General features: G+C 35.2%; 1 protein-coding gene across 12 annotated transcripts; it reads right to left on the bottom strand.

Annotated features, from left to right (window-relative positions):
• Positions 1-96,083: 96,083 nt before the first annotated feature.
• On the bottom strand, positions 96,084-214,560 carry LOC141550006 (transducin-like enhancer protein 1). Of its 12 annotated transcripts, none has more exons than XM_074280126.1 (21): positions 214,442-214,560; positions 213,967-214,050; positions 212,700-212,800; positions 211,220-211,283; positions 211,061-211,105; positions 182,902-182,964; positions 180,133-180,207; positions 162,083-162,287; positions 161,312-161,328; positions 147,828-147,944; positions 144,386-144,439; positions 143,670-143,822; positions 141,213-141,375; positions 139,650-139,840; positions 137,667-137,743; positions 106,292-106,541; positions 104,438-104,685; positions 100,094-100,241; positions 97,695-97,845; positions 96,874-96,950; positions 96,084-96,711 (listed from the first exon to the last, which is right to left on the bottom strand). In XM_074280126.1, exons 2-21 carry the CDS (start codon positions 213,988-213,990, stop codon positions 96,604-96,606), a joined length of 2,331 nt encoding a protein of 776 aa, XP_074136227.1. In that variant the 5' UTR covers positions 213,991-214,050; positions 214,442-214,560; the 3' UTR covers positions 96,084-96,603. The 12 variants fall into 12 exon arrangements, with proteins under 12 accessions (XP_074136227.1, XP_074136222.1, XP_074136233.1 ...); XM_074280121.1 differs by having other exon boundaries at positions 180,103-180,207; XM_074280132.1 differs by lacking the exon at positions 214,442-214,560 and having other exon boundaries at positions 139,650-139,837; positions 141,231-141,375; positions 162,083-162,284; positions 213,967-214,124.
• Positions 214,561-288,358: the final 73,798 nt, after the last annotated feature.

The raw sequence follows: 288,358 nt of genomic DNA on the forward strand, positions 1-288,358 counted from the left end.
CATAGTTCCAAATTATTTTCCATAATGATTAAAATTAAGTCACAGCTTCACCAACAAGGCATTAGTAGATCTATTTTCTCCACATATCTTCCAATATTTGTCATTTTCTTTTTTGTTTGCCTCTATGATGGGTGTGGAGTTATTAAGTAAGGTAAATATTAAAAGATATTTTATTTCCAATTTTTTAAATGTGATATGAAGACACAGGTAATATGACTTTAAGTAATAGATAATATTTTCTTAAAACAATGCAGTCTTTCTCTTAACTACACTATGTACTTGAATTTTATCTGTACAGTATAGTACACTAACCTACTTAAGAGTATATGAACTACCTTAAAAATAAAGATTAATCTTTTTGGTCTGCCATAAAGAACAGTCACCAGACATGTATTTATGTTCATGTGTATGTTATGTAAATACACATACATAAATAATACATATGTACACTATAATATATACATACTTGTATATGCATATAGTATGAATGTTTAAAGCCACAGACATTTTTGCAAACTGGCCAATGCCAGAAGGAATTTCCAGTTTGTGGTCTGTTCTTTTATGAAGGGTTCATTTGACTATTTGCTTTGGAATTTGATAAACACAACTATTCACTGGTCAATCACCACATAGTACATTTGCCACCACAGAAACCCAGGATTTCTCCTGAAGGAAACATCTTCCATTCATACCATAAGTTTCATTCCTGCCGTTCTATAAAGCACCACAAAATGCTTCTGTGGGCTTCTCTTCCCAAGTAATTTAGGGTAATGGGAAATGTATTTAATGTCTTCAAATCTCTTTTTTCCTATTTTCTCTAGTAAAATTATGTTTTTGGTTTTGTTTTAAGGAAAAAACATACAGGGTAAAAAAAATCAGTAGCTATTGCTACAAATATATAATCAGCTTTCTTTGCTTTGGATGCCAAACTATGTCATCAAAACATAATAAAAGTTCAATAGTTATATTTTCATAAGAGGAAAAGTAAAACTTAAGCATCTTTTGCTCCCTTTGTACTTTGAATTTAGAATGAGATGAACCAATAAGGAAGACTAATGGCAAGGGAACACAAATCTAAAGCTAGAAAATACATAAGGAACTATCACTAGACAAAAAGATGTGCAGGCATATTAGACAACAGCTTGGGCATATTTATGCAGCACTACGTCAGGGACTATTCACTCCTCCCCCATGATGCACCTCTCATTCCCTCATCCTACCCCGCCCTATCTTGCTAATCTTGGTATTTTAATTCCTAGAAGCATCCTTCTAGGAGAATCACCTCACCTAATTTTATTGTACTATGTGGATCCACAACCCTAAATATAAAACTCTTGGCCCTACCAGTGTATCTACCTTTAATATTCAACTAGTAGATATAATTAACTCCAAACAGAAACATTTACTAAGATATCTTAGTGAAAACAATTAATTACAAAACATCAACCATCCACCATAAACCTAGAGAACATTATCTCACAAATGCATACATACTGTGTTAGTGGGAAGAGTGGGTACATAGATACAGTACACTGGTAGTAAGGCATATATGTAGGGAACAAACATGGTAAAGACAACTCACTTAGAGCTATAAATCTCAAAAATCTTTCTACTTTATTTCCTTTTATTTAACTTTCAAATTATTTTTATTTATTTCATTAAATATTTCCCAATTACATGTAAAAATTTTTAACTATCTTTTTTTAAAGTTCCAAATTCTCTCCCTTTCTCCAATTCCTTCCATTTCCTTAAAAAGATAATTTGATATCAATTATTTAGGTGAAATCATGTAAAATATATTTCCATATTAGCCATGTGGTCAAAGAAAATGAAAAAATAATAAAAACAAAAGTTTTAAAAATATGTTTCAACCTGCATTCAGAATTTACCAGTTCTCTCTCTCTGGGGGTGCATAGCATTTTTCATCATGAGTCCTCTGGAATTGTCTTGTGTCATTGTCTTGATCAGAATAGCTAAGTCTTTCTCAGTTGACCCTCATTAAAATATTGTATGATGTTCTCCAACTTCTGCTCACTTTGCTTTGCAAGAGTTCATACCAGTCTTTTCAGTTTTTTCTGAAAGCATCCTATTAATAATCAAATATCAATTTATTTAACCATTCCTCAATTGATTAATATGCCCTGGATTTATTTATTATTAAAAGAGCTGCTATAAATATTTTTGTCCTTTTCCCTTTTATTTGATCTCTTCGGAATACAGACCTAGTTGTGGTACTGCTGAAAGGACACAACAGTTTTATAACTTTTAGGGCCTAGTTCCAGATTATTTTCCAGAACGTTTGGACTAGTTCACAATTCCAATAACCTTATGTTAATATCCCAATTTTTTCATATCTTCTCCAGCATTTGTCATTTTACTTTTTTATTGTGTTAACTAATCTGATAGATGGTATCTTAGAGTTGTGATCTTTCTATTTCTTCTAATCTCCTCACACTGCATTCCTTAGACTCAGCTTCTTTGAATGGGCAGTTTACTCAGTTGGTCTCCAAATAGGGTTGGATTGGTTCAAACAAACAACCATAGGCTGTGGAGATTCACTTCACTTGGATTTTATTGGATTCCTAATTGCTCTCCCTCATTAACTGACAAATTGGTTGCTGCCTAAATACCAGTAAATGGTGTTCAGGATAGGTTGGAGTGGAATGCTAACTTCTTCCTGATTTATTTCTGTACCTTCAATACATCTTTACCTAGAACTGACCTGCCCTGTTTTTTCCACTCAGTTCAACTGGAGGAGAGGTGTAGTGAAAGGCTAATTTTTAAGCCTCTTTGGCTTCAAGAATTCAATAACTGATTTGAATACCTGAGGAACAAATGTGGTTCTAAAGTTTCCATCTGAGCATTTGAAACTATTTTGGGTCAACAGAAGTTTAAGACTGGCAGAAAGCCTTAAAGCAAAACCAAAAATAAACCATGGAAACCATTATAATCATTTTCAAAGTGGCAAATGCATGAGATTCTTAAATTGCAACATAATGCAATGGGAAACTTAAAAAATCTTTCCAAGTTTGTGGTACAAAGTGTCTAAGACAGAGAAGAGTAAATGTCAGAGCTATCAGGACACCTGCATGTTAGCCATTTCAATTATAATCTGTAATTCCTCTGTAAGTAACAATTTATAATTTTTATTTACTTAAATAGCTGAGGAGTATAGTCTGGGTAGTCACAGTAAAAGGAAATAGATTTTCATAAAATAATTGATAGGACTGTCAATTTTTTTTCTTCCTTGTTATTATGGGTAGCTATATTCTCCATTCTTTAAATTCTGGCCATTCATTTTCTGATCTTCTCCTGAGAATTTGCCATCCCAAGATGCATCTGGGTACCTCTATTAGCTATTTATATCTTTTTTTATATATTTTATATCTTCATCATTCTGAGCTCCAGAAAAGGTAGTGATTTATGTTGGAAGAAGCCCACACAGTTAAAAATTTCAGGAAGGACATAAATATGTGTTCATTCTTTCTCTCTCTCTTTCTCTCTCTCTCTTTCTCTCTCTCTTTTTTTTCTCTCTCTCTTTCTCTTCTCTCTCTCTTTCTCTCTCTCTCTTTCTCTCTCTTTTTCTCCATCTTTCTCTCTCTCTGTCTCTCTCTTTCTCTCTCTCTCTCTCTTTCTCTCTCTTTCTCTCTCTGTCTCTCTCTTTCTCTCTCTCTCTCTTTCTCTCTCTCTATGTCTCTCCCCCTCTCTCTCTTTCTCTCTCTCTATGTCTCTCCCCCCCTTTCTCTCTGTCTCTCTCCCCCTCTCCCTCTCTCTTTCTCGTTCACTGTTCCTTTCCATCTGGCAGGCTGAGCTCAGAGCGCCAGTCCTTTCTCACTCTTCTTTTTCCCCAATTAAGAACTGCAACAAATTACATATGGCCAGATTTATGCATGGCTTGAGACCAAATAGTTTCACACTGATTATGATAAAAAGAAGAGTCTGTTCTGTGTCAAAAATCCTTTGCAAAGAATTCAACTGTTTTCCTGGAACTAGCTTCTTTTGAATCCATACATAAGCACATATATACATATATACTATATTACATATATATGCATATGTGTATGTATAATTTTATAGGCCTGTCTCAATCTTTGAGAATCTTCATTATGAAGACTTATTCAAGGTAGCACATATTTCTGAACTACATTGACTGGGATATTTCCATCAGTCAGTGCCAAGGGAACTCACTGAGAGAGAAAAAGAAAAAGAGGTCTCTCTCAGCCAGTCACTAACAGTCTCCCAGAATGAGGCAAATATTCAATCATGGCAATAAATTCTGAATAAACCTAGTAGCCTACTTTTTTTTTCTTTGTCATGTGTCTTTGTCACATACCTCTTCATTAGGAAATACATAGTAGATGTGACCAGGATGTAACACATTATATTGAATGAAGAATAAAAAAGTATGTTTTAAGCAATGAAGATAAAAATGCTAGGATAAAGACAGTTTGTCAGAGGCAGAGCCAAGATGGTGGGAGAAAAAAGCTTTCAGGAGAGGTCTCCCAAATTCCCCTCCAAACAACTTTAAAATAACTCCTCAAATCAAATTCTGTAATGATAGAACAAACAAAAGGTCAAATGAAACTTTTTTTTTTACTCCAAAACAAATTAGGAAGTTGGCAGGAAAGGTCTTTTTGATGAGATATACCTGGAGCATAGGAAAGATTGTACCACACAGACTCAGGTCCTGCAGTGAATCTTGGAGGTATTTGCAATGGAGACAGCACCTTCAGGAGCTGTCAGCCCATAGACTATGTACAGGGATCAGAAGAAGATTTTAGAGACCCATTTGCTATCCCTAAGTCTGAGACCCTAATGCATTGCCCATACATAGTTCTAGATTACAGTCCCAGAGCTAAAAGAAGAAAGAGCATCTGTGGCAAAAAGAGAGCAGGGGTTCTGGTCTCAGTTTCAGGACAGAAAGGAATATAGTTACTCACAAAGGAGTAGAAGAATAAAGACCTTAGCCTCAATTCCAAGACAGAGAGGAGAACTAGCAATTACTTTAGCTGGAAATCTGGGCAATGGTCACAATCCCAGGGCTAGGATGGCTACTAGCCCTAGTGGCTTTAAGAGAACAGAATCCATTTCTGTGTAAATAGCAGAGAAGATGCTAGGAGAACAGTGACTAATCCTCTCCTTAGATCATAACATCTTGAAAGCATCAAAAACCTATAGACTCCCAGAGCTAGCTCTGAAAACAGCAGAAAAAAAAGACCTGAAATTTAGGACAAATATTGGTAAGCAAAGAAGTCTGCCAAATTTCTTTTATAACACAAATGTGATATTGATATCCAAGCCAGAAAGAGCAAAAATAGAGAAAATTTTGTAGACAAACTTCCCTAAGGAATATTAATGTAAATATTTTAATTTTTTAAATTTAATTTTAAATAAAATACTACCAAAGAGATTGCAGTAGTATATAATCAAGATCATCCACTTTGACTAGGAAAAATTTACCAGCAATTAATTCAATAAGAAAAAATATCAGAATAACAGGATAACAACAAACAACAAAAACAACAAAAATAATATGATTGTTTTAATAGAAGCAAGAAAAGTGTTTGACAAAAGAACATTCATTCCTATTAGTAACATTATAAAATATAGGAATAAGTGGAGCTTTCCTTAAAATAATAAGTATTATCTATTTAAAGCTATCAACAAGCTACAAAGCAAAGATGTCTATTATCCCCATTATTATTCAATTTCATTTTAGAAATTCTACCTATAGCAATAAAAGTAACAGGAAATTGAAGGAATTTGAATAAATAATGAGAAAACAAAATTGTTACTCTTTGCAGATATGATGGTATACTATCTGGTATATGGTATACTCTATCCTGGAGAATTAATGAAAAAACTTTTTGAAATAATTAATAACTTCAGCAAAATTGCAGGATATAAAATAAACCACATAAATTATCAGCCTTTATACATATATATTATGACAAATGCCTTTTGCTATAACTGCAGACAATATAAAATACTTTGAAGTCTATCTGATAAGACAAACTGATGGGTTAGATGAACAAAATTACAAAACACTTTTGACACAAATAAAGTCAGATCTAAACAATTAGAGAAATATTAATTGCATATGGATAGATCAAGTCAATATAATAAAAATTAATATTATATTTAATTTAATTTACTTATCCAGTGTCTTACCAATCAAATTATCAAAAAATTTATAGAGCTAGAAAACTAACAAACTTTATCTGGAAGAACAAAAGATCAAGAACATCAAGAGATCAAGGGGAAAAAAAATGTGAAGGAAGGTGGCTTAGCAGTACCAAATCTCAAACTGTCTTATAAGGTGGTTATCATCAAAATAATCTGGTAGTACTTAAGAAATAGAATAATGGATTAGTGGAACATTAGATACATAACATACAGTAATATCAAATAACTATCATAATCTAGTGTTTCACAAATCTAAAGGCAAATATTTTGGGACAAACACCATTTGACAAAATTTTAGGAAAACTAGAAAGTGGTTTGGCAGAAAGTAGGCAGAGATCAGCATCTCAAATCATTTGAGATCAGATCAACATGCATCTATGACTTAGACATAAAGGGTGATATCATAAACAAATTAAGGAAACATGATATTTTACCTGTCAGATTTACAAAAAAAAAAAAAAAAGGAAGAATTTATGGCCAAAAATCGAGAACATTACAGAACATAAAATTAAAAAGATTTTGCACAAACAAAACCAATACATTCAAAATTAGAAGAAAAACATGAAAACAAATGGAGATTTTATAAGTTTCTCATGTAAAGGCCTCATTTTGCAAATATATAGAGAACCAAGTCAAATTTATAAACATACAAATTGTTTCTCAGATAACAAATGGCCAAAGGCTATGAACAGGCAATTTTCAAAAGAAGAAATCAGTGCTATTAACAGTCATCTTTAAAAAAAATACTTTAAATCACCATCGATTAGAGAAATTCAACTTAAAATAATCACTTATTTTAAGTACCATCTCCTCCCTATCAGGGTTAATATGACAGAAAAGGAAAATGACAAATATTGAATAGGATGGGGGGGGGGAGGGAGAAGGAACAGGGACTCTTAGTGCATTGTAAGTGGAGTTGTGAACTTATTCAACCATTCTGGAGAGCAATTTAGAACTATGTCCAAAAGGCTTATAAATCATGCATACCATTTGATCTACAGTATCACTACTAGATCTGTATTCCAAAGAGTTGTTTTTTTTTTAAACAAAAACTGTCTAAATGAACAAAAATATGCTCTTTTTATGGTGACAAAGAATTAGAAATCAAGAACATTCCCATTAATCAGGAAATGGCTAAACAAGTTGGAGTATATTATTGTAATGGAATACTATTGTATTATAAGAAATGACAAACAGTATACTTTCAGAAAAAAAAACTGGGAAGATTTGACATATACTCATGCAAAGTGAAGTAAGCATAACCAAATGAACAATAACAGCAATATTGTACAGTGATCAACTGTGACAGATTTCATTATTCTTATTAATGCCATGATCCAAGACAATTTAGAAACACCTATGTTGAAAAAGCTATCCATCTCTAGAGAAAAAACTGATGAAGTCTGAATGCAGATCGAAATGTACTTTTTAAAAAAAAATCTTTATTATTCTTGGGATTTGGGGAGGAGGTTTCTTTCATATTGCCACATGGCTATTATGAAAATATGCTACATGACTTCACATGTATAATTTATATCATATTGCCTTCCTTCTCAAAGAGGGGAAAGGGAAAGAAGGAAGGGAAAGGGAAAAAATGCAGTATTCAAAAAATTATTAAAGAATTTTTAAATGTTTGTTTCTATATAACTAAAAAAAAATAAAGCTTAAATGTTAAAAAAAAAAAAAAAAAGAGATAGTCCTTCAAGCAGCTTACATTTGAATAGGGGACAATAGCATCTGTAGGGGAGAGATGGCCATAGAGGTATGTTTTACTTTGGAAAATTACAAGGATGGTTAAAAAAAAAAAAAAGATAAAATGTCAGAGATAGATTGGTTACAGTTCAAAAATTAGAATTTGGAGAGAAAGGTAGTCTGGATATGGTGGGTGATTGAGACCACATCTACTCAATATTTTAGAGTCCTAGGGTGGGAATTATGGGGATAATAGGAGCATAGTTTATGCTCTGGGTAACAAAGTAATTGGTGAGGAGATGGCTATTGAGTAATTGTTCCTGGAAATAGGCCTAGAGGCAGTAAGTGATTGAAGCAAGCACAATTCAGGCAACCAGGGAAGTGGTTTGAAGGATATTGTCAGAGATGACATATTTGACCTGATGTCATACAAGTTGGGAGTGGGGGGTGGGGAAAATAGACTGGTTTTATGATAAGAGTCAGGAATGGTCCATAAGTATCCCTGCAACTTTGTGAAAATATAAGGAATACCTCCAACCTAGACGGTAGAGTCCGTATTTATAGGTCTTATCATGGGAAACCACTCACACCCTAAAAATGATTGTATTGTGTACAATCCCTGCCCTTCCCACTTATGATTTGTATATAAAATCTCTACCTTTCCTGCAAAAGAAGGTGATGTTCTCCCCTAGAGAACTTCCAATTTGCATAGTGTACCTTACTCTCAAAGTGACTAATTAAACTGCTACTTGATCTCTAAAAACCTGTCTCTAAACCTTACTTTTTGTGGCTCCACTTATTCACAGTTTAGTGACCAAGATATTAAAATCCTGTTAATATTAATTGATGGCAGTGATAAGACAAGAAGAAAATGAACAAGAGTTTCACAAGACAGAATAGCTTATTATTTTCATCACCGGAAATGTCCATATTAGTGATATGTGGGAGTATAAGAAACAACAACTACAACAATAATATTAACTAAAATTTATGTAGAAATTTAAGATTTGTAAAGCATTTCATTTTGTATAGTTCATTTAGGTTTTTGATAGTTGTATCTTTCCCAGACTGAATTAAGAGCATGAAAGGTGGAGCTTTGAAATCTTAGAAAATAAGAGGTATTTTAGCTCATATTCCCCTTACAAAAGGCAAAAACTTGATTTGTCTATCTAGAAATAGTTTCCAAAGTATAACAGAAAGAAGGGGAAATATTCATTATCTATAAAAACGACAAGATAATTAGTAGAGATGAAGAGAGTAAATGATGCAGGTTATGGTCCCTTTAAGAAACTAGTCCTTTCAGACTGATTTATCCTTTTCTGATTCCCAACCCCTCCTAGCAGATGCATTATCACTTCAAGAAGCTAGGATCTTTGATTCACAAATCCTGGTCAAAAGCACCCTTTTGAATTCCATTAGATCTGAGCCTGTCCCAGGCCCTCTACGGATCTGAGCCAACTTGTGACTCCACCCACAGGCTCCTTTAGCTAAATCTCTCATTACAAAAGAGCCAAGCTGGAGCCCTCTCTTTGCAGAGGTTCCAAACATGGCACCCTTATGCCTGGCATGCCAAAGATCTCTGCCCACTGGAACACTGGTTCTGGTGCCCTCTTACCTCTACCTTTACCTTTTACTAACTAGTCTTTAACCTTACTTCCAAACCCCATAAGAAACCTCTTTTATCAATCTAGGTTTTTGGGTCTATAAATTCCTTTACAGGGGACTCTTGCACCATTACTAGACCTCATTTAACTCCCTATCCTTGCGCCAAATCCAAAGGGGTTTCAGGAGAGCTCTATTTGACTCCCTATATCCCAAACCTGCCACTAGACCTCATTTTCATTTGGGTACCCCAAATCTATACCTCATCATAAAGAAGGAAAAAAAATCAAGTTTGAAAAGCTAAAACCCTGCCATTTGGTGTACATTACATTCAATCTCAGAAAAGGTTAAAAGGTGTACAAATGCAAATATTATTATAGGGTATAAGCAATGATTCAGGAACCACCCAGAAAGTGATGTGAAATAGACACAATTTGCTTTTAGGTCTTCTCTTCCTTTTCAGAACTCTTCTTCAGTGTACTTCCTCTCTTCATTGACTATCCAGTACCTTCCCCCTATTTCACTAACAAGAGATGTCCACTGTGTAGCACCAAACCTGAGCCAACTACACCAGCTTCAGCCCTGTCCTTTCTGACTGGAGCCATCAGGATCCAGCTTTCAACTAAATAATTTTATCAACAAATTTGAAAAAAAGATGGCAGTGTTCTTTCTTCTTTGTATTCCCTGCACTTAGCAAAGTGCCTCAAAGTAGGCACTTACTTAAGTCATCTTGATTGATAGCAATGTAATAGGTTTCTCTTTGTAGAAAAAACATTTGGATTTTAAGGAAGCCCTTTCATCTCTTAATCCTCACATTCTCATTCAAAGTTAGTGGTCACCCAGAATCAGCTACACCCAGAGAAGAAACACTGGGAAATGAGTGTAAACTGTTAGCATTTTTTGTTTTTCTCCCCAGGTTATTTTTACCTTCTGAATCCAATTCTTCCTTTGTAATAACAACAACAACAACAAAATTTGGTTCTGCACATATATATTGTACCTAGGATATACTATAACATATTTAATGTATAGGGGAATGCCTGCCATCTAGAGGAGGGGGTGGAGGGAAGGAGGGGAAAATTCAGAACAGGAGGGAGTACGAGGGATAATGTTGTAAAAATTACTTATGCATATGTACTGTCAAAAAATGTTATAATTATAAAATTAATAAAAAATTTTTAAAAAAGTTAGTGGTCACCAAAGGAAATTATAGGTGCTATGATAGACATTACTGATTTAGAACTGAAGCATACTTTAGAAACAGATGGTGGTAGAGGTGATTTGAGCAGCCTTTCAAGTCCTTTCATAACCCCATGTAGATGGTTGTCTGCTTTGCTCATAAGTAAAACTGGCCTCATTGGCATTACATCTTCAGTGGGTAGTTAGCCTTCATTACTTCTGGAGAGAAAGGAATGATACATCTGAAAAGACTGTCTTTAGAAATATCTGTGAAATCAAGGTTCTGAATGCTGGCTCTAGTAGGATAAGGATGGAGAAGTAGCTTTGTGACTTTAAGCAAGTAAATTCATTTTTTCTGGGCCTCAATATCTCAGAGTATATAGTACTAGGTGGTATCTAGGATGATGCTTGAAAAGCCTAGTTGAAAAAATATTTAAAGGAAGCCCATACATATGATAACTACATATTCTACTTCCAAGATAATTTGAGATTTAATTCATAACCCCTTTGCTGATGAAATAATTCTCTAACACTTTTTGTTGTTGCTATTGTTTAATCATTTTAATAATGTCCAACTCTTCTTAAACTCATTTGGGATTTTCTTGGCAAAGATACTGGAGTGGTTTGCCATTTCCTTCTCTAGCTTATTTTTCAGATAAAGAAACAGGCAAGCAGGATAAGGTCACCTGCCCAGGATCATATAGCTAGTTAAGTGTCTAAAGCCATTTTTGAATTTAGATCTTCCTGACTCCAGGTCCAGTACTCTATCATTGTGTCACCTTGATGTGGGGGAGGGGAGGGAGAGAAAGAGAGAGAAGAAGTAAGCAAGATGGAGAAAGAAAGAAAAGAGAAAAGAAGAGGGGAAAAGGAGGGGAAAGAGGGGAAGGAGAAAAAGGGAGAGGAGGTGAAAGGAAGAGAGAACAATGAAGATTGAATATGGACCAAAGCATAATATTTTCACCTTTTTTATTATTGTTGGTTCACTTATTTTTCCTTTCTCATTTTTTATTCCCTTTTGATCTGATTTTTCTTTGATCTGACAAATAAGAAAATATGTTTAGAAGAATTGCACATGTTTAACCTATATCACATTGCTTGCTGAATTGGGGAGAGAGGAGGAAAGGAGAGAGGGAGAAAAATTTGGAACACAAAGGTTTTGCAAAGGTGAACATTGAAAACTATCTTTGATGTATTTGGAAAAATATAATACTATTTTAAAACAGACAGAAAAAGGATAAAGTGTCAGAGATTAAGGATGCCAGCAAAGGAGGTATGTTTAAGTGCACATGACAATTATTTCCTGGAACTATTTAAGATGCTGATATTTAGTATTATAGAAGAAATTAGTCTTTGGTAATGTACTAGGATTTTTGGTGAACACATTCTTGCAAGAGATTAATTGTGGAATTCAATATAGAATAAGAGAATGCTTTGATGAGTAGTATTTATAGTTTGTAAAAATGAATCTGATTTTGGGTAGAAGAGGAAAAGAGAGACAGAGAAAAACAGAGAGTAGAAATCAAATGTTCATAACATCAAGAGTCTTATGAGAAATCAAATGTATGGAAGAAAATCAATTTTTTTGTTAAGGGTGAGCTTTTTAGCAGAACCTCTGAAGGTTCTGAGGCTATGCTGTTTTCTGTGTCACAGCGTGGACCCTGCCACAGAGAGAAAGAGATCTCCAATATAGCCAAACTCTTAATTGTACAGAGTACCTGGATACAGGTTTCAGAGTTCCTTCCTTCCACAAGGAAAGAGAATGTGTCTGGTAGGGACAAGCAAGACCTAACACATAGAATGTTCATGACTGGAAGTGATTAGTTCTTAAGGTAAGACCTATAAGTTCAAATAATTTGATTCCTTTAAGATGAATAGTTAGTGCGCTCTCTCTCTCTCTCTCTCTCTCTCTCTCTCTCTCTCTCTCTCTCTCTCTCTTTCTCTCTCTCATATGAAAGACTTCTAAATCACTAATAAATCAAAAGCTACTCTAAAGTTTCATGTGACACTCAGAAAACTGTCAAAGACTACTTAAGTTGGAAAAGGCAAATGTTGGAGGGGCTCTTGACATACAAAAACACTATTACTAGTGTCATAAATTATTCCAAACATTAAGGGAACATTTCCTGGAAGGAACCCTTCTCATATTATAGATGAGGAAACTGAGACCAAGAACTTATCCAAGATCATGTTGGTAGTTAAATCTCAGAGGTAGAACTAAAATTAGAAGTCTTTCCACTATCCCCTGAGCCATTCTAGAAAACCATTGGAAATTATGTTACCCCCCCCAAAAAAAAAGGTGGCGAAAAGTCCATATTCTATGATCTGGTTCTCCTTTTTCTAGATATATACCCAAAGATATAAAACATTCTAATGAAAAGATATGACAAGATCTTCACAATATTAGTTTTGTAACAATATATGTATATATGTATGTATGTGAATATACACACATATTTACATAGATATAGATAGTAGCAAATATGTGCCCATCAACTGGAGAATAACTAAACAAATTATGGTATATTACTATAATCAAATATTGAAATGATAAGCTCATTGATTTTTGGAAAAATAGACTTGCATGAAATTATGAAGAGTAAGATTAGCAGAACCAAGAAAATGTATATAGTGACAGCAATATTGTTTTAAGAACAACTTTGAGCAAATAAATCATTTTACCACTATAAATACTGTTATAAATTAACTACAAAAGACCAATGATGTAAGATGCTATCTATATCCAAAGAAAAAACTGATAAATAGAAGTATGTATAAAATAATGGCGTCTATGTGTCTGTGTCTATGCCTCTCAGGTCTGCCTACCTCAATGCATATTTGTGTCTAATGGTAGTCATCTCTAGGCTGGCTGGAGGAGGGAATAAAAAATGTGGGGGAAAGAAAGTTACAAGATAACTATTATATATTTAAAAGGAATAGCAAGTTATACATAATATATTTGCTGTTTCATGTAAAATCTTTTTTTTTATTCTACTCCAACTGCCTTTCAGGCATATTGAACTGGATGTCCAGTAGACATCTTAAATACAATATTTCCAAAATGGAACTTATCTTTCCTATAAACATTCCTCTATTCCTACTTTTCCTATTACTGCAGGGGTTAACACCATCTTCTCAATTCCTCAAGTTCACAAACTAGGAATCATATATTCCTTACTTTCTCCCTCACTGCCCTCCTAGTCTTTAGCTAAAGTCTGTCTAGTTCATTCTTGCAACATTTCCAATTCAGACGCTTCTCTCTTTTGACACTGCTATCATTCTATTATAGGCCCTCATCACCTCATACTTGGATTAATGCCATAGTTTAACAGTAGGTCTAATTGCCTCAAGTCTCTACCCACTCCAATCCATCCTCCATTTAGCCTTCACAATGATTTTCCTGAATTTCAGATGCAATTATGTTTCCTCCCCCCACCTTATTCAATAAACTTCAGTGGCTTCCTATTGCCTTCAGATGCAAATAAAAATCTCTGTTTGGTATTCAGAGCCCTTCATAACATATCCTTCATAACCAAAGCCCACTCTCCCTTTCCAGTCTTCCTATACCTTACTTATGAGAAGTAAGGTACAAGAAGTGTCACTCTTCCATTGAGTAACACTAGCCTCCTAATTATTCCCTGAACAAAGTGTTTTTTTCTCTGATTATATAAAATGCTATCCTTTCTCCATTCTAACTACTAGCCTTCCTGATTCCATTTAAAATCTCAACTAAAATCTCACCTTCTACAGGAACATTTCACAAACTTTTAATTTCAGTGCTTTTCCTCTCTTAATTATTCCTTATTTTTTCCTGTATGTAGCTTGCTTTATATATTATCTGCTTACATGTTGTCTTCCCCTTAAGACTGTAAGCTCCTTGAAGGCAAAAACTATATTTTACTTTTTTTTTTTGTATTCCCAGCACTTAGCACAGTGTTTAAAATATGTTTATTGGAGGAGGGGCAGAACCAAGATGGTGGAAAGGATATATATTTCTTTCTAAGCTCTCCTACTACCCTCACACTAATTATGAAATAGTGTTGGATTGGCAGAATCCACAAATGTTGGGAATACAGAAGATAATTTTGAAGAAAACCAGAAAAGGTCTGTTTCAGGGGGTGGGGGGAGGGAGAGGTGGCCAGGCGCAGGCAGAGACGCAGAGCATGGAGGCCAGGGTATGCTGAGCCGACACGGGGCAAGTACAGTCTCCACAGAGCAGAGGATCTATAGGGAGGACTTTACCACAGTGTTAGATACTCTGCCCTGGTTGCAAACCAGTAAATCAGCAGAAAAGTTATAAAACATTCAACACAAACACAGAGGGTAAAGAGTGTACCCCAAAGTGCCATAGTCTCACAGGACCTGGCCACATCCACCCAGCACCCAAAGTGACTCAGCATTATCCCAGCCCAGCTGCTGCTGCTTCTTGGAGAGGAAGTTTGAAAGCCCTCCTTGCCCTAAAAGCAGATCCCAACTTTTTTTTTTTTTAAATGAGTAAAAAGGCAAAGTGAATTCTAACCATAGATAGCTTCTATAGTGAAAGATAAAAAATAGATTTTAAACCCTGAGGAGACTAAAAGCAGAGTGTCTCCAGATAAAACCCCAAAGGATGATATAACCTAGTCCCCACCACACAAGGCTCCCCTAGAATAAATTAAAAAGCAAAATAGGGAAAGGAAAAGAAAACTTTGCAAGAGGGTTTGGAAAAGACATATAACTCATTAAAAGATAGATTGGAAAAAGAAAACAACTCCCTGAAAAACAGAATATGTGAAATGGAAAAGGTAAAGGATTCCCAGGAAAAGAGAATTTATGAACTGGAAAAAGTAAAGAACTCCTTGAAAAAAATTTGTGAAATGGAAAAAAATTGCACAGAACAAAACAACTCATTTAAAAACTCAATTGCACAATTACGAAAAGAAGTTTAAAAATGAAGAAAATAATTCATTAAAAGTCAGAACTGAACAAATGGAAATTAATGACTTGATGAGACATTAAAAATCAGTCAAGCAAAACCAAAAAATGGAAAAAATATTAAATACCTATTTGGGAAAACAAAGACTTGGAAAATAGATCTAGGAGAGGTAATTTAAGAATCACTGGACTCCCTGAAAATCATGAAGAAAAAAAGAGCCTAGACACTATTTTTCAGGAAATCATCAAAAAGAACTGCCCAGATATCATAGAATCAGAAGGGAAAATAGCCATTGAAAGAATACATTGGACACCTCCTAAAAGAGACCCCAAAATTAAAACTCTAAGGAATATTGTGGCTAAAATTCGGAATTTCGGACTAAGGGAAAAATATTTTAGGCAGCCAGAAAACAACAATTCAAATACTGAGGAACCACAATAAGGATTACTCAGGATCTAGCAGCTTCCACATTTAAGGATTGAAGGGCCTGGAATATGATATTACAAAAGGCAAAAGAATTTGGAATGCAGCCAAGAATAAACTACCCTGCTAAACTGAGCATTTTCTTCCAGGGAAGAAGATGGGCATTCAATGAAACAGATGAATTCCATTAATTTCTGATGAAAAAAACCAGAGCTAAACAAAAAATTTGACCTCCAAATACAGGCATCAAGAGAAGCATAAAGAGGTAAAAAGAACTCTTGAGAACTATATTTCTGTTATGGGTATACATAGAGAGTGCATATATAATTTGATTTTACTGTTATAAAAAACAACTAGAGGTAAAAAGGGGATTGTACAAGAAAAAGAGAAAAGTGGAGGTAAAAAGAAGGAAATTACATCTCATGAAGAGACAAAGGAAACCTATTGTATATGAGGGAAAGAAGGGAGGAGGACGAACATTGTGTGAATCTTACTCTCATCAGATTTGGCTCAAAGAGAAAATATAAGACATGTTTGGTTTACAGAGAAACTTCTCTCACCTTATTGAAAAGTGGGAGGAGAAAAGCAAAAAGGGAAGGGGTAGGCTAAATAGAAAGGAATACAGAAATAGTAGGGGAAAGGTATAAGAAAGGAGGAGGGAATCTAAAGGGGGAGGACTGTTTTAGGTAAGTGGTACCCATAAGTTAAATACTGGGGAGGGGAATAAGGGGAAAAGGATAGAGAAAAGTATAATCTGAGGATAATAATATGGCAGGAAATACAGAATTAGTAGTTTTAATGGTAAGTGTGAATGGGGTGAACTCTCCCATAAAGTGGAGACAAATAGAAGACTGAATTAAAAGCCAGAATCCTACAATATGTTGTTTACAGGAAATACAGTTAAAGCAAAGTGAAACATACAGAGTAAAGGTAAAAGACTGGAGCAGAATCTATTATGCTTCAAGCAAAGTTAAAAAAAAAAAAAAAAAAAAAAAAAAAAAAGCAGTGGTAGCCATCCTGATCTCAGATCAAGCAAAAGCAAAAAAAGATCTAATTAAAAGAGATAAGGAAGGAAACTATATCTTGCTAAAGGATATACAATAGATAATGAAGCAATATAAATACTAAACATATATGCACCAAGTGGTATAGCATTTAAATTCCTAAAGAAGTTAAGAGAGCTGCAAGAAGAAATAAACAGCAAAACTATAATAGTAGGAGATCTCAACCTTGCACCCTCAGAACTAGATAAATCAAACCACGAAATAAATAAGAAAGAAGTTAAAGAGGTAAGTAGAATACTAAAAAAAATAGGTATAATAGATGTTTGGAGAAAATTGAATGGAGACAGAAAGAAATACACTTTCTTCTCAGCAGTTCATGGAACCTATACAAAAATTGACCATATATTAGGACATAAAGACCTCAAATTCAAATGCAGAAAGGAAGAAGTAGGAAATTCATTCTTTTCAGATCATGATGCAATAAAAACTCCATTCAATAAAAAGCCAGGGGAAAATAGACCATAAAGTATTAGAAACTAAATAATCTCATCCTAAAGAATGATTGGGTGAAACAGTAAATCATAGACACAATTGATAATTTTATCCAAGAGAATGACAATAATGAGACAACATACAAAAATTTGTGGGATGCAGCCAAAGTACTAATAACGGGAAATGGTATATCTCTAGAGGTTTACTTGCATAAAATAGAGAAAAAGAAGATCAATGAATTGGGCTTGCAACTAAAAAAGCAAAGAAAGAGCAAATTTAAAACCTCAATAAAATTCTAAACTTGAAATTCTAAAATTAAAAGGAGAAATTGATAAAATTGAAAGTAAAAAGACTATTGAATTAATGAATAAAACTAAGAGTTGGTTTTATGAAAAAAAAATAGATATACCTTTGGTGAATTTGATTAGAAAAAGGAAAGAGGAAAATCAAATTTTTAGTCTTAAAAATGAAAAGGGAGAACTTTCCACTAACGAAGAAGAAATTAGAGCAATAATTAGGAGTTACTTTGTCCAACTTTATGCCAATAAATTTGATAACCTAAGTGAAATAGAGGAATATCTACAAAAATATAGGTTGCCCAGATTAACAAAGGAGGAAATAAATTGCTTCAATAGTCCCGCTTTATAAAAAGAAGTAGAAGATTCTATTAATCAACTCCCTAAGAAAAAATCCCCAGGACCAGATGGATTTATTCGTGAATTCTACTAAACATTTAAAGACCAATTAACAATTAACAATAATCTATTTGAAAAAATAGGTAATGAAGAACTCCTACCAAATCCCTTTTATGACACAGACATGGTACTGATACTCAAACCAGGTAGGATAAAAACAGAGAAAGGAAGTTATAGACCAATTTCCCTAATGAATATTGATGCAAACATCTTAAATAAATAAAATATTAGTAAAGAGATTACAGAAAATCATCCTCAGGATAACACACCATGACCAAATAGGAATTATAATAGGAATGCAGGACTGGTTCAATATTAGGAAAACTATTAGCATAATTAATCATATCAATAACCAAATTAACAAAAGCCATATTATCATCTCAATCAATGCAGAAAAACAAAATCCAACACCCATTCCTATCAAAGACACTGGAGAGTATAGGAATAAATCAACTCTTCCTTAAAAATAGTCAGTAGCATCTATCTAAAACTATCAGTAAGCATCAAACTGGAACCATTCCCAATAAAATCAGGAGGAAACAAGGTTGCCTACTATCACCATTACTATTCAATATTGTATTAGAAATGCCAGCTTTGGCAATAAGAGATGAGAAAATATTAAAGGAATTAGAGTAGATAATGAGGAAACCAAATTATCACTCTTTGCAGATGATATAATGGTATTTTTAGAGGACACCAGAGAATGTACTAAAAAAGCTATTAGAAATAATTCACAACTTTAGCAAAGTTGCAGGATACAAAATAAACCCACATAAATCATCAGCATTTTTATACATCACCAACAAAATCCAACAGCAAAAGATACAAAGAGAAATTCCATTCAAAATAACTGTTGATAGCATAAAGTATTTGGGAATCTATCTACCAAAGGAAAGTCAGGAATTATATGAGCAAAATTATAAAACACTTTCTACACAAATAAAGTCAGATTTAAACAATTGGAAAAATAGTAAGTGTTCTTAGATAGGTCGAGAGAATATAATAAAGATCACAATAAACTAATCTATTTACTTAGTGCTATACCAATCAAATTCCCAAGAAACTATTTTACCAACCTAGAAAAAAATAACAACAAAATTCATCTGGAAGAACAAAAAGTCAAGCATTTCAAGGGAACTAATGAAAAAAAAATCAAATGAAAGTAGCCTAGCTGTACCAGATCTAAAACTATATTATAAAGCAGCAGACATCAAAACCACTTAGTACTGACTAAGAAATAGATTAGTTGATCAGTGAAATAGGTTAGGTTCGCAGGACAAAATAGCCAATAACTATAGCAATCTAGTATTTGACAAACCCAAAGACTCCAGCTTTTAGAATAAGAATTCACTATTTGACAAAACTGTTGAGAAAATTTGGAAATTAGCATGGCAGAAACTAGGCATTGACCCACACTTAACACTGTATACTAAGATAAGGTCAAAATGGGTTCATGATTTAGACATAAAGAATGAGATTATAATAATATGGGATAATTTGCCTCTCAGATCTGTGGATGAGGAAGGAATTTATTACCAAAGAAAAACTAGAGATCATTATTGAACACAAAATAGATAATTTCGATTACATCAAATTAAAAAGGTTTTGTACAAACAAAACTAATGCAGACAAGATTAGAAGGGAAACAATAAGCTGAGAAAATATTTTTACATTCAAAGGTTTGGATAAAGGCCTCATTTACAAAATATGTAGAGAATTGACTCTAATTTATAAGAAATCAAGCCATTCTCCACTTGATAAATGGTTAAAGCATATGAACAGACAATTTTCAGATGAAGAAATTAAAACTATTTCTAACGATATGAAAAGATGCTCCAAATCATTATTAATCAGAGAAATGCAAATTTCTGACATACCACTACATATCTCTCAGATTGGCTAAGATGACAGGAAAAGATGATGATGAATTTTGGAGGGGATGTGAGAAAACTGGGACACTGATACATTGTTGATGGAATTGTGAACGAATATAACCATTCTGGAGAGCAATTTAGAACTATGCCCAAAAGGCTATCAAATGGTACATATCCTTTGACCCAGCAGTGTTTCTACTGGGCTTATATCCCAAAAAGATCTTAAAGAAGGGAAAGGGATCTACATGTACAAAAATGTTTGTGGCAGCCCTTTTTGTAGTGGAGAAACTGGAAACTGAATGGATGCCCCTCAATTGGAGAATGGCTGAATAAATTGTGGTACATGAATGTTATGGAATATTATTTGTTAAGTAAGAAATGACCAACAGGATGATTTCAGAGAGACCTGGAGAGACTTAGATGAATTGATGCTAAATGAAATTAACAGAACCAAGAGATCATTATACAAGGCAACAACAATATGATGGTCAATTCTGATAGACGTGGCTCTCTTCAACAATGAGATGATTCAAACCAGTTCCAATTTTTTAGTAATGAAGAGAGTCAGCTGCACCCAGAGAGAGAACACTGGGAAATAAGTGTGGACCACAACATAGCATTTCCACTCTTTCAGTTATTGTTTGCTTGCATTTTTGTTTTCCTTCTCAGGTTTTTTTCTTTCTTTCTAGATTGATTTTTCTTGTGCAGTAAGATAATTGTATAAATATGTATACATATATTTGGATTCTACATATATTTCAACATATTTAACATGTATTGTACTACCTGCCATCTAGGGGAGGGGGTGGGAAGGGGGAAGGAGGGAAAAATGTGGAACAGAAGGTTTTGCAAGGGTCAATGTTAAAAAATTGCTCATGCACATGTTTTGTAAATAAAAAGCTATAATAATTTTTTAAAATAATGTAATAGTACATGTATAATCTAAAAATATACTTATTGGTTGATTGAATAATAGAGTATTACCTTTATATTGTCACATGTTGATTTGGCTGAACTGCTTCATAGTTTTAAGCACAGAGTATATGTGTTGAGAATAGAGAGTCAGATCATAATAACAGAAGAAATTTATGCAGAGGCTAACAAATTTTGAAAGGCAAAGATCTGTTTTCAAGACAGAAAGATTCCAAAAGAATTCTTAAAAGTCATGGATATCATTAAGAGTAATAACAGCTAGCTTTAAGCTTTACAAAGTACTTTACAAATATTATGTCATTTTTTCCTCACAACAACCCTGGGATGTAGTTATTATTATTATTCCCATTTAAAGATGAGGAATCTGAGGGAGATGGAGGTTAAATGACATTATCTTATCGTTCTTTTTCTAAAATGTTATCTAACTCATTCTCTTTTTGAATTTTGAGACCTAAAAGTATATATACTAATAGAATAATTCAGTGAACTGCTCATCCACTTATATGTCAAAATGTAGACAATGTGCATTTTTTGTTGACTTTATTTTACCAATGCTTTTCCACTGAGGCTAATCTAGTAGTCAATCTCACAAATGTTTTATATAGTTGAGAAAGTAAGAATAAAGAACAATAGTTAATAATATCTTGATTGTCTTTTGTTACTGTTAATGGTATTGGTGTCATTTTAAATTCTTTTAAAATCATTTCATCATATCTTGAAAATAGATCTCTGATTGCCTTGCTGACTCTTGCACAAATCTCTTTTGTATATTATTTGGTAAAGTTCATCCAGTCTTTCAGAAGTCACCTTTGTAAGCAACATTTCCATTTCTCACATGAGGTCCTGGTGTGTTGGTTTTCTTGTCTTTGATGCTGAGAAGAGATCAACATAACAATTGGCAGATCTGTTACATTTTAAACATATTTGTTACTCTTCATCCAGTTTGATCTTTAACTACTCTCTGGATAATCTGAGTTAATTTTATCTCATGCCAAACTTTCAACAAACTAAACTTTTCTTGTTTCCTATTAACTGTTTTGTGACTACTGCTTTTTAATCTTCAGTTGCCTTAAAGTTTTGTACATAATTTGTACTGTAACCTAATGACGTCCTTGTGAGATACTCTTCTTCCTAAAGGTTTAAGTGTTTGTTGGCTGAACTTCCTGGGATCTTTTAGTTCTCTTGTTCTGATAACTATTTTACACTGGTTAAAATTCTTTAACAAGAAATAATGCAAAATAGTTTAGATAACTAAGGCCCAGGAGCAACTGAACACAGTAGTCCAATATTTGACAAATCCATTGACACAAATTGCTAAGGGAAGACTTTTCTACTTCATATGAACTTCAGGAAATTTGAAACAATTTAGCAGAAAATAGTTTTGAACCAGTTTCTCACACAATATATTACAATAAATGTGTTAGCTTAATTTAAATGTCAAGAGAGATAAAGACAGAGAAAGAGAGAGAAAAAAAGAGAGAAAAGAAAGAGAGAAGAGACAGAGACACAGAGAGAGAGATACAAGAGCTACTTTTGCCACAAAAAAATTTTTTTAATTAAAAATTTTGTACAAATAAAATCAATGAAGATTTTGTACTTCATGAAGAATATTAAGAAAGATTGTTGGAGGGGGAGGAATGGACTTTGTACTTCATATATCCGATTAAAGAGTATAATCTAGGTAATATAGTCATTTCTCAATAAGTGACCAAAAGATGTGAACAAATATTTTTTGAAAAAAAGTTATTTAATCAACCATATGAAAAAATTATACTGATTATTATTATTGAGATAAATGCAAACTAAAACATCTATAGGATACCCCTAAAGTGTCAAACATTAAAAAAGACAACTCTGAAATAATCAATTTTGGAGAGGTTATCTGAGTTACAATTATATACTGTGAGGGACCATTGTTTTATCAAACAATTCTATAAACCAATTTTAAATTATGTGAGAAAAGATACCTAAGTTTTTGCTTTTACTCAACATTAGCATTGCTGGGTATATCTCTCCAAGAAGGTCAAAGATAGGAAAACAGTAGAAATGTGGTAATTATGTGCTGTGTTATCTCTTCACCTTAATCCTTTCTGGCCACTTGATATTGATTTTGACCTCTGCTCTACTTGATGGTCTGATTGCAGACAGATAGTTGATTCCTGAAATTATTTCCACATTTCCTATAATGCTCTATTTACTATCCTTTAAAAAGTAGTTAGTTTCATGTTTTGTGGTATTGTGCCATCTTCAACACTCCTCCCGAAGAGAGTATTGATAATATACAGACACGTAGTTTCAAGGCAACTTACCAACTTTTGGTCTTTTTTTTTTACATATCCTTAATCTCAAAATCACATTTTCCAGTGTATTTTTTTTTTTGCTGTGCTTCTCTGTGTCTACAAGGCATATGTTGATACAGTTTGCAAGAACATTTCACATTTTTCATACAGCAAATGTTGGTACATAAGCCTTACTAGTCTCCATGGATATACATTGCCCTATGCTTCTCATGAGTACCTTCTGACAAGATGACCAAATGTCATCTGTATTCCCAAAGAGATCATAAAAGAGTTACTTACACAAAAATGTTTGTAGTAGCTTTTTTTGTAGTGGCAAGGAATTAGAAATTCTTTGGATACCCATTAATAAGAGAATAGCTGATCAAGTTATGGTATAGGAATATAATAGAAAATTACTATTCTATAAGAAATGATAAGCAGACTGATTTCAGAAAAACCTGTTACATGGACTGAAGCTGAGTGAAGTATGTAGAGTCAGGGGACTGTTGTACACAGTAATAGCAAGATTGTATAATGATCACCTATGACAGACTTAGCTCTTCTCAGCAATATAGTGATCTAAGACAATTCCAATAAAATTGGGATGGAAAAATGTCATTCACATCCAGAGAAAGACCCATGGAAACTGAATACAAATCAAAGCATACTATTTTCACTTTTTGTTTTTTATTTTGTTTTTTCTTTCTTATGGTTTTTCCCTTTTGCTCTGATTTTTCTTTCACAACATGATTAATATGGAAATATGTTTTAAATGACTGTGCATGTATAACCTATATCAGATTTCTTGCTGTTTTGGGGAGGGCAAAGGGAAAAAATTTTGGAATTCAAAATCTTCTAAAAATGAATGTTGAAAACATTACATATAATTGGAAAAAATAAAATACTATTAAGTGAGGGAAGATGTTTTACAAACCTTAAAAAATATCCAAATTTTATGAAATGATGTTGCCATTGAGTGCCCAAAGCAACTAATGTTGCCAATTCTTTTATTAATCTTTGAGAAGAATTTATGAATTATCCTTCTATTTAAAACTGACAATTTTTTTGTTTTCTGATTTCATTTGTTGTTAGATTGTCAGTAAGAATGTAATTTAGTTCTTCCAATAGTGTTTCAGTTTATTGGTTGTGATACAATTCAAACACTAAGTTGTCACAATTAAACTAAAGTTATAAATTGACTAGAATCTGGGTGATCCATAGCTATTTCTTTTCCAGTCTGCCTCTACCCTGTAAAAAAAAAAAAAAAAAAAAGCAGAAATGGTTTTAACTTTCAAGGGAAAAAAATGACTTTGTATTTGTTTTATGGTCTCCATGGTCAAATAATTTTTCACCTTACATACTGCAGTACAGTGGAAAGATCCTTGGATTTAGAAACAAGGGAACTGGGTTCAAATCCTAACTCTTTTACTACTTTCTTTTGGGCAAGTCTCTTAACCTCCCAGAAGTTCAGTTTCTCCATCAATAAAATGAGGAGTTAATCTAATGATTTTGGCGTGGCTCCAGTTCTAGATACTAAGATCCAATGACTCAATAACCAAACTTCTCATGAGGAACATATTTATATTTAGCTAAAGGAATTATTGAACCTCAGTCTATTTGTGTCCATGGCCATACTCAAAGCTTTTATAATATCTGGTTCACATTTTAAGATTTGTGTTTTATTGGCATAAATTCTGATAAATTAGGTTCAGCTCCACATCACAAAGAAGCACTGAAGCAAATCTTCAGTGGTAGCAGTTAGGCTTGACTTCTTAAATTAAATATCAATATCTATCTGACTTGGGGGTCACAAAAATGTCCTTTGTAGAAGGACTTATTCTGTCTTATTCTTGCATGGAACTTTCCAAATGACATAGGCTCACTAACCCTGAAAATTCTGAGTAAAATGCTAATTGAGTCAATTATTCTAACCTACCAGATCTTAAATGGAAAAGTGTCCTTTGTTATCAGTTTGTTCCTTGTTTTTGAAAAGATATCAGAGGATTATCTCAAGGCCTGAAAATGACTTGGATCTAAGTGAGGGAGGGCTGTGCAAGGTCCCCTAACTTACTCTCCAAAGCCTTGGGTCTAAATATAGATTAGGACATCTAGAGATGGAAGGTGTCCTAAAATCATTGAGAAAGAGAGGCAACTGGGTGGCACAGTTGATAGAATACTAGAACTGGAGTCAGAAAGACCTGAGTTTCCAAGATAACCTCAAACACTTTCTAGCTATCATTTAAATCTGTTTGCCTCAGTATCCAAAAATGTAAAATAGAGATAATAATAGCACCTCCCCCAGAGTTGTAGGGCAAATGAACAAAAAGCCCTTAACACAGAGCCTAACAATATACAAATGCTAGATATTATTATTATTACTAATAATAGTAATAATAGTCATATTGTTAGATATGGTTTGAGATATTGGGAACTCTGCTGTCAAAGGAAGCTATCTAAAGTCTATACCTCTTTCCTTCTAAGCATTGTAATAGTGGAAGATGAACAAAAATTTGTGAGACTAATAAGGCCTTCCTGCTCTCAGGGCCCTCAAAGCCGTGAAAAAGATGTACCTGCCCTGAGTCCCTCTTGCACCATATCAGAAAGAAACTTTGACCTGAGAGATGTCCAGTACACACAACTCAGAGTATCTGCAATGTTGTGTTTTCCCTATTCAGTACATTTCATTACTTTGTTTTTCTCACTGATTGATATTGCTACATCCTTATATGAATACTAGTTTCCTTTTGAAGTCTAAGTTTTTGAGAGTAGGATTTTTGTCTCAGATGTAGAGGCAGCTAAATGGCACATTTGATAAAGGGTTGGACCTGTAGTCAGAAACATCTGACTTTAAATCCAACCTCAGACACTTCCTAGCAGTGAGATACTGGATGAGTTACTTAACCTCTATTTGCCTCCGTTTCTTCAACTGTAAATTGGGGATAATAAAAGCATGTCCCTAACAGGCAGTTGTAAGGCAGATCAAAGGAAATAATATTTGTAAAGTACACAGAGTTGGTGCTGTATAAAAGCTTCTTTCCTTCCTCCTTCCTACCTGGAATCAGAAAGAGCTGAGTTCAATACTTCCTAGCTATATAATCCTAGAAAAGTCATTTAACTTCTCAAATTTTTGCATCAGACCATAGCATTCCTCAGCTTTTGTTTTTCTAGTGTCCACTTTCTGCACTTTCATCTGTCTCTAAGAAACAAGTGAATTATTTGGACAATAATTCTATATGCCTTTCTCTTCTTAAAAACAAGACTGCCATTTTTTACTTACTTGAAACTTGACACTTGACATTTAGATACATATCCTTAAGCTCTAGAGACATATATAACTACATAGCCCAGGAAGATATGCTTTTTTCCATATCACTGATTGGAGATTTAGCATTTCTTCAGCCAATCACAGTAGGTCATCCTTTTCTCCTTGGCAGGCTTATTATAGACACTTTAAATCCTGGCTTGCCATTAATGAGAACGAAGAAATAAGGCAACCTAGAATGTACCAACTGTATAGTCATTTCCTGAGGAGCTTAAAATAAATAACTATTTTCCCTCTCTGTAATTTCTTATGCTTCTGTGAGTTCTCTATGGCCATAAAAAGTCTCTTGGGGATCAAGACAAAAGTCATCCAAAGACTGAAATCTTAGTACTCTGAATTTTACTTGTTTACTATGCTCATTAGAAAGACTGATTATAAGGGGAATAGGAGTTTTTACTAATTTTTAAATCCTTTCAAATAAAAGATTTATAATAAAAAGCATATTAATTGGGATTCATAATCCATAACCATCAGATCATTTATTTAGAATTGCAAATTGTTTTAAAATGCATCTGGCCCATTTTCTTCTCCCTCTTATGGTTAAGGAAATTGAGAAATTCTAGATAAGTGATATAGAGATTAAGTGATAACTGGGCCTTAAACTCAAGTTCTCTGGTCTCCAAACCTGTCCTCTACTACAATTTCACCATAGACAAGACTAAAGGCTACTTGTGCCCTGAATTATGTAAATAGAAGTTTGTGAATTCCGATACTACTGCAAACAAAATTGAAAATGAATTTATTACATGCCAAAGAAAATAACCTATTTTCAATCATGCAAAAGTACTTCTGTGGCACCAATTTATATCCAAATAATAGATTCATTAGAAAGTATTAATACCTATTAAAAGAGATCTAGCATGACTTCTATTGCACAATTTTAGTTGTTAATCTGACTTATGTACCTTGAAATAATAAAACTGCAAATATTTTTAAAGAGTCTACGATTTAGATGAGTCTTCCCTAATTATTTAGAATTAGTGAAGTTTTGTTATAACTGAACACTTGTCTCCTTTTACAAATTTTCTTTGCCTATTCTAAGTTCAAGAGACAGGGGCTGTCTCTAATATAATATATAGGGTATGTGCAAGGCTTTAAAATTATTGTTGTTATAGCAGCAGTAATAATGGCTAACACCTTAAGGTTATTAGTATTCTACAATATATTATTACAAATGTTCTCAACAATCCTTTGTGGTAGGTGCTATTATTACTTCTGTCTTACAGAGGAGGAAACAGAGAAACGTAGAAATCAAATAATTTCCCTGGGGTCACACAGTTGAGCCTGAGGTAGTATTTGAACTCAGATTTTCCTTACTCAGACCCAAAATTCCATTTATTATTATTATCTAGCTGCTTCGATTTACATGTACATACACATGCAACACACACATTATATATATTATATATATATATATATAAAATATGTGTGTATACATACATACATACATACATACATAAAGAGCTTTCTTAGAAGAATCTAAAATTTTGAGTTTCAAATCATTTGAGAAAATCAGCATGGTGGCAGAAGATAGGAATAGTCAGTTTTTATAGATAAACCTACCAGTCTTTCTGACTCCTTCCAACAAAATTATATAGCTACATTTTTATTTGACAATTTTCTTAAAGTTGTTAATAAAGAGAGTCAGGAGATGAAGAGGTTTGACAAGTAGAAAATGTGATTTTATGGATAATAATTTCTCTTCTAAATAACTAATTTTTTTATTTCAATGAGGCTTGAGGGAAACCTTAAGGGCCAGAAAGTCACTACTATGATGATTTTATTAATAGAGTAAACATGTTTTCTTTTAACAAAGAGAAGTTAGTGAAACTTCCTTTGCCATCTAGGAAGGCAGCAAAGCTGGAGGAAGCCTGTTCCTAAACAAGAAAGCTATTTCAGCTATGGCAGCTAATTTCATTAAATCAGTGACTCCAACAATGACCAGCTAACAGGAGGATCTTTCCTGTGTTGACACACTTCTAAAATTAATCTAATGAATGATGTGTTTATTTAGCTGAAGTTTATTTAGGGGCTCTCAGCACATCAAAAGATTGTGTAAAAAACGTAGTAACTGCCTCAGGAGTCAGAGTAAACAGCAAGCATAATCCTTCACTTTGTCAGTCTCAATAAGCATTGCTTTGATTAATGTACTAATAGTTTCTAATGAAGACAGCCACCATCAGTTACATAAACAAACCATAGCTTGGCAACAACAAACATTAATTAACTGCCTGTAGTGTACAAAGTCTCACAACATAGTTAAGAACTACAGAATTAAATAGGACATATTCTCTGACCTTATAGTGTTTACAATCCAAGAGGGAGGTGGAGGCAAGATACAAATATATACATATATGATACACAATCTAAAAAGAAAAATACATTATAGAGTAAGTCAATCAGCATTTATTAAGTATTTATATGTACCAGGCACTGTGCTAAGTGCTGGAGATACAAAGGGAGGCAAAAGGTTGTCCCTGATATTTAGGAGCTCATAGTTTAAGTAAATGGGTCTAAGAATTCTTGTGAACAAGGTGGGATTTTATCAGGGTCTTGAAAAAGCCAAAAGAGAAGGAAGAAAATTGGAACAGAAGTCAGAGGAGATGTAGTGTCTTGCCTTAGGAACTGAAAGAAGGTCCAGAGTCACTAGATAGAAGCCTATGAAAGAGTAAGGTGTAAGAAGATTGGAAAGGATGGTGGTTGGAGGAAAGGTTTAATAAAGGCTTTTGAGTTCAAAACAAAGGCTTTTATATTTGATCCTAGAAAGGAAAGGGTGATTGAATAAAAGGTGCTAGGTGAGATTATTTCTAACTAGGAAGATCAAGTAAAGAGTTCCAGATGTGATAACATTTAACTTAATCTTTGAAGAATGAATGAGAATTATCCAGTAGAGAGAATATTATGACCCAAAATTACCAAAGGCAGAATATACAATAAGTGTGCAGGAAACAGTTCAGTTAGGCTGGATTGTAGAGTATTTGGAGAGGAGCAGTATAAGATAAACTTAGGAAAGTAGAATGATGCCAAATTCAATTTAATTCAATAACCTTTTCCTTTTCACCTACTATACGCCAGTGTGGCGAATTCTGGGGATGCTCTTACACAAAAGGAAAGTATCCTTTTTCAAGAGGTTTACATTCTAATGAGGAAAAATAAGAGATATATAGATAAATAAAAACAAAATTAATGTAAAATTAATACAAATTTATTTCAGGAAAATTAAAAGTACTACTAAATAGGAAAATCAAAAAAGGTATTTTGAAGAAAGATAGCATCTGAGCTTAGCCTTGAAGGAAAGTAAGTTTATTTAAAAGGGGGAGGGGAGAAACAAATAGTCCAGTTTGGCAAAAAATGTAATATGTAAAAGAAAGCATAGTGCAAGGGACCCTGAAATAATGTTAAATGATTGTGAACTTTACTTAGTAGATAATAGGGAACCATTTAAGATTTCTAAGCACCAGGGGGAAGGTAGTTGGCATGGCGGGGAGAGGAGATAGAGCATTAACCCTGAAGTTAGGAGGACCTGAGTTCAAATGTGGCCTAGACACTAAACACTTCCTAGCTGTGTGACCCTAGACAAGTCACTTAACCCTAATTGCCTCAACAACAACAACAAAATTTCTAAACACCAGAAAGATATGAACAAATAAGTTTTTTTTTTTTTTTTCTGGTAGTACTATGAAGAACAGTTGTGAGGGGGAAAGAAGAGAGGTAGGAAGACCTATTAGGAAGCTATTGCAATACTCCAAGTGTTTAGCAATAGAAATAGAAAGGAAAGAACAAATACTGAATCATGACTAAAAGATGGTAATGGAAATAGTGAGAGAACTAGAGATTCAGCATGAGTCTTCAACTAATGTGTATAGAATATTAGGGATGTTTGCTGTAAAGGAGAGAATTCTTGGGAGACTAGGGAGAGAAGAATATGATACAAGGAGCTGTGATAAAAATATTCAAATATTTGAAGAGATAACGGGCCCCAGAGTTAGTCCCAGGAAAGCAAAATTAAGTTCTTAAAAAGTTCTTAAAAAAATGTTTGTTATAAGGAAAGGCTAAATTGTAATACAAGTTGTCCAAAAGTAAAATGGGCTGTTATCTTTTTGTACATATGTGTGTATTTGTAAGTATGTGAGATAATAATGAGTTACCTTCACTGAAGGCCTTTTAATAAAGCCTGAATGAATACTTGTCAGCAATATTGTAAAAGAGATTCTGGTTCAGATATATAATGAATTAAATAACCTCCAAAGTCTATTCCATTTGGGAGAAGGGAGGCAGGAAAAAAAGTCTATATATTTCAAGTAGTACCATGGAAACTAAAACATATATATGGAAATGCTTCTAGCCCCAAATCACTAAAATTACTGATTAGAAATCAGTGAAATTATTGCTTGGATTTCAAAGATACATTTAAGTTTAAAAAATCTGTCTTCTGAAAAAATAATCTAAGATATGTCTTAAGATGCATATCTAAAGTTTTCAGTGACTCCTCATTGCCTTTAGAAATTATATAATCTATTATTTAAGGCTCTCCATGATTTGACTCCTTTTCCCTTTCTATTCTTATTTTACCTTATTCTCTTCATAAACTCTCCATTCCAATCTCTTCTGAGTTGACAAAATTCAACAAACATATTAAGTGCTTGTTTTATTCAAGACCCTGTCCCAAGCACTACAGATATGGGATAAGGACTAGATTTGGGATTTCTTTGGTACAGGGAATTTCTGTGTGTGTAAGCATCTTTTCATGTAAGTTAGCACCCTCCCTGCCTCCTATGTATAGTCTTAGGAAGTTGCCTAAAGCACTGAAAGATTTTGTGATTTACCCAGCTTTCCAGCCATGGAGGGGATCTATTTGATGCAAAAGTATAGAAACAGAAGATGGAATGTGGAGTTTAAGCAAGTAAATCTAGAGCCAGATTGTGGATGGTTTTAAACAGATGTGGAGAAACTGCTTGCCTAGTCTGATTTCATGCTTCTGGAATGAGAAAGCAAATTGTATTGAAAGTGGAATTGTGAGGAAGAGGAGGGTGAGAGAACAGGTGTGAATACCATATTCTTCATGGACTACAACAATCTAGTCTTTTGCTTTATTATAGTGGTACCCAGTCTTCCTAAGCTTAAGGATAGCTTTAAGGATCAAAATTAATTTATCAACCACTGCATATTAGTAACTATATGTCAGTATCTGTTGATTGATAAAAATGCAAAATAACCAGTTGGCCATGCTTAATGTACGCATGCACTTGCAGCAGCCTCTTATAACAATTTCAAAGCCCCACAGCTTGGGGACCAGTGCTTTACAGTTTATATAAGTTCAAACAGAAACTGGAATCAATGACCTATTTGCGTGTTGGATTGAACTCCTTGGAGAAGAGATAAACAACTATCTGCCCCTGTGTAATATACAGACACAGACATAATAATATCATTACCATTAATAATTTAATTATACAAACTAATTGTTATATCTCGTGTGCACTAATGAAGGCAATTTAGCCATCTTTTGCCATTAAAATATGAGGATGTTGTGAAATTGCATTTCAAGGTGACAAGAATAATGACTCTGGCTAACAAAGTAGATTTATATCTGGAGATCCAGACAACCTCTTTAGTGTGTTTTTGCAGAGAATAGTTATCTGGCTTTTTTTTCTTTCTTTTTTTTTTAAAGGAAAGCAGAGGAAAAATATCTACCTCCACTGTTGAGTTTCCCCAATGGTATTTGGGGCAGTAACCCTTCAAAATTAGCTACCAATCAACCCCAATTCCTTTGGTAACCATTGTAATAACATTAACATGATGAACTAATGGGATATTAATGTGACCATAATAGGCATTTCCATAGGAGTTCCATTGTAATTGAGTAGGTTAATAATGTACTGTAATCTGGGCTTGGCAAGAGTGATGTATGATACATGGAGGAAAGCAGGATTCTGCTGGCTTTCGGCTTGTAAGTCATTTACTCTTTAAAAAGAGAGGGAGAGACCAAGAAGAAGAAGAAGCAGGTGCTTGAGTGAGCAAGCACTCCCAAACAAACTAAGCTCACCAGGTTTCAACCCATAATCCTCCAGGCATTTAGAAGCAGTGTATATATTTAGCTTTTTTTTTTTCTTTTAATTTAAATCTTCAATAGATTTTTGGCAGTTGGTTCTTAGGATATTTATTTATATGGTTAAATATGCATCAGGTAGTTTATTCATTTATGTGGCTTTTCCTCTATAAATATTTAACAAACTGTAATTATAGATGGCAGTGAACTGGGAAGTCAGCCACAGTGGCATCAGTGGTGCTTTGAAAAGAAATAGAGGGGGGGTGGGAGGGAAGCACTGAAGAGCTGGCTATTGTTTGAAAGAAATAAAGGAACAGGGCCAAGAACCTGGAAAGGAAAAAAAAGGGATAAGGAGGTGGGAAAGAAAAAACAAAACGCAACAAAAAACTGCCATTGAAAAGCTTGCATATGCAAAAGCTTTTAGTTGCATTCAAGAGGATACCTGCAAATAACCCTGGTTTGAACTCGGTGGAAAGAGATGAGAGAAAAGAGCAAGGCCTTTGTATAATTATTTATTCCAGCAAACAACAGCACACGGCCACGCAGAACCCTCCTAGTCCCTAAGCTAATATTTGGAAGCCTTTGTAACTCAAGGGCAATTTCTAAAGCCTCCTCTCTCTAAAATGAAGTGGGGGTGGCGTTGGAAGGAGGGAAGAGTGGGGCAGAGAAGTAGGTAAATGGAGGTTTCCATCATCGGAGGACAAAAAGAGTGATAGAATTCAATAGTTGTCCATGACAGGCAAACAATTGGGAGAAAAGTGCACAGGCTAGCCTAGCAATGCCTGACAAAGAGAGGATGCTTCCAGGTGCTTCCTTATGTTTTGTTTTGTTTTTTGTTTTTTTTTTCAAAAAGATATTCTGGTTTTGGTTTTTGTTTTGTTTTTAAACATAACTGGTCCCATTTCAGGACTCTTTAACAATAAACACAGTTGCCTATTCTAGTCACTTCTTAATCTTCTCCATCAGGAATTCCTTTTTCATGTAGTTTAATAAAAGATTTCAAAGAGACTAAATTTCTGCCTGCAGACAAATTTCCTTCTATACATTCTTTCCACAATTCTGGGAGGCTAAGTTTCACAACTGAGCCTAATTTAAGTGTTGAAGCCTACATAAGGTCATACCTGATTCCTACCAGATGCTAGAGCCTTCCCTTTCCCCACCAATATTCCCCAAATAGTTTGTGTTTATTTATATACAGAGATGTCTTTTCTTCCCTTCCTCCCCCCCTCCCCAGGAGAATGTAAGCTCCTTGAAGGCAGGGGTTATTATTTCTGTCCATATATCCTCAGACCTTGCATAGTATAACAGGTACTTAACAAATACTTATCGAATGAAGGAAGGAAAAATATTCATGAAACATGTATTACATGCCAATGATAGGGGTTAAGGTCTCTTTAAGATTCCTCTCTGACTGCCCAACCCCCATGGCTGACCTTGATTCACAAATCCTGGTCAAAAGTACCTTTTTGAATATCCAGGCCCGACCCCCCTATCTGCTCAGCTTCCCCCAGCCCCCACCAGATCTGAGCTATCTGAAAAGCTTGCCAAGAACTTGGGGGTACCGCCCACAATCCCCCTCTCAGTAGAAAAGAGCCGAACTGGAGCTCCCTCTTTGCAGGAGCTCTTCCCCCCAACACATGGTATCCTTCTGGCCATGTAAGGGTTCCTGCCCGCCCAGTGGCCACCTTTGGCCCTGGCATCTTTCTAACTGAACTTTACTTCCAAATTTCTACAATAAACCTTTTATTTATCAATCTAGGTTTTTGGGCCTGTAAATTCATTTACAGGGGACACTGCACCTCAAGGCCCCTTTCCTTTCCCTCATTACCAGGAACTGTGTTAAGGTCTGAAGATACAAATACAAGCAAACAACATAGTCCTTATCCTCAAGGAGCTTACACTCTAATGAGGGAGCACTAGAAACTCATGAAAGGGAACTAGAAAAGGAATAAAGAAAGTATCACTGCTTCTTTGTTTCAAAATGATCAGTAAATGGCTTGTAAAACAAGGCAAACATTCATCATCCTGATCACGCTCAGGAGCTCTGAGACCAATCTAGATTAGATAACCCTGACTGGGATTTAAATAAATAACCTGATTTTTTTTTCTCTCATGCTTTTACTCTTAATGTGATTCTTTAATACATCTCAAACCATTCTTTCTTCCCAAGAGAAGCAAATAAATAAAAGGCCATATTCTTGGGTAGTTGTTTGATTTTAATTATGCAAAACCCCTCAATTATTTAGAGACCAGCAGTCCAGTGGACAGATTATCCCATCCTTTATTCCCCTCCATTCATTCTACCTAGTAGAATGGTATTAATTTTATTAATGTTATTAATTCAGTGCAGAGTTATTAATTTTATTAGGCCTCTACTTTTAAAAATATAGGTGGTCCAGTAAAAAAAAGCTGGAGGCCAGGATTCAGGAGGGGAATAAGCTCTGGTCCCAAATTAATCAGTAATTATTCATATTACAAGCCAAAAAAACCCCAACATTTTCTGTGACTCGGTTTCCTTAGCAGAAAAATAAACATGTATATATTCATTTAATAAGCATTTTTAGGCAACTACTATGTGTTAGACTCCAACTCAAGTACTAGAGATAAAAACAGACATAAATAAAGTGGTCCCTGCCCTTGGAGAGTTTACATTCTAGAGGAGATGGTAAAAATAATGAATAACACACAGAGAGAAAAGTAAATACAAAATAGTTATGTGGAGGAAAGACTCTAGCAAGGAAGAGGTTGGAATCAGACCATATGCAAGAATAGGTTGGAGCAATATTATAAAAGCATTTTAAGTACCAAAAAAAAAAAATATGTGCTTTATGTTAAAGTCATGAAATAAAGTAGTCATTTCTTCTTCTTGAGTTGGGGAGTAACATGGCCAACTTTGTGTATAAAGTTGAGAAGAGATACCAGAGTTATGGGGACCAATAAGAATCTACTCAATAAATCCAGAGATAAAACTTACACCAAGTTAGTAGTCATGTGAGTGGAGAGAAGGGGATGTTTGTGAAACATATTATTGAGACAAACAGCAAGACTTAGCAATTGATTGTCTATGAAGGAAAAGGAAAAGGGAAGAATTGAACATGACTCTAAAAGGAGTAGACCTGGGTGACTAAGAGAATGGTGGTACCCTCAACAGAGACAGGAAATTTAGGAACTGTGAACTATTTGATAGGGATTGGGGAAAGAGAGGAATAAATTTTAATTTGTTCTTTTACAATTTGAAATTTCTGCAGGACATCCAGTCGGAGCCAGCAAATGAGTAGCTGTTGAGGTTGGATGACAGTTCATATCATCTTCAATGAGATGATCATTGAACTTTTTTTTTTATTAAGTTTTATAATTATAACTTTTTTTTGACAGTACATATGCATAGGTAATTTTTTTTTTACAACATTATCCCTTATACTCCCTTCTGTTCTGAATTTTTCCCCTCCTTCCCTCCACCCTCTCCCTTAGATGGCAGGCATTCCCATACATATTAAATATCTTATAGTATATCCTAGGTACAATGTATATGTGCAGAACCGAATTTTGTTGTAGTTGTTGCAAAGGAAAGATTGTATTCAGAAGGTAAAAATAATCTGGGAAGAAAAAATAATAATAATAATGCTCATAGTTTACACTCATTTCCCAGTGTTCCTTTTCTGGGTGTAGCTGATTCTGTCCATCATTGATCAATTGGAACTGGATTAGTTCTTCTCTATGTTGAAGATATCCACTTCCATCAGAATACATCCTCATACAGTATCATTGTTGAAGTGTATAATGATCTCCTAGTTCTGCTCATTTCACTCAGCACCAGTTGATGTAAGTCTCTCCAAGCCTCTCTGTATTCCTCCTGCTGGTTATTTCTTACAGAACAATAATATTCCATAACATTTATATACCATAATTTACCCAACCATTCTCCAATTGATGGACATCCATTCATCTTCCAGTATCTAGCCACTACAAAAAAAGCTGCCACAAACATTTTGGCACACACAGGTCCCTTTCCCTTCTTTAGTTATTTCCTTGGGATATCAGCCCAGTAGTAGCACTGCTGGGTCAAAGGGTATGCACATTTTGATAACTTTTTGGGCATAATTCCAGATTGTTCTCCAGAATGGTTGGATTCTTTCACAACTCCACCAACAATGCATCAGTGTCCCAGTTTTCCCACAGCCCCTCCAACATTCATCGTTATTTGTTCCTGTCATCTTAGCCAATCTGACAGGTGTGTAATGATACCTCAGAGTTGTCTTAATTTGCATTTCTCTGATCAATAGTGATTTGGAACACTTTCATATGAGTGGAAATAGTTTTAATTTCATCATCTGAGAATTGTCTGTTCATATCCTTTGACGGATGATCATTGAACTTAATGATCACCAAGAGGGTAAGGAAGGAAAGAGCCTTAAAGTATGTCTGTGCCCAACTGTTGGAAAGTGGGTAAAGGTACAGTATCAGAGATAATAATAATACAATATCATAGATACATATGTCAATATCATAGATAACAATTCCATAGCAACTTCACAGCATTGTCATGAGAGTAAAATGAGAAAAAAAAGTGTACAAATGCAAAGGTAAAAATTAAATATATATAATATAATTTATTAATTTTAATAATATACAATTGTCTTAATAATAGCAAGATATTTGTTTATTTCTGGATCATTCTCCAAAATGTGAAAATATGAAATTCAAAAGTATTCATGGAAATTCAAACACATTTTAATTGAATCATTGTAGGCATTAATGCCTTTTTATATAACAACCTCAACTTTATCTCTCAACAACCTTGTTATCAAATCTAACCGGTTTCAATTATTCTATCTGTCCCTGCCCTAGGTAAAGATCACTTAGTGGTGAAGTAATAGAATAAAGGATAAAGCATGGATCATCTATGAATGTGCAATTTGCTGTGGAATAAAACACTTAATCTCTCTAAACTTCAGTTTCCTTATCTGTAAAATGGAGATAATAATAGCACCTACCTCAAAGAGTTGTGTTAAGGGTAAAATGAGATCATAGGCTGCATAGGACTTGGACCTGGCTTGGTGACAGACCTGTGAGGAACTTCTTAGGCATCAGAGGAGAAACATTTCCACTGAGCCTTGCCAAAGGAACGTTCCCCTTAGGAGTGCTTACTCACCGGCTCCAAGGTTTTTGCAGCCTGACCAAAAGAGGGTGCTTTGCAAATCCTAGAGTTGTATGTAAATTATTATTTTTATTAATTATTATAAATTACTTTGCTTATTGAGCATTACAGTAGTAATTTTGAATTCAGCAATAACTTTTCCCTTTCCGCTCCACATTTCTTCTAATTGAATGTTTTCTTCTCCCCAGCTCTCTCTCCTTGCTACCTCTCTAAAAGTTATCTTTATGGTGCAAGTTTCCCTGCAAAGTCTACCCAAAGAAACCACCATCCTCCTCCCTTATCTCCCAGTCCCCCCACTCAGAGCCACAGCCAGCATTACCTTGACCTCCCACTCCCAGAGTCCTCCTTTCCTTCCCTATGCTCACAAGGACCAGACACTGAAAGGCAGTTGTCCCTTCTCCCAGTGAGATCACAGATTGCAGTGGCTTCTGATCTTCCTCTGCCATTCCTTCCAATAGAATTTGACACAAATACAAAATATCCCAACTCAGGCTCCCGTAAGTACTTATCAGCCTGCTATTGCCAATGCCAGTGTTGTTTTATGGTAGGAAGATGCAGAATATACTGTCTCTGAAGATTAAAAAAATAATAATGATTATTAAATGATCACACAGAAAGTAATGTGGAGACACATAGAAGGTCAAGGCAGACTGCCTCATCTAACCAAAGAGAAGTATTGAAAAAAAACAAACAGTAAAAGACACCATGAAGAATTATATGGCAGAAGGAGATGATGGGCTGCCCATGTGGTAAGAAGAAATGACCAGTGGAACAGAGAGAACAGGAGAAACAGAATGCAACAGGAGAAAATGAGGAGGGTTTCTGAAAGCTAGTGAATTTCTAATAGGGAATGGTTGAGAGCCCCACAGGATGGGCAAGCAGAGATGAGTGGCAATCTCTGTCAATCAGTCAATAACCCTTTATTAGGGGGCAAGTTATTGCCAGGTATTTTACTAAGTACTAGGTATACAAAGAAAGGCAGGATGCAGCATCATTGGAGTAAACAGTCAAATCACTGGGATCACTGGTCCATTTGACCTTCTGAGAATTGTTTCATCTTCCTCCTAGATGGTTAGCAGCTTAGTGTGGAGATCTTTGTGTTCCTCAGCGGTGCCTAGTACTTGTTTGTTTATTGATTTGTTTGTTTAAAAACTGGAGCTGTGATTCCTTTAGAAAACTGGCTTGTGATTCCTCCCAAATAGAGTAGTGGGCAGGGGGTTGGAGGGGGTATTGCTCCTACCACTTCAAATCTGGACCTGCTCTACAACTGATCATCTTAAAAGCTTCCATGGTGTCTCAGAGAGAGTGTGATTTGCTCAGGGCCATATAACCTGAATATGTCAGAAATTCGCACTGAATCTAGATCTTTCTAATTTAAGTCCTGCTCCCGCCCCACCACAGCAAACTGATGGATTAGAATCCTTGCTTAGCTTGTCCTCCCATGTTGACTTTTTCACATGTGACTTTATCATATTTGTTATTATCATTATATATTTCACATTTCCCCCTACTATGCCAAAATCATCATGAGGTCTGGTATTAGTCTTTTTAAAAGATGTGTATTGATTTTATTTTAAATTTATGGAATAAAACAAGCATTTCTACAACCATAGTATAATAAAAAGATTGCACATGAAACTGCAAATCTATTACATACTTGTTATTCCTTATAAAGTTATTGTATAAATTTTTCTTTTGTTTCTTCTTTCATCCACCCAATCCCCTGCTCTAGAGATGGCTATTAAACACAAACATGTATTGTATATGTATGCATACACATATATATTTACACAAGTTATATATGAAAATATATGTATACATACATACATAACATGCATATTTTTACATGCAAATATAACCATTCTTTATGTATTTCTACTTATCAGTTCTTTTTCTTTATGTAGTTAGCATTTTTCTTTGTATTTGAGTATTTATAATAGTCAAAATGACAGTCATTCAAAGTTGTTCTTAAAACAATGCTGCTGTTACTATATACAAAGTTCTCTTGGTTCTGCTCACTTCATTCTTCAATATTTCATTCAAGCCTATCCATGCTTTTCTAAGATCACTGAACTCATCATTTCTTAAAACACAGTAGTATTCCATCACAATCATATAACATGCCTTGGCTTCCCCAACTACAAAAAGATGATAATTCATGTTAGTGAAGGATCAAAAAATAGTGAATTTGATTTTCAGAAACCTAGGTTGAAATATTCTGCTGTTCTGTGTGTGATTTCACCCATATCTTTTAACTTCTCTGGCCTTCAATTTCTTTATCTATAAAATGTGAAGTTTAGACTAGATTACATCTAAATCCCTCCCAGCTCTAAATCCTTAACCTACCAGCTACCATCCTCACAGAAACAGCTGTAAGGATCAAATCAGATAATATAGAGAACCATTTAGCTCGTAAAATGCCTCACAAATGCAAGCTGCTGTTAATTAGTGGCTACTATCTTATCTTGCTAACCTTTCTGCATTTACATGGGAGAAGAGGAGGCAGAAGAATTAATATGACTTAGTTTCATAGAAGGATGGATTAGGAGCTGGGGTTTAAACAAGTTTAAAAAAAAAAAAAAAAGAAAAGAAAAATAAATGGCTCCAAAAGGCAAACACAAAGTTAGCATACCAGATGCTAAAAAATGGCAGTGAATATAAAGCATCCCTCCTGTTTGAGGAAGTATCTCCTGTCCCCTTCCCTTATTCTGGGTTACCCAGAGATATAATTTATGATGGGTTCACAAACAAAATGGTCAATGGTTCAGTACAAACCAAACATGAGCAGACACATTTCTAAATCCAACCGTCATGCTGCTTACACAATCTGTTGATCCATTGAACAAATATATGTTGAAAGATTAGGCGGGAGTTGACTGCCATTCAGTAAGATAAATGTAGAGTAGACTCATTTTCCGCCTGAGTTAATGCTTAAGGATTTGTATGAGAAGTGGGGGGTGGGGGAGAGGATGGGAGGAAGGGAAATTCCAGTCACCTAGATCTTTGGAATGAGATTATCTGGCCAAGGACCTCACACAAAGGCCATCTTTCACACACTGAACTGTCTTTCTCCTTTATTCTTTTATTGTGGAAAAAAAAAATCCTAGGAAATAAACCAGTGCTCTAGGAGCACTTGCCTTGGCTATTCAGGGCTTGTTGATAGAACGATAGGAGACAGAATGTTTTATATAGTACAGTTTGAGATTTAAAAGGGGGAAAAAAAAGAGTCAGCTTGTCATAAAGGCTCATTGTTACACAGCTGTCTCATAAAAGGGCTGTGAACCATTAAGCTATAGTGAGAATAGAAAGCCTGAAGCTGGAAAGGCAGCGTTCATGCTGGTGTGTCCAATGCCATCCCCTGGCAGAGAGCATGTATAACCTTTATTCAACTCTTACTTGTTGACACTTTCCTCAATTAGGGTGTGAGGCAAGTCTTCTGGAGTTGCATTTGTCCAGCTTTACTCAGCTGAAAAAAAGACAGCACTTCACTATTATTGATCCTTTTCTAAGTGTTTGGGCTTCACAAGAATGCTTTGTTTCAAAAAAAAAAAAAAAAAAAAAAAAAAAAAAAAAAAAAAAAGAGGGGGGAGGGAGAGAGAGAAAGGAAAGAAAAGAAAAAATAGGAGGGATTGAAAAGAAACCAACCATTTGTAAACCTAGGGCATGGTTACAATACAACTCCGTAACCATGTGGTACTCTTGTTTAGCAAGCTGAGAACAATTTTCAGAGGCATCCAACGACACAGACCTGGTTGGTTGGATATATATTTGAAAACAACAACAATAACACTATGAACCAAAAAGAGAATTTTTAACCCACTAGAATTTTTGTGCTATTAAATGTACTTGATGGCAAGTTGATTTAACATTTATTGAAAGCCTATAAGGTACATGGTACTATAACAGGTATTTGATATAAACAGAGAGAAATTGTGGTCCCTGTCAATTCAGTAGAATGTATGTTTCTTGAAGGCAGAAACTGTTCCTTTTTAGACTTCGTTTTTACCCTTTGGGCTTAGCACTGGGCCTGATATTGGGAGGCACTTAATTAATGCTTGTTAAATTTCATTGTCCTTATAGAGTTTGTTATCTACAGGAGACTCGGGGAAACTCAGAGAATAAAATATTTCTTTAGTAGGCTAAAATTGTTTTCTCTCCTGAAGTATGGAAACAGATAGGGACAGCTTGAATTAAATCCAGCAGACATTTACTGAATATTTACTAAGTGCATATGGTAGATATATGGTCAGTCTGGTCTGGATTTGAATCCTGCCTCTAATTACTGACTATGTGATGCTAGACCAATCACTCAGCCTCTCTGACTTAGTTCCTTATGTATAAAATGGAAATAATAATTTCCAAAATACCTATTTTACAGGATTATTATAAGGCTCAAATCAGATAATTTATAGAAAATGCTTTGTAAACCTTAAATTGCTAAATAAATGTCAATGATTATTATTCTCCTGGAGGATACTATCTTTATATATAATGATAATTAAGTTAGGGAGGGGGAAAAGTACTAACGAGGGGAATAAGGAAAGACTTCATGATGGAAATGGAATCTCAGCTGAATCTTGAAAGGAACCCAATGATTCTGAGATGAAGGGATAAGGAGGAAAGGCATCCCAGACATGTCCAATGGTATAGATATAGGAACTGGACTTTCAAGTTTGATGATATTAGTCCAGTTTGGCTGGAATGTAGTTTTATGGAGAGTGGCATGAAAGAAGGTAAAAAGCTAAGTGGGAACTAGTGAGTAAAGGATCTAAGATCATAGGTTGCCCTCGGGGAATGGGAAACCATTGGAAGTGTTTGAACACTTTTGAAGTGACTGGACTTCAGTGCTATTGATACTCCAAGTTCATTTATTTATTATCATTTTACAGATGAGGCTTGATACTTACTCAAGGTCACACAAATAACATGTAGAAAACAGGATTGAACCCAGGTCTTACTGATTCCAGATCCAAAACTTCATTCACTGTGCCATCTAGTTGGAGGATATATACATTTGGGAATCAGAGAACAATAAAATGACCAAGAACAGAAATTAGAACTATACTGAATGATTAGGGTTGTGGTGGTGACAGTCAAAATGGAGAATTCTTGTAGCTGGGGTAAATTAAGGAAGCAGAGGAGAGGATTTTTTAGAGAGTTAAAATGATGACACAGTTGGGCCAGGAGAAGGTGCAAGGGAGCTAAGTGCAGGGAAAGGATCCTTTGGAGAGAGATCCCTGGAGATGGTGACATAGTCTCCAATCTGAGGCATGTAGAAGTCATCATTCCCCAAGGAAGGGAAGCATTTGCACATCTTCAAGGATGTTATGGCCCCTCCCCAAATAGTGGTTTCTTGGTACAGAGACTCTGTTTCCTTAAATAATAACAATCACTTGTAGACATCTAAATTAAGGGATTAGAAGATGGCCAATGACCCAGTAAAAGAGATTGAGAAGGAATAGGTAAATAAATAAGAGAACAAGATGAAAACTGTGACAGAAGGAGAAGGAAAGTCAGCAAACATAAACAAATCTTTCTAGGAGTCTGGTAGCTCAGTACTCTCAGGGGAGCAAGGATTTGTGGGCAGTTAGATTGAACAAGCTTTAAAGGAAAAGAGAGAGAGATTTTGGTGGCTATAGAGTGGATTGTTATAAGTAGAGAGGGTAGTCGTGAAATAAAGTTCAAAATCAAGAGATTCAACAGAATCACACACAAAAAAAGGATGAAAATAGATCAGTGAATAAATAGAAAAATCTGTGAATGAGTGAATGAATGAACAGCTTTGTTAGGCTAGAACAACAGGTAGTAGGGAAGAGTTGAGATATGACTGGCTTTGGGGGAAATTATTTTCAAGTAAGCTAGGTATTCCCTCATTTTTGGTTTGTTTGTTTAAATGTACCAAAAACAAGTCACTGAAGAAAAGAACATAAATTGACATACCCAAGTCTCCCAGCAAGGCTTTACTAGGTTTTCATTCGTTTTCCTTCTCCTTCCATACAGGACATCAAACAGAAGAGGTTAGTAATCAACACACCAAAGCCTACTACTTCAGGTGGCTTAAACTTCACTGTAGGTCTTAGCAGGTATGAATGGTGATGTTTGTATACCACTTGTGAAGTTAGAACCATTCCTTCAGCACTGCACCCGTCTTCTCTTCATTTTTTTTTTTCCCATTAATGGGTCTATTTCTCAAGTCCATTTGTTTGCCAATAAAGCTAACTTTCTACCTAGCATGAAGCATTTCCAATAATGCACTAGCTTGTGACCCTGTTGATCTGGATTTTATTTTATGCTGTTTGGTTGTTTTACCCAAATGTCAGGGACTGAATCTTAAATAATGTTAAACATCTGATCACTTCCCTTTTTGGAAGGATAGCACTTGGCAGGCCTAAATTTTTAACTACTAGGCAGGAAAGCTCCAATGTGGTTCTAATGAATTCACTGGAGACAGTTTGCGTTTTAAAGAAAACACATAAACTTGACCATCTGGATTAAATTATAGTAGGTTATGAGGAAGGGATTTGTGTTTTGTTTTCTGGACTCCTGTCCATACCTCTTACATATGTCTGGGAATACTGTATTTGGTACAGTGGACTCTGACAAGTGACTAGGGGTCTTTTGTCAAGCTTCTCTCTTTACCCCAGCAAACTTCAGTAAAAGGTCTGCAATGGGAATTGGAAATGCTCACTTAATTTATAATCCCTATTTATTTGTTGAACAACCTTTAATTCATAGCCCTTTTCCTCTTTTTCTGCCCCAGAGTAGGAAGTGTGCATCTACTAACAAATCACAAGTTGACCAGAAAAGTGGTTCAGTTCTCAGATAGCTTTATTTTAGAATGGAAAGCAAGCTAGCAGCAAAACAAAATCTGATGGGCCTTTTCTCCTAGAGGGGAAGAACCTGGTTCTGATTCCTCCACTCGATATGTCTCTGTGTACATATGTCACAGAGATGGATTCTGGATGAGTCTGGGCCCAGCCTACTTTGGCGAGAATTCTAACTGGCGCTGAGAGGACTTGGATGAATGGAGAACAAAGAAGCAAAGCAGCTTGTTTTGGGGAAAAACAACAGCAACAACTACTCTGTAACAGTACCTGAACCACTTCCCACAAAAAGAAAATCTATTCTGAGTTCTAAAACCCAGGGAAGATCTTCCCTCGTGATCCAAAGCTACCTCATTTAAGTGAATAGCATATTATAAAAATCTTCTCTTAAAGGAAGCAAGATTTTCTTCAGTAGGGGAAGATAAAGAATGAGTGCCCTCCTGAATGTGAATGGGAGAAAAGTTAAGCATGATATTTTTACAATATTGAGGCCCACAGTCAAATCTAATACATGTTAGGATCATAAATAGAGAGCTGGAATCTTAGAGATCCTTGAGTCCAACCTCTTCCTTTTTACAGATAAGGAAACTGAAGCCCAGGGAGGTGGAAGCAGTTAACTGGCACAGTGTGGAGAGTGCAACCCCTAAAATCAGTAAAACTTGAGTTCAAATTCAGCCTGAAATCCTAGTTGTGTAATTCTGGGCAAACAAGGATTAATTTAAACTCGGTTTACATCAATTTCCTCAAATACAAAATAGAGATAATAATAGCTAGATGTTAAAAGGATTAAGTGAGGCAATATTTGTAAAGTGCTTAATACAGTGCCTGATGCTTGCTTCCTTCACTTCCTCTTGTTGAGTGATTAGGCCTGAGGTTATTTGTGCTATAAGTGTTAGACAAAATATTTTAACCAAAATCCTCAGACTCCAGGGGCCATGTTCTTTCCTTTGTATCATGCAAAGTACTTACTATGACTTCCTATTACAACATTATTATTATTACTTACTAGAAACTTTAATAAGAAATATAAAAACAGTACAGGCTTTGCTCTCAAGAAACTGATGCTTAGTTTGATTTTTATACTCTCTGACATCCAACTCCTCAAATCATTTGTTAAGTGCTAGTCATAAGATAACTCATGAACTGTCTATTTTTTTCTTCTTTTATTTTTCCAAGCCACACGTTTTCAGGTCCTGAAAGAAAAATACATTTGAAGCATCAAGTTAGGAAGCATCTTAATGTTAGCAGTCTTAGTCAGAAGTTGTTTCAGTCTTAAATGTATAATTTGGATTTGTTCATTTTTTTAAAGATACAAGTCATTCAATAAATATTTATTGAATACATTAATTAAAAGAGAGAAACAGGGGAAAAGAAAAAAAAAAAGAAAAGAAAATGAGACATATATAAGTGTATTTTTAAAAGAGGCACCAGACACGCTAGGACATTTTTAGAATTCGCTCTGTTCTGTTTGGCCAAAATTAAAAGCCTGGTGAGAAACTTTGCTCTGATACAATGGTCTGCTGAATTTGAATTATTGCACCCATGGAGGAGCCCCACAGTGTTTGAAAATACCTGAATCAGCGGAAGGAAAGAAAAAAAGCATGAAGGCTGTATTTATTATGTCTTGAGACTACTCCATAGGTCACTGCTGCTCTCTGTATACACTGCGCTGACCCTTAAAACTCCAGGAGCAGTTTATTCAGCTGTGATCTACAACCAGGATTATATGTGAGATGTCGTCTGCTTTATCTTACTGTTGTATTCATAAAATAGGCCAGTATACACAGGCAGAGACACATCAGCCAGGATGAAAGTGCGGTGGACCTGTTTCCCACCTCAGTGTGTTGGCCCCAATAATAATTTATGTGTCTCAGGACACAGGCTGAAAGTATACTCCTAATAGACTTGATGTTAACAAAGTGATTATACCCACTCTACATTGTGGTAATTGGAAACGGAGCATAGAGAAACAATTCTATGTCTCTAGGTCATTATTTCACCCCATCCCAATTAGGATGTGTATATATTCTGAAGTGCAATATAATCCTTTTTGTAATAGCCTCTGTCAACTTTTATACAAAGGGTTATTTGGGGTCACCAGGCTGGGACAGTAATGTAAACACTGGAAGCTTTCTTAAGGTTTGAAGTTTCTTCCTGAGCTGCTGGCCTTGAGCTCCTTTCTTGGGCACTTGAGGCCCCCTGATCATTTTACACAATTGTATAGAAGTAGGAGGTTTACCGACCTCTTCTTTACCTGAAGAACTTTTCTCAGTTGCTGCAAGAAAACATAATAATACTTGTGTGAGATCACAGTGATCCTAAAGGTAGACTTAAAATAATGTAGATTCTTTCCAGAACAGCTTAAGCAAGAACAAAATAGCGTGGGTACTTGGCTAAGATTCCAGCTCCAGAATCAAACAATAATACTTTTATAACTTATTACTAATGTCGCTAGGGACAGAAATTCCCCAAAGATTGTCTCTTTGTGTTCCTATCTCTTATCAGATTGTGATGAAAAGGCCCCTTTTCTTTGAAAGAGTGAGAAGTAAAGTTTTTAGAGACAAGAAGTAGGTGGATTCAGAGGAGGATGTAAGGAGGAACCAGTGTGCTTCTGTCATGAGAGGAAGCCAGTGTGGCGGGACCAGGCATCCACATTTAGACTTCTCCCCCTGAAGGAGATGGGTTCTTATCCAGAGGCATTCAGACTTCCCTTAGGATTCCCCCCATCGCCACCTCAACCTACTAAAATTCTCAGCTTTCAGACTATTTCAATTCTCCCCACTTCTACAGGAAAAGGATAAATTTCTTCAATCACCTCTATCTCATGTACCCTGGGGCCTCAACTAAACAGGTCCACAATAGATACCAAATTTCATAGACCTGCAAAGCTCTAATGACCTATCTGTTAATTCCTCAAAAAGATTCCCTCCATTGGTGAAGATGTGATTCTTGTCCTACACAAAGCCCTACTTAGATGTCTCATTATGGAGTGGAGATGACAAAAAGCCCCCAAAGATGTCTTCTCATCAGTTCTACTAAGTTGAAAAGGCTTCAAGTAGGTCCTAGAGATAAATAGAAGAGTACTGGGCTCTAGAGTCAGAGGACTTGGGGTGAAATCCCAATGATTACTTTCTGTACAATCTCAAACAAGTCATTTAAATATCTAGACTCCAAAATAAATAAATGAATGAATAAAAAGATACCTAAGCTTCAAAATAAATAGATAGATAGATAGATAAATGAATGAATGAATGAATAAATAAATAGATGATAGATAGATAGATAAGTAAGTAAATAAATAAATAACCCAGACTTCAAAATAGATAGATAAATGCCTAGGTTTCTAGATAGATAGATAGATGATAGATAGATAGATAGATAGATAGATAGATAGATAGATAGATAGATAGATAGATGTCATGGCTGATAGATAGATAAATAGATAGATAGATAGATAGATAGATAGATGCATAGGTTTCTAGATAGGTAGATAAATAAATAAATAAATACCTAGACTTTAGTTTTCACAACTACTGACTGAGGAAGTTAGATTAAATCTGGCCCCCAAGGTCCTTTTCACTCTGTATTTATGATTTTATATCTCTTCTGTCCAAAAAGGAACCTAACTGTGGGGAGGCTTTGATCACCAGCAGATTGCTTATTAGATGAGAAATTCTTTGGTCCAGAATTATGTGTGACAGTTATTTTGGTGAACATTTCAAAATGTATACTACTAATTGATAGAAGACATTAATACAAATAAGTAGTACAGTTTGCTGGCCTTGAAGTGAGAAAGATCTAGATTTAGGCCCTCTTTTGATATCTATTTGCTATGTGATTATGAGAAGGTGATTTTACTTCCCCTTAGGCAACCTTCTTTAAGTACAAGTCATAGATCAGTTGTTTATCTCAGTCGGTGGATCCCCTTACCCATGTGCCCTACTTTAATAAAATCACAGATCCAGAAATCTCCATTCCCAATATCTCCCTTAAAAGTGAATTTAAAGAGAAGTCACAAATCCTAGCCATGCTCTAAGGCAATTCCAGGAGGAGTGTTGAAAGCAGAACTATGCTGCTTGGTATGATTACTTAGCAATAGTGGCAGCAAATCCTGAGCTTTGTGGCCAGTGTGAGTTAACCCTCCATCATTTTTGCACCTGCTTCTTTCCTCCAAGCATGTGGCATATATTGTGATGCCAAAAGGATGACACACTTTAGGCTTTAAAATTTTTTGAAGAAGAGGTGAAATGTAATGAAGATGGGTACTTAGAGTCTTTCAGGGGAGTTCAAAAAAAACCAAATGAAGAAGTAGTCATTTCTGCAATAAAAAGTGAGCTAATATATTCCTCTTATTATCTAGTTAATTTTAACCTGACTGAAAGAGTTATTAATGCAATCCTTATTTGTTCCCTAATATAGCATAACTGGATAATTTGGTTATTTATTGGTCTGGTTCTCCAAAAGAAAGAAAATAGAGCAAAACTACCTTTTACTTTTAAAAGAAAAACACTAAATGAAAGAACAGCAGGTGACCCAATAAAAAAAAAATTTTCCTTCCCTTCCCAAAGATCTTGAAAAACAGGTTACCTTTGCCTTAGTTGTATTTAGATTCTGAATCTCTATAAATAATAGCAATAAAAAATAAATAACATCAATAATAACTAACATTTATATAACACTTTAAGGCTTACAAAGAGCTTTACATATGTTACCTGACCCTCACAACAACTTTTATGATTGCATCACTTTACAAAGCTCTTCAGACTGGAGTAGGAAGTAGAGATTGTAAAATAAAATAATAGGGCCATAACATGGCATATTTCCAGATGTAAATATACCTTGAATCTAGGAATTAACCCTTAATTATATTAACCCTCCAAGCAGGCATTAAGCTGACCCATGTTCTTTGGGCCATATCTCTCTCAGTAATTATCCCAATCTAATCATTCTGACTTTCATTGAATGATTAATAATAGGCCCAACCAAGCCTCTGCACCATATTATTTAGATTTTAATAGCTAAGAATGAGGGGAAATAGCAATTATTTTCTGTTCTAGCCAAAAATTGTGAGAGTCTTCCCCTTCCAATTTGATATCTCTGGGATAGCAAATTGGGCCACTTTGGACTTGGCCTTAGACAAACTGAGACTTAGGAAAGATGTTGATTTAGAAAGATTGAGTTCACTCACTGCACCCTGAGCCATTACCAGTCATCTTGATCTTTGCTTTGCTCCTGGACTTTGAAGACTCTGGAGGAATGAGACTTATGATTTTTGCTCAGATCTGTCTCACTTAAACCCAATTCATCATGCTCTTGATGTCATTGACCCTCCATAAAGAATACCATCAACAGCAACAATAATTGTTCCAATCTGCTTCAATAGCTCTTTTTTTTTAGTCTCCTCCCGATGTTTATAGAAAAAGCAAACCAGCCAATAATGCCAAATGTCCATTTTATCATGGACACCTTTGTTTTTCTTGCTCAAGAAAAACCATTTAAATTGAGATAGCAATAGGCAGGGGGGAAAGGAGAGGGAAGGAAGGAAGAACATCTTAGAATCGAGGTGGAGGGAATAATTAATCTGTACCCCCAGCAGCAAAATGAATGGGATAAATAATCTAGGAGAGAGGTAATCTCCTCCCCTGACACCTTTAATTTTTCTGTTTGGAAGACCAAGATTCATGCAACAGAGGCACAGTATGTTTTATAGAATGGGATATGGCATTGCTCTGATACATCTTGTTGGATTCTTACCTCTGATGTCACCCTTAATTATATTAACCCTCCAAGCAGGCATTAAGCTGATCCATGTTCTTTGGGCCATATCTCTCTCAGTAATTATCCCAATCTAATCATTCTGACTTTCATTGAATGATTAATAATAGGCCCAACCAAGCCTCTGCACCATATTATTTAGATTTTAATAGCTAAGAATGAGGAAAAATAGCAATTATTTTCTGTTCTAGCCAAAAATTGTGAGAGTCTTCCCCTTCCAATTTGATATCTCTGGGATAGCAAATTGGGCCAGTATAAGGAACAATTATCTTGGAAGCCTTAAGTTCCTACTAAAGAAGATTCTAGGTATAGAGTTCCAAAGACTCATGCTAGATCACAGGATGACAGATTGAGAACTGGAGGGAAACTGGTAGACCATGTATTCTAATTCCCTCATTTTATAGATAAGAGAACTGAGGCAATGGAAGTTGTCATTCAATCAACAAGCATTTATAAAATTGTAACTATGGGCCAAGAATTAAGTGCAAGAGAATGAAATAATAATCCCTATTTGCATTCTAATTAGAGAGCTGAGAAGTACATGTAAAAATGTAAACACAAAAATAAATCAAATAAATACAGATATATTCGAAGTACTTAAATACAAGATAACTTGGAAAGGAGGGAATTAGCAGTGGCGTAGTTGGGTTTGGAGGAAATAAATCAGGTAATATTTGGTTTTGAACATGGTCCTTGAGCTGAGACTTAAAAGGAGGATAGATATTCATTTAGATGGAGGTAAGGAGGGATTGTACTCTGGGTATATGGAACAATCAGTGCAAAGGTCCCAAGATGAGTGATGGAGGACCATATGTGAAGAACAGAGAGAAGACCCTGTAGCCTCTTTGGAATCTTGAAATAGGATTAAACAATTTTCTTGGCCTCTGGAGCAAGTGGGACATTTGTGAAGCTGGTTTATGGTTGTTGGTGTTTGTTTCTTTCTTTTATTTAAAAAAAATAAACAGACTCTTTTCTCCCCCACCCCCCAAAAAAGAAGATTTGAAATTGGGAATCAATTTCTTAAATAAAAGGCAAAAGGAAAACCCAGGAGCAAGAAATCATATAAGCTGCAATTAAATTAAAGTTATTTTTCTAAAGGGAATCTTGAGGTCCTTGGGATAGTCAGGCAATTGATCAGCACTGAAGCAGTCTTATTGTTTAATTTCTGTTTTCTTTCATTTTGCTCTTCATAACACAAGTAGCTTCAGAGTGGTGCAATGGCCTGGACCTCCTAAGGAGCTGGAAACACGGGAAATAACTGGCAATGTTTTACTTTTGATGAAATGCCTTGCTCGTGGTGTATTTTCAGTCTTCATACCAAAGCAAAGGAAATTGCTATGGATAAACCTTAGACTTTAAAGTTGTGAAAAAAAGAAAGACATTTGCTATTTTTTTAAAAAGCGCCTTTAAAAAAAGAAAAGAAAAATAGCACAGCTGACATGTACTGAATAGTCTTGGCAGAAGAGGCTTCTAAGTTTCCCTTTATAGGATTTAACTGGGAAAAAAAAAATCACACACACCCCCCAAGCTGAAAAGGCAGCAATAAGGGGGCATATTTTGTTTTTGTGCTGTACATCCGTCTGTTCAGCAAGGAAAAATAAAATCAATTGCAATACAAATAACTAAAATGGCAATGCCTTGTGGAAATGTGCAGAAGCAAGTGCTACAGCTTTAGGCTAAACTGGGGATGAAAATACTGTACCTGTAGCAACTAAGTCCCTTAGTGCCTAAACCAACAAATCATCCAGTTTCACACTATTCTCTATACCTCCCCCTAAAGCACCCATCACTTGTTTCTAAGCCCTTGTTACCTTTCAATTCAAGATATTGTTATCTGATATTTGAACATAGATGTCTATCCCACATCACCCTATGAAATGTGATACAATCTCAAGTAGCCATGGCAGTAACATGCCAAAAAAGAATTTCTCTTCCAAGAGCAAATGTAGTAATCTGGCATATCAAAAACAAGTGAATATACATTTATTAAGGACCTACTATGTGCCAGGCACTGTATTAAATGCTAGAGATACAAAGAAAGGCAAACAACATAATCTGTTGTCTCAAGAACTCATATGCGAATGGGAGAGAGCATGTAAGCAAAATGTACAAATTAAAATATATACAGAGTAATTTGGAGGTAATCATAGAGAAAAGTGTGGGATGAGGGAGAGTGATTCAAGAATAATCTCTTATGTAAAAAGCGTTTTGAACTGAGTCTTCAAAGAAACAAGAAGGAAGGATGTCTAGGCAAGAAGGAAGAACATTGCAAGCATGGGAGATAAGCATTGAAGACAGATTAGTCACCAGACTAATTTAGGCAAGGAACAGCAAGGTGGCCCCAGGGTCTCTGGATAGCAGTCCACATTATTAAATAGAGTTTAATAAGATAGAAAAGATTAGAAGGGGACAGAAGAGTTGTGAAAGGCTTCAAACACTAAACAGAAGATTTTGTATTTGATCCTAAAGGTAATGGGAACCATTGAAGTTTATTGTAGAAGGGAGTGACACGGGCAAATTTGTGCTTTAGGAAAATCACTTTGGCTGCCGAGTGGTAAATAGACTGGAATGGGAAGAAACAGACCAGGAGACCAATCAAAAGGATGTTTCAATAGTTTGGAAGCAAAGTGGTGAGACCATGATCATGCTCATGATGAGGCATTCTTTGATAGTTTTAAGTGTAAAGTAGTGGTCTCCATTTATTATGGCTGGAAAAAACTCATCATCTGATTATCAGCCTTTTCATAATTAGCTAGAATAGTTCTCATAGTAAAAACATGGCAAATTTCTGGGACCATACTAAGCTCTCTTTCTTGCTTATTAGAATGTAAACTCTTGAGAGCCATGATTTTATCCTTTTTTTTTTCTCTTAGCCTCTTCAGTATCTAGCAGTACCTGCTTTGAGTAGCAGACATTTAACAAACTTCTGTTAAGTTATGTTGAATTGAGTTGAATTTTTATATTGATCCATGAGAGCTTATATTCTGCTGACATAGCATCTTAGAACATAGATCCAATGTGATGAAGCTTTGAAAAAGGGGTTTAGTAGAAGGCTGTTATTCTGGTTAGTAGAACTATTGAATATCCCCATATAATATAGAATTTTAGAACTGTTAGGAATATAATTTATTGTATATCTTTACACCAATGTTGAATACAATTTGTATTTGCAATGTTTTAGAACCATTGTAATGCACATTAGTCATAAGGCAATTTCACCTAAATAAATACTAAGCACCTACTATGTGGGAGACATTTTGTTAAGAGCCAAAGTTAACAAAGTTACACTAAATAAAGTATCTGCTATCAAAGTACATATGATTAAAGGAGTTGGGAAAAATAATAATGGATTTGTAAGAAGAAAGTTTGGTGAACAAGAAATCATTTAGGGTAGTTGTTGGGATTACTAGGTGAGAACTCGGGTTGTCTGGATAGTGACAAGGTGAGAATTCAGGTTGGACAATTACAAGGTGAGAACTCAGGTTGACTTGATGGAAGGAGCAGGCTCATTGGCTGAGGTGGTTCTTCCCAGAAGCCCTTGCATTATCCCACGCCCATTCTCTGGGAGAATAAAAGAGAGGACTCCCAGAGATAGAAGAAGACTCTGCATTGCATCAGGCTTGACGGGGCTCTCTGCAGGAAGGGAAGTCACTTCTCTATTGTCCAACCTGAATTCTCACCTTGTCACTATCCAGACAACCCGAGTTCTCACCTAGTAATCCCAACAGGTAGTGACTTCCAAAGTGGAGGCTAGGGTTCCCATGAAGGGAGGATCCCATCCTGTACTGTCTGTGAAAGCCAAAAAAAAGCTTTTCTCTAACATAATCTTATCTACTTTATGCTCCATCATTCCTTTATTCTGTCCTCTCTTCCATTGTGAGCTCCCAATTGTCTCCCCAGTGGGAATTGGACTCTCAGAACAACTATGAAAAATAGTGAAACCTAATCTCTACCTGGCTATCCATGAGAACAACTGAATAGATATAATCAGAAAATTGCTCTATCATCCCCAATATACCTACCCATACTCCCCAGATAGTTACATAGCTGCCAAACCTTCTAACGGTAGACCCTGGTTCCAGGGAAGCATCCACTGAGTAAGAGTCCCACCTTGCTCCTTTCATTTTGGATGGAATAAAGGGAGTTGCATGGAATGAACAAGTACGGCTAGGTTGTAATATTGTCACAGATCTTATTACATTATTATTATCCCCCAAACCCACCATTCCTCTGAAATTATTTCTCTTGAGGGTCTCTTTAATTCTTCTAGTCACCAAGACTAGATCTTTGATAAGATCTAAACATCATGTTTTACTTCTCCCTAATCCCACTTACCCAATCAGTTTATAAACCTTATTGTTTCTACCACTAATTCTCTGATGTCCTGTCTCCTACTTACCACTCATACAGCCACCACCCTAGCTCAGGCTCTCTCATGTAAATTATTGCATTAGCTTCCTATATACTCTCTTGGTCTCAAGTCTTTCCATTTTCCAATTCATTATCTCCATAGTTGATAAAATGGTTTTCCTAAAGGATAAATCTGGCAATGTCACTTCCCCCCAACTCCCACTCATTCAACTCCTGTGGTTCCTTACTGACTCTAGAATCAAATACTATTTCATTTTTATCTCATACTTTTAAAATTTATATTTATGTATTTTATAATATTTTATAATAATTATTACCATAGTAGTATAGATATATCATATGTAGATAGATAGATAGATAGATAGATAGATAGATAGATAGATAGATAGATAGAAAGAAAGAAAGATAGATAGATAGATAGATAGATAGATAGATAGATAGATAGATAGATAGATAGATAGATATTAGGGTTATATACTTTAAAATGTTTTCCAGATAAAGGTTCATGATCAAAAAGATTGAGACTATTAACATAGGAAACTAATATGTGAAGCTTTCATCTCTTCTTATATAAGATGATAGCAGCAAGAACTGGAAAAATGACAGGAGTGAAAGATACATCTTTTGTAATATGGATATATGGAAGCTATGGCTAATGGAATTATAAGCCATAAAAGGCCAGATGACAAAGGGATTAGACACTAAGTCAGTACTTTGCATGGATTGAGCTACTCATTTTTTGGTATTTAGCTTATGAATTTCAGCAATAGCTGGTCTTTTTGCTTCCATTTATGTTGCATTAGAGAGTCATAGGATTTAAAACTGAAAGGACATTGGGTGTCTTTGAATATACCCCCTCTCGATTTATAGATGAAGAAATTAAAGTTTAGAAAAGTTCTTATTTGGCAAAGATATACCACTAGTTAGAAACAGCTTCAAGATTCAAACCCAGTCCTTCTGAATCCAAATCCCATGCTAATTCTCTGCCCCTGTCATTATTTCTTTGGTATTCAAAGAAATAGCTAAGCAACCACTAGACCCAGCTTCCAGAAAAATCAAGCCTATGCTCAATTTTTCTGAAGATTGTGGTCTAGGATGCTCAGGCACTTCCAGAATCACTTTTTGAGAGGCAGAGCATTGTTCTTAGATTGAAAAGAATCCAGAGAATACGTTTAGAAGAACTGCATATGTTTAACTTCTATCAGATTGCTTGCTGCCTTGGGGAGAGGGAGAGAGGGAGAAAATTTTGGAATGCAAGGTTTTGCAGAGGTGAATTTTGAGAATTACCTTTGCATGTATTTGGAAAAATAAAATACTATTAAAAAACAAAACCAAAAAAAAATTAATCCAGAGTTCAAATCCTGATTCTGAAAATTACTCCTTATGAGGTTATGGACAAAGCATAATTTCTTTAAGCTTCAATTTCTTCAAATAAATGAATGATAAATATATCTATAAAACTTGCTTCCCAGAGTTTTGTGAAGTATTAAATGAGGACATGTATGTAAAGTCTTTTGCTATGTAAATATAAGTAATTATCAATGGATAAAATGCTGAGCTTGGATTAGGAGGGCCTGCAATGAAATTTTGCCTCCTTTCTTCCTCTGTAAAATAAGGATAATAATAGCACCTAGCTTCCAGAGTTGTTGTGAGAATAAAATGAGATCATATTTGTAAAGTGCTTTCTTTGCAAACTTCAAAGTGCCACATAAATGCTTGCTATTATTATTGTTGCTATAATTATTATTATTATTATTATTGCCATACTAAAGAAATGACAGAGTTGAGAGTAGTCAGGCTAGCATGGAAGCAGAGTAGAAATAGAAACTAAATGGGATTTGACATCAAAGCCAATCGTTAAAGAAGCATTTTTAAGTGCCTACCATGTGCTAAACTAAAAAAATTGAAATTGAGTCCTTGGTCTCAAAGGGCTCCCAATCTAATGTGGAAAACACAAATGTAAGCAATTATTTACAAACATGCTATGTACAGGATAAAATGGAAATAGAATAATATTCTTTTACTTAGATCTATGATTTCATTTACATGGTAAGTTCCCAAGATAAAAATTCTTTCCATTAAGAGAGACTGACAACTCATTTGTAACATACTTTTAAAGCATTTTCTGGTTAAGTGACTTATCTATGATTCACAAAACTAGTAGGTGTCAAAAGTAGCACTTAAAAGTAGGGTTGTGGTTTTTTTTTATTTCAAGGTCTGGGTCTTCTATTCAGAAATAAACAATTTACAGATAAAAAGTATTGTACTTGACTTCTGATTTAACATTTCACTGTTTAGAAATGCCTAATTTCTAATTTGTAATCACAACAAATTGAAAATAAATTTTGTGCATTATACTTCTCATCCCATCCCCAACATATTCCTCTTATTCACTGTGGTTTTTGACACAAGAAATGTTAATGACATCAACTAATCTATCAGACCAAACATCACTTCATACACAGTTGACTGTTTGCAAGTTACTTACATTTTTCAGTAAAGAAGAATTCAAGGAAAAGAGAAAGCAAGTAGTAACATTCTCTCCAGATTCTAGCTAGGCGGAATAGATGGGACAAGCAGTGTTGCTGAGGAATGCAGTCTTACAAAGACTATAATAGAATTGGATTAACCTCTCATTTAACCCTTTTAAAAACACAATAATGAAGGAAAGCATCCTAGACTGGAAGTTAAGATTCAGAACAAAAGGAAATAACAACTTGGTTCTCTCTCAGGAGACAGAGATTGGAGAGGATTTATTGAGAAAGGGGAGACATCTAGCATTTTCTAAATTATTTGACCAATGAAAAGCAAGTGATGATCTCATTTTTAGGAGCTGGGAAGCAATCTGTTTTCTCTCCTGGGATTATGTCGATGCTGTGTCAACTAGTGTGTTCCATTTAGGTTTGGAAATCAGTACATTTCAATCTTAGCTCTGACATCTGTTATGGTGGGGCCTTTGGTAAAATGAAACTTCTCTAGACCTTTTCAGTTGCAAATTGGAGATAATCACCCAATCTCATAACAATATGTTGAATTGGAAGAGAGAAACAGACAGACGCAGAGAGAGAATGGGAAGGAAGGAAGGAAGGAAGGAAGGAAGGAAGGAAGGAAGGAAGGAAGGAAGGAAGGAAGGAAGGAAGGAAGGAAGGAAGGAAGGAAGGAAGGAAGGAAGGAAGGAAGGACGGAAGGAAGGAAGGAAGGAAGGAAGGAAGTTGTCTTAGGTACTATACATTTTTTCTTATGATCTAAAGAAACTATCACAAAATCAGAATTATCTGGAGGTTAGAGTCAAGTCCCAATCTGAATTGTATCCGCTCAAATGAAATTTTGATAGACATGCAGTTTATAGGGAAACTGGTTGAATAAAATCTCTCCAAATTAAAACATTTCAAAGCTTACCCATATTTGTTATAGGTTCATAGATTTGTTGTTAAAAGCCCAACTCCTAATGTTGCAGATGAGATAGCTGAGGTTCAGAGAAAGAAAACAGCTTGATTCAAATCTAGTTCCTCCTAATTCCATAATCATTCCTCTATCTGCTATAGCATGCCATATCATTAAACATTATGGGAAAGCAGGTGGGGTAGATAATCTTGCCTTTGGAACAGGAATGGTGATTCCTAAAATTTGTCCCAATGATTAGAGGGTGGGGTAGGGTTAACTAGGAGTGACTAGATGGCATCAGATGGCTTTGTGGGACTCTCCTGACAGAATAAGCATCATCCACTGCTTTCTCCAATAGCCAACTGTTTGCTGTTGAGCTTATGGATTTTCTAAACCATTGACATGCTCTATCCCCAGCAAAGTGTGCTTCTATTTTGGTGACTACTTAGGTTAGCATAGTGCTTGCTAAAGAATAAGCATTTAAGAAATGTTTGTTGATTTAACCATTGTCCCTTCATCTATCCTATAGAGTCATTTATTCTCCCCACAAGAATATTTAGAGTATGGGCTGCTATGCCTTCTGTTGTGACTGCAGCTACTGTGGATCTTTGGATTGCTGACCATCACCCTCTCACCCACAACCACACATACATCCGATTGTGCTCTCTGCAGCTCCTGTGCCTCACTGGACCTAACTTGACCCAGATGCAACTTTCTGAAACCATAACTTATAAGAGCTTTCCTGGTCCTACTTCACAATCCATGGCCAGCCCTGCAGTCTTTCCAACTGGGTAAACATCATTCATTCTCTGTGAACTTCTTCAGGTTAGCAGAACTAGTCCTTATATTTTCTTTTGTTTTGTTTTGTTCATTCACACAAATGTTTACATATATATTTGTAACTGGCTTTTAGAAAATACTGGTTGATTAGTTTGTTTAGATTGTAGTACAAGTAACTGTTAGGATGGAAGTGGTGGCCTTAGGTTTCTGGACATTTTCTGTGATGTGTATCTAGAGAATCGGACATTGGAGTGCTCGAGAATCCCCCAATAGAAGAATCAAAGAGTAGACTGGCAATGGTGGAGTCCTGTGCTTTGCAATCATCCTTCCAATCTCGCCCTCTCATTCAAACATAAACCAAGGGTATCTTTAGACATTTTCTTTCCTTATCTTTTTTAGAAACATAAAACAAACATGTGTAGAGGGCTGGAACTCTGGAGAAGTATACTTGAAACAAGGCTACTTACAACGAGGTGTTAATTGATGAGATGGTGGTTCTTTAGTATACATATATTTAGTACTAAGCATGGTGATGTAATGGTTCTCTAATTCACACATATTCAGTATGATGTAATGATGTAATTGTATTAGGATATTTAAGGGCTGAGAGGACTAGAAATGAGAGATTCCATCTTTGACCAGCCTTATAATGGGTGGTTGTCCTGTCTCCTTCACTCCTCCACTAAGACCAAGGACTCTGGTTGATCCCAAGGTCCTCCAGAGAGCTAGCCCAGACATTACACATATGAGACCACTTTTCTTGGGACAGTGTGGTATAGTTCAAAGAGCTAGGAGACCTGGATTCAAATTCTGACTCCCACCATTTAGGTCCTTTAGCTAATCATTTTAACCTTTCTGTAGCTTAGTTTACCCCTCTACAAAATGGGAGAATATTTGTACTCCAGAATCTTGGATACTAGAGCCATCTTCCTACCATGGTGCTCCTTTCCATCTTCTGTGTCAAACCCAGCATCTTGGGGCCTTACACTCGTGATTAGTGAAGAGAGTTCACCAAATTTAGACATCCCCACATTCTGTAAGTCATACTCTCAATCAGCTTCCTTTCAGATATAAAATTATCCCCTCAAGGCACCTCCTCACTCACTTTTCCCTTCTTCCTCTGGGAACAAAAATCAAATCCATACCACCATTCCTAGAAATGTTAATCAGTTGTTAATTGCCTTAAGACTCCACTTATCATCTTGTGACTTCCTAGATCAAAACATTCTTGTCCAGTCACCACACTTTTATTTGTATTATCCCTTCTCATTAGAATTTAAACTCCAAGAGTTCTGAGATTTTTTTTGGATTTACAGGGATGCACATTATCAATGCTCAATAAATGCCTCTCCTTTCTCTCTTCCTCTTATCTTCCTTCCTTCCTCCTTCCCTTCCTTCCTTCCTTCTTTCCTTCCTTCCTCCTCCCTTCCTCCCTTTCTTCTTCCCTTCCTCCCTTCCTTCTTCCCTTCCTTCCTCCCTTCTTCTCTTCCTTCCTCCCTTATTTCTTTTTTTTCCTTCTTTCATTCTTTTCTCCTTTCTTTCTTCCTTCCCTCCTTCCTTCCTTTCTTTCTGTTTCCCTCACTGTAAGAAAGACTCTGTCTAAACCTTAAAGCATTATATAATCTCATGATTTTGGAAAAGCTGAGACTGGCTCTACACGTCCCTTATTTAAGGCTTCTAAACAAGGAAGGGTATTTTATATTGTGGTTCACTTAGGAATAGGGCAGTATTGTATAGTAGAAAGAGCGTAGAAAATGTCATCAGAGACTTGGGTTTGAATTTTAGCCTTGCCACTATCTCTTTGATCTAGAACAAATCCAATGCTTTCTCCAATTTCATATTCGTAATCTATAAAATGAGGGCCTTAAGCTAGAAGACACCTAAGATTTTTTCCAGCTCAAAATCTATGAGACATGAGAAGGCTATGTATAATATTAAGATCTTATTTTTGCCTTAGAATATTTAATAGCTATGCAACACTATCTTCATATTCAGATTTGAAGGTATCTATAAAGTTATTTTCCCCAGTATCAATAGGGTTAACACTTATAAACCAGGATTTATGGTGATGACAACTTGTGGCATAACATACCCACTCTCTGAATTTAAACCTGTTAGCCAGCAGCACAGATGGTAAAATGCCTTTCAGGCTGTTGAGAACAGTCTATAACTTGCTGGACTAAAGTCGCTTTTGTATCTTCTCAGGAGCAGCTGCCCAGCAGCTGTATCACTTCACAAAGATTCCTCCAGAAAAGAGAACTTGGATCTCTCTAGGTAGGAGTGCAAGATTATAAATCGCATGTCAAGATCTTTATTTTTAGTTAGAGAATGTTAGTGATGCCTAAAATGTGCCCAATACATATTCCTATAATGTACCCAATACATAATACTATATTATCTTTATTTCTCACTTTCTGAAGCTATTCTTTTGAAGAAGTTCTGAAATTAGGAGAGATAGAAGGACAGGAGAATGAAATTAAGAGGGAAAAAAAACATATGCACCAAAAATTAGACTAGTGCAAAAATAAAACAATGCATGTTTGTGATTTTACTTTAGGGTTTTCATGTTTTTTCTTTAAAAATTTACTTCAGACGTTTGGAAGGCTTTGTGTTTTGTGTTGTATTGTTTTGTTTCGTTTTATTTTTTGTTTTGCTTTAAAGATTCTTGAGTCAGTTCCTTTTCATAATTTTTCACCTAGGGAAAAGGTACTTTCAGTATGACATAACCAGACTATCATCCACTTTCAGTGTCCCAACACTCAAAGACTCCCCACCAAAAACAAACGCAAAACCCCTCTAACTAATGTTGAAGCTTTGAAAAGCAGGTTGGCAGCAAGCCTAGCTAGGATAATCATTTGTACCCTCCTTTGGCCATATATAATACAGTCTTTATTCAGCAAATAGCCAAGTCGTTTCCCCAGCAAGTCAAAGGTCACTTTTTGCTGTATTAATAGCTGCTCTGGGAGGGTCAGTGTTGTGCTATCCCACATTTTTTCCAGGGCCTGGAGATGCAATTTCCTACAATCTGCAGGCAATTTCCCACCAATTTTCTTGGGGAGCTAATAGGCTGTGACAGGAGATGGAGCTAGCAAGCAGCAGGCGACTTCAGAAAAGACAAATTGCATCTCTGCCACCTAACTGGGCAATCTAGATCGACAGAGTTTATAGCTTTGTAGTGTTATTGGGCCCCATGCTAACAGCAAATCATTCAAGCTGCTCTCTGAATTCCATATTCCTCTCCTCTTGAATTTATCATAGCCATCTCCCCCGTTGTAGCACTTTCCTTGGAAATTTGCTGTTAAAAGGGGATCACATATATTAGTGACTTAATGCTCTCTTAAATAGTTTTGTAGAAATGATTAATATTCAAAACAGAGACATTTATACTGTCATGGATAAATTGGTGATTTAAAAAGCACTGGGCAGGAAGGAGAAATATAAAAAGATAAAGAAGCTTCTGGACAGCACGTCTGATTGAAACCTTTGGCTAAAATAAAAGGAGCCTTGAGGATAGAGGAAAGGGTTTGCACAACTTCATTGTACAAAAAAAAAATGAATTTTTTAAACTGTCCAAATAAGTTAGATTTTTTTTAATGCACTGCCTTTTAAAAGCAGGAAGGCGGAATGTCAAAGACTATACATAGAATTAAAGCAGTCATTGGAATTTGTGTAGTATAGCACAAAGAATCCAACTTCAAATCCCACCTCTCATATTTACTATTTCTGTGACCTTGGGGCTCCCTAAGTCTCAATATTCTCAACTCTAAAATGAGGGGGTTGGAAAAGATAGCCTCTGAAGTTCCTTCTAGCCTCAGAGTTAGTATCCTATAATCTTGAGTTAGCAGAATAAGAAGTAGGAGAAATAAAATACTGACAAGAATCTGTCACTTCAAAAATGTCTTTTGTTGTTATTATCATTATTATTATCATTACAACCCAGTATATTCCCTTTGTAGTCTTCACAGGCAATTGTGAAACATGGGAGAATGTACAAAAGAAGATACTGTGCTCTATGAGAATTGCAGTAGTTCAAAAGAAATGTGAGATGAGCAAATTTAGAGACATCTCCACTCCAAATATTCTCATGGGCTATTTGTACCCACTCTGTGGTACAAGCCTTTCAAGTTCATATTAGTCTGATCAGCCACAGTCTAACACATCATACCTTGACCCCTGTATAATAGTATCATTTTGGTCCTTTTCACGGCATGGACAACAACCAATCAACTCCTAAGCAAAAGGTGAGAAGTAAATAAAGTAAAACTGAGGAGTAATGGTCACTGTCCACACACCAGAACTTGAAAGCTCTCAAGGACTTTTGAGAGCATCTTTCCAATTCCTTCATTTTGTAAATGAAGAATAAGTTACAGAAAGGGGAATTTATTTGCCCTAAAATCACACAAATCCAAGACAAAGCTGTGGCTAATATCATTATCCTTTCTACTTGATAGAGGTTAGGGCATGGTACCCCAAGCTATCTAGAAAATCCCTATGAATTTTTTGTTCTTTCCTTTGTAGCAGAGAAGATATTACCCAATATTGTACAAATATTTTATGCATTTTTGAATTTCTAAACGTCTGTATTGTTTGCAGTTTCCACAAATCTCCCCAAAATTCTCATTTAATTTCTTAGGCTGACTCACAATATGTAAAAATTGCTATGACAAAAGTTGTGATTTGGAAGTAATAACCGTAGGAAGGAATAATCAGACTCCCAGATTCAATCTCTTTTTGCCATACAACATAACTTATAAGAAATATCTAGATGACCAAAGTCATTTTCACTTTAAAAATCCAATTGCTAATAGTAGCAAATATACTGCTCAGTTATTTGCAACTTGAGACTATCAGTTGGAATGTGTAAACAACAATGCTTAGGGCAATATGACCTATGAAGTCACTATTATAATAATATTAGCATAATCACATAAAGTAACATAACTAGTCAGGTGCAGAAACAGGAAACAGCATGGAGGCAAGGCTACTGAGTTATCTCCAGCTCTATCTCCCAGTGTTAACAATCAGAAAGATGGAGAGGCAGCTCCCAGAACTCACCTAGTACTGCCCCGGAAAGCAAAGAATGTCACTCTTCATAATTGATGCTCACCTATGATGAACCTAAAAGAAGCTACAACAATTAAGAAAATTCACATCTCTTTCTTACTAACTCCTATGAAATTTCTTCTTTAAAGGCTTTATGGATTTCTATTCCCTCAAGTGAATATTCCCCACATATTTGCTAGTATCTTCCTCCTCCCCTCCCAATAATTTTGTATTTATTTTATATGTATCTTGCATAAACTTATTATCTGCAATGATAATAATAACAATAAATGTATTTATGTCATACTTTGAGGTTTGCAAAGAGCTTTATAAATATTACTTGCTTTAATCCTCACAACAATCCTGAGTGTTGTTATTATTCCCATTTTACAGAAGAGGAATTGAGGAATACAGAGGTTAAATGGTTCAACTTAATTTCTGCTACTGTTTCCTATATGTCTAGCAGAGGCCTGATAACTTATTGGACATTTATTTTTAAAATAGTCACTTAATAAATGTTTGTTGATTTGCTGATTATCTCTTTTCTACCTTAGTTTTCTAAGTTGCTTCAATCTCTCTTACTTATTGATTTTCCTATTCTTACACAAATGGAAATCACCTTGGAGGCAGAAGATGGCATGTTGGATTTGGGGAAGAGCCAATAGTCCAATTTGACTGAAATATTAAGCATATTGAGGGCAATAATATCTAAAGGTAAATGGAAACAAGATTGTGGAAGGCCTCAAATGCCAAGCTAAGGAGTTTATATTCAGGTGCCATCTATACCCAGAGAGAGAACCGTGGGAACAGAGTGTGGGACATAACACCGCATTCTCACTCTATTTGTTGTTATTTGCTTGCATTTTGTTTTCTTTCTCAGTTTTTCTTTTTCTTCCTTCTTGATCTGATTTTTCTTGCACAACAAGATAACTCTTTAAATATCTATACATATATTGGATTTAACATGTATTTTTAACATATTTAACATGTATTGGACTACCTGCCAGCTAGGGGAGGGGGTGGGGAGAAGGAGAGGAAAATTTGGAAGAAAAGGTTTTGCAACTGTCAATGTTGGAAAAATTACCCATGTATATATTTTGTAAATAAAAAGCTTTAATTAAAAAAAAAAAAAGAAATAACTGAAGTTTTTCCTTTTCTACTTCCTCATTCAGAAACCAACCAGTGTGGAAAATCTCTGAAAGATTTATCCAGATCAAGAAAGTAAAACAAATTGTAAATTTGGGCTAATGGATATATTTCTGCTCATTGTGTTTGTTCTGATGAGTCTAGGGAAATGTGGATCCTCTCTTTTGTCTTAACTTGTGATATGAAAATTGATGTCTCTTTGACTAAGATTTTGGTGATACAGGGCACATATCTCAAGACTCATTTAACATATCTCACCTTATGTTGGGTTATCCAATCAGAGTTGACTGCTACCCCTCAGGAACAACTATTCTTTGAGCACATTGCCTTTAATCTGAGAGAGTTGGCTAAATGATAATCCTTTTATTAATATTTTGCTGACCTTATTAATAAAATGATTAAGTTATCAAGAAACTATATCTCTTAGAATGTTTTTAATCACCACATCATATAGGGTGGAAGGCCAGGGGAGCAGAGAGGAAGATGGAAGAAAGGATGATTCTAAGATTGCCAATCTGGGTATCTGGAGAGTGTTGGAGCTCGTTACGAGGCTTGGTTAAGAATTAAGTTTCAGGGCAGCTAGGTGGTGCAGTGGATAGAGCACCAACCTTGAATTCAGGGGACCCGAGTTTAAATCTGGTCTCAGACACTTAACACTTCCTAGCTGTGTGACCCTGGGTAAGTCACTTAACCCCAGCCTCAAAAAAAACCAAAAAACCAAAACCAAAAAAAAGAATTAAGTTTGGAGGAAAGATGGATTTGAAGGGAAATAAATAAATTCCATTTTAAATGGATTAGAGGGAAAATATATGAATTATGTTTTGGATATATGTCCAGTAGGGAGTTGGCAGTTGGAGATCAAAGAGAAAGATGAGAGTTTGATATGTAGATCTTAGAGTTATCTGCAGAGAAAAATGAATGAACGTATGGGAGTTAATGACATAACCAGAGGAGAATAGAAAAAGAGCAAAAGGCCTAGCTCAAAGCCTTGGGGGGACAGTCACACTTAGTTGAGGAGAGATGGAAGATTATCTAACAAAGTAGAATGAGAAGGGTCAGATAGATAGAAGAACCACCACAGAGTCATAGCACAGAAGACTATCCAGGAACAAGACTTGGTCAACAGTACCAAATATTACAGTTAAGTCTAATGGAGTAATTCCTGGGGAAAAAAAATTTAATTGAACACTTAAGAAATTGTTGATAACCTTTGAGAAAGCAGTTGAAGGTAAGTGTTAGGATTGGGAGGGGTTGGGAAGCTGAACAAGGAGTTGGGAAATAAGTGGAAGGAGAAGCATTAGAGAAAACTAAGGTAGACAACCCTTTATAGCAGTTTGGAAAATGAGAGATCCAGTATCCTAATTTGAGGTCAAGTAAAGGGACTTTTAATTTCATTTTATTTAGGAATCCTCTGAACATTTGTCAGTAATAGAAATGGAGCCATTTGATAAAGTTATAGCTCTCATTTATGGCTTATAAGAAAAACTTTGTATATACCAGTCATTTAAATAATGCCTTCCATTTGATTTTGTTTTGGCTTTTTTTTAGATTTTAATATTAGATTGTTAACAATTAATGTTAATATCACATAGCACTATCAATGTGAGACTTTTTTTTTTACTAATTTTTTTTGGCAAGGCAATTGGGGTTAAGTGACTTGCTCAGGTTCACACATCTAGACCAAGATCACATTAGAACTCTGGTGCTCATGATTCAGAGCTGGTGCTGCACCATCTAGCTGCCCCAATAACTTCCATTTGAATGGGGATAAATTATAAAATGTTTTCTCCTATGTTATTTCATTTACTCCCCAAATGAGGGAGGCAGGGTTGGCATTAGTAGTTTGAATTAACAGATGAGGTAGTAGAGTAGGAAAAGTAGGTGACTTGCCTAGAATTGCACACCTGAAAATAATAATAGTTTCCTGTTTTGTAGCATGCAGAGCTTGGAATCAGGAAGAAGTGGCTTCAAATTATGCCATGGATTCTAAATAGTGATGTGACCATAGGCAAACTATGTATTCTCTGTGGACCTCAACTAACTCTCATCATTTATCTTCTAAATCATAGACAGATTGTAATTTTCCTTGGAGGGGGGAGAGTAAAAGAATTTTCACAGTGGAGTTCGTCACAGACAAAAATCAAATATTTTTCACATTATGTATAATAGTTTACTCTCTTCTCAGATTTTGGCTTTCAAGTGCTTTCTTCCTTTATAACAACCAAGACGAAGATAAATTGTAGAATGTGGACCAGAAGAAGTCAGGGTTAAAATGGGGCAGTGATATTTTCACAGGTCAGAATCTATCTAGAATATTTTGTCCAGTCCTAGCCACTACCTTTTCAGAAGAGCATTGATAAATTAGAGTGTCCATAGTTGGACAATAAAAAATAGTGAGGGGCCTTGAAACAGCCATGGAAGGAAAAGGTAAGATACTTTGTCTGGAGGAGAAAAGATTTGATGAGAACATGATTGCTATTTTCCAGTATTTGAAGAAGTATCATATAGAAAAAGCATAGAAATTAGTCTGCTTAGTCCCAGAGGACAAAACCAGGGTAAAAGGATGAACATTACAGGAGGATATAGTAGCTCAATAGAAGGGGGAAATTTTTCATCAATTAGCATTACCCCCAAAGTTGAGTGATATTTTCTAAGAGACAATGTGTCTCCCATTCCTGGAGGTGTTCAAGCAGATACCAGATGATTAGTTTCTAGGGATGCTGCAGAGGGGACGCCTGTATCAGGTAGGTGGTTAAACCTGATTTCTGAGATCCCTTGCAGCTTAAGATTTTAGAATTCTACTTCCTTGTTGCAGTGTTATTTCCATTATATCAGACTGTGTCTAAAAGCAAGAATCCTCAGGAAGCAATGGCATTGAATACAAATAGTATGGCATGCCCATTTTTCATAATGTGAATAAATTAGATGGAATTAAAAATATTTCTTATTTAAATTAAGCTTATCCCTTGGGAAAGAGAATTAGTTTATGCTTAGTATAAGGATACATAAAATTTTACTATAATTCAGCCCTAAGGAATTTTTTAATTACCTTAGTAATGAAAAATGTAAAATTACTGTGAACATGTGCAGGAATCTTTCAACACTCATTCCTCACTTTTAAACCACTTGCCATTTTAATATCCAATTTCATAAATACTCTATTTTCCAACATGTTTAGCTGTTCAAAACAAGACAGGAGTAGAGGATAGCAGCAAGCAATAACATGTGCTTGACAAAAAGAGAGAAAAAAGAGGTAATACCCACAAGTAGTGCAAATCCAAGCTTGTTGAAAAAGCCAGCTAATCATTCCTTAATCAGCTGCCATGGCAAGATCACAAATTCCATTGCTGCTCTGCCTTCAGAATCATGTTCAACAAATCAAAAATAATGACCCCCCACAAGCTTTTATGGACTGATACAGAATTAGGCACACATCCAAAAAAAATCAAATATTTTCCCCATCAGCAAATGTTCCCATGAATGGATTACGGAATGTCACCAATTACATGTTCCTTTAAATTGTATCTTGCATACAAGCACATGTTCCTTTGATTCATTAGCTAACCCAAAATACTGCTCATACTTTAATGGGTTGGAACACCTTCAGGGGATTGAGACAACTCGAGTGAAAGCCTCTTGGGGCCCTGGTTTATTACATAGAAAAATGATAAGTCTTTCCTGAGAAGGAATACAAGCCATTTTAATTTTAGATTTCAACATCAGAAAGTGGAATTGGTTGGGCCAAAAGTCATTAGTAATGGCTCAGAGCATGTGAAGCAAATGTAGGTTTGACATGCAGGTTATTTAAACACCAAGTGGGAAGGCAGAGGCTGAATCACTGCAGACCTTTTCCCTAGCGATAGAGAAAAACTTTCAGAACTTGTAAACAATATGTTTTTTAAACCCGATTTAAGGGATTACTTGGGTCAAAATGCAACACTACTGGGATCTTTCAAGAGATTTTTTTTAAGGGGAAGGAAACATTGGTGCAATTCCAGAATGTCTTGACGCAGTTAACCACAAAATAAGTTATTAGCTTATTGTAACTGCAGCCAGTTTTTAAAGTAATGGAGTAATCCACTGTGGATTGTAGCAAGGAAGTGGAACAAAGAGTGTGAAATGAACAGATGGATTTGATTTTAAACAAATTAGACGCGTGACAAGGGATGTAACAAGTGATTTCTTCGTTTTCTATGCCATGGGTTAACTTCCCTTTGTGACCTTTCCAGCCTGCTCTTCCAAGCTTTTTTCCTTCTCCCCCCTTCTCCCCACTAATATAACCCCTTTAGAAAAGTCAGCTTTTCTCTTTGACTATTATAAACTGATGGGGGGGGGGGAGAGTCTTAAAAGACATTCAGTTTCAATTTCATAGACATTTATTAAGTGCCAACTGTGTGCAAAACACTGCTAGTTGAAGGAATGATGGTGGTATGAGAATCTCCCATCTCAAAGAGATTAAAGTTTTATATATATATATATGAATAGTAGTATTCTGTTACTTAATCTACAAACAAGATGTTATCTTAACCATACTTGAACAAATCCAAAAATACAGATAAGGCGGTTGTGGATAAAGTGCACCTTTCTAACCTTGGGCACGGTAAGGAGACTGGGGAAGTATGATTTTCAAGACTGACTGCTCCCAGCAATAACAAAAGGATAATTGTGTAAAGTCAATCAACAAGCATTTTTAAAGCATTAGTATGCTGGGCATTGTGCTAAACTCTGAAAATACACAGAGATGGGGTGGGGGCAAGAAGTCCTCCCTCTCAGGATTCCACATTCTAATAGGAAAAGACAACCATAAATACTATGTGTAAACAAGAGAGATATAATCTAAAAGGAAGGTGATCTCTGAAAGAGCTGGGAGGAGAAGGGAAGTTAAGTAAAGGGGGAAGGGAAAAGGAACACTGAGAAAGATCTCTCACAGAAGGAGGGATTTGAGCACTGTCTAGAAGGAGGATTTAAGAACAGTCTTGAAGGAAGTCAGTCAGTCAAGTGATCAATAAACATACATTCCCTGTGCTCAAGGAGATCACAATCTCAACATATAAACAAGCAGGGAGTGTGCTGGTAAATATTTAACAACTGGCTCTCCAGGAGGGGAGTAAAGTGAACACACTGTAAGTGTAAATATAATCATTAACATTTTTATCCATTATTTCTTAAATATAGATAATCAACAAAACAATAAATCACACCTCATTTGTAAAGTTTATCAGTTTCCAAAAGGTTTACATTGAAAAATATAAGAAAATGGCTCTCAAAACAGTGTAAACTACCTTCAGTACACCACTGGAACAAATATGTACAAATGATAAATACAAAAAAGTTAATCAACAGAGGAAAAGTACTAGAAGCAAGAAAGATGGAGTTCTCCCATAGAAGGTAGATTTTAGCTGAGACTTGAAGAAAGCCAAGAATTGGAGATTATGGAGGGAGAATTTCAGACATAGAGTGATGTGATCAGACTTTAGAAAGATCAGCAGCTGAGTGAAGAAATGACTGTGGCAAGAAGGCCAGGAGTCAAAAGAGAGGTGGGAAAGTATTACAGGCATGGAAGATAGCCAATGGAAAAAAGCAGGGAGTGGTAAGAAACTCCTTCAATGGGGCAACATCCCTCCCTCAAAACCAAATTCTATGTGATAATTTTAGTTGATTTTAGAAATCGGATGAAATTACATGAAGATATGGCTAATTCACCTTAAAGTGTAAATGATGGATATATTGTGGTCAATCCAGAATATTGTTAGTTTATTATAAGAGAACTTAATCACAAAGTCTTTCTCAATCTCTGTCTCTGTCTGTCTCTCTAGTTTTGAACATTGAGATGTTATGAAATAAAGATATTTTAGGCATTATGAGTTAGTTTTGTTCAGAGGGGCATTCTCTTGACCCTTTCCATCATAATACAGGAAAAGGGAGAAGATAAGTGTAGTTACCTAATTACCTTGACAGGCTTCTAGGTTAGTGAGCCTTTCACTGGAACATCTGATGAGCACCTCCCCATAGTTAGTGTAGTTTTACCTATTGCCTTCTTGAGGGGTTCCTGATGGGATCAATGACTGGAGCTGTCTCCAAGTTGATCTAGTTGACTAGGACTGAGGAAAACTTTGGGAAAATAGCAGGGAAATTCTTCATTGGCTCATAGCTTTGTAATACATTCAATCTGACAGGACAGAGCCTGGGCAGGGAGCAGAGGAGTGGAAATGCAGGGAACTCTTTCCTAGTTCAAGAAGTGGCAATAGCCAGAATGATTAGAATTCCTGCAGAAGTACATGATAAAACTATGTGGTCTGAAAGGGGGATTCATCGACAACATTCCTCTGCATGAAGGAGGGCTACTTTTATTTTCCTTAGTAGCAGCATGAGCTCAGTCTTCTAGCCAGAAGAGTTTTTGGGTAGTACTAGCCTAGATTGTTGCCTTGAAAGTAGCTAGTGACTTAGCCTTCTAGAAGAACTTGTAGTTCTACTTGGTTTGTTTTCTATTTGTGTTTATGGGTTCTTACTAGTCCTCACATCTTTGCTATCTGTTTATGTACTCCAGTGAATCATTTACGTCTATCTTTTCTGTGGGACAAATTAAGGCTTGAATTATGCCTGATATGCATTTGTTTCCTTGCATGCTTAAATGGAAACTGAGGATCCCTTCATCTGTGGAAACCTTGATATAAGTGGGTTATTTGGAGGTTTTCCCAGGATAAGCTCCAGGACTGGGCAATAAGCAAAAAGGCAAATATTACTTTTTTTAGGTTAGCCCCTAAGATGGGACATGGTTCATATAAGCCCAGATCATAGAGTTAAAGGAGCAGGTGGTCTGGGCAAATAGGTTACACAGAAGTAGTGACCTAAGCAATAAATTGTCTTCCAGTAAGAAAACAAAACCTTTGTGGTTCTGTTACAGCTTTAGCATTTACTAACTGGGCACTCTGGAGTAATTCACTTGACTTCTTCATTCTTTTTTTTTTTTTTTTTCCTGAGGTAATTGGGGTTAAGTGACTTGCCCAGGGTCACACAGCTAGGAGGTGTTAAGTGTCTGAGACTGGATTTGAACTCCGGTCCTCCTGATTTCAGGGCTGGTGCTCTACCCACTGCACCACCTAGCCTCTTCATTCATTTTTACATCTGTAAAATAGGATAATAATACTTATAATGATTGAAAGTTATTATAATTACTTCTCTGTATAAGGTTGACCTCAAGTATACATATATATCCTTAGAATAGTTAGGATTAAAATCGTCTTGCACTGAAAATTAGGGAAATTTAGCTCATAGTATCTCTTTCTTGTTACCCCAGAGGAAATAGCATATCTTGTTTGTATGCAAGTAGGCAATAATTATGGTATGGCTTTACATGTGTAAAGTGCTCTTAACAGTCCCCCCCTCAAATATTTTCACTTCTGTTATCTAATATAGGATGCCAATATTTTAAGTATAAAGCATGAGTGCAAGTTCAGATTTTTTCCTTTTCTCAGAAGCTGTGCCCTCTGCTTTTAAAGATTTTCATGGGTAATCACTTGTCAGCAACCATGATTAGTGAGTGCAAAGCCAAGTACTAGTGGAGAAGTGCCAAGCACCAAAGGAGAAGTGCCAAGCAGGAGACAAAATGAATCTAAATGACCTTCAATGAACTTGTGAGGAAGACTCTAACTACAGCAAAAAAAACAAAATCAATGAGGAAAAGAAATCAATGGCCTGTCCAAGGAAATCAATGCAACCAAAAGAGACTGACCACAGAATCCTCTTCTCTCACATATAAATACCTTACCTGACGCCAGGTGTGCTCAGCACGTCTCATACTTTCCCTGGATTACTAAGGAATTGATCAGTCCTGCTTATCCAAGCATCTAGATAATGCAGTACTTGATATCAATGAGACATGAGTTCAAATTATGCTTCAGACATGTACTAGACAAATTTTCCTCATGTAAAAAGCTTGATAATAACACCTACCTCATAGAGATGTAAATATCAAAGGAGTTAACATTTGGAAACTGTTTTGCAAACCTTAAAACACAATTTAAATGTCAATTTAAAAAAATATATCATTATAATTATCTTGTACAACATTGCTCTCAACTGCTATAACCCCTAAATAGGGACTAGATAAGGGGTTTCAGCTTTTTAAAATACTCCCGAAACTCTTCCTACTAATTCAAGCCAGCACTTTTTTTGTAATGTATGATCTAGAATTGTTTAGCACACTGATACCTGCCCAGTGACTTGCCCAGAGTCATGTTGTTTGCATGAATCACAAATAGTACTTGAACTCAGTTCTTCTGGCCTTTGGGGGAAAGTTTTTTTTAAGCTTTTTATTTTCAAAACATATGCATGGATAATTTTTCAGCATTGACCCTTGCACAGCTTTGTGTTTCAAATTTCCCCCCCTATTCCCTCCCCTAGGTGGCAAGCAATCCAATATATGTTATACATATTAAAATATATGTTAAATCCAATATGTGTAAACATATTTATACAATTCTCTTGCTGCACAAGAAAGATCAGATAAAAAAGAAAAAAATTGAGCAAGAAAACAAAATGCACGTGAACAACAACAAAAAGAGTGAGAATATTATGTTGTGAACCACACTCAGTTCCCCCGTTCCTCTCTCTGGATGTAAATGGCTCTCTTTATCATAAGATCGTTGGAACTGGCCGGGATCATCTCATTGTTGGAAAGAACCATGTCTATCACAATTGTATAATCTTGTTGCTGCTGTATATAATGATCTCCTTATTCTACTTATTTCACTCAGTATCAGTTCATACATGTCTCTCCAGACCTTTCCGAGATCATCCTGCTGATCATTTCTTACAGAACAATAATATACCATAGTATCATAATTTATTCAGCCATTCTCCAATTGATGGGCATCCATTCATTTTCCAGTTTCTGGCTACTATAAAAAGGGCTGCCACAAACACGTTTGCACATTTTCCTCATCGAAGATCTCTTTGGGATATAGATTAGAGCCAGTTTAAAAGCCACTATGTCATGTTGCCTCTATAATCTTTATATTGTGGAACATAATTCTTACCCACCACAAACCCAAATGGTCTACTCTTATTTCAGCAATCTTTCATCTCTATACTTTACCCAGTTCCATCCCAACAGTGTCAAGCCAAATGTATCCATGTGCTATACTACTCTCAATGCTCCCAACCACACATTCACCAAATTTGCCTCAAACTACACCCATTATTCTCATTTGCTGCAGATCCCCATCTCAGACTCTCCTCTTTCCCATTTTCTCCACATTACATTGGCCTGTTTTCATTCCCCAAATGTCTTAGGAGTCCAAACAACTCATTTGTCTAGATATCTTTCCACCTCTTGCCCTACCACTGGCCTGGAAACCTGAGAATTATTTTCACCTGCCATGGATTGACCTATTTTTCAACACCATTCTTTTGAATGTGGACACATCTCACTTGTCTTTCTTCTTTATCCTCAAACACAATACAATAAAACACAGAATGTTTTATTACCTATGACCATCATCAAAGCCTTGTAAGATGTATTCATTTATTAAAATTTTAATACTGCTCCAGAACCTCCTCTTTCATTCTTTTTTGCCTTAGAACAGAGATGTCAAATACCTGAGAAGGCACCCAAGTGAGAGCAGTTTCCAATGTAATTAAGAAATATTTAGCAAAATAAATAAAAATATAATAAAATAGATATTTACATTTAAAACAAAGTCAATATTAGATCCACAGGGATTCTTATGTATTGTTTAGTGGCCCCTTTTTCTATTTGAGACTGATACCTAGAATTCCAAAACTATGAGTAGAACAGAGAAGAAACATATGGTAAGAAAACAGACTATATTTTGTTTTGTCTTTGTATCCCTAGCACCTACCAAACTGCCCTCCACATACCAGGTGCTTAGCAAATGTTTATTATATTGTATTGGAATGGTTTAGCATTTCATATGCCAGTGCTTTAATGTCTCTAATTAAACCATAAACTATTTAAAGGCAGGAACTCTGTCTCATTTGTAGAAGTAAAGAATTTGGGGACTTTAGAGGATCTTAAAGATCTCCTAATCCCACATCCCAATTTTTAAAACAAGGAGACAATGAAGTAGTCCTTTTTGCCAGGCCAACTCTCTTCATGTGCTTTTGATCCCATCACTTTCCGTTTTCTCTTCCACATTGCCACTTTATCTCTTTCCTCTCTAATCTTCAACCTCTTTCTAACTATTGATTACTTTGAAATATGCTCCATCCTTAAAACAACAAAAACATTTCACTAGATTCTATCAACCCCACAAGATATCATTGAGGGAGGTAGTTCAGGGGTTAGGGGATTGTTTAATTTACTTTGTAAGTATTTATACTTTGAAAAGCTATAAGCCCTACAAAATAAGGTTTAATTTATCATTCTGCTAACTGTCTAGACTGAAGAAAGTGAGGAGGGAAATGGTAATAATGCTTAAGTTTTAAAGTGTATCCTGTATTTTTAGAGATCCAGTTATTAAATAGTGCCTTGCTGATTCTCTTTCCATTTTCAGCCAAACTCTCAGAAAAAAAATCTACATTCCATTTCCAGTTCCTCTTTTCTCCTTCACTGCTCAGTCCTTTGCAATCTGATTTTGAATTTACTCAATTGAAATTATTCTCTCCAAAGTGATCAATGATGTCTCTTAATAAGTCTGATTCTCTTATCTTCATCCTTCTATCTTCTGCATTTCATACTGCTGACCATCTTTTCTTACTAGATACTCTTTTTTTTTTCTAGGTTCTCATGACATAACTCTCCTGGTTCTTCTCCCACCAGTCTGATCACTCCTTCTCAGTCTCCTTTTTGATTCTTCCAAATCATGACCCATAACTGTGGACACTCCCTTAAACTTTGCCCTGGAAACTCTTCTTTTCTTTCTATATACTCTTAGTCACCTCATTAGCTTTTATGGATTTATTGATACTCTTGAGTATAAATGAGGATGACACACAGATTTATATGCAGGTCCAGTTTCTTCTTTAAACCATAGTTCTATATCACCAATAGTCTAAATGATATTTCAAACTGGCTGTTCAAGAAAGAATTTCTTATCTTTCCCTCATAACCCTAACCCTCTTTTCAAACTATCTGGTTACTGGGCATCACCATTATTCTAGTTTCCTAGGTGTAGAAGAGACTCAACATTTCACTCTTTGTCACTGAATATATTATGTGTCCAATTCTTGCTTTTATTTAACTTAACATCTTTTGTATCCAACTCCTTTTTTACACACACACCTCTGTATTCCCTATTAAAATGAAAGCTTCAGATGTCATCAAAACCATTTGGTACTGACGAAGAAATAAAAGTAGCTGATCAGTGGAATAGGTTAGGTTCACAAAACACAATAGTTAATGACTACAGTAATCTAGTGTTTGACAAACCCAAAGACCCCAGTTGTGGGATAAGAACTCACTGTTTGACAAAAACTGCTGGGAAAATTGGAAAATAGTATGACAGAAACTAGGCACTGACCAATAACTAACACCCAATACCAAGATAATGTCAAAATAAGTTCATGATTTAGACATAAAGAGTGATAATATAACAAATTAGAAGAATGAAGGATAGTTTACCTCTCAGATCTGTGGAGAAGGAAGCAATGTGTGGCCAAAGAAGAAGATGAGTGCCTTATGAAATGCAAAATGGATAATCTTGATTATAGTAAGTTAAAAAGTTTTTCCACAAACAAAACCAATAAAGAAAAAGATTAGAAGGGAAGCAGAAAACTGGGGGAAATTTACATACGAGGGTTCTGATAAAGGATTTCTAAAATATATAGAAAATTGCTTCAAATGTATAAGAATACAAGCCATTCTCCAAATGATAAATGATCAAAGGATATGAGCAATTTTCAGATGAAGGAATTAAAACAATTTCTAGTCATATGAAAAAAAGCTCTAAATCACTATTGATCAGAAAAATGCAAATAAAGACAACTCTGAGGTACCACTACACACCTCTCAGATTGGCTAAGAGGGCAGGAAAAGATAATAATGTTAGAGAGGATGTGGGAAAAATACATTGTTGGTGGAGTTGTGATCTGGTCCAACTAATCTGGAGAGCAATATGGAACTATACCCAAAGGACATACCCTTTGATCCAGCAGTGTTTCTACTGGGCCTATATCCTAAAGAGATCTTAAAGGAAGGAAAGGGACCTACATGTGCAAAAATGTTTGTGGCAGCTCTCTTCGTAGTGGCCAGAAACTGGAAACTGAGTGGATGCCCATCAATTGGAGAATGGCTGAATAAGTTATGGTACATGAATGTTATGGAATATTATTATTCTGTAAAAAACGATCAGCAGGATGATTGCAGAGAGGCCCGGAGAGACTTACATGAACTGATGCTGAGTGAAAAGAGTAGAGCCAAGAGAACACACTATTGATTGTTCAATTAAATTATTTGCTTCCATTCTTTAAGTAATATATGGTCAAAAGATATAAGCAGGCAGTTTTTAGAAGAAGAAATCAAAGATATCAATGGTCATATGAAAAAATGCTCTAAATCACTAATGATTAGAGAGAAATGCAAATTAAAACAATTCTCAGATACAACCTCATTATCTATTAGAAATGATAAATATCAAAGGGGATAACAGAAAATAGATACATTAATGAACTGTGGGTACAGTTGTGAACTGGTCCAACTGTTCTGGAGAGCAATTTGGAACAATGCCCAAAGAGCCATAAAACTGTGCTCCCCTTTGATCCAGCAATACCACTACTAGATCTGTCCCCCAAAATGATCAAAGAAAAAGGAAAAAGATCTTTATGTACAAAAATAATTATAGCAGCTCTTTTTGTTGCAGCAAAGATTTAGAAATTTAGGGGACATTCATCAATTGAGGAATAGCTGAACAAATTGTGGCATATGAGTGTGATGAAGTGCTACTGTGCTATAATAATGAGGGGGATAGTCTCAGAAAAAAAAAACATGGGAAGACTTAAATGAACCAAAGCAAAGGGAAGTGAGCAGAACCAGGAGAACATTCTCCTACATAATATGGTAATGATGATCAACTGTGAAAGTCACTGCTCTGATCAAGGCAATGAACCAAGAAAATTCCAAAGGACCCATGATGAAAAAATGTCTCCCTAAAGACAGAACTGATAAAGTCTAAATGCAAATTGAGCATTCTTTTGAAAAAAAAAATTCTTTATTTTTCTTGTTTTTTTAATGTTTTTTTTTGCAATATGGCTAATAAGGAAAAATGTTTTGCATGATTTTATATGTATAATTTGCCTTTCATATGTATCATTTGCCTTCTCACTGGATAGCAGAGAGACAGAAGTGGGGAAGAAAATTCAGAATTCATAAAAAATTTAAGAATATTAAAAATAAATAGATAATAAATTATTTTTAAATTTTAATTACTTAAGATCATCTAAATAGCAAATGGCAATTCTGGGACTTGAATCAGAATGCAAATAAAACTTCTGATTCCAAGTAAATTATATAGTTTATCTTCGTGTTACATAACATTTAATTCTTTAGTTTACATAATAGATATCTGATAAATGTTTGTTAATAATCAAGATTATTATGGATCAAGATTGAATATCAACATGTTTGAATGATGCCTAGAACTTCAGTTGCTAATCAATGCAGCTTTTTTTGGCGATTATAATGTAGACAAGACTTTCTGTGGTAGAGGCAGAAATGCTCTCCAGATGTTCATGGTGCCATGACAAACAGAGCAATAGATGGGTTCTGGAGAAAGTTGTGCTTCAGATACTGTGTCTAAACTAAACTTCATTCATTTAAATTTTATTAATTTGAGATTTGTAAAAATTCAGATGCAATATTCATAATTCAGATTTATTAAAAATGAATCTAAATAGTAACAAGGCCTTATTTGTGAATTTTAATTTTTCATTAACTCTTCTTATTCTATTTATTAGTAGCCTTCATGAAGTAAAAATAGCTTATTCTGTATAGCATCCAAAAATAATAAAATGATGTTTTTTTAAATAGGCAATTTTATGTTCTCAATTATTTGGGTTTCTTCTCCAAATTCTCTCCTCCCCCCACCCTCTCTGCTTCCTTGGCACATATACCTTTATTCCAAATAAATGAAGTTTCATTTAGTAACTCCCTACTTTCTGGCCATCCCCTCCTTGCCAACTGTCTGGCTTGCCTGGAGAAGCTTTGGCTTTGGTCCCAGATATTTTGATTGATGACTGTTTCCCATATCATTATTTCAGGAAAGCCACTAAGTTTCACTACATTCCCTATTCTCATGAACCCTGATGAAATCAACTCTGTAATCATTCCTAGATTGGGTGTATCAATCTACTCCCTCATGGCCACACTTGCTTTTACTGTAGCTTTCTGGACCAAAAAGTCCCTCTTTGGTCATTTGTGTTGTTTATACCATTACAATGAATGCAAGCTTCTTAAAAGCAGACTCTGCCTTTGCCTTTGTATCCATATTTTCAGAGTTGGCCTGTAGTAAGCACTAAATAAATCCTTTTTGTTATTATTTTTTAAATGATTTAGATCATCAGTGATTCCTAATCTTGTTTTGTGAAAGCTTGGAGTTATCTCAAGGAGAATTGCAACACTTAATTTTAAATCGCTTTGATTCTTATTTGTTGTTGCTTTGTCATTTCAACTGTGTCTAACTCTTCCAGATCCCATTTGGGGTTTTCTTAGCAAAGATACTAAAGTATTTTGCCATTTTTAAAAATCCAAACTAGCACTAAGTTCAGGATTTTCATTGAAAAGTTAAATAATTGGGGGCAGCTAGGTGTCACAGTGGATACAGCACCAGCCTTGAATTCAGGAGGACTCAAGTTCAAATGTGGTCTCACACACTTAACACTTCCTAGTGTGTGACCTTGGGCAAGTCATTTAACCCCAGCCTCAGGGGGGAAAAAAAAAAGAAAAGTTAAATAATAAGTGGAGATATTGAGAGTCAGCACAGTACATTGGGCAGGTTACTGGATTAAGTCAGAAGTCGAGTTCAAATCCTGTCCCTCCTAATTATTACCTTGTGGCCTTGTCTTGTCATTCAGTTTGTTCATGTCCCAGTCCCTCATCTTTAAAAATGAAGAGGCTGGAGTAGATAGCATTTAAAGTTCTTTCTACTTTTAAAGCAATCCTATGATTCCATTATAAATGGAACCTTTTTTGTCTGTTTTTCAGGATGTTCTTCCTCTTTCTAGTCCTTAACTATTAATGTTGTCTAAGTTTTAGATTTCAATTCATTTCTATACTAATGCCCTCAGAAAGGTTATCCACCAACAAGCATTTGTTAAATGCCCTTTGTCTGCAAGCTACTGTATGATTTATTATGTTGTTAAATCTCAAGATCTGTATTTCTATTCCCAGTGCTCTCCCAATTGCAAGTTCTATGTTTTCACTCACTTGTAATTCATCTCCACTTAGCTATTCTAGTGAGGCCCAAGAAAGTTGTGATTTGTCCAGGTTTACAAAAGCAAGTACTTTAAACATAAAGAGTGACATTATTCAAAAATTACAGAAGCAAGGAAAAATGTTCAGGTCAATGGATAGGGGAATACTTTATGACCAAATAAGGGATAGAGATTAAGATTAGTTTATTAATTTATTTATTGGTGAAGCAATTGGGTTAAGTGACTTACTCAGGGTCACACAGCTGTGAAGTGAGGTCAGATTTGAAATTAGGTTCTCCTGATTCCAGGGTCATTGTTTTATCCACTGCACCATCGAGATACCTCAAGATTAAAATCAAGTGGGGAATTTTGAGGGCATAAAATCAAAAGTTTTTTTTAAATGAAAATGATTCGGCTAAAATTAGAAGCATAACAGGTAACTGAGGAGAAATATAGTAAGGAAAAAAAATCTAGTAAGTTTCTCAGATAAGAATTTTATTTCCAATATGTAGAAGAAATTGATTCGAATTCTTCTTAAGAATATGAGTTCTCCAATAAATGGCAAAAGGATATGCACAGACAGTTTAAAGATTATGAGAACCAAACTATCAACGATAGCATAAAAATGCTCTAAATCACTAATAATTAGAGAAATGCAAATTACAGAAACTCTGAAGTTTTGATCATATCTATCAGATTGATAACAGCAATGACAAATATTCCAGGGACTCTGGGGAATAGGAACATTAATACACTACTGTAAAGTTATGAATTGGTCTAGCCACTCTGGAAAATAATTTATGTCCAAAATAGTTACATGCCCTTTGATCTAGTGATGCTACTACTAGCCTATATCATAAAGAAATGAAAGAAAGAGGACAAAAACCAGAGGTACACAGATATTTATAGTGGTTCTTTTTGTAGTGGCAAAAAACTAGAAAGCAGTGTGGTCTTTATCAATTGGTGAATGATTGAACAAATTGTGGCATATGAATGTAACTGAATATATTAATGAGCTATAAGAAGTGAGGAAAGAAATGGTTTTAGGGAAACCTAAACAGTCTTGTATAAATGGATGCAAAGTGAAGTGAGCAGAACAAAGAGACTAATTTATATTGTAACAACAATACTAAAAAGACAACTAACTTGGAAAGACTTATGAAGAATTAAATTTAAAAATAAGAGATACGAAATGTTTCTGCTTCCAGAAAATTAATATTCACATGATCACAGCTGTTTTGCTTGACTATAAATATTCATTACAAGCATTTTAATTTCTCCTCAATGGGTAGGGGGTAGGAAAAAATTATTAATTGAAAAAAATATATTTAAAAATGAAGAAAAGATAGATCAGTTTGGTTTAGATCAAAAGGAATTATAGAAAGATTATAAGTTGTACATACACCAGTGTCATAAATGTTTAATTTCAGTCTAAAATCAACACCATGAAACTGAAAGACAGTGATCTTCAAGATAAATGTGATAAACCAAATTATTCATACTATAAAATATACTAATAATATCCCAAAGAAAGCAATTGCTTTTCCAGTAGGATAAAAAACAAAACAATTTTTTTTTAATGTAAAATCTTCGCAGGTACAAACTCTTTTACTTCTGCTTTTTGTATTTTCAGCACCTGGGATAGTACCCTACACCTACTGGATATTTAATGTTGGTCAAATTCAATCTGTCATTTGTAATTTTGGGACACATATATTTTCTTATACAATAAGAATAATTTTTACTGAAGTCTGTTTCATGATGTTGTCTTGGTTCATTGTAAACCACACTGGCTCAAGAGAAAGAAGATTTGGGTTCAAGTTCTAGCTCTGACTATATGATACATTTAATTTTTTAATTACTGTATTTTGAATAATACTCATACCAGAAATGGTTGCTTATAAACCATGAACTTCTTCCTTATTAATAAATTTATCTGTCATTTGCCCAAATTTCCCTACTGCTTCCCCTACCTTTCATTATAGCGTGAAAGGGCCTTTCCTGCACTCATGCAGTGTAATCATTAAAGTGATTTAGAAGATTCCAAATATTGCCAAATTCAAGATTTGAAATTTTTGAAATGTCTTGGTCACAGGCAAGAGTAGTTCGAATTCTAGAAGAATATAACAAAATTCATATGAAATGTCAACTATGGAAAAACCATGAAAGGAAGACTACTTTCTAACAGAGAAGGAAAAATATCTGTTTTTTAATTGATCCCTGTAAGTACAGAGCATATACTGGTAAGCTGGTCCTTTAAACCCTTCAAATTTCATAGTAAACCTTAAAAAAAACTAGGGTGAAATTTGATCATTTGTAAGTAAACCATTCAGGACAAATAGGTAGTGCTGTGGATGGAGTGCTGGGTCTGGAGTCAGAGATCTGAGTTCAAATCCAGCCTCAGATACTTATTAGCAGTCACACTCTGCTTCAGTTTCCTCAGCTGTAAAGTAAGCTGGAGAAGGAAATGGCAAACTTACTCCAATAAATCTGCTAAGAAAACCCCAACTGGAGTCACAAAAAATGACTTCAACTCAGTAACAACAACAACGAGCCATGTATAGTGTGCATGTAACTTTAAAAATGGTTAAGATATTTAACTGTATTCTATATGGTTTTACTCCTTTACCATGGAAGAATGCCAGGGGTGTTGAGATATAAAACACCACTCTTTCTGGAAACTCACGTTTCTGTGAATGAGCTTACCACAAAGATTATGACAAGGGAACAAGATGTGTTGTCACACATGCTGCTAACATCATATAGCTTTTCAATTATTCAGCTGTGTAAGATTTAGATTTCTAAACATTACATACCAAGGGGCTACATTCTTCATAAAAAGTCAAAACATCTGAAACCTGAGATATTACTCCAAATCAGAAAGACCTTTTAAATGATAAGACCACTTCTAGTTATGAATCTGGAAATTAGAGAGACACTTAACCTCCTTTAAATATCAGTTTCCTCATTTATGCAATGGGGATAGCCATACCTGAAATACTTACAAAATAAGATTATTTTGTGAGAATTAAATGAAATTACATGTATCAGAATGCTCTGTAAACTATAAAGTGCTATTTAAATGTCAGCTTTTATTATTTCACAACTAATAAATTAAATCATGGAAGGAAACAAAAGTTTGGACCCTTTTCCCTCTATAATTAGATTCCTTTTATTTGGTGAAGCTTGTCATGAAGTCTTTTATGATTCAGCTGCTAGGATTTCCCTTTCCAGATGGCCTTATTATTTTTCATATGGACCTGCTATAGAAGTATGTACATGTTTCTCTCCCTATAGAATGCAAGGTCCTTGAGGTCACTGTTTCATTTATATTGTGGTATCCTAACCAGCCACCATAATTCCTGACAATAGGCATTAGGTTAATGAGGGCTGGGGAGCAAGTATAAAATATCAAATCAGCTTAGAGTTTAGAAAAAGGTCCATAGCTCTACTATCTTGAATATTGTTTTTAGCTTTCTCAGTATTATTATTATACATGAGTTATTGTTGACAATCATAAAAAATAGTTAATTTCAAAGAAAATATATAAATTTCTTCCAGTTGTTCACTAATATAGATTCTAATCACTTATTTACATAGTAAGAGCAGAATACAGTTATATTTTAATGTAATTTGTGACTATATTATACATATATTATGCATGTATATTTTTCAGTGAATACACAATTCCAAATAATGACTTAAGAACTTGTATTATGAACCAAGCATTTCTGAATATTTTTTATTCTCTTCTATAATTTGACAATATAACAGGGCTGACTCATCTTAAGTAAGAAGAGTTGCAACTTTCCTAAATAGATTGTTTAAAATTTTAGCTTTTTATAAATAAAGTTTCATTTTGGGAATTTAGAATATATGATTTTATTTTATATTATATATATATTAAAATTCTTATTCTTTCATTCAAAAGATTAAAATGGCTCACCTATATATTTTTATCAAAAAAAAAATTTATTTTAAATACTTTTTTTTTTTTTTGGCTGGGGCAATTTGGGTTAAGTGACTTGCCCAGGGTCACACAGCTAGGCAATGTTAAGTGTCTGAGACTAGATTTGAACTCAGGTTCTTCTGACTTCAGTGCTGGTGCTCTATCCACTGTATCACCTATCTGCCCCATTTTAAATGCTTCTCACTGAATTCTTCTTTAGTTTTCAAATAATTAATATCTTATTTCAAAATCATAAAATTTAACATTCTAGTGGGGGGATTACATTTTGTAACTTGTTAAACTAAATGTTACATTTATAGCAGTATTGCAATTTTTGAAAAGTTGCAGTTTGCAAAGTTGCATTTTGCTGGTATTTATTGCAATAAGAATTATAATAATGATGTTAGATGGAATTTGATTTGTTTTTATTATGTTCTTCAGTTTTTATTTTTATATATTCTTTTAAAATAACTTGTTATTATTTTCCTATTCCATGTTTTATCATATACCTGGAAGGTTATTTTTGTAATTTTTTTATATCAGTACAAATCTTGTGTAAGACTTTTAGTCGGTCAGTAAAGTTCCTCTCCTCTTTGTTCTCCTTTTTCTTTCTCTTCCCTTTTTCCCACTATTTCTAGACTCCCAGCAAAGTTTTTTTCTTTCCACTGGTAATGAACTGGGTCTTAGTAGCTTTCATGGCCCATGGAAGAGCCTTAATATTCATTGATTGATTATTGTTAATACACAAAACATATCTCAAAAGTTTGCCCAATTATCTATCTAGTCTTTCCTTTAAATAAATGAAGGTACTGCCAAGCCTATGATCTGGAGTGGGATTGTATTATCTGGCATTTACAGATATCAAAAGACAGGCAACAGCCTACAAACACATGTGAGTTTACTCTTGGTTCCTGACTGCCAGTGGCCTTTCTGATCCTGTTTCCATGGAAATTGGCATTAGATTGGTGGTGGGGGGAAAGAAAGGAAAAAAGAAAAAGAAAAGTTGAGGAATTTTTTTTTCCTTTAAAATTAAAGAAAGAAAAAGAAAAAAAAAAAAAAAAAGGATACTTGAAACCCTTAACCTGTTTTGCACCCATCTGATGCTGGTTTCCTTGGCAACAGAATCAGAGATATCCCCACCCATTAGCTGGGATCAGGAACTCTTGTTTGCTGATCTTAGTAGACAGCTGGTTGAGATGAAAGCCAGCCAGACTCAAAGCTCCTGATAACAGCAGAAGGAGGTGAAAAGGGACAGTATTAAGCAGGAATTTTAAGCAACCTGAAACTTTGAAAGAATGTTCACCTTTATTTAAGATCAAGTTGACTGATTGTTCAAGAGGACTTGCTATATGGAAAATGATTGCCGGCACAGGACTTAATACATGCTATACATATTGAATAATCTCACAGCTGCCACTTGCTCCTATAATCTAAGTATGGTTTAGTGCTCTTCCTGAAGTCTTTTCTTGTGAAGCAGGATTCTTAACCTTTTTTTTTTTGTACCATGAACCCATTTTGCAGAGTCTGACGAAGCCTGTGAACCTTTCCAAGAATGATATTTTGGATGCATAAAATAAAATGCATGGTATACAAAAAAAGACTAAGATTAGTGAAAAATAAAAATGTAAATTTTCCCTCATCCAAAATCATGGATCCTCTTGTTGGGGAGAAGGGCTTGTATGTACCCCAGGTTAAGAATTCTTGTTAGAAAGTCATATTCAGTTTTCCTCTGAATTTATACAAAGGTCCTTATCCATAAATCAATATTTTATTACCAAAGTGTTTAAATATTGCCATTATATAGCCTATATTTAATATACTTTTAAAAAACAATGGTTAGGATTCTAGGAGATTAATGTGGGTCTTACCTGTCACTTTACCAGGAACTGGAACTTATTGTATTCTTCAAATGATGATAATAAGCAACTCACCTGCACCTTGGTCTTGGGATATGACCTGAGGCTTCACAGTCAACAGATTGGCAAAATAGACCAAGTTATGGTATATGAACGTGATGGAGTACTATTATTCTATCAGAAAGGATGAAGGGGATAGTTTCAGAGAAATCAGGGAAGAATTGTATCAACTGATATATAGTGAATAGAATCAGGAGACCACTTTACACAATAATAATAATTTTGTACAGACAATCAATTTTGAAAGATATCTGATCAACAAAATGGCTAACCACAATTTCAAAAGATTAATCCGGCTATGAAAGGTAATGAATTCAGAGTGTAGATTGAGGCATATTTATATATTTGACGTGGTCAATGTGGGAATTTATTAAAACTTTAAAAAGACTATGTAAATTTTAACCAATGATGATGATAATGATATTTCATGTGGAGCATCTTCTTGTAGAAAGGTGAGATACTCACTATACAGATGGAGATATACATACAGGCTTATATATATTTCAGACATGGCCAACATAGGAATTTATTTAGATTGACCATACATGTTTATAATTGGAATTTTGCTTTTCATGCTTTCTTAATGGGAGTAAGGAGAAAAGTGAAAGAGAAGGAAAATGAATTTTAATTTAATTTTAAAATATTTCAAAAGTCATATGACTCCCTGAAAATCACAATAAAAATTTTTAAAGAAGTTATAGGGGAAGAAGAGAATGACTATTAAACCAAACTATTAAGGATGGATAGTACTTTACATTCTAAACGTGAAGCTATGTATTAGCACTATTACAATTCCAGAGTGCTATGCAATGGATTCAGTAGGATGAGCAAGTAAATTGAAAAGCAAACTAATGTCTCTTCAGGCACTGGAACCCAGAGAGGAAATTTGCTCCCAGGTGGAAAACGTGATGCAATCAACCAATGAATCTCTCACCCGAAGAACAAGAGTTTTTTCTTTCTTATGAATTGTCTTTTTGCAGGGGGCAAGATATGGGTCACTTCATAGAACAGCAGAAAGAAAACCAGAAGGGCAAAGACCTGAATAGATGAACTTCTCTTTGATGCTGATGGTTTAGATTAGAGAAAAGGAAACAGTTTCTTCCTGTTCTTTATTCTTCCTATATAAAATACTCTCAAGAAATCTTCTGCCAGAATCCCTTGATTTAACCAAAGAAGAAAATGAAAGAAAAGAAAAGAAGAAAACCATTCATCAAGATGCTAACATTGGCTAGGAACAATGCCTCTCATTTCATGCACATGATACATCAGAAGAAACGCCTGCAGAAATTAAATTGGCTTTGCATTCCTTTACTTCAAGGTAGAGGTAAATGAGAAAGCAGAAGATTGAGGAATGAGGGATTGAGTGGGGAAGGTATACTCTGATGATCCATATTGTCCTGATTCTGCTGCTAAAGTCATGATTAGAGGGACATACTTGGAAAGGAGAAAAAGAAAAAGGTATGAGAAAAATCCTGTCCCTCTTTTTCAAACCTCTCATTCTCCTTCCAATTTCCCTCTCTGGGAAATTAATTAATCTGAACTATCAACTCCTAACTCAGAAATAGTTCTCAAAGGCTTTGAATGTCAACTAAACAGTAACTGGATTAGGTGGATATCAAAGTTTACCTATTTCTTCTATCCCAAACTAGGATGGAGAAATTTAATTGCAAAAAGAGTAAGGTGGCCCAATTCATAGCTGGAACAGTGGTTACTAGAATAAAAGGGCATATATAGAGAGCTTTAAAGTTTGGAACAGCCTTTAAATGTATTATTTTACTTGATCTTCTCAGTCTTGGGAGTGAGGTCCTATCAATATTGCTATCTTTATCTATAGATAAAGGAACTTAGTTAAATAAAATTAACTAAATAAAATGGCTTTCACAGTTACATAATTTGCACCCAGGTCTTATGAACCCATTACCAAGTCTAGGCCTCTTTATGGTAATGCTCCTGTGAAGTGAAAATAAATGGTTAACAATCTTCAAGTTTCTTTCTTTCCTTCCTTCCTTCATTTTTTGTGAGATAGGGTTTTCCTATGGAAGCCCTCCCAGGTAAGTTTAACTACTGACCATCCCCAAAGCTTCACCCTGCTCCATTTCTGACCTGGGCCAGATTGCCATACCCTCTCCTTAGGCAGCTTGGTGACCACCCACTGCTAAGAATTCATCATCTTGGTGCCAGATTTACTGAGGACACTTATGGGCTTTAGCCCTATGCAGCTCAGAACTCCTAAGATCAAGTGATCCAGTAGCCTGAGCATCCCCAGTAACAGAGAAATTAAAAGCATGCACCATCATGCTCAGCTCTGACGTTTCTCAGGGCAAACTCTCACCAATATTCCAACAGAAATATTCATATTCACAGGTGCAACAGCGCAAACCTATTAAAGAAAGGGGTTGTGTCAATCACAACTGTTTTAACGCCCCCTTTAATCTTTCTCCAACTAGTTGAATAGTGACAACAAATAGCAGACCCAAGGCACAATTAACCTATGTTAATGAAAATTTAAGACTTAAGAGTATAAAAACCTGCTTCCTACTTTATCATGGAGAAGCACACAGTATATGCTTGTTAAGTGTAATAAGTTGGGTTTTTTTAAAGTCATGTTTTCAAAGGATGAAGTAAGTTTGAGTTCATTTATTTACTCCAAGGGAAAGGCGCCCAGCCAGATGGCAATGGAAACAAAGGCCAGTCTTCTTCAGCACCACCCAGGGCAAGCTTTCCACTGAGCAGCCTCCCCAAGGGTGCCAGTGGCAGGAGTGGTTTTAGTGTTACGGACACTCTTCTGATTGAAACTAGCCCAAGACCATCTATTTCTTTTGCAAGTTACCACCATCTGGTAGCAGTTCAGTAGTCTGCCAACCTGGGTGCAACTCAAAGTGGCAACCTCACAATGAACTGAGTGTCCTGGGATAAAGTTCTACATTATCCATCTTGGGTTTTGAGTACAAGTAGGATATTACTCATATATCTTTATATGAGGAAGCTTTTAATTTTTTTTAGTTTATTATTTTTAAAAGGGAAAGGGAGTTGTGTGTACAGATCCCAGTATTTAACTTTCTTAATACCACTTCCTTTGCCTAAATGTGCCAATAGCAGGGTTGGCGGTTTTTCAAGTTATATTTTTCAGCCAACTACAAGAGGTCAGAGGCCTAAAAATGGTTGACAATTCTTATTTTCCTAGCAAGTTAACGGTCTCTCATTTTAAAAGCTAACACCATTCCATACAACTTTGTGGAAAACATGTTATCTGTATGATATCTAGAAACAGTTCCAAAGGAGTTCCTGAATTCTAAAATTGGAAGGCAGCTGAGATGATCCAGCTCTAATCCTAACTCTTTGACCTTTGTAAGTAGCCACTCTGCTTATTTATGAATACTATTCACTGATGGGACATTACCTATTATATCCGGCAGCCCATTACATTTCTAGAAAGTGAATTGCCAATCTTCCTCTATTGTGCCAAAAATCCAAATCTCTGGAATTACCTTTGTGTTGTATTCCTCCACTTTTCTATATATGCCCAGGACATAACACATGCTAAAAGATGAATTTAAAAACTTCTTTTCATTCCTTCTATTCAGGGCTCAGACAATAGTTAAATCTATAACTATGAAGTCTTGTTTTTTAGAGAATGATGGGTCGTTTCTAGATCTGTGAATTCTTGACTAGAGAGCTCCTAGAGGGAAATTTTCCCACCCATTCATATTAACAATTGCTTTCTAATTGGTGAGCACTGGGGTATTGACAACCCCAAAGCCACATGCCTAATAAGGGGGACTAAGTAGCGCAATGGATAAAATACTAGGTCTGGAGTCAGGAAGATCTGAATTCAAATTTGACCACGAACACATGATAGCTCTGTGTTAATAGGAAAGTGACTTTTGCTTCAATTTCCTCATCTGTAAAATGGGGATAATAGCCCCTCCCTCCTTACTGTTGTAAAGAGCACAAAATAATATTAAAACATTTAGCACTGTAACTGGAATGTAATGAACACTATATGTATGTTAATTGCTACTGAAAGCAAGATTTGAATACAAGTTTTCCTATCTTCAAAGTCATCTAAACTTTCTAAACATAAGACCCCACTAATCTGTAACAGAACAAATACCTATCTTTCTGTGATGATTTAAATTACTCAGAAGATAGTGGAATTGTATGAGAATCCTTTTGGTCCTTTGGGTTTTATTGTCATTAAAATATCATTGCGTTAGGTTTTCAAAATCTTGAACAATCAGTATTGTTCCAAGAGATGGCTTGGAAAAAAATATTTTTCAAGGAATTTACTTATACTGAGGATTCCTAGCCCATCTTCATTTTACTTGCAGTTCTAGTGTCAGAACTGCAAATATCCAGAGGCTAAGGGTCTTAAGGGAAATAAAAACAAGAAATGTCAACTATAGTTCAAAGGTGATAGAAGCTAAGTCCCATATTCTGTTGGCTAATTTGATCCTTAACCCACAGAGGAAGGAGGCTCTGAAATGTAAGACAGTGATCACAGATCCTGGTCCAAAGGGACATCACTCAAATATCTTTTAACAGAGGATCTTATATAAGTTCAGTAAAGATTTTTATCTGTGGCTTAGATAAAAAGCCTAGAATCACTTGTTTGCCAGGTGTCCAAATAAAGAACATGGTTAAAGAAGTGATGGATTTCTGAAAATAACAAGGTTTTTGTTTTTGTTTTGTTTTTTAACTCTTTCAAACAGTAATTAAAGCAGAGGGAAGAAGTGAGCTTCCTCGGCAAGATGTAATATCATTAAGGACATCAGTAATTTAGAGGAAGAACTAAAGCTTAAAATACAAGTGGAGTTTCTAGATATGAAGCAGTTCACATGTCAGATGTTGGGAGAAGAATCTTGAAAAGTTTTATCTTTTCTGACAACAGAATTAAAGGTTTAAAGACTCATTTTAAGGAGAACAAAACTTAGAAATAATACCCCCCATCTCCTTCCTTTCCTCTAAATTGTTAGGACAACTCAAGCAAGCCATAAAAAACTGTCTGCAATCTTTTCCTTCTATAAAATAAAAATTCTTGTCCACACCTCATAGAACATTAAAAAGGTCAAACTAAATCACATAGATGTGTTCTGAATATACCATAAGAGTTACTCATTTTTTTTCAAGGAAAGGACTAGGGAAACAGTCTTCACAGGACTTCACTAGGTAAGAGGTACATAGCAGAAACTTATTTTGGAGATAGGAAGGTCAGAAACTACTGTGCAGTATGAGATCATGTTAAACTTTTATACTCATCACTTATACATAAAAGTATTATTGAACACATAAAATTTAAGTGAATAAATGAAATTGTAAATCTAATAGAATAGGAACATTTTTCAAACTAGATTAAAAAAATAACATTCCCTAAAAGTGATAAGGAAGGTTAATATAGAAACCAATTCTTAAAAGAAAAAGAAAAACAAATTTGGATAATCAAATGGAGAAAAACTCTGCTAGCAACTCCTGGGATAAATATTTGGTCAGCCAGTGTTTCAAAATAACACTCATGATAGACTGTTTAGATGACTTTTAGTATGTAGTAACAATATCAAGGAGACTCCTAGTTTCAAAACAAAGTGAGGAAATAGACTTTCTGCTACTGGTTCTTTCTGGAATAGAGTAATCTGAATGAAAACAGTTAAGAGAGATGACCAATAACCTTGAGTTACTCAGACTCAGGACAGAAGATTGGTTGAAAAACTAAGGAACTACAAAGTATTACTCTTTGAATAATCAAATCTATAGCGCTTGGGATTCCAAATACTTAAAAGGAAGTGGAAGAGAAAAAATGTAAATGCATATTAAAAGACAAGAATTCTTCAAGACAGAAAAAAATAAGGGAAAAAATTGACTTGAATGTGGAAGAAAAAAATCTGTGGAAAAAATTCTAATGAAGCCATCATGTTAAAGAATGGAGTGTAAGGAACAATGATTGATGTTAGTATCTCACCTGGAAACAATAAGTAACACCAGAGCACCAGGTTAATATCTGCCAAAGGGAGTATGTAGCTTAGAAAGTTGTTTTTTGTGTAGCAAAAAAAAAAAAAAAAAAAAGGCAAGAAATCAGACTACATTAGATGAATGGAATTGTTATTGATGCTTCCAAATTCACTTGAACCACAAAAGTGGTAACAAAGTCCCTAAAATTGTCTTTAAAAATAATTTCATATATATATATATATATATATATATATATATATATATATATATATATATATATATATATATATATATATATATTCATAAAACATGTATATATATATATATGCATATATATGTATAAACTGGAAAGAGCATAGATATAGATAAATAGCAAGTAAATGGATACAAATATACATATCTAAGTAAAAATTGCCAACTTGGAAGTTATCAAATTTTTCTGTAAAAGTCAACAGTAAAAACAACATCATTATAGAAAATAAATTAAGGAAATTTAACCTTGTAACCCCTTCTGGGATTAGAAACACTGAATTGGGCAATAAAAGCTGTACATTGTGTTACAGATTTCTTCAAGCTATAAGCTATGTGAATTTGTTTAGATTGATTTATGATTAAAATGAATTCACAGATTTTCTACTAATGATGTTTCCCATTGACTGTTGTTAGGCAAAGAATTTGAAGGGAGAGGTGAGGTTGGGTGTAATTAAATAAAGTAAAGCTTAATTTATTAAGCACATAGTATTGGAAAAAAAATTCAGGAGTCTGTTGACTTTTCTCATTTCTGAGCTTGCATTCTCCTTCTCAACCTACCCACTTCCTGAGATACACTACCTACTTCAGCTATGTAGATGGTCATACCCTGGATCTTGCCATCACTCATTATACTCAAGAAATATGAAATCTCCTTGATCTTAATTGGCTTTTTTCTTCCTCTGCCTTCCTTTTCATAGCCTTTACTCTTTATCCACAATCTTCAATCCCTTGATTCTCTCAATTCTATACTCTACCAGATCATTTTCCTTGAAATAGCTACTCCTCTTTTCCCCAACTGGATCCGTTGATGAACCAATTCACCTCGACACTGTCTTCCCTTGAATCCTTACCCCCTTTATATCACCAATTAAACCTAGCCAAATTTTAAGGATCACTCCCATCATTTGCCTTCTTTGCTCTTATACATGAATTATTGAAGATGGATAAAATCACTCCACTATTCCAAATGAATCCGCTGTAAATTTGTTACAAAACTTTAACTGGGCCCTCACTGCTGTGAGGCAATTCTGATACCTCCCTTATATTCACTATCCCACTCTCCACAACTGCCCTTCTGGATCTTTTTATCCCTTCTCAAACCTTTCCTCCCTCCACTCTTTTTTTTTCATACTTTACAGAAAACATTAAGGCTACTTGCCCTCTTCTCTCCCCTTTCCTCATCTCCTATCACTCAAGACACTTTCCGGTACTCTCCCCTTCACTCCTGTCTCAGATGAAGTAGCGTTACTCCTTACCAAGGTTAACCCCAGTTCAAATGATTCCACTCTCATCTGTCTCCTCACAGATTGCCCCTTTGTCATCCCCACTCTTATCACTTCTTTTTAATCTGTTTGCTGCTTCCTTTTCTGCTTCCTACAAACATGCCCCATTCTTTCATCCCCATCATTGTCTTTTATCATTTCCATCCTCCTTAAAGAGTAAAAGCTGCCATACAATAGGAGCCTCCACACTCAGTTCTCTCCCTTACAATCTGGCTTCTGACTTTAGCATTTCACAAAAACTTTTCTCTCTAAAATTATCAGTGATGGGGCAGCTGGGTGGTGCAGTGATAAGTCAGGAGGACCCGAGTTCAAATTTGATCTCAACACTTAATGTTTCCTGGCTGTGTGACCCTGGGAAAGTCACTTAACCCCAACTGCCTCAGCTAAAATAAACTAGTGATTTGTTAAGTTGCCAAATTCAATGACTTTTTCTCCATCTTTATACTCCCTTACCTCTTTGCAGCCTTTGACACTGGCAATCACTTCTTTATACTTTCTCTAGGTTTTCTGGGACACCATTTTCTCCTGGTCCTCATCCCTTGATTTCCTCCTTCTGTCTCCCTTTTTGGGTCCTATTTCAGATCAAGTCCTCAATCCCTCAGTATTCAGTCCTTGACCCCACCTCTCCACCTATACAACTATATTTGATGATCTCATCAGTTTCCATGATGATTCTGAAATACAGTTCCCCAATTCTCTGACCTCTAAACTTGCATCTCCAACTGTAGTCCAGATGTTTCAAACTAGATGTCCTCTAAAACTCAACCTATCCAAAACAGAACTTGTTATTACTCCCTAAACCCCTCTCCTTCCCTATTACTATAGAGTCATACTGTCTTCTTAGTCCCTTTAACTTATAATTTAGTGGTTATCCTCAAGTGCTCACTTTCTCTCCACATCCCCCCTCCCCAATCTCTAAACTGTTGCTAAGATTACTCCATTTCACCTTTACATCTTTTGAATAAGTCCTTTTCCTTTGAAACTGCCCTCTTGAATTCAGCCACTAAAGGAGTTTTGCTATAAACCAAATCTGAAGTTACTGGCCCCCTCCTCCGTCCCCTCCAGTGGCTCTGTGTCTCTAGAAAGATGACATTTAGCACTCAAGATCCTTCATAACTTAGCCATTTCTTTTTTCATACTTTTCCATTCTTATACCTTACACTCCTCCCCACAATACTCTTTGATCTAATGACATAGGGCTCCCTGGATGTTCCACAAACAAGACAACATTTCTCGCTCTCCAGGCATTTTCTCTGGCTGATGCTCATACATGAAAAGATTTCCTCACCTCTACTTATTAATCTCTGTATCTTCCATTAAGTACTACCAAAAATCCTACCTGCTACAGGCAGCCTTCCCCAACCAATCTTCCTTCATTCCAGAGTCCTCTCTTTGTTAATTATTTCCTATTTATCCTATAGTTTGCTTTGTCTATATTTGTTTGCATTTTATCACCCTGATTAGATGGGGAACTTCTTAAGAGTAAAGACTTATCTTTTGCCTCTTTTTGTGTCTATAATGCTTATAGTAGGCATTTGATAAATGCTGATTGAATGATTGATTGATTGATGTTCTTGTAATATTTAGGATCTGGAATTGTCAGGACTGGGTAGATTGCAACCCACCTCTATATATCATTAGACTTAGAGAGCTACCTAAATCTCAGAAAAGTTAAGTGACTTTCTCATGATCACCCAAGCAATCAGTATCAAAGTATCATACATAGACTGAGTATTCAGAAAGATTAAGTGATTTTTCTATAGGTCTCACAATTATTAAATAAGTAAGTATACTTTTAACTTGGGTCTTCTGACTTCTAAGTCGAGTGATCTTTCTACACACTACACTTTACACCATACTTGCCTTCAAGGTTCTGGCCTGTGAATTCTTGTCATGAAAATATAAATAGGGAGAATTAATTCAGATGCAATAATTCCAGCTTCTCCAAAGCTTCTCTATCATTTCTTCTCCCAACTTCTATCCCATACCCTCCATTCCTGTCAAATTGCCATTTATAGCTTTAACACTGTTCATAATCTATAGCAGACACATCTGGTATCCTACATATGAACTTTATGAGAGTTCAAATACAAATTCATTAAACAGAACCAAAAAAAAGTTCACTTAAAAATTCTTTTTAAATCATTTTAAAGATAAATTGTACTTACTTATAAAATCCATATTAATACCCCCACCCCATTTCCAACACCCTGACAAAAACTTAATAAAGAACGGGGGAAAACACTTGTTGGTACTAAAGCCTTTACTGTAATAAACCAAATATATTTACAATTTATACAAATGTTTAACCTTCAACAAAAATACAAAAAACATATCACAAGATGCAAAACCAGGGAACAAGTTCATTGGAGACACCACTGCTCTACATAGGACAGAATGCAAGTTGAACTGCAAAGAACAGAAAGGTAATCTCACATATTCAGGCAATGAGAGCAATCTGTAGGAGGTCACAGAGAAAGAAAAATAAAAGGCTCCAACATTCCTCAACAGACTCAGTCTCTGACTCCTAAAACCTTGGCTATCTGTCCATTTGTTTTGCCTCCATGCTTCCTTTGGGTCTAGGCAGGTGACCATTATTTAGTTTGCTGAATGTTGCCTTCTTTTGTAGACTCCGAGTAGCTTCATGAAAAGGTTTGGAAACATCAGATTTCTTTTTTGTTCCTTAAGTTACAACCTTTCTACTTCTACAAATTCAAAACATTTTGGCCCAGTTCAACTCTAAAAGTTAAAACCACATCATGTTTTCAGTAGATTACTTCATACACTGTAGCTTTCTTGTCTCCAGAGCCAGTGACTATGTATTTATCATCCACAGAGATGTCACAGCTAAGCACTGATGAGGACTCTTTGGACTGGAAAACAAACAAACAAAAAAGAACTCGTTACTGAGAGAAGTGATTTAAAAAAAAAAAAAAAAAAAGACCACATTCACATACAGTTTCCCAAGTGGGAAGAGCCAAGGATAACACAGACAAGTTACATTTCTGCAGAATTCTAGGAAAGGGGGTCCCCACCTGGAATATACTGGCTCCATAGGGCGTCCTCCAAGCATTAAGAAGGTTATCTTTCCCAGTACTCACAAACCATTTACCTGTAAGTAGAAAAGGTACATGGAAAGTTTTAACAAGAAACAGAAAAAGCCTCAAATTTATCATAGACTGTATTTACCTAAATTTCACAAATATTCTTTTAATATCCAGCTATTAATATCTGAACAGGAAATTCTCCAGTGAGGGAGAAGATGATTTAAGGGGGACTATAAAAGTCTATGAATTCATATGGACAATGATGTCCTCAACTGAAACAGTAAAGGCTAAAGAAGGACAAGTTTATGGTGAAGATGGATTCTGTTTTCCGTTATGCTGAGTTTGAGACAATGGAAATGTGAGACTGGAATTCATGAAAAAGAGGAGGGTTGGATATATAGACACATTTATGTCTTAATATAATATAAATTTCTACCATTCCCAATGTAACTTATATCTTAATATACTGTAAATGTCTACCATTCCAAATGTAAGTTGTGTCTTAATGTTTTAATATAATGTAAGTTTCTAACATTCCCAATGTAAGTTTTGTAGAAAAAGTGGATAAAAAATTTAAAGAATACAAAATCTACATTAAGGCAACTCCACTGTCCAGATAACATTTCTCATTAGTGAGAAGGATTGAAGCAGACACCCATTAGTAGTTTCAGAGGGCATTAATATAATGGAAAAATTATTATTATATGTAGCTATTTAACTCAAGAATAGTATTTGTTCTGACATGTGAGTTTTATGTTTAGTTTAATTTTTTTAACATGTTCTAAAGATTTGTTTTCTATTCTACTCACCACAGTAAGCAAACTTCAGTGACAAAACACAGCTTTCATGAAGATGCAACTGGTACTTGTCTGGCTTATTGACATGTAGTACTTCCACATTACTGCTCTCCATGCCCACTGCTAACCATTCTCCAGTTGGGCAATATCCAAGAGAAAAGATCTATAAAAAAAATCAACAAGTTGATTAATTCTTTTGCATAAAAAGTTAGAGGGGAAAGAGGATAAATGATACCAGGTTATATCTCTATCTAGAGTTCTTTATCTCTCCATAGATATAGATGGGAAAAACTCATTTAGTAATATATAAAATATAAAAATATACTAATTATTACAGTGTTTGATTTCCAAGTAGAAAAGCCTTAATAGCAAAATAATACAGAAAAAAAGGCATAAAGGAAATGAAATGAACAATACTTTTTCTTCACTCTTAAAAAAAGTAATGATTAGGAAGAACTAAGTTTCACTTAAAGACTCAAAATTTTCAACATTTTCCCAACTTTCATTTTGTATAAAGGCAACAAATATAAGAATGACATTGAATACATTTTTACGTACATTCCTAAACTAAAAAAATAAAGTCATATGAATCAAGGGTGCTAACTTTTTTTTAACATATAATTTACTTTCCATTCCCTCACCCTCACCTTCAAAGAAAAGGAAAAATCCTGGTGTGAAAATTTTCATGCATATTTCACTTTCTATCTCATCACATCTTTAAAGAAAATTCTAAGTCCTGGTTATATTCCCCCACCCTCACCCCCCATGAATTCAAAATTCTAGAAGCATTACATCATCATCCCCTCAAAGACTTGATAAAGCTGGTCCCTATTCTTTTTTTTAGGGACAAGTCATGAAGAAGCCATTAAAACCAGCTGCTTCCAGTAACTGAAGGACCCTGTGATGATCATTCAGGGTCCTTTTTTGTTATTCCACTGTTCTTTTGTTTCATTAACTTGGAGCTCTGTTGTGGGCAGGAAAGGCTCTCCTTCCCCTTGCTGACCTTGCACAATATCTGTCCTTGGCCCAGGGGTCCTCTAACTTAGCTGAAGTCTTCCTGCCTCATTGTCTGCTGTGACCCTCAATCATACACTTATGACAAGGATGGCCTGTACTGCAGAGCAAACCTCAAAGGTCAGCAAAACCAAACTGTTCCTCATCTGAACGTGCCATGGAATATTCTCACTGCTGTATCACAAATTCAAACTCTACTTGGGCAAAGGAGACAATTATAGGTTAATCAAGATGAAGCAGACCCTCGAGGGAAGTACAAATGTAAGGGATGATCATAGATTCCCAGACCATAAAGGACAACCACAGCCCACAGCCAGGAATATCGAATCAATTTTTATAATGCCAGATATACCAACAGCCTAGAAGAGAATGCATACTGGATTCTTGTAATTCTTTAACATCTTAAATAAGACTATGTAAGGTCTATATAAGACTTAACCTGGGAGCTTATGGTATTAGGTCATTCTGGGCGTATTTTTCCATCACTCTGGTTAGGACTTGAAAGTTTGCCAAAGGACAATTTGTCTGGGACTCTCTAGGACTTGGGGAAAAGTCTAGGATTCATACCAAGAGTAGAAATTTGCCTTTAGTTGGATGAAATAAATCACAAGCAATGAACTTCTCCTCCTACCTTAGCTCTAGTCATTGTAGTCTTACCGTATGGAGCAAAGGTCCATATATGTTATAGGGTGGTAGAGATTGATATTGTGCCATTATTTTCTAAATGTGAGGGCCAGCAATCAGTTTTTCCATTCTAATGGCCTAGTCCCTATCCTGAGGGTGCAATCTTCCCAGTTTTTCCAAATTTGGCTTCAGATTTAGACACATCTCCATACCACTCTCACCATGGGAAATGTTATTTAAGTAATTTTCAAAATACATACCTCAAAGCTCTGAGGTTTCCATTTGTTACATTTAATTTCAAAACTCCAGTTATCTAATCAGTGACAAATACATTTTAAGGCATAAGTAGCTGAACTGGGATCCCCTAAGATTGCTTTGCTTATCCTCCCTTGATGAAAGCAAAACTACTAACTTTCTAGGCTGCTGTGATTATTTTTTCTCCAATGAAAACATGCTGTATATTTTTCTAAGCACTATTTATATATTAATCAAATAATGATCTTTTGACCTATATTAAAATAGTGAGCATATGTATAACAGACTTTCAAATACTGCTTAAAGAAAACAGTGTATTCTTCACTGCCCAAATTCCTTGAATGAAATCATGCATAAACAGAACAGAGCAGACTGGTTCAACTTTTACTTCGTGAGCCTTGGCTGATGACACTTTAAAAACTGTGGGCATTTCTCCTTCTTTATAAAAAAATTCACAACTTAACCCTTCCTTATGAAACCAAGTGCATATTCAAAGGGAGGAAAGAGAGAGTCCTCACCTGGGATGTGAAGTCATGCTGCTGTAGCTGCCGCCCTTCTCTCAGGTCCCAGGACCTGACTGTATTGTCCAAACCTCCCGTCCAGAGCTTGGTGCCATCATTTGAAATGTCAATACAGCTGGCTCCATCTGTGTGGCCCTGGAATTGCCTGATAAAACAAACCCGATTGAATAATGATTTCCTGCCAGAGCTCAAGGTAAACACTGTTGTATTGTTAGTTTTGGACTGTGTAGGCATGTGTCATCTCTTCTGTGTCTGCTGATTTGTAAGATGAAACTACCCTTCCCTTGGGTAGGATATGAAATTATACCTGCAAAATTTTTTTTGTGATGTAAGCAGTAAGGAAAGAGAACTCTATTTCAGCTAACTAAACAAGAGAAGTTAAATAATTCCTTATTAGCTTCCCCCCCCCCAATATTCTTTCAGAAGTTCCAACATCTCTCATACCTATAATTTTTTTTAAGGGCAACAATGCAAAATCCCAATTTCATCCTCAAATGAACACGGTGTAAAAAGGACAAGACCTTCTTAATCATATGGATGTGATCCACCCTCTCCCGCCACCCCCATTGCCATCTGTGAAATGTCACATTAAATATACTGAAGGCTTAGCAGCATTACCAGGACAGGATCCAGAAGACCAAACTTTCCCATTACCATGACTGAGTCAACAAAAGGATGCCCTTTGTGCCAGTGGGTTATGAGCTCACATATTTACTCAACTCTGTTTTCAGTGTTAGAGCTTCGCATTAGGAAATCCTAAACCCAGTAACAAAGGGTCATTCCAAGTTCTATTCAGCCCTCTTGACCTCAAGTTTGGCAAAAGAGATCAAAAAGACAATTGCTGATGAAAATGGCAGGGATCTCAACAAGTTATTATTTTGAGGTAGAGAACAAACAAAGGAATTACATATATACTCATTTAAGTACCTACTATATATTAAGTACTATGGTAGGTATATTACAGCTCACTGAAATTGGATGTAAATCTACCTCTTTCATTTCAGTATCCTAATGCCTAGGCCTGTATCTTATATATTAAAAATTTATTTATATTCTCATATTCTCCTCCTCTGTCTTCTCCCACCCACTAAGAAAGCAACAATAGAATACCCATTATGTTTCTGGATTATAGCTTAGACATTTTTAAAATATCACACATATTGTTTCATTGGTCTAAGGAATTCCCAGTGAGAAAATTCTTTCAAATCACACAGATTGCTAACTGTTTAGCAACTTATAACCTTATAACCTTAGAGAGTTGCCTCATTTACTGAGAGGTTAACCTAGTGTCACAGGACGTTGTGGATGAAGATCTGACTCGAAATCCAAAATACTTGCACTGTATAAGCTCTCGCTCTCTCTCTCTGTCTCTCTCTCCTGTGCCTCTGCCTCCCAATTATGTACTATAGAAGCCTAAATTATATTTGCTGATGATGTCAAAAAAAATGAAGTAGGTCTTAGAATTACAATATGGAAGAGGACCTCCAAATTTCTTTTGATTCTAAGAGCCAAAGAATCCCAAAGCTTGAGAGCTGGAAGAAACTTAACCATTGTGGCCCAAGTAATACAAGACATGAATCGTTACTATAATAGCCTCACTAATCTTTGCTTAAAGATTCCAAAGGAGGGAGGAAAGGAACCAACGACCTCAAGGAAGTTTATTCCACTTTTAAACAGCTCTACAACACTCAAACTTCAGAAGAGAAATATAAAAGAAAAGTAAGCTAATTTTTGTTTTTAAAATTTTAGGAACTTCAGTTTTATAAAAAACTGTGGTTTTCATTGTGGTGTGGATTCTCTCTCCTTTTAATAAAAACAGCCAATTTATCCATGTTTTAGTAGAACTCTACACAAGTGTTCTGGCTGAACAATTCATCACTGATGGTCAACCTGATGATAAGCCTTTCCAAACTTGGCAAGGATGGTTTTTGGAGAGCAAAGTTTGTCAGCTGAGTCACACTACAAGCCTCTCTCCCTCAATGATTAATGCCTAGAACTTATGATCTAGTGGAATAGCTTTCAAGACCCCAAAGACATCTCCAGATAATGATGAGGCATCCAAAGCAGATTTTCATAGAAGTAGTTCTTGAGATTATAGGAGAAACAAAGATAGAGGATAGAAGGCATTTTTTAAATACTCTGTAATTTGGAAAATGATTTGGACTCTTTCAAAGCTCCTGAAAATAGAATCGCTTGGACCATGTCACTTTCTGATACCAGAAAGATCTGAGTTCAAATCCAGATTCAAGTACTTATTAGCTATATAAATCTAGACAAGTCACTTACCCACTGTCTATCTGTTTCTTTATTTGTAAATAGGGAATTTGTAGTAGCCCCTGCTTCACAGGGCTATTGTGAGGATCAAATAAGATTCTGTAAACATGTATAAAGTGCTTGGAAAACTTTTAAAGAACAACATAAAATCTTGTTATTATTATCAATTATTTAAATCATCAAATCTTGCTATCTTCATAAAATAGGATATTCTTTGACTTAGTCTTTAGTTACTATCCCATTAGATGCATTTCATTATATGCTTACCAGTAAAAAGCTTTAATATTTGTTTGAAAGGTGTGTTGTAGTTCTTTTCGGCTTATATGACCTTTTTATGCCTATTTAGGAGTTTTTATATAAAAAGGAAACTCTTCAGAAGAAAAGGCCCATACTCGACCAAGGTGAAATAACATGTAACTGAGGCACGTGTGTGCACACATACACAGGCACACACATACACATAGATACATAGATAGATAGATAGATAGATAGATAGATAGATAGATAGATAGATAGATAGAGAATGAATCTAAAGAAGTACCAAAAAGAGTCCAGAAACTGAATTTGTGATTATATGTGAATACCTCTATATTGGTCAAAGACATACATTTTGAGTCTTGTTTTACAAATGGTAAAACTTAAACAGAGAGATCCATAATGTCAATTTCTCATGGTTTTCATCCCCATCCATCCAAATATGCCTGCATGCATCCAACTAATAATTACTGAGTACCCATAATAGACAGGGAACTGTTTGCTATAAAAGCTGAAGCAGTATCATCAAGTATCATTTACTTGTCCTGTAAATCAATAAAATTAATTCTATTATCATGTCAACACATGCAATAAGAATAGATTCTGCCTCTATGCCTCTTAACCTATTTCTACAAATACGGCTTCAAAAAAAATAAAAAATTTTCCTACTCTCTGGTATATACACTTAAACCCATGATGGTAGGTATCAAAGAAGCTTCACAAAATGAGAGATCCAAATAATTCATTACATATTTCAATTCCATTCTTAGCATTTAAATGATTTTTAAATGAAACCATACTTTCTTTAATATAAGTGCCAGTTATTATTATTGATAAAGATGAGGGAAGGCACAGATGAGGAAGAATAAAAAATTGCTTCTTAAAAGACTGGAACAAGCATAAAGATCAAGAGGACAACATACAGAAAGGACCTCAGACAACAGGATTTTGCTAGATATAAGCATCTTATTGTGTAGATTTTATTTAGGTCTAAGAGACACCAACATTTTTTAAAAAACCATATGGCCTTGAAATATGTTTTTCTAATAATTTAGAACAGTTTATATTGTTATATATCTTATTTAAGTAGCTTCTAATGTTTGAAAATGAACAACTCTAGCTAAGAAGAAAAAGTTCTGATGAAGCCCTCTCGTGATTGATGTTTAGTTTCCTCAGCATATGTCCCATACTGGGACATTGGGATGAATTAGTTGAAGAGAAAGTAAAAATTCAGGACAGAAGGCTTGGTCATAGCCTTATAAAGGTCTAGGGTAGACATTCTTAAATTTTTGAGGGGGTCATGGCTAACACTTTGGCAGTCTAGTAATTTATATGGATTCTTCACATAATCATATTTTTAATACATAAGGTAAAAGACAAATACATAGTGAAATAAAACAAAACAAAAAGCTTGGTCTAGAGACTATTGATCTTTATCTATGAAATCCTATCATATCTGTGCCTTTGTTCTGGTTTCCCCCATCAAATACCTGGAGGAATATCCTCTCCTTGTTGCTTATGTCTTAGGTTTCTTAGTTTTCTTTAAGATTCAGCTAAAATACTACCTCCTACAGGAGGCCTTTCTCAATCTGTAAACTGTTTGTAGTTTGTGTGTGTGTGTGTGAGGGGGGGGACATTTCTGCATCTTCTTCATATCTCCAGGATTTGGCACTAAGCCTGCGATATAGCAAGAACTTAATAAATGCTGGTTGATTGACTACCAAAAGCAGTCTATGAATTAGGAGCATTATCGTTATCTAATCAAATAATGTGTCTTCTGAAAGTTCTTCTTCAGGGGCCCTAGTCACCTACCTGACTAGTGTCTGGTTGTGCAGATCCCACACTGCGATGTTCCCATCGCTGCAGCAGGAGAAGCAGACCTTGGAATCGGGGCTGATCGCCAGGGCATAGCAGGCAGGAGCGGAGGATGTCAGCTCAGCTTTGATGCGTGGGGTCGGAGCTGCCAGGTCCCAAATGGATAATGTACTAGCTTCTCCACCTACTATAAGGGTGCAGCCGTCAGGTAGCAATTTACAGGAACGGATGTAATTATCTCTGTTCTGTGAAATAAACATTAAATTACTACAGTGCACTATCCAATAAAACATAACATTATCCTTCCAACACTAGTTTGCTTTTAGACTTCAGATTTGAGATATCTCAGGTGCCAAGAGTACAGCAAAGAGAACATTCCCAACCCTGAAAGGCAAAATAAGATAAGGGGAAATTTTCATCTCTTCTATTCTCCAAATCAGTGAGGTATTATCACATATATTGAAAAAAAAACCAGATAAATTACATCCATTCATTAAGTATACAATAAATTCATGTGTTTTTGAAGCAATAGTACAAGATTTTTCTGGATTTTTTCAGTGATTAAGAACAGTTGTTATCAAGCATTGAAAGAACTATGGAAACTTTAGCTAATTGATTTTGTCAACAATTAAATTAAATCTACCTTACATAGTCCAAAAAACCACACACAGTGTAGGTTTTTGGTTTGGGGTCTGAATCCTGTCCAGGAAAACTGAATAATTTTATGAAATCAGGTTGGAAAATGACAAGAATTCCTGTGGCTTAAATGGTAAAATAGCTTATGTCTCTTAAAAAATAAAAATAAAAAAAAAAACCCAACCAAAAAACCAAAAAACCTGTTACTTGGATTCTTTGCAACTTCTTGAACTCATATTCCCTAGAAGGCAGTGTGTAACTCACAGGAGCTTATCTATGATAGGAAAGTGAATGCATGCATCATTTAAAACAGCAAAAGACCTCTTGCAATCTAAGGCATATGGTATATAGTCTATAAATCTTAAGAGTTAGCGCTACAAGCTCAGAACACATTCTATCTTTTCTCTGCATATGATATTTACAAAATGATAGTACTATACTCAGAAATAAGCTTACTGATTTATCTTTCTAAAAATCACAATTTTAGGTTTTTCCAAAGCCTTTTTGGATAGCCATTTTCCATTACAAACTCCTATCCCATAAAGCCTCCTTTGTAACAAAGAAAATAAATCAAGAAAAATCAATTAACACATGATGTCAACAGGTAAGCATGTATAATATTCTCTATCCGTAGTCTACCACATCTCTACCAGGAGGCAGAAGGTTCATTTTATCACCTATCCTTTGGAAATAATATTTTGCCCTGCTTTCGAAACTGAGACACTTAAAAGAGTCTTTATGATAGTATCTGAGAGTTTCCCTATCAGAAGACAATGATAACTATTTCTACATCCCTAAAGTATCTTTAGAAGTTGTCAATTTTTCAGAATGCTTTTTATGCTATTTTGTTGTCCAATTTTTATGCAAAAGTTAAACAAAAATAAAATTTGAACTGATTAAAAAGAATTCCCAGTGTGTTTCTAGCTTTGCTCCAATTCACTAAAAGGTAAACTGAGAAACTTTCTTACAATAAGAATCCAAATAAATCTGAACTGGGGGGAGGGGTCACAGCAGTTTGATTCTATCAACCACAACTGTAATAAATAAAGTCTTTAACTCTAAAGAGGGGGAAAAGTCAAGCAAAATACTAAGCACAGGAAACAGAACTGGCCTCTATTTCCTCATAATATGAATAAAATCCAAGCCAGGATAGCTATTTCCTTATTGAGTCTCAAAGGAGAAATTACCCTTGTGCATAAGTTCCTGCTCACTTACCAGACAGTCCAGCTGAGAGACTGGACTCTTATTGCCAGGTTGGCTGATGTCCCAGACTTTGACACATCCCTTCCCCCCAGTGTACACGTGTCTTGTGGGGTTGCTGATAGTAACTGCACACACTACTTCTCCATGATTAAGAGTGTTGATCTGACGAGCATGTCGAGGGATTCCGGGTCCGATGAGAGCATCAGGAGGAAAAGGTACAGGCTGCATTTGACCATCGGCAGTAACGTGAAAGGAGTATGCGCTTTGGGGGAGGGGCAAGCAGGGGAGAAGAGTAGGTTTTGGATAAAAGGAACATAAGAGAGAAGAGAGAAAAAAAAATTCATCATAAAGAAATCTGTCACTAAACTCAACAAAGACTTAAAGGCCTGAATAGGTCCTTTACTTGATTAAAGTTATTTCTTCCTCACTTGAAATCAATTCAAGTTGAAGAATTAAATAGTAACAGAATAAATCTAATATAGATGGCAAAATAAATTTGTCAACTGCAGGAAGGCCACCATACTGAGTTATGTCTTGATGAAATAAAATTAAGCAATTATTTTCCATGTGTTTGTATGTTTATTTAAAAATAACACAAAACTTTCAAATCATACATTCCGATTAAATATTGTTCTGTTGCCCTTGGCAAATATTTAAGGTACAATTATAAACAAACTATAAAAGCCAACATACCCACTGTCTGTTCATTTCAAAGATCATTTTGTTAAATGCTTGGTTTGAAAACAAGAGAGACAAATAGAATTCCTGTGGTTCAGAAGATAAGACATCTGCCATTCCTAAAAATCTGTGTTGGAATCCCTAGTAACCATTCACTGAGCTCTCTAGATACCAGAATAAAGAAGATAGAAGAGATTAAGTCCTACATCAAACACTTTACTGGTTAGGCCCAGAAGGGGTTATTTTAGTGGCAATATAAAGCTGGACTGATATTTTCTTTACCTGCACTTGATCACAGCAATCAAAAACCAAAAATAAAGCTTAGCCCACCACACCTCTTACAGTTCTAATCTTGGTCTCAAAAGACCCAGTATCAGTTGTTCTGATCTTAATTTGCCAAGGAAACTTAGTACTTCCAAAGCTAAACTTTCCATGTTAAAACCTAAGAGAAGTCAATGATTTTGAAGCAGCAAGAAGCACTATGGTGCAGTCCTAATAAAAGTAAAGATCTGGGTGCTAATCCTAGTCTGTCACTAACTTTCTGTGACAAGTTACTTATCTATCTTTCCACTGAAAAACAAAGATGATAGTCTTCTTGTGTATAAAGTAGATTTCCAAGTTGTGTGATTATCAAATAATGATCATAAGAGCTAAAAGAATTTTAAGGTTTGTAAACTGATTTTTTTAAAAAATACACATATAACAATACAAATATAATGTGGGTATCAATGTGTATGTATACATATACATATATATGCTTAATGTACATATGCTTATGTGTGTGTGTGTGTGTGTATATATATATATATATATATATATATACACACACACACACATATAGTGTCACTTGATCCTTACAACAACCCTGAGTTGTAGATTCTATTATTCCCACTTTACAAATAAAGAAACTGAGGCAGAGGATAAGTGACCTGGCAGACAATACACCTCTAGGTAAATGTCAGAAGCAGGATTTGAATTCATCTCTTCTTGACTCCAAATGCAGCCAAAACTCTACCTCTTATATCACCTAACAGCCTATCAAATGATCATAGATTTCTAATGAGAAGAGACTCCACAGGTCACCTAATCCAATTACTTCATTTTACTGGAGAGGAAACTGAGGCCAGAAATGTTAAATGGTCTATGATCAAGAAGTTAAAAATGGCAGGTGTAGTTAAACTCAGGTTCCAAATCCAATATTCCATGTACTGCACAAATCAGCAAATAAACATTTATTAAGTACCTACTAGGTGCCCAGAATTATCCTAATATACTTTTAGAAATACAAAATAATTTTTTAAAAGGGTCTCTCAAATTTTGAATTTTACAGAATTTTACAAACTCTTTTATGTTACTTTTTTTTTGGGGGGGAGGGGGGACTGAAAAACCACCTCCTGACTACCCTAAAATGTTTTTCCTTGTTGAATATATTTCTAAGTAAAAAGCTGGGAGTTCCCATACAATTTCATAAGATTCTTTTTTTCCACATTTCCATGATAAAATATTGAAAGAGCTTTAGAAGGAACATAAAAATCATTTCACTTTAGTGTTACCTATAATTTTCTACCACAAGTTGAAATAGCTGGCTAGTTCTTATGCTTTAAAGGAAAAAAAAAAAAAAAAAAAAAAAAAGAAAGAAAGAAAAAAAGCCCTCTGAACTTCCTCAAATTACTCTGATGATACATTGTATTCCTATGTTTAAAAAAAAAAAAAAAAAGCCTAAAGCTTCTCAACATACTTCTTTCCATGTCTGGCTGGAATTATTCAGCTCTATGTTTAACACTGAGCCACCTCCCCACAATGTTGCTCTGTCACATGCTTCCTGTGCTGAGTAGAGCACCTTCTTTCTTTCACTTTCTTCCATTCATTCAGCAGCATTTGTCTGTCAACAGGGTCCTTTCTTTTCAATAGGCAAAGTACTAGCTCTATGGAACAAGATTTTCCCTTCTATCCAAGACTACACTCCCTTTAACTGTTTTCTTCCATATAAAAGACAATTTCTGCCACTCATTTCAATTACCCAACAACACTTTTCCTTATAGCAAGGAATGTCCTAAATTTTTCATGTGTCAAAATCATTTACTAGAAACAATGTCTTGGACACCTTAAATATTGAGTGGCATCCCATTCCCACCAGCCTGCCCTGCCCCCCATATACACACTTTAAAATAAAACCAACACTCTTTGTTCAATCATTCTTTAAAGGAAAGAACACTGTTATTTTTTGCATTTTGTTTTTTGCTTTACACCAAGCTGTATAACCGAAGGCCAAGCCACAACTTCTCAAGGGCCCCAGGCTTCCTTCTCTTGAAAATCAGGTGGGTTAGATGTAACAACTCCTTTAAGATCCATGTTGGTGCGGAATTTTGTGATTTCATACTAATTATTACTACCAAAGTATTCTTTTATCCTCCATCCAGTCTCTATCTTTTTCAACCCAGAAAGAAACTAAATATTAGACTATCTAGAAGCCTTGTTCACCATATTAATAATAATAAAAGAAGACATTTATATAGCGGCTTAATGATTACAAAGTACTTTAAGTATATTACCTCATTTGAAAAAAATGGTAATAATAACTGACATTTATATAGTACTTTAAAGTTTACAAAGAATATTACAGATATTATCTTCTTTGATCTTCACAACAACTCTGCAAGGGGAGGGAGCACAGAATATCATTATCCCCATTAAACAGATGAGGAGATTGATTTCCTCAGTTAAATGATGAGACTTGCAGAGCTAGAAAGTATTAGAGGCTGGATAAAAACCCAGACCTTTTCTAAAACCAGAGTTCTTTCCCTATACCACACTGCTTCTCTGGTAATTAACAAATTATTGAGATTTTAGCATAAGTTAGATTTTTCATTACTATAAAACTGTTCAATTTCTTAAAGAGCTATAAACTTGCCTAGGAAAAATCAACATGCTTCATTATCCAGCCAAAAACAGATACAAATTTAACTCTTCACATTTATCTTTCTATTCCAAATGTAAGACTAATGATATAATTTAGAAGTTTATAGCTTAATCCCTTTAAATAATTTTAGTGCATATACAATAAATGAAAATAAGAACTTTCTTTTCTCTCTTGTTCTGAATAAGCATATGCTCTTCTCCTAAACTTTTTTTTTCACTTACCACATACCCATGCAATAACTGTCTTTGTAAAAAAGCAAAAGGCAAGTTTCAGATATGAATTTAAACAAGGAAATGTTCTTTAAAAAATACACACACACACAATCCAGTTATTCATTTAAAAATCTGTTAATATCAACTGGACAGATATGTACAAATTGTGCTGTTAGGTGCTGAGATAATGCAAAAATAAATAAGACAGTATCTGTTCTCTCACATGAGTTTATAATTCAATAAAGATGCTAAGAGACATACAAAAATAACTGCCAAAAAAAAGAAAAAAAAGAAAATTGTTTCACCACAGAACTCTGTATATGAGGATCTCTCCTCTTTAAGGACAAAAAAATTAATATTATAATATTAATGTCTGTTAGTATAGAAACTACTTGACCCCACCAAAAAAAACACCTCTATTTATTTTTACTTTATTAGTAACAATATCGACTTATAGTTGAAATATCGGGACAGGTCTATATCACAGAGGTCAAAATCTACCTATTAATATGAAAAGCAAGGGGAATTGTGCAGTAGTCTGTATCAATTCTGTAGTGTTTGTCCCTCTGACCTAATCAGAACAACTATATGTGTTCTACATCTTTAAAGGCATCCCTTTTCATGTTTCAAGTTATCAGGGAAAAATGAAATGTTCCTCACAAAAAATACAACAGATTTTTTTCGCATAAAAAGAATAGAAATAGAATAAAAATGGAAAAAAAATAGAATGAGAAGTGATTCCTAGGAAATAAAATAGTAGAAGACTGAAATAATAGAAAGAAAAGGAAGAACCAATAAACATTTTAAATAATAGGATAAAGGTGCACCATACCTTCTTAAAAGAAATGATCTTATCCTCTTAAGGGAAGAATGGCAGATACATGGGACCCAAAATGTGATAGATCATGCAATAAAACTCAAAGGGAAAAAAGGAAGAAATTTTTGGTGGGTGACTCCATGCTAAAGGGTCCTAAGGCAGGTACCTGTTGTCTTGGCAATTCTTGCTTTCTAGAGTATGTATCCAGAATGTGACAAAGAGCCTCCTAAGCCTTTTCAAACACGAAAGCTAATACTTGGGTTGCTGGGGATTATGATGGCCTAGGTAGGGAACACAGGTGGTGTTTTTCTCACTGTTATTGAGTGAAAAGCAAGGGCTTTTAAAGAGAAAAGCAGATTTTTCAAAGGGAAAAGGTAATTAAGAAGATGGAGGATGAGGACAGGATTTCTATTTCTGAACCATGGCTCGAAACAGCTCTTGGAAAGAAATGGAGTGAACTGAACATGGCTGATTAAAATACCCTTGTCTTGCCAATATGATTAAGAGCTTTACACTATATCAGGGATAGGGGACAGGAGGATAGGATAGGAGACCAAACTATAGAATGGGGGAGGAGGCGGGAGTTTGTATGTATATGTACATGCACAAAAATCATTCTGGGAAGAAAGGGCGAAGCCAGACAATGAACGGTTTTCAATGCCAAAACAAGTTTTTTATTTACCTTAAAGGCAATGGAAAGTCACAAGAATGTCTTGAACAAGAATGGAAAATTATGATTATACCTACCCCACTTTTAAGAGTATTTATTTAACAATTGTGTGATGTGCAGGTTAGAGAGGGGAGAATGTGGATCGGGGAGCCCAATATGTAACTTACTGCAATAATCCAGGTCAAGGAGTGGTAAGGATCTGAAGAAGGATGACATTAACATAAGGTCAGAGAAAAGGACAACATAGAAGAAATATTGAGAAAGTGTAACTAACGGATAAAATCTGACAGGGATGAGAGGATTGAAGAGGCTAATCAGTGAAAGTGAAAGTGTGGCAGGGACAGAGTTGTAAACCTGGATAACAGAGAGAATGATGACGCTATTGACAGAAATAGCAAATTCAGGAGAAAGGATTGGTTTGAGAAAAAAAAGTTTAGTTTTAGATTATGTTGAGTTTGTGATGGCTGTAGTATGCAGGCAGAGATAACCAACAGGTAATTATTTTTAGGAACAAATGAAGTTCTTGTATGTAAATATGATAATTACCTGCATAGAGATGATCACAGATACATGGGAATCAACTAGAAGCTCAGTTTCTTAAACTGTGGTCTGTGATGCAATATGGGATCCCATAACTTGATGTGAGAGTCATAAAATTATAATTTATTATCAATAAATGTTTTATTTGCATAAATATCTTATATACTTATATGCCTGGTGTCACATGAAAATTTCTCAGGGATTATGAGCAGAAAAAGTTTAAAAGCATTCTGAACTAGAACACCAAGAGTACTGAAATATGCATGCTTTAGACTCATTTGGCTAGAAGAATGAAACAGATGAGAAGTTTAAAAAAATAAATCACAAACTTAGCAGGAACATGATATAGTAGTGAATATAAGATTTTAATTGTCTAGGCATTTTTTGGAGTTCTCCCTATTAAAGCACCTAGAAAATTGATTGTCTTTGATACAAATCAATTTACTTTTTTCAAAGATAAAAGAAATGAAGGAACTCCTATTCTAGACCTGAGCCTAACAAAAAAAAAAGTTAAGCCGCTAAAATAGAAATAATGGAAACCTTAGAGAGAAGTAGCTACTTTACCTCAGAACTTATGGCAAAAAAGAGGATGAGCATAAAGTTGATTTCTTTACCTCCCACTGCTCATAAGGAAAAAGTAAAAAAGAACTAATGATCAATATAACTAGTAAATGAAAATTAATACAATTTTAAATAAAATTATTGGCAAAGACACCATAGCCATGAGTCCAAAAATATTCATTATTGCCGAGTTGAATTTAAACCAGGAATACATTTAGTAAAACAATAAGCATGACAAATCACATTAAGAACAAAAAAGCAAAACACCCACATAGATATATCAACAGATACTATATCAAAAGACAGATAAGTCCTTAGATATAAACACACTAAAAAACATAAAAATGAAAGTGATTATGCTTAATATGTTCAAAAGTACTCTTCAAAAACCAAGAGCTAGATTATTTGTAATGAGGAAACACTGGATATTTTCCCAATAAAAATATAATTGAAACATGGAAGAGAAGAAGAAAGAGAAGGAACGAATGAACATTTATATAATGTTACTATGTGATAGGCACTATGCAAAGCACTTTACAAATGTTATCTCATTTGATCATCACAGAAACTCTGAGAGGTAAGTGCTGTTATCACTATTTTATAGTTGAAGAAAATAAGGGTACCCAGAAAGTTAATTGACTTGTTCAGGGTCATACACTTTTTAAGTGTCTGAGGCTAGATTTGAACTCACAATTTTCCTGACTCTAGGACCAGGGCTCTCTATCATTTCTACAACAGAGTACCAGAAATAGTAGTTAAACACTAAGCCAAGATAAAAAGGATTTAAGGAAAAGTATTGTCAAAGATTGACATGATGGTTTTCCTAAGAAATCTTAGATAATCAGGAAAAAAAAAGAAAATAATTTTAGCAAAGTTGAAGCATACAAAATAAGGCCATATCACCCACAATTTTACTAAAAAGAGACAGGAATAATGGATAGAAAGAAAAATATTATTTCAAGCAGCAATAAAATGCTACTAGGAATCTGTGTTCTCATTAATGAGATTTAGTTTCATCTCTTCAATTTCTAAGTCTACCATGCCATTTCCTGGCCAAATGCAAGCCATAGCACCATAAACACGCATACTCTTCACTGTACACAATTTCTTTCACTGCTCCCCCACCATGTAGTATGTGTCTGGAGGGCAAGGAAATGTCTCTCATGCTTCTATTCGTAGCTCTAGCTCTTACAGCACAGTGTCTGACACAGAATAAGTTCTTAATAAATTCCTTTTTCATTCATTCATTCTATATCTGGGATATGTCACAAATATCACAAATAATATGCAATTATGGAAAATAAAGAATTATTAAAATTCTGGAAAAATATCTATATACGAAACTTTAAAAGTTTATGTACGGGCTATGATAATAAAGACAGCAATACTATAAAGCTCCAGCTTAAAAAAAAAGTCATAGCATCAGTACTTAGGAAATAAATTTATGAAATGAGAAACAACAAAAATAATTTACATGAAAAAAATCAAAACGTCAAGAATCTCAGGGAAAAGCAATTTGGAAAAAAAATAAAAGAAATATGGTATGACCACATTTCAAAATGTAAAATAATAATTTTCAAAGCCATCTGATACCAAATTAAAATAAATCTATCAGGGGCAGCTAGGTGGTGCAGTGGATAGAGCACCAGCCCTGAAGTCAGGAGGATCCATCTGAACTCAGATACTTAACACGCCCTAGCTGTGTGACCCTAGGCAAGTCACTTAACCCCAATTACCTCAAAAAAAAAAAAAAAAAAAAAAAAAAAAATCAGTGTAACAACTTAAATATGTAAGATTTAGAAGAAAACATTTATCAGCAACCTAACACTTGATAAACCCAAAAAGATTCTCTTTATTCAAAAAATTGTCTGGAAAAATGAGGTTTAAGATATTGCCTTCCACTATAACAATTACCCTAGATATAATCAATTAAATAGTCACTCCAAATATAAAATCTAGGGCAGGGATGGAGAATCTCCAGCCTAGAAGGGTTATGAAATCATTGGCTTAAGGCAACCCCAGGCAATGATAAGCAGGAAGCTTGGTATAACAACTTCTTATTGCTTGAATTCTATAAATTAATAATTTTGTATGGCCCACAAATGATGTTATAAATATCCAAATGGCCCTTGGAAGAAAAAAAAGTTCCCCAACCCTAAGTCTACGAGGAACAAAAGCTAGAACAAAGTGGAAGGTTCTCACTTTCAAAAATGTAAAGAGAAAGAAATCTTATCTAGCTGTAATATAGACATTACTAGAAATAAAATAAAATTTGATAAAATAGCAGAAAGGTCTGAACAAATAAAATCAATGAAGCTAAGAACAAGAAAGACTGTGAAAAAAATTCCATTAAATAACTCAAAAAATAATATTCAGTACTCAAAATCTAGGGAATCAACACAAATCTCTAAGATTAAAAAAAAAATAAATCCCTCAAATCATAAAAAGATAAGAACACATAGTTTACAACCATAAACTATCTATCTAAATATTGTTCAAAGTTGCCAATAATCAAATAAACCAAATGGCAACTCAGGAATTACCTATCCCTGTCAAAATGGCAAAGACGGAAAAACTCACTATTGGAAGGGCTAAGGGAAACCAGTATACTAATTCCCTGTTGGTGGAATTATGAACAAGTCATTTTTTAAAAATGACATACTTCTAAAAAACGTTCATATTTTTTATTTTTAGATCTTACTATGAGGTTTAAAATCAAAGAAACTAAAAGATCCATCTCTATCAACATTTTGTGAAAAAAAAATCAGAAACAATCTTTATTCCTAATGGTTGGGGAATGACTGAACTTTGCCATAAAGAACAACAAATCTGAAGAATTCAAAGTTATGTGGGAAGTAAGGGTAGGAAAGTGATACAATAAGCAAAAGGGCAGAAACAAAATAATAATAATTGACTCACTGATCTCTATATTTAAAGATTTCTACTGATAAGCAATCTACCATTTCTAGTGTAGGCCATTCTCTTTTTGGATAAACCCAATTGTTAGACACTTCCTCCTTTTATTAATTAAAAACAAAACAATTCCAACTAGCTTGAAGCATATTCTTCAACTTAAGAAATAGTAGATTCTCCCTCATTAAAACTACAAGAAAAGATCAGTTAGTAGAGAGAGTCTTCTATTAAAGTAGGATTCCTAATGAAAACTCTGAAGTTGCTTCCAACTTGATTCTATAATTTTGCATAATCAGCATTTGAATTAGGTCATAGAATGAAAAGAATTTCAATGGCGATAAAGAAAAAGAATGTTTTCAGTGTATCCAATTTCTCAAGACATGAAGTGTACCATATTTGTAGAGAAAAAAGTACCAGTCCATTTGAAGTTACACTTTAGAATAAAAAAACAACTGTACTATAGAAAGTCTTAAAAATCAAGAAAAAGAAGTTCATACCTCATTTTGCAATCAATGTGAGGACAATGTTGATAGTTTTAGAGTAGTGGAAAATAATAATCAGATAATTTGCATTAGGGAAGATAAATCTAGTCGTTTACATGAAGGATAAATTAAAGGTTGGAAGACAAGTTGGAAGGTCATAAAAAACGTTTCGCTCTGAATCCTGATTCTAATTCCCTCTGTGTCAGGAATTGGGTAGCATACTTCATCACTAATCATCTGGAATCAAGGGCAGTCATGTAGCATTTTTCAGAGTTCTTAAGATTGCTGAAAGCTATTTACTTTGATAGTGTTGTACAAATTGTTTCCCTGATTTTATTCTTTATCAGTTCATTTAATTCTTTCCATGTTTCTCTGAAGTTTTCTATTTCCTCATTTCTTAGAGAAAATAGTATTCTATTACATTCACATTTTAGCTTGTTAGCCATTCTCTAATTAATGGGCATCCCTTTAGTTTTCAGCTTTTTTTTTTTCTACCACAAAAAGAGCTTCTATAAATATTTTTGTATACAGAAAGCCCTTTCCTCTTCATTTGATCTTTTTGACATAAAAGCCTAATAGTATTATAGATGATAGATGATTCATGCACCATTAACAACTTTTTATGTATAATTCCAAAATGCTTTCCACAATGGTTAGCTTGATTCACAACTCCATCAACAATATTATTAATGTACAGCAATAGTCCTTTGAGAGAAGGAACATGGGTCTGATTCAAAGAAATGACGGAATGGAAAAAAGATAGCTATAAGATATAACTGACTGAAAACAAAAAGAATATAAGTACTGAAACTTATGCTTTCTTTAAGCTTAAAATCAAATACGTATCGCTTTTTCAAAGAAAAATCCAATGTACCATTTAAAATATATTGAAAAGTCAAAGGATATTACTACAAACTTAAGTTATCTCTTGGCAAACTAAATCCAATAAATGACAATAAATGGGCAATCTGGCTTGAATCCTTATTGTAACTTTTTATCTGAATAATTTATGTGCAATGAGAATTGCACTGATGGCCTGAAAAGCAAATACAAAATAAATGTAATGCAAATTCAAATTCTACCATGTTATGCCAGAAAGCTTAAGGCCTTCTCCTGAAGGTCCTCTAAGTTTTCCCAGTAATATCTCACTTTTCACAAAATGCTCCAACATAAACACATTACATCTACCTAACTGGAACACACACACATCTGATAATGCAGTAAACAGCAAGTAATTAGTCTCCCCCTTAGCTTGGGAGTCCAGACTATATAAAATATAAGCTTCGGTCTGTGAAGGATCATACTGAGTTTTTCCTATAGCAATAGATTATAGGAACCAGGTTTCCTGTTCTTACAACAGGAGCAAACAAAATTCAGGAAGAAACAGACAAACATCAAGTCATTTTCACAAAATTAGGTGAGTTTAAATTCATTTAGCAAGAAAGACAATTAATAAGCAGAGGGCTGTTCTGTGCTCTATCCTGGAAAACTATCTCTTTGTGTGCCTTCATTTCTCTCTGTTCCTCACCACGGTATGGTGGCCACCAATAAATTTGGATAGTTCCATATGAGTTTTAACAGTTCTTTGGACAGTTTGTCTTCAAATAGTTCCAATTTTAAAAGGCAGTAAAACTGATTTTGAGTTTGAATTTGAACACTAAATGTGTATTTGTGTGTGTGTGTGTGTGTGTGTCAGATGTTTCAGATTAAAAGAGGCCCATGAGGCACAAATGAGAGAAGGATTTTTTTATGTACATCTCTGGATCACTCGTCTCCAAGTGTCACATGCTTTTAAACTGTATAGGAGGTCTATGATCATAATACTGCAACTATTTAAAATGGATTCTCAGTGCAATGAGCGGCTGCCAGGAGAAGCAAGTACTTTTCTGTCCCAAGGGAAACCCACATGAATGTTAATACATTAGTCACAGGGGGCCTCAAAGGAAGCTTGAAAACTGCCTGCTGCGCTGGAAAGCCTAATCAAATGAGCACTAAGCCAGAACAATGTAACTGATTGGTGTTGTCTAAATGACGGGACAAAAACCCGAGGATCAATTGGAGGCAGAAGAAGGGGAAAAGGAAAGCTAAAAAACGTGACATTAGTTACTTAGCAATAGAAATAATACTGACAGCACTGAGACATTTGATGCAGATCATAAGTACTTACTTGTTTAATTAATTAGCTATAACAGAAAAACATCAGAGGAAAAATGAGAGGGCTATATATGTATACAGAATACAATTCCTTATCTATCTAAAAGAAATCAAGCAAAACCAAGGATAAAGCATTTTATAGGTCTGAGTTAATAGATAAAAATAATAGCTTAAAGAGGCCCAGAAAAGAAATGCTTTTTTTTTTTTTTTTTTTTTTGGGGGGGGGGAGGAGAGCCAAGATGGCGGAGAAGATACATGTGAATTTGTAAGCTCCCTTCTTCCCTCAATACCAATTAGTTAAATCAGCCTCAAATATAACGCTGGACTGATAAAAACCACAAGGATTAGAAGCACAACTGACCAGCCCAAGAGATTCTGGAATTTCGACAGAAAAGGTCAGTTCTGAGGAGAGGGAAAAAAGACCGGCACAAACAGGGTTGGACTGGATGCTAGCACACTGCGCCGATTGGGCTGGGAGGGCTCTGGGATCAGAGAAGCCACTGAGATAGAGGAATCTGACACAGGATGTTAGTTCTTCTCTGTTTATAAAACAGTAGTTCAGAAGAGAAATCAAGCCACTTTAAAATATAAAGCCAGATTCTAGAACCACCCCAATCCAGAAGTGACCTAACAGATCTCGGCAGGGCTGTGAAGCCGCCTTCTGCTGTCCGGGGCTTCACCTTGGGGTAGTTAAGAGCTTGAACAGCGGGGACACAGTCCGAGGCAACATCTAATCCACATAGGGCCAGGCTTGGCCTGAGGCTGGGGAACTCTAGCAGAGTTCTGAGTTCTGAGGAACTCCCAGAGAAGCGGAACCTTTGAAGTAGGGACCGCAGTTTCCAAGCAGACACTTCCAGTTTGAGCGCAGGGGCTTTTCACGTCAGCTGCTGATATCCATACCCCATGGGAGGCACTGGCTGGGGTTTGTGACACTTTCACTGTTCAGCTTTAAACCTCAGGGAAGTCACTAGGACACACAGCCGGGTCCTTCACTGGGCAACCCTCACAGCACAGCCGTATCACCTCTGAGGCATTTCCGGGGAGGGGAAACTCTCTCCCGGAGCTTTCTCTTAGCCCAGTCACAGGATTGCTGCATCTATTCGGTCTGGGAAGAAGCTGGCAAATAAATTTCTTACCCCACAGCAGACACTCCACACACACAGTGTTAACAATGAGTAAGAAGCTGAAGAGGACGATTGACACCTTCTATACAGAGAAAGAGCAGGTATCCCAGAGGAGGCTAACAGCAGACAGTCTCCAGATAACACCTTAAAGGGAAATGATACCTGTTCCCCATCACACAAACTCTCTCCTAGAAGAGATTATTAAAAAGTTAAGAGAGTTTGAAGAAAAATGGGGAAAGGAAAGAGAAGCTATGATAGAGAATAACAACATCCTGAAATTTGAGTTGGAAAATATAAAGAATTCACAAGAGGTGCAGGGAAACAAAATTTGTGAATTAGAAAAGGTTAAAAAAATTAACAGGAAAGTAGGATTTCTAAATTGGAAAACATAAAAAATTCCCAAGAAAGTAGGATTTGTGATTTGGAAAAAGAAAATAACTCACTAAAAAAAAAAAAAAAAAAAAAAAAAAATTAGTGAAATGGAAAAAAATTCAACAGAGAAAAATAATTGATTAAAAACTCAATTGGGCATACACAAAAAGAACTGAAAAATGTGAATGAAGAAAATAACTCATTAAAAATCAAGACTGAACAAACAGAAATGAATGATTCATTGAGAAACAAGAATCAGTCAAACAAAACAAAACAAAACAAAAAAAAAAATTAAAAGCTGGACAATAACGTCAAATACTTACTGGGAAAATCTATAGACCTGGAAAATAGATCTAGGAGAGATAATCTGAAGATCATTAGACTTCCCAAAAACTATGATGAAAAAAAGAGCCAAGATTCTATTTTACAGGAAATCATCAAAGAGAACTGTCCAGAGATAATAGAAACAGAAGGGAAAATAGGCGTTGAAAGAATTCATCAAACACCTTCTGAAAAAGACCCTAAAAAAAGGAACTCCACAGAACATTGTGGCTAAAGTGCAGAACTATCAAACAAAGGAAAAAATATTGCAAGCAGCGAGGAAAAAACAATTCAGATATCAAGGTGCCACAATAAGGGTCACACAAGATCTGGCTGCCTCCACATTAAAGGATCGATGGGCCTGGAACCTGATATTCCAAAAGGCAAAAGAACAAGGATTGCAACCAAGAATAAACTACCCAGTTAAGTTTAGCATTTTCTTCGGTGGAAGAAGATGGTCATTTAATGAAACAGAGGAATTCCATTTGTTTCTTAAAAAAAAAAAAAAAAAAAAAAAAAAAAACAGACTTAAACAAAAAATTTGATCTACATCCACAAGGCTGAAGAGAAACAGAAAAAGGTAAAAAGAACTCTTGAGAACTGTATCTCTGTTGTGGATATATAGAAAGTCCGCATGGAAAATTTGATTTTACTGATATAACATAAAAAAGAGAAGTAGTAAAGGGAAGGAGATAGTATCAGAAAAAGGGAAAGGAGAGATAAAAAGAAGGAAACTACATCCCAGGAAGAGGCACAGAAAATCTACCACATCTGAGGGAATTTAGAGAGGGGGGTGAATCTTACTCTCATCAGAGTAGGCTCAAAGTATAAATGATTGACATATTTGTTTTTCAGAGAATTCTCTCTCACCTCATTATAAGGGGGAGAGGAAAAGAGAAAAAGAAAAGGGGAAAAAGGGAAGGGTACAAGAAAGGGGAAGGGACTTAAAAGGAGGGCGGAGGGATACTAAAAAGGGAGGGCTGCACTTCACAAGTGGGGTCCATAAATTAAATACTGGGGAAGGAGTCCAGGGGGTACAAGGGGAAAAAAAGCATAATCAGGTAATAATTTGATAGCAGGAAATACAGAATTAGTAATTTTAAGTGTAAATGTGAATGGAATGAACTCTCCTATTAAACAGAAGTGGATAGCAGACTGGATCAAAAGTCAGAACTCTACAACATGTTGTTTACAGGAAATACACTTAAAGCAGGGAGATACATATAGAGTAAAGGTAAAAGGTTGGAGCAGAATCTATTATGCTTCAGGTGAGGCCAAAAAAGCAGGGGTTGCCATCCTTATCTCAGATCAAGCAAAAGCAGAAATTGATCTAATTAAAAGAGATAAGGAAGGAAACTATATCCTGCTAAAAGGTAGCATAGACAATGAAGCCCTATCAATACTAAACACATATGCACCAAGTGGTATAGCATCTAATTTCCTAAGGGAAAAGTTAAGAGAGTTGCAAGAAGAAATAGACAGCAAAACTATAATAGCGGGAGATCTCAACCTCGCACTCTCAGAATTAGACAAATCAAACCACAAAACAAATAAGAAAGAAATTAAAAAAGTAAATACAACATTAGAAAAACTAGGTATGATAGACCTTTGGAGAAAATTGAATGGTGATAGAAATGAGCATACTTTCTTCTCAGCAGTTCATGGAACCTATACAAAAACTGACCATATATTAGAACATAAAGATCTCAAAATTAAATGCAGGAAGGCAGAAATAGTAAATGCCTTCTTCTCAGATCACAATGCAATAAAAAGTACATTCAATAAGAAGTTAGGGGTAAATAGACAAAAAAGTAATTGGAAACTGAATAATATCATCTTAAAGAATGACTGAGTGAAAGAGCAAATTATAGAAACAATTAATAATTTCACCCAAGATAATGACAATGATGAGACATCATACCAAAATCTGTGGGATGCAGCTAAAGCGGTAATAAGGGGAAATTTTATATCTTTAGAGGCTTATTTGAACAAAATAGAGAAAGAGAATATTTATGAATTGGGCCTGCAACTTAAAAAGCTAGAAAAAAAACCAAATTAAAACCCCCCAACCAAAAACTAAACTTGAAATACTAAAATTAAAAGAAAAAATCAATAATATTGAAAGTAAAAAAAAACTATTGAATTAATAAATAAAACTAAGAGTTGGTTTTATGAAAAAGCCAATAAAATAGATAAACCTTTGGTAAATCTGATCAGAAAAAGGAAAGAGGAAAATCAAATTGTTAGTCTTACAAATGAAAAGGGGGATCTTTCGACCAATGAAGAGGAAATTAGAGAAATAATAAGGAGTTACTTTGCCCAACTTTATGACAATAAATTTGATAACTTAAATGAAATGGATGACTACCTCCAAAAATATAGGCATCCTAGATTAACAGAGGAGGTAAACTGCTTAAATAGTCCCATTTCAGAAAAAAAAAAAATAGAACAAGCTATTAATCAACTCCCCAGGAAAAAATCCCCAGGACGGGATGGATTTACATGTGAATTCTACAAAACATTTAAAGAACAATTAGCCCCAATGTTATATAAACTATTTGAAAAAATGGGGGATGAAGGAGTCCTGTTAAACTCCTTTTATGACACAGACATGGTACTGATACCTAAACCAGATAGGCTGAAAACTGAGAAAGAAAACTATAGACCAATTTCCTTAATGAATATTGATGCTAAAATCTTAAATAAGATATTAGCAAAAAGACTTCAGAAAACCATCCCCAGGATAATACACTATGATCAAGTAGGATTTATACCAGGAATGCAGGGCTGGTTTAATATTAGGAAAACTATTAGTATAATTGACCATATTAATAATCAAATTAATAAAAACCATATGATCATCTCAATAGATGCAGAAAAAGCATTTGATAAAATACAACATCCATTCCTACTAAAAACCCTTGAGAGTATAGGAATAAATGGACTATTCCTTAAAATAGTCAGGAGCATATATTTAAGACTATCAGTGAGCATAATATGTAATGTAGATAAAGTGGAACCTTTCCCAGTAAGATCAGGAGTGAAACAAGGTTGCCCACTATCACCATTACTATTCAATATTGTATTAGAAATGCTAGCCTCGGCAATAAGAGCCAAGAAAGAGATTAAAGGAATAAGAGTAGGTAATGAAGAAATCAAACTGTCACTCTTTGCAGATGATATGATGGTATACTTAGAGAACCCCAGAGATTCTAATAAAAAGTTAGTAGAAATAATTCACAACTTTAGCAAAGTTGCTGGATACAAAATAAATCCACATAAATCCTCAGCATTTTTATACATCACCAACAAAATGCAACAGCAAGAGATACAAAGAGATATTCCATTCAAAACAAATGTCAAGAGTATAAAATATTTGGGAATCCTTCTACAAAGAAAAGTCAGGAATTATATGAGCAAAATTACAAAACACTTGCCACAAAAATAAAATCAGATTTAAATAATTGGAAAGACATAAAGTGCTCGTGGACAGGCCGAGCGAATATAATAAAAATGACAATACTCCCCAAACTAATCTATTATTTAGTGCTATACCAATTAAGACTCCCAAGAAACTATTTTAATGACCTTGAAAAAATAACAACAAAATTCATATGGAAGAATAAAAGGTCGAGAATTTCAAGGGAATTAATGAAAAAAAAAGTCAGATGAAGATGGTCTAACTGTACCTGATCTAAAGCTATATTATAAAGCAGCAGTCACCAAAACCATTTGGTATTGGCTAAAAAATAGACTAGTTGATCAGTGGAACAGATTAGGTACACAGGACAAAATAGGGTACAACTACAACAATCTAGTGTTTGACAAACCCAAAGATATCAACATTTGGGATAAGAATTCATTATTTCAAAAAAACTGTTGGGAAAACTGGAAATTAGTATGGAAGAAATTAGATATGGACCCACACTTAACACCATATACCAAGATAAGAGCAAAATGAGTCCATGATTTAGGCATAAAGAATGAGATCATAAATAGATTAGAGGAACATAGGATAGTTTACCTCTCAGACCTGTGGAGGAAGAAGGAATTTATGACCGGAAGAGAACTAGAGATCATTATTGATCACAAAATAGAAGATTTTGATTACACCAAATTAAAAAGCTTTGTACAAACAAAACTAATGCAAACAAGATTAGAAGGGAAATGACAAATTGAGAAAATATTTTTACAATTAAAAATTCTGATAAAGGCCTCATTTCCAAAATATAAAGAGAGCTAACCCTAATCTATAAGAAACCTAACCATTCTCCAACTGATAAATGGTCAAAGGATATGAACAGACAATTCTCAGATAATGAAATTGAAACTATTTCCACTCATATGAAAGAGTGTTCCAAATCACTACTGATCAGAGAAATGCAAATTAAGACAACTCTGTGATACCACTACACACCTGTCAGATTGGCTAAGATGACAGGAACAAATAATGATGAATGTTGGAGGGGATATGGGAAAACTGGGACACTGATGCATTGTTGGTGGAATTGTGAAAGAATCTAACCATCTGAAGAGCAATCTGGAACTATGCCCAAAAAGTTATCAAACTGTGCATACCTTTTGATCCAGCAGTGCTACTACTGGGCTTATATCCCAAGGAAATACTAAAGAGGGGAAAGGGACCTGTATGTGCCAAAATGTTTGTGGCAGCTCTTTATGTAGTGGCTAGAAACTGGAAGATGAATGGATGTCCATCAATTGGAGAATGGTTGGGTAAATTACGGTATATGAATCTTATGGAATATTTTTGCTCAGTAAGAAATGACCAGCAGGATGAATACAGAGAGGCTTGGAGAGACTTACATCAACTGATGCTGAGTGAAATGAGCAGAAGCAGGAGACCATTATACACTTCAACAACAATACTGTATGAAGATGTATTCTGATGGAAGTGGATATCTTCAACATAAAGAAGATCCAACTCACTTCCAGTTGATCAATGATGGACAGAATCAACTAGAAAAGGAACACTGGAAAATGAGTGTAAACTATTAGCACTACTGTCTTTCTACCCAGGTTACTTATACCTTCGGAATCCAATACTTAACATGCAACAAGAAAATTGGATTTACACACATATATTATATCTAGGTTATACTGTAACACATTTAATATGTATGGGATTGCCTGTCATCTAGGGGAGGGAGTAGAAGGAGGGAGGGGAAAATTTGGAAAAATGAATACAAGGGATAATGAAGAAAGAAAAGAAAAGAAAAGAAAAGAAAAGAAAAGAAAAGAAAAGAAAAGAAAAGAAAAGAAAAGAAAAGAAAAGAAAAGAAAAGCTTCCCTAAAAGTTGGAAATTTGATGTGCTTAGCATACCCCCCAACCTATATACACAGAGGTGTGCATAATTATAGATAGTGGACACAGGAAAAGTAATAAGAGGGACAAAGGAAAGACCAGGATGTGAAACCGGTATAATCGTGAAGGCCAAGTAGGTAGGAATAGAGGTTTCAAAATGCAGCCAGATGGGAGAAGGGAGGCAAGGCACTTGGGGACACAGAGAGGCCAAAAAGAAAATCAGAAGAAGGAGGTTATTGAGAGACGTTTGAACAAGAATGTGGCAAACTACCAAGAGATAGAATAATTTACTGCGCTGCTCCTAGAATATGGGTAGTGCCAAGACCAACTAATTGGTGACAATGCAGCCTCAGAGAAATGACACTCCCCGTAGCTTTCAGGGTCACGTGGCAGTGGGCCAGGGTCACTTGTATTGCTGGAAACTGGATTAGATGCTAAAAAGAGTGAACTTTACCAGACTTCTTGGATTTAAAAACAGAAATGGAATAAAACTGGTTGGAAGCAAAGGACCTTTCATTTATTGGATATGTAGCAGAAGGTGAAGTAATAGAGAGCATATCTTCCCCCAATGGGAATTCTGGCAATAGAAAACAAGAATGCGTTCCTAAGAAGCAGTTTATTTTTTTCCCCCAGTAGAAACAACTACTATTAATAAAAGTGAACTGTGCTTTGTGTACAAAGAAAAAACAGGTGTTTACTAAATTTCAAATCTGCCTGAAACACATGAACTTCAGTCACGGAAAGACCTATCAGTAATGTAGAACTAACTATATTATGGTGGAGGTCATAGTCATAACCAACAACAAGGAGACAAGCAGGGGGCTTCAGCATTTTTCCATCTCAAATCTCATTCTGTGTGAAGAGGGAATGCTACAAATGATTGACTACTATCTCAACTGTCTATAACTCAGACTTTTTTTCCCCTTCATCAAATGAGAGAAACAAGGACTTCAAGAGAATTTAGGGTAAAAAAAAAAAAAAAAAGAAAGAAAGAAAAGAAGAGAAAAAGAAAAAGAAAAAAAAACCTAATCATGTGCCTCTAAACCAGGAAAGAACAGAGAATCACAGAATTTGAGAGTTGGAAGGCATTTAATCAGTTATCTTGTCAGATTCATGCCCTAATGAATCTTCACTATAACATACCCAGCAAATGATTATCCATCTTCTATGTGAAGACATCCTATGCATCTGTTAGAAAGTTTTTCTTGATATCAAACCTAAACTTACGTCTTTGCAACTTCCACTCAGTATGTCTCTCCTAGAAAACACAAATTATTTATATGGCTCCTATAGAGAGAATATCTGCTTTAACAAAAATTTCAAGCAGTCACCTCAACTTTCAATTATCTAAGAGAAAAAGAAAAAAAGATCCTAGAAGGAAGAGTTGATCAAGATCAAAAAAGAAATTACTATAACTATCTGCTTTTAACTAAAACTAAAGCAGCCAGTGAAGATCAGAAGCTATGGGCACAGTGCTAATGAGGTTGACTGTTCAATCTGTAAAGGCAAGTTTACTCAAGTCATCACATTTGAATACTAATCTCATGGTTGCAAAGATGTATCTATAAAGTATATATGGCACCAGGAAAAAAAAATAGAAAAATTTTAAGTGTACAAGTCCAAGAAACTAGAGGGTCTGTGTATGAAAAGACACAATTTAGAGGGCACTAAAGTAACTAAAGAAAGGAAGGAAAAAAGGAAGAAAGAAAAATGAAAATTCATCAATAATTAATTACTAGCTCAAATGCCCACTTTTCTATCCATGCCTTTAGTTAGAATAATCTACCTAACACATTAAGGGCATTAGAAGGGAACACACTAGTTCTTGCAAATGGTATTTCAGAGCAGGTCTCATTTTTACCATCAAACAACTGGCAGAAAGACGGTCAGCAAACAAAATCATAGTATGTTTAATGTTTGTCAATGGGAAAAGCATGCAATTCAAAAAAGACATCACATTAAAGGGTCCCATCCAACATCATAGTTCCCATGCATACAGCAGAAATATGCAAGATTCAATAGCCATAAACCTTGTTTGACAAACCCTTTTGTCATTATCAAGGAATTCACAAAACAGGAAGACAAAAGATCAGCAAAAGTGTTTGCCAGTGTCATAGAAGTGAACTAGTATAGAGTTCAAGCTGAAGAGTGATTATTTATAGATATTGAGATGCTCTTGTGTAGTAGTCAGTTCCAGAACTACTGTATAACTGTCCTTAATATTTTTGTGTGCATTGGATTCTTTTGGCAATTTGACAAAGCCTATGGATTCTCTCATATTTTTAAAAATTCATAATTGAAGATAATACAAAATTTCTCAGAACATATATAAATATGTGAAAATAAAGATGTAAAATTTTTCTCATCCAATTTCACAGAGCAAACATAACCTGTCCATGGACCCCAGGAAGTTAAGCATCTCTAATGTAGAACATCCTAAAAGATACTCACTATCATACAATTACCTATCCAAACAAATAAAACCAAGTAGATTAAAAAAAAAAAAAACATCCCATTTATTGCATGTGCTTGGATAGACAACCTAGAGGACTTAACCATTTTCATAATTACAGTACTGAAAATAGACAATGAGAAGAGTGAATTGGATTGCCTATGGGAAAGTCAAATTCTTTAAGTGATCCAAATTTTTCCATGAAAGAAAGACAAAATCTTTTTAATATCAACATTGTTCTGGTGGCCTTATATGGTTAGGTTGTTAGGCATGGAATAATAGCAGGATAATAATAGCATCAACCTCCCAGAATTGTTTTAAGAATAAAATGAGATAATATTTGAAGTGTTCTATAAACCTTAAAAGTGCTTGCTATTAATATTATTATTATTTAGCTAGTATTTAAAACATCTAGATACACTAACTACCACAATGTGTTTTATCAATGCCATCTATTATACAAAGGTCCCAATTTAAAAATAAGTGTGAAGGCAACAGTCCTAAAAATAAGAGACCTATATTTTAAACTACAATTCTTTTCCCTAATTGTGTGACTTTGGACAGGATATCTTTGAGTTGAAAGGTAAGATCTATGCCAACCTCTCCTTTTGACAGTGAAGAAAATAAAATTCAGATACATGCAGTGAAACATTCAAAATCACAGAGAGTGACAAAGCAGAGACAAAGGTTCCCTTATTTCTAGTTTAACTATTTTTATTTTTAACCTCAGTTTCTTCATCTGTTCACTTCACAGCTCTTGAATTCTCTGGTTCCAGTATTTTGGTCTCCAAAAACTCAAAAATGGCCCTTTTTCATTCCACAATAGAATGAGAAATTAAGGTTAATTCTAACACTAAGAGATAATGCCAGGTCCAATTACTGACTCAGAAAAGGGATAAAGCAAATAAGCTAGAAAAAGATGCAAAGTTTAGCAACTGACCTAATTTCAGTCATAAGCATTAAATTAAATTCATAGGCCAAGGGGAAAAAAAATTCGTGACTCACTACGGAATCCTTCGCAGCCAGACATTAAAGCCTCCCAGTAAAAATACTCATGCTTTCATTCTTTTAAAAGATTTAAGTACAAATTAAGCTTTTAAAACTGCCTCTCAGAATTTTATATGATTCCTATTCCACCTTCTAGAGTTTGACACAATAACAAGGAATGAGCTATTTTCCCTGGCATGTAACAAATAAGAGAATGAGGATAGTAAGTTCAAATCCTGCCTGTGACTCACATAACCTTTCCCTGAATAAATAAATGAATGAATGAATGAATGAAGCATTAATTAAGCTATATGTGAAAAAGCACTGTGCTAATAAGCACAGGGGAACAAATGTTTCATCTCTAAGAAGCTCTTCTTTTAATGGGCAAGACAACACACATGAAAGGTTTAGCTCCAAGTCAGATGAAAAAGTCCTATTGCCCTTAAGCACCAAAGGAGATTGTAGAGAGTTTTATTTATATCTACTCATAAAATGATATTTCTTGCAAATTAAGACAACTCTGAGATACCACTACACACCTCTGAGATTTGCCAAGATGAGAGGAAAAGATAATGACGAATGTTGGAGGGGATGTGGGAAAACTGGGACACTGATACATTGTTGGTGGAATTGTGAATTGATCCAATCATTCTGGAGAACAATAAGGAACTATGTCCAAAGGATTATCAAACTGTGTATACCCTTTGATCCACCAGTGCTACTACTGGGCTTGTATCCCAAGAGATCTTAAAGGAGGGAAAGGGACCCACAAGTGCAAAAATGTTTATGATAGTCCTTTTTGTGGTAGCAAGAAACTGGACATTGAATGGATGCCCATCAATTGGAGATTGGCTGAATAAGTTATGGTATATGAATATTATGAAATATTATTGTTTTATAAGAAATGATCAATAGGATGATTTCAGAAAGGCCTGGAGAGACTTAGGGGAACTGGTGCTGAGTGAAATGAGCAGGACCAGGAGATCATTGTACATGGCAACAAGATTATAAAATGATGAATTCTGATGGACATGGCTCTCTTCAACAATGAAATGATTGAAGTTAGTTTCAATGATCTCATGATGAAGCGAGCCATCTGCATTCGGAGAGAGGATTGTGAGAACTGACTGTGGATTATAACACATAATATTCTCACTCTTTTTGTTGTTGTTCATTTGTATTTTGTTTTCTTATTCTTTTTCTTTCCTTTTTGATCTGATCTTTCTTGTGCAGCAACATAATTGTACAAATATATTTCCATATGGGATTTAACATATATTTTAATATAGGATTATTTGCCATCTGTAGGGGGATGGGGGAGGAGAGAAAGAGGGAGAAATTTGGAACATAAGGCTATGCAAGGATCAATGTTGAAAAATTATCCATGTATATATTTTGAAAATAAAAAGCTTTAATGAAAAAAAATTATAAAAATCTTAAAAGTGCTATATAAATGCTTGCTTTTAATATTATTATTATTATTATATGATATTTCTGATGTTGAATCATTTGACAATGCCAGAGACTTTGATAAGAACTTTTTTTTTTGGAATTTCAGTAAATGGTGACAGCAGCATATTTAGGAGTAATTGCCAAGCCACTCTCCATAAGGAATGTTTCTCAGACAATGTCTAAGGGCAATGGCCTGGTAACCTTGCTATTCCTGGCAAACAAGTCTCCAACACTATCAGTTGCAAAGCAGTTGCTGATTTCAACTAGAAGTTCTTTTTGTGATAAGTAAAGCCTAAACCCAGATCTCTACCCACCATATTACACCAACTCTAAACCAAAACCATCCATTGCCATACAACCACCAAATAATGCAATAAGATCTTGAATTTTATTGTTGTCAATCAGCCTGACTTTCTAATCAGAAAAAGGTGACAGGAAGTTTATTTTGAGAAAAATGCTCTTCACTTGAGAGAAAAACCCTCTTCACTAACAGAAGGACTCAATCAATTTAATTTTTTTGCTCAAAAAGTGGCTATGGAAGGTGTGTTTAATATAAAACTTTGAAGAATTAAATGGGGAAAAAGCATCAGGCTAATGTTATTGTTTTAACTTGTCACCAAAGCAAAACAGAACCTTAGCTCTGCAACATGTCCAATTAGCAGAAGGAAAAAATCATTCTGATCACCAAGTTAATGGGCTCTACTGTGATGTTCTTCATTTTCCATAGAAATGTATTCATTAGTATTAAGCTTTTTCTTCCAAAGTGCATTCATATATACGGGTTCAGACCAGTCTTAAAAAACAGGCTGATCATGATAATATTTCCCCCCCCCCTTTTTTTTTTTTGGCTGAGGTCATTGGGGTTAAGTGACTTGCCCAGGGTCACACAGCCAGGAAAGTGTGAAGTGCCTGAGACCAGATTTTAACTCAGGTCCTCCTGACTTCAGGGTGGGTGCTCTATCCACTGTACCACCTAGCTGCCCCTGATAATGATAGTATTTCAAAACCTCATTTGGAGGTTTCCCCCAGTTATCATTTCTATATTGTTAATGAGTTTAATCTTTTTTCAAGTATAAGATTTGAGAAAAGGTTAAATGGAAGAGATATTTTTAGCTTCATTTCATCACACAATAATTCTGTCATTTTTTTTAAATTACAGCAGCAAAACAACTAAATTAATCATCAGATGAGGACAATATCCTGATACAAGGAAATTTACCAAAAATATCACCCAGTTTGTAAAATCGTATTTTCCCAGGGTTCAACAATATATATGTCATTCAAGCTATTCAGCCAAAACCTATATTTGAGAAATACACATTTTTCCCTAGGCAATTCCTTCTCTTCCAAGTCTTAACTTATCACCTCTAAGAAGGGTATGTATTTTCACTCTCATTTCCAACTGCTTGCCAGAGGCCACCACCTGGACATTGGTCCTTTGGTCTCCCTTGTCCCCAATCTAATCAGGTCACCAGTTTTCTTAATTCTAAGAGTATGAATAAGGAACAGGCATTTGAGTTTTTATTCTCCATGCTAATAAGCACTAGAATAAAAACTGAAAAAAGTGAGACACCCTCCTGCTAACAAGGTCATACTCCCAACTGGGAGAGACAATAGATAAAAAGAGAATTCAGCTATAGAGAAAGGGGCAGTAAGAAAGTAAATGGCAAAACCTAAGCGTTCTTAGGGAACATTAGCAAGCCAGCTTCTGAAGGCAGGGCAGAATGCAAGACTCAGAGGATATTAGGAGGCAATGGCAAGAGTTCTCCATTTCAACACAAGGATTAGAGTCGGTGACTCAGCCAAGCAGCATGAATAGCCTGTGTCCTCTGAAGGAAAGCAAAGAGAAAAGGGTATCCTCACAGTAGGTCACTGGCACCTGGCACCTCTCACCTCGCTGTCCCCTCCACTCTGCTCTCTTTGACCATGCTAATTCCAGACAAACTCCCCAACCAGGTTCCTTGAATCTTTCCTTCTAGAAGCTGTTCATTTTTAAAAGTCTATCTCTAGACTCTGATTCAATGGATTCTTTTCTATTTTTTTTTCCAGCCCCAACTCTGGTTCCTGTTGCCTAAAAATGATCTCTTCTTTGTTCCAGTCACATTCTATTGAGAACAATCATTTTCTGTTTATATGTCATATCATCTCTGTTTGATAATAAGCTTCTTGAGGGTAAAGATAACAGTGTTTTCATCTTTGGGTCTCCTACAAGTTACACATTCTTTTGCAAATAGATGCTTAATTTTAAGTTATAATGGATAACATTTACATAGCACTTTAAGATTTTCAAAGTGCTTTCCACCTAGTTTAATAATAATAATAATAATAATAATAATAATAATAATAATAATAATAATAATAATAATAATAACAATGACTGTTGACATTTATATATTGCTTACTAGGAAGTCATTCAAGCTATTCCCAAAAAACCTGTACTTCAGAAGTAAGTATACATTTGCCAGACACCGTGCTAAGCACTTTACAATTTTTAACCCATTTGAACCTCACAACTCTGCAAGAAAGGTGCTATTTTTATTACTATTCTGTCCCATGGAAGGAAGCAGACAGAAGCTGGGTGGCTTGTCCAAGGTCACACAATTACTAAGTGTCTTGAGCCTAGATTTGAAATCAAGGCTTTTTGACTTTGGGTCCATCATTCTAGCCACTGTGTCACTAGTAGAACGTTTGCTGAGTTGAACTGTCAGACTACTAAGTTCTACTGCCCACAGGATTAAGTGAGTTGAATGATTTCCACTGGTGAAAGTGGAAGCTTTATGTTTATCCAAGTACTCTAGAATCGGTGGCATGTGTGCTGCAAGTGCAGACTGGGGCGAGTTGTCCTTTCCTGATTTTATTATTCGCCAATACATTTGTACACTCTAAATTTGCCAAGACACATTGGGAGGGAAGGGAGTGGTGGGAGCAGATTTTAGAGAACAGGAAAGCAAATCACAATTATCCAACAACTCAAATGCATCATCAGCTCTTGGAGCAAGGCCAGGACCTACCCTACATCCCAAAGAAATTATTTACAGATTCCTAGTTTGCCAGAGGGTAGAAAAACTAGCTCAATTAAAACCCATATAGTATCACTGTTAACTCCACTAAGACACAGATTTGCAGAAGATATCAGACAGAGGGGGAAAAAACCCAGTGTGCTAGAGTCAGCAACAATGGAATCACCCTAATTTTCAAATCCACCAAGAAAAGTAAGTTGGAAACTTGAGCGTGGTAAATGAAAGAAAAGGCAGAAAAATCAGTTAAGAAAAACAACAAAAAGCAAAGAAGGAAAGTATACTTCTTCAATGAACTGTCGTATTGCTATTGTATGCTCTCTTTTATGAAACATCTTTTTGCTAAGAGACAATCTTATCTCATATAAAATTAAATGGCTTTTCCTAGAATTCCAAACCCCAAAAGGTACTTGAAAGATATCCATGATATACGCAGCTGGTATGGTGATACATGCTTGTAATCCCAACTACTAGGAAGATAGAGGCTACTGGAATGCTTGAGTTTAAGAATTCTACAGTAGTTTCTACAGTGGATAGAGAACCAATTAGTATCTGCACCAAGTCTGAAATCAATATGGTAGGCCCCCATATTATCTAAGGTTGGGCAAACTAGACCAGATTAGAAATCAAGCAGATCAAAGCTCCTGTCTAAACTCAACTGGCACTAGGATTAGGAGCAAGGATGGACACAACATTTTTAGCTGGGATAAGATATGGAGACTCATCCTTAACCCTCCAAAAAACTTAAACCCATAATAACCTATAATAGTGGGACAATTGATTCCTCAATTATACATGTACTATCCTAAGAGAACAGCTGTAAGTTAGAGACTCAAACCAAGCTATTATCTGTTTATACCACTTACGTCAATAGCACCAATTTAGATAGGCAGTTGGCTATAAATGAATGCATTTGATCTAATTTCTAGACTCTTCTACACAGTAATAAGCTAAAATAAAACATAACAAACATTTATTAAACATGCTATACATGCAGATCTCTGTGCTAAATGTAGGGAAGATGCAAAGCTTAAATCTAACTATTCCCTACATATATCTGGGGAGTTCACTGTCTAATGAGCTGATCATTCATAACCCTTTCTAAGTACACATAAATGTGCTGACCTCCTTAAAACACATCCCTCAGAAAAGAACACAATATTCCCAAAAGATAAAAAGCAAAAGGAAGATAAGAAAGCCCCATATGAACTGATGATAAAATGAACTTGGTAGGAGCAGAAACAATGTCTACACAACATAACAATGTACATGGAAATAACAACAAAACAATCAAAGCAGCATCACAAAACCACCATGGCCAAGTTCTGATCCAACAAAAGATAAGCAATGTCACCTCCACTTGGTTTTGGTTGAGGAGAAGAGAGCCATCGGTATGGAATACTACAGATTTTTGAACTATGTTTAGTTTTCCTGACCTTTCATTTTTAACTCTTTATCATAAGAGATGAGGGTCCTGAGATAGAACTGGGAAATAACAATAAAATAAAACATAAGTAATATAAAAAAACAAAATATATAATTTTTAAAAAAGCAAAAGTGTAGACCTTCAATGAATCTGGCATAAATTCCTAATTCCTAATAAAGGAATTCTAGTAAAGAAATCGGCTAGGAGAAAGAGATAGCAGTCTACACATCCAAAGACCAAAGGATGCACATGCTTGAATTGTCTAAACCACAATGATGTAAGATTTTTTTCAGCACATCTAAAAAGAGACTTGTTCTCTAGAATGTTAATCCCCATAGCTGAGTTAGCCTTGAATATTAACTTACAAATCAGAATTATTTAAATTCAGGGACAATATGGTATACAGCAAGAAGACTGGGAGGCCAAAAATTTTAGTTGGAACACCATTTCTCCTAATTAGCTCTATGAGAGAGAGAGAGAGAGAGAGAGAGAGAGAGAGAGAGAGAGAGAGAGAGAGAGAGAGAGAGAGAGAGATGAAGGGAGAAAGGAATAAGGGAAGGAGGGATGGAAGAAGGGAAGGAGGAAGGGAGAGAGGGAGACTGGAAAGATAGGAAGAGGTCATGTTACAAAAAGCTTTAAATGCCAAAGAGAGGACTTTAACTAATGCTGAAGGCACCTTGACCAAATCATTTGCCTTACTGACCCTCAGCTTCATCAAATGTAATCAGAAAGCAGTGGTTTAGTGAATAGACTCAGAAAGATCAGGAAACAAGTCCTATCTCTGACACAGACTGACTGCACGACATTGGGGAAGCCATTTAACTTTTCATTGTTTCCAGGCATCCCTCTAGATACCCACCTGCACTGGAAGAGAGTTGACTATACTAAGTAACAGGCCTGGTACGAAAAATAAATGAATGAATGAATGGATAGATAGATAGATAGATACATCCAAAAACAAACCCCTAACAGATGAACCAGATGATATCTAAGATTCTTTTCAGTACTAAAATCAGAATGGAGATGGAATAAACTGGGGGAAGCTCTGGGTTACAGAGTTAATCTGTATTTTGGTTTATTTTTATTCAGATAAACAGAAACTGTCTACATTATATTTTAAATCTTAGCATTATTGTTTTTTTCATTTTTTTTCACTCAACTTTCTTTCCTAAATTCTTCAAATTCCTACCACACTTCTTTCAATCTAATGTAAATAATAGCATCATTTCAAGGAATAACATTTCACTGTAACAGACATTAATAGATATGAAAAAGTAGAGTAATGGGAATCTGATTTCTCTGACAGAAATGATGGTTCAGGCATTCAATTTTTCCCTTACATTGTGTTTGGGTGGTCCATTTGAAACATAGTTCCATTTGCAATCGCACTGTTTGTGAATGGGTATGTTTTAAAAGAACCACTCAGCATATATTGCATTATGCTAAACTAAATCGATTGAAACACATGAAAAGGCTGCAGGATCAGTAATATTTAGCAATAATATTTAACATATTGTTGCTAAATTATGTGTTATTTAAATGTTCAAGACTTAAAACATTTTAAGAGAGTTTTCATTAAATCTAGGTAAAACTACATTTTAACTTTTAGGGCAGCAGAGGCATATGCAGATAGGCTTAAGGACAAGGTTCTTAAACTATGAACAATGAATTTTTTTTCATTCAGGAATTTGACATTTAATGATTACTTTAAATTTTTCTTGTTCTTTTTCAAAGATAAAGTAATTTATTAAGAAATGACCAACAGGATAATTTCAGAAAGGCCTGGAGAGACTTACATGAACTGATGCTGAGTGAAATGAGCAGGACCAGGAGATCATTATATACTTCAACAAAAATACTATATGATAATCAATTCTGATGGACGTGGCCATTTTCAACAATGAGATGAACCAAATCAGTTTCAACAGAGCAGTAATGAACTGAACCAGCTATACCCAGCGAAAGAACTCTGGGAGATGACTATGAACCACTACATAGAATTCCCAATCCCTCTATTTTTGTCCGCCTGCATTTTGGATTTCCCTCACAGGCTAATTGTACACTATTTCAAAGTCCAATTCTTTTTGTACAGCAAAATAACTTTTTGGACACGTATACATATATTGTATTTAATTTATACTTTAACATATTTAACATGTATTGGTCAACCTGCCATGGGGGGGGGGGGAGGGAAGGAGGGGAAAAATTAGAACAAAAGGTTTGGCAGTTGTCAATGTTGTAAAATTACCCATGCATTTATCTGGTAAATAAAAACTTTAAAATAAATAAATAAATGCTTTTAAAAAATGAAATAAAGTAACTTATTGTTAGATGTTTTTCAATTTTTAAAAATACAGGACATTTAAAGTAATCATCTTCTTTAATTATCTTCTTCCCTTCTTCTCAAAAGCTCTATTTTGCCACTCAATCTCTGCTCTTTTGAATTTGCCCAAGTACTCACAGAAAATCAGTGAGCACTATCTAAATTTCAATTGTTGAGTATCTGGTAGCCCATTGTCCATCAAAAATTCACTTTTGCCAAAAATAAGATAAACTGAGCTCCACTATTAGTAATGAATAAAAAAGATAATCTCAATTGTTTTCAATGTTAAGAGCTGATGACAGCTTATTACTGAAAAATCTAACCTCTGTCCTCTGAATGATTGGCAAAGCATCCTTCTGGGAAAATGATTACCTCAGTACATTTTATCTTCCTGCAGATTGATGCTGCCCACTCTAAAAACAGATTCTCTCCAGAAATGGTTAAATTTATGAGGTTACCAACAACATGCAGTACATATGACACCTACTAGCTATGTATTAATAGAAAATGCTGGCAGTCACTGAGCTAAAACATCTGAAATCTCCTTGGAAACACCCAAGCCAGTAATCCCTTTGGGATTTTGTTTGCCAATGACTAAGTCCCTTCCCATTTAGAAAGTTATTAAAGAGTTAAAGGTACTTACGGCTTGCCCCCTGGGATTCCTGCTAGATTTGGAGGGATTGTAGGTACTCTCATGTGAGGAGGGGGGTCAAAACCAACCTGAATAAAGGGAGAAAAAAAACAAAAGGAAAGAACATCTCAGAGACTTAGGGAAGAATTAGATACAGCAGATGACAAGATAACCATTTTGATAACTTTTATATCTCTTTAAGGGAAAGAAGAAAGGAAGCATACATATATTAAGCTCTCACTATGTGCCAAGCACTGTATTAAATACTTTGCAAATATCTCATCTGATACTCATTAAAAACTCTGGGAAATAGCTGCTATTATTATCCCCATCTTAAACTTAAGGAAATTGAGGCAGATGGCGTTAAGTGCTTTGACCAGGGTCGCATAACTAGTTAGTACCCAAGGATGGATTTTGTACGAGTATAAAAGAGGACAACATTTGATGATACTTGCCGAAGACCTTTTTTCACCTCTAACTCATTCAGAAAATATGCTAGAGAAATGTTTTATACGAGTACACCCACAGAGGTTATATAATTCTCCAAACACCACAGGCCAATACAGCTATTTTGAAGAAAAACCAAAACCAAAACCTGTGTTTAAGATGATAATCAACTTTGCATGCCATTCTTTGAGACTTTACAATGCTCCATTTATCCACCCACTCTCCCACAAATTATATGAACAAGTAGATGGACCCAAACCTACTAATAGAGCCCACAAAATGTCTCACTCAATTGATCTGATAAATCTGATAATCATATCAGATAAATCATCTTTGTACACTACTTATGGTCAATTTTTAATCCCTGGTTCCATTCCTCCTACTGCTAAATATGCTCCCTGGCCAACACTCCCAATCATTACCAGAGTGTACCCATATAATACAAATTTACTTTAATCATACTATCAAATTACAAGAGAGCATTTCACCTGCAGGGACTGTGGAAAGATAAATGAGTATTACATACACAAATTCCTTTCCTTTTACTAATGACCAAATCTGCTTTCCAATCTTTCTAACAAAAGAGAGAAGAAGAGAAGAGAAGAGAAGAGAAGAGAAGAGAAGAGAAGAGAAGAGAAGAGAAGAGAAGAGAAGAGAAGAGAAGAGAAGAGAAGAGAAGAGAAGAGAAGAGAAGAGAAGAGAAGAGAAGAGAAGAGAAGAGAAGAGAAAGAAGAGAAAAAGGAAAGAAATTTCCCCTTCCTTTTATAGAAAGACTAAAGATATTCTCAGGAATTCAGCCTTTTTTTTTTAAATTTAAATATAGACCTCAGGACTTATACATACATTCTATACACAATTCAGCTTAAAGGACATTTTTTTTTTAAAGTAGGAGGCTAGAACTGGAAGGTACCTTAGAGGCCATTTGATCCAATCCCCATTTTAAAGATAAGGACTTGAAGGACTTGAAGAGATAAAGGACACATGAGTTAAGTATAAAAGTCAAAGTTTGAAGTAAGGGTCCTCTGATTCCATATCCAGAATACTTATCAAGAGTTATAACCATTTTTATTTTATTTTTTAACTAAAGGGAGAAAATTAAAAAAAAAAAAAAAAAAAAAAAAAAAGAATTAAAAGCCTTATGTGAACTTTCATTCAAGTAGTCTTAAAATGTCCCCCCCTTCCCCCCCCAACTGTAGTGGAGGAAAACCAGATGTTTCCAACCACTACAGTCCCTCACAGCTTCCTAATACTACCTTTTTTTAAATTCAAAAAATAAGTAAAACAAAAACAGTTTGGCATTTCTTAATGAACCATATCCCTGATGAAGGCTGGCAGAAAGGAGAGCGTACGTAAGTACACTGAGAGTCTTTGTTTTTGAGGTGTGGGGCTCTGCTAGTCTTGACCACGTAGCAGAGTGAGACACACAAGGAAGCAGTCAGCCCCTGGTGTTTCCCCAGCCCAGGAGTTTGACAGGGCTAAATGAGGCATGCAGCTTTTCTCACTGAACCAAAACCCATCCCACTGAGATGGAAGCAGTGTGTGGCCTACCATTGGGGATCGTCCGTAGGCCACCACGGCAGCTGCAGCTGCGGCGGCACTCATCTGGGGAGACATGTTGTGTAAACTTGCGTAAGCTGCTCCCGGGCTGGTCAGCTCTCCGTTCATGCCAGCATGGGGGACCATTCCAAATGGAGCAGGGTATGGGCCTGGTACTGCCAGAGGTGTCCTCAAACCAGCTGCTGGAAAGGAACCAACACTGTGGTAAGCCAATGTGCTCAATGCAAGGTGATCTCTAAAACCATCGTTGTTTTCTCACATACGTGACAGATACAGGAAGGAAGATAAAGGATGGCGTCTTGGAAAGTACATCGAGTCCTTTCTTCCTTGGAGCTCAAAATTAAGTCGCATGAAAGGTAAGGCACAATATAAAGCACTTTCGTAAATATTTTTCATTCTCTCTGTCTCTCTATCTCTACCAGTGTAAGGTACAGGAGAAGGGGTGTTATTTTCATTGAAAAGGATAGAAACTCCCTCCATTGATGCACATTAATTTGTTAGTAATTTATGGTCTTTAGCTACCTGAAGAACAAAGCAGTTAACTTCCTCATAATCATATAGTATCTATCAGAGGCAGAAACACCCTATCTACCTCTCATTTCTCTAGACCACTGGTTCCTAATCCTTGCATGGACTCCCCCTGCCCTTTGGCAGGCTGATGAAGCTTTCTTACAATGTTTTTAAAAGCATAAAATACATAGGAATACAAAGAAAACCAATTATATTGATGTACAGCTATTAAAACATTTAAAACAAAACATTCACTGAAAACAGATTAAGAATCACTCATCCACAAAAAACACCTGCCGACTGGAATGGACCAAGTATTAATTATATGCCCATTTTGCAGATGTGGAGTTTGTTACAGAAATAAATATATTTACTTGACCTCACCGCAGAAGAACATTTTCTTGATAAAATCTAACCTTTTCCCCTGTTCCAACTTTCCATAGAAATGAAATGTCAACCATAGTTTTGTGTAAACTAAAGAACGGTTTTAGAAGTGATTGTCCTGGTGTTTATTTTCTTTCTGGGTCCAAGCTGTTTCTTTTCCCAATGAGGATGATAAAGTTGAGAGTTAGAAGTTTATTCATAGGCCAGCTTTGAAGTTCAAATATCCCTCACTTCCTCTGAAGGAGAGAAGACTATCTCCTGAGGGACACACCTCCAGAAAACTCACCAACTAAAAGAGGCCAGAGGCACCCTCGAGCGGAACGTGCCGGGCAGCCTCAGCAAATATTAACTAACTCAGACACAGGATAATAGTTTGGTAAGGAGATTACGTTCAGAATAATTATCAGAAACTTTATTGAAGCGCCTACCATTTGGATTATTTGGAAATAAAATAAAGAGCCCAATGTAAACAGTCTGAGGCAGAAAAGGGTGCAGCTGCCGAAAACCAAGAGGGAACAGCTGTTTCTTATCATGGCTTCTCAGTGATATGAAGGAGAGTGGCAATAAGCACATTTAATATTCATGGAGAAATGACATTACAATAAGAGTAAAAGAAGACACACAAGAACAGAAAAACAAAAGAAAAAAAAAAAAACCAACAGAGGTAATGTTTTCTACCAGCTTGGTTAACAAGGGGGTCCATTGTTGGAGGTTTGCCGAGGCTTGGACGCAGTCCTGGAGTTGCGCTGGTGCCCGGGGTTGGCACATCACTTCGAGGAGTTGGTGTGCTGGATTTCAGAACAGGCGTGCTGGCTTTTTCATGCTGGTATCATTAAACAAATTAAATGAGTATTATTTTTAATCCAAGCCATATTACACAATTTATCACAACAGCAGCTGGGACACTGGGCACCTACTAGCTACTCCCTCGGCCAATTTTCATAAATCCACACAATGTTGACAGCATTAACTTGTGAGCGAGAAATGTTGACCTTTCCTCTTCCTGCCAGAATTAAAATTCAAGCTAGAAAAGCAGAACATGATCACACTTCTTCCTCCGCAGATTTTTTTTTTTTTAAATCAGTATTTTTCTGTGAGTCTACATTCCCTGAATCACTGACATCTCAATTAACAAGTTAGAATGATGACCAGGGGTCATGCAGGGGAACTTCACACTCCCCTCTTGAAACAGCACCAGCTCCCTTTTAAGAGGCAAGACACCCCTTCTTCTCACTTGTCAGTAACAACAAGGGTGGGAAAGCTGTGGAGCCATCAATTTCAAGAATGCCACAAAAGCACCACTTCAAATGCAATGGGCTTTACAACGTGGACTGTCAAGGTCTATAGTGGGAAGGGAGAAGCGGCGAACTTGGATAACCAGCCCAGATCTGAAACCAGCCTCTGCCCCTTACTATTTCTACCTATGTGATGCTGGGCAAGTCAGTTAAACCTCCGGTGCTTTAATTTCCTTGTCTGTTAAAATAAGGAAATTCTTGGAATCACATATCTAGAGCTGCAAGGTCAGAGTATGCAACCCTTCCATTTTAAAGATAACAAAAATGAAATCACCAGAGCGCCTGTACCTCTCTCCTCACCTTCCAAAATGAAGCACTTTGACTAAATTTTTTCCATCTTAGGGCCCTTCCAACTCTAGATTTAGGATTCTATGATCATCCTGAATGAAGAATATGGAAGTCTTCTGAGAATCTGAGATGGGAAAACTTATGAGGGAAAAATAAATAAATCATTGACTCACAAAGCCTAAATTCCCTAGGGCAGGGGCCATGAACTTTTTAAATGTTTTGATAACTATGTTTCAACATAACTGATTTCTTTGAAATTTGATGGATAAATTTGTTTTGTGCATTTAAAAATATTTGTCTGAGAAGGGTCCATAGACTTTGTCAAACTTCCAAAGGGGTTCAGAATATCAAAAAAACAAACTCCTGATTACTAGTAATGATATAGTGTCTTATCAGTAGTGGAACCCTGTACAAACGTACAGGGACAACGTTCTAACTCTTCCTACAAAAAATTAGCCATGGCTGGCACATCACATAACTGTTCTATTACTCCTCTGCCCTCAACGTTTTATGAGTTCCAGAATTTCCTGGTGACTTAGTTCTCAGCTCTGAGTTTATATATTTACTATATATAAACACACACACACACACCCCTCCTTATAATGTATATATGTATGAGTGTATATATACACACACATATCTATATATGCACATGATGCCGTGCATATATATATATATACTTTTTATTATATATATATATATATATATATATATATTTTTTTTTTTTTTCCATTAACACTAGTGCTAGTACAGATTGTATATCTTTTAGCACACCTTTAGATATTCTCAGCTCCTTAAGCAAGATAGTATGGCCTGGGGTTAAAATACACCACACAATAAACTAGAGTAGAGAAATAGGGACTTTTTTCTCCTCAAAAAAGGGAAAGGTTCAGAATTTTGAGGTTTTCTTCCCAGAATTTCCTTTTAAAATTTCTGGGACCTTTGCAGCCAGCACAAATCCCTTGTAAATAAGGTAGCCACATACTTTGAAAAGGGGTTTTTTGCTTTGTTTTTAATATGTAAAGGCATAAACTCAGTTGTACCTCTGTATTGGAATAGGGAATCTGGCTGTTCACAAATGTATTCCGCTGAGGGTTCAAACCCAGATTTAACAACTTTTGTAATTATCTGGAAGAAATAGATTATTACATATCCTAAATGTAAGGTTCAAAAAAAGGGGAGCTTTTTAATGTTGTATAGTTTGTCTTTTAAATTTTATATCATATAAGAGCAGAGAAAAAAATTTTAATTTTTTTTTTTTAAAAAAAGAATAAAAAAATAAGCTTGCTATATAAGGGGAAAAAATAACTGCACATATTAAGTCACTGCAAGGTAAACGTGCTCTCTTCAGGGATTGGTATGGAGGTCTAACATTTTAAGTTAAGCTGGTAAGAAGAAAGATAACTAAAGTTCAAAATTTCTACATTTAGAATCTTTTCTGGGAAACTCTCTGTCAATGTTTCTGATAAGAGGACTTTTGGAAAAAACAGAATGAATACACTTCGCAGAAGCCTAAGTAGTTTACAAGACTTACCAAACTCATTTCTTTGGATTTCAAGGAAGTAGAACTTCCTGAGGATGCTGTGGATGCTGGACTGCTTGAGGCATCTTTTTTCAGCAATCGGGTTTTGTCAATACCATTTTCCCGGGGTGAATGTGCAGGGCTTGCCCGTGGAGATGAGGGATCCTTCACAAAAATAATAAAAAATTTTAAAGATTTAGCTGACACTTTTAATCAGTCCTACTCACAACCAAATTCATTCCCTAGATCTAAAAGGAGAAGGTGATCAGATCTGACAAATAGTAAACTTTTGAATTAAGCGATGTGCATTTTATACAAAAGGTAACCTATATATTATATATAGATATATAAATAAATAACTAAAAACAGCAAGTGATTACGATCAATCTCCCAGCTATTACTAGGTATAGAGAAACCAAGAGTTTTACTTTCCCCTCTGATCACATGAGTACCCTTTGTATGTGTCTAGTAAAAGGCAGTGGTAGTGAGATAAAGTTAAGGGCTAGAAAAGGAAAATAATTCTACAAACTACACTTAGTAAATCAAAGTATTAGTTCTTATTTTTATTTTTTAAATTGAAAACTAACAATCCCATATAAAGTCTAGGTCAGGTCCATGATTGAGCAACAAGCTTTTTTCTTATTAAGTTTTAACAACAAAAAGCACCTCAAACACTTTTATTTAGATTTCAAGACATTTTTGATGACACAGATTGACAGAATAATTACCTCATTGGACACATCCACAACTAAGTTGTCATCGCTTTTATCACCATCACTGTCCTAAAAAATTATTTTAAAATAGTCCTAGTTAATAGAATGCCAAAGGTATTCAAATCATATAATTTAATTTGTATTACCAGAGCCTTATTAATGAAACCACAATCTCCTTTTTAAAACTCATATATATTTATATATATATATATATTATATATATATAATATATATGTATGTATATATATATATATATATATATATACACACACACATGTAAATATTCTGATATATATTAGACTATTTACTTTTTCTCTTTCTCTTAATTTTAAATAGGATATCAAAGGTGTTCTTGGATGCCATGCTTATCTTAAAACATCAATAGTTAAATTCAGCCAACATTTACAAAGCACCCACTACTCCTATGTAGGTACTAGAGATATAAAAGATAAAAAGACAGTCTGTTTCCTAGAAGAGTTTAGAATCAAAATGGGGGTGAGAGAAGAAGACAAAAATATTACATATACACAAAACTGAGTACAACACAAGTGGAACTTGACTCGTGGGACAGGTGAAGAAGAGAGAAATCCCATTTAGAGGGAGAATGTATTAGAGAAAGCTTCATGGAAGAGGGGACATTGGAATCACTACTGAAGAGAGAGTAATAAAAGAAATGGAAGAGAGAATAGCTTCCAGACTTGTATATAAGACTGTATGAAGGAAAGGGAAGTATAGAACAAGGTCAGGGAAGAATAGTTAAGAACGTAATTTAGCTTGGATATAAAATATAAGGAATAAGGCTAGAAAGGTAAAGAAGATTCAGATTAATGACAGAATTCAGGCTATTTCCTCATATTTCATCTTCCCCTTCCTAAATTCCCTATTAAGAGAAACACCACAGTTATAGTCACTCAAGCCTGTAAGGGTATAGCATCCTCATTCTTCATGCACAATCTATTGTCAAATGGTGATATTTCTATCTTTATTTCTAACATCTCTCATTTATTTGTCCTTCTCTTCAGTAATATCCACAACTGTAATTAGTTCCAGCTCTCATCACCTTTAGCCAGGAATACCTTAATAAATCTTCTATTTTATAATTCTGCCTTATTTCCTTCAAGAGTTATATGAAATCTCATTTTCTGCAGGCCTTTCCAGTACCATCCTCCCCAGCAGCTAGGGCCTTCCCCCTCCTTCAGACTGCCTCTCTGAATATATCGTTTGTATAACCAATTGTCTACTCTCCTCTATTAGAACATTCCTTAAGAGCAAGAACTGTTCTTTGTCTTTTTTCTTTTAACATTCCTTGTCTTTAATGACTGGCTTAAATTAAGTTTAATAAAAATGGGTTGACTGAGGAGGGCCTTAAAATACTAGGATAAGGAATTAATATCTTATTCTAAAGGAAATAAGGCGAGGTATCAGTAAATCAATTCTCCATGAAGTTGCAGTCACCATACTTTGATTCATCTGCTACTTAACCAAAAAAAGGAACAAGTTCCTGACTAATTACTGATTGCAATGGAATTTTTAATACATAGATAGAGGGTAATGTTTACATTACCCTTAAAAGTCAATCTACATTGCAAAAAAAAAAAAAAAAAAAAAAAAAAAAAAAGAAATTGCCCCCATATACTTGAGGCTTTTGAGGGGAGTTAGTCCTTCCAGAATGTGGGCAATAGCAGAAATGCTTTTATCAACAATTCAACACATATTTAATTAATATCTACTATGTACAAAAATATCAGAGAAAACTCAAAATGAGAAAGGAGTTTGTATTCCACAAGAGAGATATACAAATCTAACTCAACATAGTGTATATGGAAAGCAATATCAAGAGAAGAAAACATAGGTGGGGAGGGAGGAGAGCACAGCGACCCAGCCAGCTGTAACTGTAAAGGAAGCAAAAGATTCTAAGAAGTGGTCATGAGGAGAGTGTTCATCCCAGATCACATCTGCTGAGGCTAGCAGCAGGGAACAACTAATGCAACACTGTGGAGGCAACTTCGGGATCTCTTGGGCAGAGTTACAATAAGAAATAAGATTGGAAAGGCAGGTAGGAGTTAGTGTATAGTGGGCTCTAAATTCTGAATTATATTCTAGAGAGTAGGAAAATAATCTAAGGGGCAATAAGATTCACCACATTACAGAATATGCCCAAGTTTCTCACTGTATGAGTCACAAATGGCCAAGGTGATTAAAGGATCACATACGTAGGTTCTGGAAAGGCCCTCAGAGATGATCCAATACAACTTCCTCACATTGAACTGAGCTAATGAGACTAAAAAGGTTAAAGGACTGCCTAAAACGCATGAGTAGTAAACACAGGACTTTGGGATGGACTCCAGGCCTCTGCCTCCCACACTAGAGCTTTCCTACCATCAAAGCAGCACTGCTGCTCTATTGCCAATGCCAGCTTTAAAACCAAGACTGTCCTCTTTAATACAGATACAGTTTAGTGGAAATAATGGCAAGCTTAGAAATCAAGAGATCCCTTAGCTGGAAGGTTTGCCACTAACTGGTTCTCAGACCTCAGGCAAGGTCCCTAAACCCTTAGAGCATCCTTCATTTCAACAAAGGAAAAACCACACCAGGGCTGCTGGACCTGGGGTAATCTACTCAAACCTCTTCATTTTTAAGAGAGGAACAAACTGTGGCTTGGCTTAGGATGGCAGAGTAGTAAGTGGCAGAGCAGGGGAAGAAATAAGCATTTATAGAGCACCTACTATGTGCCAGGATTGTGCTTAAGTTCCTTTTCAAACGTACCCCCATCTTCCTCATAAAGCCCCTGCAAGGGTTTCTCCCCATTTTAGAGTTGAGGAAACAGGCACACAGAAGTTAAGTGATTTGCCCATAGATATGCGGACAGAACTGGTGAGATCAGAGAGCCAAATTCACTAGAAATTTACCAAGTCCCAGAGTGTGTAACTGGGAAATGTTTAACAAGATAAATAAAAATACAACAAAGATAATGTTAATTTGCAGTTTTGTAAGTCAATATGCCACCCACAGGGATTCACTTCTATTTGCCTTTGTTACCAGGGGGCTGGATAATCTCCTAGATCCCTTCTAGTTCAAATGGTCTATAATATTATAGACCATAACTGGCAAGAGGCTTAGTCTTTTACCCAACTCCAAAACTATTTCCAAATGGTTAATACGGAGTAATGGGGGGAGGGGGTAGATATCAAATGAAAATGGGTTTTTTTTCTCGCATTGGTCCTTCTTGCACCTCTACATCTGAGGTTCAATAAAGTACAGCATTAGAGAGTTGAGACAGGTGGTGTGTAGGTTTTAAGAGTAAATATTCTAAAGTACAATGATCAATTCCCTCTGCAGTGTTAGGTAAACAGGAGGTCTGATAATTCCTCAGAGGCCCCTCCTACACAGCTCCTTTACTTGGCACCAAACTATCCAAAATAAACAAAATAAGCCCCTTCATGGGTTGTTTACTTACATAGTGACTGGAATCTTTATCATCCACCTTTCTTTTTTTGATTTCACTGGAATATTCGGGTCCATTTCTCCGTTTATCTGTTCCTCTTAGGCTATCTGGTACCAAGAGAGAATTACTCTGCCAAAGGGGAAAAAAAAAGTCAATCGGAAATTTCTTTTTAAAGAACTCCTTGTACTTTGTGAACTGCAAAATGGGACATGATACCTAGCAAAGCCTTTTATTCCATTTAACTCAAGTCATCATCAAAAGACTTTTAAAGCAAACATTTAAAGAGGTTCATACATTTTGGAGAGGGGACCCTGTCTTTGCTCACATCAAGCAAGTCAGCTGGCTGACTTTGCACCTTAACATTTAGATTCCTATCCAGCTCAATTCATTGTAGAGGGGAAGAGCTTACAATTTATTGGTAAAAATACATTTGGGGGTATATTTTTAGTGATTTACTAGCTGGGAACAAAAAAAAAAAAAGGGAAAGGGGAGACAAATGAACTAATAAAACTTGGAAGAAACAACCTTCCTAGGCATTTCTATGAACACCAGGGTTGCCAGAAAGACACTGAAAACTCTTCAAAAGAGATGGGTGTGGGCTAACAATTTAGCTTCCTAAAAGACAAATCACATTTTCCACCACAATAACAAAGAAGCCCAATTGAATTCCTTTCAATTTACTGTTGGAAATAAGATTTGGCGTTTTCACCTTTAATGTTCAACTCAACGACAGCCCTGGAATTTAAGAACTTTGAACAACCACAATAACTTATCCCCCCCCCCAAAAAAAATAGGTGGTTCAGTCACAGTGAATCTTAAATGAGGAGGCCAGCCTCCCCAGGACAAAAGACAAGAGCAAAGACTAATCTTTTCCACAAACTACATAGCCTCCTTTCATTCAGATATGCTAAGTACAAACTGTTGACTCAAAGAAAACTGGCATTTTAGAAATTTTGGGGTCACATGCCCTGATTCCATATGCCTACAATCCCTATCTCCCCTCAGGCTAAAGCATTACAACATGTTACAAAGAGTTCTTTTAAAGTGCAGGATTAGCATATGCAAGGGGCCAATTTGTTCAGTGATGTGTTCAGGCCATTAACAAAGCTGAAAGGGGGGTGGGAGTGGTGAGAGTAAAGCAGTTCTTTCACAAAGCTACCCCCCACTCCCCCACCCCCTTCTCCAAGAAGGCCAGAGAATTAAGAGAAGGGAAGGAAGGGGCCAACCCACATTTGCCCTGCGTTCCTCAGCCTCTTCAAAAACAAACTTTGGGTTATAAAGCTTTGGTTTCCAGGAGTAGATGCAAAAGGGCAAATATTTTATAGCACATTTTAAAACCATGCCTCAGTTCAGCAGGCATTTAGGGTTTCTTTTGCAGAGATAATGGAGCAGTTTGTCATTTCTTTTTCTAGTTCATTTTGCTGATGAGGAAACTGAGACAAGCAGAAATAAGTGACTTTTTTTGGGTCACACAAAAGTGTCTGAGGCCAGATTTGAATTGGGAAGACAAGCCTGACTGCAAGCCAAACGCTCTTATCCATGGCCCCCATCTAGCTGCTTACCAGAACAGGCAGGCAAAGTAGGGGAGATAGTGTGGGTGGGGATCCCCCCAAATCAGATTTGTCACCAGGGAGCTTTCCTCTTAAACCCGAAACCATAAGAAAGAACAGGAGGAGGAGGAGGAGGAGGAGGAGGAGGAAGAAAATGGGGAACTGAAGGCAATCTGAATTCTCTTTGGCCTACTTCGGGGGCCGTATTTGAAAGCTAGATTCAAGCTCTTTTATTCATGACTGCTCAAGCTAAACAAATGCCAAGGAGGCTTACATAAAAGCATAGGGGAGAAGGGCCCAGAGCAATTCAGTATAAAGGAACGCCAAAGTAATGTCTTCACCAGAGTATTTTGTGGCAGAGAGTTGGGCTCTTTGGATCATTGAACTAATTACCTTGATAAAATGAGTGCAGGAAAATAACTATCAATTGGCCAGCTCCCCATCTCAAGAAAGGTGGGAGTAGTCCAATGTTAGCTCTCTGCAAAGTTGGCTTCCCAGAGGTTGCTTAGTTTTATGTCAAAGTTCCTTTCCACTGGATGATAGTGGGAAATCACTACTTTATACTAGGTAAGATTATGCCTCTTTAAGAGGTACAATGACTACCACAAGGAAGCCAAAAGAAAGCACCTGTGAGAGATTCAGAATTTAAGAACCTGGTTCTGAAGATTAAGAAGGCAGAGGGGAAAAAAAAAGCCCAAATGCTAGTTTCCCACTACAAGTCTTTATTGAACCCTTCCCCTAATATATAAACTTAACGCTCCTTTCCAAAAGGCCTAAAACAGTTTTTTGAATTGGAGCTTGGCTAATTAACATGCCTAAACATCTGCAAATTGCCACTTTCAACTATGGGCTTTAAAAGATCACAAGCACAAAATTTCACTCTAAGTCAAATGAATTCATAGTTAATAGGTCTCAGGGTCTTGGTACAGTGCCTACCACATAGTAAGTGCTAGGGTCTGAGACAGGCTTAAAAATCCTGGGCTAAGGATTCCTGGCCAGGAGTTCTCAAATTCGTAGTACAATAGTGCCTAATAAGTTTGGCCAGTAGAATCATCTAAAACATAGCTCGTATTCCTATAAATGTCCCATTTAAAAGTTACTGAAAGCAAACAGAGCTCATTCTTTGACTCCTTCCTATTTCCTTAATTGTGTCTGTGGTTTCATGATTTCTCATACAAGGAAGGAACTTCCACTCAGTCAGCAAGGTCCTTAGAAATCAAAAGTGAAAAGACAATTTAGTTTGTAAATTAAAAAAAAAAAATACACATGTACATACATATTTAAGGGGAAGGGGGGTAAGATATCATAGGCTCTGGAGTCAGAGGACTTGGATTCAAATTCAGCTTTGGATGTTTATTGTGTTATCTGAGCTACCCCTAAAGCAAGTGACATTTAATTTCCCTGGCTCTAATCTTCAACTGCAAAATGAGTTGGTTAGATTCAGCATCTGAGGTTCCTCCCTAGACTTATTATGCTCAAAAATAAAGGAAATTAAGGAACATTAGGCCTCTTGTACATGTATTAATATGCCTTCTCGCCTCTTTCATATTTGGCTTCATTTGAATTTACATGTAATTTTGAAAGAACCTAAAATTGAGTATTAAATGAATATACTTTTAAGAATTTCCCCTGAAATATTCTAGACATGGGATAAAAATAACAGCATTAATATTGCATTTTAAGGTTAACAAAGTACTTTTAATAAAGGCTATTTCATTTTATTCTTACAATGACCTTGGAAGATAGATGCTATTATTATTTTCATTTTCCAGATAAGAAAATTGAGATAGGCGAAGGTTAAATGACTTGCCAGGGGGCCACATTATGGGTAATGTCTGGCAAATAATAACTCCTAAGTCCAGTACTTTTCATTCTCAGGAACCCTTGGTTGTAACCAAGAATGTATAAAAGAGAAAAAGTAAAGATGGAGAAATTGTCATTAAATGCAAAGTTATTAGGAGATCAATATATAAAATTAAAGTGTCTCACTTTAAATTTCATAATTCTATTATCTTTATACTTCCATAATAATACTGTCACAGAGATACTACTTAAAATCAACATGGATCTTTTATATTCACATTATACTTATTATTATAGACATCCACGCTCATTTTAGGTGTTTTGCTGAGTACTACAATACAGACCAATTAGTCATCTGCTCAAATTGTACATCATGGTCCCTAAAGATTTGTAAAAATTTGCTTTGATCAATCATGACATATCCAAATATAAAGCAAAATTAATATTTGAAAACTCCAAGTGGTAATAAAAAAAAAAGTACCTTAAAAACCATTCTAACTCTATTTGGTGCTCAATGTTACAATGGCCATACTGTATTGCTGATGTTTTAAAAATTAAATCTTAGTTGAACCCCATGAATTGCAAGGCAATCTTTGAGATTAGATGTAAAAGATGCTCTGGAAAGATCTATAAATATCAGTTTTAACAGAAACATAGATTTAGAACTAAAAAGGGTACTTTGAGAACTAAAAAATAATAATTATTAGCACTTATATATTTAAAGTTTGCAAAGCACTTTACCTATATACTATATAATTTAGTCTCCTAACCACCCTGTGACATGATGATGATGAATCCAGTGATAAACTAGCTTGCCCTAGTTGTCTTAGAGCTAGTAAATGGATGAGGCAGGATTCAAAATTGGGCTTTCCTGACCCCAAGAACAGAATTTTATGCACTATGGCACATAGACACCCCAATCCCTCATTTTACAGATGAGGGAAAACAAAGACCAAGAGAAGTGAATTAACTTGTGGAAGATCACATTATGTAGTAAGTAGCAGGAATAGGATTTGAACGCTGGTTCTCCAAGTCCAGATTTAGTGCTCTGTGTAATGTATTACGTTTACTCTATTATGTTTATTTTGCAAAATAAATCAATTTTGCCTTCCAATTAAGCTATTATGTGTCTCTGCCCCTTGAGCAATCTGAACATTTTTGGTTTTTACACACCTGGAAATATTAGAGCACACAATGAACTATACAGATGCTTGGACCCAGAGATACCACTACTAGACCTTAAAAAAAAAACAAAACAAAACAAAACGAAAGAAAAGCAGGAAAAGATCCACATATATAAAAAATATTTATAATAGTTCTTTTTAATCATGGCAAAAAAAATGGAAACCAAGGAGATGCCCCATCAATTCAGAGAATGGTTGAAAACTGTAGTATATGAATGTCAAGAAATATTACTGTTCTGTAACAAAGAAAGACTTGTATGAACTGATGAAAAGTAGTGAGCAAACCAGAATAATTTATAAAATATCATTAATGTTGTGAAAATGGAAAAACTGAAATATTTAAGAACTCTGATCAACTGCAATAACCAACCAAAATGGAAAGAAGCTAAGATGAACAAAGACAGTCCACACCTGCTGAGAGATGGACAAAATATACAAAATGAGATAAACTGTGTTTGTACAAGGTCAACATGTGAATTTGATTCTCTTGATTTATCCATGTCTCTTACAAAGGTTTCTTCTCTCCTTACTCCCCCCACCCTTTTTTTTTTTTTTTTTTTTGCCAGAGAGAAAGGAATACAGAATGAAGAGAAAATCAGCACTTCTTAATTGAAAGAAAAACTCAATTTAAAATGATATGAGGAAGAGAATTAAACCCAAATTAACACACATCTATCACAAAATATTAGTACCACGACTGGGAAAAAAATTATAGGGCTGAATATTAAGTATGATCCAGAATGTCATTTCTTATTTAGATTCATGTACACCAATATCACATGCAAAATGTTAGAAAAAAAAAAGTGGTGTAAACATAGCCTTGTTCTATCAATGAGAAGGGCTGACACGTAAATGTGAAATTTCCTGAGCTCCAATAGAAGGGAGCTTTTGCATCTTATGTAGCTTATAAAGCACTTCAGTCACAGAGAAGTCAAAAGACACTATACTATGGCAACACTTGTGATAGTGGATGACTTGTGACAAAATACCAACAGATGTGGAGGACTGGAGGATAAAGCAACTCCTCTGCTACTAATGGCAGGGATGTGATGGATACAAAGGGGAATGTGCCAGTTAGAAAATGGCACAGTGTGAATAAGTGCATATTTAAAATACCTTAAATGGGCTAATGCACCATACATTACAGAGCACTCTCAAAGACATTTGTGCAACGTAATTTTATGGAGACGGAGTAACAGTTCCTCCTCTTCTCTTTCCTGAATGTGCTGCCCTATCCAGCTCACTAATTGGGAAAAAGTTTTAATGTACTAGGTTGAAAGGTTCAATAGATTCTCTGATAATGTAATGGAAATAAAGGTCCAAAGGTAATAGGAAATAATCCTCCTATTTAAGTCATGTAACTTTAATTGAGTAACCTAACAAATGTCAAGGAACACACCTGGCTGAGTCAGAATGAGCCTTAAGTTGAAAGAACAATAAACTTGGTCATCCTTTCAGACTCTTGGATGTCCTGGAGATGCTACTTGCCTGACTCAAGGATAAAGTAGAGACATCTCAATCGGTAAATTGCAATTTGTACTTCAGACCCTGGCCAGCCAACTCAGAATGACTATAAGGGGCATCTAGGAATCCCAGTGTATTAAAAAAACATCATAACCACTTAGATGTGTGTTCTGTGAACTGAGTAATTTTCCCTGAAAATATATGTATTATAACTTTTCAAATGATAAGATTAATGGAAGAAAATATTCAGTGACAAAAAGCTACTTTTGACTTAATTTCTGAAAACTATGTTTTATTAATTGATACTAAGTGAGTAAAACTATTATAAAACTGTTTTGATGCTAAAGGGGGTTTTCATATTTTAAACAGTTGGAACCACTATCCTAGATATAGTTATAAAAGTTTTAACAAAATTGTTATAAAATTGATTCTTTTACCTTATTCCTTGTATTTTTTTCTCCCACTCACCATTAATACTTGTCCTTGTGGGATAATGTGCTTTTGTAAATAACTCCAGGAAAAAAAAAAAAGCAAACTTAATGAACCATTACATTCTGTCACTTAGCAGAATGTTTGTTCTATACCCTTCAAATATCCTGGGACCTCAAAGCAACTTTTCTGCCAACCAAATCCAAACCATGAAAACATCAGTAGCAAACATAAAAGGAAAACTCACTCATGGGTACACAGAGAGCTGGGCAGGTTTCCTTAATGTGAAGATAATGCACATCACTCAAATGGATTTTTTTTTACTGCCGTGCTGATTACCCCTAGGGACTTTCTCCAATCCACAAGAAAAGTATCTGTGTCAAGAGGTACAGATTGGGAGCTCATGATACCTCATTTATCCTGTTACACTCAGGCAGTGGGAACTTAATTTGCTAGCATACTCTACACATCGACAATTAACTTTACGCCGAACATTATAACAATTAGGTGACGGTGCACCTCATCACATCTGTGTGCCTTCTTTATCTACACCTGGCACCAATTAAATAATTGCCACAAGCTACACTTTTTTTTTTTCTCCAGCACAGTTGGTCATTCACAGATTTTGCTGTACATTTAGAGACTACATGATTGACTTTTTAATCCATTAAGGCGGAATCCTCAGTTATCAGCAGATAGGACAAAAGAGCAAATCTGTTCATTTAGCAGTTCCATCACACCTTGGAGCCTCAGCTACCCAAATCAGTCACAAGGGATAAGTCATCTGTCTTTCTGTACTTTTGTCCTGTCCCTATCTCCTTGCTTCCCCAAAATGACTACAATGTGGGGCCTTATTAATAGTAAGCATCATGATTTTACAACTTTACTTCTTTGTAGCATTTTCATAAAAACCAATACTGTAGCTAGACACTGGAAGTTGAATGGATGTCCATCAATTGGAGAATGGTTGGGTAAATTATGGTATATGAAGGTTATGGAATATTATTGCTCTGTAAGAAATGACCAGCAGGAGGAATACAGAGAGGCCTGGAGAGACTTACAGCAACTGATGCTGAGTGAAATGAACAGAACCAGAAGATCGCTATACACTTCAATGCTGTATGAAGATGTATTCTGATGGAAGTGGATATCTTCAACATAAAGAAGATCCAACTCACTTCCAGTTGATCAATGATGGACAGAAATAACTACACCCAGAGAAGGAACACTGGGAAGCGAATGTAAATTGTTAGCACTACTGTCTGTCTACCCAGGTTACTTATACCTTCGGAATCTAATACTTAATGTGCAACAAGAAAATAGTATTTACACATATATATTGTATCTAGGTTATACTGTAACACGTGTAAAATGTATGGGATTGCCTGTCATCAAGGGGAGGGAGTAGAGGGAGGGAAGGGATAATTTGGAAAAATGAATACAAGGGATAATGTTATTTAAAAAATTACTCAAGCATATATACTGTGAAAAAAATTTATATATAAAAAAAAAGAAATAGCAAAAAGAAAAAATAAATAAATAAATGGAGGAATGAAAAAAAAAAAAAAAAAACCAAAAAAACAATACTGTTACTTCTCCTGGTCATTCTGTAAAGTACGAGTTAGTTGTTGTTCAGTCATTTTATGTGTCCAATTCTTCATGATTCCAATTGGGATTTTCTTGGCAAAGATAACGTGAGTGGTTGGCCATTTCCTTCTCCATCATTTTTTTTTTTTAATTTTACATTTTACAAATAAAGAAATGGAGGCAAACAGGGTTAAGTTACTTGCCCAAGATTGTACAACTGTTAAGTATCTGAGACCAAATTTGAAATCAGGTCTTTCCAACTCTAGATCCAACCCTCTATCCCAAGCATAATTACAGAAGATTATAATGAGACCTATATAGAGAGGATTCCAAAAGTCTTTTTGCACTAAAACTTCTGGGATATCCTATACAAACACACACATTTGATTCTACTTAAACATTAGCCTTCTCTATTAGGAATATGGAGCGAAAAGGGGCACCTACCTTTCACAGGGGTATTATAAGGATCAAGTAAGATAATATTTGTAAGGCCTTTACTTAACACAATGCATGGAACATACTAGGCTTGATCAATGAATGATTGTTCCCTTTCTCTTCATGAATTAAGTATATTCTTCACCAGAACTTTAAAAAAAAATTAACTATGAAATAACTTGCCTTCATCTTCTTTTCTATTGATCCCTTAGTAAGTTAAAATCAAGAATTATATCTAGTACTTCTTCCTCTTTTTGTTCTTTTTGGCAAATGTATCAGATGTAAGTTACTGAAAGGGAGAGATTGGTGGCATTTTACAGGGGAAGGACTATGAAAACAAAAGCCACTTGTGTAACTACATCATATACACAAAATACAGTTTTCAGGGCTATAGATGCCTCAAAAAGTTTATAATTCTAAAAATTGGGCAACAGAAAAAGACCATATGGAGACTTTTGTTGAATGCACCTAAAGATAGCTATAACTAATGGCAGACCTTACAACTACCCATAAATGACCATTGTGAATAATGAATATAAAACAAAAGCTAAAAGACTCTTAAGCTCCCAAAATATAGGCTAGTCATGAATATTGAAAAATTAGTTTTCACAAACAATATAAAACTAGATTATTACTTTTGACAAGATAGTTCTTTACACTATTAACTTAGACTTTGAAATATAAATTACTTCATATGCACTTTGAGTTTCATCTAAACTCTGCTATGCTGTGGGAAATGTCAAGTTATATGTAAAACAACATTAACTTTTATTTGATGAACACAGATTCTGCTAGGTGTATAAAAAAAAAAGGTGCCCCATTCTCCTCATATAAAAGGGATAATAGAAATATAAATCTAATAAACATTTATTTAATGTACCTACTATGCATGTGCTAGAAAAGGAAAATGAAACCACTTTTTCTTTAAGAATAATCTCGGCCAAAAAAAAAAGCTAAACTTAAAATAATAATAATAATCATGATATAATAGAAAGAATTACGGACAAGTTATCAGGAAATCCAATTTCTAAGTACCTATATTATGCCACTGACTAGCTAGCTGGTCAACTTTAGGCAAGTAACCTATCCTCTCTAAATCTATTTCCTATTCTATAAATTGAAGGAGTTCGATATAATGGCTTCTAAGGTTCCTTTCGAGCTCAAAATTCAATTATTCTCTGTAATTCTATTTCACATGTTTCAGATTACACATATCAATAACTTATGGAAAATTTTAGCTTTATATGCTCACCTTAGCATCTGTTTAAGCCCTTACCAACAACTAATTCAAATTTCCTTTTTTAAAAGTGTGACAGAAAAAATGCTACTAATTTTAAATCTTTCTGATGTGGACTTTTCCCCCATTAGAACCTAAGAAATAAAGCCTAAATCTAATACATTTTCAAATCAATTCCAAATTCAAATAAAATCCCATAGTTTTATACAGCTAAATACTGCTTCAATAAGCCCTAAATTTCCTTGTTGAATGATCACCTTCTAGTAAACTAAAAAGAAAAGGAAACAAACAAACAAAACCCTTAGAAAAGTTTTTCAGTTTCTTGGGAATTTGTGTGATAAAAAGGACCTTGGAACTGGAAATTTTCTAAATACCCCTATCAAGATTCAATTTAAAAATCAACCAATTCTAGAACAGTTACATGGTGTGATCTAAAGACTATGCTCTTGAAACCTCTTACATAATGAACATATTGTCAATGTATCTGAAGCCTCACTAATTGGCAATTGCGGTTTACACTAAGTAAAAGTTATCATAAAAGTTACCAAGTTTATTCTCAATTTTCCAACATAAATATAAAACTGCCCAATCCTCCTGGGAAGAAAAAAAAAAGAAGCATTTAATTATTGAAAATTTGGATGAACTAGTAAGTCTATGATACGTCTTCCCTAATCCCAAAACCTGAACAACTTTGGTTCCAGATGAATCATCCAATTTTTATACTTTATTTAAATACGGGCTGTTTAATATGGGAAGGACGAGAGAAAGCTAATGAGCAACAAAACAGACACCTCTCCTTAACTCTCTGTTGCAAACAATCATCAGTGGGCATGAATATTACATGGTATATACTCATGTTTCTGTCTGCCCAGTCTTGGGCTTGGTATTTCGGTAATATTTATTTTTTTTTTTAATTTAAAAGCACAGATGCATATTTTCTAAATTACCCACATATCCTCTTAATTCTTACATTAAACTGCATCAAATTATATGCTCATCAGGAATCATAAGTGTATTCCTATAAGAAGAAAAATAGTCAAATTATACATTATATAGTAGCAATAAGGCAGGTCAGACTACATAACTGTGACACCTGCCTGATTTGCATTATAGGCTCATAATATTATGAATTAATAACAAATGCTATAGATCCTGCCTCAGATATAGAAAATTAAATATTTTCAAAACTGCAATGGAAAGACAATAAGCAATGATTTGGTGTTTTTGTATTAATTTATTGATTTATGCAATATCTAATTTTCACTTTGTAATGTACTAGAATTCATTCAATGATTTCTAAATACTAATAGCAGAGCTTGGCTAAGAAAAAAAAATTCAAGAATGATTTTAAACTTCTTTAAGGAGATTTCAGTCTCTAAGATCATACCCTGCTAAAATTTCTCAACTTTTCAATATATAAACTAGAGACAATTAGCAAAATAAAATATATGCTAATTTGGGAAATCTAGGAAAATCCCACTTCACTATTTGAAATGTAAAACGAAAAAAAAAATGTTAAAAAGAAAAAATCACAGGTGATTGTTACCATTAATATGTCCCAAACCTTTCATATGTAGGATATCAACTAATTATAGATATTTGCTAATAGGAGATATAAGATTCCACTGTCTTTTGATATCTTTTCATTATCTCAAGTTTCCCCAGGAGTTTGATCTCATTTATATAGGATATAAACTGTAACCAATTCATACCTTTCCACACTGCCACACTTGTCCATTTTCATTTATCAGCTTACCACAGGGACCGAACAAATGTGATATGGCCCTTATTTAATTTATAGAACTATTTGACTTTTTTAAAAATTAATTTTACACACACACACACACACACACACACACACACACACACACACACACACATATGCCTTGTGAATAAAGCACTAGTCCTGGAGTTAGATGATCTGAGTTCAGATCTGACTTCAGACATTTACTAGTTATTTTACTTCTGTCTGGTTTTGTTTCCTTCTCTCTAAAAATGGGGAAAATAATAGGACCTACATTCCTAGGGTTGTTGTGAGGATTAAATGAGATCTAATTATAAAGTACTTAGCACAGTATCTGGCATGTGTGTCATAAGTTACTTTATTATCATACACACATCCACATACACAGGAACAAACACACATGCACATACAGATACATACATATGTGGTTTTTTTTTTTATATTTGGGGACAAGCACTATTATCTAATCTTATAGTGGCATCTACTTTTTGACACTTCAAAGAAGACATTCTTAACTTAGGGTCCATTAATGCTTTTAAAAAAACACTTTGATAATTGCATTTCACTGTAATTGGCTCCTTTAGCATCCAAGGAATTTTGTTTTATACATTTACAAACATTATTCTCAAAGGGTCTGAAGACTTCACAGGCCTGCCCAAAGGATCTTTGACAGGAAAAAATGCTTAAAAGAAGCTTAGAGAAAAGGAAGAGGAAGGAAAGGAAATAGGAAAATGCTAACAATTTATGGAAACATTCAGAGAAAATAAAACTTACAAATCCTGACAGTAAATACTAAAAGTTCCATTTCCCTTCATCATTTGACACCATGTATATTGTTCCTTAAACTGTGATGCTTTCTTAGCATATTCTAGAGAGGATATCTGACAGGAATTTTTCAAAAAGTCTAACAGACGGGGCTCACCAAAACCAGTCTCCCTAGCAACAATTCAACAAAAAACATCTTCACAAAGATTTTCCAGAATAACTATTGTTAACTTTTAGTCTTACGTGGGGAAGAAGGAAAAAGGAATTAGGTTTTTCATTTTTTAAAACATTTAGGTATTCTCTTTCCTAAAGCTCCAAAGATCTTTGATATGAAAATAGCACACAAAAATAAATAAATAAATAAATGAAATTTAAAATAGGGCATCTTGTTTTATTATATACAAGAATTATCATATACAAGATGCTCACAATTCTTCAATCTTCTTAAGCCTCAAAAACAGGCATGGGAGTGGGGGTTGAATGGGAAAGGGACCAAAAGAAAAGAGAAATCACAATGGCAGGCAATGCTAGTTTCTTTCAATGTGTTTTTACTATTCTAGTCTCTAAGGCCCACTTTTCATCAAATAGTGGCAACCAGAAAGGAGGAGGCATGTAGGAGCTGTGGAGAATGCAAAATGAACAAGGTTAAGTGAACCCCACATGCATATAGCATCTTCACCTATATGACCTTACTTTCTTAGGATTTAATTCAGATAAAGATTTTAATGTAATTTTATTTAAATTGAAGTTCATGCCCCAAAGGCAAACACTTAAGAGAAACTATGGTGCATGGGGAAATCAAGTAGCTTAGAAATATCCATAAGGATGTAATCAATCACTCAGTAAGAGGTAACATTTGCTCACCATGGATTCTGATTTCTCACCTGGAAGGTTCACATAAAAGGAGTTTGCATAACCTCTTAAAGGCAACCTGAACTCCATGCACAACCATGGGTTTGTTATTGATATGATCTGAGGAAAATACACACTAAAGCATATTCAACAACTACAGCAAGCAATTCTCTGTACTTTGCCAGTAGTGACAAAGCTTTTAAACAAAATAATGCTGCCTTCTGAGCTAACACAAAAAAACTGGAAACCTCAGAAAGGAAACCAAATTTTCATTTAAAAACAACAATGAAAACGACCAAAATATAAAGAAAAAGCCCCAAACTAAAAAGAACATAAGAGAGTGTGTGTGTGTGTGTGTGTGTGTGTGTAGGGCAAAAGAGAAGTAAAAATCTGGGCAAGTGTTGGGAAAATGGAATATTTTTTATGTTAGGAATTTTAGTACTTACTGTGCCCGGTTCTCTGTCTGATCCCGTGGTTACCAAGAAACGCACAGACATGCCCGTTCAGACACAGAGGCAAGAACAGAAATAAAAAAAAGGGGGGAAAAATTAGAACACAAGCCCCGAACAGTTTTAAAAATGGCTTTTATTTATATAAGTCATTGCACATTCCTAATACAGTGATTTCCTGAAAATTACAGTATTTTGTAAACATAGATTTACAGTTTAACCATACACAAAGCCTATTTTTTTTAATTTCATGACAGAATAAATTACTTTCTTCAAAAATTAGTCAAGTGCAATTTTGCCCAATATTTAATGCATACTAGAATTAAAGCCTATGAAACTAAGTAGTAACAGATGCAATTATCTAACCTTTCATTTGAACACATTCACTTTAAAATTTAACTTTCATTTCACCCCATTTCACAACATTACTTTCTTTGAAAATCACCCAATTAAGCAGTTAACAGTTTTCCATAATATGGTGCAGGCCACTGACATTACATTAAGCAGTTGCCAAGATGTCAAAAAAAAAAAAAAAAAAAAAAAAAGCTCCACAATCTATAGTGGGAGAAAGCCTACAAATAAATCCCCATCATTTCAAACACTGAAAACTTCCGTTTTTCAGTGGTAAAAAGGTTTTTGACAGTTCCTTTTTTTCTCATTTTATATAAACTTGGGATTTCTTTAGGAGATGGATACAACTTTGCAGCATTGTATGAATATTCATTGGACAAAGAATCAGGTCCTAATCAGGCTTGCCATGCCTCTCACCTCTGTGGTGGTCTGCATCGTGATGTTTCTTGTCATCTTTTATTGCCAAGTGAGACTGCCCGCTCAATGCACTAGAGAGGGCCAGCAGCCCGGCGCTGCTTCCGAGGGGGGGGATCCCAGGAGGCTGGAGTCCGGATGGGTGAGGTGTTAGAGGCACTGGGGGTCCATGGCCGTGAGAGAGATGCTGAGCCTGCAATTGCTGCTGCTGTGGGCATGTGGTCGTGGGTCATTCCCAGAAGAAATGAGAACCATGAAATGAGGGCATGAGGAAAAAGAATTAAGAGGCATAAAATGCAGAGAAAGGAAGAAAAGGGAGGGAAGAAGGGAGAAAAAAATAAACATATGGTTAACTCTTTAGATTCAAAGATCATGCTCTTCATGTATTTTTTTTCTCTCTCCCCAAACTGTAATTTCTGAATTCTCTAGATACTAGGTTCTACCCACTTTCTTTTTGAGTGAGTAGTACACTGGGCTAAGAATCAGAAAGAACTGAGTTCAATTTTGACCACAGCCAATTACTACTAGTGTGTCCCTGGGCATGCTGCCTCTGTTTCTTCATCTGTAAAAATGGGGATAAATAACAGCGCCGATTTCAGAGGGCAGTTCTGAGAATAGCATGAGACAATAATGATAAAGCACTTAGCACAATGTCTGGCACATAGTAAGCGCTATGTAAATTTTACCTATTATTATGATCATACCTCCTAAAAGTTTGTTACTTTTAATTAAGATAGGCCTGATTAGTTTATTTAAATAGATAGCATCAGTGGCTAAGTTTCCAGGTTCTCCATTTCCGAATCTGCTTAATCTCTAATCTCCTTTCAACCACATACCCTTGGCATTAATCTAACACCACATTGACAAAGACAGCCAAATTGATTTTTCTCATTTGTTAAAAGGAATAAAGAAACCAAGAGGTAGAAGAGTTACTTTCTTATTTAAAGGGCTGCCATGGGGAAGAGGGGGAAGATTAAGCTTATTCTGTTTAGCTCTAGAAGTCAGAACTAGGACCAACTAATTGAAGTAGCAGGGAGGCATGGGCTCAAAATAAATCAAAATAACTGGAAAAAGAGAGAACCACCCAACAATGATTGGCCTCTCCCTTGTGAACTCAAGTACTATTTACTTGTAGTTAACAAGCAGAAAGAAAATTCATAGAGAAGACTTCCAGAGAGGGATGAAACTGAATGACTTCTGTTGTCCTTTCCACCTCAAGACTGTGATGAGGTGATTACCAACTTCCCAGGGGACATCCCATCAGAGGAAAACTTCACCACAACTAGCCAATCTAGGTCATTTACCTTAGAAGCAATGACTAATAAAGATGGAAGGGGCTAGCTACAGTGAATGATCTGATCCATTTTCTCATTTACACATGAGTACACTGAGGCTCAGTGGCAAGCCCAGGGACACACAGTTGGGGAACAGCAGGGCACAGGTAAGAATCCCCTGCCCTCCAATCTACCCAGTCTAGTTGCTTCTCTCACTAACATAACACTCTGCATGGCCACCAACAACCTCCCTCCCCCACCCTCATCTCATAAATTTGCCCACATTTAAAAAGGTATTCTTTTCTCTCAAATTACAGTTAATAGCTTACTGTGTGCAATGAAAAATACTCAAGAAAAGGCAATGCAACATAAATTTAGCCATATTTCAGCTGCCAGGTATAAAACTAGGTTTAGAAGAAAGAGTAAAAATGATTAAAGCTTAATTTCTAAGGTGCCCTGTCAGATCCCAAAATTAAAGCCCTGATTTGTGGTAACTTCTCTAGGCCTCAACTGCTTATTTTATTGATGGCCCTCCTAGACTGTCCCTACTGCATTAAATCACGCTTGCTCTTCAGTAAGGGCCTCGAGCACTACCTTCTCACTGATTTCTAAATAGAACAATAAATACTGTCTTCAAATCTCTCCACCTTCAGAGTATAAGGTAAAATCCTGTGATTTATCATCAGGAATCAGGAAACTATTTGTATAGAATTTAAAAAACCTTGGCAAGCCTCCCTTCACCCCCATCATCTGAAAAACAAACAACCCATAGCAGGGAAAAGGAGACTGACCACCTTCTACATAAATCTCTCCTATCCTTGAAGTGAAACCATTCCTAATGAGAAGAAAAATAGGGACAAGGACAGACCAGAGAAGACAAGAAGAGTATTCTTGAAAAGTGTATCTAAACGAGGCATTTACCATTTTAAGATCACAGTAACAATTATTTTATGCATATAATCACCTTCCTGTCGTTTCAAAGACACTAATTCCTGCTCTGTCACCTGTTAAGGGGCACAGCAACAGCAAGACATAAAACTGGAGAAGCTGGCAGCAGCCTCACGGTCTGGTAGGCATGCTCATTAGCACTTAATTAAAAACTAGACACCTGCCATAAGAAATGTGCTCAGAGAAGGATGAGTAAAAGGTCTGTCCTAGCACCAATTACTATCATTACTTGGAGAATAAGAGCTATGTCCGGTTTCAGGGGGGAAGGGTATAGGGGTGGGGAGGGGAAGGAGAACCCAATGATGCATACACAAGCAACTGCAGTGGATAATTAACCATAGCACTGATTGGGGGGGGAGGGGGAAAGGGCGAAGTGGAAATTCAACTACAGTAGATCCTGCTTCCCTTACCAAAAAGCCCTTTCAAATAAGTATTAGGGTTTTGTGTGGGGTTCCCCCCCCAGCTCTATGCCAGGTCTAGCAGGCATTCAACTCATTTGGTTTTGATTCATTGTTGTTAGGAATAGAGTCACAGACATTCTCACTCGACTAAGTTTTAGAAATATTAAATCCAAGGCATGCAATGTAAACACTAACATGTAAATTAATTCAAAATAACTATAAACTTATAATTAGAGAGGGTGGTTGAACCCAACAAACAAGTCACTATGCTAGGCCCTGGAGATAATAAATACTATTAAGTAAAAATGACAAATAAATCCCTTAATTGCATGTCAATCACTTCTAATTCATTCCTATCTTGTTCTACCTCCTCCCAAGTGTAATTCTGAATCTGAGCTTCAATATTCAGCATGGGCAGCTCTTTTTGGGCAAAAAGGCCATAAAATATAGTGCTGCCCAGAGCAGCAATAGAGTGGTTCACAATCATTTATCAGATATTCTTTTAAATTAAATATTTAACAGGCCCACTCCGTAGGAGGTCCTGGAGGTAGGGAATACAAAAAAAAACCAAAATAAAACAATACAAGAGACACAGTCCCCTTACTCTTAAAGACTGTGCATCCAGTAGGAGAGATTAAAAAACAAAAACAACAATGTAAGGATGGATGTTTAAGTAATGCAAATGGGGTACATTATCATAGGAAAAACGAAGAGTCTCTTTATGAGGAAGTGACACTTTAGTGAGTCTATGAGTGGAAGTGGGACAACTTAAGTGGCACAGTAGCTAAAGATACCAAGCTTGGAAGTCTCGAAGACTTATCTTCAAGAGTTCAAATTTGACCTTTTAATAGCTCTGTGACCTGGATATTCCTTTAACCCCCTTGCTTCAGTTTCCTATTCTTTAAATGAGCTGGAGAAGGAAATAGCAAACCACCATAGTATCTTTGACAAGAAAATCCCAAATGGGGTTACAAAGAGTTGAGGACTATTGAAAAAGACTGAACAATAACAACAACAACAGAGTAGAAGTTAGAAAATATTGTCTCCGTTGTACTGGGAAAAGAAAGGAAGGAAGAATGGAAAAGCTGCCATCCCAGATGCCAGGATGAAAGTAAAAGGAATGGAAAAGTGATGGTTATATACCAGAAAAAGCAATTAGCTTAAATTTTTATATTTGGAGTTCCACACAAGCTTGAAGACAAGTTGTCATGCAAACTTACTTAGGGCAGCTGATAATCTAGATAACCTAAGATGAAATTTGAGGAAGAATCTGCCAAAGAGAAGTCAAAATTTTCTAAAACAAGGTACTTTTTCCATAAAAAAGTTACCTTATTCATCAATCAAAAAACATGTATTATAGACAGGCCACATTGTAGAATTCAATATGATGAATGACATGATAGAAATAGTGCTAAAGATGGGAAGTAGTTGTACCAGACCATATACAGAGATAATCCATGCTGAGGATGGATATCATTTGGAGAGTTAAAGGGACCAATTCTCAAGATGTGATAAAGAATAGAAAAAATATTGAATAATTTTGTTGTCTTTCATCACAGATCAGAAGACTCATGAAAGGTTTTGTAGATGAGGTGTTACTTCACCATGAAGGATTTTAAGACTTCCAAGAAAGAAAGATCTAAGAAGGCAGGGGATTCGAGGTAAAGGGAATGAGCCAGATGGGATAGATCAAATGTCACTAAGGGGACGACTGTGGTCCATATAGATAGAATAGTATGCGAAACTTGAAAGATAGTAATGATGGAACTCCACTAAGTTCTTTGAATAAATGTAATTAAATTGCCTTTTGTAATACTTGCTCACATGTATGTATCATTTTAAGTTTTATAAAAGCACTTTCCTCATAATGATTCATGAGTTATGTTGTTATCTTAATTTTTCAGATGAGAAAACAGTAAGAAGTTAAGTAATTTGCCCACAGGTATAGATGGCAAGTGTTTAAAATTTTCCACTCCAACATTCTGAGCTATGTAAGAGGGGAATAAAGACTAAATTGTTTATTCTTTTCCTTTGAACTTTCCTAAGGAGATATTACAGAAATAAAGCAAACTCTTAAAATTAAAAAAATAGATTTTTTTTAATGACAATCCAATAAATTTTTTTAAATAACAGAAAAACCCACATATCTTTTGAAATATATCTTCTCTCCAGAGCTAAAAAGAGTTTCTGTCTTAACAAAAAAGCAAAAGGTTCTTATTTAAAATAAATGGAGCACAGCTAAGAGGAGCTATTTTAAAATGATAAAATAAGTACATATCTAAAACCAAAAGTCAACGTTATTTGCAGCTAGAAAATACTAGCACCTTCTGCAAGAAATAAGGAATAAAGAAAAGATGCTTCTTTTCTTCACTGTTATTTGACAGTTCTAGAAATGTTAGTTAATAGTTATAAAATAAGAGAAAGAAATGAAAGACATAAAAATAGCTGGAGACAACTGTCCTCAAATGACCTGGTTTCCTTAGAAAACCTCAGAGAATGAGCAAAGAAAATATGAATTGCTTCAGTAGGAGTAGCAAAATAGAAAATAAACGCAACAGAAATAAATTACATCTTATAGCAATAACAAAATTCAGAAGGAAATAATAAAAAGATAGTTTCAAATAAAAAATAATTTTAAAATGCATGTTATATAGGTTTCAGCCTATCATGGCACTTTCAAGACTTCTCCAAATGCAACTACAAAATGTTATTTAAAAAATTAAATGACTGGAATGATTTAGAGAAATTCACTGTTCATAGTTAGATAGTATTATTGACAAAATGACAATAGCTAAAATAAATTTACCAAGACATTGATGAAGTGGCTACTTACTAGGCAAAATAACCACTAAAATTATTTAGAAGGGGAGAAAAAAAGGTTTAAAGTCTCAAAGAAAATGATCAAAAAAAGTAGGAATGATTATCACCATATTACCATATTATATTGTAAGTTATCAAAACTACTTGGTCCTGGTTAAAAAAAAAAAAAAAAAAAAAAAGTAGATGAACAGAATAAACTAAGTAAGAATGGATAAGAAGACTTATAATGAAAAATTTTATCCATACCCAGAGAAGGAACTGATTATGTCTGAATACAGATTGAAGAATATTTTTTCTATCTTTCTCTCTTTACTTCTTTGTCTGTCTCTCTCTCTGATACACACATACACACATACATACACACATACATACACACACACACACACACACACACACTTATTAGGGTAGGAGATCTATGTTTTCTTTTACAACCTGACTTTTATGGAAATTTTTTTTGTATAGCTTCACATGTGATTTCTTAATGGGGACTGGAGGTAGGGATAAGGTAGAAAACCTAGAACAAATGTAATTTTTTTTCCTTTTTGATCTGATTTTTCTTGTACAGCATAATTGTGGGAAAATGTATAGAAGAACTGCACATGCTTAATATACTGAATTATTTGCTGTCTAGAGGAAGGGATGAGGGAAGGGGGGGAAATTTGGAACAAGGTTTTACAAGGGTGAATGTTGAAAAATATCTATGCATATGCTTTGAAAATAAAAAGTTTTAATAAAAAATGGAAAAGAAAAATGTAAAAAAGTGTTTAAATGTAATTGGGAAGAAATTTTTAAAAATTTTTCTTAAAAGATTTATCAGAAATAAGTGAAATTAATAATATGGTTTTCAACAAATTCAAGGGCATATATTACTTGGGAAGAATTCAAATTGACAGAAACTACTAAGAAAACTGAAAAGCAGTTTGGCAAATATTAGATTTAGATCAAAGTCTTATATAAGAAAAAGCGCCTGAACATAAGACAAGTCACAAAAGAATTCGATAGGTATCTTTCATTATTATGGGACAGGGAAAAATGCCTAACCAAACAAAGCAAACTTACACATACACATACATACATTCATACATAACAAAGTTAATTTTAATTACGTGAAATTAAAAAGCTTTTGCAAGAATAAAATCAATAAGTACATTAAGAAAAGAAGCAATCAAACAGGGGAAAATATCTCTGAAACTAAGATATATAAAAAGCTAACAATATAAGAGAAGAGCCATTCCCCAATGACTAAAGGACACAAACAAATCTAGAACTGCAATATTTTCACAATCATATGAAATGGTCCAATTCATAAATGACAATGCAAATCAAAATAACTATAAGGTTTTACTTACACCCAATTATAACCAGGTAATTGTTAAATATAGTAAAAGATGTAAATACTTAATGACTTCAGGTATGAGGTAAATGTAAAAGAGAAAGCTTTGGGAAGTGGTAAGTTAATACTCATTAGAGATCAGCAGGTAAAGGTGGGATGAGTACATCATGTTTCATAAAGGAGATCCTTCTTTTAGGTAAGGAGAGGGCTACCAAGTCCTTTCCAACTCTGATTCTTGGAGTGTTTGTCCAAGCAATTAGGTAAACTGACAAATATAAATCTCGAAGAAAATCTAGTTCCTCTCCACCCATTTTAAATTAATAATGGCATTAAAATAAACCAATGTTTATTGTTTTAACAATTTAGAATTATCCTGGTCCTGCTATTTATTATAAGTTTGAGCAATGTTTTTTCATTTGTAATAACAGAGATTTGGACACATTTTAAATGCCATTGCATGCCCATTAATGTGATAGCATTTCTGGCTCCATCAAGGTGTTGTGTGTGTGTGTGTGTGTGTGTGTGTGCGCGCGTGTGTGTGTGTGCTTAATTCAGCTTTCAGTATTCCTTTGTCCCCATATAAATTACTTTTTGTACCTCAAAAAAAAAAAAAAAAAAAAAAAAAAGCACATCCACTTTCTATAATTGACTACACTGATGTTAAGATTAAAATATATCACCCTTCCATAGCTCTCTATCCAAATAAATATCATATTCTGCTATACAACATAAAAAAGATTCAACCATGGAACCTTTTCCATATTGATGTTAAAAAGCAAGAAAGGGATGGTTTGGTAACAATGGAATTTGATAGTCTCATCTTCCTCTCCCAACATGTCAAATTTGGGAAGGATATGAGTAAAATGTTCTAAATCTTGAGCTAATGAGACCTCAAAACCCACAAAAGAATAATGTCTCCTTGTCTGTGTCTTCTAGAGAAAACCTCAAGCACACAAAATTTTAAATAACTACTTCCCAAAATGGGTAAAACAATCATGATGGTCACAGACAGGGGAAGAAACAGAATCCTTGTCTCTGGGTTTAATAGTTAATGGGAGGAAGGAAAAATTTTGTGTTAATCTTTAATGTTTACATAAAAATATGAGTCCAAAAATTTACGTTAGTTTTTTCTTAAAATTTTCTTAGTGGTTTTTTCTTAAAATTGCTATTCTCTGAATTCATTACTAAATCTTTTGCTATTTTCTTTCTTTTAAAGACTTTTTACAATGCAAAGAGGAGGAACAAATGGCATGACACTTTGTAAACAAACAGAGCAGGGCTTAAGTACAGAAAGTTCTGATATAAGGGTTGTTTCAAAAAATGAATTTGCTCCAATATAATTGATATATTAGGGAACATTCTGATAATAACACAAATTGTGTTAGCTTATGTGTGACTTTTATATTCAAGAATCAAAGAGAATACAATAAACTGCACCACTTCACAAGAACTCATTAGCTTCAATCCTTCTGACACCCATTCCTACAAGCAAACTTCAGAATTTCAAATCTTTATCAAATCAAGTTGTCACTCAAGCTTTTTACCAGCCTGCCAAGTAGCATCCGAGGCTGCAGACACTGCCACTATTTATTGTAATATTTACGTATTTCTCAGAGACTTAACATGTACGATACTGAGCAATTATTTTTAAATAAGTTCCTATCTTTTGTCTGTATATCACTAACGAAGTTTTTGAGTGTTGTGATTTTAATGTCATTTTCCCAATAATCCTTATGGTTTATATTATGCAATTTTACACAGTGAGTATTACTTTGGAAACAGACAGGTCCCATTATTATATTTATTGCCTAACAACTAGAAAAAACACACATACATGTATACACACTCTCTCCTACTGCTGATGTATTATTAAACAAACTACATTAGGTGAATGGCCTCTCCTCATTAGAGGGTAGATGAAGAGTTTACAGACAGTAAAGCAACAGATAAGTTTGGGGCCTATGATTTCACTAATACAGGGGACTCTGAGACAAGGAACCCACCTCCAGGACATAGGCAAGTACTTTCTCTACAACAGATAGTCTTAAGAGAGTTTTAGGGACCCTAAGAGCTTTAATGATCCGCCCAAAATTATGTAAAGGGTGTGTTAATTATGGGACGAATGGAGATGTAGGTAAGATAGATTAGGGTGCTGGGCCTGAAGCCAAAAAGTTTACTAGCTGTGTGGTCGAGTCCTTTCTCTGCTCTCAGTCTGTTTTCCTATGTAAAATGGGTATAAAGATAAAACCTACCTCAACCCTAAGCAAATTACTTAACCCTGTCTGCTTCAGTTTCCACATCTATAAAATGACCTAAAGAAGGAAATGGCAACTTACTCTAGAATCTTTACCAAGAAAACTCCAAATGGAGTATAAAAAGTCACACATGACTGAAATCACTGAACAACAACTACTTAATAGCAATCTCTTAGAAATGGCAGTCTAATGAGAGCCACTGAGAAGCATGGGAAGATATCAATTAATGGGGAAGGGAAATAAACAGAAACAGGAAATATACACAATGACTCCAATAATGTAAACAGGAAAATAAAAAAGATGGAATACTGTGTGACTATAATGACTATGTTTGGTCCAAAGAGATGAGGAAAATACACTTCCCTGCTTTCTTTGCAGCGCTATGGTGAAGAATACCACATTTACTGTCAAATTTAGTTCATGCTTTTTGGTTAATTTTCCTAAACTAGTTTAGTTCCCCCCACCACCACCACCTTTTTTCTTTTAGTGATAGATCTCTCAGCAGGAGCGAAGGAAGGGATGTTATTTGGAAATGAAGGTGACATAAAAATAAAAGATTTCAATAAAATTTGGGAAAGATGGGAAGATACAGCATTCTTAGTTATATCTATCTATATGTGTGTGTATTGATATTGATATATTTGTGTTATATCACTCAATGAAATAAATGGAACGAAGACTATTTAATCTGGCCATCATATCTAGGAGTTCTAGCCACTAGCTAGCTAGATAATTAAACCCTGGATAAGTTTTTGGGCCTTAAAGTCCCTATGGACACTGAAATTCCATTTTAGCCCTAAAAATGTATGATTTCTCCTTTGTTTTAAGTATGTATTACAGAGAGCTCTAATAGTTACACTGTTTTTCTCATCTTTAATTAACTTGTACTTCAGGCACTCTCACATTAACATCCTATCAGAATTTATGTCAGTACTTGCTCAACAACCTTCCAACAAGGAAATGCGCAAAACCCCATGGAGTAACTCTATGAAAGAACACTGAGAATCAGAACACTTGTATGAGAATGATGCTTGGCAATACAATTTAACATTTAACTGCACTCCATCCAAAGTAAGATGCATCAAAAGCTTTTTGCAGTTTCTTTAAAAAAATAAATAAATAAATCGCCATCCTATTAAGATATACTCATATAAGGGCTTGGCAGCATCAAACAGATTACAGCGGACAAAGACGACCTTGAATGTTGCTGCAGCCATTTAGTCTATTCTTTCTGATAGTTGTATGCATTATTCTTTTAGGTTCTATTCCTTTTTTAACTAGGAAACACACAGTCCAGGTATTTATAGGCTTTCCAAGGATTAACTGAATACTGGAAAGAATAAACCCTCAAGAGGTTAAACTCATCCTCTTAAACTTCACATAACAATCCCAGAGATAAGTGTCAGCCATATCCAAGGGGGGAAAATAATCCAACATCTTGCTAATCCTGTAGCCAATCAACTCATGCAACAATAGGCTCAATTTGTCTTAAGAGTATAAATAGACAAAAACATTTATTTTTCTAAAATATCAAAAACCTATACAATGCCCCCCCAAGCTGAATAATTAAAAAAGCTTTTGTGTGCCAAGTACTGTAGATACAAACAGGAAAACAAACAGCCCCTACCCTCAAGACCCTTATGTTCTATCAGAAGAAACATCATGTACATATAAAAACATTTATAAAATCTAGAAAGTTAACACAAAGCTATTTGGGAGAAGGAAAAGCCTCAGCAGATAGAGGAGATGAGAAAAGACCTCATATAGATGCTTGAATTGGTCTTTGAAGGGATTCTAAGAGGCAGGAGTATATTCCAGTCATGGGAGATAGCCTATGCAAAGAAACAAGAATCCAAGAGAAATCTAGAGGTTTTGGGTCACCCTTCACATTGCTTTCATTACTAACATAAAAAGATGCATATCCTTCAAAAAAAAAAAAAAAAAGCATGTTCCATATGCTTTCAGGATATTCATAATATACATTACCCCCAAATTTGGCACACACAAAAAAAGATGAGACTGATTAAGCATTGTACCACAGATTAGCCTGCCTGATACAGACCAATCCTTCAAAGAAAGTAAGCTACTATTAAATAAATCAGAATAAAGTCAGAATAATCACGAAGCTCATTGCTATCAGGTATATGTATTATCACCAGATAATAATGTGTAGCAGACATCTGGTTTTTCTAGCTAAAAGGCCCCAAATACTCCAAGTATATAAGCTTATCAACCTTATTGTTCCTGCATGCACACACATTCTGTCCTTCAAATCCCACCTCAAAATCTATCTGCTTTGTACCAGGAACTTGATTCTTTTCTACATGAATATTAAATACTGAAATCAATGATTGATCTCTTTTTCAAATATATTTTAGGCTTATTAAAACTAATCCTTATTTTTTTAAAAATTAACTTTAAATTTTTATTAGCCAGACTTATAGAATGTGCATTATGGAAAATGCTGAATAGCATTACTTTTCCAGTGATAAATCCCTTAAAAATCCTTCTTGCATGAAGAAAAACATCTGGTTCAAATGCTGAAATATATATAACCCCTACCCAAGAAAAGAAAATACAAGTAGCAGTCTCTGAATTCTAGTAAATGGCACTTAGAATACTCTTGTTAATTATCTATTTATGGCACTTAGCTGGCCTGGAAGTACCATGATATATTTCCTGATATGCTTCCTCTGACTTGAGAGGGCTGATAATCCCCAGACTAATAACAGCATAAACTGGTGGGTGGAACTAAAAAGGGAGTGGGCTTAGAAATATGGACAGTAAGATAATGTAGTTAATGGTAAAGTAAGGAGATTATTTTGCCTTATTGTTTGACTCAAGTTCTACCTTGGATCCATTCCACAACTATTAAATTCTAGGTATTGTACTATGTCCTGGAGATACAAAGACAAAATAGGAGGTCTTGGCCATCAAAAAGTTTATATCTTACTAAAGGGATGTGAGGATGAAAAGCCTCATATTTACATTTTTTTTTTCAGTTTTTTAAGTTTTGTGTGACTCTTCCACGAACTCATTTTGGGGTTTTCTTAGCAAAAATACTGGAGTGATTTGCAATTTTCCTCTCCAGCTAATTTTACAGATGCAGAAATTGAGGCAAACATAGTTAAATTATTTGCCCAAGGATTATTGTTATTTTCTGAGGCTGGATTTGAACTTGAAGTCTTCCCAACTTTAGGCCTGGCATTCTATTAGCTGCCCAACTTAAGTGTCCTACACATTCAGATAAATCCAAAGTAATTTCCATGTGTAATATGAAAGGCAGTTTCTTAAAAGAAGAGCTACAAAGGGCAAAATGGAAGGGCATAGAAGAATGGACTCCATACTGGATGAGAAACTATGGGCAAAACGCCGAACTTCTCAATGAAGCAACTCTGACAATGTCACAGATGAGTTGGTGATGTACCCTGGTAGAGGAGTTTCCACAAAAGAGGAGCAATAATTAAATACTGATGAATCAACTAGCATGTATTCAGTGTCAGGTATTGTACTCCAAAGACAAAAATCAAACAGTTCTTATTGTCTATGAGCTTATGAGAGACTATTAGGGGACATGACAAATATATAAAATATGTAAAGACAAGATGTATGAAATACAAGAAAAGACCTAAAGTAGTAACAATTTTAAATGTGATTGTGGGCAAGTCAGATACCTTCTCAAAAGATGAGTTAAATGATTTAGAATAATTAGCCAGGAAATCATTTAAAATTATAGTTCTGATTCAATCCACTCCCTTCCACTTCCAAAATTCTTAGGATTCAGATTCTGTGATTTGTGGCAAAAATGGAGGCGGGAGAAACAACTTTCATTTTTGTACATTAAGGATAAACTCTGAATTTTATGCCCTTGAATTTAGCTATCACTCAAGTCAATGCCTTGTTGTGAAAGAACAACTGGAGACGGACTAAAAATATTTTTTTTTTTCAAATAGAGAGAGACAATAATATTTGGTCTGTGTATTTTAAGAAGCAGGTATACCTTGTGAAATTCTGGAAGCCCAAGAAAGCCTATTTCTAGAGCAACTAAAATACCAAAGCATGTTCTCCAATGTCTACAGAGAAATTTTCAGAGGAAAAAACAACAGTTAAACAGATAATCCCTAAGTTTCTTAAAGAGTGATCAAGTGGTTCAAAGTTCTCCAAGCCCTATCCCCTCCCCCCACCCTGCCTTGCCTCAATCAATGACATCACTCAAATACCTTGAAGAATCCCTTGATGACCATGTTTTTTACTTGCTAATATGTCACAGTAAAATAAAGCAGCAAGAGGAAAGAAATGTGTATTCTACAATAAGGGATCATTTTAAATCCAAAAGGCATTATAATTGCATTAACTCTGATCAATATATATGTATTTTTAAGGAGTTTCATCACAGACCCAACAAAACCAATAAACCAACAACAGTAGAACAACTAAAGCAGAAGTATTTTAAATCTATTTTTATGTCACAGATCCTTTTGGCAATGAGGTGAAGCCCAAGGACCATTTTTCAGGCATACTCACACAGCCACACACAATCTCAACTATATTCCTATTTTAAATTATTAATTTAACATTTAAAAAAAAAAGCAATTAAGTAAAACTATTACTGGGTAAGTTAATACCCAAAGAACATAATATATTGAGAAAATACATGGGAAAAGAACAAGAGTGACATAATGGGGGAGGGGAAGAATTGCCAGTGAGCCAATTTTTGACCAACTTGGACAGTACTTAAATCACAGAAGTCAACTGTTCTACACAATAATATTATGACTTTAAAAAATAATTAGTGTTTTTTTTTAAAGGAAGAAAAAAAAAAAAAAACAAGGACAAACTCTGGAAAACAGAATTGCCTGACTTTGGGAAAATGTGGAGGAATAATGTGAGAAGGTCAGATTGAAAACTGCAGTGATAATCATTAGGCTGGGAAAATCTAACAATAGTTAATTAGCTAAAATATAGACTCACATTTGTAAATCACTAAAAGTTTAAAAAGTGTTTTTTACAAGGACCGTTGGAGGTAGATAGTACAAATAATTACTATTATCTCTATTTTAATCAGATGAGAAAACACACTGGGGAGGTGAAATGATTTCTTCCTTATCAAAGAGCCTCATATTAGCAATGGAATTTAAACACAGGTCTCTTGATTCCAAGAGCATTCTACTCTGCTGCCTTGCCACGAGTGAAGGTGAAGTTTTGGATGCAATGTGCTAATAACATCATAAGGGGGGGGGGTGTTAGGTTAAAGCCACAGACTGCCACTTTGCCCAAGATAGCCAATTAGAAAAGACTGAAATTTGCAGTTCTTCAGCAACATAAAAACAGAGCTTAGCAGCTAGTTATCAATAACAATTAGTTTAAAAAGGAAAGTACCAGATGGCAGGCTGAGGCAAGCTCCTCTCCTGCCAGCCTTCTCTACTATTTCCCTATCCTCCAATGGAAGACCTGTTTATTACTTCTCAGCCCAGATGCAAAATTTTTTTTTTATTACAATTTAAGTTGGACAACATATTTTGCTTTAAAGTTTGAAAACAGTTTTGGCCTTTCTTTGATCCTTCCAACCCTATGAGATTAGTTCTATTAATACTCTTAATCTGCTAGGGAAGAAACGAAAGGTAAGTGAGGTTAAATTTGCTCAAGATGATACAGAGAATAAATGTTTATGGCTGAATTTGAACTTGGATCTTTCTGACTTCAACTTATTGCTGCTTCTATTTCTTATATAAGCCAACTTCCTTTATATAGGAAGTAGGCATCTTATAAAGAACTGAATTATCAGTTGGGTATATAACCCCCATCTTATTGCTGCTTCTATGAAAAATTTTAGATTTCACTTATGTCAAGCTTAAAGCACTTCTTCCAGGAATAATAACCCACTAAGTGTGAGGACTGCCTGTGGAAATCTGATACTCAAGTGCTCATATTCATATATATTCATTTCCCTCAGCTCATCTTGTTTTTCTAAGGCCCTGGTGGTTTGTGTGTCAAACCAGACCAAACCCTGAGTTCATTAAGTACTCTGTATTATTAAATAGCCCTTTTATGGTTATAAGAACACAACCCATTTAATAACAAATAGCTTTTTAAAAGCAGCATTCAACAGGTAAACATTACTTTCTTCTCTCTCCTTCCCTGTCTTTCTCCCTTTCTCTTTAGATAGGAAGTGAGAAAAGATTAACAATAAAAAACAAATTAATACAATTGCCCTAGCTACAAGAACTGAGTTTATTTCCAAGAGAAATTAACTGTACTTTGAATCATCTAATAAGAAAAATTAAATAACTTCCCTGATCCCCAGAGTGCCCAGTTTCAGATCCAAGTATTAAAGATATAAGAATACAGAGATGCTTAGCCAGGTGAAGTTTTCTATTATTAAGAAAACCTAACCTTTATTCCTCTAATTCCCCCCCCCCCCCCAGCTTACCTTGGACTAACATCTTTAGCACTACTGAGCCCTAAGTTCACTGATTGTGTCTTAAACTGAGAATTTTCTCAGTGATTTGCATTTTAAAGAGGACTCTTTCATGATCTTTCACACTTGTAATAGATGTCTAAACCGTTAAATTACTATTTCTTTTCTTAGCCTGAAAGACGATGCAGTTTAAGGGCATGGCCCCTTCTATTGTTCTTTACACTAAGTCAGGTCCCTGAACAATACTGACAGCTGCTATCAAACCAGGCTGCACTTACTTTGGTGTACAGCTGCTGCTTGTAGGAACAGACAGCCTCCTGATGCCTCCTCCCCTCTGGGGAGACAGGTTGACACACTGCATGTTCAATGAATGGGGTGGAAAGGTCTACTGAATTGTCAACCCAATTTTATGCTACTCCGATTTTCCAGGATGCACACAATCCCTTTCAAGTAAAATCAAGCATATGTCAGAGCATGAAACTTACGCTTTAGGAAAGGATCATTATTGATCACATCCAACTATAAAAAGATCCCTCTGACAAATTAACACATACTTAAAATGATCAGTTATAAAAGATTTGATTGCTAAGTCTGTTTAAGACATCTGGCTGTCAAGAGGCTTGGGATGACCTCACTTAACTAATTTAGTTTTTCTGCAGTGCTATCATACTCTCTTTTAATGAAACAGCAACTTTTCCAGAACAAAATAATTCAGGTAACAACTATTAGAACCCCACTTTAAAAGAACTCCTGACATTGTTATTTGGAGGGGACGCTTAAGTTCAAGATCACTATTTTCTGAGAGTGAAATAAAAGGAGATTCTATTCTTTTAGGAATCTATTAAAAAGCTTTACTATAAATGTTATACTGAAACATACAAATATTACAGGAAAATCAATGTGATACACTCCATACTTGGAGTACTCCTTGCCTGTATGTTGTTTTAATCAAAATAAATTATTTTTTAAAAGAAGTTGTGATCAAAGTACAAGTAGAATTCACCATTATTCTTTGAGATAATATCTATAAAAGGGCTTAGCTTAATACACGACACATAGTAGGCACTATGTAAATACTTATTCTCTCCAAAACTCAAGCATTGTACATACTAGAGCTCCATATGAATATCTGATTTGAACTCCAGAATAAAGCAATTCATTCCTCAAAAAAAAGTACAGAAGGTTGCAGACAAATGTAGATGTAATTGTGTTTTTTTGTTGAATGTGATTAGAGTCGACTAAGTAACAGTCAAAATGTGATAGGGGGGGCAGGGCTTGGATTTGGGGGAAGGGGGATTGTTTATGCAGAGCTAAGCTGTCAAGTATAATAAAGCAGCTTGAATAAAATTTAAGCTGAAAATCCACTGAAGCTCCCCATTTTCAGGGAGGAAAAAGCTATTAAAAGGGAATGAAGGTCACCCTCCCAGTTTATTTCACCTAATTGACTGCCAATAGCTTACCACGGGCAAACTGACTGCAGATCTGCAATTGAGAAACTGATGAAAGGAGAATTTTCAAGCTGAGGCTCATTCTTTTAATCCTCCCTGGCTCTTATGTTTTTTCTCCATCTCCAGTTGGGATGTAATTTTAAGCACAGATGGATCAACTGGTCCCATTGTCTGCAAACGTCATTGGACTATGGCACTGCTAATCCGTAGAGCAGCATGTCTAATTATCATTACAAAGTGTCTGAGGGAACCATAAAGACCAGCAGGGCATCTTCTCACAAGCAATTAACATAAATTGATAAATGAGTAATTTGAATCCGCTCGGGGCGCTCACAATATGAATAAAATCAGAAAGGACGGCTCCTTGTTTCGGCTACTTCTTTCACTTAGACTAGAAGGGCAGAAAACATGAGAAACATTCTGGAGACTCTGTGTCGGGGAGTGGGGTGGAAGGGAAGGACTCAAGCAGTGGAAAGAATGTACGGTTCACCAAGTTCATTAATGCACAGCAAATGACCTGTGATTGACAACCAGTCACAAGCAAGGAGTATTAACTGATCTCAGCATATTTAAAATCAAAAACTTGGTGAAAGGCTATTAGAACACTGTCAGACAATTAACACTTCTTCAAAAGCAAGAGAAATTTCTTTTCACTGGTGTGCCCTTTAAAATTCATGAAAGTTGTACAAGAAAGAAAGAGGAAGAAGGGTGAATAGTTATACAGGTTCCAAGTTCTTTCAAAAGCAGAAGGCAAAAGCAAAGACAACTAAATGAACTGAAGCAATATAAAGCTCAGGCTTAGCCTCACTGTGATCCCCATACCTTAAGAGGAAAGGAAAGAAAAACATTTAAAAGGCTACCAATCTGGAACCTTTTGTTTAACTAACAAAATACTAAAAGTCTTGTTATTGCTAATGCAATGAATGAATGCTGCATGGGAGAGGGAAGGAATCACATTCTTTGTGCCAAAACAAAATAAGGTTTTCTTTCCCTCCTCCTTCTCCTTCCCTCCACCAAAATTACAAGTCTATAAAAATACCTATCATTTATACAATAACATCAGATATCAAAAATATTTTTACAATAAACTAGCAATCAATAAGAAATGAAAGCTGGTTATACACACTGTAGGAGGGAGCCCTGGAAGACCACGTACCCCGATGATGGCATTCAACTCAGCCATGGTCACTTGCTTGGCCCGTTCAACTGCTTGAGCCACTTGTTGCTGATGCTTTGGAAGAAAGAACAGAAAAGATAGGTTAAGATAAGTAAATCAAAAATTCTATTTGTTTCTTCCTAAAACCTTGAAACATGGGTAAAGTAAACAAGAAACATTTGCTATATGTAGAAGAGTAAAGGCAGAGATTTTAAGTGAACCACACCACCATCCTTATATATAAGGCTCTCTTTCCTAGATACTGTTTTAATACATGTAAAATAAATGCAAAGCATTAGGGCAGAGGGAACCTAAAAATAACTACTTTAAGAGTTATATATTTCACCAAATACTAGGGACTACCAAGTTTTCTGTTGCCTGTCTATGATTTCTTAGATCAATATGTGAGAAATGTCAAAACACTAAGAATGAATCAACTGTCATGAAATTTCAAGGTATAAATGTAAAATCTTACACTTGGGCTCAAAAAATTAATTTCACAAATACAAAATGAAGTGGAGGCTAAGAAAGAAATTTATCACAAAAAAACAAAGATGTTGTTTTTAATGAATGAATGAATATAAAGGTGATAAATTACTCACTATACTCTTTCCCAATCATACTTCAACTAGTGTACTGTTTTCAGTGAGGGATAATACTTTATGGACACTGATAAGCTGGAAAACTTCACAAGGATAACAGCTCTCAAGATTATCATATGAGGGGGAGTAAAAAGGAGCTAGGGATGTTGAGTGGAGAGAAAAGACAACTTGAAGGGGTACATGATAGATGTATCCATGCATTTGAAGGGACGTGTCCTAAAAAAAAAGTTGCAGAATAGGAAACATGATTGGAAGTTGCAAAGATGCAGATTTGGGCTCAATCTAAGGAAAATTTTCCAATGACAGCTATGCAACAGTGGAATTGGTTACTTCTGGAAATAGCTGGTTTTGCTCCTTCCCTCAATAGAGCACAGGCTAGAGGAACACTCTGGGGGAGATATCACAAGAAGGATTCTTGTTTAGGTTGGGCTAGACAGTGATGATGGTAAGGGGAATAATGATGATTACTAGCACCTATATAGTGTTTTAAGGTCTGCAAAGAACTTTATACATATAATCTTATTAGGTCTTTATAACAACTTTGGTGTAGGGGAGAGATAGATGCTGTTATTTTACTTATTTTACAGATGAGGAAACCAAAGCAGACAAAGTTAAATGATTTGCTTGAAGTAAAAGCTAATAAATGTCTAAGACAATATTCGAACTCAGGATTTTTTTTTTTTTTTTTGAGGCTGGGGTTAAGTGACTTGCCCAGGGTCACACAGCTAGGAAGTGTACACAGCTAGGAAGTGTCGAACTCAGGATTTTTTGACTCTAAAGCCAATACTCTATCCATGATGCCACTTAGCTACTTCTTATAATCTTTTCTAACTTTTGAGTTTCCCCAAAGCAAGAATATTCTGAGGCTCTAAAATAAATTATATAAACACAAAACGTGTATGAAACATTGGGCAGAGGTAAAGTAAAAACATCTCACCCACACCGTGAGCTTTACCTCATCAGTCTAAATATAAAACCTTGAAGCCAAGAGGCAGATTTTAAAAGGGCAAATTTAACTATTCAAAGATAAAGAATTAAAGCCTAGAGCAACATGTTCTAAGAACACTTAATCTACTTTCAGCTTTAAAAAGTTACTTTATTTGGACTTTCTTCTCATTCTTATCTCCTCCTGCCCTTACTTTCCATAAGAGGATAACTATATATCCATCTCTATCTCCATAATCATTTTAATTTTGGGAATAGAGCACATTACTATATATATCTATATCTATCTATCTGTCTGTCTGTCTGTCTGTCTGTCTGTCTATCTATCTATCTATCTATCTATCTATCTATCTAAAGACCTATTAAAAGGAAGATGCTCATCTATATGGAACCATATTGAACTATTATCAACCAATCCCAACTCTCTCCTACCAAACTGACACTCAAGAGTTAAAGTGACTTCCCAAGATCAGAAAGACAGTAAAATGGCACAGCCATGTGGAACTAGACCTTCTGAATCCAAACAAAGTATTTTTTTCTTTAACACACATTTCCAAATTTCTATAAAAACTCTTTTCTCTTTTGTAGTGAATCAGGGTTTTAAGTGAACTGTCCAGGGTCACAAAGCTTGGATGTGTCTGAGGCCAGATTTTAACTCAATGGTGCTCTATTCATTGGGCCACCTTGGTACCCAGTATCTTTCTCATGACAATTTTCAGTTTACCTTGTAAACATTACAACTATATAAAAGTGAATTATTATAATTGTTGCATTATTTACCTTAACATAAAAGTTCAACCTGGGATTTAGTAAGTTGTATAGTCATTTCCTACAATGCAGAAACAAAAGGCTTTTAAAACTAACATCAGAAGACAAACTTTTTTTAAAATTAAAAAAAAAAAATGAGGAACACTTGAGTGATCAGTAGTTACAACTGCTGCTCAAAAAAAAAAAAAAAAAAAAAAAAAAAAAAAGCTTTATCTTGATAGTCATTTTGCAGTTTTCTTCTGAAAAGAATTAATTTGAAGTTGAGCTATTGTCGCCAGTTCTGCAGCTTGCCCTCAGATCTGTTCAACCGAATAGCAGGGGGTTTGCACACTTCAGCTGTAACAGATGTTCTTCACACTTGTGCGTTGTGATAAAATTAACATCTTAAAACTAGCTAATTTGCAAACAGAGAAGCAACATAATTGCACTTTAACAGCTGAACAGTTTTACTTACTTCCTGAGACAGAAATGGGATGACTTGTGCACAAATTGTATTCAATCTCTTGGCGATTTCAGTCTGTAGAGATAAGAGGGGAAAAAATAACATATAAACAATTAGGCTATTTGGTATTAGATTAAAAAAAAAAAAAAAAAAAAAAAAAAACACTTTCTAAGAAAGCCCCACATCCCCAAATACTTTGTGCTTTCTTAATTTGAGGATCTAAAAATGCCTTACAAAGTTGCATCATTAATCTTTATAACCTTCTAATGAGGTAAGTGGGTAGCTGAATTTAATCCCACTTTACAGAAGGATAAACTGAGCTATTATAGTTTACATGGCTTAATGGTTTCTTAATTAGATAATAGTAGACTTGAGAATGCTATATTCATGGTTTGCTAACTCTCACTATTTTGTACTAACAAATGGTTAATGTCTAAAGACTGCACAAGCAGATTGAATATATCTGGCTTATTTAACCAAATGATTGCCAACATTTTCAGAATTAAGGACTATTGTGTCTGATTTCACAGTTTAAAGTATGAAATGTGGTATACCAACATATTTTAAAATGAATTATAAATCACATAAGTTTTTCAGTCTGACAATTTTATAGTATCCCTTGAGGTTAACACAAGGCTCCAGGGTGCTACCAAAAAGCAGGGGAAAGGTCAAGTTTTCTTTAATGTCTAAAACTCTAAACAATAAATTTTGCCTATGGAGTCAATCATTAATAAACCGAGTATTCTCCACATAAGAATTACAAATCTAGTGTAAAATTCTATTTAAGGTTCTGACCTGTGGAATAAGAATATTTGGAAAATGAATCTAACACAACCTTCTCTCCTATCAACCTTGTTCCTCAATGACTCATCAAAATCCACTGAATTTGAGATTGAAGTTCATCAAATAAGGCCACAAATATTTGATAGTTATTAATGTGGGTCCTACTACCAATATGGTCAGTCTTTACGCAAGTGTGAATCCAATTTAAAATACCACTATTATTCCTGTAAGCATGTTCCTCCAAAGCTGTATTGGAGAAACCAAAAGCATGCTAAATTATTCTTGAGATTAGGACTACTGTAAATGAGTTTTACACATTTTATGTAGTCTAACCCCCTTATTTTACAGATGAGGAAACTAGGTCCAGGGATAATAAAACATCTAGTTAGTGGGGCAATGTAGATTTCCTAGAGTCTAATCAGTTCAATAACCATTTGCATCATGGCAGGAGCTGATTATGATTATGTTTCTTTCTCTCCCAACAATCACTCCTAACCACACACCCCCTTCTCCACAAAAAGAAAAAAAATAAGTGCCTATTACACGTAAGGCATATAATTAAATGCTTTATAAATATTATTTAAAAAAAAAAACACAAGTAAATAAATTTGATACATTTTTCCAGGTGGCTAAGGACAATTTGAGTGAGATTTCAAGGCTTTCTGAATTACTATCCATTTCCAAAGAAAGAACTGAACTATCCACGAAGACTGAGGCATACTTTTAAATTTGGAGGCAAAGGAGGATATAGTGTTTTTTTTTGTTTTGTTTTTTTTGCAATATGGCTAATATGGAAACGCTTTACATGAATTCATATCTTTAAATGATATCTGTTTTCTCAAGGAGTGGGGGAGGAACATAAGGAAGAGAAGAAAAATGCAAATTTTTTAAATAAAATTTTTAAATAGGAAATACTTAAATGAAATAAAATATATATATTAAAATACAAAAAAATTGGAAAAATATTGTTGATATGAGGTCTTCACTCAAGCATTATTAACACTCTGATAATTTAGTTTGAAGCCTATGGACTCCTCAGAGTAATGCTTTTATAGTCATCAAATAAAATCCATAGGATTTTAAAGAAAATCAATTATACAGAAATAAAGATGTGATTTTTATTCCCATCAAATTTTATGCATCCCTTGAAATTTATCAATGGACTCCTTGGAATATCTATCTACAGTGATGAAGCATCTGTTTTATCTTTGTAATAATTCAAGACTAAACCTGAGAATTACAATCAATTAAACAACAAGTACATATTAATAATGTATTACTGTATATATGGCATTTTGTTAAGTATTAAGGAAATAAGTTCAAGGAATAATACAATTTCTACACTCAAACAAGAAGCTTATGTTCTAATAGAAGAAATAGTAAGTATAAATATAAATAGATAGAGCATAAATTAGGAAAAGAAATAGAAATTTCTTCCTAGTAGTTAGATACAAGATATTTTTGAGGGAAGTGCACTAGTAAATGTGTTCTTAGTAGTAGAAAGAAAATAAGAAATCTGAGGCATATGGTAATGTCAGTGCAAAATTAAGGAGATGAAAAATCATTCGAGAAGACAGATATGGGCAGTTTGGCTAGATCAAAGAATGAGAGAGGAAGAATAGCTCCCAATAAGACTGAAAAGAAAGGCTGGGGCCAGGTTGCATAGGGCTATAGAAGCTAAAAAGAGAAGGTTATATTTTAACCTAAAGGCCCAACAGGAAGCCACTGGAGTTGATTGAATAAAGGAGTCACGTGGTCACATCTAAGCTCAAGGAAAAATTACTTTAGTGGCAATGTGTAGGATGGACTGGAACTGAGAAAGCCCTGATTTCAGGAGAGCAATTAAGAGGATGGTGCAACAATTAGAAGAGAGGGGATAATGTTAAGCTTTTGAACGCAAGAAGCTGGAAGGATGGTGGTAACTGTCATAAAGAGATAAATATGGAGAAGGTAAAAAGTTAGGGAGAAAGACAAGTTCAACTTGATAGCATTCAAGCTATCTCTGAGATAGACTGTTTAAAATATTCAAAAGAGGCTGGGGGATATGGGACTAAAAGCTCAAGGGGGAAGACTAAGATTCAAGAAATCTATTGGTTTGATTCTATGAATCGTCCACATAAAGGTTCAATCCACGGGAGTTGAGAGAAACACCTAGAGAGAAGCTTGGGCAATAAAAACATATTCAAGGATGAATTCACCATAATTCAGAGGCTGCGTTGCAGGGAAAAGAGAGCCTTAACAATCAGACTTGCTTTCTCTACTCTACTTCAATGAGATATAAGACCAAATGCACCGAATACACAGAACACAGGATATGTAAAATACACAGGATTTGTAAATCTAGAATTCTAGATTTACAAATCTAAAAAGGCCAGATTGTTAGATATTATTTTAATAGGAATCATCAAATTACCATGACTTGAATTACATACATAATATACATGCATGCACATGTGTGTGTATTTAATATTGGGCTAAAAGCATGGCATAAAAGGTACAATTAGAGGTACAATTTCTCTCTCCAAAGAATTTGGAAGACAAAAAGCTACTTGAAAACACAAACATGCACATATTATCTATGTACACATAGCACATATGATATTTTAAGTATGGTTCCTTACAAATGAAGCATACAAAATATTAGCCAATATTTTGAATGGAATATATTGTTTTATGTATCAATTACTCTGCTAAGATTGAAGGGGAGTAAGCTATATTAGTGTAAACACTAATTGTTATCTTCATTTTCCAGATGAAAGAAATGTGACTCAGTGGAATGTAGTAGTTGTAGGTGTAGATATAGCAAGGTATAGTAGTAGTATCAGTAGTTGTTAATATTTATATAGCACTTAAGATATGCCAGGCATTATGCAAAGTGCTCTACAAATACAATGTCATTTTATCCTCACAATCCAAATGGTAGATGCCATTACTACCCCCATTTTACAGATGAGTAAATTGAGGCAAACATGTGACTTGTCCAGAGTCACATAACTAGTGAGTGTCTGAGGTCAAATCTTAACTGCCTCTTATGCAGGTCAAGTCATTTACCCAGGTCACAAAGGTAAGAAGGTAAAGTATGTAGGCTATATGCTTAGATCCCCCAAATCCCCTAAACTCCCAAACCCTAAGGCTAATTACTTTAACCACCACACTGCTTAGGATAAATTAATAACTTTGAACTCACTGGCCAGTTACAATATTAGTCCAAATTTATCATCTAAATCCCTAACATGATTATTTACTTAAAAGAAAAAAATTCTTAGTATCTAACTTGAAGATATTGTTTTAAAGTTACATTTTTTGAGTTTTCTCCAAGCCAGAATTAGCGCCATATCAACTTTGTGTGAGACACAGCATGCTATCTATAATGGACAGGTAATCAGATTTTGAGTCAGCAAGACCTGGGTTAAAGTCCTCCTCGTATATATTTATATGTATGAATTTATGATTTATATAACCATAAACTGTTTTTTTTGTTGTTGTTTTGTTTTTCGTTATTAATTTCAATGCCTTAGACAACTTACTGATCCTTTGATCATAGTGGGAGTCTTTACCCTGGGAGCACTGAAAATCCAGGTGTGGAAGGGGAAAGCGTTATCATTGCTTACATTTAGACAACAATGTAAATGCAAAGCTTGCAGGTATATCAGCTCCAATACAGAGAAGGGGCTAGTTTTATCTCATGTGGCCACTCATCTATAGAGCACAACCCAGATCCTCCATTGCTTTGGAACTTCAACACAGACCTACGTAGAATATTCTCCATATAGAATGTGTTCTATCCATGTTTATTTACTGAACTGTTAGTTGTTCATTAGTAAGTGTGAAGGTAAAGGTTTGGGTATGAAGGGAGTGAAAAAACTTTTGCATTTGTCTATTTTTAGATGCATAGCAAGGGAAGAAAAGCGTAATGTATACATTCAAATATAGGGAAAGAACAAAGATCAGGACAAGGTGACAGTTGTAATATGTAAAAAAAATTTTAAGGAGAGAATGCAATTAAACTGCAGCAACTAGAGTCAACTGAGTTTGAACTGAAAAAACTTTCATGGAAGAAATGAACTAAAAGAGTTTTGAAGAGTCACTATTTGACACTTGTGAGTGCAGGGAGAAAAACCACTGGATTAAGAATCAAGAGACCTGAAATCTAGTCTAACCTGCTAATAATTAGTTATCTCAGGCAAGTAACTTCAGTTCTCTTGGACTCAAGTTTCTCACCTACAAAATGAAACGGTTAAAGATGTCTTCTGTGATCCCTTCAAGTCTTAAAAATCTATGATTGTTTGATTATATTAAGTGTGTTAACAGAATTTCAATGTGGGAGTATGAACAAAAATTCTTGTTCCTTAAGATTCAAAAGCTTAAGAGTTTGGAGGAACCTCTAGGCCAATCTCCCTATCTTTACAGATAGGAAACTAAGTCCCAAAGAACTGAAGTGACCTGCTCAAAGTTTAAAAGAAAAAGAAAAAAAAAAAAAAAAAAAAAAAAACAATAAGAAATTGCATATGAGCAAACCAAGTCTTGACAACAATAGCCCATACCATAAATTAGGAAACAGAGGAAGGAAAAATTAAAGGATGATATTAATCAAGAAAGAGGGAGGGCAGAGGAGAGGAGTGAAAACTCAAGAATTGAAAGGAGAAGGTTTAAGATATATATATATATATATATATAAAATCAAATTATGACCCTGTGAAGTGGAAAGAATACTGCCCTGGGAGATAGGAGTTCTGGGTTGTCATCCCAGTTTTGTCATTTAACTATCCTTGTAATCTGGCTCAATAATAGTACTATCATTATTCTCATCTACAAGAACCACTCACATTTATATGCCATTTAAAGGTTTACAATCAATTTACTTTGCCTGGGCTTCGTTATCTTCAAATGACAAATAGAAGGATTTGAACCCTATAGAGTCCCCTTGTGGATCTAATCCAATTGCCCCAAAGGTTCCTTCCAACTACATACTTAAAAAGCAATGGACATGTTTTGGCTCTTCTAGACCTCTAAGTACCCTAAAAACCAGAGTTATACCCTATATAACCAAGAGCACCAAGAAGTATCACCTGAAGAGTAGGAAAGAAAAAGGATGTATGAGCTGTAGTGTAACTAAAAAAACTATGTGGATTATCAAAAGCTAAGCTTCTACTACATTAGGTTTCATTTGCTATATAACAAATGAGTAATTCTAAGTTATCCCAATTTCAGTTTTAAAAAATTCTCCTAAGGCTGTTGGTTTATTACAAATTAACAAGGAATTATGTATACCCCTATGGTTCTAAATAAGATAATTTTTAAAAGGTGATCAGAATTCCTGGCCTAAGGTGAAACACAAGAAAAAAAATTGTGCTGCTTTTTGCCGTTGTTCTGAATGAATGGGACTGATTGGATGAAGTTTTCTCAAGTCTGAGTGGGCCTAAGTCATGTGATCTCTATTCCCAGAGCCCTAAATCAGTGACAGGAAATTACAAGAAGTACCTTGATCCACAGGAAGCAGACAACATTGGTGACCATTGGTCAAGGATGGTTACTTCCTTTTAGTCTATCCAATGAAAAGGCTCGGGTCTTTTATTATTTATTATTTAAACCCTGACAAGCTCCCAGGTGTTTGTCTGGACCTATCCCTTCAGGGACTAAATAAATGTTTTTTTCTTTGTACCTGAAGATGTCTCCGATTAGTTAATTTGGGAAAGGGTGATCTATTATGAAAAAATTCACATGAAAAATTCCACTTGTCCAAAATAGCTTTTCAGTAGAAAATTATTTGGTTGCTTCTAAGAATTTCTGCAGGAAATTTTAGTTTCTATAAACTAAAAGTTTTAGGGCAATAAATGTTTTTCCACAAGGGCCAGACAAATGTTTACTGCTTGCTACAATATTTTTATTTTTATCATTAATGAATTCTTATATTCTCTTCCCATTAACTAGGGGGAAAAAAAACAACAACAAATCTCTTCCCTTTAACTACAGACATTTAGATATAGCACTGCTATTCAAAACACCAATTCTCCCTACCAATCTAATCCCTTGGTCACAGAAGCTTCTTAGACTGTTTAGGACATGATAGGATAGTCCATAAGAATCTATACCTTATTTTAAAGAACAAGTATGCTCCTAAAAATTTCAATTCAACACGAAGAGCACTAAGCTGAATACTGTAAGAGACAGAAAGATAAATAAAACACATGACTTGTGCTTATAGGGATGATCCAGTATAAGGTTAAATAAATAATTCATATAAACAAACATATACTCAAATCAAATGCCCAAAAGAACTTGCTATTTAAAGAAATCCTATGGTGAAGCCTTATGGCAAAGTAAATAATCACCTCCTAAACTAGCTTGCATTTTCCCTGTGAGGTTTCATTTCGAAATAGAGTATGCCTACGATTCTGGTCCTTCAGCAAGGAAAGAATTTCAACCAATAGTAACCAGGATGATCTTGTCAACTGTGAAAAATCTCAATTGAGGGTTAGAAGACAGCAATTTTCATCTTTCTTTCTCCCTTTCTTAATCCAATGATGAAATATGCCCAAGTGCTAAAAACCGAAATCTTTCTCAAAACTCCCCCCAGCTCAATGAATCACAACCTAAGTGTTCAATTGCATATGACCACAGCTTGTTTCCTTGCTTTTTCTTAATAGTCCACCTCTTCATTTTTTGGCAGCCTCCAGTAGCATTCTACTATTGGAGGTATCTTCAGCTGCATGTAGTCTGTCCTCTAACTTCAGATTCTCCACACACAGCTTTATCTGGAAACAAGGAGGGGTTTAAAAAAAATCCCATATGCCCCACACTACAGAGAACCTGCTTAGGCAGAGACAGCAACACTAATTGCCCAGCTCACTGGCAAGGCAGATTGCAGAGGCCTGCTCATGAGAAAGCTCTTGTAGTATCTGTATGGCAGCTCTTAGCAGAGCATCTCAAGTGCCCTTAATTGTTTATGTTCTTAATGCAGAGTCTCTTGAATACATTCATTTTTAATAGCAGGCTTGAGTGCGGGGCCTATCAAAGAATGACAAAGCAACTCTATTCATTGGTTCCTGCTCCAGCAAAGATGGTCTTTTGATTTATTTGCAAATGACAAGCTTGGCAGGCCCCAAGACTCAAGAGCAGTCTTTCTCTCTCTCTCTTTTTTTTTTCTCCTTCCTGGAAGCATCATTAAAATTAACATGAAGGAATTCAGCTGCATTTTACAAGATGAAGTTGAGTCTGCAACACTGTGCAATTGTGTAATTCTTTTTTTTTTCTTTTGCTGGTTCTTTCTAATTAATGACTTAAATGTTTTGACCCAACTGTTACCAAGCAGAGTGTTTGTGCTTTAATTTGTCATTTCAGTAAAGTTGCATCCTTGACAAAGTGACAAAGGCAAAGCAGTTGTTTCGGTCCCTAAACAGCAGATTTCCATTATTCAGACACCCTTGTTGCACAGTTCAAGAAGTGCTTGTACACATATGATCTTATTGATTTGTTTCATGTTTAAAAAGATGGTTTGGTAGGCTTACAAGAAAGATGCAGATTATCTAATGTTGCAATTCAGTATTAATTGGCTCTTTTCAATAAATACTCTGGAGGGTAAATCACAAACCATGACGCCAAAATTCCACTACAAATGCATGATTTATTGCCTGCTTTTTGATAGCGCTTACAAATTTTTAAGAAGGCTGATGGCAATTAGTTGTCACATCATTTAAACTTAAGTGTTATGGACTACATTAAGTTGTCATGAGTATTTCTACTAAATGCTACATAAAATCCAACATGTTTGACCCACCCTCTAACCCCTATACTCACAATCTATAAATCAAAATTTTAAATCACACAAACCTAAACAAAATCCTTTTTGTGATGATGATTATGATGATACCAATGGGAAACTGTTAGATATTTATAAAATGTGAAAGCACTGTGACCTGAGAAAATTTTATTGCAGGAATAACTGAAATAATGAAGGGAATATGAGATTGGAGAAAAGATGAAGAATAAATGAGTTAGAGGAGTCTTGGTACTAAGGTGGCCTGGTACTAGCAGGAGATTTGTTAAGGAAAGGGAGCAAATAGGAGGGGGGAAAAAAGGTATCACATGTAAAAGAAACAGTAAAAAAAAAAAAAAAAAAAAAAAAGTAATAGGAGGAATGATTTAGAAATAAATTCAAAAGTCTGATTACTTAGAGGAACAATATGAGGATGGTCAAAATCAACAACCTTAGAAAAGTATATTCTAAAATGGCATTTCAAACCAATCTACAAACATAGCAAGCTCAAGAGATTAATGAGAATGTGAACAGCATAATCTCTCTGAAACTTTAATAGAAAGCTTACTTTGAGATAGCTGTTAAATAACTACAATCTAGAGCACATCAAGATTTTGAAATGTCACAAAGAAAGAGATTTTTAGAAAGAAACCAACTTTTAGTGTAGAATAATCCAGTGTAGAACTATTTAGTGAGAAGCTCCCTGAGGGCAGAACCTGGTTTGTTTTTTGCCTTCTAGGGTAAAGTCTAAGGCATTTCTGACCAGCTCACCCAATCCAAACCTTCCACAACAGCCTACAAATGATACAAATTAAATTTTGATGGGCAAAACCCATTACCATGAGTAATTTTTTTCTAGCTCAGAACAATTTAGGAAAACAGAGAGAGAGGTCTGTGGACACTGGATAAGGGCTTACCAGAAGCCCAGCCAGCAGGAGCATTTATATACCTAAGAACAGCAAGGGGGCTGAGACTGAAGCACCAAACAGAACATCCCAGGGACCCCTGAACTAGCTCTGGGAGCAGTAACAGATGCCAGCTGTCACCTATTACTCAGTTACAGGGTGGAGAGCATGGCTCATGAGCAAGAGACCCAAGCTGTGTACAGCAAAGGAAACAAATTCCAAAAATTTAATTATGTGGATCTAAGCCCAAGAGCTGTTGAGGCTTAGTTCTAACCTTTAGCCTTGCACACAAGTTACAGTGAAATAATCAGGCCAGGAGACCAAGACTAAAGGGGAACAAGCAGTTTGGTCCCAACCTCTCAATAGGCTAACAGTCACTGGGCCCAAAGGCAATCTTCTACTCCTACTCAACTACACACAACTAACAGACCCAAACTTGAGTCAGGATTTTGCAGAGCTCATACTAGGAGAGCAGTCAACAAACTTCTCCCAGAAACACAAATATGAATAGGCTCCCAAACTAAGTTGTAAAAACATTAGAAGGACACTTAAAAAAAAAAAAAAAAGCAGCAGTCTGGGTCAAATATGCCCCACTTTCCCTCATCCTCCCCAAGGTGAGCAGAGCCTACCACTGAGAAATAGGGTGGCAATATGGCAAGAAGAGGGAAGAGAAGGAACCTAACCTTAAAGAGTCACTCTGGTTACAGGAAGGTTCAAGATAAATATTTTTAAAGTTACTTGTGCACATGTATAACCTATATTATATTGCTTATGGGGCAGGGGGAGGGGGAGGAGGAAGAAAAGGGGAGAGAAGAAAAATTTGGAACACAAGGTTTTGCAAAGATGAATGTTGAAAACGATCTTAGGATATTTGCAAAAATAAGCTATTTGAATTACTTGAAATCAACTACAAGCAAAGTTTAAAAGAGTAATGAAGATTGGATACATGTCCAACAATAATTTTTAGAAGATGAAGATTTTTTTAAAAGAACAAACACCAAATTATGAAAAGAGAATTAACAACATTACTGAAGAAAACAACTCCTTAAAAGTGAGAACTGACCAACTTGAAGCAAATGACTCCATGAGATATCAAGAAATAATAAAACAAAGTCAAAAAGACTGGAAAAATAGATGAAATACAAAATATCTCACAGGATAAAATGGCTCACCTGGAAAATACATCAAAGTGATGACTAGCCCAGAAAAATCTGAGTTCAAATTAACTTCAGACACTTACTGTGTGATCCTGGGAAAGTCACTTAAGCCCAGTTGCCTCCAAACATACATACACACACATATAAATACATATACACACATAAATATGAAAATTATAAAGGGCAAAGTGAAAACTGAAAGCCTCCACTTCTTAAACCCCAAAATGTAGCCCCTGAACCCAGCACAGCAGCTAGCATGTTAAGTTTTTAATAAATATTTGTTGAAGTTTTTTATAAATATTTGTTGAATGGAATAATTAACTTCTATCAAACTAAATTCAGAAAAATATGTGGGCATGTATTGTGTATGTATTACATAACAACAAAAACCTACTACAAATAGCCTATAAAAATAAATAAATTAGTTACAAAAGCTAACTACTCCTATGACTATCAATCTAGTGTTTCCATGAAGTTTGAAGTACTTGTAGCAAAACTCTGCCAAGTAAGGAAATCAACTGGAAAATAGCCAAACAATCTGTAGTATATCAACAAAATATCCCTTTGTCATAGTCCCCTTCAGTAGTCTAGTGAAAGCAAATGGATCCCTTTCTCAGTACAATTTTTTTCATGCATAAAATACAAAGGGTTAAAAGGAAAATCATGTTGAATAGTTATAAAAATAATTTTATTTTTAGACTCAAGGATTCTTAAAAATTGTTTATAATAAAATACTACTGTATAGTAAAAAAAATTAAATATGAAGAATTCAGATCAAAATAAGAAGTTAAATAAACAATTATAGAAGGGGAGAAACTAGAGAACAATATATAAAATGATTATAATAACATAAATGAAAACATTGAAAAAAGCACAAAACTGAGTATTTGAAATAATCAATCTTGGTCTCAGGGAAGAGATAAATTAAGTACCTTCTCCTTGAAATGATGATGAGTACTGGTACAAAATATTTCATATACAGTCAAATGAAAATAATACCCACTGGTTTTGCTTTGTTAATGGAGTTTCTGAAGAACATAACTCTCAGAAAGAAATAATCACTAAATCTTATTGAAAAGGTGGGGGGGGGGGAACCCTACTATCTAAATGACAGAAAAGAAACCAACTCAATTATACAAGTCAATTAATAAATTTAACTTTAATCTTGGGACATTATTTAAAGAACCCTTCTTCCCAGTTAGAGTAGCTTCTAATTTAAAATACATACTTGACTGTAATAAATCCCAGGAAGAAGTATAGGGTAACTCTAAGAAAGACACAATCATGCAAACATGAACACTTTCTAAGACTGGGAACCATCTTTAACTAAATTTCAAGGGCTGCCAAAAGTATCTGCTAACAGAAATGCACATGTTATTTTGTAAGGGGGCAAGTCAATTTGTTTTTCTTCTAAGAAAAAAAAAAAAAAAGTTCTTTGATCATCTATGATTAATTGCCCAAATATACAAAGAGCGTAAAAGGGGGTTTTGAGACATGTCAATTCACATTTCCCAAAGCAACAGAAACCAAATTTACCCCAAGTATTGTGTTTCACTGGTCTGTATTTGTATGGTTCCCACAGGGGAGGCCTGGCTCAATAATGCTGAACTCCTCCTGGAAGAACAAAATGGACTTCCTGCCATTTATACAGTGAAACACAGTAATTCACCAGGGAATAAAGGTCAATGTTGCACTTTGGGTCATTACTGAATCATTTGAGATGATCTGTGGTGAGGATGAGAGGAAAATCGAAGGCTGTGAGAATGCTGCAAATGGCTTGACCTCAGACCAATTTTCATCTCCATCAGTCTAATAGACATGTGGATAAAAAGCTCTCCTTCTGGGCCACCCCGACTGTTTTAAAATCCAACTTACAAGCCAGGAAAATCAGTTAAACAATACATTAATAAAGGAAAATAAAACCTTTTAAACTCTATCCCATTCTAAGCAGATTCAGATTTTCTGGCTAAAATTTAGTTTACTACCCCTTCAAGTAGTACTCTGAAGAAGTGAACTAATAGAAATGATTTCAGGAAGATGTAAATATTTTTTGCAATGCTGAGGTATATGTCTACCCCCCCCAAAAAAAAGAAATCTACTTGTACATGCAAATATATGCATGCTTACACCTCCATCCACTACCAAAAGACATTCATGAAATTTCCATTACATCTGCTAACATACATTCTAATATCCAAAAGGTAAAAAAATGACAATTCTAAAACTGAATGTAAATCCTAAATAAATCTTTATTTTTCAGATGTCTTTTAAAGAAGCTTAAACATTAAGGCTTTTCAATGCTTAGAGAATATTCTTAACATATTATAATTAAGCATCATTTAAGCCACAGTCTAACCTTACAACTTTTACTTTAAGCTGAGCCTCCACTTTTGGGGATTTGGCTGGGAAAGCTTTCCCTCCATCTCTGCAAAGGCAATGTTGTGCCTTTTAAAAGTTTAGGCCCCCACAGTATATCAATGTCAAACAACATCGTGTCAAGCCAAGATTCAATTCAGGTAAGTGCCACTGCCAAATTTTCTTGTTCCCAGACGTGCTTTAAGATTATTTTATTGCTTAAAATTTAATTTGTTCCAACTCGTGTCTCCATGACAACGTTGGCTAACCCTGCAAATCATTTGGGTAATTGGATATCTTATCTTTCTATTGCTCTCAAATCGAATGATTCTGCTAGAATTGTAACAGCCAATCAAATTTACAGTCCTCCTGAGTAATAGAGTCAGAAAAGTAGCCTCATTCATCTCCTCTTTACAGCCATATTAAGCAATATGCGACAAACAGTAGAATTTGGCCTTCAAACTATATCCTAAATTATAAACCCTGTCAATACTAATGTTCTCACTAGTAGGAGGTTTGCTCAGAAACCCCTCCCCCCTTTTTTAATGCACCAGAAGACAGATTTTGATTTAATCTGATAAGCAATTAGTACTCATTCCAAATAAACTTTGAACAATCTCAGCACTTGGGGGAAAACTGACAGACTAACATAACATGATAATCAGAAAAACAGCTTTTTAAAAAATTTGACCTTGTGATAAAATAATGAGCAAATGGATGGCTGCACACAATTAAAGTACTAAATACAATGAGATTGATTTGTATGTGGTGCTATATTTGCAGTGGTTAAGCCATACTTACAAATTAATTAGTCAGGAAAAAATATGTATGTTCCATATCTTTGAATATTCTATTCATAAGGATCTACTATAGAGTACCTACTTACCTCTGAAACAGGAACATGTGTAGACCCAAGCATATACGCACACTGAACAAGTATACAAACATACAGACCAAGCGCACACATACATAGAGTTCTACTAGCTGTCTTTTTCTCATCTCAAATCCGCTAAAACAAGTTATTCTGTAGCACGTCATCCTTTAAAAAATTCCAACTGTCATTAATATAACCTAAACTTTCCTTTCTTGTATAGTTTTTGTTTCTTTCATTATAATATTAGCAATAGAGTCAGGAGCTCTGAAAGCAAAGCCATTTTCATCTACCTATAACCTCTCTCTGAATCTTTTCTTCAAAAGAGTTGTCAGGTTTTCTTGTGCCACTAAAAGAATTTTTTAAAAAGATCCCTAAACTATTATCTGTTAAAATAAAGTTTACTGCTCTTATTTCCCCTAAAACTAACAAACTACAAACAGCTAGTTCAATTACTACTGAATACATGTTTATGGAGCACACAGCCCAAGATGACTGACTCCTATTGGTATAGAAGAAGAAATAAACCAAAACATTTTCTGCATCTTTTCCTCCAGAATTTTTTTTCTGCTAGTTTAACAGAGAAGGTTTCCAACAGAGACCTTATAACAAGAGACAGCATCTGGGCCCAAAGATAAAATGCTGATACTAAGAAAGAAAATGATGCAAGACTAGAAATGTTAAGTTCTGCACTTGAAAAAAATTAAGGTTAGGAGCAAACAAATCCAGAAAAGAAACTCAACTAAAAGGGAATCATAGAAAATGGGGGAAAGGCCCCAAAGCACAAAGCAAGATTTTAAAGAAAGGAGTTGGTATCAGGATTCACAGTATGTGAAAATTTTAGTCCCTAAAAATTTACAAGAGAACTTTAACATTCACATATACATAACATGCTTGTGACTCATTTATGTGAAGATAATAGAGACTGAACTGGGTTTGAGGACATTTCTCTTAAGTGTGACAATATCAAGTGTGATCAGGTTAGTGGTAAAGAAGACATGGCTTCTGACTTTCCAGATCAAAGATTGGGTGAAAACACTGCCATAAACTTGACAACATTTGGGTTATAGAAGAATAGAATTAAACAGAGAGCTAGAGACCAGTTTTCAAGAAATTATATAGGGAGGGGGAGGAAGAGGTGGCCAGAGGGAGAGTCTTACCCAAATCACCATCCCTCAAAGTTTTCCTAGAATGGGTGATAACAACTAATCTTTACTGTGTTTGTGGTCTGCAAAATGCTTCACCTCTATTAGATATTACCTCATTTAAGCCTGACTGACAACCATCCTATGAGAGAGGGCTATTATGTGCCAAGTACTATTCTAAATACTTCATAGATATAATTTTATTTGATCCTCACAACAACCCTGGAAGGTAGGTACTTTTATTATCTCCACTTTATAGTTCAGTAAAGTAAGATTATTCCTTTGGCCAATCAATATTTATTACACATGCCTACTATGTTCTAGGCACTGTGTTAAGCTGTTGGGGATACTAGTATGGAAAAAAGAAAAAGAAAAGAAAAAAGAATGATAGCCCCTGCCTTCAAGAAGTTTACAATCTGGTTACCCAACTAATAGGTGGTGTGAACAAAACCTGATCATTTCATTAGACATGATGTCTATCTGGTAGCAGCAGCAGAAAGATTTTTGAGATGACTACTCCAATAATCTAAGAAAGCAGGATCGTGGTATGACTACACATGCTGGAATCAAGGAATATTTGGCAATGGAAACAATAGCTAGATGGTACAGTGAATAGAATACTGGGCCTACAGTTGGGAGGCCTAACTTCATATTTAGCCTAGCCTCAGATATGTACTAGCTTATGACCCTAGGAAGATACTTCATTCTTAACTGCCTCAGTTTCCTTATCTGAAAAGTAAGACTATTCATAGCGTGTAACTCTCAAGGTTGTTGTGAAGAAAAAAAAAAGAGAAAATATTTATTCAATATTTTATAAATATTAAAGCACTATATAAATACTAGCTATTTTTATTCATAGGACTGGGGAAGTAATTAAATAAAAGGAAAATGATGAAGTAAGAGTAAATTTAAAGGAAATGATGAACTGAGTTGGGAATATGCTATATTGTGGGATCACACAGGTAAAAATATATAGGGAGGGAGCAGCTAGGTGGCATGGTGGATAGAGGACTAGTCCTGACATGAGGAGGACCTGAGTTGTGTGACCCTGGACAAGTCACTTAATCCTTGGGGGAGGGGGGATTATATATATGTGTGTGTGTGTGTGTGTGTGTGTGTGTGTGTGTGTGTGGAGAGAGAGAGAGAGAGAGAGAGAGAGAGAGAGAGAGAGAGAGAGAGAGAGAGAGAGAGAGAGAGAGAGAGAGAGAAAGAGAGAAAGAAAGAAAGAGAGAGAGAGAAAGATAGATAGATAAAGATTTGGGAGTTATTTACACGGAAGTGATAATTGAAGTCATGGGAGCAAACAAATTTGGAGAGGCTGAAAAAAAAGCTTAGTTTTCTTGATAGGTTAGCTGGGCAAAGGCTTGGGTTTCTCAGTGCATCTGACTTAAAAACAAACACTAAAATTAAGTTTCTGTAGCCTACCCTTTCCCTACTTTTATTTTTGCCTCATACCCATAATGTATTCTGGGGTCAAGAAATGGATTTTACACAGAGGTGTCAGTAAGGAGGGCAAACAGGAACCAGAAGAATGTATTTATAGGAAATAAAAGTTGAGATTAGGTCAGAGGTCCAATAAAAATCAACCCAACATTTAATCTGCCTGTTGCCCTGGAACAAGAATGCCTGTGACTGAATTCTCAGAACTCCTTTCTCTGATTTAATTAATGTATACAGACTAGGAATTATCCCAGCACATTCAGCTTTTGATAAGCTCCATTACTCTCCCCAACCTTCCACCTGGCATAGTCAACACAATCCATGTTACCCTTATCAAGAAAGACTTTTTTAAAAGTACAAAAACTTCATGCCAGAGAGGCAATCTCAGTTCTTTCAAAAACAAAACAAATGAGAATAAGCTTTCCATCCTTTTACAATATATAAAAGGGGAGGAATATAGTACATTTAGCTTGTCTCCTCCCTCCCCACACTCCCCATCCCCTTAGTTTATGGATCCTCTCTCTTCTCAGAAAAGCTAAAAACCTGAAGATAAGAGAACACTCAGTATAAACACTATAAAGAATTTTCTTCAAAGCTGTTTCTTCCCAGGTCTATTTCCTACCTTTATGTCTAGAATATCCCTTTTACCCAAACCTTTAATGGCCACAATTTACGTATTTTACAACTTCTACTAAAGTAAAACTAATGCTACCATGCTAGGGAGGATTCAACCAAGAAGTAATAGGATGAAAAGGAACAATGAAGAAAAATCCTTCTAATCCTAAAAAAGCTTTAATTATGGGATTTTTCTCTGAGTGAATGAAAAAAATGTTTATTAAGCATGTTATGTATGCCAAACACTGAAGATAGCAAAGAAAAAAACTGAGGCAATCTCTGCTTTCAAGTTGCTCACACTCTTCACTGGGAAAGACTACACATAAAGCAGAGTCAGCTGTGGGCTGGAGAGAAAGGCATTTAAGTCCTTAGGATGCAGAGGCAGTATATGATAAGACTAACAGGTCCTCAGGATCCACCAACAAGTCAAAGAACAGTACCTGGAGGCCTTAATAATGTATCAACAAGACAGATGGTTGAGGCTCCTAGGAACTACTAGCAGAACAGATGGAAGGGTCCAGTGGTCCTCAATCTCCTTAGAAGGATGAGAGTGGTTGACTCCCAGCTCAAAAAAGCCCTGTTTTTTACACAATTCTTTTCATTCAAGGACGTTACGTTACTAAAGTCAAGCTAACCAAGTATTGCCTTGTGGAGGTCCTTTAGGGACTAGTTTTAATGGATAAAAATGATTCATAATTAGTAAATCGGTTGTTTGCATGTAAATTGGTACTTTTAAAATGCTTGAGGTACCTGAACATTTTATTTTCTAAATTAGTTTAACCCTCCTTAACATTATTTGCACTATTAATTAGCTCATTAAACCTTCTTCTTACAGAGTGACCAAAGATCAATTTCCAATTTAGTGTAAGCCAAATTAATACATACTTTCATGGTAATAAAGCAGAGTATCACCTATCATTACACTCTAAACTATTTAAAAGCCAAAAAAAAATTTAAGTTTTAAAGAAGTACCATATGACCTCTTTATCCAGAGTCCCAATGATGAATTCCATTAAGCTCACTACCCTACAAAAATCATTAAAAACATTTGGTTTTTAACTACAACATGAAACCATCCAATATGAGAGCTCAGTCATCATTTAAGTCAAAACTCTTTATTTTACTCAGACAAAAATTTCTCAAAGAGCAAAAGCTGCAAAGGCCATTCTCTACCAGTTTTGTTAGCAAGGCAGCAATGACAGCAGTCTAGATTTGGATGCTGTTCTCCATCCTACCTTCTCAATCTTCATATTGCTAATGCCAGAAGATTAGACCAGGCAGATAAATGAGCTACCCCTATTTCTCCTAATACAGAAAGCTACCTTTTATTTTCATTCACCAATCCATAGCAGCCTTTAAAAATGGCACAAATAAAGGCAGCAGCATTTTGTTCTCTAAATCAATTTTCTCCTCAGCCATCAACGAGATGTTCCAGCACAGAGAAAGAACAGTCCTTCCCTTCTAATTCAAAAATCCATACTGCCACTGCCCTTGCAAACTGCTAAACAAGCAGTATTGGCAATTCACTTGTGTTCTGTAATATATTTACTGCAAATCCCAATGGCTTGCCTCCTAATGCAGTTTTCTATTGTGTCTGTTCTTGTCAATACACTGACTGGTCACCTTACTTGTAAGCTGCTTTGACCGACTGTTTACCCAAGGCATCAAGAGGCTTCTGGAGAGCTGCATCTTTCTGACCAATGCCTTTAAGCAGCCTAGCTCCACTGACTAGCAACTACACAAACTCAAGTGATGCTTTGTGATTTAGGGACACTTCTTAAAAAAAAAAAAAAAATAAAATCAGGCTATATTTCCTGTCACCAATTACTCCCAATAGCCTTTCACCCTAGGGAACCTGGATTGTCCATGTTATAGTTGCAAAGCACACAGATTCTTGGACTAGCATTTTGATTTATAAATCTACTTCTTAGTGTGTACAAATGCTCTCATCTTAAATTCCAGTTAAGTTGAAGAAACAATCATCCATGACAGTCTGGTCTATATAATTTATACCACTTGAACACTAACTCTTTTATCATTAATGTTTTAGGGGGGCAGAGGCAAGAAATACTTCATACATTTTAGGTTAACATTTTTTTCCCTGAAATATTCATTTTTGAGGTCAGAAATTGAAAGAGACTGGCCACATTTTTAATTTTAAACTTAAGTGTATGGTAATTTTCCTATCAGTAAAACCAGGTGGAAACAACTCTTTCTATTTCAAAGTAATCCTTTAGCATTCCATGAACATATGGAAGAAGAAAGGAAGCCCAGCTCCAAATATTGATATCTAACAAATACACTCTCCAATTTGTCAAAAAAAATTTCAGTTTATGGGGGGAAAAAATAGAAAAACACAGAAGACATTGCAATAAGCTGTATGCAAATAGTAAGTAGAAATGCATAAAAACTTACTAAAAACAGCCAGCCATTCAAACAGCCTACAACTTAATAGATGTGATTACCTGGAACAAGAAGTATAGTATATTCAAAAATCATTCTAACATAATTACAACTGAGGAAAAATATCATAAAATAATAATCTAAAATTGGGAAATCATCTATTCCAACCCCCTCTATTATTGCTCAAGGACTACCCCTACATAATTCTGATAGTAATTATCAGAGACAGAATTTGAACCCAACTCAGGGCTCTTTTTGTTGTTCTTCACAATGGAAACTTATGGCTCAATCTTCTATTTCAAGGACTTAAAAGTGCTCATTTAAGAATTGACTGCAAATATGCTTTCAATTCAAAGAGCCTTAATAGAACTAAACCTTTGACTTCATAATTGTTTAATTAAAATTTTCTTTCAACCATCCCAATTTTCTTCCATCTTTTTAACAGCAACAACATTAAGGTACTATTGTATGACAAAGAATCATAGGATACCCAACACTCAAGAACCAAAATCTTGGGTTACTACAAGAGAAATTGAAAGAAATGCAACAGGCATCTATAGAATGCAGCATACATAATACCACTAACAAAATGTATACAAAAATCAACAATCTTTCTGTATATAAACATTTAATTTTTATTTAGTCAGTCAACAAGCAATTAAGTGTCTACTACTTGTTGGCACTATTTAAGTGTTAGAGATACCAAGAAAGGCAAAACAAAATAACTGAATCCAAGCTTTCAAGACTAATAATAAACTCATCCCACAAAAAAACAAGTCAAAACAAAAAATTCTTGGTACCAACTCTAGACCAATAACCAGACTTCAAAATTTCTCAGGGATATTTCAAAAATGTGGAAATTTAAATTGAGAGACATGGTCAATATAAAATACAGCATTTTCAATTTCTTAGAATTCTTTTTTTTTTTTTTTTTTTGCTATGTATGTGGGGGGGAACAGGATACAAAATTATACAATGGAAAACCCTTTTGTTGAGAGGAACTCAGAAGCATTAAGTAAAAGTAGATTTGCTCACAAACTTCACATTTTAAAGTACAGAATTCAGAATTCACTAATTTTTGCTAACAATTCACTTTAAATAGGCTTAATTTACAACAAACGGGGCTACAAATATGAACATGATACCAGCTAATGTCTTTTGTTACTCACATATAAGAATCAAGCAAAAACTAACAATGCTTGAAGTAAAACCAAAAAGTTACTGAAATATTTTTCTGGATTTAACATCTATCACATGAAACTTACTCTAAACATTAATTTGTATGCTTCTCATCATCAGTATGTACTATTTTCTGACATTTCAATTTCATCATCCTCAAAGACTTCTGAAAAGGAAAGTTAACCTAAGTTGAGACAAAACTCTTTACCTCTCAAATTACTAAATGTCTTGATTTGATGTTTCTTTAAACATACCAGTTTCTTTCATATGTTAATCAAAACAAGTCAAAGTATTGCTAACATTTCAGATAAGTATAGACCCAACAGGATTCCAGATTTAAATTTATACAATATTCCTTAAAAGTTCTGTTTTCTATCAAATCTTAAAGTATAGAAGCAGTGGGACTATAAAGAAAAGATTCCACTTGTCTTTTCTTAACATTTAGGAGACTTAGGACATGAATTTCCTCCTTGTGAAGACTAGACAAGTCACCTAAACTTTTCTGAATAATTTTATCATTTGTTCATTTGCAAACTCTAGGGTTTGATGCAGTTCTGAATTTTACAGAGTAAAAACTTCTCATGTGAAAGATGAATTATTTTTTAGGGCAGAATTAAAACCAAAAGGCAGAAGTTATAGGGAAGTCAAATTTTAGCTCAATGGAAAGACTTCTTAATAATTGCTATTGTTCAATGATTTTGGTCATGTCCAACTCTTTCCTTCTGAGGCAAACAGGGTGACATCACTTGCCCAGGTGATCACTTGTGCCAGGTAATCATAGCTATTAAATGTCTTGAGTTTGGATTTGAACTTACATCTTCCTGACTACATACTCAGAACTCTATCCACTGCACCACCTAGCTGAACTTAATAATTAAAACTCTCTAAATGGAATAGGCTATATTTCAACAGATACCAAGTTCTTAATAATAAAAACAGCATTATATACAGTACTGCTTTAAGGTTTGCAAAATGCTTTACAAATAATATGTCAGTTGATCTTCTACCCTGGAAGGTAGATTCTATTATCATCATCTCCAATTTACAGATTAGGAAATGGAGGCAAACAGAGATTAAGTGATTTGCCTAGGATCACATAGCTAATAAGTATTTGAGAATGGACTGAAATGTAGATCTATATTCACTACACCATTTACTTGCCTATTTATTATGACTCTAGGTTCTCAGAAACCAGATAGCCACTTGGTCAGAAATAATGGTGATGGGAGATACAATGTGAGTACAAATTAGACTAGTTCTTTGAAGTATCTTTTAATTCTGAGGTTCTATAATGCTATAACTCAGTAATGCATCAACCCTCTATTTCTCACTCTTAGAATAAGACCTAAATAGTTCAAAGATTTGTATTTTCGGTTTTAAAAAGGCTTCTTTCCAAAGTTATCTGAAAATTCATTTTAAAAAATCAATTAAATTGGTCATAGACTGAAGCAATGGAATATAAGTTCTTTGAAGGCAAGGATTTAAAGGTCTTTCTGGTTTGTTTTGGTTTTTTAGTCCTCAATGCTTATACACAGGCATTTAATAAAGGTTATTCTGATTTAATTGAAAGTAAATCAGTCAGTTTAAATTTATCTTTCAATTAAATACAAAAGTAAAAAAACACAAACACACAACTTATTAACCAACCCAAGAGATTTAACTAAGCTTAAATTTGTTCTCTCCCTCCACCCCACTTCAATCCACTACAATGTTTTCATAAGAGATCAACAAAAACTTCAACTAGTTTCAGAGAAAAAGTTCACTAAATAAATGAGTTTGCCTTGAGTTTCAGTATCATTCAACAAGACTTCTTTACATAATGTTTACTAAAGGGACAGGTTTTCTTATGGGGCTTATTACTCAACATTAGTTGGGAAAACATTATCTTAAGCCCCCTGGCTTAAGACTGGCTTCATTTGGCATCTGGTGTGGACTAACAATTTCCATTCCATGTTCCTTTTTAAAAGCTTTTCTGTGAGCAACATTAGTTTTTCTAACAAATGATGATAAAGACTTCTAGAAAGAGCTGAAAGAGACTAAACAATGCTTTACACTCATTCCCCCCATATTTTGCAAATGAGGAAACTGAAAACCAAAAATAATATGTTAAATGATGATTGTTCTAGGTCTCTCTCTAAGCCAAATCGAATTAAGAAAGGATGTCTCAATTAAAACATTCCACCTCCAAAACCAAAGACTTACTCCCTTCTCAACTTTTGGAATGGAAGCAAACACACTGTTGGTGGTTTATAGTTTTGTCAGTAAGTTCAAAAGTGATGAATCTTTCTTTGGCTGCTTGCCAATGAACAAAGGCTAATCCTAACCTTAACGAACTGGATTTTAAAATATACTTGGAAGCTTTATTTCCAACTTATTCTTAGAAAGAATTGATATGGCTTGTAAATACATACACACACACTCTCTTTCTCCCCATTCTTATACTTGATGACAGCAAGACATCTTGTACTACTTCCCTATTAGCACTTGATGGAGTTTAATCCTTAATACCAATACTTTGGCATGCAAACATTTCCTGGGCATAGATTTCTGACCTAAAAAGCAATCTTACTCAAGTGTAAAACCAGAAGGGGGAAAAAAAAAAAAAAAGGATAAAAGAAAGTAGTAGAAGTAACAACTTTCAGGCAGTAGAAGTAAACATTCATGTCTAAAGAATAAATCTGTACATGAAACCAAAAATAAAAAGATGGAAAAGATCTATTTTAAAAAATAAGAAACTTTTACAAAACTCATAAAACAGCTACACCTCTGAATGTTTGTTAGTCTCATCCACTACTATTGCTAAGTAATGAATGCAAGATCATAGGTTTTTTTCTTCCCACCTGACCTCACTGTTCCCATAATCCCCCAAAATTTAACCTATACACAAAACACTTTTTCTCAGAAGGGCTTAGTGTCAACATACTACCCCAGGTGTTCTTTACCTGGAGTCCACAGACTCACTAGGGGTGGGTTACAGATGTCAGAGGCTCTATAAACTCAGATAGAAAAAATGAAATAAAACAAAAACGAAACATCTTTTACTTTTACATCTAACCTCTAAATGAAATTTAGCATCCTCTTCGCTTTTTATATTTAAAAAAAGAACTATTCTGAGAAGGGTCCAAAGGCTTTTCAGACTCTAAAAGGGATCCAAGACACCAAAAAAGAGGCTCCTCTCTACAATCTGCTTAGCTCATCTACACATTAACATACACACTATATAGAGTCAACATTCTAATGAAGATAGGAACAAACGTAATCCTGTCTTTTGCAAATAAAAATAAAACTGCTAAAAAAAAACATTAAGCATCCCAGAAAGGTCACATGTTTTCAGATGTAGGGTTTTTTTTGTTCATGTCTCTCAGGATGCTAAATTTTAGTTGAGCCAGCTCTCAGCTGGTTACGACACTATACTAGTGAAAGAAACCAAGGTCATGGACTGAGTTTTCTGCAGACCCGGATGAGCTCAGCCCTATTCCACAATATCCCTAACTCAGGCCTGTCCTCACAAATGCCTGCCCAATATTGACTCAAAAGAAGAGCACAGCAAACAAGAAAAAAAGCGGCTATAAAAGTATATAGGAACAGCAAGAACGCCCATTATATCCTAGTGCTAGGAAATTGGGATTTGCCTCTTAGCTCTACAGCTTACTGACCTGGCGTGCTTATATGCGTGCCTTATTCCCCGCAGGTCTCAATTTTAACCTCTCTGAAACAAGGAAGTTACTGTAATTCTGACATATTCTAACCCAGTGCTAGGACTTCAAAAGCTTTCACCATGCTATGTCAATATCCTTGGTGCCTTTTAATGACAGAATTATGTTATCTTTCAAATGGCTTTTTTGCCCATGTGTAGGGAGATCTTTGAATAAAGATGCCCCAAAGCACAAAAATACCAGAGCCACTCAGCCCTAATAGTTTGTCACATGAACTCAGTGCACACCTACCAAAGATAAGGGACATCTCTTTAGAATTACTTTCAAGCTTACAAAGCATCTAGCAAGTCAGCAACTTTCTGAGTCTTAAACTCATCAAGTGATAAGAATTATTCCCATTTTACAGATGATGAAACCAAAGTTCATTCACTGCTATTTAGGTATCAGCTGCAAAAAATAACAGTAGTTTCCATTTTAGCTCATTCTCATTTCACATGAGCTTTTACTTATGAATTATGGTATGAAATATTCTTTTTAATACCAAAAGATTTAGAATTCAAAACACAATTCAGACTTCATGAATTTATTGTAGTCAATTAAAAAACTAATAAACATTGAAACAATATTAACATGGAATATATACAACAAACCTGTGTCGACCATTCTTGATTTGGATGACAGTTCCATTTAAAGACTGTCAGGGACTTGGTAGTATGATGACACTAGAGAATACAAAATCCAACCAACACTCTGAAAGGCATAGGAGTGGAGAGAAGCAGCAGAGGAAGAGAAGCAATCTCTTACACAGGAAACAAGCCTTAAGAACATTAAAACCTGTTCTGTGGAAAGTTTCCCCATCACTGCATTTTTCAGTAACAAAGATGTTGTCAGAAATGACAATTTTTTGTGTCCCCTGATGATGCCTTGCTAGCATTTGGTTATAAGCCATAAAGCGGGAATAATTTCAGCCTGTCAGGAGTCTAGCTAATGCCCAGTTTCCCCCTAGAGAGAATTCCTGTCAAACGTAATGAGAGCTCCAAAGGCCTCTCTACAACATAATGAGCACTTAGGCCACGCTGGTGATCAGGCAGCAAAAAAGCATCAATTTGAGCCTGGCTACACCCTAGGGGCTAGACGTCACCAGTTTTAATAAGAATTATGATTACTAGCTACCCAATGCCTCCTCAGAACTTATTATTAATGCGTGACATTCAGAAAGATTTTTTTTTTTAATTGTAAGGCTACTTTAACACTGAATCATAGCAGAGCCAAACCTTGCATCACTGTAGTTGAAGGTCTGTCATCATTTACAATACAAATAGAATTAAAGAGATTTAAGACTGCTATTTTAAAAAAAGAACATATAAGCTTTTACACTTTTCAAATTACTAAACTAGTTACACATAATATACCATATAATATATACTTACATGTAGACACAAAATATTCATTCATGTTCTCACACATAATTGCCCATGGAATATATGCACAGAGATATAACTCCCAAACACATTTCTTAACACCCACCACACACACATTTCTGACACATCTCTTTTTTCTTTAAGGAAAAAGAAATGTCATACAACTAAATATAGGCATAAAAAATAATACATATTATTTAAATTCAGCAATAAACCTAACATGAGCACAGTGATCTTTTTTTTGAAAAACAGGAGCTCTAGCAGTACTAATAGCTCTGGCTATTAAATTCTCTAATTTTATGAGTTCAAAATAAAACAACCTTTTATTATTCATTCTGTTCAGTATACAAATTTTGTCTTTTAATGCCATTTTAAAAAAAAATCAAATTAGCAAGTAGGCATAATTCTGTGACAAAAGTTTGTGAATTCTCATATGCTACCAAAAAAAAAAAAAAAAAAGACCCCCCCCCCAAAAAAAAAAAACTTATCCAGGACTCTTTCTGACCTGTGCAACCACCAAGTTTACAATTCCTGATGATAAGGCAATTGTTATTTGCAACAACAAAAAGCCCAAACAATTCTGAATACATTATAAAGTTTACTTCGAAAAAATTGCTTTAAAACATAATTAGTCCAAATAAAGAAAATTAGACTATCTCCTCCCAAACATAGCTGAAAACAGGATTTCCAAAACTACATCTCAGCATTATCAAAATCTGCAACGAATTATAAAGAATCAAAGAGTTCAGAGTTACAAAAGCGGAATTCAACTCTGAAACACACTTGCTTAATGAAAGTCTTTGAATATAGTGAAGATCTGAAGCCTGAACTAATCAATTTCTTCACTGTGCCCTAGCCGGTCAGCCATGCTCTTTAATTTAATGAAACAAGGGTTTTAGATGAAATAGCACATATACATCAAGCAAGAATTGTATTGTTGCACTTTGAAATGTGTCCAACTGTGCAACTTCATCTAATGATAATTTTTTTTAAGAGGCAATCGATTTCTGAAAGACTTATTGTACCAGTCTCCTGATGAAAAAGTGAACGTCAGCATATCTACCGAATACTTACACCCTGCCATTAATGCTTTCTTTGGCAGACAATGACTACTCAATTGAGGGTCCTTTGGGCTGAGCAATCATTTAGCTTTTCTTCTCTTATGAGGTCCTTAGTGCCTTGTTCCAGTTCAATACTCTTTTTATTCACCATTATAGTAGCCATAAGTGTGAATTTTATGGGAACTTGCAAACTCATAGTCATAACCAGAGCTTTCCCAGTCACTAATCTTTCCAGGCTTTTAAAACCACTAGGAACTCAAGCTACTATCAACATATGCTACATCTATAAAAGGATTTTTTTTCCTCCCAGATTAAAGACTTCATTTACTAAGTTCTTTTTAAAGATATGTTTACTAACAAGTCATCAAAATGTTTTTGTTTTTTTTTTGCGCAGCACCAAAAAAAAAAAAAAAAAAAACTACAAAAGAAAATAAGTACTTGCTATATAGTTCTTCATACCACATTAATGAAAAGAAGTTCTTTTACGCAATTTGCTCTTCTACTTTTCTAAGAGGGTACAACAATATTTATTTATAGCAGAAATTTTGAATCAAAAAGTACATGATTTCAAAGCCCTGATCTGCCTTTTGCTACATGTGTGACCTTGAACAAGTTATTTCCCTTTCCCTTGGTTCTTTCTTCATTCTCTCACCTTAAAAAATGGAGTTTAATAAATGATCTCTAAGGTTGTTTGATTCTAGGTGCTATAATATTATTGTGTTAATTGACATTTGTAAGTGGTCTTAGGCTTGCAAAGAGCTTTAAATAATAAAAAGTAATTGCCTTCTTGGAAGGCAAGCGGTACAACCATTTTTTTTCTTATTTAGAGATGATCAAAGTGAGACAGAGAAATCAAGTGACTTGAGCTAAGACCCATGAGGCCAAATTTAAACCCATGTCCTGATTATCCTTTCTAAGCATTCTGCCACACTGACTTAGTCCTATGACTCAACAATATGTGTGTGATTTCAAGCTATTCACTTGCAATATTCAAATGGTAAGCATAAACCTATCCATGCATTGAAGTACAGTCAATTTTTATTTTCCTATAAACAACAGAGCTTATTATTTTCTGTACCTCTTTTACCTAGAGATTTTGATTTTTCTGCAAAAACACCGAGACAAAGAACTTCTGCCAAATAATTATCAGGATAAAGTGTGGTACAGGAGAAAAGAATGCCGAATGTAGAGATTGTCTTACAAGTAAGGTTCAAATCCGAACCATATGTTCAAACCACTTCTAGGTCTCAGTTTCCTTTTTGTTTAAAAAAAAAGAAGCTATCCTAACTCTAAGACTCTGATTCTTTGATAAACTGGATGAGATCTACAAATGTCTTTAAGTCACCTATTACCAAAATTAATGCCAGAATTATAACCATAAACTAATTCTTAGTCTCAATTTGGAATTCACTTAAAAATCTTACCTGTTTATGCATTTCAATGTTTAATCCATATGACATTTCATAATACTGTGAAGAAAAGAAAGAGGATTAAAATTTTCACTAACTCATGTTAAGAAATATTAAGAAAATATATTTGTTATGTTATGTGAAAAGAAAAAAAAATAAATCTTTGATACCTACCATCACATAATGTCTCTGCATTTCTGTCTTTTCACTTGCCAATTTCTCACATTCCAATTTAAGGCTACAAAAACAAAACAGGCAACTTCATGTAAACATTATGTCACTTGTTTTAACATCTGTCTCACATATTTGCACTTCAAGTAAAAACACAGACCAATTTAGAAAAAAACTATAAACTATCAAAGTAAACACCCAAAAGCTTTGTCCTTGTATTTAATAGAGAATACAAGTAAAATGAATTTATGTACAATTCATTCCACTGTGATTCATTCTTAGAACATACACAATTCCAGATAGAGGACAAAAGTAATCTTGACAAGTAGTTAACAAATTCATGATCAGTTAAATTTTAATTTAGGTTAATGGTTTAGGTAATTAACTTCTTGATAGAAACTTGAACTTCAAATAACACATTTTTTTGACTGTCAAAACATCCAAGTTTTAAGTTTTTAATTAAGAAATTACCATTCCATAACTTAGCTAGTTTTACCTTTGTCTTTAAAACACACTAAAAACATGTCAGGTAGCCAATGGAATAGTATAACGCTGGAAATAGTGTGATTAGATAAATACATGATGTAAACAGAATACTGGATATTTCTGGAGGGAAAAAAAAAAGGATTCATCCATATTTCTGATTTAAATGGTCACCTCATACTTTCTGCTGAATTTAACTTAAATTGTGATGGAACTTATCCTTAAAGTATGAAAGCTAATTTCTTAGTTTTTTAAGCTCTTAAGAACATTCCACAACATCATTTCTTCCATTTGTTAAAATTCTCACTGATTTGGATAGTAATTCTATACTTGTATTCAAGCATTATGTGGAGAAACATCAGAAACAAAACGGGAACTTGAAATTCTATTTATTTTTTGGATCTTCAAAGTCAGTCTCAATGTAAATGGCCCAACAACAATAAATGTTTAAAAGGAGTAAGCTTTCCACAATGAACTTTGCTTTATACAACTCTATCTCCCAACATAACCAAGAGTTATTTCAACATTGCATTTGTCCCTTGCATTCCAAGACTAAGACACTGATTGAGCCAGAGTTTTCGGCTCAGCCTGTTGCAAAATAAATAAATGAAGGGCAAATATTGACGGTTCTCATGCAACCCCAAAACACGAGAAAAAGAGCTCATTTGAACTGCAGCAAACAGGGGGCTGAAACAATAGGAGGAGGGGATGAGGAAAAAAAAGGATGACTGAGAAAAGCCAAGAAAGGGGGGCGGGGGAAGAGAAAAGTGAATGACAGGTTTTAACTGTGATTCCACACGCCACCACCTGGACACAAGTACTAAATACAGCTGCCACCTCAGGGATAAGACAGTAAGGAAGGAAAAAAGAAAATCACAGAACCCCCTCCCAACCCCCCACTAAGTCAAATACATTCCACCCTGATATCCAGCCCCCCCAGGCCAGGGATGGACAGGGTCGGCTCAGGACTTAAAGCACTCGCTGTGCCCGCTGCACGCACCTGTGATACTGAGCCTGCAGGAACTGAAACTCCTCTTTGATCCGATCCAGGGACTCCGGGATGGTGAATTTAAAGGGCTGACCTGCAGCCTGGTGCGGCGTCTGGAGGGGATGTGGGATGGGTGTGCATAGATGCACATCAACAAGAGGAGGGATAGGAAAGAGGTGAGGGGGGGGTAGGGAATGAGATTAGGGGAGGGGAGGAAAAGGGGAGGGGGAGAGAGGGAGAAGGGGGGGAGAGAAGAGTGACAGAGACAGAGATAGAAACAGAGACAGAAACAGACAAAACCAAAACAAAAGTTATCGGCTGTCGAAGGTAAAAAAGAAACTTTTTTTTTTTCTATTTTCTTTGGGGGAGGCAGATGGCAATGCTTTTTCCCTGCCCCCATCCCGTTTGCCTAAACTCCCAAAGGGTATAGAAGGTGAGTCGAAAATCTACTCCTATCCCTCCCCATCCCACTCCTAGGGACAGATGGGGTCTGAAAGGGGATACCTCAGTAATTTAGGCTGAAGTAGCATCCTTCTCCGAAAGGGTCAGGGAAGCCGAAGGAAATGATGGGTGCCCGCCCCTCCCTTAGGCAATAAAAGGTTAACAGCCCTAGGGACACAAGTAGAGGAACAACTACCCCCGCCCCCATACTCTCAATTCCCAGAGTCATCTAAGAGGACCAGGGCCCGTCCCAGTCCCACAAGATTCAGGACTACAATTGACATGTAAATAAGAGTGAACAAAGAGGGACAAAGTGGGGGCCAGCTACTGGGAGAGGGGGCGAGAGAAGGGAGAAAGCTAAAAATCCTCTCATATCCATGGGATAGGAAAAGAAGGGTTATATATGGGGAAAATCGAAGAAGCTTCTCAGTCCCCGTCCCCCTATCCTCCTGGCCTAAGTGCAGGCTTTAGAGGTAGAAAGAAGAAAATTAAAAGGGGGGGGGGGGAATAAAAGGTGCTCAGAAATCTATTTCTGCCTCCACCCAATTATTCAAAGAGGAAAACAAAACAAAACCCACGCGGCATCTTCCACCACTTCTTACCCCCACCCCCACCCCCGCACCCGCACCCAAAGCGGGAATTAGGGCCGGGAACTCCAGAGAGCCCAACCTAAACAGCCCCGATCCCTGCGGGAAGAAGGTAGGTAAAGGCAGGACGGATATTATAAAGAGCCCAGCATAACGCCAGAACAGCGCCTCCCCCAACCTCAAAACGTTTTTATACTCCCCCCCCCCCCCCAAACCCTTCAGCATACGCCCAGGGCCCCGGCGCTCCTTACCGGGTGCCGGCTTTGCGGGAACATCGCTCTGACGGCAGCCGCTGCCTTGCTCCTGGGCAGCTCAATTCTCCGCTCAATTTCCAACTTTAATCCCGCCGAGAAAAATTTAGACAGGAAGAAAGAAAGAAGACCCAAGCAAAGGGGGAGGGAGGTGCGCGTTAGACATGCATACACAAGCGCGCGCGCATAGACACTGACATTACACGCACATACAGACACGCACGCACAACAACCAGGCAGGACCAGAACCGGAGTTGGGCTACTTGGGCTGCCCAAGGCCGGACTGGGCCGGGCCGCCGGGTGGGACACTGCCTCCCAGAGCTCAGGGCCACATTTCCCTCTCTTCCTGCTCACCGCCCCCACCTCCCACAGGGGCCAACGTCTCCCGCCCGGCCTCGGGGAGTGGGGGAGGGAAGAGGAGAGTTTCTGGGCTTTGAGAAAAAGAGGAGAGACCCGAGATGGACAATGGAATCACCCAGTTCCGGCGGAGAGATGGGAGAGACGGTGGGCGCACAAGTCTTCCTCCCCCGACGGCCAAAGCCGGGACCAAGGTTAACTCCCCCACAGCAACCACTCCCCTCAGATGCGCGAGCTGCGCAGGTCCAGGGCAAATCAATCTAGTCTTTCTCCCCCCTCCTCCCGCCCTTGCTCCGTGGGGGGCAACTTGCAGGTGGCAAAAGATCGCTGCCCCACCCCCCACCCCTAACAAAAACAAACAATCAAGGGACCGGAAACCCCCGTGCAAGCGGGGGACTTCTAGGGTTAAAGACGAATCCAGTGAGTGCAGACCCGAGGCGAATTTGGAAGGAACTGTCAACCCACGCCGCCCAGACAGGGGCTTGTGGGTGCAAAGGAGAACACAGGATCACTCACATATAAGCGTACACATACACACTCAGGCCGGTTAGGCTCAAAGGCGCTCCCAGGAGGACGTGGACACACACACACACACACACAGAGCCCCGGGTGGAGGCTCAGAGCCAAGTGATCACTAGCAACCACAGAGAAGGGTAAATGATGCAAGGAAAGTGCAGAAAGAGAGCGCTCGAGAGGAAGGGGTGGCCACGCAGTATATGCACTTAAACAGTCTTGAAGTGAAGATTCCAACAACAAAAAATCCCAACAACTAAAACAAGTGGAAGCGAAGAACTAGGTGGTTGGTGGTGGTAGGTACAGGCAATAGTCTTCTTGTGCCGTAGCAGAAAAATCCTCGGTAGTAGCAGAAAAAGCAAACGAGGTGGGGTAATTCTCAGTTACTCAGAAGGGTGCTGCCCGCCCTCCCGAGTGCAGCAGCCTTCCAGCTGCTGCCGCCGCCTCCTCCTCGCGCCGGGAGCACATCGGGGAGCGACTCACACACACCCTGGCAGCAGCCACAGCAGCCAAAGCATCTCCTCACATCCAGACTTCCGTGCAGCCCCGCAGCCCCTGAGTCTTGTGGCGCTGCTAATCCTTTTCTTTTCCTTTTCCACCCTGGTGCCCCCCTCCTTTTTTCTGTTTTCCTTTTAACAGTCGACGCTCCAGCCACAAGTAAAGTTCCCCTGGAATCCCGGGGACAACATCCATAAACCGAGGGACGATTGAGAAAAATCCACGGAGCAAAGTCGTTCGCTCACTGATGATCTTCTCTGCTTTTTTTTCCCTTCTTTTTTCTTTTCTTTCTTTCTTTCTTGCAAACAAACAACTCCACAAAGCTATCGGAAGTCAGAGAGTGCACAGGGAGTCGGAATGAGGTAAATTGATGTGTTCAGCTGCCAGGGTCTCGACGGCCGGTGATGCTACTGCTGCTGCCGGTCAAGGAAATGCCACCGAGCCGGTAGCAATCAGCCGCCTCTCAAGAAACTGGACAGAAATGTATCCGCCGCTGCTGCTCCGGCTCCAGCTCTTCTTGCTCCCGCTCCTGCTTCTGCCCCTGCTTCTGCTTCTGCCCCTGTTCCTGCCCCTGTTCCTGCTCCTGCTCCTGCTCCTGCTCCTGCTCCTGCCCTTGCCCCTGCTCAAACCTCCTCCGCCGCCGCTGCTGCCGCCGCCGCCGCCGCCGCCGCCTGCGCCTCTCGCGCTGGTAACATTAACACGCGGTTTCACACTCCTCTAGCTAACCAGCAGCCGGCCCCGCCCACCCTGGCGCGAGCTGGGAGGGGGGAAAGGGGACGAAGAGCAGAGGATGTAGTCCGTGTGGATGAGGGGTAGGAGGAGAAGAAGGAGTCCCGGCCCAACCAATCCTCCGTTCCACGATCCAACGTGGGATCCTGACGACACGTCTCCCATCGTCCTATTGCAGAGCAATACCAGACTCGTCCTTCCCCCCATCCTCCCCCACCTCACCACCGCCCACTTCACCATTCTCCCTCCTCTTCTCTCTTCCATCAGCACTGTCTCCCCAGTCTCTCCTCCCTCCCCCTCCGCCCAGCCTCGCTCTCCCCAGCTCCGCGAGGAAGCGTTCCTAGAGGAGCTGCGGGACGCCCAGGCCAGCCAATAGGAAGCGGGGGAACGTTGAGATTGGCACAGAAAATGGGAAGGTCGGTGGGAAGGAGAGCGGCAGTACCGAGCTGTCAATCAAAGTAACGTGGGAAGAGTGAGCGCGCGGGCGCGTTCTGGAGAGAAAAGGGAGAAGGGGAGAGGGGGCGAAGAGTAGTGTCAATAATAATGTGTGGCTTTAAAAATTCTCTCGTTTTCTTTTTTTCACTTAAAAAAACCGGTTCAAATATCTGTGAAAGTAACCCAGTGAGGCAGACCGTCTTGTTATGATTGGGAATTGAGGGTAGTTAAAGGAGAACACTCCCCACCCCCCCTTGGAAGCCACTCGTTTGATATTATTACTTTGAAAGCGAGGTCACATTCAAAACAGTCTTTAACGATTGTTTTTTGTTTGTTTGTTTGTTTGTTTGTTGTTTTTTTTTTTTTTTTTTTTTTTTACCAATAGCTACCTTTTCACGAACACAAAAGGATAGCTTATGCACTTGATGAAAAGGCCAAGTGGAGAAGGCTTGGCTGTTTGCCTCGTTTCTAAGCATTTTCACATAAAACACCCACGCTGAAATTACGTGGCATTTTTTAAAATAAGATCTCAAAGCACCTTTCTAAAACCACAGAGGTTTTATTTAGCAGAAAGCTAGAAAAAGGACCAGCGACACAAATCATACGTCCGAAAATTCCTGTTACTTGTTATGAGCTCATCCTGTTTGAAAATTCTACCCGGCCTATGTTGTGAATCAACCCCTAACTCTTAAGAGCTCTACAGCCCAGTTACCAGCACTCTCTGCTAAAGCTGAAAAAGAAAGGAAGACATCATGTAATTCGGACTTGTGCACTGACCAACCTGACTCCCCTTCCCCCCCAATAGTTTTGGTGGTAAAAGAACACTGAAATATTTCAGGTAATATTGGGTAAGTGACATAGCTGGAATTGAGAGAAGATGGAATTTCAGCTCAAAGATCTTGCATAAATAGGATGCATTTGTAGTTTTCAGTTCTGTCAGTGCAAATGTATGAGACCATCTTGAAAGTCTTTAATTTTGCAGTTTAGTTTAAAATAGAGTTTAGTGAGTTTAGTAGAGTTCTTTCCACGTCCTGTGTGTGAATGTTATCTTTGTCAAATGGCAACATATCTTCAATTGGAAATGTATTTCTTTGACAAACATGTACCTTATGTTGGAATTTAGTTAGAGTCTTTTAGTATTAATGACTCCTTTAATCCCAATTGTCTTCTTTAAAAAAACTTAAATAAATCTTTTAAATTTTTTGCTTTTTAAACAGATGCACATTTTTAAAAGATTCTTACATTTACAAAGATCATTGTTCTTAAAATATTTAAAGGATCATTTTGTGCAACATCTTTCACTGTTGCAGTTTTAAAACATTTATAAGATTGATTTTTCATGATTGTATCAAGCCTCAAACTTCAATTATAAATGAAAACCAAACATTGTTAGGCTGTTTATTTGAAACCTATAGTAAATTCTTAAACATTTAGAATTTTATCTCTGCAATCTGCTAAATAAATGGAGTTTTCATTCATGTATAATCACAAACATTGTGTTTTGTCTTGTTTACATGGAAAATGAAGTTGCAATACTTCCTTTTTTTGTGAGATTATGTCCAGACATAAATTCAGCCTTGCTTCTCCCACCCCTTTTAGAAATACATTTCAAACGCAACTATACACACACACACACACACACACACACACATATACACACACTCATCTCTGTATTGTGGACACAGATAAGGACATTTGGTGGCTATATATAAAGGATGCACTTTGATTTGATAGACAATGTTCAAATTATTTCCCATCATGTTAATCTAGAACAATTTTTCTTCAGCACTCAGGATTTTGTTCAGTTTTATGTAGAAGGTGTAAACATATCACGGATATCCATGCATATAGGAGGATAACTGGTAAGGGAGATAGCAACACATCTGCTTACCTAGCTATGGGTTGGTGTGAATTTTTAACCTGCTGGCACAAACTGGTAATTAGATATAAACAGACACATTAAAACAAGTGTATTTTAAAACAAGAACAAAAACAATGTTGCTTCCCCTCTATTCTTCCTCCTTTCCATTTCCCCCTTATCCCTTCCACCTTCATTCCCTATAATAATATAAATATTCTATAGTGATTTTATCCACTTAAAATGTTTTTAGAAGTTTTCCTGGCTATATTGGAGAAAACTCTTATGACAACTACTTCCTAACCTATGGCAGTTGAGACACCAGGACTTTCAGATTTTCCTCTCTGTGTTATCTCTGGAAAATTATCTTTTACAATTGAAAGTCTCTAATTATGTGCCCTAATGATGGCTACTTTTCACCAGTTTCTTCTTTTCTCAGAGCAGCATCCCTGTAAGATGTAGAAGGCTCTGCCCCTTTTCAAGGTCATATTTTCTCCTTGATTGTCAGACTGTAATAATTATACTGCAAAACTCATCAAACTGCATTACAAATGATGGTGTTTAAACAATCAAGCAGCTTTAATCTTATGTTTTAAATAAATAATATATGTGCAGATTGCCTACAGTATTATTTAAAAGAAAATAGAGAGTACCTATTTAGCAAATCCATAATTTCTACTCTTCTATTTGAAGTCTGTTAAACACAATCTTCTTTAACCTTAACATTCATGAATGGATGATGTTTTTACTTGAAAAAATATTAAGTTCAGTTTCCATGTAAAACTGTGCTTCTAATGAATAGTATCTTTTTTTCTGCAAAGGAAACAAAGGATTGTGGTACTCTTCATTTTACCATAGATGGGACTGGATAATTTTTCCCCATTCATGTGTTGTTGATTATCAAATCTTCAACCTACCAATAACACAAGTATTTCCACTACATGTCCAAATGAATACTAGATGTTATAGATACTAGATAGTATTGTTTCCTTAATAGGAGAAAATCTTTTCCTGTGATTTATTCCACTGTTCTGCAGTGCAGAGCAATGAAAAAAAAAAAAGTTAATTGAGGCAGCTAATCATAGAATCCAAGAAATTATGTATCTTCTTAAAACGATTACCTCTTTTTTATGAAACAAATAATAATGGGGTCAGGCTTTTAAAAAAAAAAAGCCATTTTCATTATCCTCACTACTTTCTAGTTAATAGTTACTGCTTTCATTATTCATCATTTAATTTTTTTTTTTTAGTTAGGAATTTTTCTTTGAGCCTAACTCTGTCAGAAAGGTTCCAAAAGGGACTTTTCTCAGCATTACTTTATAACCTTTTACTCACTATGCTCTTTTACTGAAAGAGACAAAAAAGAGGAAAAAGACTGCAAAGTAGAAAAAAAAATCAGTAGCAGATCCATGCAGCAGTAAAACCTCAAATAAAATCAGATCCAAAGAATCTCTTGTGGTTTCTCACAATATGGTAAAATTAGAGATTGCAGGAAACCAACAAAATTAAATTGGGAGCATTTGAAGAGAAACGACTAGACTTTATGAAAATGACACATTGACTGGTCAGTATTTTTTTTTTATCAACAATTTCTTCTTTAAAGCATAGATCAAAGGAACCTGCATATGTTTTCATTTTATTTTAACTAGAAAATTACATCCAGATGTTTAATAGGCATTTGGTTGGTTTTTCAGCATTGATTAGATATGTTGGTACTGTTTGCTTACAAGTGTAGCCGGATCATTAGCTAATGCAAAGAAATGTTTGCTGTGAGTTGCTAATTAGGCCTTTTGGAAACCCTCCATGCTCAGGAACAATTTGTACAGTGGCCAGAAGAACTTGTGGTACTTGAGAAGTTGCTTTCCCTTCTGGATATGTGTGTGTGTGTGTGTGTGTGTGTGTGTGTGTGTGTGTGTGTGTGTGTGTGAAGAGGAGGGAGAAGTGAGCCCCCTCCCCCTAATCTCTCTTTGCCTACAGGGATTGCATTTTGATCCCAATGGGTTGAAGTGCAAATAAATTAGGAAAAGAGACCACACAGGCACTCACACACAGAGAGACATAAATGTACTCTTTCTGCCTAAAACTACCTCCATGCTCTTAAAAAAAAAAAATAGCATCTGAAATGCTTAGCACTAACGGATGGAAAATTCTCCGTGTTAATGTTATCAAATACACAACATTTTAAAGCATACTTTAGAGGCAGATGGGGAAGCCTTTTATGATAAATAAGTGTACTTGAATTCATTACTGTAGTACTTATAATTAAAAATATCTCCTTTGCAACTTCAGTGCTTGGGTACAAGAGACAAAGCTTAGGAGGAAGAAAGACTTAAGGATGGGAAAAGGTGTGAGAGGAAAGGGGAAAAAAAAACTCTACTGAAAAGAATGAGCCTCCGAGGAAATGAAATGTTTGTTTTCAACTCACCCTTTTGTTTACTGTTTAAAAGATGAATAAACTTGCCAGAGATTATCCATTTACTCTTTAGTGAAAGAGAGTGTTTTAGGCTTCTAGGCTCCAATTTAACAAAACTCTCAAGGTCTAGTCATCTCCTTTCAAAAGATACTGGACCATGCCAGCCATCTCTAAAATACCACCACCACCCCCTCAAAATATCATCCTTTGGCCTTCTTGAGAAGATTGTTAAATATATTTTAAGACATAAATTGTAACAGAAGGGATATGTATATATAAGCAATAAGCATAGACACACAGATATAAATACCATCACAGCATCTTAATGTGTCTATATATGAACAATATAACTGTATTTACATATTATACACATGGCTGAGTAACTTCTAAGTGTTAATATATTCTGATTAATTTAAGATTTTTCACACAAATAGAATAGAGACATGATTAGTCTTCTTGAAATAGTTCAAGCAGAGTGCACTTCTACCAGGGCTCTCCACATCTACAAGTGCGATGCCCTTGAAAGAGAAGGACAGTATAGACTTTGTAGGGGAAAAAATGCCATTTGAACAAACCATTAATAATGGGACCCACTGAATTTAGTCACTTTTCCTGAACCCATTCCAAAGACTAATGAGAGAAAGAACAATGTCCTCTTTCCCCCCCTACTCCCCTCCCCTCCAGTTTAGCATTTAGCTCAACAGAAACTGAATTGCATAGGAAAGAATAAAGAAAAGAAGTAGCTGAAGAGAAACTCATTTGACACTTGTTCTGGGGCACTTAGGCCTGCATATGTACCAGTTAGTACAGGCCATAGTCTCTAGAATTCAATACAATGAGCTTCTTACCCAAAAGGACAGAAACATTTTATTTAACCACCACTATACAGATATGTCTGTTTTCTGTTAAGTGGAAAGGGTGTTTATGTTTTTCAAATGTTACTTTAATTACCTTTTCATTAAACTTCACATTTAAAATGTGTGGTTGATAATTTCTGGGACCAGATAAAACTCTGGTTGAACTTACCCATAAAAAGTTCATATTCAGTAATATATTTAAATCATGTACTCCAGCTCTCTCATTTTAGAGATAAGGAAACTGAGGCCTGGAGAGACTGAATGATTTCCCTAAAGTAGTAAGATATCTGAGTTTGATGTGGAACCAAGGCCCTCTGATTCCAGTGTAAATCCTTATATTGCCTCATGTGCCTGAGGACCTGAGAAACAGGAAGAGAGATATATTGGAAATGGTGTCAAAGATCTCAAAGTTTTAGGGCCCTGTGACTTTCACCTCCCATTTAATTTATATGCTAGATGGAATTAAATGCACCTAGTTCAGAAACTAATAATGTTTTGAACCAAAAAAGATTTGAAAGAAATAAGGCTCATTTCTTTTTATTCTGAACATATTAAAAGTCCTTACTGACATAAGCAAGTATTCTTGCATTGAATTACCCCTTTGTTCATCATCTTAATATTTAGCTAGCATTCACATAATACTTTCATTTTAGAGTGCAAGGAGGTTGAAGTAGGTTGAGGCCTGGAGTCAGGAAGACTCATCCTCCTGAGTTTAAATATGATCTAGAAGCTATCTGTGTGACCCTGGTCAAGTTACTTAAACCTCTTTGCCTTAGTTTCTTTCTCTATAAAATGAGCTGGAGAAGGAAATGGCAAACCACTCCAATATCTTTGCCAAAAAAAATCCCAAATGAATTCATTGAAGAATCAAACTTTAAGGTTTGCAAAGCATCTTACAAGGATTGCCTTATTTTATCCTCACACTATGCCTAGGATGTAGATGCTATTATTACCTCCATTTTATAGATATAGAAACTGAGTGAAACCAATGACAAAGTGACTTGCAACTAGTAAATATCAGAAGCTAGATTTGAAGTCCAGTCTTTCATACTTACAGCTTAGTGTGATCACCTAACTTCCCTTTATATCATTTATGTTTTGATTTTTCATAGCCCATTTCCTTAATTCTCCCATAGAGATTATTTTACCTCCAATGGTTATCTACTAATATAAAATGGAAATCTTTAAATAAATCAGGGCATTACATTGGCAATCCCCTAGTGTATTATTACATGGAGCATCGAGCTCAAAATCACCAGCAAATCCACAATAAAAGGAAAGAACAAATTCTCTGGATGTTAAGTATTTAGAAACCATGAGATAGAGGAAAATAAAGTTTATTTTCTTTTCGTTGCTGCTTCCCTGCATAGTTGCTTTCTTGGCTTTTTTTTTTTTTTTCCCTTTAGAAAAGAAATAGTAAATTGATTTGGGCAGGGTTAACTTTTTCTTCAGTATTTTGAAAGACAGTGTAAAAACAGATTATAACTCCTTGTATTGAGATTTAAAGGTTAATAGTGGATAGAAGATAAAACAGACAATTAAATCTTGGACTCTAATGTTGTGTTTATTCAAAATCTGAGAGGCATAGATTGTGTGCTAATGAATGAATGTTTGTCTGGTGGAGCAGTGGAAATGACAAGTTTCAAGTGGGGATACCCCACCCATATATTTTTCTGGCCAGATGTTTCCTTACAGCATGCTTGTAATTTTTTTTTTTTTTTTAATTTCAGGAGAATTTTTTTTTTTTTCTAAAGTAATCCTTAGAGATCCCCTTTAACAAGTAAATTCCAGTTGCACAATCAAATGGAGAAAATCTAGATAAAAATACTTCGAATAGGTGTGGATTAAGGATAAGAAGTGGGGAGATAATGGAAAAGAAGCACTTTTAATGTATACTGACTAATCAAGACTTAATAGATCTGTCCAATGCTTCTCACTAGTCTCCAAATAACTAATGATTATGCAAAATAAAAACACTAAAAAGAACTTCTGCATTACAATGACAGAAAAAGCCCCAAGGGAACTTGGTTACCATTCTGGTTTCACCCATTTACAGCCTCTACACTTCAGAAGAACTGGCAAGCTACAATTGGCACTTAAGAAAGTGTTACAAAACACTGACAAGTATTAGAGAAATGTTGATTCATGTAAACAGCCTGCCTCAAGGAATAATACCTTTCTTTAGATCATTGGCTTTCAAATTAGTGTTTCTATGGAGACAAGCACCTCAAGTAACTCCTACTAGGATATCCTCCGGAAGCACCAGAAAGTGAGGCCTTGATTTTACTGGTGTACAAGAGTTCCATTTTAGTATCTTACAGTGAGGTGGGACCTCAGAGGTGATCTAGACAGAGGGATGGACAGACAGATGATAAATTGAGAGGGGTAGAGAAGGAAAGAACTTTTTTTTTTTTTTTTAAGTGCTCACTATGTTCCAGGAAGTTTCTAAGAGTTGGGATTACAGTCCCTGCCTTCAGAAAGCGTATATTCTAAGGAGGACAACACATAAATAAATCAATATCATTTGTTATTGTCCTAGATTATCAGGATTCTTCCACTGTTATATGGAATCTTGATGAGATGTCAGTGTGATGGAACACTAGGATTAGAGTTAGAAAGATCTGAATTTTAAAACATACAATAACAGTATTTGAATTCACACACAAGATTTCACACACACACACACACACACACACACACACACACACACACACACACACACACTAAAGAGAGTCTAGGACCTAACCCTCAGGGACACTAGAAAGAAGATCAGGAATAGGAACTGTCAATCAGATAGGAAGAATACCAGGTTCTGGCTCTGTCCAGGAAACCCCTGGAATAGAGACTATATCCAGAATGGTCATTAGTGTCAAAAGCTTTAGATATATGCATGGCAGATATGAATACTAATGATGAAAATAGAATAATAAATAAGTTGTGTTTTTTTATGCTTCTATTTCATAACTTTAACACTTATTTCGTACAATGAAGATTTGGTCTGATTTATGACTTACTAAGTAACAGTATTCAAATTTCAAAAGTATATTTGAATTTTTCTCTTTCATTTCACACCAGGAAGTCAAATTCAACCAAAACATTTATGGGCCAGTTATTTTGGTAGTCCAGCCCTGTGATTTCCCTGGTGTAGGGAACTCCCAGCAGCACATCTGTAGCTTGTAGTTTTAGATAATTCCCTGGGGGGACTTGTGAAGTTAATACAGCTAATTAGTCATACAGCTAGTCTTACAGATTGTGCCAAAGATAAATGTTAAACCGAGATCTTTAACTCCATCCACCAACCATATACAATACTGTTTTTTTTTTAAAGAAAGATTTACTTTGTAAATAAAAATATAAATGGATGAATGATTCATAAAGTTACTAACTATGTCTACTTGCTAAAGTAATCAACAAAACCTAAAGTGATGAACTCTTGAAAAAAGAGTTAGGTGGCATTGATCTGGGGAAAACTTCAAGAGGAAATGAATTTTGAATAAGTAGTATTGTGAAAGGGAGAGATAATGTGGTTTAGAGGAGTTAATTGCAGTTTGGGAAATGCCATATTTGAAGATTTTTAAGGATAGAATGCTGAGACAAAAAGAATATACACCAAGAATAAGAATGTTTATCTTTTGTTACTCATGTTTTATATAAATAAATTTTCAGATTCCAAACTTGAGCTTATATTTGGAATTATCTTTAAAGAATCTACCTTTCATAAGAAAAACTCAACTTTTGCCAACTGTGACAATACAGTTTTTGCTGTGTTTTATTGTTTGTTTGAATTTAAGCTGCATAGGTTTTTGAGCCTGAAGGAACTCTAGATATCATGTTGTCCAATATCTTCAGTGTTATTTGTGAGGAAAGACAAGTGAAGTGATTTGTCCAATCATGTTTTCTTTTTTCTTCTGATCTTTTGACATTTTCCATATATATATATATATATATATATATATATATATATATATATATATATATATATATATATATATATATATATATGTAAACACATAGTTAGAACCTACAGAATATATACATTTATGACAAAATGCCTTTACCGAAAATATCTGTCCCATGAATCCTATTTTTTTTTATGAAATTGGAGGTATGCTTCTCAGAAAAAAAAAATGCCTCTAAGACATAACAAAATCATGCTTCCAGGGCAGTAAACCTAATAAAATAATACTTTTTCTTATTGCCTAACAGTTTTTTTTCCCAATGAAACTCAATAACATAAGTTCTTCTGCACTTAAGGGTAAGATATTTGAATAAAATGTCAACTGTAGAGAGCTTTTTTCCCTTTATGCTGCATCATAATAATTCTTTCATTGATTCACTTATTCAACATTCATTCTTAGTGTCTTCCATGAACACAAGACTATGCTAAGAGTTGAAGAAATATTAAAAACTAAATAGATACCATATTTGGTTGCAAGAAGTTTATCATTTCTCACTCAAAATAACATATTAAGTTCTGATGGGAGAAGAATGGATCCTAAAGTCAGGAGTGCTGTTGGCAGAATGAGGAAGAAGGGATGAGGATTGGAATTAGACCTATGATCCAAAAGGTTTAAGGAACTTCCTATATCAGAACAAACTGGCACTTCTTTGCAATGTATATGGCCTTGAAAAATCTCAGAATGCTGAGATATTAAGTGATTTCCCAGGGTTACAGTATGTGTCACAGGATAATTTTGCATATTGAAGAAAAAGAAAAATGAACCAACTTTAATCAAGAGAAACTGTCCCTTGAACTTTATCAAATCAACTTAAACATGATTAATTCTTCTCTCTTTTGGTATTCCTCTACCACCATAGAATCTTCTCTCATAAAAAAGATATTTTTAAGGATAGTTAAGCAAAAAAAAAAATTAATGTATTTGCTATGCCTGATGATATGTGCCTTTACATCATTATGGTCACTGTATAAATTGTTTTCCTGATTCAAATCCTTCTGTGTCAGTTCATAAAAATTTCTAAGTTTCTCTGAATTCTTAGTCTTCTTAAGACACAATAATATTCCATTCCATTTATATTTTAAAATGTGTTCAGCCATTTCTCAGTGTATTTTTGGCCACCAGGAAAGTGCAGAAAAAAATATCGACTCATTTTTCCCAATGATTGCTCCAAGTAGCAGGCTTAGTTTTCAAAGACCAATGACTATTGCTGATCTTAGAACTCTGAGGGTATAGCTAAGGGACTGAGATTTTCTGGCACTATCATTCACAAGTTCCTAGCCAGGATGCTGGTCATTGATTATCAACTAGAGTTAAATAGTTTTTAGAAAAGTATTTATTAAGTTTGTGTAGCCAGAATAGTTGTTACAAAAACATTCCCTAAATAGGGGAGCACACTCTGCCTTTAAAATTTCATGTATGTATATGGGATTTTACATATGTATATATATATATACATGCATGTATAGTATTTTACATGTATTATGGTATATGATTTTGTGTTTATAGATAGACATAACAAAACATAGATACACACAGATGCATATCTTTTCCTCTATCTCTGGCTTTCTTAGGATATATGCCTAGTAGTGATATCACTATGTCACAAGATTATTTATGATCTGGGGAATTTTTAAATATGATGTCATTTTTTTTTCCAAACTATTGGACTAACTCATCTTCCACCAATAATAGATTAGTGTGACTGTTTTTCCCTGTTTACTCAGCAATGTGTTAGATACACTGGAGGTGCAAAGACAAAAAACAAAATAGTCTCTACTTTTAAGGAACTAATCTGAAGGATAGGAGGCAAATTCTCAGAGGTGTTTTGATAGGCATTTCTCTTCTTATTAGAGATTTCAAGCAAACTTTCATAAAGTAGTTAGTAGTTTTTATTTCCTACTTTGAAAACTGTCCATCTATATCCTTTGAACAGTAAATTCATATCTCTGAGAACTTATGTACTTTCTTGGCTTCAATTAGTATCTCTAAGTGATCAATCAATCAACAAGCATTTATCTATTAAGTATATATACCATATGCCACACACAAATGAATAATTCAAAGTTCCAGGCTTACATATCCAACTTTCCCCTAAAACATTTCATTATATCATCAAACTTTGTGTGTCTAAAAGTGAACTAACCTTCCTAAAATCTTTCCTTTCTCTTGACTTCCTACTTTTCAACAATAGTATCATCATTTTCTCTAGTCCCTAAAGCAGAAAATTTCAGGGGCACTTTTTATTTTGTGTTCCCCACATTCAATTAGTGTTTTCTATTTGTTCTTCTTTTGGAGTTTTAAAAAATCATCCTTTTTTTCAATTGTCATTGCCAACAATCTTTTTCAGATCTTTATCACTTCACATTTCAGTTATTACAAAATGTTAATTGGTCCTCCCAGTTTTCATCAATATTTCAGTCAATCTATTCTCCATACTACTGTCATATTATCTTAATCATCTACTATTTTTGATTCCTAATTCAAAAATGTTAACTGGCTTTATAGTACCTACAGAATAACATTAAATATCTTTCACTTGCTATTGGTGGCTATCACAATCTATTCCCTATTTTTCCAATATCATCTTTCCAATAAGAATCATGTTTCAGCAATAAATTTCTTGATTGTCTCCTATTATACATATACACAGAGACATATACATGCGTACATAAAGACAGGCAGGCAGATATCACACACACACACACACACCCTGTCTTAGCTTTCTTGGGATATCTTCCTAGGAGTGATATCACTAGGTCAAAGCATTTGTATGGTCTGGTGATTTTTCTAATATAATTTCTAGTATAATTAGTGTAATATAATATATTCCCATTTCCACATCATTGCATATACATTCCTCCTTCTAAAAGTGCCTTTGTTCACTTTTCAGAAATCTATCTAGCCTTAAAGACCCAGCTGAAGTTCTGACTTCTCCTTTAGGCCTAACTTGACCAGTTAGTCCCTCCATGATCTCTCCTTCCTTGAAATGCCTCTGGCATATGGTTAGCTAACAATTAATGGCCTACCATTCTATTTAACGCAGGAAAAATGTATGACCTGAAAAATAAAATTCTAATTTTTCCTTTTGCTGAGGATGACTTGCCCAGAGTCACATAGCAAGGAAGTGTTAAGTATCTGAAGTTAAATTTGAACTCAGGTCCTCCTGACTTCAATGCTGGTGCTCTACCCACTGTACCAAGTAGCTGCCCCAAAATATTATAAAATTTTCAAAGAGAAATAGCAGGCACAAGGAACTCAGGACAAATGTAAAAATTTAAAAGGCACATATGAAGATGCACTAAAGACTTGTAAAAGATTATAGTGCAGTGCACTATGATAATAACAACACTGCAGCTAACATACAGCATGTTTAAAATACTTTGCATATATTATCTAGTTCAGAATGAGCTGACTGTTAAGAATCATTAAAGAGAAAACAACAGGCTATTATTATTTTTGTTGTTATATTAGGTTAAAAAAAAAAAAAAGGAACTCTAAAGTGAAAGGACTTCTGTTCATAGTGGATGGAAAAAAAACCCAGATAACTGAAAGGAGAGCTGTTCAACTTGTATCTTTCATCCTTTTTCTGTGCCAAACAAAAATGATGTGTAGACTGGGAAAAGAGAACAGAAATAGTTAATAGGGAGCTTGTAGGGATGGTAACTGAACCTGTAGTTTGTTCACCTGCTCTATCAACACAGGTGGGTACTTTTTCTGCATCTTACAGAACTAGAGATTTAGCTAGAGCAGTAAGAGTTTAAGTAACTAGGTCAGGGTCAGATAAACCAATATGTTTCAGAGATGGGATGTGGAAAAAGTCCTCCTTGCTTTCTGGCCAGCTCTCTATCCACTGTGTTACATTAACTCTCTACATAAGAGCAACAAGAGGAGATAATAAGAGATTGCCTGACAGTCTTTGTTGTGAAATTAGATGAGAGAGTTATAATGCATTTAGAACAGTGCCTGACACATAGAAGGCTTATTCCCTTCCCTTACCATGAGTGCAAATCACCTGGGGCTGGTAAACTACATGGATATTATGGTTGTGAGAGACTGTTGTCTGTAGCAGGAAGATAATGGTGAAGATGGTTAGTGTTTCAGGATTGATGAAAATTTTATGAATTTCATAGAAGGGAATAAAATAGATTCTACAAACTATACCTATTGAACTTGACTCCAATAGCTAGCAAAGTTCTAGGATGTAATATTAAAAGAATAGCTTATAAACATCTAAGGAAAGAAGCAGGGGTCAGAAAGAACCAGCTTTGTTTTAGCAAGAAAAAGTTGTATTGGACTGATTTCATTTCCTTTTTTGGATAAGGCTATTATTAAACTGGTAAACCATTTTTATCACAGAATTGAGAGTTGGAAGAGATATTAGAGGTTAGGGGAATAGATAGTTTGCCTGGTATTAATATTTTTCAATTAATTTTGAAGTGTATCCTTGTAATTTTTAAACATTTTGTAGATTTTTTTACATCACATCATTCATTGAGAAATCTACCAAACAGAAGTATAATAATATAAGTAGAGGATAAATTTAAATTAGAAAACAGTTTTATTACTGCAAAGATGGACAATATAAGATTTGTTTCTGCAGAACATTTGTGTTGGTTCATGATAGCTTCAAGATCATTTGTAATGCTCATGCCCAGTGACTACAATTTTCAAAGAGCCTGACATTTGTGCTTCAAGGATGCAAACCTCTCAGTGGGTGATGTATGGTTATAGAATGACAGAAGTGAAGCTAAATTAGTGCAGTGCATAAAATGCAAATAAAGAGTATGAACATGTATCTGAACATTCACTGGGAATTGTGATCTAATGTTAAAGTCTTGTGGTGGTTTGGAAACAATTTGATGATAGGTTGAGAAATCATAAGAAAGTGTTGTGCTTACTCAGAAGTGATCAGAGAGTGATCTAGTTGCTGCACAAATACCAAAATCATTGTGCACATGATCAAGATGTTTTTGAATCACTGCAGAAGTAAATCTAGAATGCTTTCAAACATGCATATGCTTATTGTTATAGAAGGAGAATGTATTTCTACCATATAAAACAATTATAAGACTATTTATTTATAATTTACATGAGGTTTCATTAAAGGAATTTTAGTATGAATCCCATTAGATCATCATTGTGAACTCCATTATTGCAATCATCATTTGGAGATCCATAAGTAAGTAAATAGGAAATACTAAATCAGATGATCCTTAAGGTCTTTTTCAGTTTTTGTATGATTTCTTCAAGATTGGAGTATTAATTATATATATTCAAGGGAAAGGTATTTGGTTTCAAAAATCTTTTTCAACTTTCCCTCCAAAAAAAAATTAACAATTTTCTTAAAGTTGATCATTCCCTTCTCTACCTCCTTCATTATTCAGGCTTCTTTCATTCAAAATTAAAGAAGCAACTGATTTGAGTATCTATCTATCAAGTATCATTAGTTAAAATGGGATGCTTCCAAATGGCCTTTTTCTTGAAGAATGGGCAGCCTTTCTAATATCTACTCATAACTCTGTTGAGCCCTATTAAAAATGTTTAACTTTTTCTTTCCTTATTTTTCTCTCTCTTTCTTTTCCTTACAAACAAGAAATGGAAAGGGGATTTCACATGGAAATTTTCATGTGGCACATGGATTCCAAGGGATGTTATGGAAGAAACGAATAAGAAAAGGAGGTAGATAATCCTGTAATGAGTAAGAGAGAGAGAGAGAGAGAGAGAGAGAGAGACCATAAGTTTCAAGGGTACCTGAAAAATGTGAAAAGATTTAGTAGAGAGCTTCTAGAATGTTAGCTAGGTAGCTTTTGCATGATCTATAGGAGTATGTGGAAAAGAAGACTGTTTTATGAGAAGGTATGGATGAATTGCAGTCTGCACTAATGAAAGAAATACCCATATCACTGATTCCCAGAAACTGTTGAATCATAACTAGACATCAGCTAGTGATTGCTTGTATAATCATTTTATCTTTATTTGTGCCCAGAATTCCATTTCATCCCCCCGTTTTCATCCTCTCTCTGGCAACAATAAGGTTGATTTACACCTATGTAGCCTATATAAGTTCCTCTATAGCCTAAATAGACTAAGGCCCACCGTGGATGGCCTCAATACTAGGTTAATAGTCTTATTTTTGGGGAGGGAAGTTTAAACTACAATTACAGTGTGAAGCTATTCTCAAAAAGGAAGAAATATTTTATCTCACTGGATTGCTGTGAAAGTCAAATGGATTAAAGTACATGAAATAATTTTGAATATGATAAAGGCAAAATAAAGTCAAACATAGATAAGATAGATAACAAACATTTATTATGTGCTAAATGATTTAAAAATATTACCCATTTGATCTTCACTACAACTCTGGGAGGCAGGTACTATTACTACCTCCATTTTACAGATGAGGAAACTGAGGCAAATAGCACTTAAGTGATTTGCTCAGAGTCCAGTAAATATCTAAGATCAGATTTGAATTTGGGTTTTCCTGACTCCAAGTTCAGGACTATCCACAATACCACTTATATATTGTTCTAGTATTATCCTTATTACTACTACTTCCTTAAATACTTTAGAAAACTTGCTTTCATTATTATAAGTATTTCCTCCACAATAAATGTTTCTCATGAATTTTTGTGACCAAAAGTTTATCATCTGGTAATTTTCTGGTTTTGACATGAATGGTAAGATTGGTCCTCAGATAATCATTTCATCATTATCATCATCTTCTTCTTCTTTCTTCCTCCTTTCCTCCTTCCCTCCCTTCCTTTTTCCCTCCCTTCCTTTTTCCCTCCCTCCCTCTTTTCTCCCCTCCCTCCCTCTTTTCTCCCCTCCCTCCCTCTTTTCTCCCCTCCCTCCCTTCCTCCTTCCCTTGCTTCTTCCCTCCCTTCTTCTCTCCCTTCTCTTCCTCCCTCCTTTCCTCCCATCCTCCTTCCCTTCCTTCCTCCCTTCCTTCCCTTCTTCTTTCCCTCTTTCTTACCCTCCTTCCTTCCTTCTTTCCTTCCTTTTTTCCTTCCTTCCTTCCTTCTTTCCCTCTTTCTTTCCTTTTCCTATCTTCTTCCAGAGATTATATCTCATGATTTCTTTGAGATCCCTGGTTAACTCCCACATCTCAGTGGGGCTTCAGAGTAAGACTTTAGTGGATTATAATTGTTATTACTATTGTTGGTAATAGTTTACACCTGTTCCAAGAAATCAAGAGCATGGCCAGCTGAACTATGACACATATTCTTTTTGGGGTTTACTTTATTATCATGAGCATCCAACTAGAAGAAGAAATGATCTTCTATTTTTTTCACCCTGCTCTTCTAATTTTCTTTCTTTCTTCCCTTTGTCTTTTCATGCCTCCATCCCCAACTTGAGAGAAGGTGTTTCTGTACAAGGGATGAACCTAGATCTCAAGAATACCCATCTATATTACATGTGGCACAAATAATGATGCAGGCTTCCAAAATACTTTACAAATACACTGAACCACATAACACAATGTCTCTTCTTCACATGACTCTCTTGGTTTCCCTCTTCATTCCTCTTCTTCAGAATCTGCTCCCCACAAAAGAGTAATAGGAACAAAATAAAATGGAAAGAGTGAAAAAAGCATTACACTGGGGAAAACAAAAGTGAAGGATGAAATAAAAAGTACTGAAAGAAGGAAATGGGACTATAAGGTGGAAGGGAAAATTGGAGGATTAGCAGAAGAGACAAAATAAGAGCAATTATTATAAGAAAGAATCTTAGAAAAGAGATGCTAAATGATCTAAGAGCTCATCATTATGGGTGTTCTATATTGATATGCTCATTGCCATAAATCCATGTTTTTTAAACTGTTTGATAAGAAACACAATAATAGAGAACGATTTCCTAAATTTTAATTGTGTACCTTCATTAAGAAATTTCAGAAAAGGCCTCCTTATGCATGGTGAATTAAATAAAAATTAACATCTCTGGGGGGGAAAGTCTCCCCACTTTCTACCTTTAGTCTCTTCCATCTCCTCTACCCCCTCTTAATTTATGAAAAGCTTGAGTATTATTTACACTTATGGAGGAAGTCTTAATAAAAAAAATCTTTTTTAGAAGAAGATATATTTTGGGAGCAGGGAAGAAGAATGGAAAAAAAAATGAATGAAAGGCAAACTACAGTTCTTACTTTTACTGTCTGAATACTTCACACTGCCCATTTATATAATTTAACAAGAAAAATAATGACAAACAAATGTAAGGTTAATGGAATGGGGTCCTAATTTTGTTCTATTTGTATGTCACACTATCTCTCCTCCCCTCCCCCAGTTACAAAAGTCTGTGTTTAAAAGACCTTGAGAAACACATACTGAAATTATACAGCTCCATTAGCCATTCACATGGCTGTCTTTAGGATGTTGATCAAGTCCAAGGTTATTTTTTGAAATCTGGGAATTTCCAGTTTTCCCTGGGAGATCTTTTCTTTTATAGTAGCTATTTTATTAGCATTAGCTGAAGCTTCTCAAATCTGTGAATAAGGTTTAGTGAGAATTGATGAGCCCTGGTTAAATAAGAATCCTAATGGCTGTGGGTTGCTGTTCTATGGTGGGAGTCAAACTCAATTATCTTTAAATTCAACAATTCTGTGTCTACTGAGAGACTCTTTAGAATCTCTTCTACATGTCTCTCTTCATTTGGAATCTTTCATTTGAAATCTGGCCTACTTTGGAAAGATGCAAAAAAAACCCTCTCAGAACTTAAAAAACAAAGACTGTTTCATTGCAGGGTTGTCTCTTTCCAGTAAGCAAAAAAATGCAGATTGGACAATCATGTTAACTCTCTTGACTTTTGAGGTCAAGCATGTTTTTATTCTCAGAGATTTATGAAATACTTATATTGTATAGAAAAATTCCACCATCTTTTATGTAAGCAGACTTTATCAATTTCCTCCCCCTTTCCCTATTCAGGCCCCAAATGCCCCTTATGCACCAGCTATGTCAGATGTCTTTCGAACCCTCTCAATGGGAAAGGGACAAAGTCTATCTTTATGCTGTGAACACTGCCTTTTTCACTTGGGTGGGTTAGTTTATTATTTATTTATTCATTTAATTGCACTAGTTGCATGAATTAACTTATTTATTCATTTGATAAATTATCTCTGAGTACCTAGTATGTGCAAAGTACCATGAGGGATACAAAGAAGAATAAGATACAGTTATTACTGTAATAGAACTCATAATCTAACGAGTGAAATAAGACACACAAATAGCAATAACATAGGGTAAAAGCAGGAAGTCCCAAACTGTGCTAGTTCAGAGTTAGATGAAGCTACTTCTTACTGGTAGAATAAGGGAAAAATTCATGGAGAAGGCTTCCTTTGAGCTGGGCTTTGACCTCTTAGGAAATGAATAAGCAACTCAGAAAGAGAACATTTCATTTTAGCTAGAAGGAACAGAGTGATCAGAAACATACTTCAATTCTTCATGGAATCAGTGATCTCATCTTTGCTGGTTCCTAACTACCCATCCATATGCATAACTCACAAATCCCCATAGAATATCTATCCAACATTTCTAAGACCATCCTCTAATTCTTTTCACATTCTATTGAAACTGATGCAACTGGTATTGTTCCAATAATTATTTTTTATTCCTGATTGTATGATTTGCTTATTGGCTATGCATTTACTGAATATTTCATTGGTACTATGCTGTAGCTTATTTATTCCCTTTGGGAATTCTTTAACTTTGAGTCTTCTGAGACTGTGATATTTCATGAGACTTAGCTATATTATGTCACTAAAAGAATGTTGTTATAAATTTATCTTTGTGTTAAAGTGAAACTTATGATCAAAAAAGGGCTGTCTATTTCCCAAATGTAATCCAGTTTTGTTCTCATCCTAATTCAACCTAAACATTTTAGTTGAGGAAATTGAGACCCAAGGAGATTTAATGATTTGTCCCTTGATAGTTGTGTTTTAAGTAATTGAAGAATTGTCATATAGAAAAGAGAATCGAACAATTCTTCTATACGGCCTCAGAGAGCAGAGTATAAGGTAAAATTTCAAAAAGGTTAATTTATAAGAAAAAAACTTACTAACAATTAGAGTTATCCAAAATTGGTAGTGGATTTTTGCCCTCAAGCTTTTTAAGTAAAGGCTGGGGTGACCATGTAATATGTGTGTTGTAATGGTAATCTTTCAAGCTGAAAACATTTGAAACAGATTGTGGGTCCCTTCCTATTTTGAAATTCCAAGATTCTATGAAGTAATATGTCTCCCACATTGAGTGTGAAAAGCAGAAGCACTGAGGCAGCTACTCTTTTTAGAGTTGATTCTGGACCTGACAAAATCTAAGTGGGTGTAAGTTGTGGGAGCTGTCTCTGGAGAAAACTGTAGTTTCTTTTTGGAAAAGTGAAAAGAGCTGGATTTGGAGTCAGATCCTGGTTGAATTCTGGCTTTGTCTTTTGCATGACCTTGAGCAATTCAATTCAACAAGCATTTATTAACCACCTATCATGTGCTAAGCTCCTCAGAAACTTTCTATGAAGGGAAAGAGGGTCTCGGATTGGGTGGTATATACACATATAGGCAAATACACAAATATATACAAAGTAATTTCCTGGGGAATGGCAAAGATCTAATACAGAAAGTCTTAACCTTAGGAGCCAAAATTTTGTTTTTATAAATATTTTGATAGTTGCATGTCATTATCTTTGATTTCCTTTGAAATCCTATAAATTTTATTTCACATAGTACAAAAGATAATTACGAGAAAAATATATAAGGCTTCACCAGACTTTTCAAGGGGTTCATAACACACAGGAAAAGTTAAGAACCCCTTGTCTAATAGGAAGGAAAACTTGTTAACAATAAAATAGGGATTTTAGAGAGCACGATGGAAAGGTAGGGGAGAATGGGACAGGAATACTGAAGGTATAACACTGATATGGATAGCTATGAGGGAGCAAGGAAGAAATGGTTCCCATGGAAGGGATTTGATTATCAGTCCCTCAAAAAGGAGGAAAAGGATATGGCAGGGAAAGGAGATGGTCTGTCTGGATGGTCAAGTCAGGGGGGGTTCAGTGGAGTCCTGGAGCCAGGCTAGTTATGGAAAAATGGGTTATAGATTCACCATCATCACGTTTGCCTCAGCACTCCATTATAGTCAGATAGATTATTTATAAAATTAGAAAATTGGATTGGATAAAGGATCTCAAAGATCCTCTATATTATAAAACTATAATCCCACAATCCTTTTAGGGTCCAGAATCTTGATGCTGGTGTTCATTTTACTCCTCCTTCACTGGGTTCTTATTCCAGAAAATTTCCCAATGCTTTAACCTTTTCTTGACCCTATGTCCATCATTAACACTGTCCTAGATAATATGATGAAATAATTCAACATGTTTTAATGTGTGTTAATAGTTTCAAGTGTTGCTCTTTTCAGATTACATACAAATCACTACCATCACCCACAGACATTTATCAGCCCTAATATTAGTAAATTCATATTTACTTTTCCCTGTGGCCCGGCAGGGCAGACAGAACAGGTACTTTGCCTCAATCTAGGCTAGGGATATGCTTGGGTTGGGAGGATTGCTAGTTTAGGAACCTTAAGTGATGTCTAATCCTAGCTGGGGTAAAGGGAGCTAAGAAACATATCCTTAACAGGAACTAAAAAAAATCTTGAAACACAAATCTGAGTTAAAGCATTGGTTACGCCAGCCCTCTATTTGCTCCTCCCTACCTCCAACCACCAACTCTGAGCTTCTGTATCTTTTTCTGCACGATAAAAGGATTGAATTAGTTAATCAACAATCTTTGGACTCTACGATTCTTTCCAGCTCCAAATTCCATAATCACTGGAATGTATTGGAGATATTCAGGATGAACAATGGTACAACGAACTGGACCTCTTCAGGAGTTGAGCTGCTTGGCCCAGATATGGAATAATTTCTTTACAAGGCAACTTTTGACCTTGGTATCCTGGTTCTTATTTATACAACTCAGTCATTGGCAATCTGGAAATCATCCCTGCCAGGAGGCTGCTAAAAGTGTGAACCAGAGAGGTTTCACTTGTTAAAAGTTTTAAGAAGTTTTATTTCTTTATATTTATAGATGTACACTTTAATAAAGAAAACTATACAAATATCTAATATTGACTCAAGAAATGGCATAGACCTATTCAATACTCTTCGTTTAAATAGTGCAAATCCCCAAACTGTTACTTCAATTGTTCAAATGTTCTTATATTTAAAAAAAAAAAAAAAAGGTTATGAGAAAGTTACTGTTCATACAGGTACATGGATAATCTTAAACACTGATAAGTTGGCTGTTTTCCCTCCAGCTTGAGAACAGCAGGCTGTTCATCGTGTGGAAAGTCAGGCCAGCAAATTACAAAGCGAGTTATGAGTAGCAGGAATGCAAATAGAGAATTGGAAACCACTGACACCTTTTATTCCTGTCACAGATTTACATAATTCAGACGAAGCAAAATAGATTGGAGAGGGGGGGATGGGGGAAGGTGAGGGGAAGAGGAGGAGGAAGGGAGAAAGGGAGAGGAAGAGGGGAGGGAGAAGGAGCGAGAGGAAGAGGGAGAGGGGAAGGAAGAGGGGAAGAGAGAGAGAGGGAAAAGAGAGAGGGACCGAATGAGAGGGAGAGTACAAGAGGGAGAGGGAAGAAAAAGAAAGGAAAAAAGGAAGAAAAAAAGAAGAGGAAAGAGAATCTGTTGGTTTTGTCTTGGTATGATTTTACCATGGTTTTGTTTTTGTTTTATTTTGAATAAAAAGGGAGATATACAATGGCAGCAGAGCCTGGGTTCACAATGGAAATATGAGTTAGCCTCTGAATGCTAGCCTTGTTGTTAGGCAATGCCTTAGATAAAAGGAGACCCATTGTTTTCCAAATCAGAAGTTATCACTCTTTCCTTTATTCTTTCTTTTGGCCTAGTTAGCGTTTGCTTAATCAGAATATCTTAATCTCTAATGTGGTGACTTCTTGTAATTTATCTTGTTAAGCCACTTTTATTTTCTCTTATTTACATGACTAATATTATTGTGTTTTATAGAGCTTATATCAACAAACTGGCTCCTTTGTCCCATTGTTTTCAGTTCAGAGCAGAAAAATCAACAAATAAAGTTTTATCTTTCAAATCTTGGACTTCACCTACTTGTCATTCAGTTTGTATAGTTTGAATGAAGTGTATGTTCCTTTGAAAACAAAGCAAGAATTCATTTTTATGACTTAAAAACAAACAATTAGCTACCCATAAAGATCCAGGTCATCTGTTTTTATGAGCATAGGCTGAAAAAGACTTAACTCACCTTGAGACAGAGAGGAGGTGGGGGTGGAGGAGGAAATATACATATATATCCATATATAATGTACATATCTGTATATATAGAGAGGGGGGAGAAAGAAAGGGAGGGAAGGAGAAGGAGAGGGAAAGGAAGAGAGAGAATAAAATATATAACCGTATGGGTAGGAAACCCAAAGTCCCTTAACAATAATAGCCCCTCTCTCTGAGTTATTTTCTTTCAAAGAATGTACAGTCTTATAAAAAGAGAAAACCTAAGGCTAGGACCTTGAGAGACTCTGCTCCATCCTCTTGCCTGAAGGCAAGAGACTGAACCTAAACTATTCCAGATAGATGAGAATGATATGTTTTAAAGGCATCCAAAGGAAAGGCTGTAGCTTTCCTTGAAACCCACTCAGATATATTTTAAACTGTCTCTGTCAGAAAAGCTGTCATACCTAGCTTAATAAATTCTTCAGGCTGCAGTCTGTCATTTCCTCCTTTTTCCTTATTCAGTGGAGGTTGCAATCGCTTGCTTAACACCCTGATTTGGTTGAATGACAAATCATTTTTGAGCACCTGCTAGGTAGTGGGCACCTGTGGGGGACACAAAAATAAGCAAGACATATTCTCTGTTCTTCTGATTTTTTCTTCATTTTTTGCGTATGACCTGAACCCATTTGGCCATTTGGTGAAACCTAGAGATAGACTCCTCAGAATCATATTTTTAAAAAATAAATTAAAAACTCTGTAGGAAACCAATTATCTTATCAATCAATTTATGCATAATATATACAATACATAAAAATAAATTCATGGACCCTTAAATGTCTATCTAATGACTCCTTGGTAGTGGTGATGGTGAGGGTTTGAACCCCAGATTAACAATTCTTGCTTTCAAGTGGAGTTGGGCAGGAAAAAGAAATACAGTCTATAAAACTTTCAGTAATATTAAAAGCCAGCAAAGGAAAATGCCACTTTAAGAAGTGTCATAGAGCTTTAAAGATGAGGATTTACAATGGATTGGGGTAGAAAAGGAAGGTTTCATAGAGGTAAATCTTGAATGGGAGAATTTGGAATTAAAAGCGGTGGAGAGGACGAAGGACTGCATTATACAGAGGGGAGGAGTCCCATCCCTGGGAAAGTTCGAAGCATGGGTGGAGAGTGAAGAAATCAGTCTGGCTAGAACAGAAGCTTTGTGTAAGAGAAGTATAAGAGAAAGTTGTAAAGTTGGCTGAAGCCTTGCATTTGGGCACCCAGTCATTTAAAAAAAGTTGTAATAGAATTGAATGCTAGGGTTGAGCTTTATCTTAGAGGAAATGGCGAGGCATGGCGAGTTTTTAAGTGTGTGCTTGGAAAAAGATGAAATTGATATTTTAGGAAAGAACATTATTACTACAAAGTACAGGAGAGTGTGTGAACCGCCTGGCACCCCTGCCCTCTCACTCTAGTCAGGTGTTGTTACTTGCCTCTGCCTGAAGGCTCATGCTGGCCCACACTCTTAGACTACTTCAGGCTGTACATAAAGGTCCTCCACCTCATAAGGCAGCTGGTTCATTATCAAGCTTTGTTATTACTATTATTACTGCTAGTGCCCATTAATTAGACCTGTTGCTTAGATCCTAACCTCTTTTGGCCTGTGCTCTTGATCCAGTATTTATGAGGGAAATGAGATATCATAAGTATATAACACTGCTGAATTTGGAGTCAGGAAAACTTTGATATTTACCGGTTGTGACCATAGGGAAGCCACTTGCACCCTCAGTTTTCTCATTTATAAAATAGGGATAATATATCTCTTATGCCTACTTCATAGGCTTGTTTTTAAGACTCAAATGAGATTGTACAGAAAATACTTTCCAAAACCTTAAAGCATCATATAAATGTCAGTTACTATTATCATTTGTTCCCCAGGGCTGCCTGTTCTGGATCCCTGGTCCCTAGTGGTGATCTTTTGTACCTGATGAGTTATTTATCTGTTGGTGCTTGTTACTCTCTGCCTTGACTTCTCTCTTTGTACTTGGTTTGTCCGATTTCTGCCTCGGGTTCATTTGGAAAGTGGTAGTAACCACCTCATAACTCTCAGTCTATGAGCTGATGTTTTGTGCTATCCCTGCTCCTGACCACCTGAAACCTGGATGTTCGACCCCCTAGGCAGCCATTCTCACCAGAAAGAGATTTTTGAAGTGAAGAGAAGCAGAAAGACCATTTAGATATTACTGTAATAATTTTGGAGTAGGGTGATAACAGTCTCTCTGTCTGACTGTCTGTCTGTCTGTCTCTGTCTCTTTCTACTGATTGTAGGCCAGAATAACCAGTATCTCCCAGTACAAATAAATGGAGCCTTAGTTTAAAAGTGTTCCATGTCTCCCCTCCAGGCCTGAAGGTTCATCATTAAAGTTCAAACTGAGTAGAATGAGTAGAAGTAAGTGCCTTAAAGTAATTCCTGTTTAGACAACCTCAGGATAATGCTTATTATAATTACCTTTTTCCTGTAAAGATTCTTCTCAAAAAAAAAAAAAAAAAAAAAAAAAAAAAGAGGCTAACTGAAGACTTTCTTTCATTTTGCTCAGGGGCAAGCAGTCTTCAACTTAATGTTGTGAAAACAAAGTGAGTATTTAGCCAACACTCAATTTGTATTTTGCTCTGTGGGCCTTAACTCCGGATGTTTTTTGTTTGTTTGATTGGTTTCGTTTGGGTTTTTTACTTTTTCCAGGCTGATTTTTAAAAAAAAATAATTACAAAAGTAAGCTGAGGAATATTAATATATTTATTATAAGTAGTCATTTTGAGAAACGATAGGAGGACTGCTATTTGGGAGCCAAGAGACTTCTACTTTATATTACTTTTAACTTCAGTATATGATTTAGAGGTAAGATGATGTAAAAGTACTTGCTCAGGATCTTGTGGAAAGTTAGTGGCAGAGTCAGAACTAGAACTAAAACTAAGAACCCACTTCTTCCTAAACCTGGGGCAGTTTTTTTCTGAGGATCAGCCTGAAGATCTGTTGTTGTTTAATCATTTTCAGTCATATCCAACTCTTCTGGATGTCACCTGGGGTTTTCTTGGCAAAGATATTGGAATGGTTTGCCATTTCCTTTTCCGACTCAGGTTACAAATAAAGAAACTAAGGCAAATGGGGATAAGTGACTTGCCCAGGATCATATACCTAGTAAGTGTCTAAGGTCAGATTTGAACTGGAAAGATGAGTCTTCCTGACTCCAGACCTGGCATTCTATCCACTGAACCACCTAGCTGCTCACCTATTTTGGGGAGTGCTATCTAAGGAAGAAGATAGGACTCTGGATTGGCTAAGAGAATGTTGAGCCCACATGATACTGAAATGGAAATCACTGAAAGACATAGACAAGGGGTCATATCAGGCAAGTACAAGTTTTTGAAAGGTTACTGGAACCTTCAGAGCCTCTGGGGAAGCTTCCTCCTCCCCACTAAATTCCTTGACTTCTAATCCAACCTTAGAGACTATTAAAAATGGACTCCTCAGAAGAAGATCATTCCCTCTCTCCTTGCTTAAGCTTGGTAGTACAATGGATAGAGTCCCAGATTTGAAATTAGGAAGACATATCTTACAGAGTTCAATTTCCACCTCATCTATTTACTAGTTGTATAATCCTAGATAAGTTACTTAGTCCTGTTTGCCTCAGTTTCCTCATTTATAAAACTTGCTGGAGAAGAAAATGACAAACCTTTCCCATATCTTTGCCAAGAAAACCCCAAATGGGATCACAAAGAGTCCAACATGACTCAACAACTATTATTTAGTCTACCCTAAACATCAAGCTTTTTGGTCTAAAAATCCTTTTATACTCTCAAAAATTATGAGGACCCCCAAAATCTTTTGTTTATGTAGGTTATATCTCTAATTTTTAGCATATTAGAAATTAAGACAAAGAATTTTAAAAATACTAATTCATTTAAATAATAAATCGCAAATAGCATTTTTCATATTAAAAAAAAAAACTTTTCCACAACAGAAAATTTAGCAAGTAAAATAATATAGCATTAGTTTACATATTTTTCTAAATCTCATTAGTGTCTAGCTTAATAGAAGATAGCTGAATGTTCATATCTGCTCCTGCATTCAAATTGTTATGATGCTATTTTGGTTGAAGCATATGAAAAAAATTCAGCCTTATAAGATGTGTAGCTGGAAAAGGGTGGAATATATTAACAGGAAAATGACATTTTAGTATTATTATGAAAATAGTTTTAACCTACTAATTCCCATGAAAGGGATTTGGTGATCTGTAATCCATAGACCATACTTCTGAGGATATCTGACCTACTCAATTCTCTTTAACTTCTATGTAACTTCTGTTTACTGGGTTTTTTGTTTGTTTGCTTTTTGTATATATAGGTTTACTCACAATTCACTGTGATTAATCCTTTATATAAGTGATGTTTGGTGGGAAGGAGCTAAGTTTGTGGCATGAAACTATTAGTTTCTGCCTAAGAGCAATCAGGGAAAGTTGTACTTTTCCTAAAGTATTGTGCACTTAAATATACATTTATTTGAGACATAGTGGATAGCTTAATACTCTCTTTGAGAATGGGAAAGGGAAGGAAAAAGTATCTGGCTATGGCCTTCATTCTGTTTCCCCTCCTCCCATTGAAGGCAGAAATCACAAACACTCTTGGAGAAGGGCGAGCCAGATCCCAGATCAGATGTTTATCAGTGCCACATATGGGCCAGCCATATTTATATGTTTAGAGAGCACATATATATTCACTATATATTCACTTTACGCTAGTCTAGAGTTCTTCCATACTACACTGATTGTCAATAACATGAGAAAGAGTTTTACTCTAAAAACTATTTGCTATAGAATTGGGTAGGAATTCAAAAGAAATACCTGTCCAAAAGGGTTTAAATGCCAACATACCAAAGGGAGGAGCAAACTGACAACCTATGATTATACAGATAGTGATTGTCAGAATCAGGACTCAAACATATACCTCTCAACTTCAAGTTCAATATTCTTTACACTGCACCTTCTTGGAGAGAAGAATCAGGCAGTTGCAGAATGTGTCTCATCTACATTTAGTTGTCTCCTTCCTTAAGTTCAGTCACCAATTAGTGTCTCCTTGGATGTGGAGGGTAAATGAGCTGGCTTTCAAGGCCTGCTCTACCATGTTCTTTCTTGAATGGAAGAGTTGTCACAACAATTTTAATAGCCCAAGTTTCTGAGCTCAAGTAGGTTGTGGTGGAAACAAAGAATTATTGTCCTTTGCTTTGAAATGATTAGCATTAAACCTTCTTTTGGGTCAGTCCAGGAACCCAGTCTGCTAATTCTATTTCCATCATTCAACAGACAAAAACCAAAACTACAGTGATGACTGATGACAACAATAGCATTTCGTTAATTTTTCTTTGAGTAATGGTCATAATAAGATTAGATTTTCTTCCTTAGGTGTGCCCATTTCCTTGAATTTTTCTCCAAAGCTGTTTCTCAGAAGTTTACAACTTGCCTTTTTCTTCCATGTTAGATGAAAAGTATATAGTGGGAAAAAGATTAGTGTTTTGCATATATACAAGTCATTGCTACTCCTAGGACCTCTATTTCAATATCCCTCAACAATAACTTTCAGGAAAGACCTAATGCCCTTAATGTGAAATAATACATTAACCATTTTCTCTGTGCTACAATTTTCCTTCGCTGAAAATGGCATCTAAAACTGGTCACAACCACTCAAGTTGGAAAAGCTCCATAAAAATCTCATTGTGTGAGAAAGACTATGTTAATGACATAGGCTCTGATGTCAACCATTTTTCCCTGCCTACCTAAGTTTACCTATAATAAAAACAGTGTTACAAAAGACTACCTGGGGTGTAATATGCTTAGGTAAGGTGGAGTATTTGGGGGAGGGAAAAACCAAAGTGGCAAATCTACTCTGCCTTACCTTTCTAGGTTACCAGGCTCTGCTGGTGCAAGTTCAGCTAGAGAATATGCCTCTGGCTATTATTAGGCTTGGAACCACTTTATGAGATTTAAGCTGCGAAGACTTGGTCCAGACCAAACTCTCCAGTAAAGCTCTTTAAAAGAAGGGAGCTAGAAAATCTTTCAGGGAATGCTGCTGAGTTGAAGTACAAGCCATGCTTACATCACTGCAGTGGATGCCATTAAAGGTTAGAATGTCCTTACTTTGCAATAAATGAATTAACAGGAGGAAGAAGTAGAAATGATTTTCCTTTTTAGGTAGAAAGTGCTTTAGCCAACTTGGTTTCCAATACTTAACACATCAGCTTTCCTTCACTTATGTTAATTATTATTATTGTTTATTCTAAACTTGGTCAACAAAAATAAACATTTGAATAACTATTGAATAAACATTCAAACAAGAATAAAAGAGATCATATACATATATATACATACATCATCTATCTATAAACTACAAACTTCCATTATTTTCAATTTGTTAAAATGTACATATTGATTTCGACAAATCAACAGCCATAACATCCTATTTGCTTCCATATTTGAATTTTTCCTGATCTTATTATGTTGCCATTGTTTATTCATTCATTTCCTTATCTATTATTTCTTTCTCTGTGGATAATTCAATCATGGACTAGATTGTATATTGTTTTTATTCTACTTTACTTTGGATTGTTTCTTATAAATCTTCCCATATTTCTTTGAATTCTTCATATTTATAATTTCTTATGAAAGTTAGTCAATAAGCATTTGTTAAGCACTTACTATATGCCAGGTTCTCTGGTAAATGCTAGAAATGCAAAAAAACAAAAAAACAGTTCCTGACCTTGGGCTCATAGCCTAACAACAGGAAAACAACTGTATAAACAAAACAGAGACTAGATAAATTGGAAATAATAGAGGGAAGGGACAACATACTCCTATTACATTCACATACTACTGTTTGTTCAGCCATTCTCCAACTAGCCGACACTTATACATCTTTTTTTCTCTAGAAATAGCTGCTAGATGACGCAGTGAAAAAAGTGCTGGGACTGGAGTCAGAAAGACCTAGGTTCAAATTTAACCTCATACAATCACTATGTGACTCTAAAGTCACAGAGATAAGCTCTGTTTGCTTCAGTTTCCTTATGAAAATAATGTCTACCTCCCAGACTTGTTGTGAGGATTAAATGAGATAATAATTGTAAAGTCCTTAGCACAGTGCCTGCCATATAGTAAGCATTATATAAAAGCTAGTTATTATTAAAAATAATATCCTTAAATGATAGTCTTGGCAGTGGCCTTACTGGGTCAAAAAATATGTCCATTTTTGTGGTTCTTTGTATAATACTTTCTTGCTTCTCAAAAAGCCCAAACAAATTTACAAATTTTCCAATAGTATACTGGCCTGGTAGTTGCTCCAAATCTTTAAATGGTCTAAAGTGATAATGAGAACTCAACCATCTTTCTTTAGGGCTTCTAGAGACCGAAGAGTGTGTGTGTGTGTGTGTGTGTGTGTGTGTGTGTGTGTGTGTGTGTGTGTGTATTTATACAAATACACATACACATAATTTATATGTATATATAAAAAGTTATATATATTAAAAGTCCAAATTTGTGTGATTAAATTTTCTAAATAAAAATTAAACTATAAATATATTTATAGGAATATCTATATGCAAATAATAAAATATGCTATTCATATGATTATGAACCATGTCTTACAGATATATATTTTAATGAATAGCAAAAGGATAAAATCTCTTCAAAAAATCCTTAGCCTTCCACAGGCTCTTATATCCAGTTCCATCCATCAAAGATTCCAGCAGTTTTAGAGGATAGATTCTGGAATCCATTCAGGCTAAATCTTCTCAAGAGATAATCTACACTCTACTTCAGGCTCTTTTGTTCTGTAAAAAGTTCTTTTTTTAGAGTAAGGAATGGAAGAATTCCTCCCTTGATGGTGTGGATTATAATAAGCTTATTTAAACCTATAATAAGGAAAAATTAGCCATCAAAATAAGGGATCAGGGTAATATCTGCTGGCCCAAAGATCAATAAAGAATTATTTTATGACTCCCGGGTATTTACCACATACAGCTACACACAACAGAGACTATACTGGGTGTCTTCTGTGTGTACGATGCTGGGAAATGCTAAAGGTGTGAGTTATAGGCAAACAGAGGTCCTCCTTTTCATTTTGCCCTGAATGGATCAGCATTAACTTCTGTTTTTATGTCTTTGTTCAAGCTGTTGTCCTGTCCAGAATATAATTCTGTCTCTTGGAATCTCTATTTTCATTTAGAGCTCAGTACAAAGGGAACCTGCTTCAAGAGGCATTTCTTAATAGCTCCTCATGCCTCTTCACATTCATTTTATCTGCCTTAATAATATAATCTCTTTTAGGGCAGGGAATGTTAATTTTTCTTTTTAATCTAAATAAATTAAAAAATCCTAACACTTGCTGACATAAAGTGGACAATTAATATGTCTATTGATTGATTCACTGATTCATTCATTGACCCATTCATTCTTCACTGGTGAGCATACCAAGTTTATGAATCCATGAAAGATAGTCATCTAGAAAATGACTTACCTTACTGACTTGAATAAGGAGAGAAGGAAATAATTCATTTATTCAGCAGCTACCATTTGGTAAGCACTGTGCTAATTGCTTTACAAATGATATTTCATTCAATTCTTATCACAATTTAGTGAGGTAAGTGCTTCTATTATCTCTATTTTGCAGTTGAGGAAACTGAGGCAAACAGAAGTTAAATGTCTTGCTGAAGTACACAGAGATGATATCTGAGGGCAGATTTAAATTTAGATCATCCTGACTCCAGGTCCACAATTCCATTTGGTGTGCTACTTAGCCACCTCCTGAATATCATAACTCACTTAAATCTAGTCAATTTAAATATTCAGGGATTCAAATACCTTGCTATGGAGCCAGAACTTTCTACTATCTTACTTGAATATGTCCTTTGTAAGACTGAAACTTAATTTTCATTAATTCCAGGGCACACAAGTTTTCAGGTGTCACTTTTGATGGATCCCTGAGTCAGTCTGTTCACTTAATAGATGAAAAAAATATCAAGACTCATTAAGGGGCCCACCCTCAAGTAGGTAATATCTTAAAGGACCTTTCCAGCTTAAAAATTAGATGATTTTGAAATGAGTTCAATAATTGATTATGTGCAAGGGAATCCTAAATTTATATATAACCTCACTACAGCTGGTACTTTCAACTTTGGGTTACTTTCACCTTTGGCATCTTGCTCTGACACTTAGAATTCAGTAAATCCAAAAAAGAACTTATCTTGTGCTTTCTGAAAATGCTAACTTCTCCCAACTTTGCTTTTCCTATTAATAGAGCCACCATTAAGTTCTCAGTCATTTTTGACTCTTCCCTCTTCCCCCACACCCATCAGTGCTTACTCCTTTACTTTTGCTCTTTTACTCATTACTTTCTTTTTTTCCTCAGCACCCAATCCAATTAAAGCCCTTAGTACCTCTCATGTGGCCTAGAATGGTCTGATTTTTTGGTTTTCTTGCTCCAATCTTTTGCACAGGTTTAACCATATCACTATCATGATGAAAACTCTTTAGTGATTTCCTATTGTCAACTGAACAAAATATAAATGTCTTTTAGTCTGTCACTTAAAGCCTCCATGAGCTGGCTCCAATCTACATATATTGCCCTACTGCAAATACTTCTCCTTTTACTTTCCTTCTCATCTTATTTCTATATTCCAGTCAAAATGGACTTCACTCTTCATTAACCAGCTTGTCTTGTATGCCTGAAACAAACTCCTGTGCTTCTGCCTTTGCTTGATCATATAGTACAGATGCCACAAAGTCAGGATACTGGCTGTCTGTGTGACTTGGGAAAGTCCAAATTAATCTGAGTTTTGCTTTCCTCCTCTAAAAATCAAGGATGCTACAGTAGATGACCTTTATAGTCCTTTTCAACTCTAAATCTACAATATCACAATTTTGTCTTTCCCTTGCTTGATTAATGACATCCCTGCCCAGCTCCCTGCTGTCTTTAGCTTATCCTTTCTATTCCAATTAATTAATAATAAGTCAGATTTTTCCAGAGTATAAGCTCTGGTTTATAAAGAGGAAATGTGATGCTAGAAGATGGGTCATTCTTTCAGGCCCCCAAGATATTATTATATCAGTGAAGCCCATCAATTGCATCCTGTATTGAAAACTAGTACTGTCTTGACATTATTTCACTTGAATTCTGTGTGTGTGTATATGTGTGTAAGTGTATGAACTCTTTTAGGCCTCTAGGGTCATGATGTATTTAGTAAAAAGCTATTTTTCAGTGTTGTAATTGGAAGCCTGGAGGCCTGAAAGATTTGCTACATCTTCCCACCTAATTTAGTAACCTAGACACTGGTATTATATGAAATATCAATGCAATGTTAAGTTCTTTAATGATACTGTCTGAACTGGCTATAGAAAATGACGACTTCCTACAACTAGTTTTTTTTTTTTTTTTTTTTTTTCTCAGCATCCCTCCAATGTACTCTTAAACTGCTTGTTCAAATGAGCTCATTCTACTTCTCAGATTGTAAATCTCTTGCCAGCAGGAATTGTTTTATGCCTTGTGTTTGCTAAACACCCTAGCCCAGTGCCTAATACATAGTAGGTGCTTTAAAAATGTTTTTTGATCACTTTGCAAGAGTTCAGGGTTTTTGCCTGTCTTTCTCCTTATTTAACTCTCTCAGGATTAATTTTCACTTATTCATTTATCTGTTTCTTTTTTGAAGTAAGGAACATAAGAAAAAAAAAAAAAAGACCTAAGTAGCCTGCTTTAGAAAATGATAAACCCAAAGGTGAATGAAATAAGTGTTTTGTTTTGTTTTTTTCCCCTGAGGCTGGGGTTAAGTGACTTACCCAGGTCACACAGCTAGGAAGTGTTAAGTGTCTGAGACCAGATTTGAACTCAGGTCCTCCTGAATTCAAGGCTGGTGGTCTATCCACTGCACCACCTAACTGCCCCTGAAATAAGTGTTTATCTAGTGGCCAGGTTGCATTGAATTTAAATTAATATAGAATTGAAAAACCTTTATGACTTTATAATCCCTTTATTTATAAGAAATGATGAGTTTGTTAATTTTTTTGTTTTAAAATTTATTTTAAACTTAAATACAAACTAAGAAAAAAAGCATTGTCATGTACATAACTGAACATGAGAGGATTCAATAGAAAGCAAATTTTCATTTCAAGATAGTCTATATAGTAAATGCTACTCATTGTTTTTAAAACTGTTCAGTTTTTTATTTTTTCTTCTTCAAAGAAGGCTACAATTAAGTGAGGACATACACACATAAATAGATATCTATTAACACACACATATATACACATATACACTCATACACATATGTGAGACTATACTATGCTTATTGTCACTTGTCATCTGTTTCTCTGGAAGATAGCATCTTCTTTCATAAGTTTTTGCCCTTCCATGTTTTTCTTTTTCTTTTTTATTATTATACCTTTTTATTGACAAAACATATGCATAGGTAATTTTTCAACATTGACCCTTGCAACTTTTTTCCTCCTTCCCTCCACCCCCTACCCTAGATGGCAGATAGTCCCATACATGTTAAATATGTTAAATACAGCATATGTATACATATTTATATGCTGCACAAGAAAAATCAGATTTAGAAAGAAGGTAAAAATAACCTGGGTAGACAAACAAAAACATAAGCAATCAATAACAGAAAGTGCAAATGCTATGTTGTGGTCCATACTCATTTCCCAGTGTTCTTTTTCTGGGTGTAGCTGGTTCTGTTCATTACTGATCAATTGGAACTGATTTGGATCATCTCATTGTTGAAGGGAGCCAAATCCATCAGAATTGAGCATCATGTAGTATTGTTGTTGAAGTGTATAATGATCTCCTGGTTCTACTCATTTCACTCAGCATCAGTTCATGTAAATCTCTCCAAACCTCTCTATTCATCCTGTTGGTCATTTCTTACAGAGTAATAATATTCCATAACATTCATATGCCACAATTTGCTCAGCCATTCTCCAGTTGGTGGGTATTCATTCAGTTTCCAATTTCTAGCCACTCTGAAAAGGGCTGCCACAAACACTTTTGCACAAATGGGTCCCTTTCCCTTCTTTAATATCTCTTTGGAATATAAGCCCAGTAGTAACACTGCTGGATCAAAGGGTATGCACAGTTTGATAACTTTTTGAGTATAGTTCCAAATTGCTCTCCAGAATGGTTGGATCTGTTCACAACTCCACCAACAATGTATCAATGTCTCAGTTTTCCCACATCCCCTCCAACATTCAGCATGATCTTTTCCTGTCATCTTAGCCAATCTGAGATATATGTAGTGGTATCTCAGAGTTGTCTTAATTTGCATTTCTCTGATCAATAGTGATTTGGAACACTCTTTCATATGAGTGGAAATAGTTTCCATTTCATCATCTGAAAATTGTCTGTTCATATTCTTTGACCATTTATCAATTGGAGAATGGCTTGATTTCATATAAATTAGAGTCAATTCTCTATATATTTTAGAAATGAGGCCTCTATCAGAACCTGTAACTGTAAAAATGTTTTCCCAGTTTATTGCTTCCCTTCTAATCTTGTCTGCATTAGATTTTTGGTACAAAAACTTTTTAACTTGATATAATCAAAATTTTGTAATTTGTGATCAATAATGATCTCTAGTTCTTTGTTCACAAATTCCTTCCTACTCCACAGATCTGAGAGGTAAACTATCCTATGTTCTTCTAATTTATTTAAAATCTCAATCTATATCCTTAGATCATGAACCCATTTTGATTTTATCTTGGTGTATGGTGTTAAGTGTGGGTCAATACTTAGTTTCTGCCATACTAATTTCCTATTTTCCCAGCAGTTTTTGTCAAATAATGAATTCTTATCCCAAAAGTTGAGGTCTTTGAGTTTGTCAAACACTAGATTGCTATAGTTATTGACTATTTTGTCCTGTGAACCTAACTTATTCCACTGATCAACTAGTCTATTTCTTAGCCAATACCAAATGGTTTTGGTGACTGCTGCTTTATAATATAGTTCTAAATCAGGTACAGCTAGCCCACCGTCATTTGATTTATTTTTTCATTAGTTCTCCTCTTGAAATTCTTGACCTTTTGTTCTTCCAGATGAATTTTGTTGTTATTTTTTCTAGGTATTTAAAATAGTTTCTTGGGAGTCTGATTGATATACCACTAAATAATTAGTTTAGGTAGTATTGGCATCTTTATTATATTTGCTTGACCTATCCAAGAGCACTTAATATTTTCCCAATTGTTTAGATCTAAATTTTGCGTGGAAAGTGTTTTGTAGTTTTGTTCATATAGTTCCTGACTTTTCCTTGGCAGATAGATTCCCAAATATTTTATATTATTGACAGTTATTTTAAATGGAATTTCTCTTTGTATCTCTAGCTGTTGGGTTTTGTTAGTGATGGTTCCATGTTTTTCTAAGTCAATCATCTCATCATTTCCCACAGCAATTTTCTAATCCTATCACATTCTATCTTAGTGATTGTCAATAAAATGTTTTTTTCCTCCCAATTTTCTGCATCCCTCCCTTGTATTTTTGGCTCGATAAATTTTATTTATACAAAAAAGTTTAATTTAAAATAATCAAAATGATCTATTTTACACTTCAACAATGTCCTCACATTATACAGTTTATGGTCTGATACTATTGAAATTACTTCCTTTACATCTTTTTTCTCCCCTGATAGTGCCTTTGAACATTTAAAGTTCCTGAGCTTTGGTCTTCTAAAGAACTTTATCATTTTCTCTTAGCAATTTAATTGAGATAGTATTATATAAATAGATCAGTTAAGGAAAATTATGATTTAAAAATTATAGTAGCTCTATCTACCCATGAACAAATATTACTTCAATTATTTATATCTAACTTTATTAGAATAAAAAATATTTTATGTTTATATTCATATAGTATCTGTGTCTATTTGGCAGGTATGCTTTTAGGTCTAATTATTTTAAATGATATGAAACAATAATGAATTATACTGTTGACATATAGTATAGCTTCCCTATTTTTCTCTTTTGATTAAGCCTATTTGATTAAGCCTAATTCGAATTTTATTTTATGTTTGTGGGTATCCTTCATTTTTATTTTATTTCTTGAAAGCAACATATTGTTGAATTCAAATTTTTTAATCTGCTATCACTTTCCATTTTATGGGTAAATTCATCCCATTAATATTCTAAGCTATAATTACTTTTATATTTTCCTCCTTCCTATTTTTTTTCATTAGCTTTCTAATCCTATTTACTTCTACCTGCTACCTCATCCACTTATTCTTTAATCTACCCACCCCTCTAAAAATCCCTCCTTTAATTCTCCTCACACCTACCCTTTATTCTCTTCTAACTTTAGAAGAGTTTTATGCCCTTCTATGTATGAGAATAAGGTTTTAAACAGAAACCCTGAAGGTCTTCCTCTCCCAAATTGAGATATAAAAGAAGCCATTCCCTGCCTCATTTCTTATCTAATCTTAATTACTGACTGAATATTGTTTCAATCAAACTGAGACCTGTTAAAAACCTTGTCTTAAAAAGGCCAAAATCTGCCATTGCACCCTGGGTCATCTCTAGTTGTCTTGATCTATACTAGGCCACTGGATATAATGGCACAAGAGGAGAAAGTGAGAGTGTTGGCCTTGCACAGCCTCCCTCATTTAAATCCATTTCATTTGCATTTCATGGTATAACCTCCCTGATGCCATTTCGAGAATGAAAGATAAACAACTTCTAGGAGTAGGAATAGGAGCAGGAGCTTTTTGCCTTTTATTACAGTTTTCCTTTTTAAAATCACATCATACACAGCACTACCCCAATCTTTATTTTAAACTACCCACTTACTAATGACAATCTTAATTAAATACACGGTTTATATTCCCACATATAAAGCATAAACAGTTTATTCTTATTGAGTACTTTGAAATTAATGTTTGATATTTACTTGATGTTTCTCTTGGATCTTACATGATAAATTTTCTACTAAATTCTGATCTTTTTGTAACAAAATTCTGAAAGTCTTATAATGCATTGAATACATACATACATATATATGTGTGTGCGTGTGTGTGTATACATATATATGTTTGTTTTTTTCATTCAGGATTATGTTTAATTTAGCTGGGTATGATATTTTCAGTTGCAACCATAATTCTTTGGCTCTTCAGTGTGTAGTATTCCAAGTCCATCAATCTTTTAATATAGCTGCAACTAGATCTTTCTTACGTGATTCTAATTATGACTAACTCATATTTGAAATGTTTTTCACTTGTTACTCATAATTTTTTCTCCTTGATCTGAGGGTTTCCAAATTTAGCTATGATGCTCTAGTAGGTTTTCCTCATAGGATCTCTTTCAGATGGTGATTTTTTTTCTTTTTCTACTTTCTACTCTTGTTCTAACACTTCAGGCCAATTTTCTTTAATTATATCATATTATTATATCAAAAAAATTTTTGGTAATAGCTTTCAAATAGTCCAATTATTCTTATGTTTTCTCTTATTAAGATCTTTTTATTTCTTATGACATATTTCTCATTCTCTTATATTTTTTTGCTCTTTTTAAATTTTATAATTTCTTGGTTTCTTATAACTTTGCTGAATTTCCCTTGCTCAATTCTAGTTTTCAAAGAATCATTTTCTTTCCTGAGATTCTGGATCTCCTCTTCTAGTTGGTGGACTTTATTTACATAATCTTGTTTTTCTTGGATGTTATACAGGTTTTTCCTTAATCTCTCATTTTTAAAGTGTTTTTAAAAATTGTTCTGTGAATTCTTTTTGGGTAGGTGCTCACTTGACTTTTTGGGATATAAATTTCAGTGTGCTCCTCTGAAGATGACCCCTGGTCTTTCCTACTCCCATAGACATTTTCTATGTTTGGATTCTTTCTCCTTTGCCTGCTAATTTTTTAAAAAAGAATTTTAACTCCTCTAATCTGGGGATAGGGGTGATAGTGCCTCTGACCTCAGACCTTTCTTCAGTTCTCCCCTTTGACCTGAAACTCAAACCCAAGAGCTCCACTTTTATGTAAGTGCCTACAGCCAGTGCCACTGAATCTGCCCAGGCTTGTGCTGATTCCTTTTCTCTGGGGCCATGTTTTGGCAGCACAACTGGGTTTAGAGTTCCTTACTAGTAGAAGTCCCTCAATCTTCCTAGACTCACATGCCAGACTGGCTCCAGTGTCCCAGAAGTGAAAGTTCCTTTGGTTAGAGTTGAGTCTGCTTCCCAATCCAGCAAGCCCTGGGGCTTTCTGCTTACCTTCTCAGCTGAAACAAACCTGAAATTGTTCATACTTCATAGGAGTCAAACCTTTGTTCTGGTCTTATCTTTTCTCATTGTCCAAGGACCATTGTTCTGCTCCAATTTTTATTTGTTTTTGCCTTCCTTTTTCCTTAAGGTGCAATTTTGTCTTGTTTGTGAGGGAAATCTGGAGATTGGATATTTTAAACATATTCTGCCATCTTCCCAGAATCCTCTTCTAATACTTTTAGAAAAACATGGGGAGCAGCTAAGTAGTGCAGTGGATAGAACACCAGTCCTGAAGTCAGCAGGACCTGAGTTCAAATCTGGCCTCAGACACTTAACACTTCCTAGCTGTGTGACCCTGGTCAAGTCACTTACCCCCAATTGCCTCAGGAGAAAAAAAACATGGAAAAACTTATATGAAATAATAAAGAGCAATATGAAGAGAACAGAATCAAGAGAGCATTGTATATAGTAACAGAAATATAGTTTTAATAATGGTTTTGAGCAAATAAATTATTTGATCTATTATTAATACCCAAATTAACTATAAAGGACTTATGAAGAAAGATGTTAACCACATTCAGAAAAAGAAATGATAAATAGAAGTATGCATAGAATAATTTTCCATATACATGTATATATATATGCTATATCTATATATCTATGCCACCTCTAGAAATGAGGGAAGGGAAACATGAAAAAAAAATATTTTTATTGTATATTTGAAAGGAATAGCAAATTGTGTATAGTAGATTTGCAGTTTCATGTACAATCATCTTTTTATTATGCTATGTTATGAAAATGCTTGTTTTTTTCATAAACTAAAACAAAACATGGATAACCTTACATGAAATAATGAAGAACAAAATGAGCAGAACCAAGAGAACATTGTATACAGTAACAACAATATTGTTTTAAAAACAACTTTGATAGACTATGTCATTTTGATTATTATAAATACTCAAGTTAGCTATGAAGAACCTGTGAAGTAAGATGTTGTCTGCACAGAAAAATAACTGATAAATAGAAGTTTGTGTAGAATGATTTTACATACATACATACATACATATGTACATATTTAGGTCTAATGGTAGCTATCTCTTGGGGAAGGGAGGGATGGAAGAATAAAAAAAGAAAAAAAGATATGTACATAATAACTTTATTATATATTTGAAAAGGAATAGCAAATTGTATGTAATAGATCTGCAGTATTATGTGCAATCATTTTTAAAAATTCTATTATGTTATGGAAATGCTTGTCTTAGTTCAGAAGTTAAAAACAATTTTTTAAAAATTAGAGAAATAAGCTGAAAAAAATCACCATCATGCCAGGAAGCTAGATAGAATTCTTAAAGTGTAGTCCTGCTTCTACTTCTTCACCCCTATCTTAAAAAAGAAAAAAAAAGTATACCACCCTAGTCAAATAAGCATTTTTTTGAAATGCTCATTTATTGATTCATTGTTAATTCATTTATTGAGAAAATTCAAGAAGGAACTATAAATTCCTTTATAGGCTTCATCCCTTCCTCCTTATCTACTATACTTAATTAGGGAAGCTGTGTTGCAACATTGTGCCAAAAGGGGTGCAGGAAAATATCAGTCCCCTCCTTAACAGGGATGGAAAGCTACTAACAAATGATTCTGAAAAAAAATAGAAGGTTTTGGTGTGATTTTAACCCATCTTTAAAAAAAGTTCAACAATGATAGGAAAAATAGGAAAGGAGAGTGAGTGCCATCTGTGATGGCGTAAGAAGCCAAATGAGGAGAGAGAAGGAAGTGATTGGAGAGTACTTTAAAAAGCTGAATGTATTCAAATTAGCAGGGTCTGATTATGTGCACCCTAGAGCACTTAAGAAATTGGCAAAAGTCCTTGTAGAACCAATAGCCCTTATTTTTTGAAACTCATGTTGGGTCCTGAGCATGGGGAATAGGCAGCAGTGCCAGTACCTGCCTTTTATAACAGAGAACAGGACAACTGCAGTAATTAGAGACTATTCAGTTTATCATGGCTACCTGGGAAGATACAAGAACAAATCATACAACGATCAATTTGCAGCCATCTCAAAGAGCGCAAGGTGCTGGGTAGTAGTAATCAACATGATTCTGTGAAATACAAATCATGCCAGACCAATTTAATTTCCCTCTACAGAGTGATGAGCCCGGTTGAAAGAGGGGAAAGCAATAGCTATAATTTATCTGGACTTCAGTAAGGATTTTGATTCTATCTTATCACAATATCAACAAGCTAGGACAAGATGGCCTGGATCAGGGGATGGTGCACTGGGTAGCAAGAAAAGTATTATTAGTAGAGGCTCAGCATCAAGCTGGGACAATCAGAATCTTAATCTGTGGTTTGATGAAGAAAAAGAAGATGATGGTAATAAAGCTGTATTTTGGGCAGTGTTGGCTTTGGAGTCCCCAAGATATAGACTCAAAAATATATTGACCAGCTGTGTGACCACGGGCAAGAGACGTTCATTTCAGTTAAACCAAATAATTAACCTCTTGTCCCTCAATTTCCACATTTATGAAATAGTTGTAACAGTAGCATTCTGGAAGGATCAAATAAGAATGGTAAATCTTAAGGTGTTATCTAAATTATAATTAATAATTAAATTAATAATTAATCTCTTGTCCCTCAGTTTCCACATTTATAAAATAGTCATAACAGTAGCATGCTGGAAGGATTAAATAAGAATATATATGTAAAATTCTTTGTAAATCAAAGTGCTATGTAAATGTCAGTTATACATACATACATTATTTTAAAAGACCAGTTTTCTTTGACAATTTAAGCATTGGCCACAGAGGGATGTATCTCATACCTCTGTAGGTACCTTCTAGCTTTGTGGTTCTATGGGACACAATCAGTTTAATGCAGGGGTTCTCAAACTACGGCCCACAGGCCAGATGCAGCCGCTGAGGACGTTTATGTGCCCACCCGTTATAGCAAATGGTCTGAGGGGTGGAGACAGAGTGTGAGGTTTTGTTTTTACTATAGTCCGGCCCTCCCACAGTCTGAGGGACAGTGAACTGGCCCCCTATTTAAAAAGTTTGAGGACCACTGGAATGTATTACTTTCTTTTCTTTATCAGAGTCAGTAACTGTTTTTCATATCCCATACTCCCTACTTTTGCTACTAACTAAACTTCCTCCTGCAGGCAAAATCCAAGATAAAGAGTTCAAGGAAAATATTTGTCCTTGATCAGATAGTGCATGTGAGCTTTTGTTATGTTGGTACAACTTTTTATGTAAGTCCATTTAAGCTTTGTCTCCTCTTTAACATATATTAATTCCAAATAAATTCATTGCATTTTAAATTTTATGACCAAGATTAGAGTTTCTCAATTATTTGGAAGAAGAAAATTATTTTGATGACAATCAATTTATTTCATTCTTGTGATAGCAGTGATATTGATTTCAGTTTTTCTTTTACCTTAGCTAGTAATCATGTCATTAAGTATGAGTGTACCCTTTAACCTTTTGAGGTCTTAATCTTCTATACCAATGTTTTTTTGCTTGTGTAAATCAGAGTCTGTGTGATTTGACCCTTAATCCTTTGCTGTGTTTCTCTTTTAATTACATATTGGTGACAATTCCTCTGTGAAATGAGAACTAAGTTGAAAGTGAAAGAAATTATCAAAATACCACCTTTAAATTAGAACACAAAAAAGGAAATGTAATTTGGTTTGTTCCTATCCATCTTAAAGTGATGACTATTGAGCAAAACCAAACATTCCTGTATAGGAAAATGAAAATTTGTGATAGGAAATAGCATACTACTTGAAATGTTTCTTCATATTGCTATTTCACCAAGTTATATCCCTTCTTTCCCCTTCCCCCCCTTTTTTTGCTGAGACAGTTGGGTTAAGTGACTTGCCCAGGGTCACACAGCCAGGAAGTAGTAAGTGTCTAAGAACCTATTTGAACTCAGGTCATCCTGATTTCAGGGCTGGTGCTCTATTCACCTCACCACCTTCTTTTCCCGTTTTATTTCATAAAAGAACATAATCTAGCTTTAGATTGCAGGGGAGCCTAGGGGACATTGAATCCAACATTTCCATTTTATAGGCAAAGAAATTGAGACCCGAGATGAAGTTTGCCTGGGGTCACAGAATTAGTATGTTATCTGTGGCAAAATTTGGACTCAGGCCTTCCTGAGTTCTTGTTCATTGTTCTTTCTCCCAATCTAGTCAATTAGGGAGATTTTCTTCAGTATTGCAGATCTTACTACTTGTATTTTATGATTTTATGATTAGTTGAATCACATAAACTTAATATCCTCTAAAGAAGGTTTAGTAAGAAAATAATACATATTTCTATAACACCCTAAGATTTACCAAGTGTTTTTTCTTCCAACATTTTAAAAATTTTAATTCCCATTTTCTAAAAGAAAAACAAATTCTGAAATGTTAACTGAATTACTCAAGCAGAATCACATAATTAATAAAGTACCTTGTTAGGATTACAAAGTGAGAACTCAGGTTATCTGGGCAATTCTCTAGCTCAGAGTTCACACCTTTAGTTCTGACCTTTAGGGGGAGTTTACACCTTTGAACTTCTGAAAAGGAGTTTACACAAGCTTTAAAAGGAGCAAGTTCATTGGTTGAAGTAATTTTCCCACAAGCCCCTGAGTTCTCACATGCCCATTCTCTGGGAGGATAAAAGAGGCAGCATTGAGCCTGGAGTAAGTCTGCCTAGGAGATTGAGTTTAGATGGTGGTCTGGAAGGAGAATCTGGCTGGAGGCTCTAGAAGCTTCCTAAGAAACCTGCTCACAGAGAAACGATTTTATTTTTTTTTATTTAGAATTTTTTTCCACAGTATATATGCATGAGTAATTATTTTTTTTATAACATTATCCCTTGTATTCATTTTTCCAAATTATCCCCCCCCTCCACTCCCTCCCCCCGATGACAGGTAATCCCATACATTTTACATATTTTACAATATAACCCAGATACAATATATGTGTGTAAATCCCATTTTCTTGTTGCACATTAAGTATTAGATTCTGAAGATATAAATAACCTGGGTAGATAGACAGTAGTGCTAACAATTTACATTCACTTCCCAGTGTTCCTTCTCTGGGTGTAGTTATTTCTGTCCATCATTAATCAACTGGAAGTGAGTTGGATCTTCTTTATGTTGAAGATATCCACTTCCATCAGAAGACATCTTCATACAACATTGAAGTGTACAGCGATCTTCTGGTTCTATTCATTTCACTCAGCATCAGTTGATGTAAGTCTCTCCAAGCCTCTCTGTATTCCTCCTGCTGGTCATTTCTTACAGAGCAATAATATTCCATAACCTTCATATACCATAATTTGCCCAACCATTCTCTAATTGATGGACATCCATTCATCTTCCAGTTTCTAGCCACTACGAAAAGAGCTGCCACAAACATTTTGGCACAAACAGGTCCCTTTCTCAACTTTAGTATTTCTTTGGGATATAAGCCCAATAACAGCAATGCTGGGTCAAAGGGTATGCACAGTTTGATAAATTTTGGGGCATAGTTCCAAATTGCTCTCCAGAATGGCTGGATTCTTTCACAACTCCACCAACAATGTATCAGTGTCCCAGTTTTCCCACATCCTCTCCAACATTCATCATTATTTGTTCCTGTCATCTTAGCCAATCTGACAGGTGTGTAGTGGTATCTCAGAGTTGTCTTAGTTTGCATTTCACAGAGAAAAGATTTTTAAAAAAAGAGATCTCCCAGAGAAGGATTATAATGGAATAGACGACAGGACCTTCACAAATCCTGACCTTCACATATTGGTGCCCAATGTGGGGCTCAAACCCACGACCCTGAGATTAAGAGTCTCATGCTCTACCAACTGAGCAAGCTTCTGGAGCCTCCAGCCAGACTCTCCTTCCAGACCACCTGGAACTCGGGTCCTCTTGAATTCAAGGCTGGTGCTCTACCCACTGCACCACCTACCTGCCCCCAATAGTCTCACATATATTGAAGGTGCTCCCTCCTCAACTCTACTGCTAGAATTGCTGCCTTTCTTCAAAATACAGCATTAAGCACCACTTCCTTTATGAAGCTTTTCCTTATTTCCTCAGCTAGCGCTCCCTTACTCTTGAAAGCACTATCCTGTTCTATATAAAGATGTTGAGATGGCACTCAAAAAGATGAGTTTGTCAGGGAGATTAGCACACTCAAAAGAAATCAGTGCTGGAGGCAATATACAGTTTTGAAGGGACGGAGGAATCAGTTTTTAAGCTATCTAAAAGAAGGGAAAATGACAAAAAGAATGGGGGGAGGGGAAACTTTAGTATTATTATTTATTAAAAAATAAATTTACTAAGAAGACATTAACAGAGACACCTATTTTCTTATCTCTAAAATCTTTATGAGAATGGTCTACATACATTTTGAAGTCATGGGTTGTTTTTGTAAACATTTTTTCTATAGAAAACTATGTTTTAACATTCACACAATTGACTGAAAGTATAGAAAGTATAATATTCAATTATGTTTGTTTGTTGATTACAAAAAAACATTTAACTCAGTAAAGTGAAGCGACTCAGTAAAGTGCTCTCTTCTAGCAAAATATTTCAGAAATTTATACTTATATTTACCTAGTTAAATAGACCTGCTAACATGTACTTCTTTTTATAATTACAGTTATATTTTTCACATTATACTAAAAACTTTTCAAATTAAGTTTTATTATTCAAAACTAGTACCAGACATTCCTTATTGGATTCATATGTATTTTGTCAATGGTGCAAATCTTAATCCCTTTGTACCTTATACTGTGTAATTTGCATTTACATTTTTTTTTCCTGAGGCAATTGGGATTAAGTGACTTTCCCAGGGTCACACAGCTAGAAAGTGATATGTGTCTGAGTTCAGAGTTTCAGGGTTGGTGCTCTATCTACTGCTTCATCTAGCTGCCTATTTACATCTTAATATAAATCCTTCAAATATGATCCATCCCATATGTTGGAAGCTTCTGTCTAGTTCTTTTTATATTTTCTATTTACCAGTCTAGCACTCAGACTATCCATTGATTTCCATTCTCAGTACAATGCCCATAAAGGAATAGCAAAATAAAAAGGGAAAGAAAAAAAAAGTAATAATAACAAAAATAAATAATTATATAGATTTAAATTAATTCTAATGAGCCCTTGAACTTTCTTATTAAAATTTGAGAGTCACACAGATACTGTCTTTATAATTTCCTATCTTTGATTTCCCAACAAAATAAAAGTGTTGCAGTGTTAAAGTTAAAATTATTTGGTTTTGACTTTAGATCAAATAATACCTCCTGGTATAAATGTAAGTATTGATTCAATTAAATAGATATTAAATTCTTCCTTTCCTAACTTTTAAAAGTAATCATACCCTATAGACCATTACAGTTCCTTCTAGATAAGATTCCTATCATTCAAAAGATTTTGGTCTAACCATCTACTCAGGAATTGTCCAAAGTTACCAAGGAAGAAACACAGCTAGAATTTGACCAGATCCTTTGACATCAAATATCTCACTTTTTCTACCTATTGTCCAAAATTTTGGCATTTATCAGATATGAAGATTTGCAAAATGATCTACCTTTTATGAGAAAAGTCTCATTTTTGAAAATATGTTTTGAAGGTAAAATATTTTTAAAGTATGCAAGCAAGTTCCTATTAGTGTGAATAATGGTTGTCATTGAGTAGTTGCACTATTCAAATTTGCGCTGCATATTTTCAATGGATTGAAACCAATTGCCATATTTTACATAATTATAACCTTGAATAGTGCAAATTTGATTACCTGCAACCACTTCACAGTATTCATTATTCACTCTAATCAGGTCTTAGCTGTACTATTATATTTTTACTTTGAATATACTTACTACTCATAGTTCTCTTTCCTTGATTTAAAATATCTATATAGGAAGTTAGATTCTTGGAGAGGCAGCATGATACGTGGCAAAAGTATTAATTTGGAGTCAAGGGACCCAAATTCAACAGTCAGATTCATCCTATACTGGTTCCTGAGAACTTGGGCAAATAATTCTCTTTCTGGACCTCAGTTTTCTTAACTATCAGTGACATCTGACCAGACTAGATGACCTCTAAAATTCTTCCAGCTTTAAATCTATGAAACATTCACTTCCTGATAATTATGTGCCATTAGAAAACTCAATGACTCTCAATTGAAAAAATATCAATAAAATTATTTCCGTTTACTTGTTTTAACTAATTTTTTGGTTGGCATAGAAAAAATTACACATATGCTTTTTAAAATAAAAACTATGCTAGAATATTATTAGAAATCTCTGTTTAAATATTATATTAAAATACTGGAAAAATTTCAAAATATTTAAGTGAAGTTAAGCATATTCAGGCTAGCTACAGAAGATTTTTGAGGTATACATAGCACATTAATATTCTAAGTATGTTAATCTATATTATTCTGTGTTATTCTGTCCAAAAGTAGGGATTAGACCTCTCCTTCTGGGTTTAAATAATAGAGTATTTCATAGCCTATGGATGTTTCCAATTACTTGTATTTTCTGCATTAATAGTAAAATTAACATTTTTGATGAGAACATGGTAACTCTTCCATCGAACATGCTTCTATCAGAAAGCACTGTTGCCTTGATCAGTACATTTGTATGAGACGAACCATCATTTTGAGAATGCTTCTCTTCCTTGTATATTACTTCTAATTCCTTTCTGACTATCTGGTCTTTGGAGTACTTTTGTAAATTCTTTCTCCATTTCTCAACTTGCCCCATGGAAGTGGTATCTCTAACCTTGATTCAGCATGGTGTCTAGTTTGCACTCCCTGAGCATGCTGAGCATGGCTACTTCTCGGGAAAAGAATTTTCTTTGAGATTCTTTTGATTGCTTTTAATCACCAGCATGAGACATCATGAGAGACTACTCGACATAAGAAATAGAAAGCTGACCTTGGTTCCAGTTCCACTTCTGACTCGTGCTGGCTGTGTGACCATGGGAAGTCATTTACTCTCACAGTACCAAAAAAAAAAAATAATAAAAATTGCACAACAGTTTCCTATTTGCACTAGAGAAAATTACCAGAAGTGTCCTACACCAGTGAACTATAATGAACTCATTCTCATGGAAGAAGAGAAAAATATGACATCAAGATAACTGATCCTATTATCTAAGCAGCATGTTTTATTTTTTTTCTTCTTTTCCACCTTCTGTTATTCCCTTTTCTGGTAACAGAAAAATTTATCTCATTCATGAGTTAAACAAAAAATGCAAAATTATAAAGTAATAAAGCTTACTTTATAAACTTGTTCATAAGAGCTATTAGCTGAAGGTATCAGGCATCTTTGTAAGAGGGGTAGTTGGCACGAAAAAAAAGAAAATTTTCATATAGATCAGGAATTAACATTTTTGTGTGACATAGGTAGGCCCCTTTGGCAATCTGGCGAAGCCACTGGATTTTTTTCTCATAATCATCTTTTTAAAGGCATAATAAATAATAAAAAAGATTAAAAGGCAAAAAAAAAAATACAGAGGATTATAAAGGAAGCCAATTAAATTATACTTTTTTATTTTTTAAATTTATTTTTATTATAGATTTTTATTGACAAAACATATGCATGTGTAATTTTTCAGCATTGACCCTTGCAAAAATTTCTGTTCCCCTCTTTCCCTCTCCCCTCTCCCCTATATGGCAGGTAGTCCCATGCATGTTAAATATGTTAAACTATATTATTAACATGGTTTTTAGAGAGTTCATAATCCCTAACTTAAAAACCTCTGCTATTAAACTAGGAATATAATTTATATAATAATAATGCTATAGAGAAAAACTATGAAATTCTTTAGCATTCTTATCAGCGTATGAGAAACAAATGTAGAAAAATTTTTATATATGGCTTATGTGGGAATTAATTTTGCTGGATCACATATATATGTATTGATGGGTTTTTATTTTTTTAAAGTTTACTTATTACTTGAAAATTTTAAAAAATACCAATTTAAAGAAACCCCTACTATAGATGAAGACAACCTCAAGTTCATTTGTTTCGTAAATTTTGTAGATTTTGTTATGTAGATTATAAGATCTATGCTTTTGCTTCAAGGTTAAGAATACTGAGGACCTTCCTAACTGAAATCTGTCATCAATCAAAAAAGTTTTGGCTTAACTATCTACAAAGGTAAAACAAAATGTATGAAAATTGCCTGTTTGTCAGACTATGATGTACAGGTAGGTGGATGACCATATTGAATTTGTTCAAAAGTGTTTGTATCTTGGATAAACCATGTGATGGGTTATAAAATGGGACTAGTACAGAGTATAAAAAGAGGGGGACAATAGACTAGGATGTTTTTGGAAAATGCAGTTCTTTAAAAAAAGATTTATTGATTACTTTTGTTTCAGTACTAAAGTCAGTTATTTACCTGTTCTCTCCACCTTGCCCTCCCTTGCTATAGAAATTTGACTTATAACAAAGAAAGACTATTCCACAAAACCAACTGACATAGTGACCATATATATTAATGTATATTACATTCAACATCTGTATTCCTTCTTTCCATCCCTGACCTCCAACCCTTAAGAAAAGGAGGGATACTGGTTATTAACAGTGTTTTATTAATTTATTAATCAGCGTTTCTCTCTGAAACAAAGGTCCATCTTTTGAACAAAATTTTTCCAGTAATGTTATAGTGTCATAGACTTCACAAAAGTCAATGAGGAAGGAAAAAAAAAGTCAATGAAGAGACATGGTGGGTATGATAGGCAGTAGTAGCATAGAGAGCACAGGACAGTGGGAAAAATCACCAACTCTGAAGTCAAGGGTTCTGAGTTCAAATACAAACCCTGCCACTTACTACTGAAGAAATCACTTAGCTTTTCTGGGTTTCAGTTTTCTCACATTTAAAATGAGTGGGGGTAGAACTTCATAATCTCTAAGCTTTCAGTCTATGATCCTAAGAATGGCACAGATGAAAGAGTAAAAGTAAAAAAAGGTATCGCTGAAAATTAAAAAAAAAAAAAAACAAACTGTGAGTAGAGAAGAAAATAGATCAGCTGTAGTAGGAAGGGGTAGCTGAAGAACAGCCTGCAAGCTCTGTACCTGGGAGTAGCTCCAAGTTATCCTTGGAGAGTCTGCTTGGAACAGTGGAAAGAATGATGAATTTGGAGTTAAAGGATCTAGGGAGAGCTAAAGAATTAGCATATTAGGTAACCCTCCTGTAGAAGATATGGAAAAGATATACATATGATGAAAAAAGGATAGGTTCTAATTTGTATCATTGTCAAGAGTACAATTGCATGATGCATTGGAAAAGAATTTTGCTTTTGGAGGCAAAGAACTTGGGTTCAAATCCTCCGTCTGCTATTTCTGCTTAGTGACCTTAAACAAATTATGGGATTGGACTAGATGATTTTTCAAGGTCCCTTCCAACTCTGAATCTTTTTTCTTATGTATCATGGACCATTGAAATACTACTGTTCTAGAGATTAGATCACAAATGAATGCTGGATTTTTCAAATTGTCATCTTAGGAGGTTAAGCATTTATGATGTTGCCATTTCACTAATTTTTTTTGCAACTTTTCTTTCACAGAGCTACACTATTTATTTTTGTTATTATTGGGATCTTATATTTACACCATGGTTTTCAATCAAAATTGTGCTACTTTGGTTGATCATCCATTTTACTCACCAATTTTGACTCTGAAGAATTTCTAATTTGCTGTTTCTAGGGATGTTTTTAAAAATGTGTTATGAAATCTGAAGCTAATTCCAATTTTTTAAACAATGAATATATTATTGAAATAAGTGGATACTCAATTCTGGTGGACATGGCTCTCTTCAACAATGAGATGATTCAAACTAGTTACAATTGTTCAGTGGTGAAGAGAGCCATCTACACCCAGAGAAAGGACTATGGGAACTGAGTGTGGATCACAACATAGAATTTTCACTCTTTCTGTTATTGTTTGCTTGCATTTTTGTTTTCCTTCTCAGGTTTTTTCTTTCTTTCTAGATCTGATTTTTCTTGTGCAGCAAGGTAACTATAAATATGTATACATATATTGCATTTAACATATACTTTAACATATTTAACATGTCTACCTGCCATTTAGGGGAGGGGGTGGGGAAAAGGAGAGGAAAAGTTGAAACAGAAGGCTTTGCAAGGATCAATGCTAGAAAATTACCCATGCATATGTTTTGTAAATAAAAAGCTATAATAAAATACTTTTTAAAAAAGAAATAAGTGGATACTTATCAAGGTAACTATTTTGAAGAGAACAGCTCTCATTTACATGCAGAAGTTCTATCTTTTTAAAAAATAAAAAGATGCACTTACTTTCTTTCAGATTTACTTCTCATCTATTTTATAAGGTCCATTTGTAGAAAGTGACCCATTTCAAAATCAGTGCATGATTCCTGTTCAACCATAGGGGTATTGGTTTGAAGCTTAAAAACGATGACACTGATTAAAAACAAATCTGAGTAAGAACAAAAAAAACCCCATAAATTAGAAAATAATTTAGTAAGTTAAGTCTCACTAATTTTCAGATTGAACTAATGTATTTTAATTGATTTTGTCTGCTAACTGAATAAAAGTATTCTCTCTCTCTTTCACACACACACACACACACACACACACTTTCTCCCCCTTTCTCTCTTTTAAAGACTAAAAACGTTATTCTCTGCACTTAAAATATGATTATGATTAGCATAATGCTTGGTAAATAGTGGGTGCTTAATAAATAGTTGTTGGTTTATTGACATATATATGTATGCATTTGTGTATGGGCACATACATACATGCACATATACATATTACAATTAAGAGATATTATATGATTGGTGGGATGCCTTAAACAATGGGATTTAGATGATCTTTCAGTTCTAATAGTTTGTTATTCTGAGATACTTTGGTGGAGATACATATTTTTTCCCTGTCTGCTGTGTTTGTGGAAGGAGTGATAGAAATTTTTTTGTCCTTTTTTAAAAAGGAAAGGAAGAAAGAACTAAAACTTCTTGAAATTGTCAGCCTCCCCCATTATCTCTACAACCTAAAATTATCTAACTCTTGAAGTTAACTTTGAGGTTATCTGGCTAATCTCAAGATTACCTAGATATTCTCAATGTTAAACCACATACAAACTTTAACTCTGAGTCAACATATAGTGATAGCTATGACACATACAAATATATATGTGTATATTCATCTTTTGGAAGCCAAATGTCAGATTTTATTTGAAAGTGCAGAGCAGGTGCAAAACAACTTCAAAATATAGTATAGTTTGGTAGAAGTCTAAATAAAAACAATAAAACCCAGGATTTATGTCAGAATAATCTTTTGTTATTTTCTGTATTGGGTTTGTATAAATATATTAATGATTGAATTCTAGCTAGTAGTCATTCTAAAGGAAAGTCAGTCAATTCATTTTTATTTAGCCTTTATTTTGAAAGCTTTTTTTTTTTTTTTTTTTTTTTTTTTTTTTTTTGGTAAGGACTTTGCTTTCATTAGAGCCTTTTGTATATGAAAGCATATTTACATTTGTATAATCATGTTTGTGTTCCTCCTGGCTTACATTTCATATCTAGGGAACTAAGTTTAGCAAACATATTTTCATGTGCAAATGTCCCTGATAAAGACAGAAGCTCATACTTAAATAAAGAATTGGCTTTAGGAATAGATAACTTTATGACTACTATTTATGCTAGTGAACTTTTTTCCAAATTTATTTTTGATGCTTATAGCTGTAAAATTAGAAAATTGTGCTAGATGACCTCTACAATCTCTTTTGTTTCTAAAATTCTATAAACTTTAGATTATTTAAAAACAAAACTTAGGGGGAAATTTTTATTGCAATTCCATTTCTGAGCTGAATAGGAACAGGAAAGGACAACAAAGGAGTCATTTTTCTTAACAATAATTTCAAGTTAAAAGAATGTTAAATGATAGTTCTCTGAGTACATCTAGCTTGGAAATGCAATTTTCTCCTTTAGTCCTTCTTAGCTCTCCCTTCCTTATAGGGTAAAACTTTGGAACTAGGACTTATCCCTAAGAGGCATATTGGCTCAAATTAATTCACACCTCTAGATCAGTAGTTTTCTTACTTATTTGGTCTCAGAGCCTTTTTATCCTCTTGAAAATTATTGAGAATCCTCTCCCCCAAAAGTTTTAGTTTATATGGATTGTATCCATTGATATTTACCATATTATAAATTCATATTATTATGAAAATAATTCTGACTTCATGAACCCTTTAAAAGGATCTCCTGAACTTCCAGCAACTCCCAAACCATACTTTGAGAACTGTTAGTCTAGAGGAAATCTAAGGGAGCTCCAAGTTTAAGTTTTAGTCCTATTTGGAAGAGTTATAGGATCATACAGAAAACTAACTTGTGACTTGATAGCACCCAGAACAACATTTTACCCTCCCATTCTAGACCTGTAGCATCCTATCCTATTGTGAAATGCAAAAGCCATCAGGGTCATCTCCCAATTACACTCTGATTACAAGCTGGGATCCCCACTGGTTCCCTCTCTCTCATTATACAACCTTGCTAATGGGTAAACCATTACTGGGGCCTCCAAGACAGATATTGTCTTGCTATCAGTGAGCTCTGTAGCTAAAGAGGCCATCTTTACCAACTTAATCGTTAGATTACACATATCTAGAAACACGAAGACAAATATGTGTCCCCAAAAGATGCATCTTTTTATCCCTTGGCTTTATCTTTTATCCCTTGGACATAGGCAGTGTCTTCCCCACTAGCATGTGCCAGCCTAGCATCAGAAGTAAAAGTGTCATCTGGGCAGATGGCTCCTGATTCAGTAATAAACACTACTGGCCCGTTGATTGATTGAATTCTTACACTAAGCAGATATTTCAATTACCCATCAAATTCCTTAAGAAGGAACCCAAGTTTTTCATATGAAAATTTCTGTAGCACTAAAGAATTGGATTTCTCAATTCTTTGTGAGTTACCTTCCACTTGTACTGCATATCTCACAAGTGCATTTTTTTTGCCCGTTGTCTCTTCCATTGGACTTTTAACTTTTTTGAGAGCAGGAACCAAATTTTTGCCTTTCTTTATATCCCCGGACTTAGCAGAGTGCCTGGCACATAGAAAGTGCCAAATACATTCTTATCAATTGGACTAATGGAAACAAATTCATTTGTGAAAGACAGAATCATATTTAGAAACTATTATTGGCATTTGGGATAGTAATACGAGATAATTTTTTAAAGTTTGTTTTGTTGCTATGTTTTAAAGTATTCTTTAAACAGAGGGAAGAAGGGTGAGGAAAGGAGATGCTTCTTGGAAGTATCTTGGGAGAGAATCTATTGCTGCTTAAGAAGAAACTCCAGTTCTCTGACATTATTCCCATTTGTCTGCTATGGATGATTAATGTGTCCACCCAAGTTTCTTTCCACCAGAATGAGGAGATCCTGCCCTGATTCTCCATCTTGGTGACCACAGTGCCTGCTTCTCCTTAACTCATCTTTGCTTTTTCCTTAAACCTTTTCCCTCAAATCTGGTGATCTCATTCCCAACCCGCAAATATTATATGAGATTTCCTTCTTCTCCCAGGGTAGAGAATGGCTGTATGGATCTGGGGAGAACCTGGTATTTGTAAGAGACCTAAAAGTCACAATTGACAACATTTGCCTTTGAGATTTTTAGCAGATGGGATGCTACAAGAGACACATGCATATTAAAGGAAGCAGAATGACAAATACAGAACATTCAATTTTCAATTCTATTTTATTTCTAATTCCTTTCTTCTTCCCAATCACATTTCCTTTATTAGAAGTATGATAGAGATGGAGACGGATATGTAGTAGATTTTAGGAAAGACATTTCAGGTAGGCTCTGAGATTAGGTTTCCCTCACTCTTTGGGGCAATATAAGACAAAGAAGAAAGGAGAAAAGAGTAGAAGAGAGGAAAGGGGGAAAGAAGAGAAGAAATGAGTTTATTTGCAAATGAAAGCTAGAAAGATAAAAAAGTTCATGTTATTCTGTAAGAATGGAAAGAAGAAGGGGGAATAGGAAAGAAGGAAATAAGGGAGAAAGGGGGGATAGAATAAAGGAAGGGAGATAATATCTGGAAACTTATTTAACAATGAGTGAGACACACACTGTTCAAGCAATGCTCTTGACATTACTCTCAGGCCCCCATTTAAAATATAAGTCTGCTCAAAAATCTTTTTGAGTTTTTGTTATGCAGTAGCTATTGTTAATACTGGGGATGAGATATTGCCATATTGGGAGAATTCTCCAATAGTAGTGTTTTCACAGTTGGAGACTGTATTCAAATCAGAATCATAGAAATAAAATTTCTAAAATCCAATAATGAATGTGTTGGATGAGAACATATGGTCAGTCTACTCAGAGTAACATTATGCTCTCTGGCTTCTGTCCCCAGCTAGAGTTCCTCTGGGAACAGCTGATTAGCTTATTTCTAACTCTTGTCCCCAGCTAGAGTTCCTCTGGGAACATCTGATTAGCTTATTTTTATCTTATATTTAGATATCTTTGGTCTGCTTGCTGGCAGCAAGCTAACAAGGCATAGAACATGGTCCACATATTATATTCAATGAAGAAAAATCAGGATTCCTAAATAAATCTAAAGACATTCCAAAAAACTTACCTTTCTGGTGAATCTCTAGGAGACTTCACAATTGCTTCAGACATAGATGATGTTGGATACAGACTTATAAGTACTAATTACTGATATTTTAATTACCTACTTGTGTTGGACTCCTGTCAAGTGAGGAGAAAACCTAGGGTTTCTAGAGATTCCATATGACTGCCCTTCTGTTCAGTTCCATCTTCCTTCAGTATGTAGACAATTTCCATAATTCAGCATTAGTGAAGGGTAAAGTCTAGCTTTGTCCAACCATATTTTGGTTCTGTACCTCGCTGGTCCTTGGCTCTGCTATCTTCTGGAGCTCATCAGTGTGGTCCAAAAACTTTCTTGTCTGTACTGGAAATTGAGTGGATGCCTATCAATTAGAGAATGGCTGGAGAAGTTATGGATATAACTTACATGAATTTATTATATGAATGTAATGGGATATTATTTTTCTTTAAGAAATGATGAGCAGACTGATTCAAGAAAGTCTAGACAGATTTACATCAATTGATGCTGAGTGAGGTGAGCAGAACCAGAACAATGTATGCAGTAACAGTGTGGGATAATCAATATTGTGATAATCAATTATGATAGCCTTAACTCCGCTCAGCAAGTTGGTGATCCAAGACAATTCCAAAAGACTTGGGATGGAAAATGTCATCCACATTCAGACAGACTGAATGTGGATCAAAACATACAATTTTAACCTTTTTCTTTCTTGTGTTTTTTCCTTTTGGTCTGATTTTTCTTGCACAACTTGACAAGTATGGAAATATATTAAAAGGATTATATAAGTATAAGTTACATCAGATTGCTTGCTGTCTTGGAGAGGGGAGAAATAAGGGAGAAAGGGAGAACAAATTTGTAACACAAAATCTTACAAAAGTGAATGTTACCTATAATTGGATATAATTGTAATATTACATATAATTGGAAAAATAAAATGCTATTGAGAAAAAAAAAGAAAAGAAACTTCCTTGTCACTCTGTTGCTGGTGTTTTATTAGTCATTTGGAAACTTTGCCTTTTTGCTGATATTACTGATTCAACTTCAGTCATTTCTCAAGGAAGTCACAATAATTGTTTGAATGAGATTGCCTGTGGCCAAATGCCTTGGAATTTCCAGTGTTGGTCAGCATTATTATCTACGTGACCCTGGACAAGAGACTTAAACTGTGTTTGCCTCAGTTTCCTCATCTGTAAAATAAGGATGATAATGGCCTGAAGATGTTGTAAGGATCAAAGAGGATAACTGTAAAATCCTTAGCGTAGTGCCTTGTACAAAGCAAGTACTGTGTATGTATTGTTATTATTATTATTACTCATATTGAAATTCAACAGTCTTTGCTCAAATGATACACAAATAAATGACCCAGTAAAATATCAAGATTTCCTTTCCTTCTTAAGGGAAAGTCCCCCTTCCCCAACTCCGATCTAAATTAGGATTACTGAAGTCCATTTTCTTCCTGTCTCAAGGTACCCAGCAGTATGTTTACCACATAATTACAATCTCCAATGAGTAATTTTTGAGAATGTGAAAAAATATACATACCTTTCATTTGCTTTTCGAACTTCCTTCCTCCTCCTTGGTGACTTGTACCAGGTCATAGAAATTGTATTGAGGTTGGAAAATTCATAAGGCACTAGAAATATTAGAATATGGGATGATGGGGCAAAACTGGTGGTTTGCCATCATGGCAAAGACTGTCCCCCTCATGTATGAAAAACGTTTGAATTATTAATTTATAAAGGTTTACGTGCAAATTTGGTGTCTAGTAGTTAGACAAAGGAAAAAGCAGGAGTTGAATAAAATATTTCTTCAATTCATTATTTATGCAATAGTGATTATGTATTCTGGATCTACTTTATTTGTGTCATTGTCAAGTCAATAAACAACATGATATAGAGGGAAAAACACTGGAAAATGAATTAGGAAAAGTGAGTTCTGGTTATGTTGCTATTTTTTTTTTAACCTGGAGAGGCCCTTAACAAGATAATTTAATCTCTTAACCTCAGATTCTTTATCTGTAAAATGGGGATGATAATTTCTATTCTGCCAGCCTATGTTACCATGTTTGTCAAAAGAAGCAAAATCTCAAACTTTTACCGTCCACTAAATCTTTTATACCCCCAAATCTATTAGGATGCCAACAGATATTTAGAATGATTTTAAATCCCCTGGGATCATTTAAAATCATAACCACAGTATCTTTATGAAGCTGAATCTTCCCTATCCTTCCCCCACTCCAGATACAAAAGAATAAAATTTTTTTATCAAGAAAAAGAATTTATAATAGGGATCATAGCATATCTTATATTGGGGAATTCTTGAATTTAAACATGATTTTATCAAAAAAACTTTAAGGATCCTAAATGCACATAAGTTAGATATATATTTCTAGTAAAGGAGTTTAAGATAGATTACAATCCTAGATTCTAAACCAATATGATCTTATTGAACACAGATTTTTTTCTAAATAGAGAAAAAAATCATTAAATGATTACTAGCATTATAAGTGTCTACTATGTCCAGGCTTTAGAGATAAAAATAATAAATTAAATAGTTCCTACTCACAAGAAACTTACACTCTAACACAAGGAAGATAATAAGGACATATGTAAGAATATACAGAATCAACCTAAAGTGAATAAGTGAAAATACATAAAAAGTAGATAAACACAAAGTAATATGAGCACTAGTAAGGTGGAAAGAGAAGTAGGAAAGACTTTATATAGAAGGCGATACTTGAGTTGATTTTAGAAGGAAGGAAGGGATTCTATGTGGCAGAGATGGGGAGGGAGTATGCTCCAGGCATGGAAGACTGCCAGAGAAAAAGCATGGAGATGTGGTGTCCTGTGTGAGGAACAGAGATAAGGCCAGTTTGGCTGTATCACAGCATGTTAGATGGGGAGTCATGTACAATGAGGCAGAAAGGATAGGTTAGGGCCAGGTTGTGAAGGGCTTTGAAAGCTAAGCTGCAAAATCAGGCCTCTGCTATTTGACTCAGATTCAAGTCAGAACAGATCCATTACAACAACTATGGCTCAGAGCGATGGAGTCTTAGTACCCAGCCAAAGAGGTACCACTCTTCAGCAACAACAGAAGTATTGGTTCAGGGAGGAGAAGGAAGGGCTTGAAAATCAGCTGAAAGCTTCCAATTTTCTACACAGCTCGAAGAGGAAAGAAAAATTACTAGAGGAAGTTCCTTCAGAGCTACCTATAGTTGAGAGAGAGAGAGAGAGAGAGAGAGAGAGAGAGAGAGAGAGAGAGAGAGAGAGAGAGAGAGAGAGAGAGAGAGAGAGAGAGAGAGAAAAGAGAAGAGAGAAGAGAGAAGAGAGAAGAGAGAAGAGAGAAGAGAGAAGAGAGAAGAGAGAAGAGAGAAGAGAGAGAGAGGAGAGAAGAGGAGAGGGAGAGGGAGAGGGAGAGGGAGAGGGAGAGGGAGAGGGAGAGGGAGAGGGAGAGGGAGAGGGAGAGGGAGAGGGAGAGGGAGAGGGAGAGAGGAGAGGGAGAGAGGAGAGGGAGAGAAAGCAAAGTACAAGAGCAAAAATACAGAAAATTGTACTTACTATTTCTTGTCCAACTAGATCATAGATTCCAAGTGAAATTTATTCTTTTTTTTCCTCCTCCAACAAGGATGAGGCAATATCCATTCACTTTGGAAGCTCTCCCAAGAAGTGATTTATGTGACTGGGTTTGTAGGTAAGTTAGTCTAACCCCATTCTTGAATTAAAAGGTATATAGACTTCTAGTTCACACATCTACATGGGGACCACATCATTGAGCTGAAAGGGTCTATTCCATTGCTTTAACCCTTTTGGAACCATTCCTTTATTAGAGAGGTATTTGGGGAAGGGAGGGGAGGGGAGGGGATGGCTCCTTCAGTTTGACACTATATATGTATCAAGTGTCAACTATGACATTGTGAAAGATAATGATGATATTGGATACAGACTTTATAAGGGTGTTACTAATTACTAACACTTTACCTTAGTAATTAGTAACTAGTACCTTAGTTTCTTTGATACTTAGCTACATAGGAATTAGAACTAGATTATTCCCAAGGAAAATGGATAAGTGAGGAAAATCCTATAACAACTTATATAGGTTCAAGATTGTAATGCATAAGGGAACAGCCAACTCATAGGGTGGGTTCCCAATGAATAGTTTCCCTAAGGAAAGGATACCCTCCTTTTGTGGGGTCACATTCTTTAATAAGGATGTGCTCATTAAATAGCTCACTGAAAAGTGCCCACCAGTGTATTTATCTTTAATAACCAACAAGAGTACACAACTAGTTCATTTAATAAAGATAGTCAAATAAGTACCCAAAAAATTCCCTCTTAAACCTGGGCTGCACAAATAAAAACACCCTCAGTGGAAGGAGTGAACACATGCAGGGAATACATATAGGAGAGCCACACACTTATGAAACACATGAGACCAAGGCATACATATAGAGAGAAAAGTTGCATTTTAAAGCCACTGATATTTTCTAGTACTGTCATTATGCTGCTTGTATTGGGGGCTGTTTCTATTGGTCTTATGACAAAACTGAAGCAATATGATTGACATCAATATAAATTACTTTGGAGTTTTGGCTAAGGTATTTTATATTGTAGTTTCCCTCTCCCCACTCATAAAATGGGAATACATAGACTCACCACATCTCATGTGAAATGGCACTTATTTTTTTTTTTCTTTTAAATCTGTTTTGTTGACATCTTTAGTTTTTTATATTTTTCATTTTGGGTTACTTTACAGAATTGAATCATCTCTTGAAATGTTATATTTGAAGTATGGGTAGGATGTTTTTAATCTTATTTTTATTGATAATGAGATCCAGGATGATTGTTGTTGTTCAAGACGCTGGTAATGATCACTGATGCAGTAGAAGATCTTGCCCTTTTTTCTGCTAAGATATTTCACAGCTCTCAGTTTGCCTGAGAGCTGGTTAAAGGATAGATCAGAATTGAAGAAGAGGATGGCCTGGTTTGCTTTCTCAAAAGACTCAGTCCAGGATTAAAATCAAGGTTATGATGATTCCTAAGGTAGACTGACATGACAAATCATGACAGTTGAGGTAGTTGATGAACTGGCCAAAGTATTTGAGGGAATGTATGTATTAGTCTTCAGATATGAGAGCAGGGATTGCAGGAGAGAAGAAAACTATTAGTCATGTACTGTGACCTCTGTGGGAAGTGAGTATTAATAACAAGGGGGAAGTAGATAAAAGCAATCCAGATTTTAGTAGGGTTATATTGATGGACAGAGAAAACCTGAAAAGAATACAATTTACTGATAGTGGAAAAAGGAAGAAAGGTAAGTTGTAGTGGCAATATTCAAGAGTGTAGACCTACTCTTCTTCCTGGTCCAGCGTTGGATCTCACGGGAGGAGGTTCACTTAATACTGGAGAGTATAGGTACTCAGCATATTCTGTAGGGATTCCGGTTTCCATGAGTTCAAGAATGAAAAAATTTGAAAGGAAGAGGTCTGAGATGAAGGGGAATTTACTAACATCAGAAGGGAGGTGGAAAAACAGGATTCATGGGCAAGGGATGGTGGTGATTGAACTGAAAAAGTAATAATAGCAGGGAAAGGTAGTTTTCTTTTAGGTCGGGGATTCCTGCGCGCTCTCTCTCCTCTCTCTCTCTCTCTCTCTCTCTCTCTCCTCTCTCTTATAAAATCCTCCTCAGAGAAATGTTTTAAAATGTATTTGAAATACATAGGCTTACAAAGGTAATCATTTATATTAAAATAGTTATAATGTTTTAAAATTTACTGATCTTAACAACTCCTATTTCAGAGGTAAGTAGCCTTCAAATTGTAGATACTTTGAAAAGAGGAAAAGAATATTTGTATTCTTTTTGACTAGGGAGAGTTAAACCCCAGATTTTGGATGATTGTTTTTCTTTAAGCTTGCCCTGTTTCTATATCTATATCTATCTACAAACTAAATGTGTGTGTGTGTGTGTGTGTGTGTGTGTGTGTGTGTGTGTGTGTGTGTGTGTGTTAGAAGGAAATAATGATAAGGGATGAGGTTGAAGCACAAATCAAGTGACATTATAGAGAATCTGGAGCCATGAAAGTCAAGGAGAGGTGAGGCTTTGTTGGTTCACTCATTCTCCTCCATCAATATGCAGAAAAACCAACAAAAGTCTCTAGAATACCAAGACAACACTTGGGCAGTCCATTTATTGTTTCTTATTTTTCTTATTTTTGCTACAAGAAGAACCCAACTCCTCTTATGTTTGTGTGTTTGTGGATTTCCTTGATGATATCTTTTATATCATTATACCCCTCTTCATTTATGAGTAATTGTATCTTCTTATATCCTCATTCACTTTCCCATGCCCTTTGGATCCCCTGAAATTCTAATTCTTCTGAGCTAGCCCTATTCCATGATTCACAATGCTTTCAGCAATCCTAAATAGCTGAGTGCTGCAAAAAGGCCCTGTGTTTAGCACTAGTTGGAGAAAACCTGGAAAAATTCCAAAATGATACCAAGGACTTAGGAAGGAAAATATTTTTTCAGGGCTTTATACACTTTTGTAAATGACTTAAAAATAAAAAAAAATTAGGTCTGTGCAGGAGAAAGAAAGATCAAGTTGATGCTCATTGAGGTAAAAGTGCTGGGAAATAAGAACATTTCATACACAATCACAGATGGAAAATGAATTGGCAACACTAGGTCATCTTCACCTGGCAAGAATATGATTGATATAAATTGTTTAAATGAAAGAAGTATTTCTGAGACCAATATTTGTTTGCCTGCCACAGAAGAACAAAATACTTAGAGCAGAGTGAAAGAATATTTATCTAGTTGACAATCAAATGAAAATATGATGGGAACATGAATTGGATTTTTTTAATACCTCAACTTAGCCAGCAAAAACTCTTAAAATCTTTAAAATAAAGAATTTCTTTTTGCATGATATCATAAATTAGAATCATAAAATTATTGTATCAGAGATTAAGGAAGTCAATGAAGGAAGAATAACTATGTTCCAGAGGCTCAAAGTAACAGACCTGCCCTCAGTTGCTGTTCCTTGGGACTGTTTACAAGTTTTAGGAAGGAGCTTCAAGGATTGTGTTGGGTATCCTAGTTGTTTAACATTCTCCCTCCCCCAATATAGAGGAATTCTCAGGATTAATTCCCAACACTGATAATTGGTGGAGCAGATCTGCCTACCAAACCAGCCTCTGAGGTTGTGGAGTAGGAAGTCTCTGGAGAATGGAGTGATAATGGAAAGTTTGTGTTATATTTGAAGTGATTAGTAGTGTGAGTCAGAGAGGGAGAGTGATTAGAGAATGATGTGATTATGTAGGAGCTGAGTGTGAATCAATGGATATAATGAGTAGGGCAATAAGGGGGAGTATATTCAGATATGTTTCCCCTAGCAGTTTGAGGGAAAAAAAAGGAGGAGACATCGGAGAAGTAAGAATTAAGATACTTCACAGAGACAGGAGACCCTCATCCTGTTGGTCAAGCCAGTGAGTTTGAATGTATGCTGATTTTACAATATCTCTCTACAGCTTTATTCTTGTGTCTGGAGACAGTGATGACAAGCCCTGACAGATGCTCTGTCTGAATGGAGTAGTTATGAACTCCTAAGCAGTCTCAGCATGGTACGAAGAAGTGCTTGGGAGAAAGATCCAAGTGGACCCAGAGTCAGAAAGTCAGAATAAAAATATGAATATCCTCATGACATTTAGTGAAGGGTACATGACTGTGAGCAACAATTGTCTGACACTGGTTTAATTCTATTTTAGAAAAGCAAACTCTAACAAAAAATTATAGATTTTAGAAATAGACACATAAAATGAAGAAAGTGAATAGCTCTTGCTATCCTGACTAAATGTCATCTTACAGAAACTCTCATAAATGACTTTATAAATTTTAATGTAGCTTGTATAATTGATGTAATGGTGGGGTAGTTGGAGTTGTGTTGATATCTTCTGTGATATAATTGGTCTTCTTCCAAAATGAAGGACAAGCAACAATAGTTGGAATAGATGTTTTCTAAAAACCTCTCTAATCTAGAAAATCCCCAAAGAAGGAAATATGTGCCAAAATGAATCTATTTGATAAAAAGGAAGAATGGACAACATGAAGTAAGAATCCAATGAAATAACATCTGAGAACTTATATATTTAAAATTCTAATTCACTATCTTCACTTCCAGTTCGCCCTATTGCTGATTAGTAACTTAGTCTGAAGTCTGTCTCTCTCAACTCTATTACTCTTTCCCCCTATCCCAAGATGAAAGACATCAGCACTGATTTTGTGCAAACATATGAAGGATAGTGTAATTTGGATGAAAGGTGGTGAGAGAGAGATGCTATGGCAAAGAGGAGAAGAAGGGAGGAAACTTCTGTGTCTGGAGAGAAAGGGTAATAGAAACTGAACTAGAGTCAGTCTTTTCCTTTTGATGCTTAAGGTATGAGAAGCCAGCCAACTGGGCCCTGACTGAATTTGAGTTACTTGAGAACAAATTGTGCATGAAAAAATATCAATGCTGTAGCAGTAGAAGGTAGGTGGAAGAAGGAGAAGGAGAGATTAAAGGGGAGAAAAAGAGTTAAAAAGAAAAAAAGTAGAGACAATTTATTGAGAATATAAAAAAGGGGCAACAACTCCACGAGGGAGAAATGTTAGATATAGGTCTAGCTACCAACAGATTAACCAATAGCAAGACTTATACAAACTGAATGAAAAATAAGTAAATTTTTTAAAAAAATAAGCTATAACATATTGAACCAATGTTGAATTATGAAGGAAAATGATGAAGAAATACACAATGAAAAGGATAGTTTTACAAAAATTCCAAGCTCATGAAATAAGAAACCCAAAATTGATTCAAAAGAGAAATTTAACTTTTTTTTTGGCAGCCTGAAGTATGGAAGATTTTACTATACAAATATACCTACATTCTTCACTTTAAACATATTCTTTTTTTATTATAGCTTTTTATTTACAAGATATATGTACAGGTAATTTTCCAGCATTGACAATTGCAAAACCTTTTGTTCCAACTTTTCCCCTCTTTCCCCCCACCCCTTCCCCCAAATAGCAGGTTGACCAATACATGTTAAATATGTTAAAGTATAAATTAAATACAATATATGTATACATGTCCAAACAGTTGTTTTGCTGTACAAAAAGAATCAGACTTTGAAACAGTGTACAATTAGCCTATGAAGGAAATCAAAAATGCAGGCGGACAAAAATAGAGGGATTGGGTATTCTATATAGTGATTCATAGTCATCTCCCAGAGTTCTTTCGCTGGGTGTAGCTGGTTCAGTTCATTCCTGCTCTATTGGAACTGATTTGGTTCATCTCATTGTTGAAGAAGGCCTCGTTCATCAGAATTGATCATCATATAGTATTGTTGTTGACGTATATAATGATCTTCTGGTCCTGCTCAAGAAATTTAACTCTTAAAAAAGATATTTAGATGAAAGTTAGGTCATAAGTCAGTGCTTTCAAAGAAGAATTAATGAAGATAAACAACGGTATAAATGTATTGGGACTTGAAGTGAAGAATCTTTCCAGAAACATAGGGGATCTGAAAAATAGAATGAGATTTGGAATTAAAACATGTACAAGCAGAAAAAAAACCCCATGAAACAGAATTGAGAGAAGATGGTTGAAAGAACACATGATTTCTATAAAAATTAGAGTAACTGCCCTTAATGATGCTAGATGTGAAATTAATTTAAGTAGTATAATAGTTCTCCCAGCAGAATGTGGTAAGTTAAAAATAAAACCTGAGTAGCATATTACAAGAACTTATACAAGGAATCTACCTAAAATTTTTGAACATGGAAAATAAAGTACTGATTGAATGAAATGACAGACTTCTGCTAGAAAAAAAAAATCTCAAGCTGGAAAGTCCAAGACCTATAGTACTTAAAGTTCAGAATTACTTTATCTCACTGATAAAACTTTTAAAAATTTGGTTATTGAATTATGAAGTCATAGAATAAAGTCACTATTTCATATGGAAACTCTAGGCAGTAGAACACTGTAAATGTTTAACAACTGGCTCTTTGGGGGAAAATATGCACAACACATTTAAAAGTTTAATTTGCATTTATTAACACTTTCTTCAGTCTAGAATGTAGAATGACAATCAGCAAAACAACAAATAAAGCCCTGATTTGTGTATTTGTTGATACCTGAAGTGTAAATGATCTCATTGAAAATTTTATAATTAGCTTCTTAAGCTACTGTAAGCTTTTGTATATCCCTGATTATCTATTTCTGTCTATAAGATTTTGTATGTGCTTTCTTTTTTTTTAATTTGGATTTTTTTTTACAGTATATATGCATGAGTAATTTTTTTAATAATATTATCCGTTGTATTCATTTTTCCAAATTATCCCCCCCTCCCTCCATTCCCTCCCTCCGATGACAGGCAATCCCATACATTTTACATGTGTTACAGTAAAACCTAGATACAATATATGTGTGTAAATACCATTTTCTTGTTGCACAATAAGCATTAGATTCCGAAGGTATAAGTAACCTGGGTAGATAGACAGTAGTGCTAACAATTTACATTCACTTCCCAGTGTTCCTTCTCTGGGTGTAGTTGTTTCTGTCCATCATTGATCAACTGGAAGTGAGTTGGATCTTCTTTATGTTGAAGATTTCCACTTCCATCAGAATACATCTTCATACAACATTGAAGTGTACAGCGATCTTCTGGTTCTATTCATTTCACTCAGCATCAGTTGATGTAAGTCTCTCCAGGCCTCTCTGTATTCCTCCTGCTGGTCATTTCTTACAGAACAATAATATTCCATAACATTCATATACCATAATTTACCCAACCATTCTCCAATTGATGGACATCCATTCAACTTCCAGTTTCTAGCTACTACAAAAAGAGCTGCCACAAACATTTTGGCACACTGTATGTGCTTTCTTTTGGGAAACAAAATGGTAACATGAAAGCCTAGAAAAATAGATTTTTAGTTATTTTAATATAATTAATGCATAATTTTAAACAATAATGAAAACAATGCTACCATGTTACCACATAGAGGATTTTAGAAATTAGATAAAAAGTTAAGATGTCAAAATAGTTGCTATGTAGATTTGGAGTCTCATTCATTATATTTGAGAATTTTAACATCAATGATATCATTTTTAGAGCACATGCAGAATCCCAGAATTTGAGAATTGGAAGGAAGGTGCCTCATGATTATCCATAGTTGGAAGTTTCTGCAGAAATTAATATAGGCAGGGTAGTGATATCAACTGGGTTGGAGGGTAGAGCCTTGTCTCACAGCGCTTTGGTTTAAAATTGATTGATCCTTTGAGACTGACTAGTACAAGAAATTTTTGTTTATCTCAACTTTGCTTTTTTTTTTTCAGCTCAAACATCAGGCTTTGTTGTAATTTTTTATTTTGAATTTGTGTTTGCTTTCTATATGAATTCCTTCCTCCTGCTTTCCATCAATTTCTACTTATCTCCTTGGCTCATGGTTTTAGATCAGTTGGACTATTTGTTGACCTCCACCTGTTCAGTTTCTTTAAAAATAAGTGTTGATGTTTTACATGTGGCTCTAACACTTTTGAGTGCATCCTGAACCAGATTAAAATATAATTGGGAAATACAAAAATAAGAAAAAATACAATAAAACACATGTCATACTAATATGCAGTTTTCTAAGTCAGCATGTAGCCAGATGGATTCTTATGTATGACTTATTGGCCCCAAATTCTATTTGAGTTTGATGCTATTTTAAAATTTCATAGTCACTTTCAGCTCTATCTTTCCTTGATACTCTTGCCTTCTCTTCTTCCCTACTACTCCTCATATACTTTATCTTATAATAAAGAAAAATTGTTAAATGAAATCAGTAGTTTTGTTGGAGGGAGCGTTCAATGTTTTATACTCATAGTTCCACACCTTTTCATTAAAAGGAAAGATTAATTTCCTTACCTCTTGGGGGGAGATTGACTGTTGAAATTATAGAGTATTTGGCTTTGTGTTGGTATTCTTTTTCTTTACTTGTCACTGCACATATTAATTTTCTGGTATTGTTTATTTTGTATGAATATCTTGGCTTTTCCTTTCAATATTGCCCAAATTGGTAAGGGCTTAATCATATATGCAATTTAAAATCCTTGCTTTTGCCTTGCCTTAAACTGAGCAGAACCAAGAAGAGCAGTATATATTTCCTACTTAAATAAAATATGTAATCAACTTAATGACAACATTCATTCATATATTCACTCATTCATTCAAACTTCTTTACCTTATCTCCTTTGATCACTCAGCAGACATTTGCTGATTGCCTCCTAGGTGCAAAGCACAGTGTAGGGTATGGTATCTGATGCCTTACATGAGATAAAAAATTCAAATTAACAGTCCATAGTGTTATAATGAAGGCTGTTATTTTATGCCTCACAGATTGATTAAAAAGTACATTGACTTCTCACTGAAGATTTCATCCATGTAAAACAGAGACATTTTATAAAGTCTAATAATTATTCAGCAGTTATTTGCATGGCCTATGAGTAAATGTGTTAGGAAAAATTGTAACAAAAATACAAATCCAGGAAGTGCTTGAATTTGGCAATACTCTTACCTTTTCTCAGTATTAATTCAAATACCAAGTATTAAATTGGATTTCTTCCAAATATAGGAATATGAATTTTTTCTTTTCTATTGTTTTTAAGTGAGGCCCAGATCTTAACTCATTTATCCATTAATTGAATATAAAATGTGTGTTCCCTTGCCTTGTCTTGTCTTGCCTTGCTTTGCTTTTCCTTCTTTTCTCCTCCTTTCCCTTCTCTTATTTTATTTCCCTTCCCTTCTTATTTCAATATACATAATAGAATAGAAAAAAAAGATTCCACATGAAACTGTGAATCTATTTTATAAATCTTCCTTTTCAATTATGTAACAAATTCAACATGTAACTTTCAAAGCTGTTCTTTTTGCTTATGGTCCTTTTGTTCTTCCTTCTGTTCACTGTGTATTTTTAAAAAATGCTTTAATGATTCATAGGTTTTTCTTTCATTTATTCATTTTTGGTGGGAAAGGGGCAACCCTATCATTACCTTCTCCTTTTCCTCCATTTCTTTCATCAAAACAAAACAAAACAAAAATCCCAAAACAACAAAAGCAACAATAAAACAAATAAAAACAAATAAAAAACTTCTAATAAATTTGTAGTTGAGCAAAACACATTCCTACATTGGACATATCTGAAAATGTATGTCTCATTCTGTATAAGTCTATCTTTTCTCAGCAGATGGTTAGTACACATTTTCTGGAATCTTTGTTGTCCGCTGTTGATCAGAGGTCTTTAGTCTTTCCAAACTATAGAAATATTTTCAAAAAAGATCTGTTCACCCTTCCAAGAATGTCTAGATATTTAATTGCTAAGAAACCCTCTTAATAGCAGAACCATAGAAGAAAAATTGTGTGTAAATGGAATGGAATGTCTCAAAAAAATTAGTAAGTTCCCCCTAATTGGAGATCTTCAAGCAGAGGCTCTGTGGCCATTTTTTTTTTTAAGAATTAGGTGGAACTGATATTCTCAAAATGTGGTCCATGGATCCCTGGTGATCCCCAAAGATCTTTCTAAGGGGTTTATAAGGTCAAAGTTTTGTCATAATAGTATTAAGATGTTATTTGCTTCTTATACGAGATGCTCCAATCTCCAAACTGGCCATTTTCCCTATCTACATGACTGGATCATTTTCCTTGCCTCCTGACTTTCCTGGCTTCCTTTAAGTCCCAGCTAAAATCTCACTTTCTATGGGAAACCCTTCCTGATTTACCTTAATTCTATCTTCTCTCTATTCATTAGCTTCAACTTATTTTATAAAAACTTTCTTTATAAACAGTTGTTTGTATATGGTTTATTCCATTAGACTGTGAGCTTCTTGAAGACAAAAGTTGTTTTTGTTTTTGTTTTTTTTTTTGCCTTTATATCCAATGTTTAGTACAGTGCCTTTCTCTGTCTCTTAAAGTTGAGGCACAGACATTATAAGGGTTGGTAATGCAGAACTCACTGGCAGAAAAAAAAATAGATGTAAATATGACTTGTATGGAGACATTCAAAAAGCCTCTTGTAGTTGGGACTGAGTAACTCTTGAATTTGTATCCCTGAATCCTTGACACTAGAAGGGGCTAATTCACAAAGATTTCTCTTTTCTTTTCAGTAAAACATTATTTTATAACATTGTGAATGTTGTGCTTGTAGATGCAGGGAACATCACAGCATTTAGGATAGTGCTTTGCAGAGATTTTCCTAGTTTTCTTTGGTGAAAATATCTGATACCACAAATACAAGAAAGTTTCATGGAATGTATTTAATTCCTTTATGCCATGAAAATCCTAGAAATAACATTTACATTATGATTCTCTGATTTTATATACTTGAACTTCCTGAATATCCCTGTATTTGAGAAACCTGACACATAATAGGTTCTTAATAAATGTTTATTGATTTGATTTGAAAGACCACTAAAAGGAATATAATGGCATGTCTGGAAACCTTACCTCCAATAGCATCCAAGTCAGGGCTTGTCTAGGAGTTACTGCTATAACAAATTTTAATGGAAGCATCTACAAATCACTGAATCAGTATCCAGGATTGGGTATATTTCTACCACCTCCACAGTCAGAATGAAGCCAGGAGAATGAAATACTGTGTGTTCTGGCCATAATGTTTTTGTCTTATTTGAAAATATTAAACAGAGACAAAAATGTCATTTCATAAGAGTTCATTTAACAACTTGTCATTAATAAAGATAATAAGTCTCTATTATCTAAGAAGTAATCAACATATGCATATGTTAAAAGCAAGAATAAAGTCTCGTTACACTACACTTAAAAGGCAAGGATATTATGCCAAGAAAAGAGGAGAGGCAGCAGAATGGAAAGAGCAATGAACAGGTAGATCTTTTAGGTAGTCTTCAATTATAATCATCAGTCAGTTACTAATTTGCTGTGTAATCTTTTGAGAAGTCATGACTTCTTGGATCCTTAGTTTTGTCTTAAAAATGGTGAATTAATCTTAAAAGTTCCTTTCCGGTCTCTAGAAACCTATCACTCTAGATCCAGCTTCTTTTAAAATTTTGTGTGTTTAATAATTTTATTTTCCCCAAGTCACATTTAAAACAATTTTTGTTTGTTCTTAAAACTTTGAGTTCTAGAATCTGTCCTTTATCCCCACCCTTAGTCCCCATTAAGAAAGCACATGTGAACTTATGCAAACCATTTCCATAAAAGTCATGTTGTAAAAGGAAACATAGATTCCCCGCAAAAATAAGAGAGAGAGAGAGAGAGAGAGAGAGAGAGAGAGAGAGAGAGAGAGAGAGAGAGAGAGAGAGAAAGAGAGAGAGAGACAGAGAGAGACAGAGAGAGAGAGACAGAGAGAGAGAGAGAGACAGAGAGAGAGAGAGAGAGAGAGAGAGAGAGAGAGAGAGAGAGAGAGAGAGAGACAGAGAGAGACAGAGACAGAGACAGAGACAGAGAGAGAGAAGGAGGGAGAAGATGCTTCAATCTGTATTCAGACACAATTAGTTCTTTTTTTTGATTGTGGATAGAATTTTTCATCATAAGTCCTTCAGAATAGTTGCGGATCATTGTACTGCTGAGAATTGCAAAGTCATTCACAGTTGATCATTCCAGAACATTGCTATTACTTTGTACACAATACAAAGTACTCTCATTTTGCTTGAGTTCATGGAGGATTTTCCAGGTTTTTCTGAGAGCATCCTGCTCTAAATATCTCAGCTTCTTAAGCTGTGGTCTCATATGGGGTCTCATAACTGACTATGGGGTTGTGAAATTATAATTTATTGTCAGTAAATGTTTGATTTGCACTTCTATTTTAAATCCTTGTATACCTGGCATCACATAAAAATTTATTGGGTGAAAAGGGGTTGTGAATGGAACAAGTTTAAGAAGCCCTGATGTAGATGATAAAATCAGATTCAAGGGCTTCAGAGAAAAGGAAATTCTTTCCTGTATGTCCACCATCTCTGTTATGATAAATTGACTCATTCCCAACTTATTTTGTTGCATTTACCAAAAACATATACAAAAGGTACTCCTGTTTGCAATGACTTGGTGATAATTCAATCAAGGTTCAGAATATCATAGAACTTCCAAAGAATATTCATTATCATTCAAAAGAATTCAATTTAACTATCCACACAGGAAAAACCAAGTGGCTAAAGAATGTCTGTTATTCAGGGAAAGAAGGAAACAAGCATTTATTAAGTGCCAGCTATGCCAAATGTTCTAAGCACCTGACAAAAATTATCTCAATTGCTCTCAGTGCCACCTTCAGAGGTAGGTGCTATTATCATTCTCATTTTATACTTAAAGAAATTGAGGTAAACAGAGGTTAAGTGACTTACAAGTGTCTGAGGTAAGATTTGAAATCAGGTCTTCTTGACTCCATATTCTGTGCTCTATTGTATAACCTAGCTGGTAGCTCTCAACTGTGGCTCCAAAGCATTTTTAGCACATACAATGGTTACACCCCTGTAAAACTGTCTTGGCAGATGGGCTAAATCAATTATTGACAGGCTTCAAACTTGTTGATGAATTAGGGGGATATCTACCCCAAGGATGGTGGAATGGGTAGAGGGATAAATTTGCTCCATAGGCCATGAAGATGGCTGAAGAAGACACTGTGGAG

Source organism: Sminthopsis crassicaudata, chromosome 1 (genome assembly GCF_048593235.1).
Source record: "Sminthopsis crassicaudata isolate SCR6 chromosome 1, ASM4859323v1, whole genome shotgun sequence".
Taxonomy (NCBI): Eukaryota; Metazoa; Chordata; class Mammalia; order Dasyuromorphia; family Dasyuridae; genus Sminthopsis; species Sminthopsis crassicaudata.

Excerpts from the sequence above, each read along its gene's own strand:
- LOC141550006 (XM_074280121.1), bottom strand. The coding sequence starts at position 213,990 with ATGTTCCCGCAAAGCCGGCACCCG. Across the intron at positions 106,542-137,666 it reads GGAATCCCAGGGGGCAAGCC|CGCATACTCCTTTCACGTTA; the intron begins GTAAGTACCTTT and ends CCTCCCCCAAAG. Across the intron at positions 100,242-104,437 it reads CACAACCAGACACTAGTCAG|GCAATTCCAGGGCCACACAG; the intron begins GTAGGTGACTAG and ends TTGTTTTATCAG.